Genomic DNA, 288,358 nt, shown 5'->3' with positions numbered 1-288,358 from the left:
AATGTTTGACCCATATTGCTTCAAGGACCCCATTTGCTTGGACCATTACTTGTGTACCCTGTGTGGTCTGATTTAAAATTGCCCATATATGAGCAGTATTTTTTGTTGCAATGGCGCTTAACATTAATGCACCATCAGCTTGATATAGGGCAGCTTTTCGGCTACGTAACCAGTTCTTATAATTAGTACGGAGGCTTATCAGCATGCTTGGTCTTTGTTCAGCAGGATAATTTAAAACTTGACGCCTCTGTTGTTTGTATAATGCTTTTCTCACTTTTACTATGTGATTATAGACATGAACTTTGGTTTCGAGCTAAGTTACGTTGTACTTGTGACTGAAACATTTGCATCATATCATTATACATCACATCATTTGAGCTTCCTAAGGCTCGCTGTTTGCCGAGTTAATAATTGAGAAGTGAACCGAAAGCTCTTACAGAGGATTCCGCCCATCAGAGCCTGTTTTTTTTTTGGGAGTTTTTCTCCAATATTACCAAGGTTAATCATTTTAGGATTAGAGGTATCCAAGGTTCCAGGCACCCATCTCATTACAAGCAAATCATGGTCACTTTCACTGACTTCAACAACGCAAAAATCCATTACACTTGTAGCCATAGCATCATTAACATAAATGTAGTCTATGATGTTAGTAGAATTGCCGCGTCTCCACGTAGGATGGGGCAGTGAGTCAGAAACATATGAGACATTTAGAACATGCAGATTTCTTGATTTAACAAAACATTTCCATATGGCTAACATCACTTTATCAGACTTTCCATCATCCACCATGCTTTGCAGATTCAAATCACCTGCCAGAATAACATAAATTATAGTCGAATCTAGCATTACCACATTCATCAAGTCATTCAAGTCATTGATAAATTTGGTATTTGAAATTCCCATCGGAGTCCAGTAAAGATTGAAAATAGCAATACCACAGGAGGAGGTGTGTATTCTTACAAGTTGAATGAATGAATTCGCTCTGGGTAGCCCAAGTTTCCATTTTCAGACCCTTATCACTTCTAACTGCTGTCAGTAAACCAGATGAGGGTCTACCTCGGGTAGCTTTAATCGCAGGATTTAGCTGTATCTCATAGTCATCCCATATTGGAGGCGCAACCATCCATGTCTCTTGTAGCAAAACAACTGGATGTTTGCCCAATACATTTACATCATTATTTATCAGATGATAAAAACCCCTAGTATTCCAATTTGCTAGGGATAATTCTTGATAATCTTGCACCACATCTAGTTATCTGGAATGGTCTTCAAAATGAGAGCACTGACCAACATTGGCAAATTGGGCGTTGTTGTTCTTAGACTGTACAAAAGATTTTTGTTCCGATTTATTTTTTGATGCAAGTATATTGCGAGGTAGTATAACAGTTTCCGTGAAAACCTCACAACCCAATATGAATACCTGATTTTTTGCAGCCCATATAGTATTCTGTATCACTTGTGAGTGAAGCCATAATTTAACTACATTAAATGCAGGTTTTTTGATAAACTCCACCAGCTTGATATCAGGAGAGGCTATATCTTCCAACGTCGGGACATCAGAGAAGATTGCTAAAATTGCTTGCTGACTTAGGTCATACTGCGTGTTTGGCAAAGCTTTACAAGCCAAAATCATGGAGTATGAAGCTGGTTGACTTTGTCTTCGATTAAGATGAAACTCCTGTCTTTAATTACTATCGATTTCTCTCTGGACCGGCACAGCCATCTGTCCAGGACTTTTATCACTGCTAATAGCATTATCAATAAGTTTAAGTAGTTGCGGGGTAAGGGCAGTTAAACCTGTGCTGTTGAGGTTTTTTGAGGTATTTACAGAGACATAGGGCCTCATTACACGGAAGGCGGTAAGGATTAACGGTCACCGGTAATGGTACCGGTGACCATTAACCCTTACCGCCTTACTACAAGGTCCCTTTGCGGATAGGTACTTAAACGCCTGCTGTTTAGCAGGCGTTAAAAACCAACCCGCAAAGGGACCAGGGTGCTAATTACGGTACCGCAATTTGCGGCACAGTAATTAGCACCTTCCCCATTCCCATAGAGCCCTATGGGGCAAAAATGGGAATGGGGAAGGGCAATGGGGGAAGGGGGAATTACCGCCCCGCCAACCTTGGAATAGGGCGGTAATTCCCCTTTCCACCAAGGTGGTGCCGGTATTTTACCGGCATGGACCAAGGTGCTAATAGCACCTTGGTCCTCCGTCTACCGTGTAATGAGGCCCGCACTCTTCTGCCAACTCTGGTATTTCAAAGTGCACTTTTTTTTGAGACACTGGCATCTCCAGATTTCTTCCCCTGGGATCGCTCACATCTATCCTTGGCAGCCCCAGGTAATTCCCTGGGATTTACTTCTTGGGACATTCAAAAAGGGACCAGATCCCACACCCACCCCTTCAATTACTACTGGCACCTGTTTGTCACCCCTTTGATCAGAACAATCTTGGACACTAAGTTGTGAATGATTTGTATGACAGGGACCCAAGAGTGCTGGTTGCGACATTCCCGCAATGTACGCGTCAACAGCCTTCCTTATCTCCTGACGATGGTCAGCTAAAACCTGAACCAGATCAGGACTTTCAGTGTGTTGTACTGAAACGTTTTTTTTCTTCAGAGTTTTAAGACTTTCAGGTAGAGTAGACTTAGTTTAGATTTTGATTTTAGCTTTACTTTTCTCACCCTCGTCAGCTAATTCAACTAGATCATCCAAAGGAGCATATGACAGATCACTTGAGTTTACAGAACGTTCAGAAGCTGCTGCTTTCAAATGATTTAGAAGTTGATACTTTTTAGTTGCAGCAGTTGAAGCCAAAAGTAGATTTTTTGATTTTGGTGGTAACTTAATGGACTTAAAAAATTGCTTGGCAGTCGAGGAGGAATTCAGAATCTTCACAGATTTTTGATTTTCGGCACATTTTTTCTGGACCCCTCTCTTTGACTTGTCTTTCAGACCATTCTGCGCTAACTGTCCCACAGTAAAAATGGTATAAGCTCCTTTTTTCTTTTCCCCCACTTTTTCTAGTTGATCTGTTTGAACAGCTAGCTTGTCCTCCGCCACTTATATCTTTACTGAAGCATGGAAGCGAGTGAGGTCCCTGATTTGTCTTTTCCATAATATTTTTTTCATCATTATCAAGCATATTTATAGAGTCCACTGCTTTTAAGCAATCACTGGGCACTGTTTGAGAGGCAACTGTAGCAGACAATTTCTGTGTACATGATTGTTTGTCAGAGTCAGAGCCATTACCTGTTTTGACATGTATCAGGGTATCTGCTATGGTCTTTTGCCACACCAGCATATTCTCCAATTGCTTTGACTGTAATGCTATTTTCTCATCAAGGGTGACAAAGAGATTAGCTAAGGACTGCAAGGCCATATTCATTGCATGAAGGGTGAAGGGTGATGTCTACAAGGTTGTGAGAGATAGCCTCTTGTGTATTTTGCTTGGACACCTTTTCACCAGTCATTAGTCTTCTCGGGGTGGGAGCAATGAAAGATACTGATATATTTGAGTATGGGTGACTGATCTCTGCAATTAGGACCGGCGAGATAGATTTTCTGCCATCGTATTTGCTGAGAAACGGGAACTATTGAAATCTAAATCAATCACTGCCTGGTCGTCGGAAGGCACAACCACTGGGCATCTAAAGGCACCAATTTTGCAGCGGTAGGCACAGCACGTAAAATCATGCTGTCCGAAACAGAGATGTTCACAGTAGTATCCATTTTGTTGACACACTCTGGCACGTTCGGATCCTTTTCACAGGCATTTATTGGCAATATAAAGCCTTTCTCACTAGGCTTTGCCATAGAGCATCCCACCTCCCCAACAGCCACGTTTTCACCACGACTGAAGTTCTTTTACCTCCTGTTCAAGTTCCACAATAGATTAAACTCCTCCAAGCACGGAGACAGGCGATGCCGTAGTCATAGCTTAATCTGTTTCATTCTGACCTTGTCTGTCCTTATAAAATGTTCGAATATCAGTATTTATTTCCATCCTATCAGCTTTTTTTTGCAACTTGGAGATCTTTGGTAACGGGCACCCACTGGGCGTAGAACACAAATGGGTCGCAGTCAGCTTCTGTGCAAGCCCCGTAATTATAGTGGGTGTATTGGTCGGCTTGTTGCTCTCAAACGGCATTGGCATGCCAGTTCTTAGGGAAAAGGCCATGTCACAGGGAGTTTCACAAACTTCCCTACACAGAAAGAAAAATAAGACTGCCCGCGTAAGTGAAAGTTAACTAGTCACCACCGTACCACCACTTTGGAAGTATCTGCGTTGCCCGAATGCCGTAACGAATGCAGCGAAGTGGAAAAGCGGTACTTCACGGTACTTCATTAGGTGTGCGCGCGCTGATGCGCGCGCCAGCTCGTATTTGTACACATGATAGCCACAATGGGCGGGGCCTCAGAGATTACACAACACCCCTCTGTAAATGAAAAAGATAATATAAGATTTAGCACTCAGAGGTTTGAAAATAAACACGTCTTCTGGGGGACCGGTGTGAATGTCCAAATAAGTGTCCAAATACCATTGAGTATCCACAGGAGAATCCAAACAAAACCACGGGCACAAGTCACAGGAGAAGGCACCAGCAGCAGTCCCAGCACAAGTGGTACTCCACGATACTTCGTTAGGTGCGCGCCTATTCTATTCACTATAAAGATAGCCTCAACATAACTTTGTCTGCTTGCATTTCTTTTGCATCTGTACATGTTTAAACTAACTTGATGACTTCATCTGTTTCTGTGCCATAGGTTTCTTCACCTTGATCCCAAGATGTCACTTATCCTTGATACTTTCTTGATGCCTTATAAAATATCTGCATTCTCTGGTCTCTGCATCTTTTCTTCAGTTGTCAGCTTGACTCTGTGTGACGTCACCATTCATCTTTGCCATTTATCTGCTTTGCTTCTTCAAGAATCTCATTTAAATGGCCATCATATTTTCTTGTATGCAGGTATGGTTTTCTCAATGGGTACCTTGCCGCCCAGATCTTCTTAGGTATTGGTACTTTCACTGGTACTGCGTAGAGTCTATGCTCTGCTCTTTGTCTGTTCAACTGCTACGTTACTCTGGTTTCCAACAGACAGGTAATAAGGGTGGGGCGGTTGGAGTAGGGGTGCTTGACTCCTCCTCTACAAGCCATTTTAAGTTTGGGGACTATTTTATAGGGTGTGTGCATCTGTTGTATGCTGGTCCGACAGTTAGGGTCCATATTAATGGGGTGCTATTACAACCCTTTAAATTGGGCTGAGGAACACGGCAGGGATGTCCATTGTCCCCATTGTTATTCACTCTTACAATAGTGCCTTTGGCATGGTTGGTATGGTTGGTGAGGATGCGCAACGGGTACAGGGGTATCCATATTGCCAGGGCACCACGATTAATCTCTCTGTACGCGGATGATACTATGTTGTTTGTTCGAGACCCAGAGCAGAATCTGGAGCCTATAATGGAGGAGGTACATTTATTTACATATTATTCCAGTTATAGGATTAATAGTGCAAAATTGGAATTGTTTCCACTCACATATGGGACGTTAAACCCTGCTGATCTCTTAGGATTTCATTGGGTCCCAATCAGATTTAAATACTTTAGTGTTTTGGTGTCCAGGGCACAGTACTCATTATATGTGGACAATCACAAGACTTACTGATGTTCACTAGCTGTTAAGCTGAAGTTGTGGGCCAAGCTTCCCATCTCCTTGTACGGGAGACTGTCCTTGTTGAAAATGGTGGTGGTCCCTAAATTATTATATAATTTCAGCACCATCCCGATTTGACCTGGGCGGGCATCTTCTGTGGTCTTTGGCGGTAGAATTTATGTGGGCTGCAGGGGTGGCCCGAATGAGTTGGGAGAAACTGGCTGAACCCCATGAACAGAGGGGGGCTTGTTGCATCAGACTTTCAGGTACATTATATTTATGTGCAGGTGCAATTCACCCACTATTGTTACTCTCTGGACCCTGACCTAGTGCATAGAGCACTGTAGTGTTATGGTGCAGCACCCACAGATTTGAAGGATGTCCTCTTTAGCGACCGTCATGCGGATTCCTGTACTTTTGATCCAGTATGCACTACTGTAAATGCGTGATCCCACATATTTATGAGAATGAGTGTCATGGCACTATATAGTGGTGCAGTTTCTCTATGGAACTGCCTGGGACTTCTACCTACGTGCGATTCTGACTTGCAGGTGTACTAGCATGCTGATAAGCAGATGGTTCTGGAAGACTTATTCCAGGGCAGGGCATGCAACGTTAGAGGAGTTTGCTGCAAGGCTTGATAATAATCCGAATAAAAACCTACACTATTTTTGGATGAAGGCAGCAGCTAGGCACCAGTGGCCATCCATCCTGCACGAGCCTGATGTGTATAGCTATATTATGGCGGTTGTTTCAAGCAGTGATACTAGAAGACTGGTTTCTAGGCTTTATAAGCTGATTCAGTCCAACCAGCCTTCAGGGAATACCTCTAGCGTTAAGTGGAAGCAAGACCTAGCTGTGTACACACTATCGGGGTAATTCATAGATTTCAGCGCAGAGGCAGCATGCATGAGCAGTGCAGAGAGGGAGCGTGTGCCAGCGTGCGCCAGCTGTGTGCGCTAAACAGCATTCTGGCACACCGCATATTAATGGATTATCAAAGCCATTTTGAGCGCTGGCGCAGAGAACATCCCGCAGCGCCAGTTATGCCCCCAAGAACGCCCCTTGCGCAAGGATAAGGCAGTGAAATCCCCAATTCAGCACAAAGGGCCACGCTAACCCTGCACCAGTTCACAGGGCCGGTACAGTGTATTTTGGGGGTACGCGGGAAGTTTTACACGCGATAGGCTGTGGGCAAGTGGGGTACGTGTATTTTGTGGGTGCGCAGGAAGTTTTACACGCAATAGGCCTTGGGCGAGTGGGGTACGTGTATTTTGGGGGTGCGCAGGAAGTATCACACGCGATAGGCCTTGGGCGAGCGGGGTACGTGTATTTTGGGGGTGCGCGGGAAGTATCACACGCGATAGGCTTTGGGTGAGCGGGGTACGTGTATTTCGGGGGTGCGCAAGAAGTTTTACATGCGATAGGCCTTGGGCGGGTGGGGTACGTGTATTTTGGGGGTGCGTGGGAAGTATCACACGCGATAGGCCTTGGACGAGCAGGGTATGTGTATTTTGGGGGTGCGCAGGAAGTATCACACGCGATAGGCCTTGGGCGCATGGGGTATGTGTATTTCAGGGGTGCGCGGGATGTTTTACACGTGATAGGCCTTGGGCGAGCAGGGTATGTGTATTTTGGGGGTGCGCAGGAAGTATCACACACGATAGGCCTTGGGCGGGCGGGGTACATGTGTTTCGGGGGTGCACGGAAAGTTTGACACGCGATAGGCCTTGGGCGAATAGGGTACGTGCATTCGGGGGTGCGCAGGAAGTATCACATGCGATAGGCCTTGGGCGAGCGGGGTATGTGTATTTTGGGGGTGCGCAGGAAGTTTTACATGCGATTGGCCTTGTGCGAGTGGGGTACGTATATTTTGGGGGTGCGCGGGAAGTATCACACGCGATAGGCCTTGGGCGAGCGGGGTACGTGCATTTCGGGGGTGCGCGGGTAGTATCACATGCAATAGGCCTTGGGCGAGCGGGGTACGTGTATTTCGGGGGTGCGTGGGAAGTTTCAAACGCGATAGGCCTTGGGCGAGAAGGGTACGTATATTTGGGGGGGCGCGGTAAGTATCACACGCAATAGGTCTTGTGCAAGCGGGGTACATGTATTCTGAGGGGTGTGCGGGGAGTTTCACATGCGATTTTGCTGGGCGAACGAGGTATTTGTATTCTTGGGGTATGCGGGGAGTACCTCACGTGAATTGGCAGTGTGGGTCCTCCCATGCGTGCCCTCTCCCCCCCAGGCCCTGCAGCCAGCCCACAACACAGGGGACTACCCTGCACCCCTGGCCATGCCCCGCAGACAGCCCATCCACCCTGGCCACGCCCCGCAGGCAGCCCATACACCCTGGCCATGCCCCCCAGCCAGCCCACATGTCATCATGCACTAGTGAGCACTGACTCATGTCCCCCTGAACTCCCACCCACCCAGCAGTGACAGGCACCTGCCGGCAGGCCCCGACTCATGTCCCCTGTACCCCCACCCACCCAGCAGTGACACGCAGCTGCAAGCAGGCCCCGACCCATGTCCCCCACCCACTCACCCACCCAGCAGTGACAGGCACCCCAGTCCAAACACACAACCAAGTATTACATCCACCCCACATTGAAATCCCCATCACATGATGCATCCCAAACGGCAAGTATGCACATCAATACATGTCCGTCTCACACACACACAATGGGTGCAAGTGAATGAGAAAACACACATTGTGACATGCATGAAACCAAAGAGAGAATACCACACATCGAAGTATGAAATACAAATGTATTAAACACAAAAGCAAGGGAATTAAATAAAATCACACAATAATGGAAATAATAAAGAAACAGCTGCATGTCCAAAATATCCCAAATAAATGTGTGAAAGCAGAATCCAGATCAATCCAAAAGCACATGGGTCCAAAGTGTCTGTCCGTCAAACCAAATCTAAAGTGAAAAAATAAGACAAATCCATTGATCCATGGAAAAAAAAAACTTAAATGAAGCGAAATCCAGTGTTGAACTATATACAAAGTACAAATCCAGGGTCCACGAGCCCAACCATTGAAAGGAAACCTACAAAAAACCCTAACTAATGAACAACTATATACAAAAAGGTGGTGCATTGTCCAAGCACCCCAAATGAAATAAAAAAAGAAAAAAAACATAACACTAATTAACTATATACAATGACGGCGGGCAAGTCCTACGGCTCACCTGTTGATTTCCCGGAACTCCCATTCCACGTCCTGGAGGCCGGCCTGCTCCATGGCCCCGAGGTTTCGCAGGGATAACGCCATGTCCACCTCCAACTCCCTGCGAAATTGCCTTGAGGCACTCAGCCCGCCTCAGCACCCTGCTCATGGAGTTCTCCGCCCTGACCATAGTGAGCCGTGCCTCTTCCGCCCACCGCTGCTCTGCATCTATTTGCTGGACCAACCGCTGCCACACGGAAGACATACCCAATCCATGGTCCTCTTGCCCTCCAGCCGATGCCTGCCCCTCTGATGTTGATGGCCCCGAGCCATCATCGCTCCCACCTTGAGCTGCCTTGCCTGTGCCCTGGCTCTTGTTGCCTGCACGTCCTCCTCCTGCTGGGGTGCAGTTGTTGGGGTGGCCACCCCTGCTGGACCTCCGACTCCCGACTGTGGCAGGGATGTGTCCTCCACCAGGCCTGGCCGCTGGGTCAGAAGCAGCTCCACAGGGTACCCAGGTGATACTTGGGCCAGAAGATGGCACAGAGGACGACTGGTGCATAGAGGGTTCAGGTGAGGAGGGGGTCGGTAGAAGGTCCAGCACACGGAGGAATCCAGCCCTGGTGACCCTTCCTAGTAGATCGACGCAGTGAAAGAGGCACCCGAGATGACATGCAGAGTCTTCACAAAAACCCTGCAGGTCATCTCGCATGCCCCGTTGACGCAACGCCATCCCAGCCAGGACAGGCTCAACACGGTCCCGGATTGCAACATCCGCAGGGAGAGGAAGGCCAGTTGCTGTGCGCTCATCCCCTCCCTGAGAACGGGTCCGGACGTAGGCATCCCTGCTGGTGCGGGATGATGCAGTCACAGGATCGGGGACAGGATTACACACAGGTGCCACTGCGGCGGCCTGTACTGCCTCCTGTCCCTGCCCCTGGACTACACCACTAGCACCAGTGGAATCCCCCCTCCAAACCCCGCGTGTGTCCCTTCCATGGCCTCCTCCTCAACCAAACCCCCCACCAACCTGGATGACTCCGTGCCATCTTCCTCCATCGGACCCGGTGGGGTCTCAGCTGCCCCTTCTGCTGCCGAGGAGTACACCTCTGACCTCCGCCTCTTGGACCTAACCTTGGCAGCTGCGGCCATGGACGCGGCACCGGACTCCTCACTTCACGATGAGATGACAACATGGGAGGGGAGCCGGGCCTTGCATCTCCGGCTGGCGGTGCGATCCCTTCCGTTTTTTTCCACAGCAGCATCTCCGCCCTCTTCATCAGTTGACGCTGCAGACAGGGAGAGATAGAACACAGGCATCAGGTCACTGTACAATGGTCTGATACACACATGACACTTGCACATGAGTGGCAGTGTCAAACTTCAGACATGGCATCACACTTCCCAACACACATGCCATTTCAACTCACACACATGAGCAAATCAACAGGAATGTTGCACCAGGCAGCACCATCCATCCATAAAACAACAGCATGAGCAGCCGAATGGTGAGCCTGACGTCACATGCAACACGGGGAGTGCAGAACACATGCACACACACCACCAGACAAACATGCATCTGTACATCTCCACCACCTGCCGCATTGATAACATTGCCATCCATGTCACATCTCACAATCAGCCTCCTACATGTCAGTGTCACATGCATCCATGGTGTATCACAGTTGCACACTTGTCAAATACACACACATACACATGTACATAGTGCAGATACATGCAGGTGGAACCAGCATCCATGTGTGACACCACAACCATGCCACAGTACATACATAGAAATTAGAAAATGTGTGCACCCACACCTGCATTTGGGCAGCATGCTTACCAACACATACACCATTGATGTGTCTCACACATGAGAGGACTCACATGCAGCAGGCTCATGTCCCTGTACATACACATCCATACATGGCCCTTCAAAGACATATGTGCAACCTGCACACTTCTACCACACCTCAACATGCACAGCGTCCAATCAGTACGCATGTACGCTTACCGCTCGACTCCAGACGGGTCTGCCTCTCAAGGACCTGGAGGTGGAACGCTGGGCGTATACGTTCCAGGACCCACATCTGGTTGTTGGTTAGGCAGACACGGCACCCCTCAGCATCCGCTCTCTTCAAGAGGCGCCGGGCCTTGTTGAGGGTCCTGGACCTGAAGTTCTCCCAGAGTTTCCGGACGTGTTGCATGTCGCGGACTGCCACCGCCTCCACGTTGATGGCAGCCACAACGTCCATCCAGATCCTCTTCCGGCCTTCATTGTCGGCGCGCAAACTTCCAAAGAGGGCATCGTACTGCCCCAGGACTCGCTCCACCAGGATACCAACCTCATTGGCAGTGAAGCTGGTAGCCCTCTGCCTCTCTAGCTGGGGGTTGCCAGTGGTGCCAGATGGTGTTGTGTCCGACATGGCAAGCCCAGAGGCAGGTGTGGGTGGGCGACTGGGTCCTGGGGCTGGGCTGTGGAGTGATGGAATACCAGTCGGGAGTCTTCTGTTCCAGCAGGGGCGGTCACAGCAACTGCGCCCCTGCAGATGGCTGACGTGCAGGCGCCAAACAGCAGGGCAGGTGGGCAGCAGGCAGACAGGCAGCAGATGGCAGGTGCGTGCTCGGTGCTCTGGGGGGCAGGGAAATGGCCTTCTGGGCAGGAGCCTGGTCTTCCGTGTGTTGTTGCGTGATACAGGTGATACAGAGTGATTTGGCATGTGAAAAAACTGCACGTCTGCATGTAATTCGAGGAAAGGCCCTTAGTGCGTAAGCGCATCTGTGATGTGACACGCAAGGGCGTTTCCCTCAACACGGGTGCATGTTGATTGTACACGTGCAAAAACTGCATGTTTTGGTGTCACTGCATGTAATTGGAGGAAAGGCCCTTAGTGCGTACGCGCGTAAGTGACGTTGCACGTGGGGGCTGGGTTAAAAGGCACGCGTAGGACACCATTTTCTTGTAGGGACTTTTTATGGAGAGCGAGCGGGTGATTCTTGTACTACTTGTCGGTTCACAAGCGATTACTTCACAATGGTTCCAGTTCATACTCCCTGTATACTAAGACAGCGTTCAATTCTTTTTTTGGCGGGGGCTGTTGCCAACGTGCACACACGCGTCTTTTTCACATTCTTTTTCCAGGCAGACAGTGAGTTACGCATGTATTTTTCAACTGCGGTTGCCCCCGTGTGTCGTGTACCCATTCAGAGGTCATTGTAGGCTGCATGTACCACGTGTACGCTTATTTTTGTGTTTCTGGGTGCCACAGCATAGTGCAGGTTCTTTATGCCACACACGTGGTCTACCAGGGGTCGCGTGCATGTTAAATTTTGTTTTCGGGGTGCATGTGCGTTGCGTGACCCATCATCTTCCCCCAGGAGTCACAGACAGCCTTGCTAGAGCACTAGGGTGCGTATTACATCTAGTACCCTACCCCTTTCACCCCAATTGCCCAGGACAATTGTTTACTGCAACTCCCATTTGCACAACAACATCAGTGCCATGGTTGGGAGGCGACCAAGCAGTAAGGCAGGAAAAGGTGGCCGACCTCAAAGAGGTGGGCGTGGTAGGGGACATGGCCAGGATGTGCAGTGTGGCCCAAGTGGCCAGTGTGTGGAGGACCAATCAGGGACACCTATGCCCCCCCAATGGGTCGGGGAGATGTAGCTGACACCACCCCAGCTCAGGCCTTGTTAACCCGGCCCATATTATCAACCGAACCGGCACAGGATGACTCCCAGGCTGACTTCTGTGTCACCAAGTTGAAGCCACGTGTGCCGGTGAAAGTTGCTGTCACCAGGCCACATGGATCTGGGCAGCAATGTCATCTGCTGCCCCAAGTAGCCAGGGTGAGAAGGGTGCAGGGGCAGCTGTAGCTCAATCCACCCCAGCTACGAATCTCCCAGCCGGGACAGTGTTGGTCCAAGTCCATCACACCAAGGTTGGTCCTGCCAACATCACCCAGCAACCAATGCCTGCAGTGAGACCTTTGGTCATCGTGCCTTTGGTTACTTCCAGTGCCCAGTCCACCTGCGCTTCAGCCCCTACCAACCAGAGTGGCATAAGCCACTCAGGGTCCGCACCACCTTCCAAGAGGAAGAAGGGTGCTCTTGCGGTAAAGGCTGGGACTGGGACTGAGCAACCCACTCCGGCACGTCAAGGAAGCCTAGTTTCAATGATGCAGAACTAGATGCACTTGTCGGCTACGTGTCGGCCCATGACCGCAAAATGGTGGTGACTGCAGGGTGCAAGACTATGACTGCTCAACGTAGGGCCCACTGGCAGACCATCGGGGACCACATTAGTTCCCTTGGATTTGTGAAGCGCACAGCTGATGATTGCTCTAAGCGGTGGAATGACCTGAAACGCAGAGCAAAGAACACGCTGGTTTCCAATCATGCCTCTACACTGGTGACTGGCGGTGGGTCTCCACCAGAGGAGGAACAACTCACTGAACATGAGTCTATCGCTGGAGCATTTATCACAGAGGATCAGATCCAAGGCGTGGGAGACCTACCAGATCTTGAAGCAATGTCCGGTGAGTGACCATGCATGTGTGTGCAATCCATGTGTATGTTGCTTTGATGATGTGTTCTGATTGAGTGCCAGGTGAGGCTGTGTAGTCATGACTGCTATGGGTCACCCATGTGGTCCCTCCAAACCATTCCCCGGCCTTGGGTTTCCATTTCACAGTATCCCTTCTGAACGCAGTTGACAATTTGCACATGATTACTGCACTTGCCCTTTATCTGTCATCTTGCCACAACATTGTTCATACTGTGTTCCTGTTCATTCTGCCTGATTGATGAAATCATTAGCATTTTTCCCACACATTTTTGTGCCATACTGCACCAAATGTGACGTACTTCAGTCATAGATTAAAGCCCAGGATGGGCCACATTTGTTAACTTATTATGGGAATGATTTGACCAATCAGGCTGATTGAGTAATGTGCACCTACATGTGGCCTGCACACAATCATTTTGGGTCCCTGTTTGAATGTTGAAAATGACAATTGTATTCTGTCATGTCGAAGTGACCAACCATTGATGTATCGATCTGCCTGCCATCACTGCATCAGTGAACACTGGCTTTGTTGCAGCGTGTGGCACATGCGTGCTTTGTCACACATTTTTCTATGTTTTATTTCATGATGTCCATCTCACATGGATGGGTGACAGTACTGATTTGCTACCATCTGGGTCTCCTTGTCAAATCTGCCATGGCTATGCTACGTGCCATCTGTGTGCTGGCATGTGTCATGTATGTGGATTGTCCATGCCACTCACAGGCTAATGTATGATGCCAGTGCTATCCAGCATGCAGCACATGTGTTGGTTTTCCATCTTGGAGTCATCAGTGTCTGCTATTTGCCTCCCCTTCCAACTCATTGACAGTGTATACATGCCAGAGTTATTGTCATGTGTGAAATGTGTCATTTCTGTACTGGATGTCTGCCTCGTCATGCCTATGTGTGTGGGCTATGGTACTCATGCCTGTTTTCTTTACTTTTCTTTTATGTTTTTGCAGGTGATGAGGCACTTGATGCTGTTGAGGAGGAGGAGATGGCGCAGAGCCAGGAGGACTCACAGCCACAACCGGGCACCAGTGGAGGTGGTGGTGGGTGAAAACCCAATACTCCTACAGACCATACTGTCCACAGGGGTGTCTCTGGGTACACCTCCGGAGACCTCTATGAATCTGGTGCTGAATCAGACATTGAGACATATGTCCCGTCGCAGGTGAGTGTTTCTGGCAGGGATGCTGTTCTGGCCAACCCACCTGCACCTGGGGTAGACCCCGATAATGGGGCATTCTGTGTTGGAAAGTCTGCATGTGGCGATTACGGATGCAGGGTCACACTCCACAATATTTGTTCCTGTTCCTGGGCCAGCAGATCAAAGGAGGAATGCAGTCCTGCAGCCTCACTCAGTGCCAGCACAGCAAGGTGCACATCACCTTGCCCCAAACATGTGTGGTGCCCGCCAACGCGGTGGCCATGCGCCACCAGCCAATACTGTGTGGGAGAACTCTATCTACACTATAGCAGCACAACAGGGGGCCTCGTGTGAAATGATGGCTCAGGCAATGGATAGGGTGGCCACTTCCATTCTCCCCCCTGAAAGGCAGATGGAGCTCCAGGAGCAGGCAACAAATTCCATTTGGCACTCACAGAGGGAGGACATTTTGGCATCTGACAGGGAGCGACGGGCTGGACTGGAGACTCTGCGCACAGCCATATCTGTAGAGTCACAGGCCCACAGGGAAACCCTGAGGTTAGAACACAGCTCCCTTAGAGATACTCTGTGTGAACTTGAGGTGTCCTGGAGTACAAGGGCAGAACAGCAGCTGGAGCAGCTGACACGCACACTCTCAGCTGAGCTCCAGGCAACCCGTCAGGAGATCCAGGCATCATGCGAGGCAGAAATGCGTGCTACCTGTGAGGTGCTGCATGGGGATCTCTGTACCATCATCCTGCAGAACCAAACCTTTCAGACCCACATGCTTGCTGCCATGGAGGAGCATGCCAGGGCTTTGCGTGGTCTGCCTCCCATATCACGCCCACCTTCTAATGTACCACAAGAGGGTGATGACAGTGACGGCAGTTCTCCCACTGTAGCGTAGCCGTGCAGGCCATGAGCCCATGGAGGTTTTTTTTTTCAACATCCATGCATGTGGGTGTTGGGGTGCACCCTGTACCTTGTCCTTCCTGGGTGCCCCCCCGGTCCAAACATAGCCATTATTTTTTTTTCTTTTTTTCTTTTTTTTTTACAGTGTGTTGCTTTATGTGGCTCCCGTAGGCATCCACTGTGTATTCCAGCTGGACACATGCATACTTGTCCTGTCTTTGGGTTAGAAACTTGGGTTCCTGATACACACACCCCTCCTGCTTCCCCTTTCCATGGGCTTGCAAAGGGTGTGACCTAGTGACAGTAACTTACACAGTGACATTGTTCTCCCATAAGTTGTGTGGACAGTCTGTAGTCAAAACTGTGTATACATCCCTAGTGGGGATTGTTGTTCAATTCTCCGCTGCATGGTGGATTTATATATGGTTCTACATACATGACCTTTTCCTTATATACATGTACCTTTGTCGGAATTGAAGCAATATTATGCCTCCTATCGCAGCAATTGTATGTGTATTGGCCTACGCCAAGTTGTCTAAAACATCATATGTGAACAAACTCCGCGGCAAGGTCTTGACCTTAGATAAAGTAATGTAAGCCGCCATCTTGGATTAAGCCGCCATTTTAGGTTCTCTTGTAATGTGGAAGTCACCCTGAACATCAAAATGGAGGCCGAATGACATTCTGAGTAAGATTCTGGCCGTTGTGACCTCCGTACACACGAATAATTAATATGCCTGCAGGCCACTTGTCGAGGTCGCGAACTGAGACCTTGTCCTATTGCTGACCTATGTCTAAATGGACAACTATATCAGTGAAACTAATCAAAATGCATATATTATAGGATTGACCTGGCTAGAAACCCATAGGCCCGATCCCTAGAATGGTTAACCCGCGAGGGGGTTGGCCAAGGGCCGGACAAACAATATAAAAAGCCCAAGTATTCCAATGTACGGTCTCTCTTACTAATGCATCGAACATTCGTTGAAGTTCGTTACGTTACTCTGAGAGCCGAATAGCTATCCGTTTGTCAATTGACTTTGGTAACTGTTGTAGCTTTTAAATAAAGCACTTGTATGTTCTTTGTAACCTGTGTTGGTGTGTTTCTTTTTGGGCTTCCCGGCCTCATATTATTTTTATGTTTTCACAGTTGGCGCCCGAATAGGCACCCTCAAGATTGATGCCGGATCATTGAAGGTTGACGCAGACTATCGAACCGGGATCAGACGGTGTGATACTGCGGGCCCGACCGAACGAGACTCAATACCTCGGCAGCGCTGCACGATCCGATCCTTGGACGATAGTCGTGTGGTCTGACACGGCATCATGACGAGGGTCCATTTTTGAGGCAGGCAGATTTGTCGAAACCACCAAACACAAGGTAAAATTCGTTAGGTAAGTTCTTTGGTAAACCGTACGGTCCTCCTTAGGTTTGGTCAGGTGCAGTCGTGACCCGGTTCTTAATTTAACCCTGACAATTTGAATTTGGCGTATTGTATCTGCAGACACAATTATTGACCAGGTAACACCAATTTTTTGTGAAATGCCTGGGAAATTGTCTAGCTGCTTTAGGGCTCTGTTCCGCAGCGATCGACAATCTTTGGAATTTAGCCGCCCGGCACCACAGGAGGGGTCACCGGCATGTACTATGTACTGTAAGCATGGCATTGTAAGTATAGTATTTAATGATATTTGGCACAGACAAACCAGACATGCCTCCGAATTTCAGTGGCCAATCAATGGTTGTTTCGAGATCCCCCGTATTGAATACCTAGAATCGGTCTTGCTAAAAAAAGAAGGCCAGGCCTGCAGCATTTGATGTTTTGCAGAATTGGAAAAAAGAAGCATTGCAGCAGCTTAAAAGCAGGGATAAACATGCATGCCGTCATAAAACAAATGCCGAAAAGGCGTTGTTATATGATAAGGAAAAACATTCAGAGTCAGTTAAAAATATGGATAGGGCTTTTTCACTCGGAATCCAAAAAATGTATCCCTCTAAAGATTTCCATGTTTCTGAAGAATTTATTGAAAAATTGTTAAACGAACGCAGTCCTGGTGCCTCTGCGCCACCTCCGTATGATCCTCTCCCGGGTGCTCTGCCCATTCCTCCTGTTGTTCCTGCTGTTATTCCTGTTCCCCCTGTACAACCTATTGTTCCTATTCCTCTAGTTGTTGTTCCTCCACCTATCGCACCACCCCTTTCTCCTGCGCCGATAGTTGCAGCCTTATTAAATTTGCCTGCACCTCTGCTCCCGAGTGGTTCTGTATTGACTAAAGTTGATCAGGGTGCGGGGTCAAAGATTGTCACTCGTAATACTGTTTCTGCAGACAAGAAACTAGAATTATTTGCATGGGCACTGTATGGAGAAAGGTGATCAAGTTAATGTTTTTTCCACATTATCAAATTTGAACAGTTTTCCCGAGAAAAATGTTTTTATCGAAGGTTTGGGGACTCATTTATGTGTGATGTGGGGTAGATTACAAAATTCGGATCTCCCACAAGGGGTGAGGGATCTAAATGCTTTAGCACTTTCGAGGGACACAGAGGAGAAAGTACATGGTCATGTTGAAAGATTGTTTGAGTATAGGAGGGATTTTGAGAAATCACGAGATGAGGATGATGAAGACGACAGTATGTATGTGCAGAAACGGTTCCTTCCGTGTCGTAGATCGGCACCTGAGGAAGTACGAATTTGTACCAAAGATACGATTCGATGGATCTCGGATTCATTGATACCGCTAGATGAAGTATATGACACGTATAGTCAGTATACAGTAGAAATGCAAAGGAAGGTGATTCAGGTAATGGTACAGTACCTGCAGGAAGAATGTTTAAGGAAGAAGGTTAGTTGTCCTATAGAGTTATTGGGAATTTGTAAAAGGGCTTTTTTGCCCGACACTTCTTCGACTGCCTTAGCGCTCGACCTGGCTCTGTTACTTAGTAAGCGGTCGGAGTTGCCTATATCTCAGTTGCCTATGAGAGAGGTTCCTCTGACATTTGTCCCAAATGTTGAGATTCCCGCTAACGCTGGGACTGGTGCACCCGCTGTGGATATCCCTGCGCATTATGTATCGCAATTTGTTCACGTCCCGTTTTCACGACAGGCAGTGAACACTATTAGACAATCAATTCCCGATATCAGGAAAAACCTAACAGGGTTTTACAAAGAGATAGAGTCCGTTTTGCAGTCCTCTGTGTTCACCTTAAGTGATATTGACTTGCGATTTCCTGTACTCCTACCCGTAGATTTATGGAAGCAGGTTTGGACAATAGATGATGTGCCAGGGTTGGGAGATACGTGGGCTAACATGACTAGGTTTGATGGGGAAAGACCAGCTGGTGAGAAACCACCTCAGGTAATACTTACTTTGCCTGATAGAATTGTCACAAAATTAAAAACTATAATTCCAGAGAAAAGAATTATTTGGGACAAGCTTACGGCCTGTGTTCAAGGAAAAACTGAAGGCGCCACCAAATTCTTTAATAGATTCGAACAGGTATTCTCTGACTTCAGTGGACAGGACTTGGGTACAGAGTCTGGGAAAAGGTTGTTTGTGGACAAATTTGTACGTGGATTGTTGCCTGACATCCAGTCACAGATTATGTCCTCTGAGAGCGCTTGGCAGGCGAAATCTCAATCTGAAGTTTTGCACATGGCGCAGTATTATGAGAACCGTGTTAATAATGAAAAGGAGCAAATAGAGAAGAGGAAAGGAGATCTGAAGACTAAAGTATTGTTACAACAAACTGTTAGAAATCCCAGAGGAGGTACGACACAGACCAGAGGTCAGAATGTCCCAAAAGGAAACGCTCCTTTGGGTTCTGTGAATATTAATCAATGTGCCTATTGCCGCCAGGAAGGTCATTGGCGAGCACAGTGCCCCGTCCTTTGACAAAGGTCAAACAATGCGTTTGGGAGTATGGGTAGACGACCTAGAGGTCGCACTGGAGCTGGGGGCCCTGATAGAGGTCTGTTTTCACAAGATCCTCAGCAACCTTTTTCACGGGAAAATCAGACTTCGAGTGTGGACGCAAGAAACATATTTGATCACCCTTCTGCTGCTTACCTTTCTGAAGAGCTTCCTTCCGACGACATTTTATTTCGTTAGGACTGCCCGAAGCAGGGTTTGGAACCTTCACCTATTCCCGTTAATCAGAAAGGTCCCTACGTTGAATTGTTAGTGGGTAATAGGAAACACCAGTTTTTGATAGACACTGGAGCGCAGAAGTGCTCCATTGATCATTCCCGGGTTCCAAACATTCCACTGTCAGGGCAAACAAATGTTTCTGTAGGGTTTTCTGGTATACCAATTGTTTGTCCGGTTTCTTCACCAGTGTCTGTTTCTTTGGGTCCCTTTACGGACCATTGTCCCTTCCTTCTGACTTCGAACTGTGGAGAGAATTTGCTGGGGTTAAATCTGTTGAAGAAATTGAATGCAGTAATTCATTGTTCCTCTGATGGAGTACGACTGACGGTTTCACCACAGCAACTTCCCAATTCTCAGTTTCTGATTCGACCATTGCCTCCTGAGTTTAGCGTTGTTCCGGAATGTTTATGGGCAATTGACGACAATGATGTCGGGGTACTACAGATTGAGCCTGTTAAAATAGCTTTGAAACATGGAGTTAAATTACCATGCATTCCGCAGTATAAAATATCAGTTGAGGGCGAGCGTGCTTTGAAGTGCATTGTCTCCGATTTTGTGCATCGAGGGGTGATTGAGGAGATTGCAGGTAGTTTATGTAACAGCCCGATTTTGCCTGTATACAAGAAAGGTGACAATGCAATCCCATACCGGTTCATAATTGATCTTCGTGCTATTAACAAAGTTGTCGCCCCACAATTTCCAATTGTGCCTGATGTAACAACGATACTAACAATGATCCCTGCTGCGGCTAAGCACTTTAGTGTTGTGGATTTAAAGAATGCTTTCTTTAGCATTCCTATAAACAAGGAGAGTAGATATTTGTTCGCGTTCACCTTGGGAGGACGTTCATTTACATTTACTCGGGCACCTCAAGGGTATACTGACAGTCCGAGCATTTATAGTAGAGCTTTGAAAGAGCAGCTTGACACCCTTGAATTGCCACCTACTTGTACACTGCTTCAGTATGTCGATGATTTGCTTTTGGCTGCAAATTCTGAAAGTGCTTGTAAAGAAGGCACTGTACTGTTGCTTGTTCAACTAGCTAAAAATGGTCATAAAGCTTCGTTCAAAAAATTTCAATATTGTTGTCAGGAGGTCGCCTATTTAGGCCACCTCCTGTCAAAGGAGGGGAGAAGATTGACACCTGAAAGAATAAAACACATTTCTGGCATGTCTGTTCCAAATACACAGAAGGAAGTCAGAGCCTTAATAGGTATGGCTTCTTACTGTAGGTTGTGGATCCCAAACTTTTCACTAGTGATAAAACCGATGTTGGCTTTGACGAAGAAGGGCATTTCTTTGCCGCTGCCATGGAAATCGGAACATCAAAGATCATTTGAGCTTCTCAAAACTGCGTTATGCTCTGCACCGGTTCTGGGTACTCCAAATTATGACAAGGCCTTTGTGTTGTTTGTGCATGAATGTGATGGATGTGCTTTAGCTGTGTTAACACAGGAACACGGAGGGAAGAATAGGCCGTGCGGCTACTACTCCTCCGCCTTTGATCCTGTCGCATGCGCTTTGCCAAGATGTTTGCGAGCTGTCGCTGCTGCTGCCGCGTCTGTAAAACAGAGTGAGGGAATGGCCCTAGGCCATGATTTAATTTTGATGGTACCTCACTCTGTAGATGTCCTATTGAATAAAACCCAAACGCAACACCTCACCTCTGCACGGCTAACAAGGTATGAATTAATTCTGTTCGCCCCTCACATTCAAATTAAGAGGTGTTGTGTTCTTAATCCGGCTGAACTTCTACCTTTCCCGCAAAATACTGTTTGCGGTGACGAAGAATTATATGACTGCCTGTATACCACTGAACAGGAAACGAAGGGCAGGATAGACCTTATAGATACTCCTTTGGACAATGCAGAAGGGGAGCTGTTTTGTGATGGCTCCTGCTTCAAACTTCCAGATGGTACATCTACAGCTGCTTACACAGTTACTACGTTGAGTACGGTTGTTGAAACTAAGAGAATTCCGCATAACTCCGCGCAGGCTGCAGAGATTATAGCGTTGACCCGAGCTTGTGAACTCTCCGAAGGACATATAGTAAACATATATACTGATAGCCAGTACGCCTTTGGGGTGGCTCACAACTTCGGGAGGCTCTGGTCGGAAAGAGGGTTCCTAACCTCACATGGGACCAAGATCCAGCATGGTCCCCTGATAGTGCAATTGCTCTTGGCACTCTCACTCCCTAGGCAGTTAGCGATCATGAAATGTGCAGCACATCCTAAGGTCATAGATGATGTGGGAAAAGGGAATGCTTTTGCTGACCAGATAGCCAGGCAAATGGCCACAGACCTTAGCGCAGACATGTATGCTCTAAGGGAAACAAAAGATGCCTATGTAATGGATGAGTGTATTGGGTCTGTGCGAGATATTCAAACTGATGCCACAATAGAAGAGTCTAAAAGGTGGGCCGAAGGAATGGGGAAACTGGATGATGATGGGTGTTGGGTGGATACATCTGAAGGAAAATGGTTGCTCCCTGATTCATGTGTGCTGGCAATGGTTACGATGGCACACGGTCCTACGCATGTGTGTGCTCAGCAGATCACGAAAATGTTAGATAAGTCTGGGTGAATGATAACATTTTGAAGACTGCACAGCGACATGTTCAGAACTGTATGATTTGCTTACAGCACAATGTGGGGAAGGGGACTGTAACTCCAAGGGGAAGCTTTGGGCCCCCTTCTGTTCCCTTCGAGGTCATCCACTTTGATTTTATTGAGATGGAACGGTGTAACAATCTAAAATATGTTCTTGTGATTATTTGTGCTTTTAGTAAATGGGTCGAGGCTTTCCCCGTTAAAGATGCTACTGCCATGACCACTGCAAAGACTATGGTAAAAGAATTCTTTCCACGATTTGGGCTTCCAAGAGTAATTTGGTCAGGCAATGGTCCCCATTTTGTTGCAGCAGTAATTTTGCAGATATGCACAGCGTTACACATTGAAAAACGATTTCACTCAGCTACACATCCTCAAAGTGCTGGGTTGGTAGAGAGACATAACGGTATCTTAAAGAATAAGCTTGCAAAAACATGTGCCGACACCAAATTGAAATGGCCAGATGCCTTACTTATTGTATTATTAGCCATGCGTACCACACCTCAAACTAAGACTGGGCTTTCTCCATTTGAGGTAGTGATGGGGAGACCTGCTAACATTTGGGGTCTTCCGAAGCCTAAAGCCCTGAGGGAGGTAGAAAATGTATTGGTTGTAGACTACTGCAACCAGTTGACTAAAAACCTGTATTTCATTTATCATCAGGTCCAATCAGCTTTACCTGTACGGTTTACGGGCCCAGGACACGATATTCAGCCTGAAAGTTGGGTCCTAGTAAAGGCCTACGAAAGGTCTTCCTGTCTCGCTCCTCGCTGGAGGGGACCCTACCAGGTGCTGTTGGTCACTCGGACAGCAGTGGGGGTGGCTGGGAAAAAACACTGGATCCACGCGACGCATGTCAAGAAACTTCCTCACCTGACGCCACACGTTACAGAAGAAGCAGAACCCCTCACTGATGCTACAATCTCTGATCCTGGAGTAGCAAACAGTGCTGTGAGTGCGTCGGAGAATTCCTCTGAGCCTGTGGAGCTTGGGGAACAGTCAATTTTTTCTCCGCACTCGTTGAAAAAGTCATTTCCGGAAAACACTGTTTCAAGTTCTGCGACTTCCGTCGCCTCCGATATGTTGCTTCCCTCAGGAAGTGACGTTACCTCGTTTCTGGATCAAACAGTTTTGGGTACCACCAGGTACGACCTTCGACGAAGAACATAGAACTACGGCACGGGTCTTTCCGTGCATTTGGAAAGAAGAAGTGATTGAAAGTTTTCTCTTGTAAAGGAAAGTTGCTTTCGAACAAAAGGAAAAAAAAGGGATTCTGCTGGCTAGGGTTGGGAAGGACTAAGAAGTCGCGCGACCGTAGTGTCGCCAGCAACGAACATTGGGGTCGTCGATTGAGAAACTGCAATGCCTGCCACCTCCACCGCTGCTCCCCGCACTGGACTTGTAAATAAGGGGGTGACCAACTCGGACAACGAACAATGTGCCTGGGCCCCGAAAACGTATTGCTGTGTTGTGTTAATAATAATTGGAATTTGTGTAATTACTGCTATGGGACTTTGGTACTTCGAAGACATTTACCCTCTAAAACCTCTGCTGCCAATTGAGATTGTACCTACTGCTTTGACTCCCTCTGTACACCTTCACACTCTGTCACCTAGAGACTCCCAGCATAGACGAAAGTATCATAATAACACTTTAATGATAGTCATGAATGCAACACATGCCATTTTTATTAAGAGTAATTGCTGGATTTGTACCCATTTACCGCAACATGGGAACAAGGGGCTAGGATGGTATATTCACCCTTTACCTTTAACGACTGCTTGCTATGCTTCTCTTAGAGCACTATTCTTTGGCCGTTGGAATGACAGCGTCTCAGGGAACTTTGATGGAACTAATTTAAATGATTTTGAGAAACGTTAATTGACTCCCCTGGGATGCTCGCTTTTTGCAAATAGAAGTAAACCTAATGTTGCTTCTATTAGGCCATCTGATAAACTATCTCTTCCTTTTCAAACTCTAATTTCCTTTAAAATGGCTCCGATAGGCAATAAGGACGCCGTGCCTCCTTCCTACTCTATTAATCATAGCCCTGATTCAGTCCCCTTTTGTGTACAAAGAAATGGCAATCGGCCAATGGGAGATTTTGAAGGTTGTATAAACATTGTAAATTTGACTGGGGAGAACAGGCCTCTGTATGTAGGGGGGCCTGTTTATTTCGTTTGTGGTAGTTCAGGATTTCCCTGGTTGCCCAAGGATTGGCAGGGAACCTGTTATTTAGGCATCCTGTTACCTGGGGTATTCATAGCTAGTACTTTGGAGGTTTCTAAGGCTCGCCCACGGCGGGACGAGAACGGAGATACCCTGGGCAAGTATTGGGAGATATAGCGAAATCAGTTGTGCCATTTTGGGGACAGATAGCAAACTCTGGAAATATTAGGGGACTAGCAAGAGTACTGGAGAGAACCATCAACCGGACCACGGATATACTCTACAATATGACACTAGAACAAAAGGCAATAAGATTGGTAGCGCTCCAAAATCGGATGGCATTAGATGTCATTCTGGCAGAACGTGGTGGAGTATGCAAATTAGTGGGGTCCGCTTGCTGTGTTTTTGTACCAGATTCCTCACCGACAATTTTCAAAGCAATACAGAACTTGCACATCCTTAGTTCCTGTTTCCAATATATACCTAGTATATGTGCAATGCTAGGGGGGTGTTGTGCTCAAGCGGTGAGCACAGTAGGGCACAAAATGTACGCCCCAGAAACAGCATCTGAAGAGTTTGTGTTACAAGAGGTTCTGATGAACGACCTAATGGCTATAGACATTACAGATAATGATTCAGGATGTATGGACGACAATGCATGGAGTTATTTGCAAAAATATTAGAAGTGATATTAGCACTTGGCATAGGCCAAAAGGAGGGTTTGTCGGAATTGAAGCAATATTATGCCTCCTATCACAGCAATTGTATGTGTATTGGCCTACGCCAAGTTGTCTAAAACATCATATGCGAACAAACTCCGCGGCAAGGTCTTGACTTTAGATAAAGTAATGTAAGCCGCCATCTTGGATTAAGCTGCAATTTTAGGTTCTCTTGTAATGTGGAAGTTACCCTGAACATCAAAATGGAGGCCGAATGACATTCTGAGTAAGATTCTGGCCGTTGTGACCACCGTACACACGAATAATTAATATGCCTGCAGGCCACTTGTCGAGGTCGCGAACTGAGACCTTGTCCTATTGCTGACCTATGTGTAAATGTACAACTATATCAGTGAAACTAATCAAAATGCATATATTATAGGATTGACCTGGCTAGGAACCCATAGGCCCGATCCCTAGAATGGTTAACCCGCGAGGGGTTTGGCCAAGGGCCGGACAAACAATATAAAAAGCCCAAGTATTCCAATGTACGGTCTCTCTTACTAATGCATCGAACCTTCGTTGAAGTTCGTTACGTTACTCTGAGAGCCGAATAGCTATCTGTTTGTCAATTGACTTTGGTAACTGTTGTAGCTTTTAAATAAAGCACTTGTATGTTCTGTGTAACCTGTGTTGGTGTGTTTCTTTTTGGGCTTCCCGGCCTCATATTATTTTTATGTTTTCACACCTTCTTCATGTCTTAACAAGCCCATCTACTTTGAAGATGCAGATCATGTTGTATGCAGAACACTGACACATTTGCCTACCAGCAACACTCTGCAGTTGGAAGGGGTCGATGTGCTGGCTTAGTCAGGTTGTGACACTTGCACTACTTTAATTTTTTATTCTCATATATTGCCACTGTTTGATCACGTACTGATGTTTTGTCTTGCTGGTAAGTATTTGTTCATGTGTGTTGTTTTTTATTCATTACTGAGAGCAAATTGTCTGTGGTCTGTTTCCATTTGGGACAGTGCACTTTGTGACACTTGTGTCATGTGTTGTGCATTCATTTGGTTGCTTTCCCTTTGCATGCCATGCCATGGTGTTTTGGGTAGCTGAGATGGGGAGGGGTTGGGTGACATGCCACTATTTTGATGTGGTATTTTGCAAGGGGGTAGTGCTTCATGCTGCATTTATGTGTTTTCTTCTGACACAGCATTGGGTGCCTTTAAGTAGCTAGGGATGCACACAATGTAGCACTTCCAGGTGAACAATCTCAGGCTGGTATGGTTGTGACAGTTGACTGTCCCTTTTGTCATCATCATTGATTGTGAGCTGGTCTGTGCCAGGCCAGTGTGCACTCCGCATGGGTGGGATTTTAGGTGAAGTAATTTGCCACAAGATGGGTACGGGCTGCCTCACCACGTGCCCTCTCACCTCTCATGCGCAGCAGGCGTGTACGTGGTTGGGGATGTGGGGGCACCACCATGTCCACCGGCACGCCCTGCCGGGTTCCAACATTGTGCAGGACACATGCTGCCACTATGATCCTGCACACTACTGGGGGCACATATAGCAGCTGGCCACCAGAGTGGTCAAGGGAGCGAAAGCTTCACTTGAGCACTCCAAATGTGCGCTCCACTATGCCCCGGGTTGCAATATGGGCTGTGTTGTATCTTACCTCGGGTGGTGTGGTGGGGTTCCGAATTGGCGTCATCATTTAGGTGCTCAGAGGGTAGGCACTGTCCCCTGGGGAGGTGATAATGGTTGTCATTAGTGGGGTTCACATTTCTCAGTGTCTGACATGCATGCATGTGCAGAGGCATTTATATTCACCAATTAGCCATGTGTCGCCATGCCACCCAGATTCCAGGTCCCAGTTTAGGGGTGACATTCTGGATATGAAACTATCATGGCTGTACCCTGGATAGTTGGCATATACTGAAGTGATGATTCCCTTGACATCACATACAACCTGCACGTTGATGGAATGCCAGTGCTTGCGGTTTCAATAGATGTGCCCAGTGGCCCTGGGAGGACGTAGAGCCACATGGGTGCAATCAATGGCACCTAGCACTTTGGGGAAGTGTGCCACCCCGTAAAAGTCCTGGACAACAGTAGGTGTTCTGGGCATGTATATGTGCCTGCGGACTGAGGGGCGTGCAGTCATGATGACCAACACCTGGTGTAGGCAGCGTGACTGCGTGGCCTGTGAGACCCCCCGACTATGGCACTTGTCCGCTGAAAAGACCCAGTAGCCAAGAAGTGCAGTACATTGAGCACCTTTTCCAAGGGGCTCAGTGCTTGGGAGCACAGGGTGGGTGATGTGAGGTCATCCTCCCACTCCCTGACCAGTTCTAGGATTATGTGTGGTGGAAACCTCCCATACACCTGGTCATCAGGCATCCCAAAAAGGCTGGTCCTGGGTAAAAAAAATGCAGGGCCTGGTTATCCACCTCCTCCTGCAGTGTCCCACGGCCACTGCTGCGAGGAACGGTATATTCATCGTAGCGTCTGAGCTCGTTTTTTGTTTGCTCGCACTTTTATGCTGCGCTGGGCCGCTTACGCTTGCTTCCTGCTGGCATATGTGTTTCCGGATTAGCACATCTTTTTTGGCGCACGGCTTTCCCATGTTCGATTCCATGAATACGTGGTGTTAGCGCGCATGTGGGCATTGCGAGCATTTACCTCCTGTACTTCCCCCGTAACGCCCACATTTTCACACTTTGTTCCCCATTCCGCATGTTACGCCCCATGTTCCGCCCACTTTTCTTGTGTACGCTACATGATGTGCGCTTTCCCTGTGCACGTAGCGCATGCCGTTTAGTGATGTGTGCGCCCACGTGCGCCACCCACGGATTTGGCGCACATCCCAGGTTTTACAAGCACAGCGCATTCCATGAATCGATGAACGGCTGCGTGCGCCGATTTGGCACGAGTGCGCTGCGATTTTCACGCTTGCGCTCCCATTTTCGGCACACATTTATTCCATGAATTACCCTGTATATGTTCAGTGGCAGAAATATTGTCTCCTCACGAGGCGGTCTCGCTAAATGCGAGGTTACAAATCATACAATTTAAGGTCCTGAATCAGTTACAATTATACACCAGAGAGCGTATCCAGGTGTTCGGCGAACACAAGTGATGCATGCGTGAAATGCGGGAGGGTGTTGGCTGACCCGTTCCATATGTTCTAGGACTGCCCGCTGGTTGGGCTATTCTGGCAAGAAATAGCAGGTGTGCTGTATATATGATAGACACTCACCTGACACTCTTCCCTCCTAAATACGTTCTGGGTGACATTGGTAAAGTTTCAGTGCTTGTATGGAGATTTTTTAATCTTGGTTGTTTTATTGCTAAAAAATGCATATTGAAACATTGGAAGTGTAAAACGGCCCTATCATGCCGGGAATGGCTCTGGGAGCTAACGCACGTCAATGAGAGGAAGGAAGGGTGTGCAGCAATGATTGTGGCATAATGTCATTCTAAGGACATTTGTGGACCATTTCATGATTACCTCTACCACCAGTAGCAGGAGGTGGTTGTGTACAATTTTGTTTTACGTTGTATTTTATTTGCTTTATGGAAGTGATTTGTGGATTGTGATTTGCAACATGACTGCCTGTTGCTTAAATAAAGTTTAAAAAATAATAATTATTGAGAATGTGAGATGAGACTGCCCTGGGTCCCCTTTTAGGTTGTGGGATTGAGGTTGGTCCTCCCTTTTACCTTGTTATTGTATGTAATCGGTTAAATGAAATTGAAAAATGTTTCGCTTTTCATTTTATATCCTGTTATGCAGTTATAAATGTTATGCTTCTTTAAGATGTCATATAGTGAAATGTTTATTTTTCTACACTGTATAGTTTTTAAGATTTGAAATGCCTAACCAATATAACACTTAATAAAAAAACAAATGTTAAAAAGCAAAACAGATCCAGACATGCTGCCAAATGAGTCGGACTCCAAATCAGATTGCCCAGACCCCATAAAAACAGCAGCACACACACGCATCCCTTAAGCATTCACTCACCCATTCATACAGCATTCACCCACTCATGCACACTTCAAGCATTCCCACGCTGATTTACCTGTGCACGCTCCCATACACCATGCACACTCTCATTTATAGTCAAAACCCTTGCATACATCCATTACACATGTATTTTCTTACTTTCTGTTCTGGTCCATCCTCTGCTCTTTGGTCCTCATGTCACCAGCCCCAGGGGCACTTCAATGCCTGCTAGCTGCAGCTGAGGGAGTGCTTAGTGTTTTCACTTGGCTGGCTTGTTCAGAATGGCTGAGGTTGGGGCCATGTCGCCCATCATGTACAGTGTGTGCCTGGGTGATGATGGGTATTTGGTATAGTGCAGACCTGCCTCAGAAGCAAATTAAACAGTATGTTTAGTTGTAGCTATAATACATCAAACATGAGGTGTTGAACAGAGAGAAAAGTGGTGTGGGATTCTGGTTGATTTCAGTTTAGAGACAACTAAATGGACTGAGGGGTGGAATGGACAGAGAAATATGATTGTTGGACAGAGATGCAAAAAGACACACTCTACAGTTTATTGTAACATATTTGCTATATATTACACATATGCACAATGTTAGGTAAAAGGAGATTAGCACTGGAGTCCCAAAAAAATGTTTTGCCTGTAGACAGTTCGACTTGAGGGGCAACAAACTGGACCCCCTACACCCATCCATTTGGGTTGCATGTTTTGCCAATTGGAACCATTTTTTGTGGCCATGTGTGTACGTCTCACGTCAAAGTGTTAAGTAATTTTTCCAGAACCCAGCAAGTTTGGACAAGTACCAAGGTGGGGTTAGCTAATTACGTCGGGATACCAACCCAATGCTATTAGTGTTATCGCAAGTTAGTCCGGCACAATTTGCACTGGATCCTGAGTTGCGGTGGGGAGGTAAATCCCCATTCCCATTGGGTACATAGGGGTGTCTTAGCGTTATTAGCGCTGGTGCAATTAGCGCTGTGCTAATAGCACTAGAACATGGGTGGACAGGGGACCTTTCTACCTGCATCACAAATCTGCAGGTAAAACTTCCACACTCTGACCAAATCAAGATAGGGCGGAGCAGTAAATGCGGTGGTGAAGGCGCTACCACCACATTTTACTGCTCTGCCAAAATCATGATGAGGCCCAAAGTCTTTGGGGGGACCAATCATAAATAAGGGACTTCTGTAGATTACAAGCTGAGACACAAAACCAGGAGGCTCATGGAAGCACAACACAAGGTACCTATAAAGCTATCTAAATAAGGGGATAATCTAGAAACATTGTGGTGACCACATGGTTTGTCTCTGTATTCAGGACATTGCCAGCTCTGTTCATAAGAGCACATGTGTTTGATGGGAAGAGTTACAGAGTAAAAGATGGACTCTGCTTAGGTAGAGGGACATCTTTGGATACCCAATATTCAAAGGTATTGTGGAATTCATCATTAGTCTAATTTGGCATTCATGCTATTGAATATCAGCAACACCACAAATGGCCCAATGTTTATTAGGACATTCTCACAGTGAAACAATGATTTGTGTTTTCACATGACGGAAATGTAGTCTTTAAGCAGTCAGGGATATCAAAAAAGACATTTATCCCATGAAGAGCTAAATAATTGATATTGATCCATGCAAGGATTGCATAAAGTTGCACCACTAGCCACGCTCCTTCAGTTCCTTCAGACATGAAGACACTGTTTGTACCATGTTCAACATCGAAGTCTCTTGGGACCCTGGACTGGATGGCCTTGCAATTAATTATTTTGGTGGCTTTGCTGTTGTATCTAATTTTACAATTCCAACGATAGGTCCATCATCCATGCAGCAATTGTGTTACCAAGCTAACTGATAAATTATAAAATGGACTGATCATTTGGAATCTTACAATGTTCTCCAACTGCGTAAACACTAATGTAAGTATATCTCATTAAATGTCTATTAAAAAAATACTTTCCAAAGATCAATTGTTCTATAAACAAACATTGCACCAAACACAAATTCAATATTTGCTTCAAATCTCTTTGACCTCCATTTCTTGCACATTACTTGGCATTGAAACATACCAAGAATGACCTTGAAAGGATCATTCTGGACGTTGTTAGGAATTCTTGTAAAAGTCTGAATCTGGATGAATTTCTAGCCAGAAGGAAATTAATATGGGTTTTAAAATTAAAGACACATTTTACAGGTCTAAAGAAAATGGTTGTGGCTAACCAGAGGAAGGAGTCAGACTGAATATGAACATGTTTCAAGGGTGTTTATTAAAAATAAAGAGAACACGTCTATTTGGCCCTACCACTATGAGAGAGGTTTCCTGCCTACCAAACTAAAAGTAATGGTGCTCAAAGGAAAACAGTTCTTAGTCTGAAAACCTAACCAACTAACTGGCTCTACCACTTTGATAATAAACTTATAAAAAGAAATAGGTCAGGAAAACGATCTCTGTCTTGGACTTCTGCATGACCCAACACTTGGATTCCTTTTCCTCAGTAAGAACATTTTAAAAGTTCAACAACGTTCCAGCAAAGTTCAGCAAAGTTCTGGCAAAGTGCAACAATTCCTTAAAATACAGTTCTCATGCCACTCTGTAGACTCTGTGTACCAACTTTTGGTGAAATCTAAAGGTTTCTTGTTCCTCAGGAAAAACAAGATTTCTTTAACACAACTACACCATTCCTCTGTTGGTACTTGACAGTGTCCTTGTCTTGCTTGTAAATATTTGAACCCTACAGATTCACTCTCCTCCCAATTCTTTATTTTGGATTTTGGGTTTGTTTCAAGTTTATTGGACTCCCCAAAGTCCCAGAGCGCTCTGCCAGGCTTGCTTTAACAGGGCCTTGGCAGGGAGTCTCTCAGTTTCTCAGGGCTCTCAAAAGCCCCATGGCCCTTGGATAGGCTTGTTGTATTGGTTTGTTCAAGTTTTCTGGGCTCACAGTAACCCCTGTGGCTGTTCGTCACTCTCAACAACATTGGGAGTTTGCTTCCATTAGGTAAAAATCTCTCAGATTCCCAGGGCTCTCGAAAGCCCTCTGACTGACTAATAGTCTTTCTTTGTCTCTATTCAGGTTGATCTGGCTCCGGTACCCTTTGTGGTCCTCCCGGCCTTGATTCACACTATTTGCCCCAGTGTTACCTCTTCAGGAATGTTTACTTCCCTTCCGCTGCTCAGCTTTGAAGTTAACACACTTCTCGTGCGGAGCTCATGGTTTTTGGACTCTCTGCTGCAATTTGGTTTCAGTGTCGGGTTAACAGACCATAGATCCACCACAGCTTCCGTGTGGTCATTCCACAAGTCGAGACTGTAGCTGTCTCTCTCCTAACATTTGTTTCTCTAATGGTCAGGGCAACAGCCGTCTGGCATCTTGCGAGTGACTCATTCGCGCTGCATGCTTGCTCTGGCTCTGCCGTCTAGAATGGCTTCACCACTCCAGGACATCTCTTCATCAAAGGCTCACCTCTGCGTAAGATTCTTTCTCCTCAATTCAATGTTCCTCTTGGTTTTATGTATGTCATCTGAAACCAAAGGCGTGTGTCTTTCCTCTTGGACTGTGGAGTTCAGGTGAGATCCAGCATTACCTGAAGCCAAAGAAAATATAGTCACTATAACGTGGATTCAAAACAGGAGTAACAACAGTCTTTCCAATTCCCATGTAGTCAGATAACATATGCCGGACTGGGAGTTCCTTACCGGAATAGGAGTCCTTGCGCTCAGACGGGGAGTCACTTCAGTGAGGTCTCAATTGTCCAGACCTTTAGGGAGGTTCTTCCTTAGCGGTTTCACCTCCCTAGCCTCAAAGGGGGTGGCTCACCTCTTGGGAAGAAAGGGAATACTTGTCCACATGCGTCACATACCCCTCCCATTAAATGAGACACTCCTCTGTGATTGGGAAGCGGGAAATGGCTTAAAATGTACACATTGTTTTGTTCTTGCTCTTTTTGATGTTCCACTGAGAAACAAAACTGTTGAATATATAAACGCCATCACATGACTCCAGCATTAGAATCTTTTCTTAGACTCATCCAGGTCAGAGGGAGTAGTCTGTCATGAGCCGGAACCTTCTTCCTGTTCAATAATACTGCAGGTTCACGATTGTTCATTTGATGGCTTGGGATTCAAATTTGACTGTAGCATATTACGGTTCTCTAGGGAATAACTTCCAATTTATATACAAGAGAGGGTGTTCCATGCCATCATGGTCTGTGTCAAAACAGTAATCCACATAATGTATTGTAGAAAATGGTGAATGTACATTTAATATGCATTCATTACAAACAAAAATGCTGAATCCCATTATACTGAACAGAGAGGTTGTGAGGGTGTCGTCCACTGCCCATGTTTTGTATAATGGACAGAAGGAGTGCGTTGACAGGGAATACAAAAGAAAAGAAAAGAAAACAATAGAAAGGACCCGGTTCGGAAGTCCAGTCCCTCTTTAGGGTTGGGAAACTTCCACCGGAGGGAGACGAGAGAATTGTGGTTGGGGAGTGAGGAAGTGGAAGCAGAGGAACAGGTTAGTGCAGTACCAAGGGTAGCGGTAGGTTTTGTAGGGGAGGACTGGTCCAAGAGACCCCCCTCGCCTACGTCTTCTCCCCAGGTGAGGGCTATGGCTCATTGGGCGTCCCCTCATGCCACCCGGGCCCAGGTGGTGGAGGGTTCACCTGCTGAAGACATTGCCCACACGTATTGATTGCCCACATGTATTGAATTTAGCTAGGCCCAGAAACCATTTTGTCTATCAAAGATGGTGTGAGCTCAGCGCACTGTAGCGTGGCCCCCACCCTCGGAGGGGTTCAACTATCCCTGTCCCCGCAGCACCCTGGCAGATCCGCTGCGAGCGCGTTCCCACGAACAAGACGGACATGAGCTAGCATAAAATACTAACACTGTAACATTTCACCTTCCACAATGTATTACCAGCATGACCCGGTCAGCGAGGCCTGGGCGATGAGGAGAACTGTAGAATGGCCATCCGGTGAAAGCAGAAAAATACCCAAGTGTGAATGCCAAAAACCACTGGTAATACGCGTCCCCTCTTCACAAAACTACTACTACTAAAGAAACCTGTAAAATTGTGTAATGATTGTGGAAACGCATGCTCACATGACACCAGCAATGAAGGACCCACACCCCGCGGTCCCGCGCCATAACTGAACTAATGCTGCTAGAATGCAAGGGAGAATGAATGCAACTATACATAAGGCTTGTGTGAACGACGCGTGCAAATGCGCCCGTCATGTGTATATGTCTAAGGCCTTATATGTCATTACCTCCACGCACGGTGGCGGGTCTCGATCTTTAGGCTCCCCGAACTACACTACTACCTCAATTAACGCAAATGTGTATGTATATAACTAAATGCTGTAGTTGTTAACATGTAACGTACTAGTAAGGTGCTCAGACTGGCTATATTCGAGAGACACGTAGTTAAGTTGAAATGTATGCTTTCAAGTGATCCAAATGACTATTATAAGAATGTTTAAATGTGTATAATATTCTCACCTAAAAGTCGACAACACACGAGAAAAATACCTTTGTGAATATGTGCAAGGCCATTTCCCCTCCCACCCTGCGAAGTCTGCCAAACCAGAGAGCTGAGGCCTGCGCCGCGCTGCCCCACCTCCCCCAACTAGGCTGGAGCCGCTTCAAAGATTTGTAGTCCCCTCTGCAGCACCCAAGGCCTGCCACCTGCATTATTTACAACCCAGAAGTAAACCTCCGCTTGAATACACAGATCCAAAGGCGCCCCCTCGTAAACCCCATAACCCACCGGATCACCTTAGACTTATGACCCTGTGCAATGAAGACACCCAATACTGTAGTAACATACAGCGGCCCATTCATAATCACTTCTAACGAGACAGAAAGACATGTACCGCCCGTCCCATGCACAGAAACTTAGCCCCACGACCTATGGTACCGGTCAAACAGGACACTGGTAACCATGCACTGATGAATCACCATCAAACCCCTCACAAGGTGCATTCCTCTTGTGTTGCATTAACCTGTAGAATAACCTATTGATAGATTTACTAAAGAAGATAACATTACAATGACTGAATGACTGCGGTGTGCATGGCATAGGGCAAATAAGTCAGGAAAAGACATTCATCTCTGACGCGGGCCACACTGGCACAACAACACCGCCCGGATGAACTTGGCTGCCATGCCAGGCCCAGCCCAACCCACGAGGCTGACCAGTGACGTCCTCCAGCCAAGGCCAACCACATCGCAGCAGCACCTATAGCTAGTCATCGCCACCCAATCCCATTGAACTTGTGCCCCTTATAGTATGTAGGTTCTGATGACGTGTTTTGTAAATATATACGCCTGTCTTTGCTATTGTCAGACAGAGCGCTCTCGGAGTTTGCAGAGTTCTTTGCATGCCCTATTCTGATTGATAAACTCCCATTTACGCTCACCCGAACTCTGTCTTGGCCTTATTCCCATCCTGGGAGAGTCCTTCATTGTCTCTCATTGCGGGGAGGATCGTGCTGGTTGGGGACGCTTGCCTTCAGTGGTGACCCCGAAAGCGTGATTTTTATTATTATTTCCTAAACCTATACCTACCGTCCCCTTTTGGCACGAGAATCTCCGGTCGAAAAGGGATACGCACGGTGGGCCGGCTCCAGAAGGCTGCCCGCCAACGGCGACCGGTACACTAAGAAGTGCGCACTCAACAGACAGAGGGTACGGGATCCCGGTTGAAAAATCCCCTTTGAGTACCGCTCGCCGGAGCCGGGGCTGACTGTTGAGCGGACGGCGACACTGCCTGGACAGACCCAGTTTCGGAGACTATCGGTTCAAGACGGGCACGTGAGTATTGAGTGCGAGCGATCCTAAAGGGAGTGGAGGAGAAAATTTAGGACAGGGAACGAGGAGGGGTAGACAAAAAGAGGGGGGCGCGCAGGTCCACTAAGGACTACCTTAGACTTTCTTTGCTCTTTTCTTTGCATATGGCCATTAGGATTAAGAGGTGAATAAGAGATAAAAGTGACGGGAACCTAGCTCCGAAAGAGGGTGGAAGGCGGCGCCGGATAGTGCTATCTTGACTAGTACTGGGAATATATGAAGAAGTGATAAAAGTGTCTGGCAAAGGGGGACACGGAGAATATATTAGTGACTGCTACTCTTTCCATTCTTTTCTTTAGGGTTGGGGAAAAAAAAAAAAAAAACAACAGTGAGATTAGTATGAAACCATAGAGATACAATAAGAGACAGAGAGTCCTACTGTAAAAGTGAAGATCAAACCTGTAAACATATATATATATATATATATCTGAACAAGACGACAGGGACAGACGGCCAGGGAGGAAAGGGAGGGCAAATTGAATTGCACATAGAGTGTTACAGAGAGGTGTGTGCATATTGTATGCGTCAGGTGATAATTTGGTGTTGCGGGTGTGTATAAATTGTCATAAATGTATAGCCGTTGAGTGGTCATGGTACGTGTGGCCGGATAAAGTTTCTTGAAGACAAAAAAAAAAAAAAAAGCCCCGGTAAAGTGAGCGTGTGCGTTTCTGATTTCCGGGTTAATATTGTCAAAATCACTGATGGTTTGCTCTTGTATGTGCCCCCCCAAATAGAATAGAATAGAGACTGTGTACAGCCATTTTTTGTATTGTGCAGGCAGGGGGAAGAGTACAAAGAAGCCCATTATTGAATGTGAAGTGGAAGATGAAAACTCATAGTGGTAATACGTTTACATTGTAATTGTGGACGTACAGAGACACACAAGGACTAGGAAGGCACAACGATGGGGGCCGGAACACCCTTATCACATATTTGTAAGAACCTACCAGGGCACGCGGAGCGAATTAAGAAATATCATGACCAATGGATAACAGAGCTGAAGGGAGAGGGGTACCCCAGATATGGCCCGAGGGGGGTCATTTGATAAAAGTGTTCTGGATATGGTGGCCACATGCATTTGTTTGAAATACAAGGGGAAGCAGTTGCACAATAGGAGGGAAATATTAGATCTCTGGAGGTTATTTGAAGAGATACAACCGCCTAAAGCACCAGCATTAAATCCTGACCTACCATCCACCACTGATAATCCACTGATGATACAGAGAGATGCTAAAGAATTGTCAAATAGAGAACCCCCAATAGAGGTAATAAGCTTATACCCGATATTAAACAAGCCTGTGCCCGCAGAAGGGTACAGTGACCCCACTTATGTGCCTCCCCCGACAACTGCTACTCCCCACCGGCCAACGGCACCCCCGCCATATGAAAGTACAAGGGAGCGAGCCCAGGCAAGTACACAAAGGGTGGACATAGAAAAGCTAACAGATGATTTACAATCAAGACTCTCAATAGCGAAAGATGAGCTCTCAAGGATAAAAGACATATGTGAACAAACAGCACTTAATGCAGAGAGATCAGTGCGCATGTCTAGAGCGCCTAGTGAGAATAGAACACTTGAAGACGGATGGAAAAAAGGTGAGATACTGTTCAGAATTGAGGAAGAACCAACACGAATAATTGAAGTAGGGGCACGAGAGGGAGGTCTTGATAACGAAGAAAGGCCTATAGGGGATAGAGAGGAACTGCTATGTGATATAAGAGACGATTTGGAAGAAAGCGACAGGTTGAGTATGGCAATGGGAGGGGGAAGTGAAGGGGTGGACGGTGCATGTTCAATAAGAACACTGGATGATGAGTGGACAGGGCGATTAAGGAACAGGGTGGGAACAATGGCCTCATTGGGAACAACAGGAGTAAAGACGGGAACAGATACAGCGGTGAAAGGAAAATTACAGCTCCCGCTGATACATAGGGGAGGAGGGAGGCCGAATTACATCCCATGGGCTTAGATGGACAAGGCAAATTTATTAAAGTTATTGCCGCCGCTGTCGGAAGGGGCGAGCAAGTGGATATATGCCTTTGAGAAACACACTGCCGGGGTACCCCTAGCAATAGGGGATGTGAAGAACTTGCTTGTATCAGCAGTGGGGGATCAGGCTGATAGAGTGTGGGTCAAGGCCGGTTTCCCGGGAGTAACATTAGACTGCGACCGCCATGACGGGGCCTCCTTTAACACAGTGCGTGCAAGGGTGTGGGATGCCTTGCGGGAAACGTTTCCGGACACACCAGACCTACACTCAGTAATGCAGTGTACAATGAATGACGGGGAAGATGCTATGGATTACATTTTTCGGGTCCAAGAGATGTGGAGAGCAGAAATGGGCACGCCATGGTATCAATCGACATCTTTATTTTATTTCATTATAAAAAGGGGGCTCCCAAAAGAGGTGCAAAAAGCGCTCGACAAGATAGCAGGTATTGAAGCACAAGGATCGCCAGAAATTCAGAGCATAATAGTACACCACTGTAAGAGGATCAAAGAAAGGGAGAAAGAGGTGACGCAGAAAAGATTGGCAGACGAAGCGAAACTAGTGCAGACAAAACTGGTGAAGGTCGCAGCAGCAGTAGCCGCGCTCCCACACAACAGGGAGGGAGATGAAGAGGAGGAGGGGCTGGTAGCAATACAAGGAAGGATGGCAACTAATTGGGCTGGAGCAGGACAGCGACAGTTGAACGAGCAGGAGCAAGGCGGAGGACCGCAGTGGCAAGAGTGGAGCCCTCGAGGGGGACGAGGTGGGTACAGGGGCCGAAGAGGAGGTGGACCAGGGTACGGAGGAATGGGAGGACAACAGCAAACAGGGCCCCCGCACCAGCCCCCTACAGTGGCGTGTCAGTGGTTTCAGGGAGCGCTTTTAATCAGGGGGGGGAAATGAGACACCCCGCATAGGACAGCCCACAGAGAACACTTGCGTGTCCAGTTCTATCTACCACCTATCTACCACCTACAATGCATCAGAGGAACCATTGGTGGGGGCTCAGATAGGAGACAAGCAGTTCATATTCATGGTGGATTCGGGAGCGGAGAAATCATGTATTAGAGAGGGCCGGTTCCCGTTATCTAACCGGAAGTTAGAGACGCAAGGGTTCTCTGGGGCTGTAATTGAAGTTCCTTACACAGAAGCATTGGATGTAACAGTGGGGGGCAAAACGGTAAAAACACCCTTACTGTATTATGAACACTCACCAATAAATTTACTAGGGAGGGATCGCCTGAGCAAACTCAACATGACCATATCATTCACTGAGAGAGGTATAGTGTGCTCAACACCCGGAATATGACCACTACGCGTAATGTTGGTAGTACAGGAGCACACAACCACACAAGAGATACGAGGTTTGCCGGCAAATGAGGAAATGTTCATTGAGGGACTAACGACACTGGCCCTCATAGTTCCAGAGCTGAGAAGGATGGATTGGAGGATTCCAGCAGAGTTCCTCTTCCGTCCAATAGTGTGCCCTGACACAGCACCAGGATCAGTGGTATCATTAGATTTGCATGCTGTACAAATATCAGCAAAAAGAATTTCTGTGATTGGAATAGATATGGAAGGATGTGAGTGGCGTACAGTATTGTGTACAAACGCCAATATAGCCCTAAGAGACTTAACAAATGAGGATCTCTTCTCAGATACAGAGGGGGATGGTGAAATAGTAATGGAAATAGCGATGCCCTGTGACATTTTGATTCAGGCCAGGGAAATCCCCGTCCAACTGATGGCAGTGGTAGGAGCACCGCCGTCATTCTTTGATGATGACATGAGGCTCGTACCAAATAACTTATGGACAACAGGCCCCCATGATGTAGGGATGTTGCATGGAGTACAACCTGTGATAATTAAACTAAAACAGGGAGCAATTCTACCCTGAGTGAAACAGTACCCATTATCCCGTGAGGCTGAAGAAGGGATAAAAGAGACAATAAATGCACTACTAGCACAAGGGATCATAGTGCCTTCAAATTCACCTTGTAACACATGCATTTACCCAATCAAGAAAGCAAAAGGAGGGTCTTGGAGGATGATACAAGATTTACGCCCCTTAAATGATGTGATTCAGAAAGAGTGCCCCTTGGTCCCGAACCCTGCATCAATACTATGTAGCATCCCAAAACAGGCATCCCATTTCACGGTGGTTGACTTGAAAAACGCATTTTTCTCCATCCCCCTGGCTGAAGAAAGCAGATACTTGACAGCATTCACACTAGGGGGAAAGAGATATGAACATTGCAGATTACCACAGGGATACTGCAAGAGCCCAAGCATATTCAACCGCATATTACATGAAGACCTAGGGAACCTAACAGTTGAGAGTACCATAATTCAGTACGTAGACGATTTACTCGTCTGTGCACAAGACGAAGAAAGATGCAGAAAAGATTCAATAATACTCCTGACTCTATTGGCCAATAAGGGGTACAAAGTAGACAAGGGAAAGCTACAGTACTGTCTGACAGAGGTTCTATACCTTGGACAGTTAATATCAAAAGATGGGAAGAGAATAATCCCCGACAGGGTAGAAGCAATAAGATCAGTAGGAGAACCCACAACAGTAAAAGACATGCAAAAATTCCTGGGGATGTGCAACTACTGCCGAGCATGGATATTAGATTATGCGGCATACACCAGACCCCTACTACAAGCACTCAAGGAGGCCCAACAGGAGAACAACAAACTAGAATGGACGGAGGAGATGAGCGCCTCCTTTAAAACATTAAAAGATTTAATTTCAAGCGCTCCAGTACTCGCAAATCCTGATTATGGACAGGAATTTTACCTGTTCTCACACTGCAAGGGAACACTAATGACAGCTGTATTGACGCAGAAGACATCCTTAGGACACAAGCCTTTGGCTTACTATAGTGGCACTTTAGATGCTGTGATGCAAGGACATTTCGCGTGCGAACAATCACTCGCTGCAGCCGCGTTCGCAATTGAGAAAAGTGCCACAATAGTAATGGGATGCCCTGTGACATTGTTTGTGGAACATTCTCTGTTTGCAATACTTCAGAGGTCAAAAAGCACACTGACAACACAGCGGGCAACCGCGCATAAGATAATATTGTCCAGCGCCAATATCCATGTGGTGAGATGCAAGACAGTAAACCCAGCAACTTTCATTACAGAAGCATGCAGGAACACGATTGTGCAACGCACAGAGGAGAAAGAGGGGAATACACAGTGGTGTGTGAGAATGCTCTTAGTGAAGGGGAAGTGTACTTCGTAGACGGGTCAGCATCTATTGACACGGACACGGGAGAAAAACATGTGGGGATGGCAGTGGTGAGATTAGAAGACGGTGAGTATGAGACACTAGTGCAATACCACCTCCCATCACATTACTCTGCACAGGCAGCAGAACTGATTGCACTCATAGAAGCACTACATGCAGCTAAAGGTTGTGCAGTGACAATATACACAGACTCGGCCTACATGACGACAACAGTGCTTGGCAAGATGGGGACGGAGGGGGTTTCGACGAACAGATGGAACTCCAGTGCAGCATGCAGAATTGCTGAAAGAGTTGATTGAAGCCTTGCAAAACCCCACAGCGGTAGCAATAGTGAAGTGCCAAGCCCATACATCCAACACAGACGTCGTGTCTTTGGGAAACGCGGCAGCGGACGCTGCCGCCAAGGAAGCCTCGTACTTTCAGAAACATGAGGCAGGTGAGTACATGTTGCAGCACAGAACAAGCGAAGAGCCCCCAGAAGGGTACAATATGATGCCTATATCACAAATACTAGAATTACAGGAAGGAGCTAGTGCAGATGAAAAATTAATGTGGACAAAACGAGGGTGCAGTAAATCGGCGACAGACTTACTGTGGCGACAAAACAACTCAGGAAAAGTGGTAATGCCAGTAAAATTATTAGAAATTGCATTTCAACAACTACACTTCCCTGCACACAATACGAAACAACACATTGCAGCAGAGATACAGGAAGAATGGTTCGTGCCCTGTCTCCAGGAGCACATATCTCGATTAACACTGGAATGCACAACATGTCAGATATACAATTCAGGGATGACATTACGCACGCTCCGGGGAACAATTCCAAAGCCAGTTGGGCCATTCAGAGAGCTACATATCGATTACGCGGACATGGGAGAAAGATGTAATGGAGCACGTTACATGATTGTGGTTGTATGCCCATTTTCAAGGTGGGTAGAAGCAGGCCCATGTGCACGCCCTGATGCTAAAAGCGCTGCAAAGTTCTTAGTGAGGGAAGTGTTCCCGTGCTGGGGAATTTGTGACGTTATTCGCTCGGACAACGGCACTCACTTTGTAAACGAGCTCTTCAAGGAAGTAACTACATTGTTGGGGATACAGCATAAATTGTGCTCGATTTATCATCCTCAAAGTAATGGCGTAGTGGAAAAGATGAACGGACTATTAAAAGGGAGGTTATCAAAACTATGCTTTTCATTAAAAAAGAACTGGATTTACTGTTTGCCCCTTGCGCTATTTGAGCTGAGAAATCAGCCAAGCAAAGACCACCATTTGTCCCCGCATGAAATCGTGACTGGGAGACGAATGCACACAGCACGCTCCCCACTGCGCGAACACTCAGATGCACACAGAAGCGCCGCGATTTTGGGAGATGAGTTCACAGATTATTTGAAGAAATTGACAAGGGCAGAGCGCGCAATATCAAAGCAGCTCTCTCCACCATAGACGCGAGAGGAAGGAAACACAACAGGATCGGTTCCTGAACCACAACTACAGCTGATGCCAGGTGAATTCATTTATGTCAGGAGTTTTGTGCGTCGGTGGAATGCACCACGATTCCATGGCCCAAACGAGGTAGTGTTTTGCACGCCCACAGCAGTTAAAGTAAAGGGCCTGAAGTACTGGGTGCATTTGACCGACGTACGAAGGGCATATAGTAATGTGCAGGAAGAGGTGGATGAGGAGGCACAGACAACCGCAAACAGCACAACTGAGCAGAATGTGTGAATATGAACATATGTGTGTGTGACAGTAATACAGATGAAAAAAAAAAAAGTATGGCTGGCAAATATAATTGCATTTTTATGTTATAAAAAAAAAAAAGAAAAGAGAGGTGTGTTTTTTTTTCACTTGTGAATATATATAAATATATATATGTAATGATATGATAAAATTGTGGAATATTTTTACCCCTGTCTGTGAATACCCTCCCCTGCAACCCTACCTGCTTCCATTCCCCGTCAATATATAATTGGCACTGGTAGTGCCAACAAAATGTTTACATTCATGCACTTAATGCACTTTTATATCTCGAACAGGAACTACCATGACATCTAACGGGCAGCCTGCAACGGATAGATTTACTAGAATTAGAGAGTGGTTAACTGAGAAATGCAGATATTCGTATGAATGTGGACTATCAGTGTGCATTACAATGTTTTTTACACTAATGTTTGGCCTAGTTACATACTGGTTAATAGCGTTCATCTCTATCGAGACGAACGAGGGGGGAGGGAATAACAGCACTATTGTAAATAATGCAACTGCAAGTGTAAATGTTAAGAAAGGTGATTTTTTGGTATGGGACGGAACTAAACTTGTATGGGGTTATTATACTACACCATCCAATGCTGTCATCTCACAAAATGGAGGGCCACGGGGTGCAATGCAAAATAACACAGTGTCCCCGCCAAAGATATCTAATTACAATGCTCACAGCCTAAACGACCGAAACCCCTCCGCCATATCCTGGTTGTATAACACCCCTACCAGCGAACCTGCCCCCATGGCCATAGACACATCACCGAATAACAGAATGGAAGAAAATGAACGAATGAAAGCAACACATGAAATATTATATGATGATTGGGTGAAGGGGGGCGGGAAGGAGAAAGGGGGGTCTAATGTGTCTATCGCCCATGAAACTGGGAAGTACATTAGGAAAAGAAATAACAGAAGAAAAAGGGGAGTGGAAAGGAGGAAGTATGATGAGTACTATGGGTTAGGATTAGATAAGATGGAAGATCCACGACACCCCCACCAGACTAATAAATGGTATGCTGATATGAGCGCAACAGCTAAACAAACAACAAACGAGAGCTGTTATGTCTGCTCTCTCATTCCCCATGCGTCAGGTACCCCCAAGGTATTGTTGCCCAAAGAGTTGCCTATTATAGATGCCCAGTGTCTCCTTCATCTCACGTTATGCAGGATTAAGAACACCTTCCAGGCACATGATGTTACTTTTAGAATGCTGCAGAACGAGAAAACGTGCTACCCAAAGACAGTAGGAGTAATATGTCTGGAAGAACCATTTTTTGTAATACAAGGAACACTTTTCTCGGACAACAAGTGGAAAGATGAAGAAGTACTGTGCAAAGGTGAAGCGCTGAGGGGTGTGGCACCAGAGAAATTGCAATGGATAGAAGAAACGTGCACACCAGTATGGAAGGAACACATTTCAAAACTAACTTGGGTAACAGCCATTGAAAAACCTTTCAAACTACAGAACGAAATAGACTATGAACTATGTTTTAAAGGAGAAGGGAAAACCTCCATGGGGACAAACAAGAACTGCAACAAGACCCTTACCATCCCAGATCTGAGAAAAGGGACAGCGGCCCTGATGGACACGTATTGGGTATGCGGCAACCAGGCACACCTGCACCTCCCCCAGTCCTGGAGTGGCAGCTGCTCAATGGCCACTCTGCACTCCGCCCTAATGGTTATATCGGAAAGCCACATTGATGGGAGCAAAAGAACACAGGAAAACACCCGACAGAGCAAGGCCCAGCCGACTGCAGAGTCACAGATTTATGGCTTATCTTCCGGGAGCAAGGAAGAGGTGCTGTCCCGAAACAGACGAGCATCAAATTACATATCAAAGGCATCATCGGAGTTGCTGGCACAAATCCCAGATAGATACCGACTATTCAGCTCGGCAGAAACATTCTTTGCCTCGCTCATCTCAGGTATCCAGGCCAGAGCAAATGCAAAATGGCTCCAGATAACACGCTGGGAACTGATCCAGTTAGCGAATGACACTGAAGAAGGGTTTAACGTCATAAAAGTGGAACTAAGAGCTCTACGGCTGATGACCATGCAAAACAGATATGTCTTGGACCTGTTGACGGCGATGGACGGAGGTGTTTGCCGAAAAATTGGAAGTGCCTGCTGCACTTTCATACCTTCTGAAGACACAGAAAACGGCTCCCTGTCCCATGTGATCGAAGCAGTACACAACCTAGGAGAAAGGATGAAAATGGAAGGTGGAGCAGAAGAGAGCACATGGTTCGACAATATCTTCTCCTGGGTTCCTTCCTGGTTGGGAATGACTGTGAAATTTTTGATGCCAGCTGTGGTGTTCCTCCTTTTTATTTTTGCCTGTGCCAGGTGGGTGTTCGATGTTGTGCTAACGCAGTACCTAATGGTGCAATGATGATGGTGACAATGGGTAACACCCGTGGTACAATACAAACTATGCAGGAAGTGCAGGTACAAACAGGAACTGATGACACACCCAGGTATCAGCTAGTACCTAGGTACCACGACAAAGATATTGTGGATAAATTATGGCACACCACCATCAGAGAACCACACATACTAGAATGGTATCAGGAGGTGTGGGTAGACTTGGAAGGAGAGAGCGGATGTATATACCTGACCTGTACCCTAGATGAATATGCTAGAAGGGGTGAGAGCTTAAGGGGGGTGTGCAGAGCATGGATGCCCATAAAAGGCACACCAGCATGGGATGAGGCAATTATGGACGAAGAAGAGTGTAGGAGATTGAATGAGTTAAAGAATTTGTTACTTAAGTAACGAAAGGGGGGAAATGTAGGGGAGGACTGGTCCAAGAGACCCCCCTCGCCTACGTCTTCTCCCCAGGTGAGGGCTATGGCTCATTGGGCGTCCCCTCATGCCACCCGGGCCCAGGTGGTGGAGGGTTCACCTGCTGAAGACATTGCCCACACGTATTGATTGCCCACATGTATTGAATTTAGCTAGGCCCAGAAACCATTTTGTCTATCAAAGATGGTATGAGCTCAGCGCACTGTAGCGCGGCCCCCACCCTCGGAGGGGTTCAACTATCCCTGTCCCCGCAGCACCCTGGCAGATCCGCTGCGAGCGCGTTCCCACGAACAAGACGGACATGAGCTAGCATAAAATACTAACACTGTAACATTTCACCTTCCACAATGTATTACTGCTCCCAGCATGACCCGGTCAGCGAGGCCTGGGCGATGAGGAGAACTGTAGAATGGCCATCCGGTGAAAGCAGAAAAATACCCAAGTGTGAATGCCAAAAACCACTGGTAATACGCGTCCCCTCTTCACAAAACTACTACTACTAAAGAAACCTGTAAAATTGTGTAATGATTGTGGAAACGCATGCTCACATGACACCAGCAATGAAGGACCCACACCCCGCGGTCCCGCGCCATAACTGAACTAATGCTGCTAGAATGCAAGGGAGAATGAATGCAACTATACATAAGGCTCGTGTGAACGACGCGTGCAAATGCGCCCGTCATGTGTACATGTCTAAGCCCTTATATGTCATTACCGCCACGCACGGTGGCGGGTCTCGATCTTTAGGCTCCCCGAACTACACTACTACCTCACTTAACGCAAATGTGTATGCATATAACTAAATGCTGTAGTTGTTAACATGTAACGTACTAGTAAGGTGCTCAGACTGGCTATATTCGAGAGACACGTAGTTAAGTTGAAATGTATGCTTTCAAGTGATCCAAATGACTATTATAAGAATGTTTAAATGTGTATAATATTCTCACCTAAAAGTCGGCAACACACGAGAAAAATACCTTTGTGAATATGTGCAAGGCCATTTCCCCTCCCACCCTGCAAAGTCTGCCAAACCAGAGAGCTGAGGCCTGCGCCGCGCTGCCCCACCTCCCCCAACTAGGCTGGAGCTGCTTCAAAGATTTGTAGTCCCCTCTGCAGCACCCAAGGCCACGGCCTGCCACCTGCATTATTTACAACCCAGCAGTAAACCTCCGCTTGAATACACAGATCCAAACGCGCCCCCTCGTAAACCCCATAACCCACCGGATCACCTTAGACTTATGACCCTGTGCAATGAAGACACCCAATACTGTAGTAACATACAGCGGCCAATTCATAATCACTTCTAACGAGACAGAAAGAAATGTACCGCCCGTCCCATGCACAGAGACTTAGCCCCACGACCTATGGTACCGGTCAAACAGGACACTGGTAACCATGCACTGATGAATCACCATAAAACCCCTCACAAGGTGCATTCCTCTTGTGTTGCATTAACCTGTAGAATAACCTATTGATAGATTTACTAAAGAAGATAACATTACAATGACTGAATGACTGCGGTGGGCATGGCATAGGGCAAATAAGTCAGGAAAAGACATTCATCTCTGACGCGGGCCACACTGGCACAACAACACCGCCCGGATGAACTCGGCTGCCATGCCAGGCCCAGCCCAACCCACGAGGCTGACCAGTGACGTCCTCCAGCCAAGGCCAACCACATCGCAGCAGCACCTATAGCTAGTCATCGCCACCCAATCCCATTGAACTTGTGCCCCTTATAGTATGTAGGTTCTGATGACGTGTTTTGTAAATATATACGCCTGTCTTTGCTATTGTCAGACAGAGCGCTCTCGGAGTTTGCAGAGTTCTTTGCATGCCCTATTCTGATTGATAAACTCCCATTTACGCCCACCCGCACTCTGTCTTGGCCTTATTCCCATCCTGGGAGAGTCCTTCATTGTCTCTCATTGCGGGGAGGATCGTGCTGGTTGGGGACGCTTGCCTTCAGTTTAAAGCAGGACTGTGTGCTCCATGTTAGCACCGTGTATGGTGTTCCTTGTGTTTCTTTTTTTAATTTTATTTTTATTTGGTTGGTTGTAAAACAACCTTTCAAATAATTAATTGAAAAGAAAATAATACAATTGCATAATAAACATAATATATACATTGTTCACATGAATGATAACAAAAGTTAAAAGAAAAATAAAAAAAACTCAAAATACATATTAAATACTTAAGTGTGGTTAGGGTAATTTTTTGTCAGAGCATAACTGAAACCAGAAATTCATGGAACATGTTTCACACAAAACAAATAACATATGTTCTGTAATCATACTTGCCATTGCAGTTACTTGCTTAATTACCAATTAGTGTCAATATTGACCAATGACAAAATGGTTTCTAAATATTGCACTACTGCAATTCTAATTGCCAGTTTACTGCTAGTAAAAATTGCAAACCAAATTTCATCTTCAGTCATTGGAGTGTACACACATAATAGACCCTGAAAGTAGGTTTTTCTTATTGAGGTTAGCTCTGGACAGATGTCAACCAGATGTTGTAGTGTTTCTGGACATTTCTCATTGAGACAGAATCGACAATGACTTGAATGTTTTGGAAGGTGACCCCCTTCTTACCAATATTTCTGCTGTTGCTAATAAGTTCAGTCTAAATCGCATATATTGTTGTCTAATATGAGAAGATGGGAATTTTAACAAGTAGTCAGCCATAACTCGGGAATTTATTTGATCCAAATAGATGGCGGTTAAAATCTTTGTAGGTGCAACATTTGGCTCTGTTACAGATCCAATCGTGTTGAAACAATTTCGTTTTCGCACGATTAGGATTTGTTAGCAACACCTCAATTGATATGCACGCATCTGACACTGCGTTTAGTACGTAGCTTCACCACTGAAAAGGAATGACATGGTCCGAGCTAATAAGATGGTAAGCAAGATCCAGCATACATTTGCGTTAAAGGTTGCACATTTTCCATAACAGTTGAGCAGATAGTGATATTAGACCTAGTTCAAAGCGGATTATGGGTAGTGGAGTGCACTTTGGTAGTTTTAACACCGATTTCCAGAACCTACCCTCACATACATCCCAAAGTTTGCATTTTACAGGTCATTTTGTTTCAGCTCCATATAACAAAATCGGTACCACCTTACTTTGATAAAAAATCATGATATGTTTGCATGAAAATTCCCCAAATTTAGATGTTATAATATTTGCTTGAGATTTCAAGTTTTGCAATTTTGAAATCAACATTGAGATATAAGATTCATCTCAGAGAACATTGTACACCATTGGACCCAGGTACTTATATCCGGAAATGTTCATTAATGGAATAGTCTGCAGGTGCCAACTATTACTTTTTTGAGAGATGGACTTGTTGCGATGACAGGCAACTGCTTGGGTTTTTTTGAGATTGATTATAAGATTGTTATCTGTAGAATACCTTGATAGTTCATTCATTAAATTTTGCAATCTGCTGGGTGTTTGAGATAACAAAATCAAATCATCTGCATATGACATCCATGCAATTCGTTGTCCACCCATTTATGGTGCATCATTTATAGAGTTCATTAGTTGTTCACCCAGATCAAGCATAAACAGGTTAAATAAAAAGGAGGCCAGGATGCAGCCCTGTTTAAGCCCTCATTCAGTCCAAATAGATGCAGACAATAGACCTTCTATCGTGAGTCTGATTTGTAGTGTCATATTAGTATGCAACTGCTTAATGATGTATGGTGTTCCTTGTGTTTCTTTTCATTTTCCTATGCTTCAGTGTTTTGGTATGCAATTTTAATGTAGAACTGATGAAACAGCTCCAAATCTAATAATGAAGACATTGGTCTGAAGCATACATTCTCGATTGAAATCAGACATATTCAAGACAGGTTCTTAAAACAGGATTTGGTTTAAGCCTTTGCTTATCTTCTTTTTCCCACACAAGCTTTGTGAGTGATTATACTTGAGCTTTGTCACAAAGATTGGTTGCCAAGGTGGACTAACCTGGTATAAACCATCTGCAGTAGTCAGTAAATAAGAGGAAAGCCTGATGCTTTCTCTTGGTTTTGGGTACATGTGTTTATTTTACCGCTTTAACTTTCTATGTGCGCAAAGGAATCAGGGGCAAAGTGAAGGCACAGTAAGAAGCTAAGACCCCTGATTCCTTTGCGCACATAGAAAGCAGCATCCCATTTTAAAAATGTGTTCTCCTTAGCAAATAATTCAGCGTTCTGTTGATTTTATACTTACTGAGCATTCAGCTACTGTACAAATGTGAAGATTGTGCATGCAACTTGTTGTTATTGAGTGACTATCACTGGGTAAATACAAAATGATACTAACAAACATATGTTTTATATTGAAAGGTCTATTTGTGTCCACTGGAAATGTAGTGACATAGTACGACTAAATTCAATGCAAATGTGTTAAATGCCAAAAGAAGACAAATAAAAAAATCAAATTCTGATGAATTAAAAATAACAATAGGGTGAGTGTAATTCAAATGTAAACTTGTTCATGCCTATAAGAACAGAAGTGACCACCCATCTAATTTATGCTGTAGTTTAACAACTATTTCTTTTTCCTGTTTATGGTATAATATTTGGGTTATAGATTCTCTCCTGATGATCTACAATAAAACTGGGGCGAAACACGTGTAGAGAGAAGGACATGTAAGAGTTAAGAAAGTTGTGAATATGGAAATGAGATATTAAAATGAAATAAAATATTGATGGAATGATAAACTATCCAAGATATTGAACTCACTCTATTGATTTATTGAAGCCTCATTTACAGTTTGTTGCATAAAGGTATATACCAAAAAAAGGAATAATTTACATTGGTGGGGTAGGACAGTCACAACACCAGGTATATCCTATGCTGACAACAAATACGGTAAATAAATCTAAGCACAGCTTCAGCAATCGGGGTGCATATTGACTCTATGCTTCACGAAAAATCCCAAACTAGTGAGCTGACCAAAAAGTGGTTAATGTAGCTAGGGGGTACCTCTCAATCACAAATATATTTGATGAACAGAACAACGTTCGTTTTAGTGGCTAAGTTTACAGTCAATTGCTCCTTGCCCTGCAAAAAGAGAAGAGCTTTCATGGTTGTCCTATAATGAGAAAGAGCCATAGAAAGTGTATTCTCAGGGGCCCTGGCGAGCCACCTATCAGCCATGAGCTTAATTTGAACAAGAAAACCGCTAGACATAAGTCGTTTTCTAGTGAGTAAGTAATCATACATCAACCTATTCAGTGAATCATTTGGGTCATTAACCAGCTTCCAGTTAGTAATTAAACCGTTCAGAGTGCGTTTCACCAAAATCAGTTGAATGTTAAATTCTAAATATATCGTCTCAATAGCAGTATGGGGAGAAACTCTCAGTAGTCTCCTCAGGATAGCATGCTCCAATTTTGCAACCTGTGGAATTTTCAAAAGGGCCCATATCTCTGGCCCATTCAACATTGTAGGTAAGATTGTAACATCAAAAAACTCCTACCGAGTGTGCCCCTCCCTAATGTGCAAAGGATCGGATTGCGTGGGCTACCTGGGAGGTCTTCATTTTTAGTTGGTCAAGATGTGAAACACCCTGAAGCTTCGAGTCTAAAGAGATCCCCAGATATTTATATATGGATACTGTCTCGATTTCATGGATAGTCCATTTTAAACTCTTTGTTTTAGTGTATTAGGGTATAAGTACCATACTCTTGGTTTTAGAGGTATTTTCTTGTAAGGAGTTAATTGTATACTAAGAGTTAAAGACACCTGCAAGCCCCGGGCATTAGCTAAAGCAAGGCTAGATCGTCAGCATAGGCCATCAGCATCAATGGGGTGTCGCCCAGTTTAGGCGGGATGGTGATAGGGTTTACGATAGACCCTCCCAAGTACGACAAATACAGATTAAACAAGATGGTCTCTGCCCATATGTTTTAGCAACAGCAAATATAAATTACACCTTGTTTATGCCACCAATAATTTGTATTTCGCATTATAGTGCAGCCAACTAAGTCCAAATCCCCACAAATATTTACTAGTAAAACATTGTTTATTTTTCCTCCAAATGCAATGCACAGACACGATGTTGCAGTCTCTGTCATTTCATTCTAGTTGTGTAATGAGATGCTAATCTCGTTTTAAATGAACTTCAGACACAGTCAATTGTTTGCATGCTTGTGAATAACTCCGTATTAAAGTATATATTGGAACCTGAGGAAGACAATGCTGAATACATTCTGTGGGCTCATTCTGTTAAAACATGTCAATTTATTAATAAGTCTATATCATTACAACTATGTTTGCAATTAAACAGTAGAATTGAGTTTACACATCCTGTGTGCTTAGTGAATTCTATTTTGGATACAATTCTATTTTGGAGAAGAAAATAAAACATGATTGAATGTCTTTTCTTTGTATGAATGGAACTTTGAGGTATGTCTGTAAAATGAATGAATTTGGTGTTTTTTTGTGTTTGATTACCGGATGATGTGAATATATGTTTTTAAAAATGAATTTGTTGTATGCATTTTGCAAGTATTCATTTGTATTGGTTGCTTGAAAAACATGTCAACTTATTTTTAAGACTTGTCCTTTTTTGATTGATATATAGAGTTGATGTGTGGAGCTTATTCTTTGCTATTTTCTGTAATTATTTTCTGTAAATTACACATTTTTAGGGACATACAATCTTTTCTATTTTACATGGTTAATAAGGTGACATTTTTTGAAGGTTTCTTAAAAATGTTCCCCCCAAAATAGCTGGCACTCATATACAACGTCTCTCATCTGTGGACAACTTTGTTCTGTTCGACAATATGGAAATCGGCCTAAAGATGAAAATTATGACTTTAGGAATAAAAATACCACAAAAACTTTCATTTGGACACTTGGCTATAACTAGTCCTTGATGGGAACAAGCATGCATTCCCCTCATTCCTTTAATTAATGCAAACTATGTTAAGGTGTTCCTTTGTACCTTTTATTACAAGAGTATTTTGCTAGATTTCCAGACCTAGATAAACGTAGATTTAACGACCCAAGATATAGCCTCCTTTGAACTGCCACGACTCTCTAGTGAAACAAATTGGGTGGTTGCTACTTTTAACTCACCTTTGTAACCATGTTCAAGACCTTGTAGCCCTGGGCTTTGTGCTAACTGTTTTCCGCCCTGTGGCCCCGAACAACCAATCATGTGTGCTGGAGCCACCTGGACTCTATTCTCGTCAGATTGCAGACTGTGAGACCTTTGGCTACAGGGCAAGGTCTACAAGGTTGGAGGGATACAGGTCAAATGTGCATGCCCCTTGTTGAATTCTTCCCCACAGGATGGGGCTTTGCTAAAGGTTGTATCTTGGAATACAAGAGGGTCAAACTCCATTCTCAGAAATTCTAGACGGTTAGCTTATTTGATGGGGAAGACGTCTTTACAGTGCAGTAAACTTGGCTGACATCTTCATTTGCCATTGACGGCTATAGCATGGCCCACAATCTTGCAGCTCTGGTTAAAAAGGGGTGTCCTAAATGTGGGCTCTGCATAGGCACCTAGGCCTGCTATGACTTATTTGAATTGAATGATAGGCCCACTCATAAGAACTTCCTGGCACTTACCCTGTCTAAATCACTGTGGGGCCCAGAACCACTTTTTGTGATTACTTTGTTATACCCACCGTGGGGGGATACCACTAAGAGTCTTAAGCATGCAGTTATAGAGACCATCTGGGCTTGGTGTGTTGGCCCTCCCCGAGCGAGTGTCATATAAACTGGGGACTTTAACATTGATTGTTCGGAACCATCGATAGATGGTGCTAGGGGCTGCCCATACAAGAGGCTTGGCTTGGCGACCGGCACTTATAGAATTCGAGTTGGCCATTGGTGGTCAGGGGCGGCAGTGGTGACCTGGTCCAATGGAACATACAACAGTTGTATTGATTTCATTTTTGACTATTCTGCAATTTGTAATCATTCCCCTCAATTGTATGTCGGTCCTGTTGACATTAGTGACCACACTGCCCTGAGCGTTGAATTTCAAGCAACCATGAAGCAGCAGAGGAAATCAAAAACTCTGCGTGTAAATCTGATGGTAAATTCCCAAAGAAATAGATTCTGTTGGTCAGCTGTTTTAACCTGAATCTAAGAATCAGTATTGAGTCACAAGTAGACCTTCTCAGGCACTATGAGTGGCACTTGAAAGGTTTGTTAAATGGATTTAATGTAAATGGAAAGAAACTGGTTTTGAGGACAAATAATCTAAGTAGGCAAGGGTTACTATATGATTTGGAAATTGCAAAAGGAAGAACATACTTAATGGTACCCTTTTAGAAATACCAAAAAACCACCTTATATTCACAAGAGAGAAAGTTAAGTTTACGGGGAAAGCAAGATCTAGCTATAAAAGCTGGTTGCCTGCTCATAAATATAATGCAAGTACCCGCAGCTGGCGGTTTATAGACAGAATTCTTAAGACTGGCGATTCAAGGAAATTCTGGTTTCTTTTAAGACACTTTTCCCCTGAAAACGCTGACCGGTCGGTGTGTGGCATCTCTGAAAAACCCTGGGCCACTCACATCTTGAAAACTTGCTGGTCAAATATTGAACCCAAACCCCATGTGCCAAATGTCTCTAAGGTAGGTTAATTGGTTTGGCATCATGTGAAGGAGGCAGATATCACATCATTTAATGGGAAATCTAAATCATTTAGGGCCATGGACCCTGATTGACCCATTGCACTGAGCTAAATTATTGCGGACATAGTTCCATCGAGTCTGTGAGACTGGTTGCTATCCATACACATGGCTGGAATCCTCCTTGTTACCAGTTTATAAGAAAGGGTTGTGATCAGACCCCAATAACTACCGATTACTGACTATACTGGACAGCAGCTCCAAGATGTTCTCGCAGCTGTTGCTGGAGCTGCTCTTCTCGTGGTGAAGCTCAAAATCCCGATTAAATAGCACACAGATGGGATTTAGGAAGGGGCATAGCACCGGTCACACCATCTGGGTGCTACTCACACTAATATCGGACACCTTACGTGCCTAGGGCTCAAATCTTTACTTGTGCTTTGTGGACTTTAGTTCTGCATTTGACACTGTGGACAGTGGTGGATTGTGGGACAAACTGAGTGGCTTGGGATTGAACTCTTCCTTGTTGCATTTTATTAGGCACTGGCATGGCGATACTGTGGTAAGCATGAGGCTAGCACAGGATGGCATACTCATAAAACCATTCCATAACAACGTTGGTCTCAAGCAGGGATGTGTCCTTGCGCCACTGTTATACAACCTATATGTGGCAGACTTTGCCTCCACCCTGGAAGCTGCACATAACCACCCACCGTGCTTTGGGGGTAAGAAGATAAATTGTATCACCTACTCGGACGACACTGTCATAATTGATTGCACACCAATTGGCCACCAGCGTTCGCTGGAGGTCTTGGTGGAATATGCTGATCTAAATGTTATTTGTGTAAACATAGGAAAGACTAAGATCATGACTATAGGCAAATAGGCCTATCGGGGGAAGCGGTTCAACTGGTGATTGGGTGGTTCTAGCCTAGAACAAGTTGATACCTATAAATATCTGGGCATGTATATTTTTCATGAACTAGACATTGGGCCTCATCATGAGTCCGGCGGTAACCCTGCTGGTGCTACCGGAAGTTTGTCGCCGGACTTGTAACATTTTACTGGCACCTAGATTCCCGGTATACCAGGACATTACAAGTCCCGGCGGACCGGGATCTGGGTGCAAGTAAAAGTTAGTCCCCATTCCCATGGAGTCCGAAAGGAATGGGCTCATGGACGCATCAGCACCGTTATTAAAGGTGCCGATGCTTTCGTGATGAGTTTGCCTACCAGAGCGGCTGCGCCCGGCAGGGTCAGAACTGTCGGTCATAGCGACCCCGGCAGGCAAACTTGTAATTTGCTCTTCCGAAAACAAGGGTGCCAGTAAGCTTACTGGCAACCTTGTTTCCAAACTGGCAAGGTTGTAATGAGGCCCATTAAGTGCCATGCAAAAGCAATCACCTCCTTGGCCTGGATAAAATGTCTGACATTTAAAACTGTGATCGACAGACAAGGAGGAAGAACAATAGAGGCAAAACCTTCTGCATACAAGTTATCAGTAGTTCCTGGGATTCTGTATGCTCCGGAAACATTTCCTTTAGGATTAGTGTCCAGTGTTAAGAGACTTGAGGGCAAGCTTCTAAGATCTTTGCTGGGTCTCCTGAAATTTCATCCCAGTTGAAGCCATGCTTCACATACTTTGCTTCACATACTTTGGTGATTAGCTGTCTGTAAATTGTGGGGTACTCTATTCTTCAGGGATGAGGGAGGAGGAAGAATCTTGGGTCTAATCAAATGCCATGACAATGGTGGGGGCGCTGTGTATGATTCACTGACATACAAAAGCTGGTCCTGCACCATTGTTTGAATGTAGGCATGAAGGGACTGCCGGATTCACTGCGGCCAGTATATGCGACAGACTGTGATAGGAAATCAAAGTATTACGATTGCATTCAATCCATTGACTATCTTGCAAATAAACTGAAATACCATCTCTACTCTACTCAGGGAATTTATATAGGTACCCCTTGTGACTATTTGGTCATGTTTTTCCCCCCAATTAGTCAAATATATACTTTCTTTGCACCTTGAAACATTACCGGTTTACATAAATACAGGGGCCTGGTCTGGCCTTAAAAGAAAATAGCTCTGATGCCCATATATGTAATGCAGCTGTTGAATCAACGAGGCATCTGCTTACCCAATGCAGTTTGCTCATGACCTATAAGAACGTTTATCATATGAGTGTGAATTATATATCAAACCAGTTTTGGAGTACAATCTATGGAGCAAAATCCTTGGTCATGAGTGCTGCAGCATTCCACATTTGGCAAAATGTTCAAAAAAGTCTGGCCATGTTATAAAGTCTAATATCAAAAACCTTTTTGGCCCCATAGTTCGGTGGAAACGACTGTTTGTTTTAAAAATGCTATGAATTGATGTTGCTATTTATTGTGGTGATGTTTTCTTTGTCTCAAATGAAATATTACTGGCTCATATTAATTTCTTTTATCTTTTTTGGTAATTGTTTTTATGATGAAATGTTCTATTTGTTGTGTTTAGAGTAAAGGTTATGAGTGACCATAAACACTTAATAAAAAAAAGAAGAACAAAAAAAAAAAAGATTATTTATTCATGTTCAATTAATCTGCCTGAAACACAACATCTTTTTGGAGTCTGATAGAAGATGACAAGAAAGGAGAGAATGTGTAGGTTTGGTAAAACATTAAAACATATATTTGTACATTGAATACAAATCTTAAGCATTAACTACTTTGAATTCTTTGTAAGTGACACAGGGGTGTTATCTACAGATTATTATTATTATTATTATTTTTACTATTATTTTGTCATTTGTTTCTGGTACAACCAAGCAGTCTGGAGGCATACGGGATCCAAGGACAGAGGTCCTAAACACAGATTGGAAGGACAAAGAAAAACCTAACCTGTACACTATCAAATAGACATGTAGAATCATTTTGACAAATAAATGTGTTTTGAGTTTTTCTTAAAGATAACAAAGGATTCACAACTTCTGAGATACAAGGTCCAGGCAGTCTACATTTTGGGTGCCTTGATAACCTTTGACAAATATTGCAACAAGGTACAGAAGCATTAGGGAAGCTTATTAAACAGAAGTTGTAAAAAGAAAGAGAACTATCTTCCAGTGCGAGGTATATAACTATTTAAGTGGAATTTAATTTATTGTAGTTTTAATATCTTGATTATTAGAAATTGAATCGATTTCTGAGACCATTTCAGCCTATCATACATCTGAATAGAGAAGTTGACTTAATAAATGATGGTGATGATTAGGGGTTGTGACGAATTGTGGGATTCAGTCACTTACCCCAAGAGGGGAACCCCTTCCTGTAAGGTTAGGTAGGTGAGCCCACTAGGCATCATTCCTCCTAGGGGTGGCAGTAAGCAGTACTTCACAGGGAGCAACTTCCCTTTTGGGGATAAGGACTCCCTTTCCAATGAGGAACTCATTATACTCAAATACCCAGTACATCTTTATTAGTAGACAGACAACTAGACTCCTCTTACATATGTTATTATGATATAATGACAGGAGAAAAGTATCAGCCTGGCACTGTGAAGAATAAGAATCTAGGAGGGATAGTGGATGCCTGTCAATCACTGAGATGAAGAAGCCAACAAGAGTTATTGGGAACATGGCCCAAACATAAAGGAACAACTTTCCTGAAAAGCTGAGGAAGCCCCAGGAGTGCATAATAAAAGAGCAGGGCCATGCGAACCAGGAAGTGAGACCTGGGAGTTTCAAACCAGCCAGATCGAGGAGACAGGGAACTGAGGAAGACACCTGTGTACACGCACAGAAGCAGCTACCAAGGAAAAGTACCAGTAGTACACGGTACGAACGACAGACTGGAGGAAGCCTGTCAAAGTACTAGGAGGGACATTCAAGCAGGGCTGGAGAAGAGCCCAAACATTGGCATGCAGGAGTGTCAATATACCAAGAATGAACCAGAGGGAGTCTGCCCACAGAAGGAGAACCTGAGAAGAAAAGCAAAGGAGAGAGATGGTGGTGTGGAGGGGAAATGAGTGAAGAACCTGTTCATCGCCGATACCACCGACACCGAAGCATGTCGGAAGAGTGACGAGAGAATAGAATGTTGACCCACTGATGTAGACCCCTTAAATTGCAGATAACGGGTAGAGCGGGACTCCCAGGGAACGGTGCATAGAGGAAAACAGGGATACTATTATTCTACCCAATAAGCAAACTGATTATAACGACTGGAAGAAACCCGCTCATCCCAGTCAATGGCGAGATTACCAAAAGTGTGAGAGTCAATTGGGCACTCATCATACTCGTCCCAGTGAATGACGAGATTACCAGAAGAGTAAGAATCATTCAAGGACTCATCCTACTCGTATAGAAAGAGTGCAATTTATTCAGGGACTCATCAGACTTATCCCAGTGATTGGCAAGATCATAAGGAGAGCAAGAGTCAAACAGAGACTCCATCTACATATCTCAGTGAGAAGATAAATAACACAAGGAAAGAGGATTGGACTGAGAATCTGTGTTGGATTCCCAATGAAGAAAGAAGGGTTGTGAAGCACAATGCATACTCAGCCACTGAGGCAAGAACCAGAGAAAGCCCAGAAATGAGTCTGAAGAGTACAGGGAATACATATAGATGGGCCTGATAAAGCCCCTTGAAAGAACTGAATGAATTATTATGAGAGATAGCAAAAGACCATTTGAAGATTCCATAAAAGTCCATAGAACGGACTGGAGCACATAGAACTGCGCAACGTACATAGTATGGTCTGGAACGCAGAGAACGTATGAAAGAGCATGTAACCCATCATATCACACCCCACGCTTACTCTCTTCTTTACACCACCACTCAACTAGAACACAGAGATACTATGACACCATTCGGTATAACTGTTCTCATACCAACACCTCCCGCTCACTCCCCATCACTCTAAGTAAACACTGCTGGTTACACACCCCCCAGCCAGGCGTTCTCCTCAGGCCTAACGCAGCCACAATCGGTCTGGATAAATCCTGCCAGAACGAACACATCCCCTTGATCTCAACCACCACACCTACCGCTAAGAAGCAGCTATTTAACGAATACCGCACCAGCTGCACACATACCCGGTGCACACATGCGCTGTTGACTCTCCCTACTCTCTCTACTGACCTGAACTTCGGTTCCCAAGGGCGTTCAACCTACCAGCACCTTCAGACCATACCAATGGTATATAAGGCGCTATATAAGTGCAAAATAACATAACATAACATAACATAAAGATAAACTTTGCTGAGAAACAATCCAGGAGAAATTAGTCATTCTCCTGCCCTTTTTGTTCTGTATTAATAGTGGTAGGGTCAGCCTAGGTTTGTTTCAGAAGGTGGACAGACTTTTGATTCTGGACATTATTCCTGATGACAAGCACCCTAGATTAGTTGTGTTAGGTAGGGAAACCCTTAGGATATGGAAAGGTAAGCAGGTTCTTTATTATTTTCCAATAAACCATTTGAAAATGGTACATATTAGTCTTTCTCCTCCTTCTGACCTACCACAGGGTGTACTGGATAGCATATTTAGTATTGAACAAAATACTAACAAGTTTGTCAAGTGTTCAGCGGAAGTCAAATATGAATCTAATTAGTTGTATAATTTAATCAATCATATTTCAACCTTAAAAATCACACATTGAAAAAGGAACACTATTTTAAATGTGTTCGTGTTCACATGTTTTTTATTTTTATTTGTATTTCTCTTCCTTTCCATCAACACAGCCTTCTGATTGCAGTGCTACAATCATGCCAGTCCTTACAAAGGTTCCCAGATTTCTGTCCTTTTGATAGCCTAAACAATAGCACTATCAACTCTCATTCCATAGCCCCTACGGCAGAATGTCATATAATGTGGAAGCAACTTCTGAACATGAAGTTTACTCAAATAGACCTAAAGGCTTGGAGCCAGGTCAGTCACCATCACAATATTTGCCATGTAACTGAGTTTTCTCAAAGCCTCTGAGTTCTAAAAAGGTGATTGCTTGTTGGGAAGTCTCTCAATTCATCACATGTAAGGCTGAATCCCCTTAACTCTGTCTTTCTTCCCACCACTCACCATCCCACCAGAATGCAAAGACCTATGATGGTCTCTCTGTGTCTCAATCTGCAAACCTCCCACAGAGACTGATTCTCTACTTCTGTCTCTCTAGCCACACAGAAGAGTGCTGTCCCCTCTTAAACCTTTGACAATAGGGCAGGGTGGACTATAGCGCAATGGCAAGATTACACGGAGATGCCATTATACTGAAGCTTTCTATCCCTATCCATGTTGAAGAGGACCTAATGATCGGTTAGTCTTCCAATGCTCTGGTAATTTCTTCTCTTACCAATTTCTGTAACCGAGCATGGCTCTCTATCTACGTTCCATACAAACAGTTCCTTCGGGCAGACTGGACCACAGGGGAAATTTAGACATTTCACAACAGGTGAGCCCAGGGATGTCAATGCAGCAATCACAAACCTCATGACAACGCAGGGAGTGTCATCCCATAACCTTATAAAATCACTGCGACTGACATGATATATCCTTATGGCATAGTGACATCACAAATGTAAAAATCAATATCTACCATAAGGGTAAGATCAGTAAAATAAAAATACAATTAAACTGGACAAAAAACGTATTTACTTTCCAGCAATATAGGTTTGCCAGTTATGGTAAGCTAAGCAACCATAACTCGCGCCACAACCGTACACTGCTAAGACTAACACCCAGGACATCAAAGATGACATCACAAATGTCATTGATGACATCACTGATGACATCACATGTGCATTTACTTTTTATGAAAAGTCTGCACAAGGGGTTCTTATTGTAATGTTTATAAAAAAGTGTCAAGGATCATTGGAATAATTATCATGAGGTACGTAGTGAATTAAGCAATGCATTGACACAAATAGCATTCTACTATGAAGTTCTTACTAGTATACTAAGTTACTCATGTAGAAACAGGCATTGCGTGGAGCATACATGATGGAGGTGCAATATTAGTAATCTTGCCATTTTGAATAGTAAAATGATAAATGCTTTCTTATTAGCATTTTACGTACTGTAAAACATTTAGGGGCCGGTTCATGGAACAAACGTGCGCCGAAAATCGTTGCGCAAGCAGGCGCAAGAAGCGCAAGCAGGCGCAAGCGCAAAGAAACAGGCGCACGCGCATGCGTGCGATTCATGGAAGTCCCTGCGCGTGTTCACCTCAGGATGTGCGCCAAACCCGTGCATGGTCGCACAAGTCACTGCAACATCCCGAAAGGCGTGCGCGACGCGCACAGTGAAAGCGCACAACCTCGGCGCATACACCAGAAAGTGGACGGGACACGGGGCGTAACGCGCGGAATGGGGAACAACGCGCGAAAATAAGGGCGTAACTGGGGATGTACTGCAGGGAAGCAGACGGAACGCCCACACGCACTCGAACCACACGTATTCATGGAATCGAATAGGGCAAAGCCACGCACAGCCAAAGACACGCACAAGCTGAAACACGTCCGCCACACGAAGGCAGGCGGTAGAGTCCCAGCGCATCACAAAAGTGGCAACATACAGCAATTGGGCCTGTGCGAGTGGGGCACGTGTATTGCGGGGGTGCGCGGGAAGCACCACACGCGATCGAGCGGGGTACGTGTATTTCGGGGGCGCGCGGGAAGTGACACACGCGATTGAGCGGGGTACGTGTATTTCGGGGGTGCGCAGGAAGTTACACACGCGATTGAGCGGGGTACGTGTATATCGGAGGTGCGCGGGAAGTTAAATACGTGATTGAGCGGGGTACGTGTATTTTGGAGGTGCGCGGGAAGTTACACACGCGATTGAGCGAGGTACGTGTGTTTCGGGGGTGCGCGGGAAGTTACACACGCGATTGAGCGGGGTACGTGTATTTCGGGGGTGCGCGGGAAGTAACACACGCGATTGAGCGGGGTACGTGTATTTCGGTGGTGCGTGGGTAGTTACACACGCGATTGAGCGGGGTACGTGTATTTCGGGGGTGCGCGGGAAGTTACACACGCGATTGAGCGGGGTACGTGTATTTCTGGGGTGCGCGGGAAGTCACACACGCAATCTCATCAGGGTACGTGTATTTCAGGGTGCGGGGGAAGTATCCCACGCAACATCAGCAGGGTACGTGTATTCCAGGGGTGCGCGGGAAGTTCCACACGCAATTCCATCAGGGTACGTGTATTACAGGGGTGCGCGGGAAGTTCCACACGCGATATCATCAGGGTACGTGTATTACAGGGGTGCGCGGGGAGCAGCACACGTGAATTGCACGTGTGGGTCCTCCCAGGTGTTCCCTCTACACCCTCCACGGCCCCTGCAGGTGGCTCACACCACAGGGGCCTTCCCAGCACATGTCATGCAGGCACCCCATCCACCATGGCCATGCCCACCAGCCAAACCACATGTCAACTTGCACTACTGCCCACCAACGCATGTCCCCCTGCACCCCCAGCCACCAGGGGCATCCTCCACCAGGCCCCCACCCATGTCTCCCACCATCCCCACCCCCCCAGTCACCAGGGGCAGCCTCCACCAGGCCCCCACCCATGTCTCCCACCACCCCCACCCCCCAGCAGTGCAGGGGCAGCCTCCACCAGGCCCCCACCCATGTCTCCCACCACCCCCACCCCCCAGCAGTGCAGGGGCAGCCTCCACCAGGCCCCCATCCATGTCTCACACCACCCCCACCCCCCAGCAGTGCAGGGGCAGCCTCCACCAGGCCCCCACCCATGTCTCCCACCACCCCCACCCCCCAGCAGTGCAGGGGCAGCCTCCACCAGGCCCCCACCCATGTCTCCCACCACCCCCACCCCCCCAGTCACCAGGGGCAGCCTCCACCAGGCCCCACCCATGATTCCCACCACCCCCACCCCCCCAGTCACCAGGGGCAGCCTCCACCAGGCCCCCACCCATGTCTCCCACCACCCCCACCACCCACACCCCCCAGCAGTGCAGGGGCACCCACCACCAGGCCCCCACGCATGTCTCCCACCACCCCCACCCCCCAGCAGTGCAGGGGCAGCCTCCACCAGGCCCCCACCCATGTCTCCCAAAACCCCCACCCCCCAGCCACCAGGGGCAGCCTCCACCAGGCCCCCACCCATGTCTCCCACCACCCCCACCCCCAGCAGTGCAGGGGCAGCCTCCACCAGGCCCCCACCCATGTCTACCACCACCCCCATCCCCCAGCCACCAGGGGCAGCCTCCACCAGGCCCCCACTCATGTCTCCCACCACCCCCACCCCCCAGTCACCAGGGGCACCTGCCAGCAGGCCCCCACCCATGTCCAACTCATGTTCCCCACCACCCCCACCCCCCAGCACTGTGGGGCACCTGCCAGCAGGCCCCCACCCATGTCCAACTCATGTTCCCCACCACCCCCACCGCCCAGCCACCAGGGGCAGCCTCCACCAGGCCCACACCCATGTCTCCCACCACCCCCACCCCCCTGCAGTGCAGGGGCAGCCTCCACCAGGCCCCCACCCATGTCTCCCACCACCCCCACCCCCCAGCAGTGCAGGGGCAGCCTCCACCAGGCCCCCATCCATGTCTCCCACCACCCCCACCACCCCAGTCACCAGGGGCAGCCTCCACCAGGCCCCCACCCATGTTTCCCACCACCCCCACCCCCCCAGTCACCAGGGGCAGCCTCCACCTGGCCCCCACCCATGTCTCCCACCACCCCCACCCCCCAGCAGTGCAGGGGCACCCACCACCAGGCCCCCACGCATGTCTCCCACCACCCCCACCCCCCAGCAGTGCAGGGGCAGCCTCCACCAGGCCCCCACCCATTTCTCCCACCACCCCCATCCCCCAGCCACCAGGGGCAGCCTCCAGCAGGCCCCCACCCATGTCTCCCACCACCCCCACCACCCCAGTCACCAGGGGCAGCCTCCACCAGGCCCCCACCCATGTTTCCCACCAACCCCACCCCCCCAGTCACCAGGGGCAGCCTCCACCAGGCCCCCACCCATGTCTCCCACCACCCCCACCCCCCAGCAGTGCAGGGGCACCCACCACCAGGCACCCACACATGTCTCCCACCACCCCCACCCCCCAGCAGTACAGGGGCAGCCTCCACCAGGCCCCCACCCATGTCTCCCACCACCCCCACCCCCCAGCCACCAGGGGCAGCCTCCACCAGGCCCCCACCCATGTCTCCCACCACCCCCACCCCCAGCAGTGCAGGGGCAGCCTCCACCAGGCCCACACCCATGTCTACCACCACCCCCATCCCCCAGCCACCAGGGGCAGCCTCCACCAGGCCCCCACTCATGTCTCCCACCACCCCCACCCCCCAGTCACCAGGGGCACCTGCCAGCAGGCCCCCACCCATGTCCAACTCATGTTACCCACCACCCCCACCCCCCAGCACTGTGGGGCACCTGCCAGCAGGCCCCCACCCATGTCCAACTCATGTTCCCCACCACCCCCACCACCCCCACCGCCCAGCCACCAGGGGCAGCCTCCACCAGGCCCACACCCATGTCTCCCACCACCCCCACCCCCCCAGCAGTGCAGGGGAAGCCACCACCAGGCCCCCACCCATGTCTCCCACCACCCCCACCCCCCAGCAGTGCAGGGGCAGCCTCCACCAGGCCCCCACCCATGTCTCACACCACCCCCACCCCCCAGCCACCAGGGGCAACCTCCACCAGGCCCCCACCCATGTCTCCCACCACCCCCACCACCCCAGTCACCAGCGGCAGCCTCCACCAGGCCCCCACCCATGTCGTCCCACCACCCCCACCCCCCCAGTCACCAGGGGCAGCCTCCACCAGGCCCCCACCCATGTCTCACACCACCCCCACCCCCAGCAGTGCAGGGGCACCCACCACCAGGCCCCCACCCATGTCTCCCACCACCCCCAGCCCCCGCAGTGCAGGGGCAGCCTCCACCAGGCCCCCACCCATGTCTCCCACCACCCCCACCCCCCAGTCACCAGGGGCACCTGCCAGCAGGCTCCCACCCATGTCCAACTCATGTTCCCCACCACCCCCACCCCCCAGCACTGTGGGGCACCTGCCAGCAGGCCCCCATCCATGTCCAACTCATGTTCCCCACCACCACCACCCCCCAGCCACCAGGGGCAGCCTCCACCAGGCCCCCACCCATGTCTCCCACCACCCCCACCCCCCCAGTCACCAGAGGCAGTCTCCACCAGGCCCCCACCCATGTCTCCCACCACCCCCCAGCAGTGCAGGGGCAGCCTCCACCAGGCCCCCACCCATGTCTCACACCACCCCCACCCCCCAGCAGTGCAGGGACAGACTCCACCAGGCCCCCACCCATGTCTCCCACCACCCCCACCCCCCAGCCACCAGGGGCAGCCTCCACCAGGCCCCCACCCATGTCTCCCACCACCCCCACCCCCGCAGTCACCAGGGCCAGCCTCCACCAGGCCCCCACCCATGTCTCCCACCACCCCCACCCCCCAGCAGTGCAGGAGCAGCCTCCACCAGGCCCCCACCCATGTCTCCCAGCACCCCCACCCCCCAGCCACCAGGGGCAGCCTCCACCAGGCCCCCACCCATGTCTCCCACCCCCCTCAACCCCCAGCAGTGCAGGGGCAGCCTCCACCAGGCCCCCACCTATGTCTCCCAGCACCCCCACCCCCCAGCAACCAGGGGCAGACTCCATCAGGCCCCCACCCATGTCTCACACCACCCCCACCCCCCAGCCACAAGGGGCAGCCTCCCCCAGGCCCCCACCCATGTCTCCCACCACCCCCACCCCCCCAGTCACCAGGGGCAGCCTCCACCAGGTCCCCACCCATGTCTCACACCACCCCCACCCCCCAGCACTCTGGGGCACATGCCAGCAGGCCCCACCCATGTCTCCCACCACCCCCACCCCCCAGCCACCAGGGGCAGCCTCCACCAGGCCCCCACCCATGTCTCCCACCACCCCCACCCCCCCAGTCACCAGGGGCAGCCTCCACCAGGCCCCCACCCATGTCTCCCACCACCCCCACCCCCCAGCAGTGCAGGGGCACCCACCACCAGGCCCCCACCCATGTCTCCCACCACCCCCACCCCCCAGCAGTGCAGGGGCAGCCTCCAACAGGCCCCCACCCATGTCTCCCACCACCCCCACCCCCCAGCCACCAGGGACAGCCTCCACCAGGCCCCCACCCATGTCTCCCACCACCCCCACCCCCCCAGTCACCAGGGGCAGCCTCCACCAGGCCCCCACCCATGTCTCCCACCACCCCCACCCCCCAGTCACCAGGGGCACCTGCCAGCAGGCCCCCACCCATGTCCAACTCATGTTCCCCACCACCCCCACCCCCCAGCACTGTGGGGCACCTGCCAGCAGGCCCCCACCCATGTCCAACTCATGTTCCCCACCACCCCCACCCCCCAGCCACCAGGGGCAGCCTCCACCAGGACCCCACCCATGTCTCCCACCACCCCCATCCCCCCAGCAGTGCAGGGGCAGCCACCACCAGGCCCCCACCCATGTCTCCCACCACCCCACCCCCCAGCAGTGCAGGGGCAGCCTCCACCAGGCCCCCACCCATGTCTCACAACACCCCCACCCCCCAGCAGTGCAGGGGCAGCCTCCACCAGGCCCCCACCCATGTCTCACACCACCCCCACCCCCCAGCTACCAGGGGCAGCCTCCACCAGGCCCCCACCCATGTCTCCCACCACCCCCACCCCCCAGTCACCAGGGGCAGCCTCCACCAGGCCCCCACCCATATCTCCCACCACCCCCACCCCCCAGTCACCAGGGGCAGCCTCCACCAGGCCCCCACCCATGTCTCCCACCACCCCCACCCCCCCAGTCACCAGGGGCAGCCTCCACCAGGCCCCCACCCATGTCTCTCACCACCCCCACCCCCCCAGTCACCAGGGGCAGCCTCCACCAGGCCCCCACCCATGTCTCCCACCACCCCCACCCCCCCAGTCACCAGTGGCAGCCTCCACCAGCCCCCCACCCATGTCACCCACCCCCCCACCCCCCAGCAGTGCAGGGGCAGCCTCCACCAGGCCCCCACCCATGTCTCCCACCACCCCCACCCCCCAGCAGTGCAGGGGCACCCACCACCAGGCCCCCACCCATGTCTCCCACCCCCCCCCCACCCCCCAGCAGTGCAGGGGCAGCCTCCACCAGGCCCCCACCCACGTCTCCCACCACCCCCACCCCCCAGTCACCAGGGGCACCTGCCAGCAGGCCCCCACCCATGTCCAACTCATGTTCCCCTCCACTCCCACCCCCCAGCACTGTGGGGCACCTGCCAGCAGGCCCCCACCCATGTCCAACTCATGTTCCCCTCCACTCCCACCCCCCAGCACTGTGGGGCACCTGCCAGCAGGCCCCCACCCATGTCCAACTCATGTTCCCCACCACCCCCACCCCCCAGTCACCAGTGGCAGCCTCCACCAGGCCCCCACCCATGTCACCCACCCCCCCACCCCCCAGCAGTGCAGGGGCAGCCTCCACCAGGCCCCCACCCATGTCTCCCACCACCCCCACCCCCCATCCACCAGGGGCAGCCTCCACCAGGCCCCCACCCATGTCTCCCACCACCCCCACCCCCCAGTCACCAGGGGCAGCCTCCACCAGGCCCCCACCCATGTCTCCCACCACCCCCACCCCCCAGCAGTGCAGGGGCACCCACCACCAGGCCCCCACCCATGTCTACCATCACCCCCACCCCCCAGCAGTGCAGGGGCAGCCTCTACCAGGCCCCCACCCATGTCTCCACCACCCACATCCCCCCAGTCTCCAGGGGCAGCCTCCACCAGGCCCCCACCCATGTCTCCCACCACCCCCCCAGTCACCAGGGGCAGCCTCCACCAGGTCCCCACCCATGTCTCCCACCACCCCCACCCCCCAGCCACCAGGGGCAGCCTCCACCAGGCCCCCACCCATGTCTCCCACCACCCCCACCCCCCCAGTCACCAGGGGCAGCCTCCACCAGGCCCCCACCCATGTCTCCCACCATCCCCACCCCCCCAGTCACCAGGGGCAGCCTCCACAAGGCCCCCACCCATGTCTCCCACCACCCCCACCCCCCAGCAGTGCAGGGGCAGCCTCCACCAGGCCCCCACCCATGTCTCACACCACCCCCACCCCCCAGCCACCAGGGGCAGCCTCCACCAGGCCCCCACCCATGTCTCCCACCCCCCACCCCCCAGCAGTGCAGGGGCAGCCTCGACCAGGCCCCCACCCATGTCTCCCACCACCCCCACCCCCCAGCAGTGCAGGGGCAGCCTCCACCAGGCCCCCACCCATGTCTCACACCACCCCCACCCCCCAGCACTGTGGGGCACCTGCCAGCAGGCCCCCACCCATGTGCAACTCATGTTCCCCAGCCAACATGTCATCACAATCTAGATCCCTGGTCCCTATGGTCAGCCTCCAAATGCAAAACACCCACCCGAGTATTGCATCCACCCACTCATAATTTGCAATTACATCACAGAACACCAATTGCAAGTTCCAAAACAAACACATTTCCCTCACATACACCCAATGGGTGTCAGTGAATCTCAAAACACATATCATGAAATGCATGAAACCAATGAGATACCACACATTGAAGTTCACCAAAAATAATATGTATTAAAGGAAACATCAATAGAATAAAAAATTAAGAAACAGAAACGTGAATGTACAAAAATGAAAAGAAGCATGTCTGTCAAAAAAAGCAAAACCAAAAATAAAAATCCAAAGTAATGTCCAAAGTCAATGTCCACAAAACAAAATCCAATTGGAAATAAAAAAGAAAGCCATTGCTCCATGGTTAAAAATAGAAAAAAAATACAATCCAACTGTCAACTATGTACATGGGAACAATCCAGGGTCCATTATCCCAACAAAATAAAGGAAACCTATCTAACTACACTAACTAATAAAATAAACTATATACAAAAATGTGGCCAATGTCCGAAAGGTCCAAATAAAATGAAAACAAAAATGAAACCTAACACTACCTAGAAACTATGTACAAGGGCAGCGGGCTAGTTTCACGGCTCACTTGTGGATGTTCCGGGCCAGGGCATCATCGAACTCCTCCTCAATGTCCCGGAGGCGGTCCTCCTCCATGGCCCCGAGGGTCCGCAGGGCCGTCGACGTCTCCACCTCCAAACCCCTGCGGATTGCCTCGAGGCACTCGGCCCGCCTCAGGGCCCTCCGCATGGAGTTCTCCGCCCTGACCATTGTGAGCCGTGCCTCTTCCGCCCTCTGCCGCTCCGCATCTATGGCGTGGCCCAACCGCTGCCACACGGAAGACACTCTCTGTCCTGGGTCCTCCTGCCCTCCGGCCGATGCCTGCCCGTCCGATGTCGAAGGCCCCGAGCCTTCATGGCTCCCACCACGTTGCTGCTGCTGCTGTGCCTCTGCCCGTGCACTGCCTCCTGCTGCCTGCACATCCTCCGCCGGCTGGGGTGCAGTCGTAGATGTGGCCACCCCTGCTGGACGTCCGACTCCCGACTGTGGCAGGGATGCCTCCTCCACCAGCCTGGCCGCACCGTCAGAGGCAGCTCCACAGGGCACCCAGGTGACTGATGGGTGGGAAGATGGCACAGAGGACGACTGGCGCATAGGGGTTCCAGTTGAGGAGGGGGTCGGAGCAAGCCCCATCAGACAGAGGAATCCGGCCTGGGTGACCTGTCCCAGCAGGCTGACGTGGTCAACGAGTCATTCGAGATGACGTGCAGTCTCTCCATGAAAAGACTGCAGGTCACCTCGCATGGCCCGTTGACACAACGCCACACCAGCCAGGACAGGCTCAACCCGGACCTGGGTAGCCACGTCTGCAGGCAGAGGAAGGCCAGTTGACGTGAGGTCATCCGCTGCCTGAAAACGGGTCTGGACGTAGGCATCCCTGCTGGTGCAAGATGATGCAGGGACAGGATCGGGGACAGGATTGCACACAGGCACCTCCGCGGCGGCCTGTGCTGCCTCCTGTCCCTGGTCCTGCACTGCACCACTAGCACCAGTGGGATCCCCACCTCCAGACCCCGTCTCTGGTGCTTGCACGGCCTCCTCCTCCACCAAACCCCCCACCAACCTGGATGACTCCGTGCCATCTTCCCCTGTTGGGCCCTGTGGGGTCCCAGCTGCCCCTTCTGCTGCCGAGGAGTCCAACTCCAACCTCCGCCTCTTGGACCTCCCCCCGGCAGCTGCGGCCTGGGACGCAGCACCAGACTCCTCACTCCCCGACGAGATGACAACATGGGAGGGGAGCCGGGCCTTGCGTCTCCAGCTGGCGGTCGGATCCCCGCCGCTGTGCTCCACAGCACCTTCTCCGCCCTCTTCATCAGTTGACGCTGCAGACAGGGAGAAACAAAACACAGGCATCAGGGCACTGTACAATGGGCACATACACACATGACAGTTGTACATGAGTGGCATTGGCAAACCTCAGACATGTCATCACAATCCCCAACACACATGTCATTACAACTCGCACACATGATCCATACCACAGCCATATCGCAACTGCCACCACCATCCATACACATACAACAGCATGAGCAGCAAAAGGTGAGCCAGACATCACATGCAACACAGGAAGTGCACCACACATGTACACACACCACCACACTTGCATGCATGTGTACACCTCTGCCAAGTGTCGCAGTGTTCAGACGAGCATCCATGTCACATCTGCCAATCAGGCTTCCACATCCCGCTGTCACATGCATCCATGTTGCATCACTGTTGCACCCTTGTCAAATACACACACATGCACATGTACACAGTGCTGATACATGCAGCCAAAAACAACATACATGCGTGACATCACGGACATGTCTACTTACATACACATACATCCAAACATGTGAGCCCACACAACTGCATTTGGCATGCAAGCCTACACACACAAGCACCATCCATGTCTCACACATTACAGCCCTCGCATATGTCAGCCCCACGGCCCTGTACACCCCCACCCATACTCGACCCCATACAAACAGATGTGCAACCTGCACACTACTGAATAATCACCACACGCACTGCTCACAATCAGGATGCATGTACACTCACCGCTCGACTCCAGACGGGTCTGCTTCTCAAGGACCTGGACGTGGAGCGCTGGGGATATGCGTTTCAGGACCCTCATCTGTTCTTCCGACAAGTGGTCCCGGCGCCCCTTGGCATCCGCTGCCTTCAAGAGGCGCCGGGCCTTGTTCAGGGTCCTGGACCTGAAGTCCTCCCAGCGCTTCCTGACATGTTGTAAGTCCCAGACTGCCACCCCCTCCGCGTTGATGGCAGTCACGATGTCAGTCCAGATCCGAGTCTGTCCTTCCTTGTCGGCGCGGGAACTTCCGAAGAGGGCATCATACTGCCCCAGGACTTGCTCCACCAGGACACCAACTTCGGTGGCACTGAAGCTGGTGCCCCTCTGCCTCTCTGGCCGGGGGTTGTCAGTGGTCACAGATGGTGTTTGCCCTGACATGACAACCCCAGAGGCAGGAGCGGGTGGGCAACTGGGTCCTGGGGCTGGGCTGTGGAGCGATGGAATCCCAGTCGGGAGTCTTCGGTTCCAGCAGGGGTGGTCACAGCAAATGCACCCCTGGCTGATGTGCAGGCAGCAAATGGCAGTGCACGTGGGCAGCAGGCAGTCAGGCAGCAGCAGATGGCAGGTGGGAGCGTGCTCGGGGCTCTGGGGGGGAGTAGTTCGGCCTTCTGGGCAGGAGCGTGGTCTTCCGCGTGCTTACGCGTGGCCAGCTTGATACGGAGTGATTTGGCATGTGAAAAATCTGCACGTCAGCGTGTAATTCGAGGAAAGGCCCTTAGCGCGTAAGCACGTCTGCACGCATACGCATTTTCATTGGACAGAAGGCCCCTCAAGCGCAAGCGCCCCTGTGACGTGACGCGTACAGACGTGCATGGGCATTTCAGCGCGCGTAAAAAACTGCACGTCCGCGTGTAATACGAGGAAAGGGCCCATGCGCGTAAGCGCACATGGAAAACTGCACGTCCGCGTGTAATACGAGGAAAGGCCCTTAGCGCGTATGCACGGCAGCACGCATATGCGATTTCATTGGACCAAAGGCCCTTAGCGCGTGAGCGCGTCTATGACGTGACGCGCGCAGGTGTTTCCCTCATTGCACGTGATGACAGAACACACGTGGATTTCCACCAATCGCGTGTGAAAGTTCCCGGCACCCCGGAACACACGTACCCAGGCTAATCGCGTGTGGAACTTCCCGCGCACCCCGAAACACACGTACCCAGGCCAGCTGCGTGTACGCTCACTCCCCTCCGATCACATGCGATGACACTCGGACCGTATCCGAATACGGGAAACCCGCGCACGGCAAAAGACGTGCACAGGCGTCAACGCGTCTGCCACACGAAGGCAGGCGGAAGCGTCCCCGCGCACAGCATTAAAGTGCGCGCAAACAACAAACGCGTATATACAGCTACGATGAATGCCCCATTTGTCGCTGCACTGACCGTGGGACACCGCAGGAGGAGGAGAATAGCCAGGGCACGCATTTTCGCACCACGGACAAGCCTTTTTGGGATGCCTGACGACCAGGTCTATGGCAGGTAGAGGTTTCCACCCCATATCATCCTAGACCTGGTCAGGGAGTGGGAAGATGACCTCACATCCCCCACCCTTTGCTCCCAAGCATTGAGCCCCTTGGAGAAGTTGCTCAATGTCCTGCATTTTTTGGCCATTGGGTCATTTCAGCAGACCACTGCCATAGTGGGGGGGGGTCTCACAGGCCACGCAGTCACACTGCCTACACCAGGTACTGGCAATCATGACAGCGCGCCCCTCAGTCCGCAGGCACATATACATGCCCAGAACACCCGCAGAAAGGCAGGCCGTTGTCCTGGATTTTTTCAGGGTGGCACACTTCCCCAAAGTGCTCGGTGCCATAGATTGCACCCATGTGGCCCTACGTCCACCTAGGGCTATTGAGCACATCTACCGAAAACCGCAAGCACTGGCATTCCATCAATGTACAGGTGGTATGTGATGCAAAGGGAATCATCACCTCTGTCGATGCAAACTACCCTGGCTCCACCCATGACAGTTTCATATACAGAATGTCCGCCCTGAGCCGGGCCCTGGAAGCTGGGCAGCATGGCCACACATGGCTCCTAGGTCAGTACAAATGCCCTTGCACATGCATGCAAGTCACACACAGACAAATATCCAAACCCTAATAATCTCAACTATTATCACCTCCCCAGGGGACAGTGCCTACCCTCTGAGCAACCACATGATGACGCCAATCCGGAACCCCACCACACCACCCCAGGTAAGATACAACGCCGCCCATATTGCAACCAGGGCCATAGTGGAGCGCACATTCGGAGTGCTCAAGTCACATTTCCGCTCCCTTCACCGCTCTGGTGGGCAACTACTCTATGCACCACCAGTAGTGTGCAGGATCATTGTGGCAGCATGTGTCCTGCACAATGTTTCAACACGGCAGGGCGTCCTGGTGGACATGGTGGTGCCCCCACATCCCCAACCACAGGCACAGGTGCTGCCCATGGGAGGGGACAGGGCACGTGGCAAGGAAGCCCGGACCCAGCTTGTGGCCACATTTTTCAACTGAACTCCCACCCCTGCGGAGTGCACACAGGCCTGGCACATACCAGGTGACAATCGATGATGACAAAGAGACAGTTAACTGTCACAACCCTACCACCCTGAGAAAGTTGCCATGGAAGTGCCACATCGTCTGCATCCCTAGCTACTTAAACATAAGCTATCCTGTGTGACCAAAAGGCACACATATGACATATGACATGATATGGGCCATACACAAGTATTCCAAGGCGCAATGAGGCAGGGAGGGGGGAACAAGGGAACACAGAGAATGGTACTACTAGGCCAGGTGTCATTGGGATTGTGCAAGTGCAGGGGTAGGGGGAATGGGAAAAGTGCAAGGGGAAGGGTGGGGGGTGTCCAGTACAGGGGAAGTAGCCCAAAAAAATAATACATAGGTCGCCTGGTGGCAACTACAAAGGTAAGTGCAGACAAGTGCTGGGAAGGGAGGGCTGTAGGGATAGAGAGACAGTACTGCAGTGCAGGGGTTGCCAGGGAGGCAGTGCAAGTGGAGAGTGGCTGGGCCAGGGACCGAGGTCGGTGAGAGTGGCCCAGTTGCAGCTCCTGTGCAGTTCCAGTGGAGAATTCTGCAAGGGAGAGGCAGACAGTAAGCAGAAGCAAAGAGGAAGGTCTTGAGGTGCTTCCAGAACTGGAGATGATTCCCCTCAAGTTCAAGTCAGGCCGGAAGTCTGTTCCAGGGGGAGGGCCCTGCTGCGGAGAGAAATCTACCCCCAGCTAGTTGCTCTGAGAAGCGGATGACACGGACATGCAAGGTGTGCATCACACACACCTGCAAACCAGGCCATGGCCATCACTGTCATGTCACTCAAACCCTCCCAAACATCAACATGACATGGCACGCAATACCCATACACCAATGCAGTAAAGATAAGGTACACATTGCCATGTCCTAAATGCACAGTGGCATCGGACACTGCTACCTGACCCGGAATCAGATGAAATGACAGACCAACAACCTCCCACCCAAAATAAGTCATTTCCAAATGCATTGCAACAGTCGTAGACGTAACATCACAATGAATACCTGTCTACATGCACATTATGCATTGCAAAATCAACACTGCAGCTCATGTGTGCAGTGTCCTACTCCTGCATCACACTGCTAAGCGCACAGCACAGTGAACAGCCATTGTGTGTGATGCACACCCTGAGCATCACATCTAAGTGACAGACCACGTCAAACATCAAATTAGGCATGTACTGGATCCATGATCGGTCACAGAACATGTGCTGCCGGGACACAGTGGGCACCAGAAGGCAAACAGTGTACATGTGGATATGCAAGGGTGGGAGTACATGTAGTGCATCAGAGTGCAAGTGTGTGGTTCTGCAAGGACATGCACTCCACATATGCATGTGCACTCAAGTGACCATCAGTGTTCCCTACACATCACATGTGAACATCCACCATGTGTACACCCCAGCATGTCAAACCACAACTATCCCCTCGCACCTGAAAGAAAAACACAACACATGAACAGGCATTGATCAGCAGAACACAACATGTACATAGGATACCACCATTACTATGTCAGAGTTCCCATCACACTGCAGGGCAAGGCAACTATCAACAACAACCCCCCCTCCCTCAAAAATGACCATGACCCACTGAACAACTGCACCTGGGTCATGGAGCCTCCAAACCTCAATTCCACCTCGCCACAGGATCACCTTTACCCTTCGTCACCATCTCCCACCTTGTGTGTAAAAAGATGCCTGAACCCTCAGAATCCACACTCATTTCCAAAATCACAAAATCGAAGGCATAAAAACGAACCCGAACACCCTCCAGTAGATGACTTGACGTAGCAGTACCTCACAAAGGCCAAGTACTACCACAATGATGCAACAACCAAGGTAGCACAGCAAAACAATGTCACGACAGGATGTGAGACATGTGTGGTACATGACATAGGATGATGCACCATGAATGGATGTGTACTGTCACAGGTCCCCTGTACAGGCGCGGGAGTGTCACGAAACAACCACCCCCACCATGTCCCGGGTGCCTGCAAGGTCAAACTCACACAGGCCCCTGAGACCCTGGTGGGGAATGAGGTTCAGGGATATGCAGTCGGGACAGGTGTTGACACACTGGATGACTGGAATGAGCGGCAGGAGAGGGGAGGAGGAATGACACATGAAACTAGGGAATGCACGAAAATGTACAACCTGCATGAACACATACACAATCCAAACAAACTTGGACATCATTGTCATGGCCTTCTGTAGTCCAGGCTCAGGAGTGGTACGAACCAACCACCCCCTCTAGGGTTTTGGCGCCTGCAAGTTCGGGGCTTACACAGGCATCCGCAACCCCAGTGGGGAAAGAGGGTCAGGGAACGTTGCTTGGATAGGCACGGGAAGCAGGAACACCGGGTAGAGGGTACAGGTTTCAAAATTGCATAGGATCACGGGTGATTAGGGAGAAAAAAACATACCAAATTGAAGCACACATAGATCCATGCATCAGTACACTCCCCAGCAAGCCTATGCAGAGCAGTTCGTAAGAAAAACAACAAGACACTTAGCTCTGGTTTTGAGTGCTGGCCTCCTGCCTGCGCACTCTCAGGTCCGGTTACAGTAGCACTGCAATGCTGCAAAGAGAGACACAGTCAACAACCTGTACGTGCCAATTGCACAAAAACACAACACCAAACATGCCCCATAGCAACAGACTACTCTACAAACAGACAATCTGTGGTTGATGCTTCGTACCCATATATAACATCACCCCTGTGACGGGTCATACACAGTCAATGCAGCAAGGCAGCCGCTGCTGGGTGCGTAGCAAATGGAACACCAATGTGTCACAATTCACACAACATGCAATGTTCCCTGGGTAAGCAGACAGACCCATATAGCAAGCCATGACTACAGAGCAAGTTGAGTACCACCATGACCGAAACAAAGCTGGCAGTGCATTTATCATGAAGTACGTGGAAAAGACATGCACTGCACCCGAGTATGTCCCTTGCTGTATGTTCCTGTGAGCTGCCCCTTTCCATGTCTCGGAAGGCTACATGGTTGATACAAGTGGCTCAATGGACCTTGGTGTACCGGAGGGTATGTGCCACTCCCCCTGCATGTGTCCCTGACAACCCTACTATCAGCAGCCATCAGTCCACAAACACATCTGAGCTGCATTGTGTGCTTCAACACCAAAATTCGTCTAAACTCACCCTCAGTGCTGTGACTAAGCCTGCATGTGCAACTCGCCTGGTGCAAGCTTTGCTGTGTCGTGGCCCCCCTGTGATGCTCACCTTGCCTGGAGTTCCTTGGAACATGTCAGCAGTTCTAGGATGTGGGTCTGCAATCACTGTGCCTCTGCTTCTGCACACATGTGCATGTAGGCACCAACAAACGGGTCCAGAATTCCGTCGTCCAATGGGCCATGTCTGCTGGCAAAGGTGCTCTGGAGGCTCATCCCACTGCAGAAAGGGCATGAAACACATGACTAATGCTTCAAAGTCATCTGTGTGTGTCTCATCAGGCATCTCATTACTTGACCATGTCAGAGAGTCACATCACAAATCACACCATCAGTCCGTCTTTCACCTCCAAAGTGTGGAACACTATCTACAGCATGAATTGCAACAAGCACATGTACAGGAAAGATATGAAACATACTACACAATGCATAGCAATCAATGTCCACATTAATCATGACACACCCCATCTAGCAAAAGCTGAACAGTGGACAATGACACCTAAATCATCCCCACTAGGGGTGTCAACACAAGTCACACAGCACCAGACATGCCACAGATATGACAGTCCAAAGCCCTTGTGTAAAATGCTGTAACACCGAACCATCCTTGCAAGCCCATGGATAAGGGAGGCAGGAGTGGCATATGTGAGTCAAGGAACCCAAGCAGCAAACACATACACAAGACAACCATGAAGGGCCCAGCTGGAACCCTTCAAAAGCCACAAAGCACCGCACTGTCACATGAAAGCACAATAGACTAGCAATTTTAAACTAAATCAACTATTAACTAATTACACTAACTATGGAAAACCTACATTACCTATTTAAACTAACTATCAAACAGAAACTTAACTAACTAAACTAAAAGAAAAATCAAAAATGGCCACATACGACCCGGGGGGGAGGGGAGGCACCCAGGAGGGGGGAGATACAGGGTGCTGCTCAACATCCACATGCGATGATGCTGAGCCAAAAAAAAATCCTCCATGGGCTCAACGCCTGCACAGCACGACCTATGTGGGAGATAGATGGTCGTCCGAGTCTGGCTCATCCTGGAAAGGAGGACGTGGCACAGTAGCCTGGCCACGCCTAGCCGCAGCTTGCCCCTCGTCGGCAGCAAGTCTGCCGGACGGGTGAGCCTGGTTCTGTGTGGCGATGTGACGTAGGTCTGCATGCAGAACCTCCCGTGATACACGTGCTTCCTCTTGCAAGGTAGCACGTGTAACACGGAGTTCCTCCTGCATTGCCTGGCTGGACAACCGCTGCACCTCCCGGCAAGCCTGTAGCTCAGCCGAGATGGTACTCTCAAGCTGTGCAAACCTCTCCTCTGCCTGCTGCCTCTGGGACATCATAAGGACACCCAGAGTGGATCTGAGGGAAGCATACTCCTCCCTCAGGGCATCCATGTGCGCCTCTGCGTGAGCAGCAATTGCTTGACGCAGAGACGACATTTCAGCCTGGCGTGCCCTGTCTGAGGCCGCCATGCCCAGCCTGAGCGAGCGGGCCGTGGACCGTGCCGCCTGCTGCTGGAGAAGCACCTGCCTAGCAGTGGGGAGCACAGATCGGGCCACACGCTCCATGCTCTCAGCGATGTTCTCCATTGCTGCCCCCTGCCGTTCGGAATTGGCAGTCATGTCTTGCTCCCACTCAGTATACAGCGGTTGCGCGCGGCGACCGCGTTGCCGGGATTGACCCCTGCGGGACCCAAGGACCGGGGGTCCTCGCTGTGTTGGCACCACCTGCGGCTGCACGACTACATGCCCCCGTCGACGTGATGTCCCAGGCACATCAGTGACTGGTGTGGAGGGTGACCCTGCGTCGCGATCCACCACGGGCGGAGGAACCAAGACTGTCTGATCCCTCAGTGCAGGTGTCGCAGACAGAGGAGTGTCCACATCAGAATCACTCACCCCTGACACATGGACTTGATGCTCATCCAACTCAACATGGACGCCAGAGTCGTCATCAAAGCTGGACTCATAGGAAGCCAGAGACAAGATGGACTGCAGCACTTGGGGGTTTTCGTGGCCTACCACCCCACGACCCCCACTAGTGCCGGGTTGATGTGGTGTTACCAACCCTGTGTCTGGCATGACAACACCATCCTCTGCCTCCATTGCATCATCACCTGAAAAATAGAGAGAAAAAGGTCAATACACATGTCAGAAGCACACGACACACACACACACCGACAGCAAAGGCATCCGGCAGACATGTGACACACAACATATGACCTGGCATGCATGCTGGGTATACTTTGAATAGCTTCTGTGATCAGACCTGTTGAAAGGTGGCAGTTTCCATGGAAGTGGGTCTATGCAGTGCAGAAAATGTGTACGCCACTCACTACCTACATGTACAAGCACTACATGGTGTGTGCCAGAAAATGTGAAGGCAGTGCAATGTCAAATTCAGACATCACGTGCATTGTGCATTCAATGTGTACCATGTCTAGAAGCCAAGCACCCCTCCACCCCAGTACCAAAGCAGGGATGCCTAGCATGGTATCAAAAGGCTGACCATACACCTGTGTATTGACAGGCAGTGTTGACTGGCATCAACAGCGTAATGTGATTCAAATTACAACACTGCAAATGATGCTGGGACAGTGGGCAGGACACATGATGGAAACTCCGGAGGCCGCCCACGTGTGAAGAAGACACAACAAGAGTTGGACAGAGTCATTGGCCATTGAACAGGCTGAGGCCTGTGAGCCACACAGATTGTCAGAGCCTAAACATGTGTGCAACGCAGGACTGAGCCACAGTTGACATGGGAAGGCTGATGAGATGGCAGGCAATGTATGTAACCAAGGACTTATATTACAGTGATCATCCAGTCAAGGACACATAGGGGCATGAGTGCAATGCACATGGAGCATGAATGGGCACTCATGTCCCTGCGGGACATCTGACCCATGCACAGTACAAGTGAGATACCCTGCATCGAGTACTAAGGCTGTACCACACGGCATATATCTGGCAGATTCTACGCTGGAAGTTAGCATCTACACAGGACACATGAACAAGAAAGTACACATTGGCAAGATTGAAGCAGACCAGTGCAAAGGTGGAACTGGGGTGCAGAGTGGCGGAGGAGGGGCAAGGGAGCATGCCTACATGGAGTCCCGCATGCAGGCAGAGGAGACATGCATGATGGTAGCATTGCATTACTTACACATCAGAATCATGTACACGTCACATGTAGCAGCAATCATGCACAACACATCCCACAAGTGAAACACACACGTCCTCAACAAACACGCATCAACACTCACTGGACTGGGCATCAAAGTCCAGCTTCTCTCCCACTCCTTCGACCAATTCAGGTGGTATGAACTCCGCAACGAGTGCCTCATGCGGAGTGAGTTCTTCCTCCTCTGGTGCAGGCCCACCGCCAGTCACCAGAGTCAAGTTATAATTTGAGGCACGCTTGGCCTTAGTGCTGCGCTTGATGTCATTCCAATGCTTTTTGCACTCCTGCGCCGTGCGCACCTCATGGCCGAATGAACTGACATGTTCCGCAACATGCTTCCAGTGGGTGTCACGTTGGGCAGCCGTGGTCTGACTATTGGCACCCACTAGCATGTCACGGCTGTGGCCCCGCACGTAGTCCACGAGGAAGTCCAGTTCCTGCTTACAGAAAGGCTTCTTCCTCGACGTGCAGGAGGTCGTGGCTGTTTGTGGGGTCCCAGCCTGTGCTGCAGGTGCAACCTTCCTCCTCTTGGACTGTGGCGCAAACCCTTGCTGGCTAATGCCGCCCTGACCAGTATGGCCAGTGGGTTCGGTGGATTGAGCCAAGGGAGTGGCAGGTGGAGGGATGACCAAAGGCCTGACTTGTGTCAGTGGCAGCTGGGTGCCCACTAATGGACCCTGCGCAGCAACATCAGCTGTGGCAGGATCGTTGGCCGCAACGGTCCTGGTTGGCAGACTCACAACCGGGGTTCTGTTGGGTGCATCTGCCCCTGCACTTGCCAACACCCGGCTGTTCGGGGCAGCAGATGACATGACTGCCCCAGGGACACGTGTCTTGGTCTGAGCAGCCCGGCCTGCCCCTATGGTTTCCCCCCTGGCCTGTTGGAGATCTACCAAGGGCTCTTCAAGTGCCAACGCAGCCTGCGCTGGCAGACCCTGAGCTTGGGTGGCGGTGTCCACAGATGCACCTGCAGCTACCACTACCCTTGGGCCCGTGGCAGTCGATGGAACGGACTGCCGGGTCATATGGGTGCCAGTGCCAGATGCAGGAGCTGCATCCCCCGGAACCACAGGGGGTGGTGGCATGGCTGCACCGACACATGGCACAACATTGTGCTCAAGTGGCGCACCCCTGCCTCTTCCCCCTCTGTGGCTGCCCTGGACACCCTGGAGTCCCCCTACTCCCTGGTCACCACAGCCACGTCCCCGACCACGCCCGCCACAAGGAGTAAGCCCAGCTGAGGCGCCCCTCACCTTTGGTGGCCTCCCAACCATGGCACAGATGTAGTAGTGCTGGCACAGTTGGAGTGGTGCCAATGGGAGGTGTACACCACAATTGACCTGGGCAATTGGGGTGAAGGGGGTGGGAAGCAAGATGTTAACAGCCCCCCTGCACCTGCAAGGCTGTAGGTGACCCCGGTGATGTGGTGACGGGTCACGCAACGCTCATGCACCCCAAAACTGCAGTAAAACCGTGCACGCAACCCTGCAGCCTACGTGCGTGGATTCAACCTCCCGCAGTACGCGGTGGCACCCAGGACACGCAGGCTACTATGACATTGAAAATGGGTGCGATACACAGGGGCACCCGCAGTGGGAAAAAGAGCGTGTGCGACTCACCGTCTGACTAGCGCGATGCAGAAAAACACGCGTAGCCAATACCCCCGCCAAAAGAAGAGATACGTCCTTGATAGCTGTGAAGTTGTGATGGCGCGCAAAACAACAGGAAGCAGCAACACGCGTCCGTCTCCACGAAAGGCACGTACAGCGAACTGCTGGGCCCGCTCACCTTTAACCCGTGCTGAGGGAAACGCACGCGCGCGTCACGTCACTTACGCGCATGGGCCCTTTCCTCGTATTACATGCGGACGTGCAGTTTTTCCCGCGCGCTTACGCGCATGGGCCCTTTCCTCGTATTACACGCGGACGTGCAGTTTCCACGCGCGCTTACGCGCATGGCCCTTTCCTCGTATTACACGCGGACGTGCAGTTTTTCACGTGCGCTGAAATGCCCATGCACGTCTGTACGCGTCACGTCACAGGTGCGCTTGCGCTTGAGGGGCCTTCTGTCCAATGAAATTGCGTATGCGTGCAGACACGCTTACACGTTAAGGGCCTTTCCTCGAATTACACACTGAGGTGCAGATTTTTCACATGCCAAATCACTCCGTATCAAGCTGGCCACGCGTAAGCACACGGAAGACCACGCTCCTGCCCAGAAGGCCGAACTACTGCCCCCCAGAGCCCCGAGCACGCTCCCACCTGCCATCTGCTGCTGCCTGACTGCCTGCTGCCCACGTGCCCTGCCATTTGCTGCCTGCACATCACCCAGGGGTGCTGTTGCTGTGACCACCCCTGCTGGAACCGAAGACTCCCGACTGAGATTCCATCACTCCACAGCCCAGCCCCAGGACCCAGTTGCCCACCCACTCCTGCCTCTGGGGTTGTCATGTCGGGGCAAACACCATCTGTGACCACTGACAACCCCCGGCCAGAGAGGCAGAGGGGCACCAGCTTCAGTGCCACCGAAGTTGGTGTCCTGGTGGAGCAAGTCCTGGGGCAGTATGATGCCCTCTTCGGAAGTTCCCGCGCCGACAAGGAAGGACAGACTCGGATCTGGACTGACATCGTGACTGCCATCAACGCGGAGGGGGTAGCAGTCCGCGACTTACAACATGTCAAGAAGCACTGGGAGGACTTCAGGTCCAGGACCCTGAACAAGGCCCGGCACCTCTTGAAGGCAGCAGATGCCAAGGGGCGCCGGGGCCACTTGTCGGAAGAACAGATGAGGGTCCTGGAACGCATATCCCCAGCGCTCCACGTCCAGGTCCTAGAGAAGCAGACCCGTCTGGAGTCGAGCGGTGAGTGTACATGCATCCTGATTGTGAGCAGTGCGTGTGGTGATTATTCAGTAGCGTGCAGGTTGCACATCTGTTTGTATGGGGTCGAGTATGGGTGGGGGTGTACAGGGCCATGGGGCTGACACATGCCAGGGCTGTAATGTGTGAGACATGGATGGTGCTTGTGTGTGTAGGCTTGCATGCCAAATGCAGTTGTGTGGGCACACATGTTTAGATGAATGTGTATGTAAGTAGACATGTCCGTGATGTCACGCATGTATGTGTTTTTCGGCTGCATGTATCAGCACTGTGTACATGTGCATGTGTGTGTATTTGACAAGGGTGCAACAGTGATGTAACATGGATGCATGTGACAGTGGTATGTGGAAGCCTGATTGGCAGATGTGACATGGATGCACGTCTGAACAGTGCGACACTTGGCAGAGGTGTACACATGCATGCAAGTGTGGTGGTGTGTGTACATGTGTGGTGCACTTCCTGTGTTGCATGTGATGTCTGGCTCACCTTTGGCTGCTCATGCTGTTGTATGTGTATGGATGGTGGTGGCAGTTGCGATATGGCCGTGGTATGGCTCATGTGTGCGAGTTGTAATGACATGTGTGTTGGGGATTGTGATGACATGTCTGAGGTTTGCCAATGCCACTCATGTACAACTGTCATGTGTGTATGTGTCCATTGTACAGTGCCCTGATGCCTGTGTTTTGTTTCTCCCTGTCTGCAGCGTCAACTGATGAAGAGGGCGGAGAAGGTGCTGTGGAGCAAAGCGGCGGGGATCCCACCGCCAGCCGGAGACGCAAGGCCCGGCTCCCCTCCCAGGTTGTCATCTCGTCGGGGAGTGAGGAGTCCGGTGCCGCGTCCCAGGCCGCAGCTGCCGGGGGGAGGTCCAAGAGGCGGAGGTTGGAGTTGGACTCCTCGGCAGCAGAAGGGGCAGCTGGGACCCCACAGGGCCCAACAGGGGAAGATGGCACGGAGTCATCCAGGTTGGTGGGAGGTTTGGTGGAGGAGGAGGCCGTGCAAGCACCAGAGACGGGGTCTGGAGGTGGGGATCCCACTGGTGCTAGTGGTGCAGTGCAGGACCAGGGACAGGAGGCAGCACAGGCTGCCGCGGAGGTGCCTGTGTGCAATCCTGTCCCCGATCCTGTCCCTGCATCATCTTGCACCAGCAGGGATGCCTACGTCCAGACCCGTTTTCAGGCAGGGAATGAGCTCACGTCAACTGGCCTTCCTCTGCCTGCGGACGTGGCTATCCAGGTCCGGGTTGAGCCTGTCCAGGCTGGTGTGGCGTTGCGTCAACGGGCCATGCAAGGTGACCTGCAGTCTTTTCATGAAGAGACTGCAAGTCATCTCGAATGGCTCGTGGACCACGTCAGCCTGCTGGGACAGGTCACCCAGGCCGGATTCCTCCGTCTGATGGGGCTTTCTCCGACCCCCTCCTCAACTGGACCCCCTACGCGCCAGTCGTCCTCTGTGCCATATTCCCACCCATCAGTCACCTGGGTGCCCTGTGGAGCTGCCTCTGACGGTGCGGCCAGGCTGGTGGAGGAGGCATCCCTGCCACAGGTGGGAGTCGGACGTCCAGCAGGGTTGGCCGCATCAACAACTGCACCCCAGCCGGCGGACGATGTGCAGGCAGCAGGAGGCAGTGCACGGGCAGAGGCACAGCAGCAGCAGCAACGTGGTGGGAGCCATGAAGGCTCGGGGCCTTCGACATCGGAGGGGCAGGCATCGGCCGGAGCGCAGGAGGACCCAGGACAGAGAGTGTCTTCCGTGTGGCAGCGGTTGGGCCACGCCATAGATGCGGAGCGGCAGCGGGCGGAAGAGGCACGGCTCACAATGGTCAGGGCGGTGAACTCCATGCGGAGGGCCCTGAGGCGGGCCGAGTGCCTCGAGGCAATCCGCAGGGGTTTGGAGGTGGAGACGTCGGCGACCCTGCGGACCCTCGGGGCCATGAAGGAGGACCGCCTCCGGGACATTGAGGAGGAGTTCGATGATGCCCTGGCCCGGGACATCCACAAGTGAGCCGTGAAACTAGCCCGCTGCCCTTGTACATAGTTACGTAGGTAGTGTTAGGTTTCATTTTTGTTTTTATTTTATTTGGACCTTTCGGACATTGGCCACATTTTTGTATATAGTTTATTTTATTAGTTAGTGTAGTTAGATAGGTTTCCTTTATTTTGTTGGGATAATGGACCCTGGCTTGTTCCCATGTAAATAGTTAGCAGTTGGATTGTATTTTTTTTTCACTTTTTAACCATGGAGCTATGGCTTTCTTTTTTATTTCCCATTAGATTTTGTTTTGTGGACATTGACTTTGGACAACATTACTTTGGAGTTTTATTTTTGGTTTTGCTTTTTTAAACGGACATGCTTCTTTTCATTTTTGTACATTCACATTTCTGTTTCTTCATTTTTTATTCTATTTATGTTTCCTTTAATACATATTTTATTTGGTGAACTTCAATGTGTGGTATCTCATTGGTTTCATGCATTTCATGATATGTGTTTTGAGATTCACTGACACCCATTGGGTGTATGTGAGGGAAATGTGTTTGTTTCGGAACTTGCAATTGGTGTTCTGTGATGTAATTGCAAATTATGAGTGGGTGGATGCAATACTCAGGTGGGTGTTTTGCATTTGGAGGCTGACCATAGGGACCAGGGATCTAGATTGTGATGACATGTTGGCTGGGGAACATGAGTTGCACATGGGTGGGGGCCTGCTGGCAGGTGCCCCACAGTGCTGCGGGTGGGGGTGGTGGGGAACATGAGTTGGACATGGGTGGGGGCCTGCTGGCAGGTGACCCACAGTGCTGGGGGGTAGGGGTGGTGGGGAACATGAGTTGGACATGTGTGGGGGCCTGCTGGCAGGTGCCCCACAGTGCTGGGGGGTAGGGGTGCTGGGAGACATGGGTGGGGGCCTGGTGGAGGCTGCCCCTGGTGGCTGGGGGGTGGGGGTGGTGTGTGACATGGGTGGGGGCCTGGTGGAGGCTGCCCCTGCACTGCTGGGGGGTGGGGGTGGTGGGAGACATGGGTGGGGGCCTGGTGGAGGCTGCCCCTGGTGGCTGGGGGGTGGGGGTGGTGGGAGACATGGGTGGGGCCTGCTGGCAGGTGCCCCACAGTGCTGGGGGGTGGGGGTGGTGGGGAACATGAGTTGGACATGGGTGGGGGCCTGCTGGCAGGTGCCCCACAGTGCTGGGGGGTGGGGGTGCTGGGAGACATGGGTGGGGGCCTGGTGGAGGCTGCCCCTGCACTGCTGGGGGGTGGGGGTGGTGGGAGACATGGGTGGGGGCCTGGTGGAGGCTGCCCCTGGTGACTGGGGGTGGGGGTGGTGTGAGACATGGGTGGGGGCCTGGTGGAGGCTGCCCCTGCACTGCTGGGGGGTGGGGGTGGTTGGAGACATGGGTGGGGGCCTGGTGGAGGCTGCCCCTGGTGGCTGGGGGGTGGGGGTGGTGGGAGACATGGGTGGGGCCTGCTGGCAGGTGCCCCACAGTGTTGGGGGGTGGGGTGGTGGGGAACATGAGTTGGACATGGGTGGGGGCCTGCTGGCAGGTGCCCCACAGTGCTGGGGGGTGGGGGTGGTGTGAGACATGGGTGGGGGCCTGGTGGAGGCTGCCCCTGCACTGCTGGGGGGTGGGGGTGGTGTGAGACATGGGTGGGGGCCTGGTGGTGGGTGCCCCTGCACTGCTGGGGGGAGGGGGTGCTGGGAGACATGGGTGGGGCCTGCTGGCAGGTGCCCCACAGTGCTGGGGGGTGGGGGTGGTGGGGAACATGAGTTGGACATGGGTGGGGGCCTGCTGGCAGGTGCCCCACAGTGCTGGGGGGTGGGGGTGGTGGGGAACATGGTTGGACTTGGGTGGGGGCATGCTGGCAGGTGACCCACAGTGCTGGGCGGTCGGGGTGGTTGGATGACATGGGTGGGGGCCTGGTGGAGGCTGCCCCTGGTGGCTGGGGGGTGGGGGTGGTGTGTGACATGGTTGGCGGCCTGGTGGAGGCTGCCCCTGCACTGCTGGGGAGTGGGGGTGGTGGGAGACATGGGTGGGGGCCTGGTGGAGGCTGCCCCTGGTGGCTCGGGGGTGGGGGTGGTGTGAGACATGGGTGGGGGCCTGGTGGAGGCTGCCCCTGGTGACTGGGGGGTGGGGGTGGTGTGAGACATGGGTGGGGGCGTGGTGGAGGCTGCCACTGCACTGCTGGGGGGTGGGGGGGGTGGGAGACATGGGTGGGGGCCTGGTGGAGGCTGCCCCTGGTGGCTGGGGGGTGGGGGTGGTGGGAGACATGGGTGGGGCCTGCTGGCAGGTGCCCCACAGTGCTGGGGGGTGGGGGTGGTGGGGAACATGAGTTGGACATGGGTGGGGGCCTGCTGGCAGGTGCCCCACAGTGCTGGGGGGTGGGGGTGGTGTGAGACATGGGTGGGGGCCTGGTGGAGGCTGCCCCTGCACTGCTGGGGGGTGGGGGTGGTGTGAGACATGGGTGGGGGCCTGGTGGTGCGTGCCCCTGCACTGCTGGGGGATGGGGGTGGTGGGAGACATGGGTGGGGCCTGCTGGCAGGTGCCCCACAGTGCTGGGGGGTGGGGGTGGTGGGGAACATGAGTTGGACATGGGTGGGGGCCTGCTGGCAGGTGCCCCACAGTGCTGGGGGGTGGGGGTGGTGGGGAACATGAGTTGGACATGGGTGGGGGCCTGCTGGCAGGTGCCCCACGGTGCTGGGGGGTGGGGGTGGTGGGGAACATGAGTTGGACATGGGTGGGGGCCTGCTGGCAGGTGCCCCACGGTGCTGGGGGGTGGGGGTGGTGGGGAACATGAGTTGGACATGGGTCGGGGGCCTGCTGGCAGGTGCCCCACAGTGCTGGGGGGTGGGGGTGCTGGGAGACATGGGTGGGGGCCTGGTGGAGGCTGCCCCTGGTGGCTGGGGGGTGGGGGTGGTGTGTGACATGGGTGGGGGCCTGGTGGAGGCTGCCCCTGCACTGCTGGGGGGTGGGGGTGGTGGGAGACATGGGTGGGGGCCTGGTGGTGGGTGCCCCTGGTGGCTGGGGGGTGGGGGTGGTGGGAGACATGGGTGGGGGCCTGGTGGTGGGTGCCCCTGCACTGCTGGGGGGTGGGGGTGGTGGGAGACATGGGTGGGGGCCTGGTGGTGGGTGCCCCTGCACTGCTGGGGGGTGGGGGTGGTGGAGACATGGGTGGGGCCTGCTGGCAGGTGCCCCACAGTGCTGGGGGGTGGGGGTGGTGGGGAACATGAGTTGGACATGGGTGGGGGCCTGCTGGCAGGTGCCCCACAGTGCTGGGGGGTGGGGGTGGTGGGAGACATGGGTGGGGGCCTTGTGGTGGGTGCCCCTGGTGGCTGGGGGGTGGGGGTGGTGGGAGACATGGGTGGGGGCCTGGTGGTGGTTGCCCCTGCACTGCTGGGGGGTAGGGGTGGTGGGAGACATTGGTGGGGCCTGGTGGAGGGTGCCCCTGGTGACTGGGGGTGCAGGGGGACATGCGTTGGTGGGCAGTAGTGCAAGTTGACATGTGGGTTGGCTGGGGGTCATGGCCATGGTGGATGGTGTGCCTGCAGGTCATGTGCAGGGTAGGCCCCTGTGGTGTGAGCCACCTGCAGGGGCCGTGGAGGGTGTAGAGGGAACACCTGGGAGGACCCACACATGCAATTCACGTGTGGTGCTCCCCGCGCACCCCTGTAATACACGTACCCTGATGGAATCGCGTGTGGAACTTCCCGCGCACCCCTGGAATACACGTACACTGCTGAAATCGCGTGTGGCACTTCCCGCGCACCCCTGGAATACACGTACCCTGATGGAATCGCGTGTGGGACTTCCCGCGCACCCCTGGAATACACGTACCCTGCTGATTTCACGTGTGGAACTTCCTGCGCACCCCTGAGATACGCGTACCCTGCTCGCACGGGCCCAGTCGCGTGTGGAAATTCCTGCGCACCCCTGTAATACACGTACCCTGATGGAATCGCGTGTGGGACTTCCCGCGCACCCCTGGAATACACGTACCCTGCTGATTTCGCGTGTGGAACTTCCCCCGCACCCCGAAATACACGTACCCTGATGGAATCGCGTGTGGAACTTCCCGCGCACCCCTGAGATACGCGTACCCTGCTCGCACGGGCCCAATCGCATGTGGAAATTCCCGCGCACCCCTGAAATACACGTACCCTGCAGAAATCGCGTGTGTAACTTCCCCTGCACCCTGAAATACACGTGCCCTGCTGATATCGCGTGTGGAACATCACGCGCACCCCTGATATATACGTACCCTGCAGAAATCGCGTGTGTAACTTCCCCTGCACCCTGAAATACACGTACCCTGCTGATATCGCGTGTGGAACTTCACGCGCACCCCGACATACACGTACCCTGATGGAATCGTGTGTGGAACTTACCGCGCACCCCTGAGATACGCGTACCCTGCTCGCACGGGCCCATTCACGTGTGGAACTTCCCGCGCACCCCTGAAATACCCGTACCCTGCTCGCACGGGGCCAATCGTGTGAGGTACTTCCTGCACACCCCAGTGATACACGTAGCCCGCTTGCTGTGCTGGTACAGGGTTAGCGCAGCCCTTTGCGCTGGATTGGGTATATTGATGGCTTTTCCCTGCGCGAGAGGCGTTCTTGGGGGCGTAACTGGCGCTGCTGCAGGGTCGCTGCGCCACTGTGCGCCACGGCTGGTTTTGGTGGCTGGAATCCATGAATACGCTGTGCGCGGAAATGGATTTTAGCGCACGCGGCTGGCGCAGGGATTCGCACGCACACACTGTGCGCCAGCCGCGTGCGCCACTTGTGTGCTGAATTCTATGAATTACCCCCTTAATAAGTGGCTAATAAAACTCCGGTACTACATAATTGTATTATTGCAAACAAAACTCAAAGAGACAACAACACATACAAATATGAGCATCTACGGGGAAAATGAAGTAAACAAAAAGAACAGCAGTATTACCAGATAAACTTCATAACCTAACTGATTATCTTCATGCACAGTAATTATTGTTCTTCTTCAAAGCTACTACTTCCCTATGCACAAGTATCACATAATGTAATTGGACCCTAAGGAAAGTAGTGTGAGTACAATTTATACAAATATGAGCATATCCTGGGAAAGTACAGTAATAAAAAAACAGCAGAACTATGAGAAAGTGTTGATAACCTTACTGATCATCTTCATACATAGAAAGCATTGCTGTCTTTCAAGTCTGTGTTTTCCCCTATGTATGTTTCATTTGCTGTGAGTGAACCCCAAGTGAATTATTGCATGAACATATTTGAAGTATAAGTCTACAAATCTAGTACTTTTTGAATTTTTAGTTCCTGACTGTTACTGGCCTACATATGTCAGAAAAGGAAAAAAGGTAGAGTTAGACATGTGATGTCAACAGTGATGTCATTAATGACATTTGTGATGTCATCTTTCATGTCCTGGGTGTTAGTCTTAGCAGCGCATGGTGTTGGCGCGAGTTATGGTTGCTTATCTTACCATGACTGGCGAATTTCATGGGTTTGTCGGTTTTACTTGGAACCATAATGTCCCTGTAACAAAGTTTTTTTCACTGAATTTCATAGGTTTTTAGTAGCGCAACTTAACCATAACGTCCGCTTAACAAAGTTGTTTTACTGAATTTCATAGGTTTTTAGTAGCACAACTTAACCATAACATTCCTGTAACAAAGTTTTTTTCACTGAATATAGACATATAGATAATGTAAATTTGATAAATGTTTACTAGGATGTCCTTAGTTTTTATACATATAACATAGAACAAACTGAACCCCCTACCTGCGCTAGTTGGTCTGATATCCGCGGACCATGCGCCTGTTCATGGACGGACTCGGACAACACCAACACTATCCAAAAACTCAGAGGGTATCTTACATTGTCATATCATCAACAAATAAAACACTAAACATATTCAAAAAGCAGCACATACATAAATTACATTCAATAATAAATAAGAAGTGAAACTGTATATGTAAGACACTAACAGTCCAATTACATAGCATATGCAACATAGTGGAATATACCAAAACACAATAAATATGCCTCCAACAGAATTACCTCACAGAAATTGCACAGCAAAAATCAACAGGACACCTACACAGCAGTAACAGCAAAACTTAGCAGGAAACTAGTGAGAACACTACATTTATTGTATATATTTATAAACATTCTGTAATAGGTACACTAAAACTAATATTTCTTTTTTTTACCCAGAAATGTCTAGTACGATGGAATGGCTGGAAGAACATTTTCCTCGGGATGAATTGAGTGAAGACAGTGATACTAATGGTAGACACTACACTTCTCTATATAAACCAATTAATAACCACTACTTTATGTGTACTTAACAATTTTTTTAACAGACCATACAGACAATAAATATAATATACCAACAGTGATGTTAGAAAATCCTCTCCTGCGAATGGAGCTAAAAATGGTTATGTTAATGAAAAATGTCATTGTTTTAAAAAAACTTTGTAGAGGACCATATAAAAGAAAAAAATAAATATCACTGTCCAACATGTACCTGTTCCATCTCCGTATACCACCCAACTATCCCCAAAAACTCCCAAGCAAGAAAAACGTTACAATGAGAGTTCAATCTCTTCCTCCCCTGCTATCCATCATGTCCAAACCCCTAATTCCCCTGTATTTCTGTCTGTTTCTGCTTCCCCCTCTCTTTCATAATTGTTATACTTTTATACAGTAATAAAATAAGTAAGTGTGGTGTTAGTATATTCCTTGGTGTCTTATTTTAAAAATAAAGGCAGTTAGGGTGTCCACAGACAGCGCGGCTGTCCAGATGTCCTCAATGAACTGAAATGGGGGTGTCCTAAGGACACAAAACCTGTTTGCACTGTCCTCAATCAACATGGACGTGTCCTTAGGACACACAAGTTGTCCGCCTGTCCGTAATTAAGCAAAATGGGGGTGTTCTAAGGACACTATACCTGTTCAAATTGGCCATAGTCAAAATGGGGGTGTCCGCAGAACACCAAAGACGTCCGCATTTTCATAGCTATGCAAAATAAAGGGTCCTAAGAGCATTCCCCCGGTTCGCATAGTCAGTAACCAGAATTAATACATCCTTAGAACACATTGGGCCTCAATACACGGATTGCGGAGAACCATGGCGCTATTGTTCATGCCGGTAAAATACCGGCACCGCCTTGGCGGAAAGGGGAATTACCACCCCATTCTAAGGTTGGCGGGGCGGTAATTCCCCCTTCCACCATTGCCCTTCCCCATTCCCATTTTTGCCCCATAGGGCATGATGGGAATGGGGAAGGCGCTAATTACGGTACTGCAAATTGCGGTACCGTAATTAGCTCCCTGGGTCCCTTTGCGGGTTGGTTTTTAACGCCTGCAAAAAGCAGGCGTTAAATCCCCCAACCCGCAAAGGGACCTCGTAGTAAGGCGGTAAGGATTTACCGGTACCAGTATTTTACCGGTACCACTAAATCCTTACCGCCATCCGTGTAATGAGGCCCATAGCCCGTCCGCCTGTCTGCAAAGTTGTGACGCACATTTATTTTGTTCGGGGACCTGAACACTGTCCGTAGAACACCCGCGCGTATGCGTAGCACACCGTTGCCCCTACGAACATCGTGCCTGTCTGCAACTGTCCGCCGTACTTTTAATTACTTCGGGGACTGGAACACTGTCCGTAGAACACCCGCATGCATGCGTAGACCGGACCCTGCACATTTGCCGTCTCATTCGCAAATGTGTCCGTGATGTCATCATGTGACCGCACCCACGCTAAGCATAATGAATACTGTCTGGGCCCCCGGACACCTAAAAAGTGTTTTTTTTCAGCAATCTAAGGTATTTTCCAGGGAAACTTCACACTTGAACATGTCCCACACTATGTCCCTGGCGATCTGCATACTTTTTGGAATTGTTTGAGCCCTTTCTTGGTGTTCAAAGTGTCCCGGGACAGTGCGGGTGTCTGCGAAGCGCGCCCCAGCACCCTTATAAAAGGCCACACCCCAGAGCTGCTCCTTATTCTGTTTTTGGGCTTCCAGGACAGAGACTGCTCCTTGTTGCATTGGATTGTTCTTGCTCTTTGAAACAGCTGTCCTGATGACATCCATGGCTGCTGATGGTGCTACTTCTGTCTCAGCAGCACCCCCACCCCCTCAACCAATAACACCTCCCCGTGGACCTGCAGAGGGGAACAGGCATCAGGATACAGAGGAGAGTGATGAAGAGGATGAGGTAGTGGAAGTCCCTACTACTAGCTCTCACCGTGAATCTTGGGTGTGGAGGTTATTTACCACTGTTGATGGAGTACCAAAAGCAGGTGCACACAAGGTGACCTGCAATCAGGGCAAGATGGTGCTGAGTCATGGGAAACCGGGTTTGTACAGCTATGGTACTACCTCAATGAAGTGACACCTAAAAACATTCCACAGTGGGGCTATTCGTAAGGTTGTACCTTGCGATAAGCGTAGGTGGTTGAGTTCTCCTGCAGCATCCTCCGTTTCTGCTCCTGCCACCACAAGAGACATACTGTGGGGCAGCGCATCCCTCCAGCTGCCTCGCAGGCCATACATGATGCTGTTGATCCTTACCTTTCGAAGGTCACAGTATTGTGCATGTACTGCGACGCAGTACTCTTCAGGGGGAAGAACCTTCAAAGTGCTTTCGAGACTCTGGACAAGGAGCATGAGAAAAACTGCTACCTACCTGAATAAGGCCCACCCTACATCTTCCTCTCTCCACCTGCCCTTTCTCATCCCCATGGTTGATGTCCCTTCCTTATCCTCCTTTCCCTTCCTTTCCTTGTGTGTCATGTTTAAAAAACCCAAAGAAATATAAAACAACTAAACAGAAAAAAAGAAAAGGCTCTTTTCAGAGCCGCCTTTCACAGTACAAAAAGACAATTGACAATGAAATGCGCAGGGCCCTATGCATTTTTAGAAGTCTGCGGACTGTCCACTGACCTCTAAAATCTGTGCAGTGCTGCCCTGTCACCACCATTGCACTTTTCTCTGGGAGGAATTGGTGGCTCTGAAAAGACCCTTTTTGTGGTGTTTTTTTGTGTTTCAAAAAACTTCAAAAAAAGTTTGCAATGCATTTTGTATATTTTGCAGAAAAATCTGATTGCTGGCATGAGTAAGATGTACTCCATCTCTGCAAAAAATGTGTGTACTATGAAACATAATGTTTTCATTGTGAAAAGAGGACATACCAACATCTCTCAAAAAGGCACAGACAGCCTTGTTAACCTTGCGCCTTGCTTTCTCCATTTGTGGACCAAATGAAGAAAAACACAGCCTCATTTGCGCAATACGAGAAAGAATTACTCTGGAGTTTGGATACATGTCCATGACTTTCACAAGTCCTTCTTTCATTGCAAATTGCAAAGAGATTCCAGACACATGTCTTAAACTGTTCTATCCACAATGAATAATAATAATGTCTGGATGACACTGTGTCACCAAAGTAGCACAAAGAGGTTACCAAATCCAGCCATTTTATTCCATGCAATCCATGCCAGTACACTTCCACCTGAGGGAATCCAAGATGTACAGCCACTCTGCACCGATCTGCATGCACTTCCAACCAATGTATCCACGAATCTCCTACAATCCAGACAATCCACTTTCTGAAACACACAGCCTTAGCTATCTCCTCTCAGGAAAAAGACTTTCTGACAAACTCTCTGCTCACACATCATACCCAATAAACCCTATTGTCCAATCTCTTGCTGTGCAATATCTCGTTTGCATCCCTCTCAACCTCAAAAATCCTGTATGTAATATGCGCACTCCGCTCACAATCTGAGCGTGGGGAATGAAAATTTAAATAGCGTGCCCCATTTCCCCTGTGACGGTGGCTCTGAAAAGAGCCTTTTTTGGGTTTTTTTGTAGATGCCTCAGAAACACCTTTTGTTTTGTATATTGTTGGTGTTTCTTTTCCTTATTTTACTCCAAAAATCGTCACATTAGCTTCTCCAAAGCAACCCGTATGTTCCAAAACAGCATGGCATTATCCATAAAGGATAATGACATGCCATCTTCTTTAAAGTAATCAAAATTATCAGTGTCAACGTTCTCATTGTTGCAAAGGATCATGCCAGCTCTAGTCATAAAAGCAAAGCAGAACTATTGTACCATATTGCCCTAGGTATCAAACCAGAAAAAATAACCTTGCCATTTGGAAGTACTTTCATGACTGCCTGAACCAAGTTTTCCAGATCTTGCAACAAAGTAGGGGCACTGACATAGCCCAAATGCAAAGCACCACAGTGTAGGACAACTACATGCGGACTATTAAACCTAGCCATATCCTGACAGACTTCTACAATTGCCTGCAAATTGAAACCAGGCACAGTGTTCCACACCACCTCCATTCCTTTTACATCAAAATTGTTAGCCACATTCCTAGATTTAACATACTGCTCCAAACCATTCACAAACATATCTCCAACCACCAACACCCTGACTTTCTCCACCTCCGCCATCTTCACTACACACAGCATCTCTCAAAACGAAGCAGAACCTCAACACCTGATTGGCTAATCCTCAAAATACACTCCAATTTCATGCTCGGAAGGCCTGGATGTGGCATGTCCTGTCTGCGAACAGCCGCGCTCTCTGCGGAGTGCGTAAGTAACACAGGTACAGCCATTCTACCCTTTCCACTTTACTCTCTGCACCATTCCTTCATTGGCTACTGTTAAGCAGTCACACAGCCATCCACCAATCACATGCAAGACCTCTACATCTAACTCCATCATCACAATTCAGCACTTTAGATGTACTGTTGATCATTCAGAGTACAATTGCGCTGTGACTCAAAGCACTGCAGCAAATACTAGTTAATTCTCCAACATTTCTACTTGCAGGTTCATGCACATCCACATGCATGAACACAAAGTACAGGTATGAATATTTTTTGCACAGTACATCATACATGCCAACATTCCCACCTACCTGGGAGGGACATTTCCTCTGAAAAATCTTGATACATTTGTGTCATAAGAATGCATTGGGCAAAGATGTATTTTTGGTGGGAGAACGTGAAAAATAACAATAATTTTTCACAGAAAATTTGGGAGTCTCCTGCCAAAACCGGGAGGATTGGCATGTATGGTACATGTGCATCTCTTGTATAAATGCATATAAATAGACTAACTGCCACTTACCCTGTGTAACCTGTAAAACAAACTTACTGTCATTTCTCCCATCTACTTTGATCAAGTGTCACTTCCAAAGTTGTCTGCTGTCCACATTTTAATTTACCCATATTTTTAACTGCATTGTGCAAACTGTTATTTTCTTCATTCATTCTATAATTTCTGTAACCACTGCCACATATTTAACCACATTTCAAACATGATAAAATGTAATGCATTATAGTGTATAAGATGTACATACAATTTCCTGTCTATACATTCTGCATATTTCACATACATTCTATAATTTCAACTTCCTTTACAAATAAATATATTAGTAATCAGACACAACACACACAGCTATTTAACAAAGTGCCATTTCATGTTAAATGATGGAAGAAATAACAGTATAATTATGGAAAAAGGCTTTCTAATGTGTTATAAAATTACACGCAGCCAGGATGAGTACATGCATCTTTATTTATGGACACAGATAGCCAATATAATTTGAAAGGCTCCCAGCTGAAACAACACCACTGCCTGTTCAACTGTTCTTCCAATCTACACAGCTCTCTCATTCCACCTGGTTGCCCATTCCATTCTAGATTTCACAACAGCATTCAACTATACACAGTTGCAGTCATATCAATCACACCATCTACAACTATGTAAAATGTTGTAAAGCAAGACATACAACATCTCCCCCCTTCCCCTCAGTCTGCAACACAAGCACCAGGTCCTTCCTTGCAACCCTTACTTCATTTCAGACTCTCCCATCTCCAAGCACTACAGAATCACCCACTACTTAGTAATCACCTACTGAGTAATAAGCTGCTGACCCCATCAAATCCTTCTGATTTATTTCCCACACCTTCACAAATACATACATTGCATACTTTTCCATACAGTTCCTGCAACTTACCCTGTAAAAATAGCAAACAAAGCATACGATTATTTCTTCTATCTACTAACATCCAATAACACTGCCTTACGAAGCTAAGTCTGCTCTATGCACTTACTATTGTACTTATTTCTAAAGCACATTCAACTAACAGATTCTAAATAAAATATACAGAATGCACATGGGCAAAGAAAAATTCATGTACATGCTATGCACAGTTATCAGAAAGCACTACTAGTGCAAAAACAAAGAAATCCATGTCGACATTAACAACAGTGCTATTAACACACATATTTACTAACTTCTTTCTTTCACAATTACAGTGAAGACCACTCTCCTGAAAAGCAGCAGAGTCTGAAGTAGGAACGAAAGCTCAGAAGAAACCTACTCTTTCCATCCAAAAAAGTAAGTGCAATACTGCCACAATGTTCTAACTGTTACTCAAACACTGTAGAATTCTAGTATTCTAGAACAAAAAATGGTATTTACCCTGCAACATTAGATTCGGTATTGGTGCTTCCCCTCACCAGCTCCATACTTTCTATTGCAATCTGGACACCAGTATAGTAACACACAAATACAAGAATAGCCTTCCCAACCTGATGTAGCAGCCAATTTGCACAATCACACACCTCCACATACAGCCTTATCATTATACTCAGACACTCATGCACAAAGAACACATACACTGCACAAGATCCCAACCCACACTTTCTTTTTTTCTCCTACAAACTCCAAAGAATGCCTACCAAAAAAGAACTCTGTAGAAAACAACGCAAAAGTAAACACAATCAAACTAAAACTCTCCAAAATAAGCATCCACCTCTAGCAGAATTTGTAAAAAACTTCAAACAAAACAGCTGATACAGTCATTAACCGAAACAAAACAAGCTTCCAGTATAGAAACTTTGCCTCCTTTTTCAAAATGTAAAATGAAACAGAAAGTCATTAACAAGACTGAAGCTACCACTAGTGCTAACACTGCACCTATAAATCTTGATGTAGCGGCAAAAAAAATATTTTGCAAAAAATGTTCCGCCACAGAGTCCTTCAGAACCTTATAAAAACAGGAGAGAAATCACGCACAACACTTAAAACCTACCATAGAAAATTAATCCTAGAAGCTCTCATAGACAGTGCAATCCTTCTCAAAAGGAAATTATTTATTTTAGTATTAAACAGAATGAAAACACTAACAAAACTAAGTACTAAACTACAAAAAAGACTTCTCAATAAACGAAATATCAAAAAAAATAACTTCACAAACATCTGTGGAGGTGAATGGAGTCACACCACGAGCACAGAACCATATTTCAATGAAGAAGCATACAAACAAAAGCAAATGAACTCAATTGCCATACATAGCAGTGGACGAGGTTATGAAAAACGTAATAATAGAATTATGGAACAAGAAACTCTGCTCACACAAATATCCCTAGAAAACTCAGTATCACCTGTTCATTCCACTGAACCAATATGTCCAGTCTACAAATGAGGTTGTCTGGTGCACTGTTTACATTTTTTCATTGTATTGTGTTTATGAAATATGTATTGTTCCTCTGAAGAATTCTCTGTTTTTAATTATTGATAATTTATTGAATAAAACATTTTTATATTGTGATAAGATTTCCTTTTTGAAAGTTCAATGAGTAGCACTAACCAGGTCATGTGTTCCTATACTCCGCTGTGGAGAATATCATGCTCTTGATGTGTAGTGTAGGAGACCTGATCTGGCCTTAGACAGATGCATCACTTGAATAACACGCTGTTCACCGAACCTTTTGTATTTTTGTAAAGGGTTGTTTCCCTAGTTTGGAGGGGTGTTTGGTGTAGCAGTATAAATACCCTCCTACCTCTTCTTGTGTCAGTTGGTACAAATGACAGTGCACATCAATGTGTAACATTGCCAAAAAAAATTCAAATCTTTACGCCAGTTCCTCAATCAGTATGTGAAAGGCAAATACAAATTCAAAATGAAACTACAACAAAATATGGACCCCTGTCCAGTGAGCAAATACACAGGACTACAAGGACATTCAGTAGCCTGCATTTCTGGACCTATTTGCAAAAGCACCTTCCACCATATCAAAATTATATTCACACACCACACAACTATACGAAATTTGGTCCATAAACTATACTATGCCAAAAGTCCTGCTTTAGCACTAGCCAACTTAAAGAACAATCGTCTGCATGGTACAGCCAAAAATCTACTCGAAAAAATAGAGCATATCCAGAGAAAATATTTTGGAATTGAAAGCCACTTACAAAATGCAATAGATTTACAACAGACTACAAATAACTGTACAGATGGCAACCTTTTATTACACACATAGAAAAAAGAAATAATAAAGTTTAAAAGTACATCTGCTGAAGTACCCAACCATTTGTGTGTATGTTGCCGCAGGAATTTTTATAAAAATAGCACAAAAACTGTAGACCTAACGTACAAAATAGAAGACAATGAAGATTCAAAATGGTTCCAATTAACTCTCTATCTGCTAGCTGAAAACAAATAAGAAATTACTGACCCCTTAATACTTTGCAGTTACTGTATTGCAACACTTGACAACAACCAAACACCTTCACGTGCTATCACAAATAACTTGGAATTATTCCCATTACCAAAACCCCTACAACAACTCAACGTTTATGGGAGCATCATAATTAAAACAGTGCACCCATTTCAGGCAATAATATGCCTTCAACCAAAAACAGCAAAACTACCTCCCTCTGAATTAGTGAAAAGCATTTGTGGCGAAGTAGTTTACTTGCCATTAGATCTCAAAGAAAATGTACACACTCTGGTAGTGCAACGTCCAATAGATCAATCTTTAATTATCTTAGTAAATGGCATACCTACAAAAGACAAAAAAGAATTGGCAACAACTCGTGGACTTACTGAATGTTAGACAAGCCCTGCAATATATAAAAGACAAATAATACTACAATAAATGAATATTGAAGAAAACCTGAGGGAAACCACTGAAATAATACAAGAGTCATCAGAAACTGGTCAATATCAACTTCTAGATCCTGCTACAGAATCCAGTATTTTAGACCATTATACAATTCACCCATTACACGATAAATACACCATAGATGATGCACTGGAAATGTACCAAATGTGACGAGCCAAAGGATCTCCAATCATCACCATACGGGAAAAAAGTACAGAAGCACGTGCTTTCCCTCTACTCTTTCTTACTGTAAAAAGAAGAAGATATGATGATAGACCCACACAAATAACAGCATCAGAATACCGCTCTTTACGAATGTATTCTGAAGACCCCAGATTCCGACATAACGTGGAATGCATATTCCATCTTCTCTTTGAAAGTGAGCTAGCAACTCTATGCTACGGAGTTGCACACACATTTAAATCAGGTACCCGTTTTCAAAATATGTCAGTTATGAAATTACTACAAAAAGTGCAAGAAAAAGATGAGATTTTACAGTCAAGCATTACAAATCTTTTAGCAAACATGCGTGGTACAAAAGAATATTGGTTCCAACGTCACGGAGATGTACGCTGTATGATAAGAAACCTTGACCAACCCACTTGGTTTGTGACATTAAGTTGTGCAGAATATGCATGGGAAGATTTACGCAATTTCCTACGCATAGCAAACAAAAACAAAACAAACATAGATATAAAAACACCAGGAGAACTCTGCTCTCTAGCTCCTGTGAATGTATCAAGACATTTCCATCATCGCTTCATTGCTATGCTACACTTCATTTGTAATAAAACTGTTGCTTCCCTCGGAGAAGTGCAACACTACTTTTGGAGAAAAGAATACCAAGCCAGAGGAGCACCACACATCCACATGCTTTTGTGGATTAAAGATGCTCCTAAATTTGGTCAGTATAGTGATGCCACTGTTTTGCAGTTCATCCAAAAATATGTCACTTGTGAAATCCCTACACAAACAACACATAGTGACCTTCATGCACAAAATTTACAATTTCAAAGACACAAATGTGGGAAATATTGTTGTTGCAAATATAAAAACAAAGGGAAATACTACACTAAATGCTGCTTTGGTTTCCCTAGACCAGTTTCAACAACAGGTCAAGTAAACAACTTACAGGGTAATTCATAGAATTTCGCAGAAAAGTGTCGCAAGCGGCTGGCGCAGAGTGTCCGTGTGCGATTGTCTGCGCCAGGCACGTGCGCTAAAACCGATTTCCGCGCACAGCGTATTCATGGATTTTAGGCTCCCAAACCAGCCGTGGCGCAGAGTATCGCAGCGACCCTGCAGCAGCGCCAGTAACGCCCCCAAGAACGCCCTCGCACAAGGAAAAGCCATCAAAATCGCTAAATCATCGCAAAGGGCTGCGCTAACCTTGGACCAGTTTACAGGGCTGCCAAACAAGGAACGCAAAGCGGTAACGTGCATATCAGGGGTACGCGTGAAGTTATACACGCGATTAGCCAGGCTGCCAGGGTACGTGTATTTCAGGGGTGCGCGGGAAGTTCAACACGCGATAGTCCAGGGAACGTGTATTACAGGGGTACGCGGGAAGTTCAACACGCGATTGTCCAGGGAACGTGTATTACAGGGGTACGCGGGAAGTTCAACACGCGATTGTCCAGGGAACGTGTATTACAGGGGTACGCGGGAAGTCTTAAATGCGATTAGCCAGGGCACGTGTAATACAGGGGTACGCGTGAAGTTATACACGCGATTAGCCAGGGTACGTGTATTACAGGGGTACGTGGGAATTATAACACACGAAATTTGGCTGGGTACTTGTATTACAGGGGTACACGGGAAGTTCTACACGCGAATCGGCTGGGTACGTGTATTACAGGGGTGCGCGGGAATGATCACACGCGATTTGGCTTGGTACGTGTATTACAGGGGTGCGTGGTAATGATCAGACGCGATTAGGCTTGGTACGTGTATTACAGGGGTGCGTGGGAAGTTCTACACGCGATTGGCCAGGGTACGTGTATTACAGGGGTACGTGGGAATTATCACACGCGATTTGGCTGGGTACGTGTATTACAGGGGTACATGGGAAGTTCTACACGCGATTCGGCTGGGTACGTGTATTACAGGGGTGCGCGGGAATTCTCACATGCGATTTGGCCAGGTACGTGTATTACAGGGGTGTGCGGGAATTATCACACGCAATTAGGCTGGGTGGGTCCTCACAGGTGTTCCCTGTACACCCTCCACGGCCCCAGCAGGCAGCCCACAAAACAGGGGACTACCCTGCACACCTGCTCATGTCCCCCTGCACCCCCAGCCCCCAGCAGTGCAGGATCACCCTCCACCAGGCCCCCACTCATGTCTCCCACCACCCCCACCCCCCAGCAGTGCAGGGGCACCCTCCACCAGGCCCCCACTCATGTCTCCCACCACCCCCACCCCCCTGCCACCATGGGCAGCCCCCACCAGGCCCCCACTCATGTCTCCCACCACCCCCACCCCCCTGCCACCATGGGCACCCCCCACCAGGCCCCCACTCATGTCTCCCACCACCCCCACCCCCCAGCAGTGCAGGGTCAACCTCCACCAGGCCCCCACTCATGTCTCCCACCACCCCCACCCCCAGCAGTGCAGGGTCACCCTCCACCAGGCCCCCACTCATGTCCCCCTGCACCCCCACCCCCCAGCAGTGCAGGGTCAACCACCACCAGGCCCCCACTCATGTCCCCCTGCACCCCCACCCCCCAGCAGTGTAGGGTCACCCTCCACCAGGCCCCCACTCATGTCTCCCACCACCCCCACCCCCCAGCAGTGCAGGGTCACCCTCCACCAGGCCCCCACTCATGTCCCCCTGCACCCCCACCCCCCAGCAGTGCAGGGTCACCCTCCACCAGGCCCCCACTCATGTCCCCCTGCACCCCCACCCCCCAGCAGTGCAGGGTCACCCTCCAACAGGCCCCCACTCATGTCTCCCACCACCCCCACCCCCCAGCAGTGCAGGGTCAACCTCCACCAGGCCCCCACTCATGTCCCCCTGCACCCCCACCCCCCAGCAGTGCAGGGTCACCCTCCACCAGGCCCCCACTCATGTCCCCCTGCACCCCCACCCCCCAGCAGTGCAGGGTCACCCTCCACCAGGCCCCCACTCATGTCTCCCACCACCCCCACCCCCCAGCAGTGCAGGGGCACCCTCCACCAGGCCCCCACTCATGTCTCCCACCACCCCCACCCCCCTGCCACCATGGGCAGCCCCCACCAGGCCCCCACTCATGTCTCCCACCACCCCCACCCCCCTGCCACCATGGGCAGCGCCCACCAGGCCCCCACTCATGTCTCCCACCACCCCCACCCCCCAGCAGTGCAGGGGCACCCTCCACCAGGCCCCCACTCATGTCTCCCACCACCCCCACCCCCCTGCCACCATGGGCAGCCCCCACCAGGCCCCCACTCATGTTTCCCACCACCCCCACCCCCCTGCCACCATGGGCAGCCCCCACCAGGCCCCCACTCATGTCTCCCACCACCCCCACCCCCCAGCAGTGCAGGGTCAACCTCCACCAGGCCCCCACTCATGTCTCCCACCACCCCCACCCCCCAGCAGTGCAGGGTCACCCTCCACCAGGCCCCCACTCATGTCCCCCTGCACCCCCACCCCCCAGCAGTGCAGGGTCAAAAACCACCAGGCCCCCACTCATGTCCCCCTGCACCCCCACCCCCCAGCAGTGCAGGGTCACCCTCCACCAGGCCCCCACTCATGTCTCCCACCACCCCCACCCCCCAGCAGTGCAGGGTCAACCTCCACCAGGCCCCCACTCATGTCCCCCTGCACCCCCACCCCCCAGCAGTGCAGGGTCACCCTCCACCAGGCCCCCACTCATTTCTCCCACCACCCCCAGCCCCCCAGCAGTGCAGGGTCAACCTCCACCAGGCCCCCACTCATGTCCCCCTGCACCCCCACACCCCAGCAGTGCAGGGTCACCCTCCACCAGGCCCCCACTCATGTCCCCCTGCACCCCCACCCCCCAGCAGTGCAGGGTCAACCACCACCAGGCCCCCACTCATGTCCCCCTGCACCCCCACCCCCCAGCAGTGCAGGGTCACCCTCCACCAGGCCCCCACTCATGTCTCCCACCACCCCCACCCCCCAGCAGTGCAGGGTCACCCTCCACCAGGCCCCCACTCATGTCCCCCTGCACCCCCACCCCCCAGCAGTGCAGGGTCACCCTCCACCAGGCACCCACTCATGTCCCCCTGCACCCCCACCCCCCAGCAGTGCAGGGTCACCCTCCACCAGGCCCCCACTCATGTCTCCCACCACCCCCACCCCCCAGCAGTGCAGGGTCAACCTCCACCAGGCCCCCACTCATGTCCCCCTGCACCCCCACCCCCCAGCAGTGCAGGGTCACCCTCCACCAGGCCCCCACTCATGTCCCCCTGCACCCCCACCCCCCTGCCACCATGGGCAGCCCCCACCAGGCCCCCAATCATGTCTCCCACCACCCCCACCCCCCTGCCACCATGGTCAGCCCCCACCAGGCCCCCACTCATGTCTCCCACTACCCCCACCCCCCAGCAGTGCAGGGTCACCCTCCACCAGGCCCCCACTCATGTCTCCCACCACCCCCACCCCCCAGCAGTGCAGGGGCACCCTCCACCAGGCCCCCACTCATGTCTCCCACCACACCACCCCCCTGCCACCATGGGCAGCCCCCCCCAGGCCCCCACTCATGTCTCCCACCACCCCCACCCCCCAGCAGTGCAGGGGCACCCTCCACCAGGCCCCCACTCATGTCTCCCACCACCCCCACCCCCTGCCACCATGGGCAGCCCCCACCAGGCCCCCACTCATGTCTCCCACCACCCCCACCCCCCAGCAGTGCAGGGTCAACCTCCACCAAGCCCCCACTCATGTCTCCCACCACCCCCACCCCCCTGCCACCATGGGCAGCCCCCACCAGGCCCCCACTCATGTCTCCCACCACCCCCACCCCCCTGCCACCATGGGCAGCCCCCACCAGGCCCCCACTCATGTCTCCCACCACCCCCCAGCAGTGCAGGGTCAACCTCCACCAGGCCCCCACTCATGTCTCCCACCACCCCCACCCCCAGCAGTGCAGGGTCACCCTCCACCAGGCCCCCACTCATGTCCCCCTGCACCCCCACCCCCCAGCAGTGCAGGGTCAACCACCACCAGGCCCCCACTCATGTCCCCCTGCACCCCCACCCCCCAGCAGTGTAGGGTCACCCTCCACCAGGCCCCCACTCATGTCTCCCACCACCCCCACCCCCCAGCAGTGCAGGGTCACCCTCCACCAGGCCCCCACTCATGTCCCCCTGCACCCCCACCCCCCAGCAGTGCAGGGTCACCCTCCACCAGGCCCCCACTCATGTCCCCCTTCACCCCCACCCCCCAGCAGTGCAGGGTCACCCTCCAACAGGCCCCCACTCATGTCTCCCACCACCCCCACCCCCCAGCAGTGCAGGGTCAACCTCCACCAGGCCCCCACTCATGTCCCCCTGCACCCCCACCCCCCAGCAGTGCAGGGTCACCCTCCACCAGGCCCCCACTCATGTCCCCCTGCACCCCCACCCCCCAGCAGTGCAGGGTCACCCTCCACCAGGCCCCCACTCATGTCTCCCACCACCCCCACCCCCCAGCAGTGCAGGGGCACCCTCCACCAGGCCCCCACTCATGTCTCCCACCACCCCCACCCCCCTGCCACCATGGGCAGCCCCCACCAGGCCCCCACTCATGTCTCCCACCACCCCCACCCCCCTGCCACCATGGGCAGCGCCCACCAGGCCCCCACTCATGTCTCCCACCACCCCCACCCCCCAGCAGTGCAGGGGCACCCTCCACCAGGCCCCCACTCATGTCTCCCACCACCCCCACCCCCCTGCCACCATGGGCAGCCCCCACCAGGCCCCCACTCATGTCTCCCACCACCCCCACCCCCCTGCCACCATGGGCAGCCCCCACCAGGCCCCCACTCATGTCTCCCACCACCCCCACCCCCCAGCAGTGCAGGGTCAACCTCCACCAGGCCCCCACTCATGTCTCCCACCACCCCCACCCCCCAGCCGTGCAGGGTCACCCTCCACCAGGCCCCCACTCATGTCCCCCTGCACCCCCACCCCCCAGCAGTGCAGGGTCAAAAACCACCAGGCCCCCACTCATGTCCCCCTGCACCCCCATCCCCCAGCAGTGCAGGGTCACACTCCACCAGGCCCCCACTCATGTCTCCCACCACCCCCACCCCCCAGCAGTGCAGGGTCAACCTCCACCAGGCCCCCACTCATGTCCCCCTGCACCCCCACCCCCCAGCAGTGCAGGGTCACCCTCCACCAGGCCCCCACTCATGTCTCCCACCACCCCCACCCCCCAGCACTGCAGGGTCAACCTCCACCAGGCCCCCACTCATGTCCCCCTGCACCCCCACCCCCCAGCAGTGCAGGGTCTCCCTCCACCAGGCCCCCACTCATGTCCCCCTGCACCCCCACCCCACAGCAGTGCAGGGTCAACCACCACCAGGCCCCCACTCATGTCCCCCTGCACCCCCACCCCCCAGCAGTGCAGGGTCACCCTCCACCAGGCCCCCACTCATGTCTCCCACCACCCCCACCCCCCAGCAGTGCAGGGTCACCCTCCACCAGGCCCCCACTCATGTCCCCCTGCACCCCCACCCCCTAGCAGTGCAGGGTCACCCTCCACCAGGCCCCCACTCATGTCCCCCTGCACCCCCACCCCCCAGCAGTGCAGGGTCACCCTCCACCAGGCCCCCACTCATGTCTCCCACCACCCCCACCCCCCAGCAGTGCAGGGTCAACCTCCACCAGGCCCCCACTCATGTCCCCCTGCACCCCCACCCCCCAGCAGTGCAGGGTCACCCTCCACCAGGCCCCCACTCATGTCCCCCTGCACCCCCACCCCCCTGCCACCATGGGCAGCCCCCACCAGGCCCCCACTCATGTCTCCCACCACCCCCACCCCCCTGCCACCATGGGCAGCCCCCACCAGGCCCCCACTCATGTCTCCCACCACCCCCACCCCCCAGCAGTGCAGGGTCACCCTCCACCAGGCCCCCACTCATGTCTCCCACCACCCCCACACCCCAGCAGTGCAGGGGCACCCTCCACCAGGCCCCCACTCATGTCTCCCACCACACCACCCCCCTGCCACCATGGGCAGCCCCCCCAGGCCCCCACTCATGTCTCCCACCACCCCCACCCCCCAGCAGTGCAGGGGCACCCTCCACCAGGCCCCCACTCATGTCTCCCACCACCCCCACCCCCCTGCCACCATGGGCAGCCCCCACCAGGCCCCCACTCATGTCTCCCACCATCCCCACCCCCCAGCAGTGCAGGGTCAACCTCCACCAGGCCCCCACTCATGTCCCCCTGCACCCCCACCCCCCAGCAGTGCAGGGTCACCCTCCACCAGGCCCCCACTCATGTCCCCCTGCACCCCCACCCCCCAGCAGTGCAGGGTCAACCACCACCAGGCCCCCACTCATGTCCCCCTGCACCCCCACCCCCCAGCAGTGCAGGGTCACCCTCCACCAGGCCCCCACTCATGTCTCCCACCACCCCCACCCCCCAGCAGTGCAGGGTCACCCTCCACCAGGCCCCCACTCATGTCCCCCTGCACCCCCACCCCCCAGCAGTGCAGGGTCACCCTCCACCAGGCCCCCACTCATGTCTCCCACCACCCCCACCCCCCAGCAGTGCAGGGTCAACCTCCACCAGGCCCCCACTCATGTCCCCCTGCACCCCCACCCCCCAGCAGTGCAGGGTCACCCTCCACCAGGCCCCCACTCATGTCCCCCTGCACCCCCATCCCCCAGCAGTGCAGGGTCAACCACCACCAGGCCCCCACTCATGACCCCCTGCACCCCCACCCCCCAGCAGTGCAGGGTCACCCTCCACCAGGCCCCCACTCATGTCTCCCACCACCCCCACCCCCCAGCAGTGCAGGGTCACCCTCCACCAGGCCCCCACTCATGTCCCCCTGCACCCCCACCCCCCAGCAGTGCAGGGTCACCCTCCACCAGGCCCCCACTCATGTCCCCCTGCACCCCCACCCCCCAGCAGTGCAGGGTCACCCTCCACCAGGCCCCCACTCATGTCTCCCACCACCCCCACCCCCCAGCAGTGCAGGGTCAACCTCCACCAGGCCCCCACTCATGTCCCCCTGCACCCCCACCCCCCAGCAGTGCAGGGTCACCCTCCACCAGGCCCCCACTCATGTCCCCCTGCACCCCCACCCCCCTGCCACCATGGGCAGCCCCCACCAGGCCCCCACTCATGTCTCCCACCACCTCCACCCCCCTGCCACCATGGGCAGCCCCCACCAGGCCCCCACTCATGTCTCCCACCACCCCCACCCCCCAGCAGTGCAGGGTCACCCTCCACCAGGCCCCCACTCATGTCTCCCACCACCCCCACCCCCCCGCAGTGCAGGGGCACCCTCCACCAGGCCCCCACTCATGTCTCCCACCACACCACCCCCCTGCCACCATGGGAAGCCCCCCCCAGGCCCCCACTCATGTCTCCCACCACCCCCACCCCCCAGCAGTGCAGGGGCTCCCTCCACCAGGCCCTCACTCATGTCTCCCACCACCCCCACCCCCCTGCCACCATGGGCAGCCCCCACCAGGCCCCCACTCATGTCTCCCACCACCCCCACCCCCCAACAGTGCAGGGTCAACCTCCACCAGGCCCCCACTCATGTCTCCCACCACCCCCACCCCCCTGCCACCATGGGCAGCCCCCACCATGCCCCCACTCATGTCTCCCACCACCCCCACCCCCCTGCCACCATGGGCAGCCCCCACCAGGCCCCCACTCATGTCTCCCACCACCCCCCAGCAGTGCAGGGTCAACCTCCACCAGGCCCCCACTCATGTCTCCCACCACCCCCACCCCCAGCAGTGCAGGGTCACCCTCCACCAGGCCCCCACTCATGTCCCCCTGCACCCCCACCCCCCAGCAGTGCAGGGTCAACCACCACCAGGCCCCCACTCATGTCCCCCTGCACCCCCACCCCCCAGCAGTGTAGGGTCGCCCTCCACCAGGCCCCACTCATGTCTCCCACCACCCCCACCACCCAGCAGTGCAGGGTCACCCTCCACCAGGCCCCCACTCATGTCCCCCTGCACCCCCACCCCCCAGCAGTGCAGGGTCACCCTCCACCAGGCCCCCACTCATGTCCCCCTGCACCCCCACCCCCCAGCAGTGCAGGGTCACCCTCCAACAGGCCCCCACTCATGTCTCCCACCACCCCCACCCCCCAGCAGTGCAGGGTCAACCTCCACCAGGCCCCCACTCATGTCCCCCTGCACCCCCACCCCCCAGCAGTGCAGGGTCACCCTCCACCAGGCCCCCACTCATGTCCCCCTGCACCCCCACCCCCCAGCAGTGCAGGGTCACCCTCCACCAGGCCCCCACTCATGTCTCCCACCACCCCCACCCCCCAGCAGTGCAGGGGCACCCTCCACCAGGCCCCCACTCATGTCTCCCACCACCCCCACCCCCCTGCCACCATGGGCAGCCCCCACCAGGCCCCCACTCATGTCTCCCACCACCCCCACCCCCCTGCCACCATGGGCAGCGCCCACCAGGCCCCCACTCATGTCTCCCACCACCCCCACCCCCCAGCAGTGCAGGGGCACCCTCCACCAGGCCCCAACTCATGTCTCCCACCACCCCCACCCCCCTGCCACCATGGGCAGCCCCCACCAGGCCCCCACTCATGTCTCCCACCACCCCCACCCCCCTGCCACCATGGGCAGCCCCCACCAGGCCCCCACTCATGTCTCCCACCACCCCCACCCCCCAGCAGTGCAGGGTCAACCTCCATCAGGCCCCCACTCATGTCTCCCACCACCCCCACCCCCCAGCAGTGCAGGGTCACCCTCCACCAGGCCCCCACTCATGTCCCCCTGCACCCCCACCCCCCAGCAGTGCAGGGTCAAAAACCACCAGGCCCCCACTCATGTCCCCCTGCACCCCCACCCCCCAGCAGTGCAGGGTCACCCTCCACCAGGCCCCCACTCATGTCTCCCACCACCCCCACCCCCCAGCAGTGCAGGGTCAACCTCCACCAGGCCCCCACTCATGTCCCCCTGCACCCCCAGCCCCCAGCAGTGCAGGGTCACCCTCCACCAGGCCCCCACTCATGTCTCCCACCACCCCCACCCCCCAGCAGTGCAGGGTCAACCTCCACCAGGCCCCCACTCATGTCCCCCTGCACCCCCACCCCCCAGCAGTGCAGGGTCACCCTCCACCAGGCCCCCACTCATGTCCCCCTGCACCCCCACCCCCCAGCAGTGCAGGGTCAACCACCACCAGGCCCCCACTCATGTCCCCCTGCACCCCCACCCCCCAGCAGTGCAGGGTCACCCTCCACCAGGCCCCCACTCATGTCTCCCACCACCCCCACCCCCCAGCAGTGCAGGGTCACCCTCCACCAGGCCCCCACTCATGTCCCCCTGCACCCCCACCCCCCAGCAGTGCAGGGTCACCCTCCACCAGGCCCCCACTCATGTCCCCCTGCACCCCCACCCCCCAGCAGTGCAGGGTCACCCTCCACCAGGCCCCCACTCATGTCTCCCACCACCCCCACCCCCCAGCAGTGCAGGGTCAACCTCCACCAGGCCCCCACTCATGTCCCCCTGCACCCCCACCCCCCAGCAGTGCAGGGTCACCCTCCACCAGGCCCCCACTCATGTCCCCCTGCACCCCCACCCCCCTGCCACCATGGGCAGCCCCCACCAGGCCCCCACTCATGTCTCCCACCACCCCCACCCCCCTGCCACCATGGGCAGCCCCCACCAGGCCCCCACTCATGTCCCCCTGCACCCCCACCCCCCAGCAGTGCAGGGTCACCCTCCACCAGGCCCCCACTCATGTCCCCCTGCACCCCCACCCCCCAGCAGTGCAGGGTCACCCTCCACCAGGCCCCCACTCATGTCTCCCACCACCCCCACCCCCCAGCAGTGCAGGGTCAACCTCCACCAGGCCCCCACTCATGTCCCCCTGCACCCCCACCCCCCAGCAGTGCAGGGTCACCCTCCACCAGGCCCCCACTCATGTCCCCCTGCACCCCCACCCCCCTGCCACCATGGGCAGCCCCCACCAGGCCCCCACTCATGTCTCCCACCACCCCCACCCCCCTGCCACCATGGGCAGCCCCCACCAGGCCCCCACTCATGTCTCCCACCACCCCCACCCCCCAGCAGTGCAGGGTCACCCTCCACCAGGCCCCCACTCATGTCTCCCACCACCCCCACCCCCCAGCAGTGCAGGGGCACCCTCCACCAGGCCCCCACTCATGTCTCCCACCACCCCCACCCCCCAGCAGTGCAGGGGCACCCTCCACCAGGCCCCCACTCATGTCTCCCACCACACCACCCCCCTGCCACCATGGGCAGCCCCCCCAGGCCCCCACTCATGTCTCCCACCACCCCCACCCCCCAGCAGTGCAGGGGCACCCTCCACCAGGCCCCCACTCATGTCTCCCACCACCCCCACCCCCCTGCCACCATGGGCAGCCCCCACCAGGCCCCCACTCATGTCTCCCACCACCCCCACCCCCCAGCAGTGCAGGGTCAACCTCCACCAGGCCCCCACTCATGTCTCCCACCACCCCCACCCCCCTGCCACCATGGGCAGCCCCCACCAGGCCCCCACTCATGTCTCCCACCACCCCCACCCCCCTGCCACCATGGGCAGCCCCCACCAGGCCCCCACTCATGTCTCCCACCACCCCCCAGCAGTGCAGGGTCAACCTCCACCAGGACCCCACTCATGTCTCCCACCACCCCCACCCCCCAGCAGTGCAGGGTCACCCTCCACCAGGCCCCCACTCATGTCCCCCTGCACCCCCACCCCCCAGCAGTGCAGGGTCAACCACCACCAGGCCCCCACTCATGTCCCCCTGCACCCCCACCCCCCAGCAGTGCAGGGTCACCCTCCACCAGGCCCCCACTCATGTCTCCCACCACCCCCACCCCCCAGCAGTGCAGGGGCACCCTCCACCAGGCCCCCACTCATGTCTCCCACCACCCCCACCCCCCAGCAGTGCAGGGGCACCCTCCACCAGGCCCCCACTCATGTCTCCCACCACCCCCACCCCCCTGCTACCATGGGCAGCCCCCACCAGGCCCCCACTCATGTCTCCCACCACCCCCACCCCCCTGCCACCATGGGCAGCCCCCACCAGGCCCCCACTCATGTCTCCCACCACCCCCACCCCCCAGCAGTGCAGGGGCACCCTCCACCAGGCCCCCACTCATGTCTCCCACCACCCCCACCCCCCTGCCACCATGGGCAGCCCCCACCAGGCCCCCACTCATGTCTCCCACCACCCCCACCCCCCTGCCACCATGTGCAGCCCCCACCAGGTCCTCACAATCCCCAATCATGTGCGTAATGGTCAGCCTCCACAGCCAAAAAGCCCTACCAAGTAACCTATTCACCCAAATGGAAATGAAAACACATGTTACACCCCCAATGTTCATGAAGCAAATGAACCCATGTCCGTCACACACAGATTTTCAAATTGAATGGGAAAACACACAACATGACATGCATGAAACCAATGAGATGAAACCACACAGTGAACAATGGAAAAAAAAATGTATTGGACAAAAATACGAATTGTAATGAAAGAAAAATAACTACAATGTAAATGTGAAAAAATAAGCTGCATGTCTGCATAAAAACACAAAAGTAGAAAATCAAATCCATAAAATATTGTCCAAAGTGAAATGTAAAAACTCTCCATGCAACAAAGAACTATGTACAAAATTAACAAGGGTCCATCATCACAACTGAACTAAGGAAACCTCCTAAAAAACCTACCTAAATATCAACTATATACAAAAAGTGGAGCAGTGTCCGTCGACTCCAAATCATAAGAAAAAACAAAGGAAACCTAAAACTAAAGAACTATATACAAAGGCGGCGGGCAAGTCCAGCGGCTCACTCCGTGGTGTTCCGGGCCAGGGCATCATCGAACTCCTGTTCGATGTCCCGGAGGCGGTCCAGTTCCATGGCCCCGAGGGTCCGCAGGGACGACGCCGTGTCCTCCTCCAACCCCCTGCGGATTGCCTCGAGGCACTCGGCCCGCCTCAGGGCCCTCTGCATGGAGTTCTCCGCCCTGACCATTGTGAGCCGCGCCTCTTCCGCCCGCCGCCGCTCCGCACCTATGGCGTGGCCCAACCGCTGCCACACGGAAGACACTCTCTGTCCTGGGTCCTCCTGGCCTCCGGCCGATGCCTGCCCCTCCGATGTGGAAGGCCCCGAGCCTTCATGGCTCCCACCATGTTGCTGCTGCTGCTCTGCCTCTGCCCGTGCACTGCCTCCTGCTGCCTGCACATCCTCCGCCGGCTGGGGTGCAGTTGTTGATGTGGCCACCCCTGCTGGACGTCCGACTCCCGACTGTGGCAGGGATGCCTCCTCCACCAGCCTGGCCGCACTGTCAGAGGCAGCTTCACAGGGCACCCAGGTGACTGATGGGTGGGAAGATGGCACAGAGGACGACTGGCGCGTAGGGGGTCCAGTTGAGGAGGGGGTCGGAACAAGCCCCATCAGACGGAGGAATCCGGTCTGGGTGACCTGTCCCAGCAGGCTGACGTGGTCAACGAGCCATTCGAGATGACGTGCAGTCTCTCCATGAAAAGACTGCAGGTCACCTCGCATGGCCCGTTGACGCAACGCCACACCACCCAGGACAGGCTCAACCCCGACCTGGATAGCCACGTCCGCAGGCAGAGGAAGGCCAGTTGACGTCAGCTCATCCCCTGCCTGGAAACGGGTCTGGACGTAGGCATCCCTGCTGGTGCAAGATGATGCAGGGACAGGATCGGGGACAGGATTGCACACAGGCACCTCCGCGGCGGCCTGTGCTGCCTCCTGTCCCTGGTCCTGGACTGCACCACTAGCACCAGTGGGATCCCCACCTCAAGACCCCGTCTCTGGTGCTTGCACGGCCTCCTCCTCCACCAGACCCCCCACCAACCTGGATGACTCCGTGCCATCTTCCCCTGTTGGGCCCTGTGGGGTCCCAGCTGCCCCTTCTGCTGCCGAGGAGTCCAACTCCAACCTCCGCCTCTTGGACCTCCCCCCGGCAGCTGCGGCCTGGGACGCGGCACCAGACTCCTCACTCCCCGAAGAGATGACAACACGGGAGGGGAGCCGGGCCTTGCGTCTCCGGCTGGCGGTGGGATCCCCGCCGCTCTGCTCCACAGCACCTTCTCCGCCCTCTTCATCAGTTGACGCTGCAGGCAGGGAGAAACAAAACACAGGCATCAGGGCACTGTACAATGGACACATACACACATGACAGTTGCACATGAGTGGCATTGGCAAACCTCAGACATGTCATCACAATCCCCAACACACATGTCATTGCAACTCGCACACATGAGCCATACCACAGCCATATCGCAACTGCCACCACCATCCATACACATACAACAGCATGAGCAGCCAAAGGTGACCCAGACATCACATGCAACACAGGAAGTGCACCACACATGTACACACACCACCACACTTGCATGCATGTGTACACCTCTGCCAAGTGTCGCACTGTTCAGACGGGCATCCATGTCACATCTGCCAATCAGGCTTACACATACCGCAGTCACATGCATCCATGTTGCATCACTGTTGCACCCTTGTCAAATACACACACATGCACATGTACACAGTGCTCATACATGCAGCCCAATACAACATACATGTGTGACATCACGGACATGTCTACTTACATACACATACATACAAACATGTGTGCACGCACAACTGCATTTGCCATGCAAGCCTACACACACAAGCACCATCCATGTCTCACACATTACAGCCCTCGCATGTGTCAGCCCCACGGCCATGTACACCCCCACCCATACTCGACCCCATACAAACAGATGTGCAACCTGCACAATACCGAATAATCACCACACGCACTGCTCACAATCAGGATGCATGTACACTCACCGCTCGACTCCAGACGGGTCTGCTTCTCCAGGACCTGGACGTGGAGCGCTGGGGATATGCGTTCCAGGACCCCCATCTGTTCTTCCGACAAGTGGCCCCGGCGCCCCTTGGCATCCGCTGCCTTCAAGAGGCGCCGGGCCTTGTTCAGGGTCCTGGACCTGAAGTCCTCCCAGCGCTTCCTGACATGTTGTAAGTCCCGGACTGCCACCCCCTCCGCGTTGATGGCAGTCACGATGTCAGTCTAGATCCGAGTCCGTCCTTCCTTGTCGGCGCGGGAACTTCCGAAGAGGGCATCATACTCCCCCAGGACTTGCTCCACCAGGACACCAACTTCGGTGGCACTGAAGCTGGTGCCCCTCTGCCTCTCTGGCCGGGGGTTGTCAGTGGTCACAGATGGTGTTTGCCCCGACATGACAACCCCAGAGGCAGGAGTGGGTGGGCAACTGGGTCCTGGGGCTGGGCTGTGGAGCGATGGAATTCCAGTCGGGAGTCTTCGGTACCAGCAGGGGTGGTCACAGCAACAGCACCCCTGGCTGATGTGCAGGCAGCAAATGGCAGTGCACGTGGGCAGCAGGCAGTCAGGCAGCAGCAGATGGTAGGTGGGAGCGTGCTCGGGGCTCTGGGGGGCAGTAGTTCGGCCTTCTGGGCAGGAGCGTGGTCTTCCGTGTGCTTACGCGTGGCCAGCTTGGTACGGAGTGATTTGGCACGTGAAAATCCTGCACGTCAGCGTGAAAATCGAGGAAAGGCCCTTAGCGCGTAAGCGCATCAGCACGCATACGCGATTCTATTGGACCAAAGGCCCTCAGCGCGTAAGCGCGTCTGTGACGTGACCCGCACGGGTGTTTCCCACACAGCACGTGATGACAGAGCACACGTGGAAAGACTGCACGTCAGAGTCTCATCGCGTGTGATTGGTGTAAATGACCCTACACGCAGAAGTGACAAAGCGTGTAATTGGAGGAAATGTCCCTACACGCAGAAGTGACAAAGCGTGTAATTGGAGGAAATGTCCCTACACGCAGAAGTGACAAAGCGTGTAATTGGTGGAAATGGCCCTAGCGCGTACACGCCGCGTAAGTGACGCTGGACGTGTGGGCCTGTATAAAAGGTACGCGTAGAACACCACTTCCTTGTACGTGCTTTTCGTGGAGAGCGAGTGGGTGAATTCTGTACTTCTTGTCGTTTCACACGCGATTTACTTCACGGCGTTTCAAGTTCGTATTCCCTGTTACCTCTGACAGCTTTTTCTCTTCTTTCGCTTTTACTGGTTTACCTGGGCCTGTTCCCTCAAACAGTGTTCCCTTCTACTGTTGTCCTGTCTCCTCAGACAGCGTACAAATCTTCTTTTGGCGGGGGTGTTGCCAACCAAACGTGCTCCTTTTACACGCTCGTTTACCAGGCAGACGGTGAGTCACGCACGTATCTAACATCTGTGCTTGCCCCGTGTGTAGCCTACCCCTTCAGAGGTCATTCTAGGCTGCGTGTGACACGCATACGTTCATTCTTGTGTTTCTGGGTGCCACAGCGTAGTGCAGGTTTTTCTTTCTGCACACGTGGTCTAGGAGGGGTTGCGTGCACGTCATCTCCCTTTTTTGGGCCTCCTGTGCGTTGCGTGACCCGTCATCTTTCCCCAGGGGTTACATTCAGCCTTGCTAGAGCACTAGGGTACAATTACCATCTGGTACCCAACCCCTTTGACCCCCAATTGCCCAGGACAATAGTCTACATCCACTCCCATACGCACATTAACATCAGTGCCATGGCTGGGAGGCGAGGATTCCGTAAGGGTGGCAAAGGTGGAAGAGCCACAAGTGGTGGCCGTTGTGGATCCGGTAGGGGACGTGGTCGTAACTTGCAGGGTGAGCCTGTCCCCCCATGTGTGGAGGACCAGTCACGGGCACCCATAATCCCCCCCTCCCCCCCTCCCATTGAGGCTGATGTGGCTGACACCATCCATGCTCAGCCCTTGTTGGACCAGCCCATTGTGGCACCAGACCTGGCTGACTCCATGGCTGACTTCCAGGTCAGCAGGGCTACGACACGTGCGCTGGTGCACGTTGATGCCATCATGCCACGTGGATCTGGGGCAGCAAGGTCATCTGCTGCACCAAGGAGGCAGGGCGGAGGGGCTGCAGGGGCAGCTGCGGCTCCATCCACCCCAGCCCTCACACACCCAGCCAGGACAGTGTCGGTCCTAGTCCATGCTGCTGACATTCCCCCTGACACCATCACACTAGAGCCAATGCCTGCACCAACTCCCATGCTGAGTGTGCAATCCCACACTCCTGATACAGAGTCCACCAGGGCTCCTGCCCCTAGTGTCCAGAGCGGCGCAGGACACTCAGGATCACCACCACCTTCCAAGCGGAAGAGGAAGAGTGCTCGTCCGGCACAGGCTGATTCCCCAGACACGGCTACACAGTCCGGCCCGTCCAGGAAGCCCAGCTTCACGGATGACGAACTGAATGCACTTGTCGAGTATGTGTCCGGACATGACAACGAGATGGTCATTGTTGCAGGATCCAAGACCACACCTGCACAACGCCAGGCACACTGGCAGACCGTTGCGGACATCGTAAGTGCCCTTGGAATTGTGAGGCGCACAGCCAATGATTGCTATAAGCGCTGGAATGACCTAAAGCGCAGGGCAAAGAGTAAGCTGGCCTCAAGTCATGCCGCAACTCTAGTGACTGGAGGTGGGTCTCCAGTAGTAGACATGGAACTCACTCCACATGAGTCAGTCGCTGGGACCTACGTCACGGAGGAACAGATCCAAGGCGTGGGAGATCTGGCTGATTACGAGGCATTGTCCGGTGAGTGCACATGCATGTGTGTGTCATCCATGTGCATGGTGTGTGTGTGAGGGCTTCTGTTTGTGTGCCAGGTGAGAGTGTGTGCGCCTGAGTCGTATGGGTCAGCCATGTGCTTCATGCAATCCTTCCTGCGCAGCTGCATTTGGCCATAGCAGTATCCCTTCTGCCAACAGTAGACATCTAGCCCAACTGCACGCCAGTTGCCCTTGAAGTGTCACCTTGCCACAACATATTTGCTTATTTTTCACTGTTCATTCAGTTTGTTTGCATTCCACCACTTTCACTAGGCATGCCGCTGTCCACTAGTCACATGTCTGACATGGGTATGGTAAAGTGGAGTGACTTTGTTACCTGGATATCATTTGTACACACATGTCCCTGTGCAATTGGACCATTTCAGACTGGCAGCTCCAGGTGAAAAATCTGACCTGTTAGAATTAGAAAAGCAATTACATGCGGGAACTGGACTGAATGAATAGGTGCTGCCCTCCTCTCCATCTTCACTCAATAGCAATGGTACATACCATCTGTGTGATGGCATGTGTGTTTCACCTGGCAATCACAGGCCAATGTGTGATGCCACTGCCAGGCAGCATGCAGAAAATGTGTTCATCTTCCATCTTGGTGTCATCAGTGTGTGCCATTTGCCTGCACTTCATACGCAGTGAGGGTGCATGCATGGGAGGGTTTTAGTCATGTGGGACATGTGTCAATCAAGTACTGGTTCTCTTGCTTCTCAGCCCTCATTGTGTGCCATGGTGCTAATGCCTGTTTCCATTTCTTTGTTTTCATGTCTTTGCAGGGGAAGACGCACCTGATACTGCTGGGGTTGTGGAGATGGTGCAGACCCAGGAGGGGTCCGAGGGCCGACCAACCACCAGTGAGGGACGTGGTGTGGTGGTGGGGGAGAACCCACAAGTGCTGCAGGTCGTGCTCTCAAGGGGTGTCTCTGGCTGCACCTCCCCCGAGCTGTACTCAGGTGTTGATTCGGATGAGACCTACGTGCCGTCGCAGGTGAGTGTTCCAGGGAGGGATTCTGTTCTGTCTCACCCACCTGCACCAGGGTCAGAACCCTCCATGGGGATGTCAGTGTTGGCAGCTACGCCTTCGGTGGTTACGGATGCAGGGTCACACTCCGCGACATCTGATCCTGTTCCTGGGCCAGCAGGTCAGAGGGGGAATGCAGTCCTGCAGCCTCAGGCAGTGCCGGCACAGCAAGGCGCAGTTCGCCTTGCCCCAGACAGGTGTGGTGCCCGCCGACGTGGTGGCCGTACGCCACCCGGCAATACCGCATGGGAGCAATCCATTTACGGTATGGCAACCCAACAGGCTGCATCATCCGAGATGATGGCTCAGGCCATGGATAGGGTGGCCACTTCCATTGTCCCCCCAGAAAGGCTGATGGAGCGACTAGAGCAGGCAACCGACTCCATCTGCCAGTCACACAGGGAGGACATGTTGGGGTCCAACAGGGACAGGCGGGCGGCACTGGCGACTCTGCAGGAGGCCATCTCCATTGAGTCCCAGGGCCACAGGGAAGCCCTGAGGCAGGAGCTCCTTCACCTCAGGACGACTCTTGTTGAGCTTGAGGCTTCAACACACCAAAGGACAGAACAGCAGCTGGAGCGTCTCACCCGTACGCTCTCAGCTGAGATGCAGGCAACGAGGACGGAGGTCCGGGCATCCCGTGAGTTGTTGCATGGGGACCTCCGCACACTCATCCTCCAGAACCAGACCTACCACACCCGCATGCTTGCAGCCATGGAGGAGCAGACTAGGGCCTTGCGTGGGCTGCCTCCCATAGTGCAACCACCTCCGGATGCAGCTGCACAGGGTGATAATAGCGACAGCAGTGATACTCCCACAATAGGGTAGCCGTGTGGGCCATGAGCCCATGGAGGTGTTTTATCTTCCCAGGATCCACGCAGGTGGGTTCTGGTGTGCATCCTGTCCTCGGACCTCCTGGGTGGCCTCCCCAACCCCCCCGGGCCCATCAATGGCCATTTTTGATAGTTTCTTATTTTTATTTTTATTTTGATTTCTTTTATTCCCAATTTTTTTGGGACGATCTGTTGGCTTCCGTGGTTCCTGTGGGCATACGCTGCATTGTGGCTGGGCACATGCAGGCTTGTAATGTATTTGGTTCAGATGCTTGGGTTTGAGTTGGTCCAGCGGATGGGGTTATCCCTGCGAGACCTCGGGGCCAGGACAGAGTCCCGCCTCCAGGACATCGACATGGAGTTCGATGATGCCCTGGCCAGCAACATCAACAAGTGAGCCGCAGGACTTGCCCGCTGCCTTTGTATATAGTTATATAGTTAGTTAGTGTTAGGTTTCCTTTATTTGTTTTTATTATTTTGGACCGCTCGGACAATGGCCACTTTTTTGTATATATTTTTTTCATTAGGTAGTAGTAGGTTTCCTTTATGGTGTTGGGCTCATGGACCCTGGTACATTCCTGTATTTAGTTTGTTTTTTGAAGGAAAATTTTCTTTTTTTCATTATTGTGTTCAGCATGTGGAAATGGTTTTTCATTCTTTTGCTTCTACTTGATATTGCTTTGGTCAACATTTGTTTTTTTATTCCTTTTTCGTTTTTTGATTTTTACTTTTGTTCTCCAACATGGACCATTTATTTTGTTATCCACATAGTTGTATGTTTGATTTGTTTACTTATTTTTAATCTTTAATACATTTTTTATTTTTACTTCCACTTGTCTTATTTTGTCTTTGGTTTCATACATGTCATGATATGGGTTTTGACATTCACTTGCAGCCATTGTGTATGTGTGTGTGACGGACATGTGTTCATTTACATACTTGCCATTGGGGTTGTGTCATGTAATTGCATTCACTATGTGGGTGGATGCAATCCTTGCCTGGGTGTTTGTGCTGGGTATGCTGCCCATTACTGCCATGATTGTGTATCGTCAGGACCTGGGGGCAGGGGGACATGGGTGGGGGCCTGGTGAAGGGTGACCCTGCACTGCTGGGGTGTCTGGGTGGTGGGAGACATGAGTGGGGGCCTGGTGGAGGGTGACCCTGCACTGCTGGGGGGTGGGGGTGGTGGGAGACATGAGTGGGGGCCTGGTGGAGGGTGCCCCTGCACTGCTGGGGTGTGGGGGTGGTGGGAGACATGAGTGGGGGCCTGGTGGAGGGTGCCCCTGGTGGCTGGGGTGTGGGGGTGGTGGGAGACATGAGTTGGACATGGGTGGGGGCCTGCTGGCAGGTGCCCCCACAGTGCTGGGGCGTGGGGGTGGTGGGTGACATGAGTGGGGGCCTGGTGGAGGCTGCCCCTGCACTGCTGGGGTGTGGGGGTGGTGGGAGACATGAGTGGAGGCCTGGTGGAGGGTGACCCTGCACTGCTGGGGTGTGGGGGTGGTGGGAGACATGAGTTGGACATGTGTGGGGGCCTGCTGGCAGGTGCCCCACAGTGCTGGGGGGTGGGGGTGGTGGGTGACATGAGTGGGGGCCTGGTGGAGGCTGCCCCTGCACTGCTGGGGTGTGGGGGTGGTGGGAGACATGAGTTGGACATGGGTGGGGGCCTGCTGGCAGGTGCCCCACAGTGCTGGGGGGTGGGGGTGGTGGGTGACATGAGTGGGGGCCTGGTGGAGGCTGCCCCTGCACTGCTGGGGTGTGGGGGTGGTGGGAGACATGAGTGGGGGCCTGGTGGAGGGTGACCCTGCACTGCTGGGGTGTGGGGGTGGTGGGAGACATGAGTGGGGGCCTGGTGGAGGGTGCCCCTGGTGGCTGGGGTGTGGGGGTGGTGGGAGACATGAGTGGGGGCCTGGTGGAGGGTGCCCCTGGTGGCTGGGGTGTGGGGGTGGTGGGAGACATGAGTGGGGGCCTGGTGGAGGGTGCCCCTGGTGGCTGGGGGGTGGGGGTGGTGGGTGACATGAGTGGGGGCCTGGTGGAGGCTGCCCCTGCACTGCTGGGGTGTGGGGGTGGTGGGAGACATGAGTTGGACATGTGTGGGGGCCTGCTGGCAGGTGCCCCACAGTGCTGGGGGGTGGGGGTGGTGGGAGACATGAGTGGGGGCCTGGTGGAGGGTGCCCCTGGTGGCTGGGGTGTGGGGGTGGTGGGAGACATGAGTGGGGGCCTGGTGGACGGTGCCCCTGCACTGCTGGGGTGTGGGGGTGGTGGGAGGCATGAGTGGGGGCCTGGTGGAGGGTGCCCCTGGTGGTTGGGATGTGGGGGTGGTGGGAGACATGAGTGGGGGCCTGGTGGAGGGTGCCCCTGCACTGCTGGGGTGTGGGGGTGGTGGGAGACATGAGTGGGGGCCTGGTGGAGGGTGCCCCTGGTGGCTGGGGTGTGGGGGTGGTGGGAGACATGAGTTGGACATGGGTGGGGGCCTGCTGGCAGGTGCCCCACAGTGCTGGGGGGTGGGGGTGGTGGGTGACATGAGTGGGGGCCTGGTGGAGGCTGCCCCTGCGCTGCTGGGGTGTGGGGGTGGTGGGAGACATGAGTGGGGGCCTGGTGGAGGGTGCCCCTGGTGGCTGGGGTGTGGGGGTGGTGGGAGACATGAGTTGGACATGGGTGGGGGCCTGCTGGCAGGTGCCCCACAGTGCTGGGGGTGGGGGTGGTGGGTGACATGAGTGGGGGCCTGGTGGAGGCTGCCCCTGCACTGCTGGGGTGTGGGGGTAGTGGGAGACATGAGTTGGACATGTGTGGGGGCCTGCTGGCAGGTGCCCCACAGTGCTGGGGGGTGGGGGTGGTGGGTGACATGAATGGGGGCCTGGTGGAGGCTGCCCCTGCACTGCTGGGGTGTGGGGGTGGTGGGAGACATGAGTTGGACATGGGTGGGGGCCTGCTGGCAGGTGCCCCACAGTGCTGGGGGGTGGGGGTGGTGGGTGACATGAGTGGGGGCCTGGTGGAGGCTGCCCCTGCACTGCTGGGGTGTGGGGGTGGTGGGAGACATGAGTGGGGGCCTGGTGGAGGCTGCCCCTGCACTGCTGGGGTGTGGGGGTGGTGGGAGACATGAGTGGGGGCCTGGTGGAGGGTGCCCCTGGTGGCTGGGGTGTGGGGGTGGTGGGAGACATGAGTGGGGGCCTGGTGGAGGGTGCCCCTGGTGGCTGGGGTGTGGGGGTGGTGGGAGACATGAGTGGGGGCCTGGTGGAGGGTGCCCCTGGTGGCTGGGGGTTGGGGGTGGTGGGTGACATGAGTGGGGGCCTGGTGGAGGGTGCCCCTGGTGGCGGGGGGGTGGGGGTGGTGGGTGACATGAGTGGGGGCCTGGTGGAGGCTGCCCCTGCACTGCTGGGGTGTGGGGGTGGTGGGAGACATGAGTTGGACATGTGTGGGGGCCTGCTGGCAGGTGCCCCACAGTGCTGGGGGGTGGGGGTGGTGGGAGACATGAGTGGGGGCCTGGTGGAGGGTGCCCCTGGTGGCTGGGGTGTGGGGGTGGTGGGAGACATGAGTGGGGGCCTGGTGGAGGGTGCCCCTGCACTGCTGGGGTGTGGGGGTGGTGGGAGACATGAGTGGGGGCCTGGTGGAGGGTGCCCCTGGTGGCTGGGGTGTGGGGGTGGTGGGAGACATGAGTGGGGGCCTGGTAGACGGTGCCCCTGCACTGCTGGGGTGTGGGGGTGGTGGGAGACATGAGTGGGGGCCTGGTGGAGGGTGCCCCTGGTGGCTGGGGTGTGGGGGTGGTGGGAGACATGAGTGGGGGCCTGGTGGAGGGTGCCCCTGCACTGCTGGGGTGTGGGGGTGGTGGGAGACATGAGTGGGGGCCTGGTGGAGGGTGCCCCTGGTGGCTGGGGTGTGGGGGTGGTGGGAGACATGAGTTGGACATGGGTGGGGGCCTGCTGGCAGGTGCCCCACAGTGCTGGGGGTGGGGGTGGTGGGTGACATGAGTGGGGGCCTGGTGGAGGCTGCCCCTGCACTGCTGGGGTGTGGGGGTGGTGGGAGACATGAGTTGGACATGTGTGGGGGCCTGCTGGCAGGTGCCCCACAGTGCTGGGGGGTGGGGGTGGTGGGTGACATGAGTGGGGGCCTGGTGGAGGCTGCCCCTGCACTGCTGGGGTGTGGGGGTGGTGGGAGACATGAGTTGGACATGGGTGGGGGCCTGCTGGCAGGTGCCCCACAGTGCTGGGGGGTGGGGGTGGTGGGTGACATGAGTGGGGGCCTGGTGGAGGCTGCCCCTGCACTGCTGGGGTGTGGGGGTGGTGGGAGACATGAGTGGGGGCCTGGTGGAGGGTGACCCTGCACTGCTGGGGTGTGGGGGTGGTGGGAGACATGAGTGGGGGCCTGGTGGAGGGTGCCCCTGGTGTCTGGGGGGTGGGGGTGGTGGGTGACATGAGTGGGGGCCTGGTGGACGGTGCCCCTGCACTGCTGGGGTGTGGGGGTGGTGGGAGACATGAGTGGGGGCCTGGTGGAGGGTGCCCCTGGTGGCTGGGGTGTGGGGGTGGTGGGAGACATGAGTTGGACATGGGTGGGGGCCTGCTGACAGGTGCCCCACAGTGCTGGGGGGTGGGGGTGCAAGGGGACATGAGTTGGTGTTCATTAGTTCAAGGAGACATGTGCCTTTGCTGGGGGGCATGCCCATGTTGGGTGGGCTGCCTGCGGGACATGACCAGGGATGCAGGGTAGTCCCCTGTGGTGTGGGCTGCCTGCAGGGGCCGTGGAGGGTGTACAGGGTACACCTGGGAGGACCCACACTGTCAAATCACATGTGGAACTTCCCGCGCACCCCTGAAATACACGCACCCAGGCTAATCACGTGTGGAACTCCCCGCGCACCCCTGAAATACACGCGCACCCAGGCTATTCGCGTGTGGAACTTCCCGCGCACCCCTGAAATACACGCGCCCAGGCTATTCACGTGTGGAACTTCCCGCGCACCCCTGAAATACACGCACCCAGGCTATTCGCGTGTGGAACTCCCCGCGCACCCCTGAAATACACGCGCACCCAGGCTATTCGCGTGTGGAACTTCCCGCGCACCCCTGTAATACACGCGCCCAGGCTATTCGCGTGTGGAACTTCCCGCGCACCCCTGTAATACACGCACCCAGGCTATTCGCGTGTGGAACTTCCCGCGCACCCCTGTAATACACGCGCCCAGGCTATTCGCGTGTGGAACTTCCCGCGCACCCCTGTAATACACGCACCCAGGCTATTCGCGTGTGGAACTTCCCGCGCACCCCTGGAATACACGTAGCCCGCTCCCCCAGGCCCGATCGCGTGAGGAACTTCACGCGAACCCCTGTAATACACGTAGCCCGCTCCCCCAGGCCCGATCGCGTGTGAAACTTCATGCGAACCCCTGAAATACACGTAGCACGCTCCCCCAGGCCCGATCGCGTGAGGGACTTCACGCGAACCCCTGTAATACACGTAGCCCGCTCCCCCACACCCGATCGCGTGTGAAACTTCACGTGAACCCCTGAAATACACGTAGCCCGCTCCCCCAGGCCCGATCGCGTGAATAACTTCACGCGAACCCCTGTGATGCACGTACCCTGCTGAAATCGCGTGTTAGACTTCCCGCGCACCCCGGTATACACGCACACGTATTTTTTGTCAGCGGGTGTCCGTGTTTGTGGGTACCCCTTTGCACGTCATTTTTCCTGGAGGGCCACAGTATGGGACATTCATCATGGCAGTATATAGGTGCTATTTGTTGGCGCACCTTTTGGCGCACATTTCTTACAGCCGCAGAGACGCTACCGCCTGCTTTCTTGTGGCGGTCGTGTTTGTGCCTGTGCGCTGGTTTGAGCGTGCGCTTTTTTCCCCTATTCTATTCCATGAATACGTGTTGTAGGCGAGCGTGTGGGCGTTCCGCGCACTTGTGCCCTGTACTTCCCCCGTGACGCCCACGTTTTGGCAAGTTGTTCCCCATTCTGAGTGTTACGCCCGTGTTCCGCCTACTTTTGTTGCGTGCGCCGCGCTATGTGCGAATTTCGCTGTGGCCTGTGCGATTTTCGCTGTGACCTGGCGCACGCTGTTAGATGGCCTGTGCGCCAACATGCGCCGCGCACTTTTTTATCGCACATGCGCTGGTTTTCTCGCGCACGGCCTTCCATGAATCGACGTGCGCTGCTTTTCGTGCGATTTTCACAATTGCACTGCGATTTTCGCTATTCCACTGCGATTCGCGCGTTTTTGCCCACTTGCGCCACGCTAATTATTCCATGAATCGGCCTATTAATGTCTTCAGTTAGACATAGTGTCAAAGGTAAATCACCTAAGAACACATATTATATAAAAAGAAAAGAAGAATCAAAATACATCAATGATTACAATGCAATCATTGCCCTCCTATGGAATGCAAACATAGATGTGCAGTACATTGCAGACAATTCCACTGCAGTTGAATGGTATGTCACAGCCTACTTAACCAAAACAGAGAAAACAGAGCTTCAGGACATCTGGAATGACATATCGTCTGACAAAACACTATCACAGAAATTGTACAGCTTAGGCATATAAATGCTCTCTCATAGAGAATGTGGCTGCTATGAAGCTGCAGACCGTTTAACCAGTACTGCCTTGTATGGAAAATCTGACAATACAGTATGGCTAAGTCTTGGTCCTGCTAAATCTAGAAAAATAGTTCTCAAATCATATGAGGACATAGAAACAATAGCCAAAAATGATCCCAACAGCCAAGACATTTTGACAAACAATTTACTAGACACATACTACCCAAACAGGAGTACCACTTTGGAAACCATGGGTCTCATTACGAGTTTGGAGATAGCCATGCCCTTAATAAGTGCATGCCTGCCTCCAAACTCGGGTCTGGGTCCGTGTTCCCTGAATTGGGAAATACCGGGCCATTCCTACTTTGGAGGGCCCGGTATTTCCTCCTTCAGGGATACCCAAACCTTCCCCATTCCCATTCGAGCCCCCACACGGCTCAATGGGAATGGGGAGGGAACTAAAATGGGCCCGTTGATAACGGGCCCATTGTTAGCTCCCTGGTCCCCTCGCAAGGGGACCTCATAATAGGGCAGAATGGGATTAACGGTGCTGGCACGATAACTGGCGCCATTAAACCCATTCTCCCCGCCTCGTAATGAGGCCCCATGTCTCTCTACCACGTAGCTTCACATACAAAAATAATATTAAACCAGATGAAAAGAAAGGTAGATGCAGAGTAGCAAATTGTGAAGCTTAGTGAAACTTACCAAACACAGCTTAATTAATCATATCAAATTGTCATTAAAAACTCCTCAACATAAAGAACTGCATTACATGTCCCTGCTACAACTTTTTAAACCCTTGAGAAAAGAAGAAGAGTTACTGGATACGTACCACTCCTATGAAGACGCTTTCAAAGCAAATGAAAGCACTATGTTACACAATGAACAGCAACACAAAGAAGAACTCCAAGCCCAACTAGATGTGGACACTCCTGACAGTAGTCAACCTTCTGTAACAGGAAGAACCACTTGGACAGCCACTAATAGCACATTAGGCAATATTAGCCATGACAGAAGTAGAAAACACCATGGGGGTAATTCATGGGTTATTTGCGGCAAAAAAACAGGATTTGTGCGCCATTCTGCCCGCAAATCCCTGTTTAACAAATCTCGTTTTTTTCAGCGCAAATAATACATGAATTACCCCCATGTGTCAGAATGAGCAATCTACAGAAGACTTTGCTGTACGGAAATCAAAACTAAACACTGAGCAGCATAGCATTTTCCAAGAAGTAACAAAACAAATTGAACATGGTGTGCAACATGAAAATAAAAACTGTACCTGCCAAGATTACAAACCTATACTGATATATGTGAGTGGTCAAGCTGGTTCAGGCAAAACATTCTTAATCAAAATCCTCAGCAAGTTCCTCCAACAATTGACAAACAACAAACTGTCAGCTGTTGTAACTGCCCCCACAGGTTTGGCTGCCTACAACATAGGCGGTGTCACTTTATACCGATTACTACTCCTTCCAGTAGAACACCAAAAAAATCATACTATTACAAACGTTCTACAGAAGCTGCAATGGAACTACGCAGAGTTTTCAAACAAATGAAAATGCTGCTAATAGATGAGGTGAGCATGCTCTCCAACCTAATGTTGGCTTTAGTTCACCTCAGACTACAAGAGGTCCTCAAAACAGACTACGAAGAGCTCTTTGGAGGAAAACACATTATTATTTTCGGAGATCTTCTTCAATTAACACCAGTGAACGCTGAACCTATTTTTAAAACCTTAGGGCACAAACTGTGCCGTAAACCTCTTGGCAGCATAGGAAAGGTCAACCTTTGGAAACATTTCCAAAACAGAGAATTAACTGAAAATATGCGGCAGTCTGCAGGCCTGACATATGCCAACATTTTAAAAAGTATTATAGTTGGTGTACTATCTCAAGAAGCACAAACCATATTAAAAACCAGGTACATCCATGCACTCTATGGCCATAACTCATGTGCTACTGATATCATGGAACAATTAGCACACAATAATGTCAATTGTATGTCCTTGATGCCAACTTGCAAGCTGTTCAAAATTTAATGAAACAATGTTAGAAAAAGAAATGCAACCAATAGTTCAAATTGCCTACACTAACAAACTGGACATACATGGTATGACACTACACATGTGTCAACAAGCCACAACAAGGCTAAACACCTTGGAAAACTCTATATCTAACACAGCTTGTTTGGAGAAAATATTAAAATGATCTTTAAACTGTAGAGTAATGCTCAAACGTAACCTTGATGTGGAGCAAGGACTAGTTAATGGAGCACTTGGTACAGTTGTTGGCTTTCAAACATACCCACATGACAAGAACATTCAGTTTGTCAATATTCTCTTCGACAAACTATCCGAAGTTAAAAGGATAGGATGCTCAACAGCCCGCTTCCTTCTTTTCAAAGACATGTATGTACACAGAGAACAATTTTCTCTAACTCTAGCATACACAGTCACCATTCATAAATCTCAAGGTCTTACCCTAGATAAAGCATTGAGGGATATTGGTAGCACAGTCTTCAAAGAAAGCGTGAGCTATGTAGCACTATCACGTGTATGTACACTTGATTTACTGTTTCTAATCAACTTTGATGCAAGTAAAGTAAATGCTGATATTTTGTGCATTCTGGAATACAATAGACTGCGTTCAATCTACACCCCCATCTAAAAACCTATCCTGTTCCGCAAAAAGCAAAACGTTGTAAAAGACAACTACTTCAGACTCAATCTATGCAGGATCTCACAGCAATTCCTCCAAAGAAAGTAAAATAAGCTAATACTTCATCAAGGACCACAATCAAAGAAGAATCTACTGCTCAAAGTAACGCAACTACCTCTTCAAAGAAGGAATGCACACTCCAAACAAATGATTTGGACACAGAAATGTCAAGTCCAATCAAATTTTCAAATATATCTGGTGTAAATTGCTACGCAAATGTAGCAATATTCTATTCCAATTGCCACCAATTATTGACAACATTTACTTACACGGTACAGACCAATTGTGTTTGCAAATGTTAGTCCTTCATAGAAATGCAACCAACAATCCTGACAACACTTACAATGTTTCTGGAATAAGGCAGGAATTGGAATACTGTGCTGGAATGGTCGCATTCACTATAAACTCACAAGAAGGTCCACAAGAATTTCTAATGTACTTGCTACAAGTACTAGAAAACAAAAACATACCTATAAATGAAATCTTCCAGATTTCATACATGTGGAAACATACATGCACTCTTTGCAGACATGTAGTACAAGAAGAAATTCCTAATGAACGCTTTGTGTAAGTATCCATACCTATCTGTGAATCCATTCCATTTCAGCAACTTGTACAAGATACAAACCATGGCAGATTATGTACTGCCTGCAATTCCGATAATCGTTCCACCGTACAAATATTCACATAGGGCCTCATTTTGAGGTTGGCGGTAAGGGGTTAATGGGGCTGGTAATGGTGCTGGTGCCATTAACCCCTTACCGCCGCATTACGAGGTCCTTTACCGGGTGCCGCTAAGGGTGGCTGGTTTTACCAGGCGCCCTTAGTGGGAGCCGCTAAAGGACCAGCATGCTAACAACGGGCCCGTTATTAACAGGCCCGTTGATAGCATGGTCACCATTCCCATTGAGCCCTATGGGGGCTCAAATGGGAATGGGAATGGGTTCTCTGAATGGGGAAATACCGGATCCTCCAAGGTTGGAATGGCCCGGTAATTCCCCATTCAGGGAACCCAGACCCAGTATGCGGCAAGGGGGTAGCCTCGGAGCTAATAGCACCATGGCTACCTCCAACCTCGCAATGACCCCCATAGTAAATACGTAATGGTAATGCTTTCGCGTTATAATGCAGATGGTACCAAAAACAACCGCAAGCTGACTGGCTTCACACATGGTAAAGTATCACTTGGTAAGAAAACCTTGACAACAATAGGTATAATATGCCACGCAGGAGCCACAACCACAACCACAACCAACCAAGTCACTACACTACATACATGAAAAAGAATTGTGGATGGTTCGAATGTAATGATAGTACCATTACTCTAAAGCAGAGATTACTAGCAAATCTTGTAAACACTTACTTAATATTTTTAAAACCAAAATGTAATAACAAATCTGTGTATGAACATAAACAAAACTTGAACTTCAAAACTGTGACCACTTACAATATGCCAACAGGTATCTAATTGCCCGAAGAACCTGCAACAAAGAAACAGATAAATGAATACCACTACAATTTAACAAGAAATAAACAGTTAGAATACACCAACACGTATCTAACTGTCCCGAAAATCTGCAACAAGACAACAGATAGATGAATAACACTAAAATGGAAAAATAAATAAACAAATAGAATACACCAAGTGCTATCTAATTGCAACAATACTACCGCCACTTCCAAATGAAAAACCATACATCTATTCAATTCCTCCTATTGAAATCAATGAAAGAAATAAAGAAATATATTGTACCACAACGTAGAACGTTTTTTTTTAATCCAGCATGGATTATCTTTCCCACAGACCCAATGATTGAAACAACAAACACAGGAACTGAGCAAATTGCACAGTACACTGGTTTGAACTATAGTACTTCTAAACTACTAACTATGAGGGTCGACAAAATACAGATATGTCTACTAAGCTATGCAATACTCATTATGAACTACCTACACTAACATGTGTTATAACAGTGATTGAAAAAAGATGTGTGTTCCAACTACCCATGTCATTAAAAAACTGCATACAACCACAAAAAGTCAAACAGTAAGTATATAATGATTGGACTCACAAACACAACAGCATAACACACCCTTTCAAGCAAACACATGTCCATAAACCACAATCCAAAATGTTTGCTTCCATGTGTATCTTATGCTGCAGCGCTTGTTACCAAACACTACAATCTTGACTGCATGGCTTGGCCAAAACTCTTCATACAGCCTCCACAAAGGAAACAGTAAGTATATAATAATTAAACTCACAAACATTGCAAGATAACACAGCCATGCAAACGAACACCTCACCAATAAATACAACCCAAATACCAACAATCTGAACATAATCCAACAAACAAACATACATCATCTCACTGTCCTATAAACACTATTACACTACAACCAATCAGTACTCACATTTTTTAAAAACATATCCCCTAAGCAGCCCACATACCACAATCAAAATGTTTGGTCGCATTGTAGACTTATGCTGCGGTGGTTGTGGCCAGGGCCTAGAGTCTTGGGTGCATGGCCTACGGCCTTCGGCCATGCACCCAAGACTCTAGGCACACATACTATATTAAATACAGCACCCTAAACAACAATTCAACACAATTCCAATGAAGCAGTTGGAAGTGCCGCTGTGAGAAATGTTTAAGTTCCTTATGCCAAGAAACGAAGCTCACAATCCTGCAGGAACTTACTGTTATGGTGGCTCTCCTGAAAAAGCATTTATAATTTTGAAAAGGTAAATGAGACCACAAACATTTCAAATGTCAAAAGCAAAGCAATTCATTTCAAGGCAGAGGTGCTTCTTTACTGAATGAAACATCACTTCATGACGCCGAACTGTGAAGGCCAGTAGGCCAGATTTACAAGAGAAGTGCCAGGGGTACCAAAATCATTGCCGGGGGTGGCAGTTGCTACCTCTGGCTACCCCTAAATGACATCCATAAGTGACTCCCTCTGAAAGTCCTCTTAGAGGAGGAATTACGCTAATCCTGGCATAGAGTTGACTTTGGATTCAAGTTAACCCTTAGACCTCTACCATAGGGACAGACCCGAAATACCCGACTCATCTCACACATTGTGATCACACCTCTTGAAAACGCAAGCACTTTTGTTTGAAGTGTATTGAAACAGCTGCTGGAAAATGTGTCTTGCACTCCCTGTCGCCATCTGGACTCTATAATTTGTCTTTCTGAGAGGGTAACTCTATTGCAAATGTGCAAGGAAAATATTCGGCTGTAGACAAATACTTTTTTCAGCTACAATTTACTCGAAGCCAAAGTTTGGTAAATTCCTAATGGTGATGATTTTATTAGAGTTCATTTTTTATGTATTTATTAGCATGCACATTGTATTTTTGTGTGATGTATGAAAGGTTTGCAAAACCTAAATCAGAATTAAAATAAACAAATCAAACTGGATTCTAGACAGACAGCCTCATTAGAAGTGTGCTGGTCTGGAAAATATGCTGTGAAAAATGCTGGTAATTCCGGCTCTGGCCTTTTTTCCTGGACTGGCACACTTCAAGTTAGCTGGTGAGGGCCACCACCTACCGGCAAGCTTGACCTGCTGGTAGATCAAACCCAAATCGTTGCAATCATTGGCACCAGTAATACCGGTGCCAGTAATTCTGTTAATCCTATCCCATGGATCCTACAAGAATTTACCAGCACTCCGCCACCCGTAATAGGCCAGTAATACCGGGCGGCAGAGACAGTAAGGCAGGTTTGCTGGTATCCTGCCGGAATAACCGTCTGGATATGGGCAACCCTATAATGAGGGCCTTCAACACACATGTGGGACAAATGCTGCAGCAGTGCATGCTTTCATGAGGACAGCAACCCTGTGTCAGCTTCTTGTTTATTACATGCACAAAAGGATTGGCTCATCAGGTAGATAGGTGTTGCACAACATCTCTTGAGACATCCTTTGCAGTTGCCAAGCAGTTTAACATTAACAAAATGGAAAACCGGTTAAAGCCTGGTTTGAAGGAGTTCTTAGGTGAAGATCTGTGAACGCCCTCTTACAAAACAATGATGCCTGGGTGGGAAGGCCACGAAAACCTATTAACTTTGAAGACTGGGAACTTGGCTGCAAGAAATGAAAGTCACACGAGATGATGCATTTACAGGCTGAGAGTCGTAACGAGGAAGGATTCTGGACACAATGCAGAAAGGTGAAGTACGCATGTTTTTTTTTTTTATTTCAATTTAACAGAAACGAAACATGGAAAATGATCAGTACTGAACAATTTGAAAAGACACGAGGATCTTTAGTAACATTTTGTTGCTGTACGCACTGTTGTTGCTTAATTCCGTTGCCGCATTTTTTCCTCTCTTACCAATTATCAAAATCCACGCAGAAGAAGGCGATCAGGTGCACGCAGAGCTGTGCATTCATCACATTTCGACCGTTCCGTGGAGGATGCGTAACGTCCATATCTAACCACAATTCACATCCTGCAACAGAAGAGAATCACACAATCTACAGCAACAAGTGAACACAACGCACCATAAAGGAAGTGTGGGGTCGAAACAATTTCGCCAACGCTAGCAGCACAGTATCTAGCGAAAAGACAGCCAACCTGACAGGACAGACTAACAACAGAATCAGGGAAAAGTGGGGGTCATTCAAAGATGGAGTGGGAATTAATTCGTCATTGTGCATCAAGAAGATACATTACAACCAGCAACATCGTACCATGACGATGACACCAGGGGTGGAAACACGGCCAAGAACGGGGAAAAACAGTTGCCACTCTCTTTGGGCCATTGAGAAAAATGACATGAATTTATGAAGAAATGAGACATGGGAACAATGCAAGGCTAATATAAACGGCGCCAAAAGAAAGACGCGCGTCACACGAGGAAAGCTGACATTTAGAGATTAAACAGGGACAAAGAAAACGACTGGAAATGTGTGCTAAAGAATTAAAAGTGAAACAAGTGAATATAAAATGGCTTATCGAGCCCTAATGTGACCGTTTAAAGAAGTAGCAGGTAGGGAAGCCAATCCGTAAAGCTACCCATTAATCTTGGGGTTGAATGTACAGAGACTGATGACAGAAAACCTAACAATGAGCGAATACCGTGCAGTCACTGGTCTTTTTTGTACCCCTGTTCTGTCTTTCTGACATCTATTGGTAACAGCTTGTACATTTTACATAGAGCCCTGCTCTGATGAATTAATTGAAATCACGCGCTGCTGCCAAGACAACACACGTGATCTATAGAGTGGGATTTTAGGACCAGATTTATAAAGGTGTTTTACAATGGCGCAATCCCATATCGGGCCCTCAGAGTTTAACATCAAGCATGGGATGGGTTGTGGAAGTGGGGCTCCTAAGGTTACCAACTGCCTCAACGTTTTAAACAGCACTGATCAAATACTTCCCCCTCCGACTGAGGCGCATAAAGTTGGAATGTAGCTAAAGATAAAATATGTAAGGACTTCTCCAGACTTTAAGGTATTCCCCAATTAGTATTGCATTGTTTTGGTTACTCATCCAAAGACATATGGCAATGGATTATTCCTAGCAAAACATCCTTCGGTAATGCAAGGCAAAGAACAAAACAAAAAAAAAACAAAAAAAACCCTCTATCTTTTTATAACAATGTCTCACATGATGTGGTGAGATAATATGGTGTACAGTTTTCAGTACCAGCTAGTGGGGCCACAGCTAATGATATATCGAGTGAAGTACAGAAAGTCGCAGAAGCATACAGGGTCTGACTTAGAGAAAAAACTAAAAAAAACACAAAAGTAGTGCAAAGCCTTAGGACCACCCATTATAATGTGCCACTTAAAACTATTGTGCAGTGAGCTGAATAAAAAAAAAGGGCTCCAAAACCGAAACGCTCAAAAGAAAAAAAACCTGTAGCACCATACTGAGACCAGCCCAACATTGCACCGTGGTCCCACATTGTGCCACAATGGAGGTGCCTTGGACCCATTTTGTGCTGCGACGTGAGCCGCTAAACAGTCGATTGCAGTGAGTGGTGCAATCATACAGAATGTAACACTTGTTTATAGGCGGGTTATAAATGCCATATCATATCATATCAATGCCTCAAAGTATAAGTGCCCCACCCAAGCTCCAGACAAAGGCAGTATGTGAATGGCCTTATCATGTCAGGGCTCACCACATAAACATGAGGTACACCTGGAAGAGGGACACACTGCAAGCGTGATTTACTCCAACATACTGCAACATGAAATGAAAGCCAGTTACATCACAAACAGCAGTACTGATGGTAGCATTGCCTGTGCGGCATTTAGCTCTGAGGCAACACTGCTTGAATTGAACAATGTTATTGGCCTACACCTGATGGAGCACAAGCAGGGCTACTGTATCCCCAAGGAGAAAACCTAGGAAGGGCACACTCATGACGATGGGCCAGTAGTTGATGGGCCTCTTAGGGTCCACTCTTTGTTACTTGACACTTGGAAGCATTTCCGGGTCTTGGGTGTCGAGGTGAAGGTATAATGATAGAGGGATCGGAGGATGATTCCCAGCTAGGGGACGACTGCTGCAGGTATTAGGGTCTGGGGTATGGTGCCAGGGAGGATGGTCATCATGTTCAATGTGCCCTCCTGTGAACATAGGCAATCAGTTGCGCTGCTGCTGCCTCATGCCCATGATTCATGTGCATGTGGAAACAGAACAGCCACTACATGACCATACAGTCCATGGTGTATGAATCCTTATGGACCACAGAATGTGTGTGCCATGTGTATACATTTCATGCAATGGACCATGACCCGAAGAGGAATCTGTCTTTGTTGCTCTCCTTGCCTATGGTATTTATGCAACGGTTGGCATTGGCACTGCTCATTACTTTTTTGAACTGGCCATGCATGTTTGTAGTGTTGGAAACGACCTAAGTCACGCAATCTATACTGATGCCTTGATTGAAGAGGGCAAGGCCTTCAGTGTACTACAATGCAGAAGGACAAGGCTACAAGGTGTGGAGGCACAGAGGTGCACGGCGGTTGATGTTGCCTGCAAAACCTTTGTACATTGTTTGGAAAAGCAACTTGCAGTCAATGTCCTTTCACTGACCTCAGCTCATGTGAGGAGAAGGTTGCTGAGGTCTACCATAGTGGCTAACACTGGGAAGTGACTGAATGACCTAAATGCCTGTTTGCTGCCTTACCAATGGATGTACTTGACTAGGGTGGCATGATTAATGTGAAAGTCAATTGTCACATTCACCAACAAGTACAGTGTGATTGTACACCCATAACAAAATGTGTGTGGGGGTATTCATGAACCTTTTGTGTGCGTTACCTCTTTTGTATACTCTCTCTGATTCAGGGTGTTTACAACGCACTGGCCACTTTACTTCATCCAACTTTTTCCAGGATTGTCAAGAATATCGAAGACACAACACCGAGGAAGAAGATGTTGGGGTGTTTGAGAGACATCATGGCAAGAAAGTCCACACAGTCTCCAATCAAACATTGACTGTGTTTGGGTTGAAGCGACATGATCTTTAAAGTGACTCAGGTCTCTTGTTAAAAGTGGGAAGTCACTGAAAAGAACTACAAGCCACTGATGTTGAGGCCCATTGGGGGTTATGTTTATTAACCATAGTGAATGATCGCAACACATCTTACAATCTTCTATGAAGAGTCTCATCCTATTGTGAAAGAAGATCTCTGACGTGTGGGTGTAGGGGGGTGACATACCGGTCTCAGTCATAAATAAGGTGTAAAAGTCATGTGTGTGGTTTAGCACGGCAACCTATGATGCATGTTAGATTGTGCAGTGCTTGCAGGGGAACATCACTCCTCGTGTAGTGTTGGCAGTTGTAGTGATGATGGGCCTGTGATGAATCAGGTATCAGTAGTCCAGGGCGAATATCGGTTTCTAAACCATCAATCATCCCCAAACCTCTAACTCACCAGAATGTATCCCAACAAATTGTATTAAACAATCATACAATTAAAATGATAAACCTCATTGTCCAATTTTGGTAACACAGATGGAACAGCAGGCTTTTGTCCTCCAAATTTCATGGATCGTTGGTTAGTTGCAACACAGCGAAAATATAATTATTACTCAATGATAAAAGGAGTGTCTAGTCAAGGTTTTATAAAAATATCAACTTTATTATTATCACAAAAGACAATATAATAACACTACTACTACAACCCACACAATAAAGGAATGCAGATAACAGACAGTTTATATCAAGAAAAAAGGGATGCACTCTGGATACTGACAGAAGGGTGGTTGGTATGGTTAATAAACACAAGGATTTTTTAAAAGCTTCTTGCCTTCAGCTGAGAGTGCAGAGAGGAGTTTTATAATGTATCTAGGGGCCTTCTGGGAAGTCCCAGGGGGACAGTACCACAATTTGCCTTTTGATGTACTCTTGCAGCATTGTGTGGTCCTTCAGCAGCAGCAGTGTGCCTCCTCGCTACAAGGCCACCTCCAGGATGACCCGCACAACGAAACTACATTAACAACCAGGCAAGCCCGTTGGGTTTTGGCTTCCTGCATATTGTGGCCCGCTGTTGCCACACTTCGACCACTTGAGGAAACCTCAACCTAAATAGCACTGTGCGAACGGCAAGATTAGTGGTGTCTGTGCACTTCTACCTCTCCCGCATCTTTTTAAACAGTATTACTGGGCTGTTTTACACAACTGCCCTCCTCCTGCTCCAATATGGCCAACACCATCCATGCCTTGTGAATCCTTCCCCACCCAACCTTCCAGTGATCACCATTGGCTGGCTGGGGACACTAAAGGGCCAATCAGGGAAGCCGGCAAGCTTAGCCGATCAGGGAAGCCGGTAGGCTTAGCCGGCCTGCTAACCAAGGGCCACTACTCTGGCCCCTGCCTGAACCTGTCGAAGCGTGCTGGAGCAGCCAACACATCTCCAGGCTACCTTTCGGCGAGACGACTCAGCCCTTAAGGAATCACAGGATACCTCCAGTTGCCCTGGTAAGCCACCTCCAGGCACACACACCCCTTAACTCTACCCCGCTGACACTACGGCATGCTCCTTTACGCACAAACCTCCAAAGATTTATGTGCACAAAGTGGCTTAAAAAAAAAAAAAAAGAAGAATTTCGGTGCCCTCACATGTAGGCAGCCATTTTCGTTGTTGTGCTCATGGTGTCTTGTTAAGCAATCAAATTTAGGTGCCCTCACATGTTTGCAGCCATTTTCATTTTATTTGCTCCCAGTGCCCTGTTAAAAATTTAAATTCATGTGCCCTCGCTTGTTCGCAGCCATATTTGTTTTATAGCTCCCAGTGCCCTGTAAAACAAATTACATTTAGGTGCCTTCACATATTTGCAGGCATTTTTGTTTTATGTGCTCCAAGTGGCTTGTTAAAGAACTGAATTTCGGGAGCCTCGGTAGCTTCACATGTATGCAGCTATTTTTTGTTTTATGTGCTCCCAGTTCCCTGTTAAAAAAACTAATTTCGGTGCCCTCACATGAATCTAGCCATTTTTGTTTGATGTTCTCATAGTGCCTTGTTAAAAAAACGAATTTCGGTGCCCTCACATGTATCCAGCCATTTTCGTTTTGTGTGCTCCCAGTGCCCTGTTAAAAAATCAAATTTAGGCACCCTCGCATGTTTGCACCCTTTTTCGCTTTATGTGCTCCCAGTGCCCTGTCAAAACAATTGCATATAGATGCCCTCATATGTATGCAGCCATTTTCGTTGAATGTGCTCAAAGTGCCTAGTTAAAAAATCGAATTTAGTTCCCCTCACATGTCTACAGCCAATTGTTCTCGCTTTCTGTGTGTCAGGCCCTACATCACCCCTCTGATTTACAAACAGTGAGGCTTATTATAGCTGCTTTGACTATTTCCTATGCAAATAGAATACAGCTTCTCCCAACTCTGCTTTTACTCCTTAGCCAGCAAATAAGTGCACATGCCACAGGAATCTAAACACCCTTTATACTACAGGTATGACCCCCTGAGCCTCATCTCGTCTGTGCGCCTTGTGCAACAGCACACCTAGCCCACAATCGCTGAGCCCACACCAACCAGGCTCTGTTAAAACAAGGTAGCCTATCCATCCAGATTCAACTGGGATCAGACAGAAAATGCTGTCCCTCACCAAAGGCCTACACACAAGGCCTGGTTCTACCCCTGTCTGGCCCCGTCAAGCCATTGGCAGCCAGGACCCAACAGACTGCCCTACCAGCTATCTGCCACATGTCACCACTAACTACAAACGCACTGACACCTCAAAAATGTCCCATACTCTGTCTGACTCACATGAAATTCCTGTCACTCTTCCTGCCCACCGCCTGGCTGCCCCACACCACCCCATGCCTTCATGCCACTGTGCACAAGCCTGCCCTAAGCTCTAGTAAACCATGTTCCATCAACAATCGGGACAGGATTCTAACATCTGGCCTAGCTATATGCCAGCAGTACCTAAATTCAACCGCCCCTCCACTAACATGGAGGAATGCTTGACTCAGATTACTAGCTACGATTCAGTGCACCATGAGAGCTCAACAATATCACTTCCTAACCCCAAACGGCAAACACAACATGAAAACAATAGACATTTCTGAGCACAATGTCCTAAATCGTGATACTGCCACAGGCATTTCTCACACTACCTGCAAGATAGCTAACCCATCAATTTCCCACACCACCACCTCCCTAGAAACAGCACCCGCAGCATGTGCCAAAGCCTCTGCTATAACCACACTTTTTACCCCTGCTATCTTAGAACACTTACCTAATAAGCGTACCCACAATGCTGACACAAAAGTAGATACCACAACACACCTCAAGGGAGGCTCATTAACGCTAGATCCCTCTTTTCCCATGCCCTCGAGGTATCTGACCTCATCACATCTAACAACCTTGATCTCCTAAAAATCACAGAAACATGGCTGCATCCAGCTGCTTGCCCTTTCCTCTGCCTGGCCATCCCAGATGGACACACTATCCTCGGGAAAAGCAGACTGGTATCTAAATGAGTCGGAGTAGCTTTTATTGCCAAAAACCTCTTACCCATTAGAGAAATCCCCAATGAAACTATTCGCCTCAGGCGATCTGCTCTTGATCAAAATCTCCTTATCGGCTAAAGCTACCCTTACGATCTATTAAATTTACAGACCCCCAGGCCCACTGCTTTCCTTTGAGGAAGACATTGTACAAATCTCAACCAACACAAAGCCTTCCTCCAAAATCATTCTTTTGGGAGATGTTAACTTAGGTCTTAATGACCCCTCCGATCCCCATGCACATGCCCTAGCAAATACCACTGAAGTCCTAGGCTTCTCCCACCGGATCTCAAGCACACTCATGAAAAAGGATGCACACTAGGCTGGTTAGCAGATCTCAACTGCAACACCAACATACTAGACCATAATGTTATCATTTCACTACTGCAGAGAAAGTACAATCGGATGCCTCAATCCAACCAGCACCAGCTTCCTTCTCGAGAAACTCACTCAGCATTACTCCAGCTAACCTAATCCCCCTGCTAAGACCTCCAACAGCCTACTCATACGCAAACACTAACGCTACCTCAATGGTCGAGTTATATAACCAAACTCTCCTAGAAGCCAAGAGCCCACCTGAATTCTTGATACACGCCCGATGTTAAAGCCCTGTGCTCCACTAAAAGAGCAGCTGAGACTGCCTGGAAAAAAATACCCACTGATGTGAACAAACAGTACTTCACAGCCCTATAAAAATAAAAACAAATAGGCCATTCTTCATACTAAAAACGTTACTTACAACAAACGAATTGAAAAAGCAAACTCGGGCACAAGAGAGCTCTTTGCAATCATATGTGAACTTAGAACACCGGTTCCCTCACCAGAAAACTGCATTAAAGACCTTCCTTGGTGCAAGAACATTCAAAATGCACTCCTCCACAGAATGTCCCTTCTCCAAACCGAAATCACATCTAAAAAAAGAAAAAACTCTCGTCATCAGCTGACCATCCTTTAGACCAGCGGCCACGACCCACTATCTCCACTCCGTGGTTTGAATTAGACCAAGTTACGTTCACTGAAAGTAACAAAATATTAAAGGCTTGAAACCACCCAGATGCCAAGGAGACATATGCCTGTCCTCATTTATTTTTATTGTATTAGCTGTAATTAAACAGCTTTTCAATATACAAAATTTAAAAACATAGACAGAAGTGCAATTTAACAATTAACAATTAATTATAATTCATCCATTTTACAGAATTATATGTTTACTAAAAAATATAAAATAAATAGAAGGTAAAGTTCATTTGACATACAATTCCTTCAATAGGAGCATGGAGCATTCTTTCTTAGTATCAAGTCTAGACAAATGTCTCTCATTTCAAATAGTCAGTTTAACAACAACACACAGTATAGTTCCATTCTTTAGACATTGAATCTCATAAACATGATCTTATGACCCCAACAAGAGAACACCGTTGCAGTAACTCAACTTGACCCTTTACCTAACAGATTTTCTAGTTTCAGGGACATTAGGAAATTAATCAATGCTATCTGTACAGAGGATTTGTAAGAACATAATAAAAAAAGTCCAATGTGTATCTTGTTCAACCGTTTCCAAGATGGTAATTACATTTGTGAAATGGGCTAGTCTTAAAGCAGTTAACTCAACACAGTAGCATACCAAGTGTTCTAATGATTCAACAGAATTGGGATCCAAACAGAATCTACAGAACTTTAAATCTTTTGGGCTCAAATTTCTTCTGACTTGTACTTGGCGAGTAGGCCATAAGTCGAAGTGTGCTCTCAAAAGGCCAGATCTTCAAGCCACAGATTGAAATTTTAAAAGGTATGCTTCAGGTGTTTTAACTGCTTTAGGCCAAAACCGGTACTTACAGATTTGGCGATACTTTAGACATGTGTCTCTCGTGTTGGCCCAATCCAGTTGATATATTAATTTTTTTGCCTTATCCGGATTTGTCACTAACATATGGATTGATACGTTTGCGTTTGCTAAACCGGCCAGACTTTTGCCAACCCACCTTTTCGCAAAACTTTTATCTAATGTTACCACATAGTCAGAAATTACCTGTAACATATTTAGCTGTTGATTTGCCAGCAACCATTTACGGAACAATGAGCAACATCGCCATAGATGGCATGCATGGAAATTAGTCCCAGTTCATAACGCAGGCAGGCACCCGGTACACATTGCGGTAGGGTGAGAACTGCCCTCCAGAATTTGGCTTCTAATCTATCAAGATTTAGAAGTTTACAGTTGAGTAGTGTTTCGGCTCTGTATAAAATGGATGCAATTGCTTTCATGGTCCAATAGGTGATTGCTGATTTTATCATAAATTTACAGTACTGGTGCAGTATAATTTTTGTCTACGATATGGCTGTGGACAATTTCGCTTCCATGCGCTCTACTTGTCCACATGGCTTTAATGAACCTTCAAAAACTACTCCAAGGTAAATATATGTGATCACGGATTCTAGTGGCGTTTGCTTTATAGTCCACGTATATCTGTTTCTATGATTTCTATTTGCTAGGTATATTACAATCTGTGTTTTATTAGTGTTAACCACCAGCTGATTCGTAACTAGATAAGAGTTGAATGCGTCAAATAGATTCTGCAAACCCATCGGGGATTTTGAAATGAGCACTATATCATCTGCGTATTTCAAATTAGTGATTGTTTTCCCATTAAGAACTGGAGCGTCAGATGATTTGTGCAAGAATGAGAATCTTAGATCTTGAATAAAATAATTAAAGATTGCTGCAGCTATTAGGCAACCTTGCTTTAAGCCACGAGCTGTCTGAATAGGTGCTGATAATAATCCTTCCAATGTTAGTCTTATACGGATAGATGCATCGTCATGAAATGCGTGAATGATATCCTGAAGGACTGGATGGCAGCTGTCTCTTTTTAGTCTTATCATAAGAAGGACACAGGAGACAGAGTCAAATGCTGCGTGTAGATCTACAAACGCAAAATAGACAGATTGCTTATGCATCTGGCATTGACTTTTTATTGCATTGAGTGATAGGAGATTAACGCAGGTAGCTAGACCCGCGACGAATCCTGTTTGTTGCTGATCTCTCATATTACAGGATTTCGTCCAAGCTTTAAATTCGCCCAACACCAATTTCACAAAAAGTTTCCCCAGAGCATCTAATAAAGCAATCGGGCAGTAATTTTGTGGGTTTGTGCGGTCACCTTTCTTATATATGGGCACTATTATTGAAGTAGTCCCGTGTGCCGTTAATTTACGATATACCATCACTTGTTGGAAAATGGCATGGAGGATCTTAGCCGAGAGATTCAGATTTACTTTAAAGATTAAATTGTGCAGGCCGACAGGGACTGCAGCTCTGGAGGAGCTTAGATTTAGTATCAGCTCTTCGAGTAATGACAGCGAGCAGTGAATATTCCAAGCAGTAGTTGTTTGCATCCTATACTCTTCCACTCCAAAGTTTGGGTCCTTATACAAATTTGAAAAGTGAGTCACCCATGAATCCTCCGATACAGATCCAGTTTGAACATGTGCTTGTAACGAGATTGAATTGAGTTTTTTAGAGTGAATGGAGTTAAGCATGCATTCACTGTCATGCTGGAAGATCAAGGCACGTCGACTACATATCCAGTTTAGATATTTGCATTTAGCAGCTCTTAATGCCTGACTGGGGTTGGTATTATTTGAGGCTATTATTAGTCTCTTCTCTTTACGGTATTGCGATTTACGCCACTTACTTTCGGGATCAAAGGCATGCTTATGAGTTTTACTGTTCGGATTTGGAACAATCGTATTTTTAAAAGGTTCCAAGAAATCGATATAATTGATCAGTTTATGGGAATTGGCAGATCTATTTATTGTATGGGAAAACTTCCATAGATTTCCTTGGGACCACTTCAAACGATTTTTAGAATTGTCAACCACTAGATGCTGTTTCATCCATTCATTAGCTGGGTTTTCAGTTTACCAGTTCAGCTGAAAGGAGAGAAGGTGATGATCGCTTTGTGACTGAGGAATTATTTCAAATAGAAGAATTGTACTGAACATCTGTTGTTCTACATAGATGTAATCAATGGTCCTTTGACTTGAATCACGCTGTCAAGTATACTTTGGGGGTATATCTCCCTCAACTGCACCATTTACCATTCTAAAGTTCCTATCAGTCATGAGGTTGGACCAAGTAGAGACAGCCCTTATCTTGCTTTTCGAGCTGGAAGATATGCAATCTAGATTTAAATCACCAGCTATGATGCTTTCTGTAATACCATCAGTTACTGATATTACATCCAATAACTCGATCAGGCCTTCAAAAAAGGCTTCATCAGTTAGACCTGCTGGGTTGCGATAAATGTTTATAAATGCACATGATTTAAATACGTGATTACAGCTCTTATAGGTGGCATATTCTTTGTTTTTTTAATTATTGCCACTCTGGAACTCTTTTTTTTCATGGAAGTGGTGGCCTCATTGTGTATTACGCAACGCCTCCTGATGGGTTAGCTTGATCGCCAACAGTTGCAGGTTCAGTTGCTATAGAATCCTGCACACTGATCCAAGAGGTGTTACCCGTAGATGGACGGGCAGGAATCACTCTTTCAGATCTTGGTGTATATATGTGAGTAATCACTGGTAGCACAGGTTGGGGTTCCTCTACAGAAGGGGCCTGTTGCGGTGCTCCAGGGCATCTGTTTGAATTATCACACTCTTTTTCGGGATTCATATGAGTGAAAGTTTTGAAAACTGGTTCTCATGTTTTGAGACCATAACAACAAATCATCTAACTTCGACTCCTGTTTAGATATTTTGGCGTCTGGGGACTCGAACAGTTTAAACATGGACATTAGCATTGTGTTAATAGCAGCCAATGCAGTCTGTAATAGCAGGGGTTGGCTATCAGGATTTTCAGACATGGGTCACGCCATTGGACGGCGCGGGGTCGGCTGAACATAAGAAACTGCTGATATATAGAGTGAGCAATTGATATATCACCGGTTGACAAATTTCTTGGAATGTTTTGCGAGCTGTGGATAGATATTGGTGATTCACACTGGCTCGCATACAGTGAAACTTCTTGTTTATCAGTGTCATCAACTGATGACACTGTGAATATAGTGCTATCAGTTTTGAATTCTCGAATTCGGAGAATCTAACATGGTATTGTCGGAAAGCACCTGTGGTACTGTTAGTCTCACAGCACTTCCTACTTTATGCTGATGTTTTGTTGTGCCATCATTGCTACGTAAATTGGGTGTGGTAAAAAATTGCTTTTTCAGCTTAGTAAGTTGTTTTGGAGTAGATAGACCGTGGGGGTTAAATGCAATGGCACTTCCACCACCAAACATTCAGGGTCTTGGTGAAAGAACAATTGATTTGTGAGTAACAACCATTTTTTTTAGCAATTGCTTTTGTTTTTCTTCAGAACTTTTATGCACACCAACTGCTGATGGCAAATCAGTTTTCACAGAATACAGCCGGCCGCGTACATTCATTTTGTAGAATTAAAAAAACAAGTCGAATTTGATGAGCAAAAACTAAAAACACAGCTTCTAACAGATTGGGACATGCACCTTTCGGTACCTTTCACTAGGCACCGGCCGCCAGCAAAGTGGCAAAGCAGGTAAGCGGTACTCGAAACGTTACTCGCCTGTGTACGTGCGCGTTGTGCGCATGCACGTACAATATGTAGGAACTCAAGCCCAGACACTTAGCCAATCGCCGCAATTCTAGGGCGGGAGAACACAGAGGCAGGAAGTGGGAGTGTCACTAGGTAATCACTAGACAATCAGTAAGAAAAAAAAGAAAGAAAAAGCACAGCATCACAGGAGAAGTCCTGTCAATCCACACCAAACAGTTCCTTAGAACAACGGTCGTCACCTTTTCTGTGCAAAAGTCTCTGTGTCGTCCAAATCCAAATCCAACAGGAGCAGGAGCAGCATGTGCAGCGGGTAAGTGGTACTCAAACCGGTACTCGCCCGTGTGCACGCGCGCTTTGCTTCCCTCCTTGGATGTCCGAGCCTTCCTTCACTGGAAAAAGCTGTAAGGCAAACTGTACCTTCAGCCAGGGTCCAAGGATGAGTTCTTCTTTCTTACTTCTTGTGAAGTCTTCAGATGATCTGCTTAAGGAAGGGCTTCAGCCCTCTTTTAAAGCCAAGTGGGCCCCAGTGATTGCGGTAGGCTAAGTCTACCTTAGGGAACCAATCATGGGGTCAATAACAATAATTTTCTTTATGTGTGATGTCATAACCAGAATACTTTGCAACAGGAAAAGGTAAAGGTGTGAACCAGGAACAAGGAATGTCCCAGAACTAATATGGCGGATCCCTTCGCTCAACAGAAAAAGCTCTGGGCTTGATCCTTGTGTAACTTAGTTACACCCATCTTCCTGTCTGATGTGATGAAAGAGTCTCTCTGGTTAATGGTCCACCCTGCGTGTTTTCTGTTAAACTGGCAGGTCTCCCTTGAAACTGCGGAGAGACCAGACTTTCTGGCATCTGCAAACCACATTCTTGTACCTCTTAAATGGGGTCCCCCTAGCAGGGTGGCCTACTGCAACAATAGACCTAGACATGTCAGTTCTCTGTAGTAGATAGTGAGAGGCGGGAGCTGGCTTCAGGTTAGCATAGTTAAATATGAAAGGTTTTTGGGTTTCCTTTCCCCTTTGCTATCCTTTGTAGCCAGGCCCTCTGGGGGCCTGTTTGAAGTGCCTTTTACTGGTATGATAATTGATTCCACCAGCTGCAGGGCCTAACAAAAGAGCATGGCGGTTCCATGCAGCCTTTCTCAGTTAATCAGGCTGACCGTGGCAGGGAGAACTTTGGTCTACCCCTTCCTGGATTGACAGTGCGCCCTCCTCGGCTGTCACATTCCAACTTAATACGACAGGGTCAAACTGTGTCTGTAAGCGGTGTCCAGTCCTGAGTGCACAGATCTGTGCTTTTGTTTTGGTGTGAGAATAGAAAAATGTTTGTGGATTAGCACCACACATTTTCCTGAGGTTGGTCTACCATCATTCCATTTATTTAACAATGTCAAAAAATCCCAGTCGAGTGCACGCCCACCATGCCGATGGTTGAATTCCTCATGGTGCCCTATGGTGACGTGTGAGGTAGCAGCGATACATTTATTCATGATTTTGCCTGTGAGCAGTGATATCAGCATTGAGCGGGGATGGTGTTAAAATCATTACAGAGTGCACATATGATGTGGGAGGAGCAGGGCATCTGGCTGTGATACCTCATGGTCCAAACTGGTGCACACAGGGAATAGCCTGCATTATTTTTGTATTTGTCCTACCCTTAGGATGGCTGGTAGAGGGATAGTCATTGGCCTAACTGTGTAAAAAAGGAAAGCAAGGTGCAAGGATGCACATGTGGGTGGGACATAGGTAACATTACCTACAGCCACTTGCACTAGCATTCCACTTGCACAAAGGTCCTTGGATTCTACAACGACAAACACCTCTCCTTCACATTGCACATATCAATACACCAGCAAATACATCACAAATGCCACACCAGCTGCACACATATCCGGTGCTCACACGCACCTTTGACTCTCTCTATTCTCTCTACTGACTTGAACTTCGGTTCCCAAGGGCGTTCAACCTACCAGCGCCTTGAGACCATACCAATGGTACAAAAGGCGCTATATAAATGCAAAGTAACATAACATAACATAACATAATATAACTACCAACATGCACCCATAATGAAAAGTAATCCCCTCATACCAGCGAAACAAATCACACCTGTCAGCCAAACCTTGATCCTTGCCACCTGGTAATGGTATATGCCCCCCTGGAAGCATTTGTGGACACCACGCTGACACACCGGAATGGTGTTCTATATTCTGCAACATCATTCATCAAAGGACTGTTAAGTCTAACACAGATAAGCATCATTCATTGAAGGCCATCAGCTTCCACCTTCCAAATAGCATGCACCATTTACATTCTCCCTCAAGTCTCCAAGCCATCTTGCCAATAACCTATGAATCTTTTCTACCCTACAATTCACCAGAAGCATGTACAGTTGTTGTCTGCTTGGCCAGGAAGGAAAGAACCAGTACACAGGTCTTCTCTGTCTGTCCATGCCCAAATACCCTGGAACACTCTCACCATCACCATTTGACTTGCCACCACAATTCTACCTCTCTAGGAATGAACTAGATGCCATGATTCACAACAAATGGCTTTTTAACAACATCAATCTCCCCACACTAATCACTTCTCATCGAACTTGACATTGACATATGTATTTATTTATTTATTTATCCATATTTTTTAAAAGTGCATATCAGCCCGGCGGCTTCGTGGCGCTGTTACAGACATCATTTCTGGGGTCAAGGGAATGCAGGGTGGATACATTAAACAGTTACATTACCGATTCATCTTAAGGTTACATATGTTAGAATTTTACAGAACATTAGAGTTACGTAGTGCTTGGAAAGTGGTAAGTAAAGTGGGAATATTTGAAAGGCCAAGCGAAGAAGTTTGAAGGTTAAATGAATAATGTGGTTTTGAGAGATTTGCGAAAGGTGAGCAGAGAGGGTTCTGCTCTAAGAGTATTTGGTAGAGCATTCCAAAGTTTGGTGCTATGCAGGGGAATCCAATGCCACCGGCATTGGCTCTCTTTATGTAAGGTACACAGAGTTGGTTGGCCAGGTGGCTTCTAGTGGGTGGGCAGATGTGTTTTTGTAGATGGTTTCTGAAAGGTAGGATGGGGCGGAGAGGTTGATGCATTTGTGCGTGAGGGTGAGTATTTTGAAGTTGATCCTTTCCTTAACAGGGAGCTAGTGGGCATCACATCTGATCTGTGAAATGTGGTCCCTTTTTGGGATGTGTAGGGCTGTGTGGAGCGTGTTATTTTGCATTGTTTGGAGCCTGTTGATGTTTTTAGTGGAGATGCCTGCCAGGAGAGCATTGCAGTAGTCAATCCTGGCTCCTATTGTAGCTCTGGCAATGTATAGGCAGTTTTGTTGAGTGGTTAGGAATGGTTTTATGGCGGTTATAAGTTTGATGGTATGAGCGGAGGCGGAGGAGATGGCACTAACCTGTTTTGTCATAGATACTGTGGAATCTAAGTAGACTCCAAGGGTCTTTACCAATGTTGAGACTGATATGTTAGTGTGTTCAATGCTGAAGTGAGTGTATTTAGTGTCGAGTTTGGAGAGAGTTTCTTTGGGGCCCAGGATGATGATCTCTGTTTTATCCCTGTTTAAGCAGAGACCATTGGTTACCATCTTGGTCTGGATGGTGCCGTAACTCTGGAGGAGTGCTGCTGCGTCATGGTCGTATTCTCCGGTCAGAGGGAGGAGAACTTGGATGTCGTCGGCATAGTTTGTGTACGCTATGCCGAGCACATCCAAAAGGTCAAAGAGAGGTTTAGTGAACAGATTATAGAGGGTGGGTGCTGTACATGAACCGTGGGGGACTGCACAGTTGATAGTTGTGGGGAGGCATGGGCCTGGTCAGAGTAGACCTTCATAGCCCTTCCTTCTAGGTAAGAGGTTATCCAGGAGGAGGCTTTGTCAGAGAAATGAGGTGCAGTGGACAAGTGGGAGGTGAGGATTTCATGGTCTACAAGATCAAACGCTGCAGAGAGATCAAGAAGAAGCAGGAGGGCAGGTTTACCAATGTCCATTATTTTGGTGATTTGGTTCTTAAGATGTACGAGAGCAGTTTCTGTGCCATGGCCTTTGCGGAAACCAGATTGTCTTCTAGAGAGGATGGCATTGGATTCCAGATATTGTTGGATTGGGATGTGGGCGGCTTTGTCCAGGATTTTGAGGAGGAAGGGGACGGTTGTGATGGGGTGGCAGTTATTGGGGCAGGTGGGGTCTATGGTGTTTTTTTTATGAGTGGACAAACCCATGCTTCTTTTAGGCTTTGTGGAACTATACCAGAAGAGAAGGATGCATTGATAAATGCAGTGTTGATGGGAGTGAGTGAGTCTGTGCATTCTTTAATGATGGTAGGGGGACATATGTCCCCTTTACAGGTGGAGGGTTTGATGTGCTTGAGGAGGTCGGCAACTTCAGTTTCTGTGACGTCTCTGAAGATGAAGAGCAGAGTTCGAGAGAGAGGTTTGGGTGGGGAGGGCAGGTGTGGCGAGTCCTGGTTGGGAAGGGCATTGCACTAAGTTATTTTTTTGTCTTGGAGCATTTTGACTTTGTTGATGAGAGCATTCTGGATGCTGGAGCACCACACTTTGTCTTTTGTTATTTCATCTGGGGCAGTAGCTGGGGTGGTGAGATCTTTGAAGATAGTGAAAATTTCCTTGGTTTTTGATTTGGCATTGATGATTCTGTGGTTGAAGGATTCTGATTTGGCTAAGAATATGGACTTTTATATGTCGATGAGATAATTTGAAATTTGTTTAGGGAGGACTGGTTAGGCGAAGATTGCCAATTGGCTAGCACTCAGCGTTTGTTGGTACGTAGGGTAGCTAACTCTTACGCAAACCAGGAATTAGAGTGTATGGATTTTTTCTCTTTTTTATCTTCCAATGGAGCTATGGAGTCAATCGCTTGGGTGAGCACTTGTGCATAGGTGTTGGCCAGTGAGATGGGGTCTTTGTTAAAAGGGGGTTTGAGGTCAGGGATGTCGAGAAGTGGTGCAAGGTTGGTTTTAGTTAGATTTTTAGAGCGTCTGACTTTAGCTGGAAGTGCGTATAAAAGCATCTTGCGCGTGGGGAGTGTGGGAATAGTAAATTGGATGAGGTGGTGGTCTGTCCACGGGAGGGCTGAGATGTTAGTGATGAGGAGCAGTTGTGATCTGCTATCCAGTCAATAGATCAACCTTTGCAGTGGGTGGGGGCATTGATTTTAAGATTGAATCCAATGTTTCGAGTTCTTTGGCAAGGGAGGTTGCTGCTTTGTCCTTGGTTTCGAGTAGGCCTAGATTGAGGTCACCTAGTAGGATAGTTTTGGTCAAACTTTTTAGGTGGTTCCCTATGATGTGGAGAAGGTGTTTTTGGTACTCTGTTGGTGAGACAGGTGGCCTGTAAGTTATTAGGAGGTTTATGGTGCAGTTGGGGCAGAGGGATATTTTGGCAGTGAGGAGATCAATGTTGTTTTCCCACTGTTGGTGGAAGAGTCTAATGGAGAGGGAATCTTTAAAGATGAGGGCTACACCTCCACCTTTAGACGAGATGTTGTGGTCGTGTCTTAAGATAGTGTATCCTTGAGGGAGTGCAAGGGAGAGGGATGGCCTGATGCTTCATGTAGTCAGGTTTCAGAGATGGCTAATAGGTCGAGATTAAGGGTGGTGATGAGGTCATTGATTTCCAGTGCATGGGCAGGGAGGGATCTGGCGTTGATGAGGGCACATTTTAGGTCTGGGTAGATTGATGTGGGTTGGCTAAGGTAGTTGGGACTGGGGTTTGGGGCCAGGGGTGTGGTGAGAGAGTGAGTGTCGGGATGAGAGCGATTAGGATTGGGCTCTGTGCATTGGGAGTGGATGTTGGGCATCTGGTGGTGGGGGTGTGAGTTTGTGAGGATGGTGTAGGGGTGCGAGAGCTGAGTCTGGAGTTTCTTGTGTCTATAGAGTGTGGTGTGCTGCGGAGAGTGAAGTATATCTTGGTGCGGGCTCTAAGTCTGTAAAGCCTGTGGGTGGGGAAGGGTTGGACATTGAGCTTGAAGGTGTGAGAGCTAGGCTGGGTGTGCTGTGGTGAGTGCCTCAGAGAGGGGTTGTGGAGTGCTGGCGGAGCTGGATCTTTGAGTGACACAGGCATGCTACTGATGACCCAAAGGGCGAGTGTGATAAGTTAGAGCGCGTGGTGAAAGGGGGAGGGTGGTGGTGCTGTCATGCAGGATGTTAGTGGATTCATTTGTGCAGTACAGTAGCAATAGTGAGTTGGGTGCTAGTGCAGAGCTCACTAAGCAATTTTCGTAATCATTGTTAGTCTAACTGGTGGAGCGGTTCAGGACATGCAGTTGGAAATAGCCTGGTACAATATGTGAAGGGTCAGCTCATAGCATGGGCGAGCTAGGTCAGGAAAGTATGACAGGTGTGAATCACTATGACAGGAGAAAATAGGAATATGTTTAGTTTGACATAATTAGGGCAGAGGCAGTAGATCAAGTAGGCAATTACAGTGGAAGTAGGGTACTGACAATCAAAGTAGGCAATTACAGTGAAAGTAGGGTACTGGCAATCAGAGTAGGCAATTACAGTGAAAGTAGGGTACTGGCAATCAAAGTAGGCAATTACAGTGAAAGTGGGGCAGTGGAAATCAAAGTAGGCAATTACAGTGAAAGTATGGCAGTGGCAATCAGAGTAGGCTAACTCAATATACGGGGAAGTTCAGTCACAACAGTGTTGATTTCCGTGTGGGTTGCAGATGGGAGCCTGAGGCTGGCTTGCATGTGCTGCTCGGTATGGTGTATCGCAATGAACGGTAGTGCTTATATCGATCTCTGCAAGGCCGTGACTTACCCTCTTATGAGCAGAGTTGCAAACACCTCAGCATGAAGAGGAAGCGGGTGTTGGGTGGGCAGAGCTTCGTGGTGATGGTTACTGCAAGGGCTGGACATGGACGGACAGGTAAATGCCCTAAGCTCCGTGATCCTTCGTGGGCCAGCTCACACCTTGCTGGTGTGCAATAGGTTGGGAAAAGGGCTCCAGCAGCCAATCCCAGGGAGCGGATTCTGGTGAGGGGGTGTACCGGTCTCGATCAGGCCGATGAATGAAGAACGGCCATTTTGGAATGGCTAGTGGCCTTGTGTGTGGCAATGGATTCCGGGCAGAGGCTGCATGTAGGAAATGCAGTTAAGGGCTCAGAGGAGCGGCAAGGAGATCCAGGTGCAGGTGGTGGGTGCGGGCACAATTGCAGCCCAATCCCCAAAATAATGGTGGATTAAAGGACGCTGTGGTGGGGGCGCTGGAAATATGCTCTGAGGGCTTACCTCAGAGCACCGTTTGTCGAGCAGATGAAACCACTGATCCAGCAGTGGTGTAGAGCTCCTGCTCCACTTGGACACGGCAGCAGGCTGTGGAAGAAGGGCTGCATGGATGGACAGGTAGATGTCCTTAGCTCTGTGGTCCTTCGCTGAGTGGCCTGGCTCACGCATTGCCAGCATGCAATAGGCTGGGAAAAGGGCTCCAGCAGCCAATCCCAGGAGCGGATTCTGGTGAGGGGGTGTGCCGGTCTCGATCAGGCCAAAGAACAAAGAATGGCCATTTTGGAATGGCTAGTGGCCTCGTGTGTGGCAATGGATTCCGGGCAGAGGCTGCATGTAGGAAATGCAGTTAAGGGCTCATAGGAGCGGCAAGGAGATCCAAGTGCATCTCACCCCCTGCTGCATGACCTGGTTGCCTGCAAATTCTTTGCTGCTTATTTGCCTGCACTCATTATAACTTCCCCACACCCTTCCATTGCCAACTGCTCCCATTGATGTGCACATCCCCATATCACCAAGTAAGTGCACCATATATTCCTGAAGTTAGCTCCACCATATTAAACACATAAATGAAATTAATAAAAAGAAATGTTCACAACTTCTCACTGCCCAAATCATCTCCTCGCCCACCTACCAAGCATTTACAGGAGTTTACTACCTTTATGTCTACCAAGCACTGAAAGGTGTAATGCAAAAATGTGTTGCCAAGAGACACAAATATGTGAAAACTGTGAACACGTCACATGCTAATACTACTCAGCGACCATCTTCATACATTGGGCATGATACCCTGATACATACCTACATAGTGTCATAAACCATTGAAACGAGGCCAGCAGAACATGTTAATTACCAAATCGATCCACAGAGTATTTCATCTAACCTTTTGACAGTCATACCACAGACGCTAGAATATGGATAAGACATAGCAAACAAATAGCGACATAGGCCCAAATCCACTTAGACACACATTGAACAGTAAGTGAATACATTCACCACACGACCCAATAACAATGGAAAATATGAGCATATGTGTAAAAACAAAAGGAAACAAAAGGAAACCTATCCAAACATAAATTAAACTACCGTTCCCAAATCATATATAACCACAAACTACAATATACAACTACAGTTGTCCTCTTCCAGCTCTGCTGAAGCCCAGGCCGATTGTGCCTGCATAACTCCCCTCTGGAGCCAGACTTCTCTCTCCATGTGGATGGTACCTAGGCCCAGCCTCATCATTGCCTTAATGTCTAGGCCAACCCTCAGAGACCCCTCCACGATTGAAGCCTTATTGCATGCTATGCTGTCCTCTGCCTCAGTCCAAGCCTTGACAATGGCAGTTGCATGTGTTGCAGCCTGAGCTGCATACCTCTTCTCCTCCGATTGCCTCATCTGTGCAAACACAGCTTCCACCTATGTGCGCACCCTTAGCATGGTGTCCTGGTGCAGATCTTCTTCTTAATTATCGGGTGCGTGGGCGGACCCACGCAGGCGCTTCCCCATCCTAAAGGATGATGTGCTCAGACCCACCAATCAATACTTGTCTCACATAAAGTCACAACTCCTCCCACCGCCCCATCCGCCTCACAAAATCCAACATCACACTGTTCCTCCTCCTCACCCCGTCACCTCCCAGCAAAGCCTTCCCACTCAGCTCAGCCACACTCAGCGCTGTTGTGCCCTTCTATCTACCTTGATCTGAATGTCACGCCTTCTCTGTGGCAAAAACTCTTACTGCCTCGTAATCCATTGCAGCCTCTGGATCTCCCTCTGCAAAGATGATCAGATGCGGATAGAGGAACCCAAGCTGGCACTGTCCTGGAATGACTGCTGGGCCACCACTACCTGTTCTTCAACAGCAACCATGGCACATCCTACTGCAATCCATTAATGGAATCCACCACATCTGCCTTGGTACTGACCTCCACCAACGACAGAGGCACATACAAACAGGATGATGGTGGGACAGTGACAGAGGAGCCAGAGAATATGTCCGGCATGGAGGTCCCACTTGACATTGTCTGAGGCACAAAGGTGTAGGAGGAGGGGCCATTGAAGTGGCCCATCCAAAGAGATCACCCCTTCTCATGCTGTTGCCAGGTGGTTAAAGAGCATGCCTACCTCTCTGTGATGCTGTGTAACCTTATGTTGAGTGGTAAAAACATCATCATGGAGAGCATAGGTTCGATGCAATAGACCAACCAACCAGCAGTGGCAGCACTATGACCTGGATGGTCTCTTCTGCAAAGAAACCAGCCATTGTCTGGGTGGAGGTGTCAGAGAATGTACATACTTGCTGTAGCTGATGAGCTTGGGACTGGAGGATGCACTGACACCTCCATGGTGTCCTACACAGCTAACTGCCTCATGACCATGTCTGCAACATGTGGATCAACATCAGATCTTCCACTGGACATGATGGGAAGGCCCTCAATGTCCTCCTTCACGCCTTCCCCGGAAACCACAACCAAGGTCTCAGACTGTGGCTCGTCTGTCTCCTGGAGAACACTTCCCTGTCCTGGTGCTGCTGAGTTATCCACACGAATTAACTCACCTATGTCCTCTTGTTCATCAGCTGTGCCATCAGAGGACACCACACAACCAGGCACATGCACATCCTTGGAGTTCGATGTCATGGAGGGTACCTGGGGTTTATTGTGCCATCTGGAGGCAGTGTCCTTTGCATGCAGCTTGCTTCTCCTCAGCGGTGGTTTGCTCCACTGCTGCTTGAGACATGGCAAAAGAAGCACAAATAACACATTTAGTTTAAGAACATTTATACACATGTCTATAGAAACTGTGCCTCATCTGAATATCACTGAAAAACAGCACAGGTGTTTTAAAGAATGACATGTATGTATGTGTTGGATAGCTGCTAGTGCTGGCATCCTCTACTTGACCAGCTGTGAATAAACTCAGTGTGGCCCCACTAGGCCTATGTGTCCCTTAACATTGTTGCAGTGTGTCAATGAGCCAACACACAACAAACTAGTTAGACAGCTCCCTCTTAATCATAGAGATTTTCCCTCCCTGCAAACTTCATCCCATTTTATCCAATCCATTGTAACAATCCAGGAGCTGATTCCTTTTATTTACCAATCATCAATTTGGATCCTTGCCTGCATTTCAAGGAGCTGGGTATGAAGCATTGGGTTCACCTTCTCCAGGATTCAGACCTGTAGCTGTGTCAATAGATGGCAGCCATGAGAATGGACCATAACACTGCATCCTTCCTCAATGACTGCCCTCGCCATCTACTCGCCTTCTTCTGGCTCCGGATCCTAGCACTTTCTGACCTTTTCCACTGTACGTATGGCAATCCCCATTACCCCTGTTGGTATCCGTAATGTTGTCCCAGATACTTTGACAGGATTAGGCCCAAAACTGCATGTCAGCATGGAAAAGGGACTAATAATGGCTCAGGATGTAGTGACCTAGGATGTCAACTTCACAGGTGGAGAAATGGACAGCCCTCAGCCTCAACACCATGGTGGGGTCTGATGATGGAGCAGCCATTGCAGACATAGGGCTAGTGGGGGTGAGAGTGGGTCCTGTGAGTTCCTGAACTGAGGAGCTGCAATGGTCCACTGGAGGAGCTGGTGTCCAGATGAGGCAGATGAGGTGGGCAGGACAAATAGATGGTGTAATGGTGCACAGTGCACCAGCAGGAGGTGATAGGTTATGGTGGTGAAACAGTCACACCAGGATAGTGTAAGTGGTCAGCCAAAAAATGCCATGCTAACGGGAAGCAGTAGAGAGGTAAGAGATGGCAGGAAGAGGCAACAGATAAGTCAAGGCAGCAGGACAAGCAAGGTACAAGGGGCATCAGGACCACTTCAAGGGAGGAGGTGGAGGAACGATATACACACAAAGCATGCCGAGTGTTATCATGGTCAAATATGAAAAGGGGGCACATATGCAGATTGGAACTATTTTGTGCATTTGCAGGGGATGCGTACACAGATGCATTTCCATTGCACAATTGCAGGGTTCTTTTGTGGAATTCCAGGGAGTGTATATGTGCCGTAGGTCTATGTGTTTCCATCGTACTAATTAGTAGGACCACACAAAGCATTATAAGTCAGAGGGAACAACCACAGAAAGAGAAAGGGTCATGAAAGAGAAGGGGACACAAAGGAAAACAATTATTAACGGATGAGGGGCTGATCATCGCCACAGACTTTGTGGAGGATCATATCATGGACCGCTATACTTGGGTAGGTACTGCTTCAGATTTGGAATGCAAGCACCTATGGCAGGAGGTGACAGGTAACAGGTAAGATAAATGTCTGCCAATGAGGGATCCAAGCAGATGGGAGATCTGTTTAGGAGAACAAAGTTGTAGAGGAATGTGAGTTCATCCCAGGCAACAGGTAGAGGATCCCCCAAATGTAAGAGCTTACACAAATCAAAAAGGTGGTCATTGGAATCATATTGAGGTGGCAGATTGTGGACGTTGGAGACATGGGCACATATATGGCCACATCTGGTGGATGACGTGTGTTTATGATGGATTTGTTGTTGCCCATACATTTAGTGTAAGCATATGCACAGGGCACATCAATTCGGGTAATTCTCTTCCACCTCTCATTCTATAAAGCTTAATCCCTGCAACCGTGTAACATAGCTGTCCATTCAATCACGAACCTGTGTTTGACACAAGAGAAAATACCATTTGAATGCAACACAAAGTTTACACTGGACAATACTGGTGAGGGGATGGGCGTGTGGCCCAACACAGATGCCTCTTTCTGGGATACAATGTATTGCTATCCATGAAGGATCAATGTCATGAGTGGCTATAGCAAACACTAGTCAAGTAGAGGGTAAAAAAGATGGTTCGCATGTCGCATGGAGTCATGTGATCACCACACGCCTCAGGTTGTGCATGTTATTCATCATGCCCTTGCCAGTCTGCGAGTGGCAACAATTGACTGCCTAGTGGTATAGATTGTTCCCATGCTCAGCTTTGACTCACAACAAACATGTATTGCCTGAATATGTATATATAAGGGGAAGGACGTCAGTATACCTATGTGCTGTATAACGGAGAAGGAGGTGATGAGTATGTAAGATCCACATGACCTAGCATGCTTTTGGTGGTTGTAAGTCATGATGGATGTTTAAATATTCTGGTAGGCCTTATGTGCACATATGGCACAAACCTCAAGTTAGATTTTGCATGAGGCCATTGTTTCTACTGACATAAACATGTATGTAGGCATGGTAATGGCCAAGTCCTCCAAAGGCCTTGAGTCAGGGCCCATAAGTTGTGCCAATGAGAGCTGTCCTGTCTACTGTTCAATGTGTGAATGTGTAACTCAATTCCCCAATTCATTTGGGAGTGTATCACATGATGGCCAATACATGCACCCACATCCTGAACAACTTACCTGCCTCTGTAGATATGCACCCAATCACATTGAGTGAAGGTCCTTCACTGCTTGCTGTTTACCCATCCTCAGTCTGGTATGTGTTCATCCTGCTCTTGACCTACATATTGGACAGGGTCAGGATATCCACAATCCAGAATGGCTACTTAGTAGCTGTGCATCTGACATGGGTGTGTGGAACACATGTGCCCTGTCACATGAGCAAGCTAGGGTGGATTTGATGGACAGGGTATTAGTGGTCAATTAGCATACACTGCTTCTCACAATATTGTCTTCTAAAGGACAATAAGAGATTTACAGTTAAAAGGCTGCAGCTTGTGAACAGCGTATTTTCTAACCTTTGCTTATGGGAAATTGGCACAGTATGGCATTTGTAAGGGGACAAATATGGGGAGCTGGGTCTCTCCTGAGGCATGGCCAGTTAATTGGATTCAGAGAGTGTAAAGTCAGAAGGAGGACATGAGAGATAATGCATAGTGTGTCCGTGGCATTGTGGCCAGTGTACTCAGCATTTGTGTATTAAATGTGTCATGGCAGGAACTTTGACCGCACCCCACATGTCCATTGAATGTGGCAGGTCTTGCTCCATGTCATGGCCCTTGCATGGTGTACACAGTGAGAGGAAGTTTTGAGTGTCCATTCTTATTGAATCTGTTTGGTGTGATGAGAGTGCAATGTTCAGAGCAGGCATTTCCAAGGTCCACACAAAGATGTGATGGTGTGATTGACATTTGCGTGGAGGGAAAATTGCAAGTAGCATGTTTGTTTGCCTTTACAGCATGTGATGGGTTCTGTGTAGTTGTGATATGGGATTACTCTAGGGGGTCACTAGCCTGTTAGGATGCATGTGATGCAAGGTTATTATGGTACATTGTAGAAACATTGTAGCCTATCTGCATACATGGTGAGTACTTTAACATTTGTTGTTTGTTCGTTTGCATGTGAGGACTCCACAGAGAAAGAACATGCAGCCCCATCTACCAGAACCGGCCAGCTTTCAGAGTCTACAAACATCCCCAATGTTTACAGGCAACAGCAGGCCTGGCGACTCTTCCTCCTCAGGGAAAGTGGCTACTCGCGTGGATGACATATTTGGTGAACTAATGTATGGGGTGAAGCTCATCAGCCAGGATGAGAATGAGTTGCTCTTGTCATAGGGAAGACAAAGGCCAACTTACCCTTGATTGGTGTGACCATGTCACAACAGCCTGTATTTGCTAGTGGTGCCAAAGACAGTGGGGCATTTGTGGAGCAAGACACACATGTGGCTTGCTCTGATGTGTCCACAGCTGCAGAGGAAGCATCTGGGTTAACACCATTGCTAACCAAATCTATTGAGTAATAGTAATAGGTGGCACCGATAGATTAAGAGCAGGATGTCAGCTACAAACTGCAGGCTCAATACGTCAGGGCAGAGCTTTTCCGTCATGCCTGCCTCGGCCACGCACACATGGGGGCTACTTGGATGCCAAACAATATGAGTGGGAGGAGGAGTTGCTGCATGTCAGCAGCTCACAGGAACAGTTCTTGCACGAGTTGTCTGATAATATACTATCAGGACATGCAGATGTAGCAGCCATTGGGGATCTTCACCAGGAGATGTGTGCACTGAGGGATTACATGCACCAGAACATGGTTGCATTGACGGAAAGCATGCCCCACGACATGGCATTGAGGAAGGATATGCACCAGAACATGGTTGCATTAAGGGCAAGCATGCCCCAGGACATAGCATTGATCAAGGATATGCACCATAATTGCCTGCCATTATCATGCCTATCATGTACTACTGCGGTATAGAGGATCAGACTTTGGCGCTTTATGTTTTGAGTGTTCTCAGGGATTGGTGGCATGTTGCCTCTCCTGGAGTGGCTTACATGGGGTGTGCATGATATTATTTTGGGCCAGCCCTGTTGTTGTTTTGACATTGAAGAGGGGCTCATTGAAGGGGGTGTTTGGGATGTCTGCTGGTTTGATCTGTTTTGTTGATAGTATGGTTCTTCTTTCTGTGGTCTATATGTGAGGTGCTCTGCTTTTGTTGTGGGTACAAAATGTGTTAATTAAGTTATGGTCTTCCTAGTAAATGTGATGTTCTGTGGCACAGATCTGGCTGTGATAAGTCACCTGCAGGTGTAGGTGCTCACTTCCTGTCACAGAGAGTGAGTCCACTAATTAGGATGCACATTCTGTCCTTTTGAAACATTTGCATGGGTTATGGACTCTCACAATCATTAATAAAGTGTCCAGTCAATGTGATATGTGGTTGTGATTATTCTTTTCCATCCTAACGGGTTGTTTGTCCTGGTGTTTTGGTGAGTGAGTCCTTCAAATGCTGGTTGGAGTGTATCATACCCTGATGTATGTGGGTTTCTGAGGTTTCTGCATGGTGTGTTTTTGTTTTGTTGGGGATTAGGATTATGTGATGGTCGCACTGCATGTAGTCTATATGTTGTGCATGAGCAATGATTTTGAGAGGGATGTGTTATGGGTGCCCTGAGTGTGTTTATGTATGTTTGTGGCATGTAGGCACAGACAAGCTTGCAGTGTCTTGTTTCTGTCATTGTGCACACATTGCATTCTCAGGGTATTGTGTTGGGCAGACAGGACTTGCCCTCTTTCATCATTAAAACCTGTCTGGGATGAGGGTTCGGAGTGTTGCCTCTCTCTGTGGGCTTTGCTCCCTTTTGGGATGGGAGAGGCCATGCATTTGGCTGCAAACCATCCTGTGTCTCCAGAGATATGCTAGGGTGTGTTGTTATGCTGTTCAGGACACAACACGTCAGTATGATTTTACATACCATTGGTGGTGTGTATAGCTCCTGAGCAGCCAAGTCAGCAGGGCCGCAATTTAAACACTGCAAAGGTGCGCCTCTAGTGGCAATGTTTGCAGCACTGTGTGGATCTCACCTGGCTTCTGGTAATTCCTGAAGGGTGTCAGGAGGAATGGTGAGAGTGTGTAGGCCATGTCCTCTGCAAATGGGTACATGATAAATATTGGTTAACTTGGTTCCTGTGGTAGGTGGATGTTTTGCATGTGATTGTATGAATGTGGGGTTGAATGTGTGTGATCAGTCATTCTCAGCAAGGAGCCATTTGTTAGAAAAGGTTCCACTTGCCAGAGCATGATAGATTGTGGAATTGTGTAGGATGAAGCAATCATGATTGATTCTTTGTAAATTGACAAGAATGTGTATGATGTGGCCATTTGCATCACAGATGACCTACACATTGATGGAATGCCAATTTGTTTGATTCCTGCATGTGTGCTTTGTTTCACTGGGAGGTTTCAGCCCTACGTGCATGCAATAAATGGATCAGATGTCCCGGGGGAACTGTGCCATGGCATCTAATAATAATAATAATTTTTATTATTATTATTATTATTATTATTATTATTATTATTATTATTATTATTATTATTATTATTATTATTATTATTATTATTATTATATGTATTGAGTGCGTGCCTAGCTTTGAAAAGCAGTGGAGTGCTTTACAGAGGTATACAACAACACAGATATATAACAGAGCACTTTTTAGAGTTAACAACAGAACAGATACACAGCAGGGGGCTGGGGCACAGAAGGGCACAGAGGAGGGGTATAGCTGTACTGGGTAGTAGGGAGGAGAGGGGCAGGTGACCTTTAGCGAGGGAAGTGGAGTGAGGGGTGATGTGATGGCCTCATTGTTGAGGCGGAGAGATTCTTTGAAGAGTGGGTCTTGAGTTCTTTTCTGAATTGTAGGCGCATGGGGGTGAGTGATGCTGATGGGGAGGAGGTTTCATAGTCTTGGGTGGTAGGCAGAAAAGGCTTGTTTTCTGGTCCTTTCCTTTTTTCAGTTTTCAGATTTAAAGTTTTCACGTGTCCTAGCTTCTGGTGGTGTGTTGTCCGCCGGAGATGCTGAATTTCTCTGCAAGGCAGCTGGTTGACTTGAGGGCGACTGCATTATAGATGATGAAGCAAGACGTGTGGGTGATTTGTTCATGCAGTGGGAGTCAGTGGAGGTCAATGAAGTTTGGAGTGATGTGGTCGTATCTGCGTAGAATCTTGATGAGGTGTGCAGCCACGAATAGGACACTTCTCAGAAGCACAAGTGAGGATGATGGGATGTCTTCGAGGACTGCATTGCCCCCATCCAGGTGGGATAGGACCAGTTCTTGAACAGTGGATCTAAAGCTGTCCATCAGGAGGGAGGAAGGGCTTGACTTTCTGCAGGAGGGAGAGCTGATACCATATTGTCTGAGATTTCGTAGCTATGTGTGCCTTGAAGGAGAGCTGTTTGTCGATGGACTTGGCACAGGCTGTGAGCTCAGGTGTGATGCTCTCAGAGTTCATGCTTGCTAGCCAGGTCTGTATGTCTGAGTGTTCTGTGTTGTTGGTGAGGTGTAGGAGTTTGGTCCTGGAGGGGTTTAGCTTCAAGTAGGTACTGGACATCCAAGTCCGGATCAGTAAGAGACAGGTTTTGAGCCTATGGATGTCCTTGATGGAGTCGATCTTGAGGTATAGCTGTGTGTTGTCGGCGTATTGGTAGATGTGGATGTTGTTGGTGGCTACGAGGGCTCCGAGCGGCTCCGTGTATAGCTTGAAGGTCACTGGGGAGAGGATGGAGCCCTGCAAGACTCCACAGATGGCATGTAGCATTGGCGATCTAGAGCAGTCCATCTGAACAAAATGCTTGTGGTTGGCAAGGTTAGATTTTAACCAGCATAGGACAAGGTTGCTGATCCCCATGTGCTGATGTAGGATGTCCGTAAGTGCCTGGTGGTCTACTGTGTCAAAAGCAGCCGAGAGGTGAGTCGAACCAGGAGGCAGGGGTTTCCATCATCAATGATGTCGAGGGCGTTGTTGACCACCTGTACAGTTGCTGTCTCCATGCTGCATCTGGGTCTGAACCCGGATTGGTAGCTTTTGAGGAGATTGTTGGTGTTGATTTGTTGCTGCAGTTGTGTGGCTATACTTTCATGATGATCTTATCTAGGAAAGGAAGATTAGTGATGGGGCGATAGTTACGAGGGTGGTAGGGATACAGAGTGGGTTTGTTTAGTAGAGGGTGGATTTGTCCTGCTTTTAGGGTCGATGGGACGTTACCTTGAGATAGGAAGCTATTGATGATCTCCAGGTAAGGAAGGAGAGCTTATGCAGGGAAGGTCTTGAGGATGGCTGCTGAGAGGATGTCGTCTGTATACAATGTGCCTTTGAATGTGGTCAGGGTTTCTACCAGGTCTTCTGTCAAGATTTTGTGAGGAGGGGTGTGAGGTGGGTCTGTGGATGCAGCTCTGGCACCTATGTGCTGGTGAATCTTGCTGATTTTGACGATGAATAAGGTGCTGATGGCAGTGGATTTTTTGATGGAGTGTGGTATGGCAGATACAGGTAGCGAGTTGATGCAGTGCTTGACCGCTTTGAAGAGGGCTCTGCTTTTGTTGTTGACTTCTGCTATGGTGTTCTTATTATAAGAAGCCTTGGCTGTGTTGATGAGTTGTCGGCAGGTTGCTCAAAGATCCTTGAGGAACACCAGGTCAAATGCAGTCCTGGAGTGGTGCCAGGTTTTCTGTTGTTTCCTGATGACACTTTTGCTGAGGTTGAGTTCTTGCATATACCAGGGTGCTGATGGCTTTGGTTTGCAGGTGCGTTCTTTCAGAGGCGCGTGTTCGTTGATGGAGGCTGAAAAGGTGGTGTTCAGTGCTTTCGGTAGAGGGTCACATTTTGGTTGGGGATGTTCGGTCCATGCAAGGTGGAAGTTGGGTAGGTCTTCCACTGGGATGTTCTTGAAGGACCTGAAAATTTGTCTGGTCGGTGTCTGCTGGGAGTGCTTCACTGGGGTAGTGTGCAGGATGTTGAAAGGCATGGCTAGGTGGTCAGACCCATGAAGCGGGAGAGGAGAGTTGTAGTGGAGGGAAGAGAGTGCAGCAATGAATAGGCCAAGGACCTTACCTTTCCCATGTGTTGGGCCTTTCAAGTGCTTTGTGAGGCTGAGTGTGTCAAGAAGACTGACAGGAGCTTCCTTCATCGACTTGGTGGCCTTGTTGCCTGGGAGTTGAAGTCACCCAGGAAGATGTTGTTGCCGTGCGTGAGGGACATGGTGGTGACTAGGTCAGTGAAGGTGACGATGAAGGCGGAGTTGGGTTTGGGTGGTCTGAGACTGAGATGGACGGTGACTGTGTGCATTGGGGAAAGCGGAAAGTGGCAGAGGACTTCAAAGTAGTCAATGTGTTTGACATCAAGTCTGGTGCAGGGTCACAAGGTCTTCTGGATGACTGTGAGGCCTCCGCCTGTCTTGTACAGTCGGTCTCTGTGTTGGATGATGTAGCTGTTGGGGACAAGACTTCTAGGATGTTGGTGTCAGCCATGTCTTGGTGATGAAGATGGTGTCATGGTCATGTGTGGTGATGAGGTGGATGTCTGTTGCATGGGTGATAACTGAGCGGACGTTGGCGAGCATCAACTTCTGCGTTGGGGACAGTGAGGAGGTGCTGATGGACTTGGGGCTGATGTGGGTGAGGTTACTGCATTTCAGAGTCGGCTTTAGAGGAGGGGCAATGTCGTTGATGTTGGCAATGCCTGATTATGGTGAGGATGGCCTGTGGGGACGGATGGCGAAAACACATATCAGGGTGTGCTTATTAGTTGTCTAAGTAGGGGTTCAGGCCCTGGAACCTCCTGGTCCAAACATGAATTGCCCTTTTCTTTGTCTGCCCTTCACTTTGGACGCCCATGCGAGAAACACCCTTGATCTAAGTGTTAAGAGCAGAAAGGAAAAGGCAGGACTAAGAAGGTGGGTTTGGCTCAGGCCAGGTGACCTAGATCCACTTCCACTTGCTCACAAACTGCCAAGGTAAAAAGGCTGAAGGACTGTTTAAGTATGGGAAAAAGGCAGAAAATCAGGAAGGCACCAACATTTTAAAGTGATTTATAGGTGGGCATGGCTTAGGCCAGGTGACCTAGATCCACTTGCACCTGCTCACCGACTGCAGAGAAAAAGAGGCTGGAGGGCTACTTAAGGAGGGAACAAGAGCATAAAGTGATTGACAGGTGTGTGGGGCTCAGGCAAGGTGACCTAGATACACTTGCACCTGCAACCAACTGCAAAGCAAAAGAGGCTGGAAGGCTGCTTAAGTAGGGACACATAGAAGCAAACCAGGAAGGCACCAACAGTTTAAGCGATTGACAGGTGGGCAGGGCTTAGGCCTAGTGACCTAGATCCACTTGCACCTGCTCACCAACTGAACATAGGCATAGAATTCCTTGGCCACTTATTGCATTGCCTGCAGAGTGTGGGGCATGCCAACATGGCTATGAAGGAGTACAATGATGCACAGCAGCACATTATGCAGGCACTGGGATTGTGAGGTCAAGGTTATGCCCCCTCCTCTGGAACTGCTTGAATGAACCAGTGCCCAGAAAATGAAGGTCTAATACATTCACATAGGATGTACACCATGCAAACATGTGGTGCATGATGTCAATTAATCCTCTCACTTCCTATGTCCAGGAGGACATGTGGGGGGAAAATCTGTATGTGATATAGGCCTCCGTATCTGGTATTCCAAAAACGGCAGTGCAGTTGTGAAAGAGATTGTGCCTCATCTACCTCCTCCCGGTTTGAATTTTTAAGCACAAGTGCAAGCAATGTGTGGCTGGCCATTCTCGCTGTGTTTCATTATCATTGCATGCTACACAATTATACTTTTCACCTGCTCCTGATAGGCAGTACATTTCGGGGCGTTTGCGGGAGAGGGCTATACTTTTTGTGAATTAGGTTTCTTTAGCATGTTGTTGGGTGTGCTTGGGAGTTTGACCCTGTGCCTCCCTGCGCACTCCCATGTCATTCCCATTGTTCCCGATATAATGAGGCTTCATGTATATTCTGCACCATTCAATGCCATTGCGTTAGCCCTTCCTTTGCACTGATGCAGTGCTACTACTGTCAGGTACAATGTGCTTGGAAAGGATGCAAACAAAGCTGTCTCATCGCAAAGCGCCTTTTGTGAATCACATTAAGAGTTTGCACGATATGCAAAGTGCGTATTTTCACTTTGCGCAGTGCAAGATTTTCATAAATAAGGTCCGAGGTCCTGGTTTACATAGGCGTTTTACATTGGGGAAAATAATGTGGAAAGTCCCGTTGTAAATCAGGCCCATGGTGTCTATGCAGTATCCTTCTTTGCATGGCTATGATGTTGATGTGCGATAATTCACTTCCAGACATGTGTTGTGCTTTACATATTAGATTCCAAAAGTGTTCATTTTCTTGAAAAGACGGACAGCTTTTTTCTTTTCTCGTATCATAATTTCAATGGGACTGCATATTTAGCGAGATGAGATGTATGTTGCTTTTACTTCTTAACTGCACTACACGCAACTTTGATATGAAATCAGTTGTCATTGACTGTGTTTTTGCACTTCTTTAAAGAAGACTAGCTATCACCCACTTTGTGGACTGGGATAGAGCCCTAGATCTCAGCATGAAATGAATGTTCACTATAAGAGTCCTGCACACATTACACGTCGAAAATATACACCTGAAAGACGAACGTCACAAGTACAAACATGACACATGTGGCATTTCATATATTGCCTGTGTGTTCTGCGTGTTGTTCTGCGTGTTTTTGTGTCCCATGGGTACAACTATGCTGGACGGGCCATGCCGATGCCGTGGGACCCTTGAACCCACCTGTTATCTAGATCATCATTATAATGTGGAGCCCTCATGAAAAGGATGTCCAAAAGTACCTGAAGATAACAGTTTGAAAAGTAGAGGAATAACACGTAAAAAAGCACTAGATACAGAAAAGAGACTCATTGTTCAAGCCTGCTAACTAATAATGAGTGAGGTTAAAGGAAAAAAAAACAAGCAAGTAAGTAAATATTGTGTAAATAGTTTAAATGTAAACTGAAAACACATTTCTTTTAAATACAAAAAAATATGTGTTTAATAGTGTCCTTTAAGTTTACCACTGACGTAAGTGGTATCTCTGGAATACCTCCCTACATCTGCTGGAAGATGGTTTGTATAAGCACTGTCTGGTATTTAAAATTGCTTTGTGAAACCTAGGCCTTTCTCCCTCTATTCGGGATTCTCAAATTTAGGTGGGATTTCACTTGTTATAATAAGCACTATCACCATATTAAAATTGCTTTGTGAAACCTTGACATCTCTCCCTCTATCCCAGGATTCTTCTCTCCCTTCTAACCTGCACATGATGTTAGCTCCGTAAGTCTGAGTGCTGGCATCCTGTCACACTGCTCAACGTCCTGCCTCTCACTCCCGTCTTGCCGACTCTAGCGTCCCCCTCCAGTACCTCCACCTCTCTCCTTCCCACCTACTCTATGGTGCTCTCTGTCTCTCCTATCTTCTTTAACTGCTTCTCTATTGACTATCCTGCCCTCCTCACCAAATCTGGTAGGAAGAAGTTTAAAAAGGACATCCTGGTCTCCAACCCAGGCCTCCCTATCGCTGACACCTACACCAGTGCTTCCTCTAAGGAAACTCTCACCTGTCAGTCTAGAAATCTAATTCGAGACCGCAAACGTATTTTGGTGGCCGTGGGCCAACCGTCTCATGCACGATACGACAGAATATAGGTTTTCGAGTGATCTAATGAACAGCCATTTTGATGTAACAAGAATCACCATTTTGTTTTTTAACCATTGCTCATTGCTTTTTGTTCCTATTGCTTCGCAGTATATTTTTCGCTTACACTGCTCGACTGAGGAACAATGCTGTCTGTATATGAAAAGGACAAGGCCACAGGGCCGAGAGGATAACAAGAGTTTCGCTGAAACACAAACGTAGGCAGTGCCAGGAAGAATGCCCGGCTCCCTCCTTAATGTAGCCTTGAAGCAGAGCCGCAGGGCATTTAATCATTTCACAGCTGCCAGCCAGTCTCGTTATATGGTAGAATATGTTAGACTAATACCACTAAAGGCTTGAATTATGCTTTTCTAACGGCCCCCCTTTGCTGAGCCCGCTGAGAGCATGTCGGCTCCCAGGACGCGAATAGCACCTGATAGATAGCAAGGTCCGGAATGTAACCCCCTCTGCATGTAGCTCGCTTCCAAGAACAGAAGCGCCATTTTCTATTCAATAACCAAAAGATGCCTACGCACTCACAAATTGCAAATTGTTACTAGAATAGATGTTTGAAGGTGTCATAGTGGCCGGAGATGTCCATCGTCACACCAAGTTCAAAGAAACCCAATGAAGAGGGGTGTTAACCATGACATAGCTGATTGTTTGATATGCATTTTGTATATATGTAACTGATGTACGTAATTCGCTCTCTTGTGTCCCACGAGATCTAGAGATACACGTCGCGGGGCGTCGAGACCGAGTTGGCCAACTGAGACTTTTGCTTTGCAATAAAACCCTAGCTTTGGGAATACAACCTCGTGTCTGGCGTCTCTATCGTGTGTGGTGACTCGCCTTGTTTCCATAGAGGTCAGGGTCCCCTAGGGGCCTAGGACATCCTCTTTGTCGTTCCTTCGCCAGAACAATGGACCCTTCATATGGTCTCTGTGCTCTCTCCTTTCTCCTCTTCTCCCATTAATGGTGGCACCCGTTGGGACGCCCTTCTGGCCTCCTTCCAGTCCTCTAAGGTCATCATCAATGTTTACTTGAATGGGACCGTCTTGGTCCAAGGCCCTCAGGCCAACCTTCACCTCTTTGAGCGAAGCTTTCCGCGCCTCATCAATTTCCTTTCTTCTCCTGCTGTCCTCTCCTCCCTCTATGTAACTACCTTGCCTCCCTCTTATGCCTCCAGCTTGGCTACCTTGCCTTCACCTTCCCACACTGCCCCCTCTCGGGCTCCTTCTACACCTCCGAAGGACGTACCTCTGATCTGTACCCCGCCTCGGAAGTCCTTCAAGGATGGCAACCTTCTCCATATTGCTACTCTAAACTCTCGCTCTGCTGTCAAACACTCCTCTGATATCTGCCGTCTCCTGGAAGAACTTGACCTCGATGTCCTCGGTCTCACCGAGACATGGTTCACGGCCAGTCTGTCACTAGCTTTGACACGCTCCTACCTAACGGCTACAAGATCCTCTCCGTGCCTAGGCCCAACCGCTCTGTGAGGGGGTGTAGCCCTGATCTTCCCTGAGTGGATTCCTGCCTTTGTCACTCCCACGCAGGCCTATTCCTCCTTTGAATGCCTCGTCTGCAGGCTCTCTCTCTCCCCTAGCGATTCCCTTACTGTGGCTACTATCTATCGGCCACCTGGTCAGATCTCCTCCTTCCTCTCTGAGTGGGCGGACGTCTCCTCCTCACTCCTGGCCTCAACCACTCAACTCCTCCTTCTTGGAGACTTCAACATCCACCTGGATGCCTCCTGCCCTCCCTCTGGACTCTTTCGCCACCTTTGCGACTCTCTCTCACTCACTATTCTCACCTCTGGCCCAACTCATTCTGCAGGACACACTCTGGATGTCCTGATCTCCTCAGACCTTCCCCTCTCTGCCCCTCTCTCCACTCCTCTCTCCTGGAGTGATCACTTTCTCCTCTCCTCCCACCTCACCCTCCCTAGCCCCCAGGCCAAGCCACCTCCAGCACTGCCACCCACCTTCTCGGTCATCCCACCCATGAAGCTCGTGTCAGTTGAGGCTTTCGCCGCCACCTTCTCACCTCCTCCTCCCCCTATGGCTGACTCTCACCCTGACACAGCCCTCTCCATGCTTCACTCTACTATATCTGATACTCTTGATATCCTTGCCCCTCTCATGAGAATCTGCCTAAAGCCCAAAGCCAAGTGCAACTCATGGTACGACTCGGACCTTGTCACCCTAAAACGCAAGTGCAGGGTGGCCGAGAGGAAATGGCGTGCTTCGTGTACATCCTCTCACAAACTGGCCTGCCGCCTGTTCTAAAGACAATACCGGCTCTCTGTCCTAACCAAGAAGAGAGCCCATATCCAAGCCCACTTCTCTGCGGCATCAAACAACTCGGCTGAACTCTTTCAAATCTGCAAGGAACTGGCCAATCCTGCCGCAGTCTCTACCTCCCCTATCCTCTCCCAGGCCCTCTGTACGGCACTGGCTTCTCACTTCATCTCTAAAACTCAGGACATCCTGTCCTCTCTCTCCTCCTATCCCCCACCTCCCCCCACTCCCTGTTCCTCCTCTGGCCTCTCTGCAGCCACCTCACCTCCCTCCTTCCCTGCCTTTCCCCTGTTCTCTGAGGTTTCTAGACAAGTCTGATGTATGAAAGTCTCGTAGAAACAGGTTCACCCCTGTTCCTCCAAAACTATCAAGGACCACATCGACTCCCTGGTCCCTGCCCTGGCTAATTTCTGCAATCACTCCTTCACCAATGGAGTCTTCCCATCCCTCTTGAAGCACTCCCTTGTGCACCCTCTTCTTAAGAAACCTTCTGCCGACCCCTCCTGCCCGGCTATCTATCGCCCAATCTCCATCACCCCCTTCCTGGGCAAGGTCCTGGAGAAACTTGCCATCTCCCAGCTCAATCTCCACACTGAATCTGTTGGTTGTCTTCATGACCATCAGTCTGGCTTCAGAGCTGCCAGAAGCACGGAAACTGCTCTCCTGAACATCCGTGAAGACCTGCTCTACAACCTTGACACTAACACCCCGTGTGTTCTCATCTTACTTGATCTCTCCTCTGCCTTTGACACTGTCAACCATGCAATCCTGCTCAACCGTCTCTCTAATAACCTGGGTATCACTGGTCAGGCTCTGGCGTGGCTGACTTCTTTCCTCTCTGACCAACCCTCCCAGGTCCAACTTGGGTCTTTCCTCTCCAATATCTTTCTCTCTACCTGTGGTGTCCCCCAGGGATCTAACCTCTCTCCCTGGCTGTTCAACCAATACCTCGCACTCCTTGCCCACTGCATTGCCACTCTCTGCCCCAACTTCCAGTGCTATGCGGATGATACTCAGCTCATTTTCAGGCTACCCTCGGCCTCCTCCCCTCCTTCCCTCATCTCTGACTGCCTGTCTGCCATCCAGGAGTGGTGTGCCGCCAATGACATCTGCCTTAATGCCAGTAAGACTGAGATTCTACTCATCGGCACACCCACTCCCTCCTTCCCTGCAGCTCTCTGGCCAGCCTCTCTTGGCCTTCTTCCCGCTACCACCTGCAAGGCGAAAAACCTTGGGGTCAACTTCGACTCTACACTCTCCTTCTCTCCTCACATCTCTGATGTCTCTAAGAAGTCACACTACCAGCTGCACCTCCTCAGAGGTATTCTTCCTTTCCTCTCCTTCCCCCAGAAGCTCTCTGTCTCCAGAGCCCTGGTTCTCTCTAGGCTGGACTATTGTAACAGCCTCTATCTAAATCTGCCTGCCTCTACTCTCCGCCCTCTGCAACTTATCCAGAACAGGACAGCGAGACTTGTCCTTGGCCTCAAGCCCAGGGATCGTATCACTCCTGGACTGAAATCTCTGCATTGGCTCCCAGTGGCTGCGAGGATTAAGTTCAAAACCCTCTGCATTGTCCACAAGGCCTTCTGGGGCCTGGGGCCGAAATACCTTCAGCTCTCTCTTCCTTATTATCTTCCTTCTCGATCTCTTTGCTCATCCGGCTCCAACTCCTTTAGGGTCAGTCGCTTCTCCAAGCAACAATTTGGTGGTAGATCTCTCTCTTCAGCAGGGGCCTCCCTCTGGAACAGCCTTCCTGCCTCCCTGAAACTTGAGGAGAACCATCTCCGGTCCCGGAAGCACCTCAAAACCTTCCTCTTTGCTTTGGCTTTCACTCCCCCTCTCGCCTGTTGAATTTCCTGACAGAAACTGCACTGGTTACCTGGCCTCCCTTCTGATCTCGGGCCCAGGCCTGCCAGTTGCCCACCTGCACTGCCCCCCTGGCAACCCCTGCACCTGGGGACTGTTTTCTGTATCCTTACAGTCCCCCACCCAGCACTTATGTTCTGCACTTACCATACACTTGCCACTTGCCGGCCTTTTTATTTATCTTATTTATTATACTATCCCTTGTACTGCACTTTCCCCTCTCCCTTCTCCTTCACACTTTTCCCTTTCCCCCTTCCCATGCACTTGCGCGATCTGAATGACACCTGGCCTAGTAGGATCGTTGTCTGTCTTCTCTTTGTTCCCCCTCCCTTGCCTCACAGCGCCCTGAATCACTTGTGTATAGGCGCGTTATAAATACCATATCATATCATATCATGGTTGTATAGGCGCCTTATAAATACCATATCATATCATATCATGGTTATGAACCCACAGCGCTGTGTTACCAAACAATATTAGGATGCCATTATGGATTGATGTATGCACATTTTGCAATGGATGGTGCATAGAGCAGTATCTTAAGGCAATGAGTGGCACTGAGCTGTATTTGATGGTAATGAGTGGCATAGGGAAATTCTGGGGGCAATAATTTAGCATTCATAGATAGCAATATATTTAAACGTATTTATTAAATATATTTTATATAGCAATATTACGAAGCTCCTATTTGATCGCCTGGACAACTTGGGTGTCATCTACACCAACTACGCAGATGACACCCAAGTCCTCATCCCCCTCACAGGTTGTTATGGGTTACCAGACATTTGATCGAAAAAAATTGGTCGACTGGACAAATGGTCGAACCAATTTGGTCGAAAACCAAATGGTTGAATTTTTTTTTATTTTATTTTTACCCCTTTTTTTGGGGGGGGGGGCTCACCCCCTTTTTTTATAAAAAACCCTTTTTTCCTCTAAACTACAACCTAAAAAATATATATATAAATAAATAAAAAAATTCGACCATTTGTTTTTCGCCGAAATTACGTCGACAAATTTTTTCCGATGAAATGTCCGGACACCGTTGTTATGATCAAGATACTAAACTACTGAATGATATTTACCTAGAAATCCAGGCCTGGATGACCACAAACAGTTCATGCCTTAGTGACGATAAGAATGAGCTCCTGATTGTCGGCACTCAGGCATGTTTGAACAAACTTGACCATAGGTACACACTGAACAGCATTGACGGTAACGTGATCAAGGTCTCCAAGGAAATAACACTAGCCAGAGCCAGAGCATTAGCACTGTCAAAAATTGACTACTCTAACACACTCTTTCTAAGCTCTTCTGAACTTAACCTAAACAGGTTTCAGGTCCAACAAAATAACTCTTTGAGAGCAGCACTTAACTTACCAAGATCCAGCCACATCTCAACTCTCATACGCAATGCCAACTTGTTTGTGACAGAATCACGCTCCGCACCTGGGTAATCACGCACAAGCGTCTCGCGAATACAGCCCCCAAATGCTTGTCAGACAAAATCCTCAAGCACTAATTTTCTCGCACCACCAGATCTGCCCTATCTCCCTGCCTTGCAGTACCTAGGTTCAACATAAAAATTGCAGGGTTGCCAGCTTCCCAGTCCAAGCAGCCAAACGCTGGAACTCCATACCCCTTACCTACAGACAAGAACCCTCCCTCCTGTCTTTCAAATCTAGAATTAAAAATTGGTTGAGCCACAATCCTCTCCAATGAGGCCCCCATCCTCTGTATCCGGCTACCGCCCCAAACTTCCTCTTTATGATTGCCTGATTGCATTCGTGCTTATGTATAAATGCTTCTTGATTCCAGACCTTTCTGTAACAATTGGTCCTCCTAACTGCTACTGTGTCATATTTTTCTCCATGTATGTACAGTGTGAGTGTCATAGGACGTTATAATGGTATCAGGTAATATTATCCTCATATATATGGTCGCCGTAAATAATATCGCCGGGAAAAGGTTGTGGCGATATTATATGGGTGACCATATATAAGGGGACAGGGGCAAAAAAAATAATAATAATAAATAAATTAAAAATTAAAAAAAAATAATTGGGGGTTGCGGGGGTGTCCATGCAATAATGTCGCCACAAAAAACGGCCATTTTTCGGCGATATATTAATATGGAGAACAAATGAAGCACACGATAAAAATACAGACGTCTCCACCTACAGTCTTTCTTCAGTTATGATTTCCAATATGGAGGGTAAAAGTGAAGATCACACATATCTCTAAAAAGATCATAGGCAAAGACGAATGCAGACATATTACCAATACTTTGCATCGGCAGTGCCAGGGCAGCACATACAGCCCCAATGCATACAACATATAACTGTCATGAGTTGTTGTGTTCCCCCAGTCTGTCTTGAATCTCATTAACAAGAGACGAGGGACCCATGAACCTTCCTTTGGGATGTTCGCCCTGGCAAAGCCTTTATTTTGTGCCATGGTTTCATTTTAATTATCATACTTTTATTTTGCAACACTGGCCATTGCAATACAGCATGCAATAGCCACAAGAAAATGCACAATCATGTTGTTGTGTAGCAAAAATAAAGGGACAATTCCGAATCTACACATCACATGTTTTTGATATCATGATAGGAACCTAAAGCAAACTGGCTCAGGAGTTTATTTTAATATAAATTCTAATCAGAAGTTAAAACCAATACTATTTTTTAAATGGCTTTGGCAAGTTCATCTACATATGAGTGCAATTAAAACATCTTTTTCTGCAAACAACATTTTCAAATCAATTAGAGGGCATTTGGAAAGCCTTTTAAGAGCAACCCAACATCGATAAAATGTAATTAATCAGTTCTACGGATGAGCATGCAAATTGAGTGTTAATTGTACGAGCAATGTTTTTCCATTAAAAATAAAACTCATGATTAGTAACTGAGAGGAACAAACTAGTTTCGTTTCTCATTAAACCAACCTAATTTTATTATATTTATGCTCATTATGGTCCCAATAACTGCAAACGAGTTCAGTTGCAGTCACGTGCTTGTTTTGAATGTTAAAAGCGAAGCTGGGCTCTGTTTGGTATTTGGCACATTGTGGTAGCACTAGGGCATTCGTGGCTTTATTTTACATTTTTTTTATCGTTTTTGTTTATTTATGTTTTCTATTGAAGTTTTCAAATATTGGAGATGCAGAAGAAAACGCCAATTTCCCTGGGAAATAGAGCAGGGTATACATGTAGAGCGATCAAGCAAGATAACCAGAGGAGGAGGCGAGGACATCATTCCTTTCCTAGGATACCTAGAATGTATTCCATTAGCCAGGAGCATACCATTCTACATGCAACGGAAGCATAACACGGCATATACAAAAAAGTGCTCCAAAACAGACTGAGGGAGCATTACGGTCAATGAGGAAGGGTAAAATAACAGTTTAAGCTTTCCTGGAAGAGGTCTTGGAAGTTCACAGTAATTGCACTAAGGACAGCTAGTTGTAAATGCTCAGGACTAGACGTGAACATATCAGATATGAAGAGAGAAGAGGATGGTGACAAAAGAGGAATATTGTTGCCCTACACAGATCGTTGCCCTACAAAAGTCACCAAATACTGGTTAGAAAGGTGAATCTTGGCACAGTAACACTACTTATAAGGACGTTTGGCAGTGATGAGAGTCTGTGTCCTGTCTTCGCACCGGAAGCATGCACTTAACAATGTGGGGCCAAGATGAGAGAGCAGCTTTCTGCCCTAGCAGATCTCCTTTGGTTTGGCAGTCTGGTGGCAGAGATTCCTTGATCTGTTCTAAGACTAAATGATGTCCAACAGGTTTTGGGGTCAATGTTCCAGGATATTTGTTTCATGCTTAGGCTGCCCATAGGATGGATAGTCATTTCCTAATTTCCATAGCAAACTATTGATGTCTCTGCAAAGGGGAGCCAGTGTTATGTTATTTGGCATTTATATAGCGCTCCATATATCATTGGTATGACCTCAAAGCGCTGGTAGGCTGAACACCCTCGGGGACTGCAGTCCAGGTCAGTTGAGAGAGTAGGGTGTCAAAGGGTTCTTGGGTGCACCAGTTAAGTGCAGCTGATGTAATTGGTAGCTGCATCCTAGCATTAGGTGTGGTGGTATTGATATTGGTTCAATGTGTGCAGCCTGGTGGGTGGACCCCAAGACTGGGTTCTGGCTGCATTAGGCCCATGAGACGCTTATGTGTGCAGCTAGGCCAGTTTGTCATGGGCTATAGCTGTGTTTTATTAGAAAGATGAGGTGTTCATGGAATAGTGTCTGTATGTGAGCAGCTAGGCCAAATTATTCAAGGGGTATAGCTGCACCCTAATTGTGTGATGGTGTAGAGAGTAAGCATAGTGATATGAAATGATAGTTCATCTATACAGCGCCCATACACAATGTGCTTAAAGCACCCTATGACAGGGGAGGGAACAAGACTAACACAAAAACCATGCCTACAGGCTAATATACCCTCTTCAATCTAAATGTGGCACTTGCAGACATTTGCAGTCTTGTCTGTATGTGATGCAGGCTAGTGTTTACAGTTCTATTAGGTGAGGCTGTTGCTTACTTTCATGGTTCTATCTGTTTCCAGCACAGGCTAATGTTCACAGTACTATCTAAATGTGGTATTGTTAACATTCACAGTTCTACCTAAGTGTAGTACTTGCTAACATTCATAATCGTGCCTGGTTGCGGCACTGGCCAATGTTCACAATTCTATCTCAGTGTGGCAATTTCTATTGTTCACCGTTCTTTTTTGATCGGCCCAGGTTCGTGTTCTTGAAACTATCTCAATGAGGTACTTGCCAACATTCACAAATCTATCTAAATGAGGTACTTGCTAAAATTCACTTTTCTATCTAAATGTGGAACTTACTAACATTTACAAAACTATCGAGATGTGACACAAGCCAACATTCACAATCATGTCTAGATGCAAAGCAAGCTAAGGTTCACAATTCTATCTAAGTGTGGAACTTGCTAACATTCACAAATCTACCTAAATGTGGAATTTGCTAACATTCACAAATCTATCTAGATGTGGCACTTGCTAACATTCACAAATCTATCTAGATGTGGCACTTGCTAACATTCACAAATCTATCTAAATGTGGTACTTGCTAACAGTCACACATCTATCTAGATGTGGTACTTGCTAACAATGCAAATTGACAAGGGGGGTCCTGGGAGTCTCTCTGCCAGACATTAGTCCTGGTTATGAGAGACTTACCCAGAGTCTTTAGCTCACTATCTTTCACAGAGAAGAAATATCCCAAACATATCAGTCTTTGTCCTGCCCTGGGGCAGTCCAGCACCGAAATGCTAGGCAATTCTCCTCTGAACAAGAGTACCAACAGCATCCCCAGACACGTGTTTCGGTCTGGTTGGACCTCATCAGTAGGGAGGAGCTGTGCCTCTCTAAGAATAGTGAGCAAGGGGTCCACGTCTGGATTCCCCTAGTAATTTAGGGTGAGACCCAAAGTTAATTGAATATGCAAATTGACAAGGGGGATCCTGGGAGTCTCACTGCCAGACATTAGTCCTGGTTATGAGAGACTTACCCAGAGTCTTTAGCTCACTATCTTTCACAGAGAAGAAATATCCCAAACATATCAGTATTTGTCCTGCCCTGGGGCAGTCCAGCACCCAAAACCAACAGCATCCCCAGACACGTGTTTCAGTCTGGTTGGACCTCATCAGTAGGGAGGAGCTGTGCCTCTCTAAGAATAGTGAGCAAGGGGTCCACGTCTGGATTCCCCTAGTAACTTAGGGTGAGACCCAAAGTTACTTGAATATGCAAATTGACAAGGGAGGTCCTGGGAGTCTCTCTGCCAGACATTAGTCCTGGTTACGAGAGACTTACCCAGAGTCTTTAGCTCACTATCTTTCACAGAGAAGAAATATCCCAAACATATCAGTCTTTGTCCTGCCCTCGGGCAGTCCAGCACCGAAATGCTAGGCAATTCTCCTCTGAACAAGAGTACCAACAGCATCCCCAGACACATATTTCGGTCTGGTTGGACCTCATCAGTAGGGAGGTACTTGCTAACATTCACAAAACTATCTAAATGTGGAACTTACTAACATTCACAAATCTTATCTAGATGTGATACTTGCTAACAATCACAAATCTATCTAGATGTGACGCAAGCTAATGTTCACAATTCTATCTAAATGTGGCACTTGCTAACAATCACAAATATATCTGAATGTGGAACTTGCTAACATTCACACAACTATCTCAATTTGGTACTTACTACCATTCACAAATCTATCTAGATACGACACAAGCCAACATTCACAATCATGTCTAGATGCAAGGCACGCTAATGTTCACAATTCTTTCTAAGTGTGGAACTTGCTAACATTCACACATCTATATAAATGTGGATTTTGCTAACATTCACAAATCTATCTAAATGTGGAACTTGCTAACATTCACAAAATGATCTAAATGTGGTACTTGCTTACATTCATACATTTTTCTAAATGTGGAACTTGTTAACATTCACAAAACTATCTAATTGAGGTACTTATTAACATTCACAAATCTACCTAGCTGTGACGCAAGCCAACATTCACAATCATGTCTAGATGCAACACAAGCTAATGTTCACAATTCTATTTAAGTGTGAAACTTGCTAACATTCACAAATCTATCTAAATGTGGAATTTGCTAACATTCACAAATCTATCTAGATGTGGCACTTGCTAACAATCACAAATCTATCTAAATGTGGAATTTGCTAACATTCACAAAACTATCTAAATGTGGTACTTGCTAACAATCACAAATCTATCTAAATGTGGAACTTGCTAACATTCACTTGCTAAATCATTGTAAAGCATTTAAAGCTACTGAACTTCTTCACATTTCTGCAGGCCAGTGGTAAACTGTCCTGTCCTATTTTGAATCAATGGAAATTGATTCTTGGAATTTGTATGCAGGACAATGTAGTGGATGCTATAGGGATCCATTTGGGAGATCCTGGGGAATATCATCTGCTCGATCTTGCTTGGATTTCGGGAAAGGGTTGCATATTATGGTTGTATGAAAAAGACACTCAAAGTTCTGGTGGACTCATTGGGTGCTAATGGTGGTCGACTGAAAGATGGATAGCTATGATATGATATGATATGCTATGATGTATGAATTGGCATTTATAATGTGCCTGTACACAAGTGTTTCTAGGCGCGACAAGACAAGGATGGGGACACAGAAGGAGGATAAATCAACAATCTTAATAGGCCCTGTGTCGCTCCGATCGTGCAGATGCAGGGAAGTAGAAAGGGAGAAGTGCAAAAAGGGGTATGGATAAGTGCAGGTAATCAAAAGAGATTTCAATGCTGGAAAGATATGATCCTTGGGCTTGAGGCAACGGGCAAGTCTCACAGTCCTGTTCTGGAAAAGTTGTAGAGGACAGAGAGTAGAGGCAGGAAGATTTAGAAAGAGGCTGTTGCAGTAGTCCAGCCTTGAGAGGACCAGAGATTTGGAGACAGTGGTCTTCTGGGGGAAGTAAGGATAGGAAGAACACCTCTGAGGAGGTGTAGCTGATAGTTTGACTTCTTATAGACATTGGAGATGTGAGGAGAGAAGGAGAGGGTAGGGTCTAAGTTGACCCCAAGGTTCTTAGCCTCACAGGTAGGAGCAGGAAGAGGGCCCAGAGTGGGCAGCCAGAGAGAGAGAGAGGGAGAGGGGAAAGGAAGGAGCTGGTGTTCCAAAGAGGAGGATCTCCATCCTACTGGCATTAAGGCAGAGATCATTGGTGGCTCACCACTCCTGAATAGCGGACAGACAGAATGAGAGAAGGAGTAGAAGTGGCTAAGGGGAGCTTGGAAGAGAGCTGCGTGTCATCCGCATAACACTCAAAGTTGGAGCAGAACGCAGCGATCTGTTGGGCAAGAGGTGCCAGGTATTGGTTGAACAGCCAGGGAGAAAGGTTAGATCCCTACGGAACATCACAGGTAGAGAGAGATAGAAGAGATGAAAGACCCCAATTGGACCCTAGAGGGTAGGTCAGTGAGAAAGGAGGTCAGCCAGGCAGGGCCTGAACGATGATACCCAGGTTATCACAGAGGTGCTTGAGCAGGATGGCATGGTGGACCCTGTCAAAAGCAGAAGAAAGATCAAGGAGAATGAGGACAGAAGGAAGGTTAGAATCAAGGTTAGAGAGCAGGTCTTCACGGATGTTCAGGAGAGCAGTTTCAGTGCTTCTGGCTGCTCTGAAGCCAGGTTAAGCTGGGAGATCCAAGAGTTTGTCCAGGAAAGGCATGATAGAGATCGGGCGATAGTTAGCGAGAGAGGAAGGATCGACAGGGTGCTTCTTTAAGAGGGGGTGCACAAGGGAGTGTTTCAGGGGGGAGGGGAAGGTTTCAGTGTGGAAGGAGTAATTGCAGAAATCAGCCAGGGCTGGAGCAAGGGTGTCAATGTTGTCCTTGATGGTTTTGGAAGAACAGGGAAGAACCTGTTTCAATGAGACTTTCATAGATCAGACTTGTCTAGAAACGTCAGGAGTGAACAAGGGAAAGGAAGAGAATGGAGGAGGAGAGGCAGCCACAGGAAGGACAGGAAAGGAGGAGGAGGAAGAACAGGAAGAGAGGGTTGACCAGATGTCCTGCGTTTTGGTGATGAAATGAGAAGCCAAGGCTGTACAGAGGGCCAGGGAGGGTACAGGAGAGGTAGAGACTGAAGAATGATTGCCCAGCTCCTTGCAGATTTTGAAAAGTTCAGCCGAGTTGTTAGATGATGCAGAGACACAGGCTTGGATGTGAGTTCTCTTCTTGGCCAGGACAGAGAGTCTGTACTGCCTTTGGAGCAGGCGGCAGGCAGTTTGCAGGAGGGTGCACCTGTTGCCCTCCACTTCCTCTCCGCCAGTCTTCACTTGTGCTTAAGGGTGACGAGGTTGGAGTTGTACCAGGAGTACTTTTATTGGACTTCAATGGGATCCTCATGACAGGGGCAAGTGCATCAAGAGTGTCAGAGATAGAAAGATTAATGTTGGAAAGGGCTGTGTCAAGGTGTGAATCAGCCAAAGGTGCAGAAGGAGGAGAGAAAGTAGCGGCGAAAGCCTCCACTAACACAAGCTTCATGGGTCCAATGACCGAGAAGTTGGGTGGCAGTGCTGGGGTCAGTTTGGCCAGAGGGGTAGAGGGATAGAGAGAGCAAGATGGGAGGAAAGGAGAAAGTGATCAGTCCAAAAAAGAGGAGTGGTGAGAGGGTCGGAGAGGGGGAGGTTTCAGGAGATCAGAACAGCCAGGGTGTGCCCTGTGAGTCAGGCCAGAGCGAAGAAGAATAGAGAGAGAGAGAGGGAGTCACAGATGTTGTGAAAGCATCCAAATGGATAGTAAGGTCTCCAACGAGGAGGAGTTGAGAGGTAGAGGCGAGGAGGGAGGAGGAGAGGTCCGCCCACTCAGAGAGAAATGAGGCTACCTGGCCAGGTGGCTGGTAGATAGTGGTCACAGTGAGATAATGGCCAGGAGAGAGAGCCTGCAAAGCAGGCCTTCAAAGGAGGAGTAGTCCTGCATAGGAATGATAGAAGCAGGGATCAACTCCGGGAAGATCAAGGCTACACCCCCACTTGGACAGTTGATTGTGGGCATGGAGAGGATCTTGCAGCCATCAGAAAGGAGCGTGTCAAATCTTGTGACAGAGCTGGCCGTGAACCATCTCTCAGTAAGACAGAGAACATCCGGATTGAGTTCTTCCAGGAGATGGCAGATGTCAGAGGAGTGTTTGACAGCTGAGCGAGAGTTGAGAGTTGCAATGTGGAGCAGGTTGCCCCCTTTGATGGACTTCCATGGAGGAGTACAGGTTAGAGGTACACGCTGCAGAAGTGTTGAGGGCACTCGAGGAAGGGCAGAAGAGGAAAGAGGAGAGGGAAAGTTAGCCAAGGAGGAGGAGGTGGGTGCCAGAGAGGTGGCAGAGGAAGGAGGCAATGGGGTGACCCTAGAAGCAGCAGAGATAGCCATAGAGGTGTCAGAGGATGGAGGAGGCAGAGGATCCAGAGAGAGGAAAGAAGGGACAGCAGGAGAAGAAAGTTAGTTGATAAGGCACAAGAAGCATCTATCCAAAAGGAGGATGTTGGCCTGAGTGCCTTGGACCAAGACAGTGCTGTTTAGGTAGACATTAATGATGATCTTGGAGGAGTGGAAGGGGGCCAGGAGGGCCTTCCATAGGGTGCCACCATTAATAGGTGAAGAGGAAAAAGGAAAGAGAACAGAGACCATATGGGGGGTCCATAGGTGTGCAGAGTAAACGACAAAGAGGATGTTGGTAATGGTCTGTCTGGAGGAAGCACCGGTGTAGGTATCACCGATAGGGAGGCCTGGGTTGAATACCAGGATATCCCTTTTGAACTTCTTCCTACCAGACTTAATGAGAAGTATAGGATAGTCAATAGAGAAGCTAGGAGAGACAGAGAGCACAATATAGGGTGCAGAGGGCAGATTGAGGGGAAGGGAAGGGAGAGTGGAGAGTGGAGGGGGATGAGCTAGGGAGCAACCAGGAGGGGGGAACATTAGGACAGGGGTGAACAAAGAAGGAGGAGGGGCAGAATGTAGACAGAACAATGACCACAACTCAGATGCAATACATAAACAAAGTCAGCTGCCGACAGAACATAGACGTAAAGATGCAGGCAATAAAATGTAAGCAAAACAACCAGGGAGAAACAAAAATGCCAAAAACAGAACAATTGACCAGGGAACCTACAAGAAAGAAAGACAACAGGGATACAGGCAGTACGATGACAGCAAGCAACCATGGACAGCAAAACACCAAAGAAGAGAACAAACTACCAAGGAAACCTGGTGGAAAAGAAAGCAACAACCATGGAAAAACACATCACAGAAGTACACATTAGGTCAGGGGAAGGGGAATAGGGAATGGTGAGGAGAAGCGCAGAGGATGGTCTGTGTTTTAAATGATCCATGCAAGCTGATTTTAGTTTTGCCCCATTGTGGCAAATACAACTGTCGATCATCTAAGTTTGCAGAGGAACGTTTCATGCCACATTAGGCTTCCAGGAGCAATATGCATCTGCAGTCCCCATCAGTGCTTAAGCACTCTTGACGCCAGAACATATGGCTCAATGCTTTTCTCACTGTGGTAGAAGGATAGGAACAGAGTGAGTGAACACAGACCCAGGACCTTGATAACACGCTGCTCCTTGGCAACCTTATATGACCAATTCAAGCCTGGGGCAATGTGTACCTGCTGTGTGGTTTAGGTCTCTCCTGAGAGGTATTGCTTCTTAGAATAACTGAGATAATATGCACTTTGTTGAAGATATTACATTCAAACTCCTGAAGCGGAGGCTAGCCTATTTTCCTTCTCTGGATTCTGTTTATTCTATGAAAGAAATTGTTGGTTGACTACAGCTTGAAATAACAACAACAAATCCAAATGCTACTTAAGAATACTGGTAATTGGAACTAGGGGTGCATTTCTTCTGAAAATGTGCATAACAAAAAGTAATACTCAAGGTAAATAACTTCTCTACCCACATAATAAACACTCACAACTAGCTGCTTCTCAGACTGATTATTCCAGCAATAGTTTGCTTAATTCAATCTTCTTTATCATGTTGCTCCCTGCGGTGACTGTGAGGATGGAGATTGAAGTTCCTTATTTACATCTGTGCAATTGATGTAAATGCTTTCACTGAGCAAAGTAAGATGACTGCAGCTAGCTATGCAATCACTTGTCGCACTGTTGGTCTTTATGCCCAACACTCTTGTTAAATATGGAGATTTATATAAAATGCCAATATCATTAGGAAAATAGCTACAAGATATTGGAAAAGAGAGATGTTCTCATCATTTGCAAAGAGAACTCCCTACATTCACTGTTTTCCTTGCAGATGGCATTAAACGCCATTTGATGACCTATTTCTGTCATTGCTATGAAATAAAATGATTCCTCACATGCCTGAAAAGAAATTTAAGGTTAGTGAAGTTTTCCACCACACCGATAATAGAGACCATATGCTCGTTTTTGCACCATCATCAGTATATTTTATTTCTATTTTATTAAGTTTGGTGATCAGATGACCTCCATACATTGTGCTGATTTTTGACTAGCCTGTGCCATAACACAGTGTCCTGAAGACAGGCTCAACCGACTAAGGAAATTAGATTGAATCGATTACGTCTTTTTTAGATCTGAGAGCCAGAAACACAATTGTGTGTCGCCCAATTTGAGGAAAAACAATATAGAGGGTTTCCCTTCAACAAATATATCCCTACGTCCTTACTAACCTCACTTATTGGCTAAAACGATTAAATCTAATTTAGACATGTTTTTGTTCCATCATTCTCTAAATAACTGATGCCTGTTGAAATGTCAAATCATTCATTGCTTTTTAAGACATTTTACCATGTTTTTTGTATATGTTTTGTGTATAAAGATTAAAATATGTCAATTTAGAGCATTTCTGTCTAAATGAAGTATGACAGCTCTTGATCGTTGTTAAGTGTGGACTCTCACACCTTGTGCGTGGGAAGACGGGTATTTGTATTGTGGAACCTTTGTTGTATACTGTCTGCTAGGTATTGCAAGATTTCGGTGCAAGCTTGGCTTATAGTTCTGAAAACTCTTCGACATTCAAAGCCAGGTGCTCAAGTGGTTATATGCCTGTCATGCAGCAGTGTCTCAAATTAAACACATTTTGTCACTCTACAGACCCCATAAGAGTGAGTGCCATGTGTCTGAACTGCGAGGGAACCCTTGGTAGACACCCGACTACCATATTAATAGGCTGTATCAGTTTTCCCCGATGATTAACACTGTCAGTAACCACCATTTACGCCACGATTCAGGACTTCATTTAATGCATTTTAGTACTCAATGGGCATATATGCTATTGCTTGACCCAATGCACACTCAAAATGATGATTCACCTTCCATTCAAATGTATTGGAGCTCTGTTTTTTTAATGGGAGAGACCAATATACTGCCTGATTCATGGAATTATTTGCGTGAAAAACGCAGATTTGCGCGCCTTTCTGCCTGAAAATCCCTGTTTGAAGTATGGGGATTTTCGGGCAGAAAGGTGCGCAAATCTGCGTTTTTCACAGAAATAATTCCATGAATCAGGCTTACAGTCTTTACTTCTAACTCACTGTAAATGCTGTTTACACTGCCAGGAGGTTTGGAATGCTCAATTGAGTACCCACATCCACTGGTTTTGCCAGCAAGCAACTGGTATTTGCATCGAATTGGACAACTGCCATCTGACTACCAAATCTCCTATGCATTTTGTTTTTTAAGTGAAAGTATTTTGTGTATTCATGTGATGCTAGAGGTCTGTTTCAGCCACATACATCTTACAGGCTTCTTTTATTTCTCAGTCTTTGATCTGGTCCCTTGAAGTGCCTGTATCATAGTATTGTGTTTCTCAGACGTGTTTAGATTGGAATTGCTATGCATATTCAGGGATGAATGTCCATTCTGAAGTAAAAAGGGAAGCATTTTTAGGAAGAATGATTGACATTGTTGTAACTAATGTTTGCACTTTACTCATACACTAGCCAGTCAGGTTCATCAAAAGAACCGTTTCCGTTTCCTGATTTGTCGGTCATGGATAAGCAGGCATACGTGTAAACCTTTCCCTAACCTAGCACAGAATGTGGTTCAGAATTTGGAAATAATTGTTGGCCTCTGATAACAAACCGGTCAGTTACCTATAGAGTCATTACACATTCTCTAAAAAAGTGTCTGCATACCATCAGAACGTGGAATCTATTTGAAGGGTCCAAAGTCGCTGCTGTCTGTTAAAAGGTCCACGTTGTCCCGTACTGATCTATTACCCTTGCCAAGAGCCATGTCCATAAAGAAACCCATGGAGATAGAATACCAGGGTTGAGAGGGCATAGGAGGCTTACTGATTTGTTTGAGTTGGATTTTGCTTGATGCATTTTTCTGAAGTTAGCATGCAATTTGTAACGTTTTCTACTAAAGAGTCAAACCAAATGTAACAGGAGGCTACATCTCAGGTCTATCTTGCATCGATAATAGTCTGCTTAATGTGAGTCATATACTTGTCAGAAAGCTTCCTGCTGTAGGTCCCAATTATAAACAAATAACTGAGCACCCTGATATAGTTAACAATTGAAACTAGCCTGTTTGTGGATTCTTCCCTAATCATTCATTCAGGTAGAGTTAAGATGTTCGAGTATGGATTCTCCGCACTAAATCCAGGATCCTAGTACCCTCTGGAAAGTGTTGACTGGGGATGTTGACTGCTACCAAAGGTGAGTCAGTGTCTTTCTTCCCAGATTTTAGGATATAACCTACATGCCAACATGGACCATTCCATTGAGGATTTGCAAGACCAGTCCTGGTTTTAACGTAGCATTTTGGGACGTGTATTCGATGGTTATAATGGGGGAATCCAGAACGACAAGTCTCAGATGACAAAGTTGAAACCAGGACTGGACTAGCAACTCCTGAGTGAAATAGTGCATGTTGGCATTTAAAGATGTAATATCAGCATTTCCAAGTTGTCTTCCCATGTGAAAGGTGATTATAACATTACAATCAGAAAAAATGAACACCTCAACTGATCAGTGGCCTTTACTCTTGCTGATGTTATTAATTATTAACTGTATGTTCCGATGGTCTGAAGGTAATGTTACTGTGTCAAGGTACCTACCAGGTTATGCCTCCCCTCTTGAAAGAATGTCTTAACTGCTATGCGTTCTTTATATGAAATTGTATACTTTGGTCTGGATGACACACTTTTTGAGAAAAGTAAGCAACAGGATGCTCTGGCCACACTGTGCCTTTTGAAAAATAACCCTTGCTATAGCAATTACAGATGCATTGTACCGTCAGAGCGCTCCCCCATCCACATTATATTTTTCAAATACTGTTTTTATTGTCGCATTTGGTGCTTCTGTAATACTGCATCTGCCCAGTATATAATATATATGTGCAAAAGTATTGAAGAAACCCGTGCCAATAAACAATTCTTGGATTTATTGAAATTTGTTAACAAAGAATTTAAACAATCCATATTTCTCTTGGTCCATAATCCTCTTTAAATCAGTTAACAGAGACTATTGTTTAAACAGCCCATAATCTTCTGAGTCTATAATCCTCATTCTTGGATTAATTGGAACGAGTTAATTCACCACTCTGCATGTGAGGTAGGAGCGACTGGCAAGAAAATAATTTGCTTTTAAAAAAGAAAAAAGAAAAATATGGAATAAGCTGGTATTTCCATTATAGCGCCTGTTTGATTTTGCGCTTCCTCTTACTGCCACACGGCTGCCCATCTACCACCAGGGCGGCCTGCACTTGGCCAAAGGGAGACTGTATATGAATGGTCCATTTGCCTGGTGGTCCTCGTTGGTACTCCAAGATGGCCGCTGCTTGCCCTGCAATGCAGAAGGACCTTTTTGTAGTCCTCCTCTCCCACCTGCTTGCAGCCGATTGGTTTGGGAGATTAGCAAATTGGCCTATTGTGGACCGGCAGGCTTTCGCCGGCCCCCTGTCCAAAGGCCCTGTCTGTTCTCCTGTCCGTTGCCTGGCCGAGTGCATGCTCCTTTCCCACCGCCCCACATGTGCACATGTAGGCTGAGGAGAACTCCACATGTTCCGGACAGACTGAATTAATGGAGCATCTAACATTGCTCTGAAGGTCAGTTCCCTCAACTAACTTCATCAATCCTCTTCCTTCCCACCTGGACTGTTCCAACTCTCACTCCATCTCATATGGACTCCCACTAATTTAGCTGTGCCCACTTGCTGTATGTGTTTCACCTTGTCCTGCCTAAAGTCAACATTTGCCATGTCCAGTTGCTACATGTGTTTCACCTTGCCCAGCCCAAAATCGAGTTTAGCTGTTCCCAGTTGCTACATGTGTTTCACCTTGTCCTGCCAAAAAACGAATTTAGCTGTGCCCAGTTGCGGCATGTGTTTCAAGTTGTCCTGTCTTTTTTTTTTTTTCTTTTTTTTTTATTTGATTGGCTGATTAAATCAACCTTTCAAAAAGGAATAACTTTTAGATTACAATACATTTCTTAACATATAACAAATACAATGTATAGCAAATACATTTACTGTTTTACAAATATTTACATTGAAAAAGAAATGAAAGAAAAATAATCATAATAATAAATAGATAAGAATAAGAAAGGAAAAAAAAAAAGAAAATTCTTCAAATTTATCAATCCTCTTAATGTCACAGCCTTCAGCCACTGAGTGCGTGACCAGTTAACAAACATAAATTGCAAAGAATCATCATAGTCATAAAAGAATTTAAGAACAAGAAATCAACCGAAATAAGAAAAAATCCACATTTAACAACAGGCAACTCATGCTACATGGTTGTATGGCAGAATTGTTTTTATAAACTGTGTAAGTGCAATGTGGATTGCAGTTCGATTACTCGTGATTAAAATGGTCCAGATTTCAGATTCAGAACGATCACAAGTCAATTGCAATAAATTACTAAAAAAGCGTTCACGCAATCCATTTAAAACAGGACAATTTACTACTAAATGTAGCAGGGTTTCTGTTTGTTTTTTTATTTTGGCAAAATCGACAAAATCGGTGTTCTTTAGAGATTATACCTCGTCTAGCAAGGATTTGATTTGTTAAGTGCAAATTTAGACGTGCTCTTAACATTTCAACGCGGACAAAATTTGATGGACACTTCAGGAGGTAACAAGCCATTTGCTTATACTTTTTTGGTGGAAAAAGATTCAAGTCTTAGTCCGCATAGTTAGAGCATAATTGATAAGTTGTAATCCAATCATGCCAATACATTTTTTTCTTTGCTTTATCAGGGTTACTTAACAGCAGCTCAATTGAAACGTCAGCTTCCACCAACCATCCCAAAATGCTCTTTACCCACTCCTTGGGGAAGGCATCATGCGATGAGCGCATATAAGTTGCTAACGTTCTCAAAATATTTGGCTTTTCAAAGCCAAGTAGACATTTCCGATACAAATTACACATTTTCCACACCACTACCGCAGACAATGAAATTAGTCCCAACTCGTACCTTAGAAGGCACATCGGAGTGCACTTAGGTAAGGAAAAGATTGCCTTCCAGAATTTACCCTCCAGTAAATCCCAAACGTCCCTTCGCCGTGGCTGGAAGGTTTCTGCTCCATAAGAAACAATCGGGACAACTTTCTGATTATAAAATGTAACTATATGAGTTGTAGTGAATTTGCCAAATCTGTACAAAATTATTCTTGCCTGTGATGTTAACATCAAGATTTTTGCTCTTAATGTGTCAAAATAAATTTGATTTTTCACAGTACCGGAAAAGGGTAGGCCCAGATATTTATAACTGTGGACAAGTTTTAAGGGCGAGTTCTTCAAAACCCATTGATAATTGCCCATTTTTTTGTCTTTTTTCTCTTTTGGCAGATCACTATTTGTGTTTTGCTGACATTAATTGTGAGATTATTCTTGTCAACATACGTCTCCAGTTTAATTAACAAGTTCTGAAGACCTTGCGGTGTTTGCGATATTAAAACCAGGTCGTCGGCATAAAGCAGCCATATGATTTTTTGCGTGCCTAGTTTAGGAGCGTCTGAGACTGCTTCTTCAAAGGTACTACCGATGTCTAGCAAGAAGAGATTAAATAAAGTAGATGCTAAAATGCACCCTTGCTTAAGGCCCCTTAGAGTGTCAATATTTGCCGAAAGAATACCTTCAATGGACAACCTAACTTGCATGGATGTATTTGAATGTAACATCTTAATTATTGTTAACACTGATGATGGGCAGCCATAGTTTTGCAACTTTTGGAATAATAGTGCTCTGTCTACCGAGTCAAAAGCTGACCGAAAGTCCACAAAAGCCATATATAATGGTTGATTTAAGTGGGCATATTTAGATTTAATCATGTTCAGCATTATCAAGTTTACAGAGGTTCCTAGTCCTGCCACAAACCCAGTTTGAAAAGGATCTCTTTTAAAGGAGACCGCTGACCATCTGGTTAATTCTTGCAAAATAATGCGGCTGTATAATTTACCAGGCGCATCTAATAATGCAATCGGTCTATAATTCTCCGGAAGAGAGCGGTCACCTTTTTTATGGATCGGTACAATAAGAGAATGTTTCCATGACAAAGGGATTTCCTGAGTGATATTAATGTTAACAAATATCTGATATAAGATCGATGTCCACAAGACTGGATGTTGCTTGAAAGTTTTGTTCGACAGGCCATCAGGTCCAGGAGCTCTAGATGGGCTAATTTTGTGGATGAAATGGAATATGTCGGCTTTGGAAATGTTAATATGAAACGATTGTTGAGGCAATGTGTTGTCTAATTTCACGGAGTTAGGCGGAAGCGCATACATTTTGGAAAAATAGCTAAGCCAGATTGCTTCCGGCACACCCTGCGTTTGTGACAATATTTGGATCGGAGATAAGGTATTAGTTATTACTTTCCAAATTTGCGTCACATTGCTGTTACGAGTCAACATTAGCATTTGCTCACCATCACGCTGAAACAGTTTACTACGATGCTGTCGCCGCCAGTTTCTATATGTGATCTTAACTTTATTGAGTACTTCAAACCTCCTACACAAAGGTAATTTTAGTGCCTCCCTTTTTCGAAGTCGATACTCAGTTTTTTTGTTTCTGGTTTCCTGATCGAACATATGTATGTGCTTAGACGCCCTGGGCTTGCACATTATAGTATTGGAGAAGTGTTGCATAAGGTCATAGTAAGGAACAGAGTTGACTTGGGAGCTGTTTCGTGAATGACAAAAGGCTGTGCGCAAAGAATCATCAAATTTCCCAAGGCTGGTTTCATTCCAATTTAGGCGGTTTAACGAATTGGATACCGTCATATGCCCCCGGTCAGTTATAGAAGGAATCTTTAAAAGAGAAACACCAACTGCCCATTCCATAGAAAGAATGCAATGGTCACTATTCGAGTTATGCTCAATTTTGAAGGATTTGATTTTAGAGAACAGCCTATCGTCAACATAAATATAGTCAATTGAGGCTTTTTTCCATCCCTGCTGCCACGTATAGGCCATTCCACCAATATCAAATTTGCTTCCATTCAGCATACAAAACCCTCTGGAGAGCATTAAGTTCTCCCACAACCTTTGCCTGACGTTTCCTTGCAATGTATTGCCCTGTAGACAGTGTAAATTTAGATCTCCAGCAACAATAGTATGCTTGATATTAGGTGCTAATATGATGAAATCTAACATGGTGGATATATCAAGTAAAAAATTTCGCATCTCAATGCCTTTGGGGTTCCAGTACAAGTTAATAATCGCATACAAGGTCTTTGCTAACGATATAATTGTCAATTGTGAAAAGGAATTTGGAGCAAATGAGAAAATAATTCTTATTTGTGAGGATAGTTTCGCGGCAGTCAAAAGGCCAGACATCGGCCGACCCATCACACCTTTAATTGCTGGTAGAAAGTGTAAACCATGGTTATCCCATAAAGGGGCAGATAAAAGCCAGGTTTCTTGCAAAAGGATCACATCATACTTTGAGAGAGGGTCTTGTGTATTGTTAATTAAATGACGATAGCCGCGAGTATTCCAAGACACTAGAGTTATGGTCCGAGCTTTATTGACCTTGCATGGAAGTTAGCTTCTGGAATCACAATTACAACAGCATTGGTTCGAAGTGACTACAGCGGTGTTATTCTCAATATATCTTTGTGCCTTGTTAAGTTCATTAGACGTCGACTTTATCCAGGATTCTACACAAAGGGGGCCATTGGTTGGAGTCAAAGGTCCTAATAGTAATATGAATCCAAGATCTAGTAATTGGGCTTTGGCGTCCCATATCAGATTCCTAATAACACGGGACGTCAGCCAGATACAAGCTGTACTCACTACATTATCATTGAGAAACTCCACCTGAGCAATGTCAGCCGATCCAATATCTTGTAGCATAGGAATATCAGAAAACACCTGTAGGATGCTGTGTCTATTAAGTACATACTGCGGAAATGGAGCAGGTCGACAGCCCAACACTAGAGCAATATTGGATTCTTTATCTATTTTTGTTTTCAGTATGGATTTTATCAAAGGTTTATTAGGGACTAAAATTGAGTTAGTAGGACCAGGTTGTTTTGTTTTAGATCTTAAGGAATTTATTAGCAAAGCAATTTCTGCTTCCTGACTTGGAAGCGGTAAATCCGCTGATGATGTCGTTTTATCATCAGCACATTTAAACGTAACAATACGTTCAGGTACCTGAGGGGTAGAAGTTGTTGATACTACAGATTTAAGTATGGGAGCTTTGAGAGTCGATAAAGTTGTGAAAGCACTCATATAGGCATCAACTTCGTTTCTAATTTCTAATCGTCTTCTTGCTAGCATCTGTTGCTCACAGCCAGCAGAAGGAGACAGTGAAGGTGTAGGAGGTTGAGTCAAGGTGCAACTATTACTGATTTCCCTGATAGCGCCCTGAGGTTTCACACATTCTGTATTTATTGTATTAGAGGAAGACTCGAATTTAGACCCAACTGGCTGTTCAGATTGTAACGGTTGGATTTCAGCATGAGCTTGCTGCTTTTCAGCAAGTTCGTAATTTTGAACAGCCTGCACTAGATGATCTAATGGCGCATAGGGTTCAGCAGCAACAAGATTTTTATCAGCACAATCGAGCTTGAGTTTACGCAGCTGATTCAGATGCGCATATTTTTTGGTAATAACACAAGAAGTTTTCTGGGCCTGTTTTTTCGGTAAAGTAAGCCTACTAAAAAATGATTTAGAGCTTGCTGAGGTAGGTATTTCTGTATTTTTAATGTTCTTAGCTTTTTTAGATAGAGCAGACTGCCTAATTTTCGTTTTTTCGGTTGGTTCCTTATTGGTCAGACAAGTCTTAGAGCCCAAGATGGAGGATTTTTTACAAAATATTTTGAATGGAGCTTGAGGGGGTTCAGTTGGCGTCAGGTCTTCAACATCCTCAATAACTTCTGTAGTTGCCTCTCTAATGATTTGACCAATATAAGGAAGTGAGCACAGAATTCCAGAATTGTCCACAGTGATTGGGGACAAAGGATCAACTCCTTGTTGATCCAAGCTCACATTTGCCACTGAATTATGTGACATTATTAGCGGTACAGGGTTAGGAACAGAGGTTAAATCAACCACAAGGTTAGGAGCTGAAGTTAAATCCACCACCGGAGGACCAACCACAGTGTTAGGAGCTGAAGTTAGATCCACCGCCGGCGGAAACATGATGGGCGATAAACACTGATCAACTGTCGACCCTGGGTTCCAAGGATTTGCCTTTAAATTCAAGCCTTGACTAGCCCAGATTATTTCCTGTTTGGCTTGCCAAGCCAGCACTGATAGTAATTGCGTGCTTTGTACATCCAGTTTGGAATTCAATGTGTTAAATAGAGTCGTCAAGGTTTGCATTGTTAAGTTCAAAGCACCCAGTGTCAGTTCCAACACTTTAGAGATGTTTGAGCAAGGTGGAATTTGATTCACTGGGGAAAATTTCCGTGGAGTGGGATGAATAAAACAAGAGGTTAAATTTGATCTACTGCAACCCCCAGCCGAAAATAGTTTAGGTGAAAAGGACAGACCTCCCAATGTTTGATTTAGCAAAAGGTCAGAATCAGGGGGAGACAGATCGATACGCGCCATTTCCTCTGAGCATTTCGTGACCTCAAAGCTATGTTTCGAGGGTGGGTAGTAAGCCACAGAATCATTTCTTAACACTGTGCTGTCATAAAGTGAGACATGCACAGTAGAGCCACACACTTCTTGTGTTTGATTGGAGATTTTGGGGCCCTCTTGTTTAACAATTTGAGAGGACTGTGAGGTGGATTTAGAATTTACACAGTCCGGGTAAAAAAATCTAATATCTTTTAGATTTGAAACATTTTTTTGTCTAGATGTGGTAGTGTCACGAGAGGTTACTCGTTTTTTAATTTTGGATACAAGGGGAGCCACAGGCCCGGCCCCTGTAGCTCACGGAGTCGAGACACAGGGGACGGCCTGAACATGTAATTCGCTCGCATGCAATGGTACAGAAACCATTAGGGGTTTTTTCACGCCCGAGTCATTCACACACGTGGTAATAACACCTGTGGTTATATTCGTATTCGGGTTCACACCACTTGTTTTGGCGAACAGTTTAGGCAAGGGCGGCATCCCAGTGCGCAAGTTATAAATGTTACGTTTCATGCCAATGCTTCAGTGCAAAGTGAGCGGAGTTGTGATAAACCACCAGAATTACAAGATTTTTGTGGTCTTGAGAAATATATAGTGCTAGGTGCAGCCACCTAACAATATTGTCACAATAAAATCACTCACTTCTCAGAGAGGCCCCTCGCTTTGCTCGCGCCGCCGCGGCGAAGCGGCAAAGCGGGACTTCACGGGGCTTCACCGGTGCGCGTGCGCGGTGCGCGCACGAGTTCTATTTTATAGGCACGCCCACACTAGTCAGACAAAATGCCTATAAGTAAATAAAAACAACAGTTAACACACGTATAATATAATATGTGGATATATATATCCCCAAGTCCATATACAGCAAGTCAATATGACCACGGTCTTCACCTTGTGGTCAAAAGAGTCCGACGAAATCCAAGGAAACAAATCCAAATCCAAATGGAGAACGCAGCAGAGCAGCGGGCAAAGCGGGACTTCACGGGGCTTCACCGGTGCGCGCGCGCGGTGCGCGCACGAGTTCTATTTTATAGGCACGCCCACACTAGTCAGACAAAATGCCTTGTGGTCAAAAGAGTCCGACGAAATCCAAGGAAACAAATCCAAATCCAAATGGAGAACGCAGCAGAGCAGCGGGCAAAGCGGGACTTCACGGGGCTTCACCGGTGTCCTATCTAAAGTCGAATTTAGGTGATGCCCAGCTGCTGCATGTGTTTCACCTTGTCCTGTCTAAAATTGAATCTAGCTTTACCTTAGGGCTGCATTTGTGTTTTCACCTTGTCCTGCCAAAAATAGAATGTAGCTATGCACAAGTGCTGCATGCGTTTTCACCTTGTCCTGCCAAACTCGAATTTAGCTGTGCCATTTGCAGCCTCCACTTCCTGCCCCCTGTTTCTCCCCCACCCTCCTTCCAACCCTATCCCACCAGCACTCTGCTGTTCTTCCTCCATGTATTGTTGGTATATTGTCCCCGCTTCTGTTTTCAAGTTATCTTCAAACGTCAATGCTGCTGGTTGGGGACAGGATTGAAATAGCTGGTGTTTCCCATGTGTATTAAACACACATGATGTGATTTTTTGGCGTTTCATACACAGAAGGGATCAAACTTTACCATAGTAAAAATGAGGACCCAGCCTAAATCATTTCTACAGCTAGATCTTTTTCGATTATTCCTGCTCCTATTCAACCTCTATCCACTTTGTTTAGTCCTTTCTTCATTGTGATCCCTGCGCCTTTGACACATCTTTCTTTGTATCTACCTGTACTTCCTTTCTTCCCTCATGATCTGATTTTGCTTTGCTTTCAACCAACGCTGCTGCTTCCTGTCTTTCCACTTCTCTCTTATCCACTGTAAATCCTCTCTATCCTGCATCTTCCTTTCCCCCACCCGAAAACCCTCACAAACCCTGGTTTACTCATCAGCTTTGGTCCCAAAGGTGCATGCTTTGCCGGGCTGAGTGCCGCTGGCACAAGACCCATGCTCTCTCTGATCTCAACACCCTTTCCTCTCTTCAGTTTACTTTTGATCCTCCTCTTCTCTCTGCTAAACATTTCTACTTTTCTGATATTCTGCACTGTTACACTTTTCATCCTCGCCGTATTTTCCAAAACGATGTCTTGTGTTCTCTTTTCTACCGCTCGTCTCTTCTTTTCTTTCTGCTATTGATCTTGCTTCAAATGTTTTCATCTAAGGTCACTCTCCTTTGTTCTGCTATGACCCCTTCTGCTTCCTCCCATTCATTCTTTCCTCTATCTTCATGTTCTGGTTCTCTATCTCTCTTTACTCCCCTTCTAGATGCTGATATCTCTGCTTTGCTGGCTAAAGCCCACCCTACCTCTGTCCCTCTTGATTCCTTTCTGTCTTCTCTTATTCTTAAAGTATATCTGTTTCACCTTCCTTTTCTTATTAGTTTTTTCAATAACTCCCTCTTAACTTCTGTCTTTCCTTCCTCCTTTGAACATGCGACCATTGTTTCCATTCTGAAAAAGCCTTCCTTGCACAACTCTCTTACATCTATATTAAGTCCTATATCCCTCCTCCCTTATCTGTCGAAACATTTGGAACACACACTTTAGTCTCAAGTTTCTTCCTTTATCACCTCTAACTCACTGCTTCCCCATTTCCAATCTGTTTTTCCCCAGCATTCTACAGAAACCACTCTTCTCTCAGTATAAAATGCTTTACTTTCTGCAAGCTACGTTAAGCACTCTTCTCTCTTACTACTTTGTGATCTGCCAGCAATGTTGAATACTGTTGCCCACTTTCTTCTGCTTGCCTCTATTTCCTCTCTTGGTGTCTCTGGTGCTGTCCATAAATGGTTCAAATCTTATTCTGTCTCAGAGCTGGTAATACCTCTCCTACAATGCCACTTCACCATGTTGCTCCTTATGGATCTGTCCTTTGTCCCCTATTATTTTATCTCTAGACCTGTCCCCTTGCTCCTATTATCTTTTCTTTCAGCTTTCACACCATTTCTTTGCTGACAACACCTGACTTTGTCTGTCTTTTTCCTCTTTCTCGCCTCTGATCTATGACAAAATATCCTCTTGCCAATTGGCAATTGAATCATGGATGGGTGATCACTTTCTAGTGTTAAACTCTTCTAAAACTGAGGTTCTTTTCTTTCCTGCTTCCACAATACCTCCACCACTTCCATCCTCTTCTATTTCTTTTCCTCCCTCCACTTCATCTATTTCCCCTATGGCTTGAAATCATGACGTCCATCTGGATTCTTCACTCAACTTTGCTGATCACATCTCTTCTATATCCTGTTTTTGTCGTGCACATTTTTATAACATTCATAAAATATTTTTAAAGCTTAGCCTTGTCTGTCGTTTCATGCCTCTAAACTGCATGTATACTCACAACTTCTTTCACACTTTTTTTTACTGCTAGCTCCTCCCCTTTGGCATTCCGGTGTTACACTTAAGTCCTCTTAAATCTTTTTATAACTCTTCTATTTGCCTATTTTTCTCTCTTTCTTCTCCCGACTTTATCTCTCCTGCTCTCTCCTCTCTGCATTGGTTTCCCTTCCATGTATGCCTTAAATTCAATTTCCTGTGTTTAGTTTTCAAATTTCTTCATAATCTCTTCCCACTATATCTGTCAACCCTTGTGTCCTTCTAGTCACCTGCTTGATCTCTCCGTTCAAACTCACAATTTCTTCTAACTGTTCCTCGCCTGCCTTGGGCTCAATCTCGTTTACGTTCTTTTACTCTGTTGGCCCCCCGCACTGGAATGCACTTCCACTTCATTCATTCCCTTTTCTATTACCTTCTTTTCCTTCATTGTTCGCATTTGATGTACTATTTTTTGATTTGTTTAGCGCGTTGTTATCAAACGTGGTATAAGTACAAATAAATACAAATGCAAATACAAACATGAGTTGAAGGAAATGTGAAATAAGACATCCAATAAATGTGTCCATAATTGGCTAATTCTTACATCTGACAAAGCCAGAGCGGCATTGAAAAAAGAATGAGATAAATAACCAATCGTGGATCTTGAAAGATATGATAGATATTTCCATTTCCATGTAAAGCCGGCCGCCAACAAAGGACTGCGTCCTTCCCTGTCCGGGCCCTCTCCAGGCCGGGAAGGCCATAGAGTCCCTTCAACGTGATTGCACCATTTAAGTGCTGATCCTACAACTGTATTCCTTTCTTGTTTGTTCCACTGTACCTGCTGGATTTTCCTTACTCCAAACACCAGTCACCACTTAATCTGGCCTTTCAGCTTTGTGCTGCAACCTGCATGATTTAACTTTAACCTTGTGATATATCTGTAATTCTTATGCTACCTACTGGATATAATTTTTGCCTTGCGCTGCTTATATACTTCTTATGTAACTTACCTGGTTTTACGTGTAGCCTTGCCCTACATGTGCTTGTCATATGCAACGTACCTGATTTGCCTTGCAGCCTTGCACTACTTATGTAACTCTTATGCAACTTACCTGACTAGACTTTTAACTTTGTGCTACACATGTAATTTACCTGTAACACATGAGAACATCTTGTAATTCCATATCCACTGTAACTAGCGCCTGGATTCCACAGGGCTGTGTGCGCTGCTATAGATGCAAAAATAAAAATAAAATAAACGAAATTTCGAGATATCAAAAGGACATTAGGAGGAGTGAATGAATAAATTCACATTCACAAATATACAACTTTATATAAAATATGAAAACAGGAAATACATTTTGTAAATTTGAAAGAAGAGCATGTCCATGTGTAAAGGTAGATTCCAATCCAAAATCAATACATTGCCCCTAATAGTGGTATCAAAACAAAACAGATAAGATGATAAGTGGATCAGATTCGAGAAAACATTCTATATTAGAAGCAATGCTGATACTGGTGAAGAATGGTCAGTAGATCAGAAATATTGGGCGTAAGTACCACGCCAACTTCAAAGTCATGGGGATATGGACCCAGATAGTCATTCAGAACGGTTTATAGTCATCTGATCTAATTCTTACAGACCATTCTATCTAAAAAAATGCATGGAAAGCATTTTTTTTATGTGGGGGTCCCCCAACCGGCTTTTTACCCTTTAAAACCCTTTAAAATTAAACTAAACCATTTACCTTAAAAAAACATGGATTCAATACATTTTTTCGATGCTTTTTTTTTAGATGGAACGGCATTTGATGTTATTGCATTCGATGCAGTTACCAGATACCATTCAGAACTACCATTGTAGTCAATTGCTAAAATAGTTTCAGATGAACGTCCCAAATTGGGACACCCTTCAGACTCTGAGTAGTGGAAAAGGATTAAATGGGTAGTGTTGGTTAATATAGCAGAAGAAATCCCAACAGAAATGGAAATGAACAGACTGTAAAATGGTCTGAGTTATGTTATTGCACATGAAACCAGCCCAAATGTTGGCAAGTACAGCAGGGATGTCTATGTTACTGAATATGGAAGCATCGAAAGACAGTACGTCTATGACCAAAGTTAAAAGCTTTGTGAGCAGTATGGGCAAAAGGTATGGGGTGGGGAATCTGTGGAACACTCTTCTGACATTTGCGCATCAATGGAACAGACAGTGGCCCATCTTCCAACCAGATGCTTGAAGTTCATCCATTTGACACTTCAGTTCTGGGAAAGAAAGATGATCTGTTACAGATCTGTTACCACAAGCGGTCCGTCTGTCAAGGGGCACTTGCATGAACTGTGAAATCTCTCACCAGCTCCTTTTCTCGGGTGCAGTCTGAAAGATATTTTAGTGTAGTGGGGGTTATTGTCTCTAACCACAGGAGAAGACTTGCAGTCCTGGATAATTGACATTCATAAAAAAGAATGAGCACTATGATGTGGAAAAACTATGGACCAATGCCTACCCATAGCCAACATACCAGCTCTGGTGATAATGATGATTTGTTACCCAGTGCACCTAGGGCAATGAAAAGTGGAGTGCAGGCATTTCATAGTGCATGTGGTTCAGTACTGGATAGTAGCAATTGTGACTGAGGCCCTGACTAGCTGCTGGCTTACACATTCTGTTGGGACAAGTCCCTCCTGTGACTGCACAGCAACCCAGATGTGGGAGGGGTGAGGTGCTCCATGTTGCTCCCGAGATTGTCCACAACCACTTCACTATCCAGCTCCTCCACAATTAAGGCAGAAGGTCCCTTTATGCTGAATGCTGTAGTAATAGAGGTCCTTTACAAAGATGCATGCTGCCTTTGGCACACAACTCACAAGCATATGTCAGAACATTGATGGTAATAGGGGCCTGCAACTGTCTGGAGTTTCTTGTGACGCTGGTCCCGAGTGGGCAGGCTGGATGGATGTTTTTTCTGTTGTCGTGCGCTCCAGACCTGAGATGTGCTAGGACTCTGTTCTTCCTCTTTACCACCTCTGGAGGCAGTGGTGGTAGCTGCATGGTTGCTAGATGCCTCAGAGGACACTTGTGCCATTACACATTTCTTTTCCACTAGCACACATGGTTCTTCATTGTCATCATCCCTAGCTTTTACCCTAGCCTCATCATTCCTGCCCTGGCCTGGCAATCTTTACATGTCATTCCACTGTACGGAAGATCTCAGTCTCCTCCCCCTTAATGGTCTTCCCTGCTGGTCTCACATTCTGGTTGCCATGGCCTGTGAAGTGGGGCATAGGTCCCCACTCCCTGTGGTTCCTCCTAAGCATGGCATATCTCCTCAGTCATGACAGGAAGAGGAAGAGGCTGCTCCAACACAATCCCTTCCTCAATCAGACCTCCTCCTAGATCCACTAACTGATGCAGCACTCCAGCGGGCTGACCTGCACCATAAGTCTCCACCTGACATGTATCCTCCACCTCTAGAGCAGCATCCTCCTCCTGCTAAGTGTGACTCACTTCACCCGCAATGCCCTCCCACCAGACAGGAGCTGTTCCCACACTCCTTCTCTGTTGTGCTTGATGCAGCCACTGTCTCCCCCTACATGATGAATATTACATCCTGCTCCTTCATCCACATATGGCCTGCCTCCTTTGCATCTGTGAGGGAATACATATGAGGCCCTGCCTCCCTTATCTTGAGCAATTTCTTTGTTGAGACCACGTCCAATGGCCTTGCCTCCTTTCTCACTATGATATATCCTCCTATGTCTCATCCTCTCATGCTGATGTTGAGGACTGACAATGCTCCTTAGCCCCTGTCCGTAAAACACCCACCAAAAAGCATGAACATTTGCTCCTTATATATTATGGGGGGATACACCTCCTACTTCAAAGAGAAATGTGTTTTCTCCTCTTCCTCATTCTGTTTGTCCAAGCATTCTTCCCTTCACCCTAACAAAATCACAGGTGTGCCAAGATTGCAAATAATGGCAATGTTGATACTCATGTCCATGTGCTCAAGCTGAGTGAGAACCCAAAACTGTACAGTTCTGAAAGAACTAGAAAGAACCTGATCACAACTCCAAGTGAACTACAAGTGAAAATGAAGGAAACACAGAGCCCCATGAATAGAAACTACAGCTAAAAATAAAACACCAATACTACTACTTCAGCACTTTAAATACAGTACATGACAAACACATCTAGGGGGACACGTTAGCAATTTTGTGTGGATTTTATCAGTGACAAACTTAAGGATGAGACTTTTCTTTAATTTTCTACTTTTTAAAAGTGGGCATAAGAAGGGAAAGGCGTAAGAGGAAAAAGTATTGATTGTTTAAATTTTTTAAATGGGAAACTAACCGAACAAACTATCATGCACCAAACAAACAGGAACACATAGTTGCACAAGGAACTTAAATTTAAAAAAAACACTAATCAACAGAAACAACATAAAGGGCCATAAACAACCAAATAGAACTAATCAAAATTACACAAAGCATTTTTCAAAATGTTCCACCAAACGCACTCCAAGCTTGAGTTTGCTTTGTGTAACACCTTCCTTCACAGCATAAAAAAATGTAGAAAGGTACAGAGGGTGAGATGAGCCTCATATGGGTGGACAACCTTCATCGAAGGGGTGCGTCCTTTCACTCCTGTTGTTTAACTTGTTTGTGAAAGACATGGACGTAGCGATGAATAAAGATCGTAATTTTCCACCGCGTCTTGGAGTTGTCACTACCTCCTGGATTTCCTATGTTAAGCACACGGTCCTGCTTGATCGCACTCCCGTGGGACTTCAGCGATCCATTGATATCCTTGTTCAGTTTGCCATCCAAAATCATCTAAAAATAAATCAAAGCAAAACTAAAATCCTGCAATTTAATGGCAATAGACAACCAGCATCAACCTATAATTGGCAAATGGGTGGAGTAAAGCTGGATAATGTGGACAATTACTTGTCCCTGGGACACCCTCTGTATCGTGTGTCTAGATCTCTTCGTTTTAGGGCACATATATCTCTCAATGCTATCTGGAGGTGGCACGTGGTTAATTGTTTTATAAGTAGGGTTGGTGGCAACTCCATGGAGGGCCTTCGAGAGGTATATATTAAATCCATTGTTCCTTGCATATTGTATGGGCTAGAAACCCTTTCTGAGAAACATGCGAAGTGGCTAGACATCTTAGAGGGAAAGATATTGAGAACATCGTGAGGCCTCACAGCGATGGTCTCAGTGAATGCTCTCAGATTTTAGCTGGGAGTTACTTCTTTGCTCACTACATGGAAGATGGTATGATTTAAGATTCTTCTGAAGATACTTCAGGCAGGCCAGACCTTGGCACCAACAAGTATATTGTCCCAATTTGTTGAGCATTCACGATTCAGGCTGGGCAGTTTTGCACATATTGATCTGACACATACCATCGTATCCCACCTAGACGCCATTGGATTTACGATAGCTGAAGTTGAATATCCTGGCTATTTTTGACCGCAATTGAAATCTAAGTCATTAAACTGGGACTGTGTTAAGTCTATGGACACTTTAGCTACCAGAAGACGGTTTGCTGAATTTGAGGCATTTTCATATTACATCTGTGCCTTAATCTTCTCCTGGTATACAACCACACTGGAGCATGGTATAACGTTCCCTGTGATCTAAGGCTCTGTCACCTTTGTCAGATCGAAATAGAAACTAATAGGCATATGCTCACTATGTATGAGTATTATATGAATAGCTATGCACATTTGTGTACGACTATGGAAAGAATATGTTCTGATCAATTTTGGTCTGCCATTTTCTCTGTGAAATCCTTGGTTATTGTGGCTGCCGCACCATATGCATAGGAAAGAATATTACCGAAGCTACTTACTAAAGGAAAAGGCGAACTTGCTTAAGTAGGGTGAAGCTAATTGCGAAATTGAAGGACATTTGGGTATTTGATATTGCCATAAAGAATGCTTCACAAAGTTGATGAAACATATTGTTGAAAGTCCAATTTTATGATGATGAGGAGATTATGTTTTATTTCTGTTTTATGAATATTTTATATGTATACGTGTAATGTTTTACATAGTGTTGTATGCAAACGGCTAGATATTTTAGCTGTATGCATTAAATAAAACAATTTAAAAAGTAATGTGTGGCCTCTGATTGGCTAAATAAAATCAGACAGCTTGACAAATCACTAGTTGGAGCCTTGATTGGCAGGAAAACTGGGCAAATAAATGTGTTATTCATGATATCTGCTTCTCCTGATTGGACAATGAATCATCACGCATAATCTGGAAGCCTCCCGTGAATTCATCAGGGATTTATCAGTGCCAAAAATCCATTCCATTCTCACCGTGGGATGAATTGACAATACCCTGGTCCTTTTGTTAGGAGTTCTTCCAGGGCTAGCTCTGGGTGGGGGCAGCTAACTGGACCTCCATAGTTCTAGAACATGACAAATACATATTTTCCAAGATGCATGTATGCCTGCGCTCATACTACATGCATTCAATATTTAAATTATAACGTTGTTTTTTACACACATTAAACATGCTTTTCATGATATGTCTGTTGTAAACACTCAAAACGTTTGCTTTTTATAGCTTACATGTAAAAACAGTTTGGTAATGACAAAATCCATCAGCCACGATGGCTCTATGTACTGAAGATTATCAATTTACAAAAGATGAAACAGCCAACAAAGAAAATGTAGTGCAAATGTTTGGTATGGTGTGAAAATAATGAAAGTCATAAACAACTTGTATAAATCATACCCCTGCTCACCTGTACATACCGTATCCCAATTGACTGGTCCAACCACGCCGCCATCCCATTATCAGTCACCCACTCCATTATGGCTCACAAAGGTCTGGCTAAACACCACTCACTTAACGCTGCTCATTCAAAACCTTCTCGGTCAATGAGGTACAAGCAGACATTGCAGACTTCCCCACCACAGGGAATGCCTGGGGCCTCCTGGAATTATTCACAAAGTCTACAATGAAACTGGTGGACATTCATGACACTTAAAATGCAGCTGGGCTAAGACCAAATCATTCGCTGCATGGTACACCCCCAAGCTAGCCTCCAACGAACACTCAATCAGTGCCCTAAAGAAATAGTGGCGCAAAAACCAAACTCGGGAGGCCACACCAATCTCTTGTGCCCAACCATAGGATTCTGATTACCAAGGCCAAATCTGCTTACTACTCCACCTTCGTTGCTGCAGCCTCTAACAGGAGCAACACCCTCTTTGAAGTAAAACAGAGGGTGTTCTGGAAAACTCTCTACCAGCACGAACACAGCCTATTGACTTGTTCTTGGGTGGTTGGACCCTGGGAGAGTCTCAACCAAGTCTTTAGCTCATTGTTCTTTTCAAAGAGAAGAAATATCCCTGCATATCAGTCTTTGTCCTTCCCAGGCGCAGTCCAGCACTGAAATGCTAGGCAATTCTCCTCTGAACAAGAGTACCACAGCAACCACATACACGTGTTTCAGGCCTAGTTGGACATCATTGGTCAGGTGAAGCTGTGCCTCTCTAAGAGCAGTGAGCAAGGGGTCCACGTCTGGATTCCTCTGGTAATTTAGGATGAAACCCAAAGTTACTTGGTATGCAAAAAAGAGGGTGGTCTGGGAAACTCTCTACCAGCACGAACACAACCTATTGACTTGTTCTTGTGTGGATGGCCCCTGGGAGAGTCTCAACCAAGTCTTTAGCTCACTGTTCTTTTCATACAGAAGAAATGTCCCCGCATATCAGTCTTTGTCCTGCCCAGGGGCAGTCCAACATCGAAATGCTAGGCAATTCTCCTCTGAACAAGAGTACCACAGCAACCCCATACACGTGTTTCAGCCTAGTTGGGCATCATCAGTGAGGTGAAGCTGTGCCTCTCTAAGAGCAGTGAGCAAGGGGTGCACGTCTGGATTCCCCTGGTAACTTAAGGTGAGACCCAAAGTTACTTGGTATGCAAAACAGAGGGGGGTCTGAGAAACTCTCTACCAGCACGAACACAGCCTATTGACTTCTTCTTGGGTGGATGACCCCTGGGAGAGTCTCAACCAAGTCTTTAGCTCACTGTACTTTTCACAGAGAAGAAATGTCCCCGCATATCAGTCTTTGTCCAACACCGAAATGCTAGTCAATTCTCCTCTGAACAAGAGTACCACAGCAACCCCATACACGTGTTTCAGCCTAGTTGGGCATCATCAGTGAGGTGAAGCTGTGCCTCTCTAATAGCAGTGAGCAAGGGGTCCAAGTCTGGATTCCCCTTATAACTTAGGGTGAGACCCAAAGTTACCTGGTATGCAAAACAGAAGGGGAGATAGGAAGCTCTCTACCAGCACACACACAGTCTATTGACTTGTTCTTGGGTGGATGGCCCCTGGGAGAGTCTCAACCAAGTCTTTAGCTCACTGTTCTTTTCTCAGAGAAGAAATGTCCCCACATATCAGTCTTTGTCTTGCCCAGGGGTAGTCCAGTAACGAAATGCTAGGCAATTCTCCTCAGAACAAGAGTATCACAGCAACCCCATAAACGTGTTTCAGCCTAGTTGGGCATCATCAGTGAGGTGAAGCTGTGCCTCTCTAAGAGCAGTGAGCAAGGAGTCTACGTCTGGATTCCTCTGGTAACTTAGGGTGAGACCCAAAGTTACTTAGTATGCAAAACAGAAGGGGGTCTGGGAAACTCTCAGCCAGCACGCACATAGCCTATTGACTTGTTCTTGGGTGGATGGCCTCTGGGAGAGTCTCAACCAAGCCTTTATCTCACTGTTCTTTTCACAGAGAAGAAATTTTGCACCATATCAGTCTTTGTCCTGCCCAGTGTTACTCACCGCACGGGAGTGGACAAGATAGGAGGCCAAACCAGCGAGACTGTGCGTTGATTGAAGAGCTCGGGTTGGAGCCTCCACCCGAGCCTCCTCTCTATGAGGGAAAACGACCTTTCTGATGATATGACCCACTGCTGATATGTAAGCCAGACAGAGGGACCGATCACCCGAAAGAGCGGGGAGAAAACGCGCCGCCACGGACCCAGCTGCAAGAAACAACATACAATTAATCACTTGGAATAACAGCGACTATCAATAGATGGGGATAGGACAGAATAGTACCTGAACAACCCAATCCTAGGAGCCTGATACCACAATGTTCTGATAGTCCCCTAGGAAGTCACAGTTCCCTTTACTCCAGGATGCAGAACAACAGCGATAGTGCAAAATAATAAACGGGGAATGTTAGTTGGGTAACTAGACCCGGCCGGAACGAGGGACGCACTAGATCCGGGTAGGTGCACAACTGCAAGGCGTCCCCAAAGTGCACTTTAAAGGACGGAATCCGATACAACCAATGTCCTTGAACTCTTGAGCCAAATGGGAAGACAATCCTTATAACGATCCAAAAGTCGGTACACGAGCGAGCAGGAAGGTAACCAAATCAGCAGGCAGACAGTCCTTATAACAATCCACAAGTCGGTACACTGGCGAGCAAGAAGGTAACAGAATCAGCAGGCAGACAGGCAGTCCTTAGTTCAAAAGAGGGTTTGTTTACCTGAGCACGGGATGAAGCAGAATAGAACCGTAAGGAGGAGCTTCAGGAAGTAGGGCGAAAAGAAGGAACGTAAGCGCCGGTTGTAACTATCAAACAGAAGCAGCGTCCTCCGGGCTGCAGCCGCTTATATCAATGAGGAGGTGGAGCCAAGTGAGTGGAGATCACGTGATGTTAAGGACTACGAATACCCTTAGGTTTCATGGGAATCGTAGTTCGGAACCGTCTGGCTGTTGCAGTAGTCGTTAGTCTCCAGGGCATTTTCCACTTCATCAGGAATGGCGCTGCAGAATGCCGAAGAGAACGGCGCAGCGCAATAGTTTTGTCGGATGTCCTTTTCCGCAGCCGGCCCCGAGGTAGGTATGGAGCACGGTGTCGTAGTGTGGGACGGAGCCGAGGTGTGACAGCATCCGCCCCCAAAGGCGGCTCCCACCCCCTGCGCGCATGGAAGCGGCGTAGGAGTCTAGGAGAATGGATATTATGCAGCGGTTCCCAAGATCTGTCTTCAGGACCGTAGCCCTTCCAGTCAACCAGGTAAAACGGACGACCCCTGCGTAGTCGGAAGTCCAGGATATCCGCCACTTCGTATTCAACATCGCCCTGCACCCGCACGGGAGGGGGGCGGAGTGGCAAACGAGTAGCAGGAGGACAGGGCTTAAGGAGACATACATGAAAGACAGGATGCAATTTCCATGAGGCGGGCAGAGAAAGTCGCACCGCCACAGGACTAACCACATCTGTGACAGAATAGGGACCCACAAATTTGGGCAAAAGCATGCGTTTACCAGGAATTTTCAGGTTGCGCGTAGATAACCAGACCTTCATGCCCACCTCGTATGTCGGCGCAGGACTCCGACGCCGGTCAGCATACTTCTTGGCCCTATTCTGTGCAGTGAGGAGATGCAAACGAACTGCCATGTGGACGGATTTGATGTCCCGAACGCATGCCTGAGCCGCTGGATTATCCAAGGGAACAGAAGGATCCAAGGGCAACGACCGTGGATGCTGCCCATACAATGCATAGAAAGGTGACACCCCAGAAGCCGAGTGCAAAGAATTATTATAGGCAAATTCAGCTGGCGGCAACATCGTCAACCAGGAAGACTGAAAGCGTAAGCACAGACAACGGAGGAACTGCTCTAGAGTAGCGTTGACTCTCTCAGTCTGCCCGTCCGTCTGAGGGTGATAGGCAGTGCTGTACCGATCGTCAATGCGTAAAGATACAGTTAAGGCTCTCCAAAAACGCGAGGTAAACTGTGGGCCGCAATCTGACACCACGATGGATGGTAGACCAAAGAAACGGAAGATGTGCTTGAGGAACATAGATGCCAAAACTGGTGCTGAGGGCAGACCCATACAAGGAATAAAGAGTGCCATTTTGGTGAAATAGTCAATGACCACCCAGATAGTATCAAAACCATCCACCGGAGGCAGATCCACTATGAAGTCCATGGAGACCATATACCACGGCTTGTGCGGCACCGGAAGTGGTTGCAATAACCCCAATGGTTTGGAACGTGATATTTTGCATTGGGCACACACAGAACAAGCGGCCAGATAGTCAACCACATCCCTAGACATAGAGGGCCACCACGCCCAGCGACGCAAAGAGTCCAGAGTTTTTTGTTGACCCGGGTGGGCCGCTATTAACGAGTCATGAGACCATTCCAGGGCGCGGAGGCGTGCCTCCCCAGGTGGCAAGTATAAACGACCCTGAATGTATGGCAATCCCTGTACTACATCGAGATTGAGGGCCATGCATTCCTCTGCATGTGAGGAAACCCATTCCGAGACCAGGGAGCGAAGCGAAGGCTGGGGTGTGCAACCACAAACCACCCTACAAGGTAACAATAGAGAATGGTCTGATGCAGAATTGCTCGGGTTGTGATTCAGACGCGATAATGCGTCGGCACATGTGTTGAGTCGGGCCGGCCGGAAGGTGATGGTGAAGTTGAACTGGGAAAAGAAGAGATGCCAGCGGGCCTGACGAGCGGTGAGGCATTTCATGGATTTAAACGCCAGGAGACTCCGATGGTCAGAGAAGACCGTGACCAGATGACGTGCACCCAGTAAATGGTGCCTCCATTCTGAGAAGGCGTCCTTAATGGCCAAGAGTTCTCTTTCAGTGATGGGGTAGTTGCGTTCGTATTGGGTTAGTTTTCTAGAATAATAGGCGACTGGATGGATCTCCCCGGAGTCAGGACAACGCTGAGACAGAACCGCCCCAATGGCGGAACCAGAAGCATCAGCCTCCACTAGAAAGGGTAGATGAGGATTAGGATGTTGTAAGACCGGAGCGGTGGAGAACGCAGCTTTCAAAGCCTCAAAGGCGTTCTGCGCCTCCTCATCCCATCGATATGGTTTCTTAGAGCTTGTCAAGAGCAGTGAGGGGGGCTGAAATGGATGAAAAAGAGTGGATAAAACGCCTATAGAAATTAGCAAATCCCAGAAAGGACTGCAAGGCTTTAATTGAGGTAGGGACAGGCCATTCAAGTACCGCCTTAACCTTGGAACGACTCATTCTGATGCCGTGGTTGGTAAGGTTGTAACCGAGGAATTCAACCTCGGTAGTGTTGAATACACACTTCTCTGCTTTGACAAATAGATTGTTTTCCCTGAGCCGTTGTAGTACAAAGCGTACATGTTCAGTGTGTTGTTCAGTGGAGGATGAGTATATTAAAATGTCGTCCAGATAAACAACAACAAACTGGTCTAGACAGTCATGAAAGATGTCATTCATAAAGGCCTGAAACGTGGCCGGAGCGTTACAAAGTCCGAAGGGCATCACTAGATACTCGAACAGACCATACCGGGTTTTGAATGCCGTTTTCCACTCGTCCCCTTCACGCATTCTGACGAGATTATAGGCGCCCCGGAGATCCAATTTGGTAAAGATGACAGAAGACCCGAGTTGATCCAAAAGGACTGAAATCAATGGAAGGGGGTACTGATTTTTTATCGTAATGGCATTCAATGCTCTATAATCAACACAAGGACGGAGGTCTCCTTCTTTCTTCGGGACAAAGAAGAGAGGAGACGCAGCAGGAGATTTAGAAGGTCTAATAAACCCAGTGACCAATGATTTGTCGATGTACTCTTTCAGTACCTTGTCCTCGGGTATGGTAAGAGAATACACTCTCCCAACCGGGATTTTAGAACCTGGCACCAGATCAATAGGGCAGTCATATGGTCTGTGAGGTGGCAGGTGATCTGCCCCCCCTTTGTCAAACACATCCCGAAAGGAGAGGTATTCCGAAGGAATGTGCGTAGGGGTAGAAACGGCCCCGATGACTGCCATGGATGCTACCAACGCCTGAGAGGATGATTCTGGATACACACTTGTGTTCTGAAAACATTTTTCATTGCACAAGGAGGAAGGGAACTGAACCACCCTGTTTGCCCAGTCAATAGAGGGATTATGGTGTCGTAGCCAAGGGATTCCCAATATGACCCGAAACTGGGGAGCTTTGATCAAGTCAAACGATAAGGATTCCACATGCCCGTCCTCTGTCTGCATCTGGAGCAGAGACGTGTTTTGGGTCACCAGACCGGAGATCAAGGATGTACCGTCAACTGCATGTACAGTTTCGGGTTGAGCTTTAGACAGGACTGGTACGTTGTTTTTTACAGCATATTCGTAGTCCATATAATTACCGGTGGCCCCAGAATCAATAATGGCAAGGGATGAAAATGAAGTGTCAGGGGTCACGGTAAAGACTACCGGCAGGCTGACTGGGGCAAAAGCGACCCCGTGAGAGTCCAAAGAGTATACCCCCGGCGTAGGGACTCCGTCTATCGCCGGGTTCTGGCGTTTCCCGCCTTTTTGTGGGGTCTCTTTGGACAGTCAATTAGCAAATGTTCGGCTGATCCACAATACATACATAAATTATGGGATCGCCGGTGCTCCCGTTGTGCAGGTGTTAAAGGACCTCGGACGGCTCCCACCTGCATAGGTTCTGGAACAGAAGAAGGAAGACTGACAGAATCCAAGGGAGGGGGTATTGGTGTAGTTGACTTGCGTTCCCCTTTCCTTTCAGATCTTCTAGCGTCAATCTGTAATACCAGGTCCAGGAGTTCACCAAATACGGTAGGGACTACTGGTACCGTTGCTAGGGTGTCCTTCAACTCTTCTGACAACCCTTTATAGAACACTGCTGACTTCTTTTCTTCGGGCCAGTCAGTCTCAGCAGCGAGTTGATTGAACCTGGTAAGATAAGTGAACAGAGAAGAAGTACCCTGACGTAAGTTCAGGACCTCTAGGTCTGTAGCTTGGGATTTATAACGGGTATCAAAAACCCTGTTCATGGCGATGATGAGGGCATCACAGTCATATAATAGGAAGCTATTTGCTTCGAGTAACGGATTGGCCCAGGCTGCAGCCGTCCCTCCTAGATGTGAGAGGACAAACGCCGCCTTTGTGGTTGGGTTGGGAAAGGCTGCGGGGCGGCAAAGGAAGTGCAGTTTACATTGATTGATGAATGTCCGATAATGCTTTGGATCGTAAGTGAAGCGTTCTGGCGGGGCCAATGGAAACTGTGTGGCCATGAGAACAGGGGCTGCTGTAAATCCCGACGTGGAGGCCGGAGAGACACCGGAACCAGAAGCAGTGGCACCAGATGTGTCTATCCCCAGTGTGTGGGGAGGCGGGAAATGTTGCAAACCATCAATACGGTGGTGCAGGGCATCATATGCCGCCGTCATGTCCGACCGTAAGTCGGATACCAAACGGACCAGAGCAGCCAAAGGGTCCGTCTCTTCCATGGCTTCTGTTTTTGTTACTCACCGCACGGGAGTGGACAGGATAGGAGGCCAAACCAGCGAGACTGTGCGTTGATTGAAGAGCTCGGGTTGGAGCCTCCACCCGAGCCTCCTCTCTATGAGGGAAAACGACCTTTCTGATGATATGACCCACTGCTGATATGTAAGCCAGACAGAGGGACCGATCACCCGAAAGAGCGGGGAGAAAACGCGCCGCCACGGACCCAGCTGCAAGAAACAACATACAATTAATCACTTGGAATAACAGCGACTATCAATAGATGGGGATAGGACAGAATAGTACCTGAACAACCCAATCCTAGGAGCCTGATACCACAATGTTCTGATAGTCCCCTAGGAAGTCACAGTTCCCTTTACTCCAGGATGCAGAACAACAACGATAGTGCAAAATAATAAACGAGGAATGTTAGTTGGGTAACTAGACCCGGGCGGAACGAGGGACGCACTAGATCCGGGTAGGTGCACAACTGCAAGGCGTCCCCAAAGTGCACTTTAAAGGACGGAATCCGATACAACCAATGTCCTTGAACTCTTGAGCCAAATGGGAAGACAATCCTTATAACGATCCAAAAGTCGGTACACGAGCGAGCAGGAAGGTAACCAAATCAGCAGGCAGACAGTCCTTATAACAATCCACAAGTCGGTACACTGGCGAGCAAGAAGGTAACAGAATCAGCAGGCAGACAGGCAGTCCTTAGTTCAAAAGAGGGTTTGTTTACCTGAGCACGGGATGAAGCAGAATAGAACCGTAAGGAGGAGCTTCAGGAAGTAGGGTGAAAAGAAGGAACTTAAGCGCCGGTTGTAACTATCAAACAGAAGCAGCGTCCTCCGGGCTGCAGCCGCTTATATCAATGAGGAGGTGGAGCCAAGTGAGTGGAGATCACGTGATGTTAAGGACTACGAATACCCTTAGGTTTCATGGGAATCGTAGTTCGGAACCGTCTGGCTGTTGCAGTAGTCGTTAGTCTCCAGGGCATTTTCCACTTCATCAGGAATGGCGCTGCAGAATGCCGAAGAGAACGGCGCAGCGCAATAGTTTTGTCGGATGTCCTTTTCCGCAGCCGGCCCCGAGCACGGTGTCGTAGTGTGGAACGGAGCCGAGGTGTGACACCCAGGGGCAGTCCAGCACCGAAATGCAAGGCAATTCTCCTCAAAACAAGAGCACCACAGCAACCCCATACACGTGTTTCAGCCTAGTTGGGAATTATCAGTGAGCTGAAGCTCTGCCATACTAAGAGCAGAGAGCAAGGGGTCCATATCTGGATTTCCCTAGTAACTTAGGGTGAGACCCATAGTTACTTGGTATGCAAAACAGAGGGGGGTCTGGGAAATTCTCTACCAGCACAAACACAGCCTATTGACTTGTTCTTGGGTGGATGGCCCATGGGAGAGTCTCAACCAAGTCTTTAGTTCACTGTTCTTTTCACAGAGAAAAAATGTCCCCGCATATCAGTCTTTGGGCCTCATTACGAGTATGGAGGTAGCCATGCCGCTTTTAGCATCATACCTATCCCCATACTGGGAACCAGGTCTGGGTCCCGCAAAAAGGGACTTACTGGGCCATTCCCACCTTGGAGGGCCCGGTAAATCCTTTTTACGGAACCCGGACCTGGTACGTCCCCATTCTCATTTGAGCTCCCATAGGGCTCAATGGGACTGGGGAGGATGCTAACAACAGGCCCGTTAATGATGGGCCAGTTGTTGGCATCCTGGTCTGCTAGCGGGTCCCGCTAAGGACGCCTGGTCTGACCAGGCCTTCCTTAGCGGGGCCCGCTGCAGCCCTCGTAATAGGGCAGCCAAGAATGAACATTGCCAGTCCGTTACCGGCACCGTTCATTCCTTGGCGCCTGGGTTGTAATGAGGCCCTTTGTCCTGCCCAGGGGCAGTCTAGCACCAAAATGCTAGGCAAGTCTCCTCTGAACAAGAGTACCACAGCAACCACATACACATGTTTCAGCCTAGTTGGGCATCATCAGTGAGATGAAGCTGTGCCTCTCTAAGAGCAGTGAGCAAGGGGTCCACGTCTGGATTCCCATGGTAACTTAGGGTGAGACCCAAAGTTACTTGGTATGCAAAATAGAGGGGGGTCTGGGAAACTCTCTACCAGCACAAACACAGCCTATTGACTTGTTCTTGGGTTGATGGTCACTGGGAGAGTCTCAACCAAGTCCCTCTTAAAAGTAGTAAAGCATTGTACCAAACCCTCCCCCGACCCAGAGGCACCAGCAACTCAGGAAAAATGCAACAGAATCATCAAATGTTTTATTGAAAAAATAAACAAAATCCGAGATTCCATCGAATCAACCTCTCACAGCGTTATCATCCCCGCACCTGGCACACACACTGCCTCTCTTGACTGTATTCTCTCCTCTCTTCCCCCCAGATCTCCTGAAATTGATTGCCTCCCTCAATCCTACTTCTTACACTGACAATATAATTCCGGACTTCATCATTAAACAATTGACAGGCCCGGCACTCCTTAGCATCATCGATGCCTCTCTCCCAGAAGGATCATTCCCAGACACCCTCAAGACTAGTCTCATGCAACTTCTTTTGAAAAAAACAAGCCTAGATCCAGACAACCTGCCCAACTACAGGCCCATTACAAACCACGCGTTTATATGCAAAGTCTTGAAAAAAGTAGTCGTGTAGGGGAGTATGAGAATATGGGAACTTGTATCCAATGTCCCAAACCTGCACGAAAATATAATCTGCGAAAGTCACTGTGAGAAAAGAGCGCTGCAACAAAGAAAGCAGCCCCATTTAGTAAAAAGCTTCATGCGTAGGCCAACAGAGCATCATTAGCCACGCTTCAACTAGACCATAACACAACTTTTGTAAATGGACATAACCATGTGCCACTTAGCCTAAGCCTGCATAATTGTGCATCATTCAGAAGAACAATATAGAAAGAGCACTTATACCAATGAGTAAGTGATCGCCAATGTTTTACATTAACTGAATGCATTACACATAGGCCTTGAGATTTAGTTAGCTTTTCCTGAGGCATGAAAATGTCCCCATGAGCCCTCAGCAGAAAACAGCAGTCAGACACTTGCAGGACATTCCCAGTTGCAACATTCACACAGCCTCAGGCCAAATGCTGCTCAGGGAAAGGTCAAAGAAAGGGGGGGGGGGCGAGAGCTTTCCCAGGGTTTAGTTTGCAGAAGTGAGATCATGAAAGCGCAACAGCAAATGATACCAGACCCCGTGGTTCATCGACACAACACTGTACCCGGACTGATGAGAACCCATCAGGTTGCTGGGTTCCCATAACCATGTTGTAGAAAAATATAAAAATTGTGTCCCTAGGCAGAACAACTAAAAGTAACTTAATGAAGGTCACACATTGACAAACACTTACCAGTAAGACATGGAGAAACATGATCCCGGAGCTAAAAAATTTTAGCACAACACTGCCCCCTGTATGATAAATCACATTCACAGAGCTTTTTTTGGAGAAAAAAACTGTTATGCAGAGACATTGCAAGCCACAACTCAGCCCTAATTAGGAATTAGTGAACAACAACGAAGTTTACACATAGCTCACATCACTTCAATGCAACAGGGATAGTGACCACTTATGAAGCCATACCCCACACAAGAAATATTACACATACTATAGCATTAACCAGGAAACAAAAATCAGTATAGTGGTTCACATCTAAGTCACTCTGCCCAAATGTACTAGCAAAATGAAGACAGTTTTATGACAATATACACGGCATGAAACACATTCACACTTGTGCCATCATGAAAGAGCAAAGTTTGTCAGCAGCTCGGTCCCAGCACAAAAGGTCAGAATTAACTCATGAGAAACAGGAAGAACATGCAAGTAGCCATTCCACCAAGTGAGTTGCAAGATGAACTAATAGTACAGTTCTTAATGATAGAAATAGTATTTTGGGCCAACTGCTTAGATAATTTAGGACAGAATTTAAATGTTATAATTTTGTGTCACACTGTTACATGTCACATCATGAATGGTCGAAAGTTCTGTGATTTCTCAAACCGTATCTACTCCTCATGGAACAGTCAATAGAAGACCATATCAGACTGTTACATGTTTTCACACTCACCATCCAATTATGAAGTGTGAGAAGGGATATGACTTCACTGAACATGAGCCAAATAGGATATGCATCACGGTTACCACACAGGTAGACTAGGCCAATGAAATTGTGTAATGTATAGAAGCACATATACTATCTCTCACAAGGGTCAATGACTGTTGAGGAAATGTGTAACAAATTGTTGCTTTTTGCATTCTGTAACCACAATATAACCATGCACTCACTCTACTAGAATTGAAATATCTGTTAGATATTCCCTGCCTTGGCAGTTACAATAAATGTTTGTTTTCTTGTATCTTGTGCATCACATTCTTTGGCTCTCTGGATTCATTTTATTAATACAAAGGGGACTTGCCATAGAGTTGCTGCACAACTACTCGCCAGAATCAAACAACTCCACCTCCTAAATTACTATCAGTCAGGGTTCCGCTCAAAGTGTAACATTGAGACAGCCACCATCCAGGTGGTAGATGATCCTCTTGAAATCATGGACGATGGCGACACATGCCTCCTCATCCTCCTTGACCTCTCAGCTGCATTCAAGACTGCCGAACACTCCATCCTTCTCTCCCTCCTTGCTGACAGGATGAGATTCTCTGGCACTCTCCTGAATTGGTTTACCTCCTACCTCTCAGGCAGACACCACACTGTCCAGATGTACTTGTTGCATTCTAACCTAATCCAGGTCCCCTGGAGTCCCCCAAGGCTCCATTCTCTCACCAATCCTTGTTAACCTTTACATGGAGCCTCTTGGCACTCTCCTCAAAGATCCCAATATATCCATCCACTAATATGCAGATGATACTCAGTTGTACATTACATCAAAAAGCACGCAGGACATAATTCGTCTCAGCGATTACCTAGCCATTATCCAGTCCTGGATGTGGAATGCCTACACCAAACTAAACCCATCCAACCCTGAATTCATCCTCATTAGTCTGCCTGCTAAGAAACATCTTGTCCAACAATGGCTCAATGAAATTCACATGGAAGAGTTTGATCCAGAACTCTCTGACTCAGCAAAATCCTGAGGCTTCACCATTGACAGCAATCTGTCCTTCCAGAAACACATAGGCAACAAGTCCCCAATAGCTTGGCTCAGAATCTGTACCCTTTGAAAAATCAAACCCTTCCTCGTGCGGCAGAACTTCCTGGAACATAGTGTAGGCCCTTGTGGTCTCGCACATTGATGCGGGAAATGCTCTCCTGACAGGGCTCCCAGCTGCTCACTTGGATCCCCCTAAAATAGTCCACCACGCTGCAGCACGTCTTATTACAGGAGCACAGACATGTTACTGAATTAGCACCATCCTACGTGAACTACAGTGACGTGCACTCCAAGCCAGTATACTGTTCAAGACTGCATGTATCATCTACAAAGCAGTCACAAGTAGTACACCAGCAAACCTGGTGGCTAAGCTCCACAAATCTGGTGGCACACACTCCTCACACAGCAAATTGGCCAACTAGCTTGAATTACAACTCATCCGCAAAGAGAGGACCTGCAAACAATCCTTCTCTTGTCATGCAGCCACCCGCTGTAGCTCAATCACGGTGTCAGTTCACAATGCCCCCACAATTCACTAATTTGGCAAATCTCTCAAAACATGGCTCTTTCAACAATACCTGACCAAGGACTAATTCCAATGGTTGCACATACCGACGCACAGACCTCACAGTACTGTACTACTGTTAAAAGATAACAGCCCAGATGCTGGCTACCCACACTCTGCACAGTGCTCTTCTGCGTTCAAGCTAGATCCGCGCTTTAAACAAAGAAATAAAAATCATTGATACAGTTTTCGGCTAGCTATTTCCTTAACAATGGTTTTTATCAGTTAACATATCCTCATAAGCGCATAATCCACAGTAAACTGTGCTTATCCAACTCATGTTTCCATTCTCTAAGTGTTAGATGAAGCTCTTAGCAACAATCATAGGCTATTCAATTTGTCAGGCATAGTTTAACTGATGGCAATTTGAATTAATAGTGTCACATTTACATCCATTATGGATTGCACTTCAAGCCCCATAGTGTTTAATAAAAAAATCCATGAAATTATAGCATTTATGTTGGACCTGTAGGAAGGTTGAATCAAATGTTTTCCTGATGAAACAGTGTCAGGGATGGAACAACAGAAAGCAGGATTTTACTGGTGTCTCCAACACCTTCTCTGGGGCTTTCTAGGAATCATGAACTTCATAACCTATTCTTAAAAAAACTTTTTCCTTTCAGCTGCACACTGTTCTACCAATCAATGTACCAATGAGGTGGCCAACTAAAACATCTCTAACCTATTCTTAACAAGTCATTAGCCTCTCAGCTAACACAATTTTAAAAGACACATGTTCCAAGACTTGGCCAACAAAAGTGTTCTCAAAATCCTCCAGGTTTTACTTACATCCTTGACCCATCTTTGGTCTTCCTGTTTCATGATGCATATTTTGACATATCCAAGGCCTCTGGGCTTTTAGATTTCCCCCTTAGGCTTCTCCTCTGCTGCTTGTCTTCTACATTGCACTGAGAACTCCTTTGGCACTTCTCACTGTAGTGTTAGGTCTCTCATCAACGTCTGTTAATTCATGATCAAGTGGGTCCCTTCCAGACGTCTTTACCCATGCAGTCTTCAGGTCTATCAGAGGCCTCTTATTCTCAGCATTCAATATTCAGGTTTTTCATAGATTTCTGGCAGTAGGCATACCCAGCTGTCATTGTCAAGTGAATTAGCAGGGTCTCCAATAACCTCATCTCTGTGTGCCAAGTGCTAGTCTCAACAGGTAGTGATGCGTAACATGTCCTTACTCTTCGGTCTGCTGATCCTCCAGCTGGGCTCACCTACACTCTTTTATAATGTCTCAATGATGTGTGTGTGTTTGTGCCATCCCTTCTTATTGGCTTTTGCTGCTGTGGCATTGTGTCTGGTATTGTATTTGAAATCTTCCATTGAGCCCCTTATTGGTTCTTAAACTTGTCATTTTACATTCTTCACATTGTTTAATTGCACTATTGGTCTAACCTGGCAGGCCTTCATCTTTATAAGAGTTATTCAATATTTACATCATCTTGGATTTCAGTCCATAGCAGCTCTCCCTTACATGTCATCCCATGTGCTCCCAAGCTTGAGTAGCACAGCACTGTGGTATCTCGGCCCATCTGTGTGGCTAACAATCATCTTTCTTCTCTCTTGTGCAGGTATGGTTGAATAATATTACTGTCCATGGACTGTTTTGGTCCATGAACGGATGTGGAATACATAACTGCAGTTTTCTGCTGTATCCCAAGAACCATTCCTGCAGGGCTAGAGGGAATTTGAAAAGTATATTTCCAGTTGATGTGTGGGATCTTTCCCTTTTGGGGTACTACCACTTCCTAGAGGGGGCAGCCTATTGGATCCTGCTCTACCAACACCATGTTATGCTCAGCGGGTAGTAGCTGGACCAACACAGTCCCTTGCTGTTCAACCCCTCACATAATAGGAAGTTGAGTTCAGCCATCTCACCACACAGATTTTCCACCAGGAACCTGCTCAAATAGTTTACAGTGCACTGGTCTTTTCCTCCATGGTGTAGTTGGTGTCTACAGATGCCACCCACTGAAGCAGCCCTACAGACCATAACCGGATGACATCACCAAAGTAATCATGAAGAGGTGATAAAGATGAACACACACACACACATGTAGATGTGTTAGACATGAAGCACATACATCCCTGCACAAAGCTACACAGACACTTAGGCCAAACTGCTCTTAGACACGAAAAACATACTTACAATCATTAAGATTGAGTATGCTTACACCCTATGCAGAAATGCCAATCACACAAGAATACATATAACTGCTTGCTTAATGCAGAACACAACTAAACAGAGTGGCCATGTAAACCAAGATGGAATAGACAGCCATGGTTGATGAATGGGAGCCATCATTTGAAAAATACAAACAGTAAGCAATTCCTAGGTGAGAAACATAATGCTCTCTGAATAAACAAAGAAACCAATGTTTCAAAATTGTCAGGTTCTCATCGGCTTACACCTGACACAGAGGAGGAGACAACCTGAACAGGTCCCCAGAGGCCAAGGGAGGTAATAACATCTATAGTAAAAACCAGCCAGCATCTTCACAAATTACTGAGCAGGATAATCCGAAATGCGGTCCCGACACACGTGACTTGCAGTGCAGAGAAGGCCAATTCAGAGAATCCATTTCAGTGGAACAAAAGAACAATAAAGCATGAAGTTGACAGCTATAATGTCCTTGCTTGTGGCCAGGGGAGTCAGAGAGTGGTAACCTTTTGGCAAAAAGCGGCACTCTGAGGCCCTTCTCACCATCCGCATTGTGCTCATGCGCTGGTAACCATCCAAAGCATCAAGGCAGAGAAAGCCCACACTGGCCAATCCCTACCCGCCTTTAACACTGATTACACATGTTTGTAGTAGCCTCTCACAACAGACTAGCATGACATGATTTCACTTGCAACATTTAGGAGGTGATCACAGGTGGAGCCACTCGATAGCTTGTAGTCAATGGAGGCACTAACCCCCTATACTTTATAAATGTAGCCTACCTCACTAACCAATCCTATCCCACCTCAGGTTTTAGCAATGTATCATTTGCTTGGTTCATCACTTTGTATTAAAACTCCATGACAAGCCTGTAACCAGTTCAGAGCATTGAAAATCTTGAGATGGGCGTGTGTATCCCTGCTTTTCTGAAATGTCATTATTAAAGCAGCAGTTGTGTCACATTCCTAGACACCTCCGTTCCTTTGGCGTGGGGATTTCCGCTGAATCAGACCTCTTGCTTTTATGGTGGAGGCTCTCTCAGTTCCCTGCCCCACTTCACTTCAAGGGTCCTGTACCCTAAAGGTATATGGTTGTAAAGCAAGACACCAGCACATTATGTGGAACATGATCTGTGTTTATGGTGAATTGTCATCCTTCCAGGTAGTATTTCAGGATTTCAATGTTACATTGAACAAACAAGGGCTTTGAGTTCAATGTTGGCACAGTTCTTTCTCTGAATTATCTTCCGACTGGTGTACACAATTGGAAGTTCTTTATAATTATATATTTGGGAAAGGGCAGCTCCAGAAAAATAGCTTTGTCTTATAGGGCATTTGAGTTTTATGCATAGCTTTATCAATCCAAGACAGACTGTTGTCAAGGATGCAGAAAACCACATACATGTTTCAATAATGATTTCATGCAGTGCAAACTCAGAATAAAGACATCAATAAATGCAGGAGGTATTCAGTGGTTAATTCATAGATTTCAGTGCAGAGGCAGCGCACGCAAGCAGCGCAGAGAGGGAGTGTGCGCCAGCGTGCGCCAGCCTTGTTTGCTAAACAGCATTCTGGGGCACAGCGTATTTATGGAATTCCAAAGCCATTTTGTGTGCTGGCGCAGAGAACATCCTGCAGCACTAGTTACGCCCCCAAAAACGCCCCTTGCACAAGGAAAAAGCATTGTAATCCCCAATGCAGTGCAAAGTGCCACGCTAACCCTGAACCAGCTTACAGAGCCGGTACACTGTAATCACATGAAAATACCACTCGTACCCCGATCACGGCACCCAAAAGTGGGAAAATGTACAGGAGCACCCATCGGAAATACACATACCCCGCTCGTGCCAGGCCTATCGTGTGTAAACCTTCACACGCACCTGTCAGAATACACGTACCCCGCTCGCGCTTGACCAATAACATTTAAAACTCCCTGCGCACTACTCAGAATACACGTATCCCGCTCACGCCAGGCCTATCATGTGTAAAACTTCACATGCACCCCTCAGAATACATGTAACCCACTTGCGCCAGGCCTATCGCATGTAAAACCTCACACGCACCGCTCAGAATACATGTACCCCGCTCGCGCCAGGCCTATTGTGTGTAAAACTTCACACACACCCCTCAGAATACACGTACCCCGCTTGCACTAGGCCAATAGCGTGTAAAACCTGGAAAATGTCCCCCCTGTGGGGTGGGCTGCCTGCGGGGCATGACCAGGGGTGAAGGGCTGCCTGTGGGGCATGCCCAGTGGTGAAGGGCTGCCTGCGGAGCATGCCCAGGGTGGATGGGCTGCCTGCGCGTATTCCGGGGTGCGTGTGAAGTTTTACACGCTATTGGCCTAGTGCGAGCGGGGTACGTGTATTCTGAGGGGTGCGTGTGAAGTTTTACATGCTATTGGCCTAGTGCAAGCGGGGTATGTGTATTCTGAAGGGTGCGCGGGGAGTATTACACGCGATTTCGCTAGCGCGAGAGGGGTACGTGTATTCTGAGGAGTGTGCAGGAGTTTTACACGTGATTTCGCTAGCGCGAGAGGGGTACGTGTATTCTGAGGGGTGTGTATGAAGTTTTACATGCTATTGGCCTAGTGCGAGTGGGGTGCGTGTATCCTGAGGTATGCGTGGGGAGTTTTACATGCAATTTTGCTAGCGCAAGAGGGGTACATGTATTCTGAGGGGTGCGCGGGGAGTTTTACATGCGATTTCACTAGCGCAAGAGGGGTACATGTATTCTTAGGGGGTGCGTGTGAAGTTTTACATGCTATTGGCCTAGTGCGATCGGGGTATGTGTATTCTGAGGGGTGCGCGGGGAGTATTACACGCGATTTTGCTAGCGCGAGAGGGGTACGTGTATTCTGAGGGATGCGTAGGAGTTTTACACGTGATTTTGCTAGCGCGAGAAGGGTATGTGTATTCTGAGGGGTGTGTTCAGAAGTTTTACATGCTATTGGCCTAGTGCGAGAGGGGTATGTGTATTCTGAGGGGTGTGTTCAGAAGTTTTACATGCTATTGGCCTAGTGCGAGAGGGGTACGTGTATTCTGAGGGGTGCGTGTGAAGTTTTACACGCTATTGGCCTATTGCGAGCAGGGTACATGTATTCTGATGGGTGCGTGTGATGTTTTATATGCTATTGGCCTAGTGCGAGCGGGGTACGTGTATTCTGAGGGGTGCACAGGGAGTTTTACATGCGATTACGCTAGCATGAGAGGCTCTCTCAGTTCCCTGCCCCACTTCACTTCAAGGGTCCTGTACCCTAAAGGTATATGGTTATAAAGCAAGACACCAGAACATTAGGTGGAACATGATCTGTGTTTATGGTGAATTGTCATCCTTCCAAGTAGTATTTCAGGATTTCAATGTTGCATTGAACAAACAAGGGATTTGAGTTCAATGTTGGCACAGTTCTTTCTCTGAATTATCTTCCGACTGGTGTACACAATTGGAAGTTCTTCATAATTATATATTTGGGAAAGAGCAGCTCCGGAATAATGTCTTTGTCTTATAGGGCATTTGAGTTTTATGCATAGCTTTATCAATCCAAGACAGACTGTTGTCAAGGATGCAGAAAACTACATACATGTTTCAATAATGATTTCATGCAGTGCAAACTCAGAATAAAGACATCAATAAATACAGGAGGCATTCAGGGGTTAATTCATAGATTTCAGCGCAGAGGCAGGGCACGCGAGCAGCGCAGAGAGGGAGCGTGCGCCAGCGTGCGCCAGCCTCGTGTGCTAAACAGCATTCTGGCGCACAGCGTATTTATGGAATTCCCAAGCCATTTTGTGCGCTGGTGCAGAGAACATCCTGCACACCAGTCACGCATCCAAGAACGCCCCTTCGCAAGGAAAAAGCATTGTAATCCCCAATGCAACGCAAAGTGCCATGCTAACCCTGAACCAGCTTACAGGTCCAGTACACTGTAATCGCATAAAAATACCACGCATACCTCAATCACGGCACCCAAAAGTGTGAAAATGTACAGGAGCACCCATCGGAATACACATACCCCGCTCGTGCCAAACCTATCATGTGTAAACCTTCACACGCACCCCTCAGAATACACGTACCCCGCTCGCGCTTGGCCAATAGCATGTAAAACTCCCTGCGCACTACTCAGAATACACGTACCCCGCTCGCGCCAGGCCTATCGCGTGTAAAACTTCACACGCACCCCTCAGAATACATGTAACCCACTCGCGCCAGGCCTATCGCATGTAAAACCTCAAACGCACCGCTCAGCATACACGTACCCCGTTCGCGCCAGGCCCATCGTGTGTAAAACTTCACACACATCCCTCAGAATACACGTTCCCCGCTTGCGCTAGGCCAATAGCGTGTAAAACTTGGAAAAAGTCCCCCCTGTGGAGTGGGCTGCCTGCGGGGCATGGCCAGGGGTGAAGGGCTGCCTGCGGGGCCTGCCCAGGGGTGAAGTGCAGCCTGCGGAGCATGCCCAGGGTGGATGGGCTGCCTGCGTGTATTCCGGGGGTGCGTGGGAAGTTTTACATGCTATTGGCCTAGTGCGAGCGGGGTATGTGTATTTTGAGGGGTGAGTGTGAAGTTTTACATACTATTGGCCTAGTGCCAGCGGGGTATGTGTATTCCGATGGGTGCGCGGGGAGTATTACACGCGATTTCGCTAGCACGAGAGGGTTACGTGTATTCTGAGGGGTGCGCAGGAGTTTTACACGTGATTTCGCTAGCGCGAGAGGGGTACGTGTATTCTGAGGGGTGTGTGTGAAGTTTTACATGCTATTGGCCTGGTGCGAGCGGGGTACATGTATTCTGAGGGGTGCGCTGGGAGTTTTACATGCGATTTCGCTAGTGCAAGAGGGGTACGTGTATTCTGAGGGGTGCGCGGGGAGTTTTACATGCGATTTCACTAGCGCGAGAGGGGTATGTGTATTTTGAGGGATGCGTGTGAAGTTTTACATGCTATTGGCCTGGTGCGAGTGAGGTATGTGTATTCTGAGGTGTGCGCAGGGAGTATTAGACACGATTCCGCTAGCGCGAGAGGGGTACGTGTATTCTGAGTGGTGCGCAGGAATTTTACATGTGATTTCGCTAGCGCAAGAGGGGTACGTGTATTCTGAGGGGTGTGTGTGAAGTTTTACATGCTATTGGCCTAGTGCAAGCGGGGTACGTGTATTCTGAGGGGTGCGCGGGGAGTTTTACATGCGATTTCGCTAGCGCAAGAGGGGTACGTGTATTCTGAGAGGTGCGCGAGGAGTTTTACATGCAATTTCACTAGCTCGAGAGGGGTACGTGTATTCTGAGGGTGCGTGTGAAGTTTTATATGCTATTGGCCTAGTGCGAGCGGGGTACGTGTATTCTGAGGGGAGCGTGGGGAGTTTTACATGTGATAACGCTAGCGTAAGAGGGGCACATGTATTCCGGGGGTGCGCTTGGAGTATTACACGCGATTTGGCAGTGTGGGTCCTCCTGGGTGTGCCCCCTCCCCACTCCCCCGGCCCTGCAGGCAGCCCACACCACAGGGTACTAGCCTACACCCATGGCCATGCCCTGCAGGCAGCCCATCCATCCTGGGCATGCCCCGCAGGCAGCCCACATGGCACCATGCACTTGTGAGCCCCAACACATGTCCCACCCACCATTGATGGCCACCTGCCAGCAGGCCGCGACTCATGTCCCCCTGCACCTCCACCCACCCATGATTGACAGGCACCTGCCAGCAGGCCCCGACTCATGTCCCCCTGCATCCGCACCCACCCACCATTGACGGGCACCTGCCAGCAGGCCCCGACTCATATCCAACTGCACCCCCACCCACCCACCATTGACGGGCACCTGCCAGCAGGCCACGACTCGTGTCCCAACAAACAACATGTCCTAACAAAACAGAGCCATGTCCCTAAAACCAACCCTAATCCCTCTTGCCCCCCAGTCCAAGCATGCAACCATCCCAGAACCCACTCCCAAATTAGCCATGCCATGATAGTCTAAATGAACCACCATGCCCATGCAGGAATGCAAAACGGAGCCACGCAGTGCCAACACATGACTGAGGAAATGTTCAATGAGACATGCACAAAACCAATGACAGAGCACAACCCCAATTTAGAAGTTTGAAAAAATTGATTAAAAACATAATGAACTGACTTGGAGGAATTGTAAAATGAAAATCAATGTACAATGACAGATTTCGAAAGAAAAAAATTGTATGTCCAATGAAGTAAAAAAAAAAAATCATGTACAATAAAAAAGTGGTCCGTTGCCAATGTCCATGATAAAATCATAATCCAAATTTTTAAAAAAACATTGATCCATGGGAATATAGAAAAAGTCTGCAACTATATACAATGGAAGCCCAAATGTTCCATGATCCACAAACAAAAGGAAACCTACAAAAAAGTCCTATGAAGAAAAATCTATATACACGAAGTGGAGCAATGTCCATTAACTCCAAAATAAAAGAAAAACAACGGAAACCTAAGACTAATGAACTATATAACATGTCGGTGGGCAAGTCCTACGGCTCACTCAGTGATGTTTCGGGCCAGGGCATCATCGAACTCCACGTTGATGTCCCGGAGTCGGGCCTCTTCCCTGTCCTCGAGGTCTCATAGGGAGGCAGTCATGGCCTGTTCCAACTCCCTGCGAGTTGCCTCGAGGCACTCAGCCCACCTCAATGCCCTGCGCATGGAGTTCTCTGCCCTGACCATAGTGAGTCGTGCCTCCTCCGCACGCCACTGGTCCGCATCTATCTGCTGGCCCAACTGCTCCCACAGGGAAGACACTCCCATTCCAGGGTCCTCCTGCCCTCCAGCTGATGCCTGCCTGTCATGATTCCTGCCCCTCATGTCCCCAGCCCTCCAAGAGCCAGGCCACGATCACATACATGGCCCTCAAGGGCCTCTCCATCCTTCCAAAGACCCACTTGGAGTCAGACTTGGCGCTTGTGGCACCAGACTCACTCACTCCCATAGGATAACATTGCGGATTGGACTTGTAGTGCATTGATGGGGACAAGATGGATGCCCCCACATATATCGGTTCCCAGAACTGCATGTGCAGTCTAGTCTTTTGGGTGTGGTTCACCCCAGAGTCACCTGGGATACACAGAGACTATGTAAGCCACGCCCAGTCTGAGAAACATGCTTTGTGTTTTCTGCACCTGCAGCGTGACACTCACCGTGTTCGGATCGGTCTCCAGTAGGCCTGCATCTTTCTTCTGCACTCAGCTCCTGCAAGAACAAGAACACCATTAGGACAGCCTTACCATGTGGCACTTCTGCCCATCATTCATCGCTTCTTCTGTTCTGCGGGCATCTTCGGCGGTGTCATTCCCATCCCGGCACGCCGCTTCCTAAGGAAAAGGGAAAAGAACAGAAAAAAGGCATTAGTAAGCATTCAGCAAAGCTTCGCTTATTTTTAAAGACTGTAGAAGCTTCAAACGCTTACCTGAATCCCAGCCGCTCTGGGGGAACTCTGTCTCCAGAACTTCTCATCCATCTGCAAGAGGGAAAAGACACTCCAGGTTAGCGTGGAAACATCTAGAGGCGCCGCATACCGCGCTTACTCACCGCATTTCTTCTTCATAACCGGCATCCATGCTGAAAACATCGGGGCACCTAAAAGACACAGAAAAAGAACTCAGTTCAATACAAATACGAAAGGGTCGCATCGTGCATCGCGCTCTCGCTCACCTTCAGCGCTACTCATCTCAGCAGCACGTCGCCATCCCCAGACGCCGGCCATCATCTAAGGAAGGAAAGGAACGAAGTTGGAGAACTGTTCAAAAGACTCATTATACTTACCTGTCGGACTCTTGCCAGTGAAGTAACTAGGCAGCAACAAGCCCGCATCAATCAACGCGCCCCTGTGCTGAAAGCAGGACGGAGAGCACTCAGGGAAGGGTTCGAGGTCGTAAGAGGTCAGAGCAGGCTGAGTGACGTCCCCGTGGATACCAGGTGAGCGTTATACTGCCCCTCTGATGTTGATGGCCCCGAGCCATGATGCCTCCCACGCTGAGCCTGCCGATACCTCCGATGCAACTGCCGCTGCCAGCACGACGACATCCGGCCTGACGGAATCCACCAGCGCCATCGTGCACGTGCCCTGCCCGATGATGCCAGCACATCCTCCATCTGATGGGGTCCAGTTGCTGGGGTGTCCACCCCTGCTGGACCTCCGACTCCCGACTGTGGCAGGGATGGGATCTCCACTGAGCTGGCTGTGTTGGTCGGGGCAGGTCCACAGGGGGCCCTGGTGTCATCTGGCCGGAAGACGGCATGGAGAACGACTGGCGCATAGTCTGCACAGAGGAGGAGAGGGCCGCCAGAGTGCCCGACACATGTAGGAAACCCCCAACCATGGCCACTCCCAACTGGGCCATGTCGGCACGCAGCTCTTCGTGATGACGAGCATGGTCCCTCTAGGAAGCACGCACGTCATCACGAATGTCAAGCGTGACACCAATCAGGGCGGACCCCATACAGTCACGGGTCCCCTCCTCCACAGGTAGAGGAGTGCCAGATGACGTGGACCTCCCCCCTACCTGCGGACGGGCCTGGGACAGGGCATCTCTGCTGGTGGATGGTGGTGCAGTCACAGTGTCAGGGACAGTGACATGCACAGGCCCCTCCATGGTGACCTGTGCTGCCTCCTGCCTCTGCTCCTGGACTGCACCTCTTGCACCAATGCTACCACCCCCACCAGGCCCCATGTGCGGCTCAGTAGCGGCCTCCTCCTCCTCTATGCACACCACCAACCTGGATGGCTCCACACCGTCTTCTGCAGTCGCAAGCCCCTGTGGGGGCTCACCCACCCCTTCCGCTGCAGCCGTAGTGGCAGACGCGGCACCAGTCCCCTCGCTCTCGATGATGGTAATTCCTGGGAGGGTGACTGGGCCTTGCATCGCCGGCCGGTGGAGGCTTTCCCGCCACTTTGCTGCACAGTGCCATCTCCGCCCTCTTCTTCACTGGCCACTGTGTAGAGGGAGACATAGAACACAAGCATCAGGGTACTGTACAATAGTCCCCTAGACAGGAGGCAATAGAACATGATTGGCACTGTCAAACGTCACTTCCATCATGTCTACCAACAACACATGGGTCAGTGCAGGCAACACACATGCAGGGCCCGGCATGGCACATGCAACAAAACCTTGCATCCATGTCCACCGCACCGTACATGCATCCAATGGTGGGCTGCAACTCACATGCATCATGGGACATACTGATCATATGCACACGCATCGCCGGAGGGTCATGCATCTGGCCCCGTATGCCCACAGACACAGTGGATACAAGGATGAGTAGGCTGTATCAGTGATTCAACACATCGTCACGGACATGTGTCATGCATCCATGGCACACACACTACTCTGACACATGGACATGTACATTATGCATGTCCATTACAGCAGCGCACATCTATCACACCACAAACATGACAAGGTACAGACAAAGGCATGCATACATGTGTGCATTCCGCATGCTGCTCAGCATGATGCATCGTAACACATGCACCATCCATGTGGGTCACGCCTGACTAGACTCACATGCAGTACCATCATACCATCATTTCCCTGCACACACACATCCATACATGACCCAGTAGCCGAGTAGCTAACTACCACCACGCTTCAACATGCAATGTTTCAAACGTGAATGCATGGCCACTTACCGCTCGAATCCAGACGGGCCTGCATCCTGAGGATCTGGTGGTGAAACACTGGGTGAATGTGCTCAGGACCCTCATCTGCTGGGTGGTAAAATGGGCCCGGTGCCCCACTGCATCCGCTGCCTCCAAGAGACACTGGGCCTTCTTGAGGGTCCTGGATTTGTAGTCCTCCCAGCACTTCTGGACGTGTTTGATGTCGTGGGGTGCCACCCCCTCCGCGTTGATGGCACCCACTATGTCCTCCCAGATCCTCTCCCATCCTTCCTTGTCAGCACGCAATGGTGTGAAGAGGGCATCATAATGGCCCAGAACATGCTCCACCAGGATACCAACTTCCTTGTCACTGAAGCTGGTAGCCCTCTGCCTCTCTGGTTGGGGGTCGCCAGTGGTCTCTGATGGTGTTTGCCCCGACATGGCGACCCCCGATGCAGGTGTGGGTGGGCAACTAGGTCCTGGGGCTGGGCTGTGGAGTGATGGAACACCAGTCGGGAGTCTTCTGTTCCAGCAGGGGTGGTCACAGCAACTGGACCCCTGCAGATGGCAGATGTGCAGGCACCAAATGGCAGGGCACGGTGGCAGCAGGCAGGCAGGCAACAGGCTCGTGGGAGGCTGCTCGGGACTCTGGGGGGCAGTAAATCGGCTGTCTGGGCAGGAGCGTGGTCTTCCGTGTGTTGTTGCGTGGCCAGCTTGATACGGAGTGATTTGGCACGTGAAAAAACTGCACATCAGCATGCAATTCGAGGAAAGGTCCTTAGCACGTAAGTGCGTATGTGACGTAACACGCATTGGCGTTTCCCTGCAACGGGTTGAGGGTCCCACATGGGTTTCCATCGCTCTGTATGTGCTGTTCGTGGAAAGCGGTACATGTGTTTTCCAGGCGTTGAGGTTCACACACAATTACTTCACATTGGGTGGGTATTGGCTACGTGTTCTTCTTCTACACACAAGGCAGACAGTGAGTCGCACACGCTATTTTTCCCACTGCGGGTGTCCCTGTTTGTCGCGTACCCCTTTTTTTCCACCCATACTAGCCTGCGTGTTGATCACGTACGTATTTTTAGGGTTCCCGGCTGCCACAGCGTACTGTGTGTGTTTTTTGACATGCACGTGAGCTACAGGGGTTGCTTATCTATTTTTCTTGCTTTCATGCTTTTTCAAACCCTCTTCAACATGCTAGTGTTTCATCTTTAATTCATGCTACCTGATGTGACAATTTGAACACATTTAGAGTGCACTCTTCTGCTGATTTTTAACACAACGAGGAAACTGCATGTTAACATGGGCATTTTGAGAGTATGCAGCATGTCATGCTGCTATGATGCTCATTCACTTGAATGAGGCACCCTTAGCCCACTTTTATTCATTGCATGGCAGCTTGATTCCATGCATGCAAGTACCCAAAGGTTGAACATGTGCATGCATCTATTGTAAAGGTTCTGACAGGCATTAGAAGAAAAAGAAGCAGCATCGAAAGTCAGGTGTATCTCTTTGCCAGTGGTTGACGTAGGTGTTCACTGTGGACTTTTATGACCTAAAAATGTAGACAAGTAAAATACATTGATTTAAACGTTCAATGTTGCGTTTTTGAATTTCTGTCAAGTTTTATTTTGTAGAAAAAGCAAAAGAAGACACATTCAAGAACAGTAATTAATGTAGTTCCTTACTTTGTTACTCAATTAATTCTACAATAACATTTCCTTTTTGAACTTTCTTCCCTTCCTTCTCCTCCCAAATCATCATACATATAATAAATGGACAGATGTATGTTTGTCCGAGGCAGTCATGCACAGTAGAGACTGCCCGTTTTTTATGTTGTCACCACTAGAGGAAGATGTTGCCTCACGAAATATGTAGTGGTCCAACTCTGTCAATAAAAACTAAACTGTATCTTCTGTATCCCACTGATAATGTATGTTTCACTGGTGCAGTCATGTGCAGTACAGACTGCCCGCTTCACCTGTTGTCACCACTGGAGGGAGCAGTTGCGTTAGGATATATAGTGGTCCTACTGTGTTAATAGAAACCTAAAAAAAGAAAGAATGACATTAGCATGAATTACAATCAAATACAACCAAACATACCACATAACACATCGACAATCTGAAAATGTCTCTCATCACGCACTTTGGCACATGTACAAAGGCTTTCACACTGGTTCATAAATAATGAGCAAACATAAGTCTTCAACAGTTTCAAATAATGGTTCTTAACAAGTTACACAACAAAGCCATACATGCAGTCTCAGGAATTCAGGACAAAACTATAAGTCACTCCTTTTCATGTGCCCAGGTATCCTAGAGCCTCAAATCGAGTGGGACATTCCAAGGCTCTGCCTTACTTTAAAGCAGGGTTTTCCAACTCTAGGCCTCGAGGGCCAGAAACATTGCAGAATTTCAGGATGCCGCTCATTAATATTCATGAGATAAATGTGCGTACAATGATTCTAAATGTATGCACATTTAGTCTCATGAATATTAATGAGGGATAGCCTGAAAACTGATCAGGACCCTGGAGGCCTAGAGTTGGGCAACACTGCTTTAAAGCCGAATCTAAAAGAAAAACGTACCCGAAACTGCTTCAGCTCACCCCTCAATGACACATTGAATTTCTCCATGCAAAGAATTAGCTACAATTTAGAAAGCCACAATGACATGCCTGATAATAATCTTCTCTTCCAATTAATTGATTGATTGATTTGTGATTTGTGTTGCACCTATACACAGGTGTTTCAAGGTACGTTCACGGAATGGAGGGGGAACAAAGGGAGGACAAGACAAACAATCTTACTAGGCTTAGTGTCATTTAGGTCATGGAAGTGTGCAACAGGAAGTGCAGCGGAGAGGGTATGGTGAAGTGCACCCAGAGGAACAGGGTCCAACAAGGAAGGTTGGCACTACAGGGTGCAATCCCAGCATAATAGTGCTAGATTAGCCAGGCAGCAGTGCAAGGTGGGCCAGGTTGCAAGTGCAAAGGGACTAGTCAGTGGGGCCTGCTGCAAATTATTCAGCAGTAAATGTTCTAATCTCTGCCAAAAACGAATTATTACTAGCAAAATAATAACTGTTACCCAAGAGAATCAGCAAATCATTGGTATTAAGTTTTCTGGGCATCATTTTTAAACACAACATAGTGTGCTGCACAGCCCAACTTGTAACAAGTGAGGTAAGACCATAGTCTAACCTCAAAGCTTCTTCTGGGGTAGATGAAAGAAGATTTATCATGCTTCGTAGAATTTTCCCTTCAATTTTTCCTCAACTCTCTTCCACCTTCTATTCCTCGTGTGCACAACATTTTAGATCTTAGAAGATCATTAAAGACACATCCTTTTCAAAATTGCTTCGAAATGATATTAATTATCTCTTCTCTATTTCTTTTATTGTATTAGAGTATATTTATTAACTTGTATACTTTTGATATGTGTTGTTGTGTATTCAACCTGTTCTTAAGATGTATGTATGTGTCTGTTTTTACAGTGCCCCACTGCCTTCCGGCTATGACTGCACTTTACATATTTTAAATGTATAGAAAAAAACAACATAATTATAATAATTCTCAGATCCTTTTCGTGTTCTCCTGCAAATATTTCCAATAGAGAGTCAATTTCCGATATTTAAACATAATTATGCATGAAGTCTTTTGCCATTTCCTGGCATCACGGGCAAAGATGCTGAAAATTGGACTTAAGTTGGTCCAGTAGGATTAATTAGTACAGGAAAGGTATCTTAAGTGTGCCACAAAATGCTGGGTTGCAGTACAAGCCATAAGGCAATAATACAAACATTCCTTGACTTCAATATCATTATTTACAATGGGCACTACTGTATCATCTCATCATTTTGCTTCCTTGCAAGATACTGGGATGTACTTTCCAAAATCCCAGTATAATAGATTGATATTATGTCGCACCCATTTATCAACCCTGTATATATCATATCTGATATCACGGCAGAACGAGAACAACATTTTATTCAGATAATTCCATTCTTGTAAATGCTGGGAAAACACATTTTTCCAAGCTGAACCTTATTGATAATTGCTCAAATGGAAAAAATACACTCTCAAAATCAGAAAGCTCCAATTGTAGTTGCTGCTGCCACACCCAGATATTTAAAATTAACAACTGAGAACAAAATCAAAGATTACCTTTATTATACAAAAAAAAATAAGTATGATCGATACACACATGGAATATGAAAATATCTGTTCTGAGTTACAAACTAGGTGTTCAGTGTTTAGTAAAACGTTCTTAAAATGTCCAGTGTTCCTATAAGAAGAGTCCCCCATATCTTACATTGCATTCTAGAAAAACTACCTTGGATGTAAACTCACTGAAGACAATGGGCCTCATTACACGGTAGGCGGTGAGCCATGGCGCTAATAGCGCCATGGCTCATGCCGGTAAAATACCGGCACCACCTTGGCGGAAAGGGGATTTACCGCCCCATTCCAAGGTTGGAGGGGCGGTAAATCCCCTTTCCGCCATTGCCCTTCCCCATTCCCATTTCTGCCCCATAGGGCTCTATGGGAATGGGGAAGGCGCTAATTACGGCACCGCAATTTTGCAGTGCCGTAATTAGCTCCGAGGTCCCTTAGCGGGTTGGATTTTAACGCCTGCAAAAAGCAGGCGTTAAATCCCCCAACCCGCAAAGGGACCTCGTAGTGAGGCGGTAAGGATTTACCGCTACCGGTATTTTACCGGTACCGGTAAATCCTTACCGCCATCCGTGTAATGAGGCCCAATGTCTTTTCACCTAGTAAGCATTTAAGCCCAATCCTAACTTTGTAAATTGTGTATCTTTTTGTTCCAGACAAATGTCGACAGGACTAAGTTTAGCTGAGTCAACTGTTTGTTTGCAAATACATAGAATACAGATTATGGTAATACATACATTTTGGAAAAATATGTAATGTGTAATTAATGTACTGTTTTAAATGAAGAAATAGGCAAACAATTATGCAGATACCAAGCACTCTAACACCTAACACTTGCTCATTTTGAGCAGCATCACAAAACTTCTCAGTGGCCTCACAATCAATTCTGAACCCTCACACAACCAACTTTACTCAAATATTTAGTTAGACTCCCACAGTACACCTTAACACTCCATGAAGCTCCAGCTTGTAGCCTGTAAGCTATACCTGAAATGACTCATCAGCCTTTGTACTGCTTCTTTATTTTGTAATTATCCATGGATGTTTAATACTTTAGTATTAACGCTTTCATCTTCATATTTAGCTTGTCGACATCATGGCACACCAACCATTACCACCAAATCCCATTGTTAGAGAACATTGATGCATTAAACAAATATTTGCAATAAGTAAATAAAATACACCAATAATATTTTACAAATACTATTTTGCTTACATATGATTTGTTTGTAAGAAAATGTGCTTATTATTAATAAATTCCATCACACAGATTTACTAACAAACTATTGAAGGACATGGCAACAATTTCATTAAATATTAAGGATAAAACCAAACTAAAATTCTTGGTAAAAAAAAAATAATAATAATAATAATAACTGCAAAAGGATTGAACTAGTTTCAACCTTGTTTTCAAAGCTGTATTTTAAAAATGATAAGCTCATGAAGAGCCTCGTACTATGAGAGCAAGTCATTTTCTTCCAGCATCTTTATATCCTCCTGGTTTTTGGAGCCTGAGGAGTGGAATATATGACATGCTCCTGAAGGAATTATACCGAAGACAACACAAAGAGAAAATGAACCATTGATTGCTTGAAGCCATTTCTGCAGTGGCACATGACAGATCTGCGTTTGACAGATCTTCCAGGCACAACTAGCTGTAACACTTTTTAGTGGCTGTTGATTTAAATGCAATCAGCGGTCAATGGTATAATGACTTTGATTCAGAGTACAGAATACAATTTTTAGTTGATTTAGTAGCCCAGTTAGAATTTTAATAAAGAAGTTGTCAACTGGGCTTAGATCTTCTGTGCCATGTAGGCTCCAAATGTTATAGCAATAGATTGCTTGCAAAACTACTATTGTATTATATAGTTTAAGGGTTGTCTTAGTGAAGAGATTGCTGCAACAATCAAAAATACTAGGCTTATTATCACTTTAGAAATCCCATTTTGGTAAACACATAATGCATGATAATATTTTCGGTCTTAATAGTCTGTACTGATCACACCAAACAATTGTATAATGCATGTAACGTGATCATCTCATGCCGTATTGCATCCAGAGCCAATATCATGTACGCATGAGATCCAACTCTGAAAATGCAGTGACTGATCATACAGTACTGAATACACTGTGCAATTCTGTGCATACATTTTCTTCCAACTGAGTCCTACATAGTGTCCAGGACATCATTAGTGGATAAAATAAAGGAAGGGTAGAAACTGGTGGAAGACAATGAGGTAACCAAAATAATGATTGTTGAAGCATGAAGTATTTTCACAACTGTGGCTATAAAACATAAAACAATAATAGATTTTCCATTGAACTGACAATGTCAGTGTCTTCTTGGGCTTAAAAAATGCTGTTTTCTCCAGAAATCAGTTGCAGCTTTAAAGATTTCGCTGAAGCTTTTCCTACTCCTAATGTGAGTTCTCCTGCCTGTCCTACTCTTCGGTTTGTGCTCTATCCTACACTTTCTGTCAACGTTGCAGTACTGGTTCCAAGCATCAGAACTCTTCCAACAACATTGATCGTCTCTACAATTTTAAACATGAGTCTTGCCCCAAAATGTCAGAGCACATTTATTTATTAAATAAATGTATTTATTTGTAATGAGCTGAAGCCCGCAGGCATCAGGGCGTGGGCATAAAGACAACAGACCAAGCAATTAACAGGACAGGAGACAGGGTACAGATAATAGGCTGCAAGGTACAGTTTCCTAGGTGTTTCAAGATAAAAGGAGTGTTTTCAGTTTTTTCTTCAATACTAAGTAGTTGGGTTCCAGCCTTAATGACACTGAGAATGTAATCCACTCAAGGACTGCCCTGACTGGAAAAGAACATCCCAGACCATTAGTTTTCTTGACACAGGTATTTTTTAACAGGCCTTGATCTTTTGATCTTAGAGTTTGGCCTGGTTCATATGGGAGTATTTTCTCTTTTAGGCATGCTGGAGCACAGATTTAGATACAATGGTGAACCATCAAAGCTTCTTTGAAGATAATGAGTTTGTCCATGGCTAGCAAGTGGATTGGATTCCTATCTTCAGTAACATGATTCCGCCTGGATTTCTTTTTGATCATTTTCACTGTGTCATTTTGAATGACTTGCCATTGGGCTATACCGCCTTTGTTTGCTCCCAATAGTAAGGCATTCCGATAGGCTAGCCTTAAAAGGATAGTGGCTCTGGCAATGGTGGTGTAGTTTTTTTCCTTCAGGGTAGGTCTTATTGTTAAATGGAAATCATATTATGCCTCCTTTTGATTTATATTGGCGTAGCCTAGTTGTTCCATGGGGAAAACCGCATTGCAAAGTTCTGGATTAGAATTGACTTCAAGCGCCATCTTGGAAAAATTCCTCCATCTTGGTTTTAACTTCTGCTCACTCTTCAGTAATGCTTAGTTATGTTTTCAGCTGCTAGAGCAGAATCGACCTTTGAGCCTATGTCAACACTAGGGCTGGCAGAGCAGACTATTTGTCCTGTGCAAACAAGACCTTGTAGTCAGAACAAACTCTCATTCAAAGTGTTATCTATGTCTACAAAACTCATCCTCCCAAAAACAGTTTTATAAAATGAATGTAAACTAATGCTGCATGTTTTTGAAGGAATCCTGTGTACATTTCTGGAAATAGAATTACTTTAGAAAGCTAAAGATCCACACAGCTGATGGCAACAAAGTTTGTCAGTATGTTTAAGGAACCTTGGAGCTAAAGAGAACTCCAATTTAAAGTGTTTTATGTATCAATAGCCTCAGCCATATTCAAACATAAGAACTGAATGTTAGACAAACTAGAACGTTGTCCCTTAACAATAAGCTATTGAATTTGTTTCTTGAAACTAGGATCAGCCTAAGCTGGATAACCAACATGACCAGACAGAACAAAGTTGTAACCATTGTATTTTGAGGACTGGAAAACACTTGAAGTATGTAAAGACAATTTTGTTGTATTTGCCATGTGAACTGGGCACAAACCCAAATTTGTAACCTATTAGTTTGGCGATGGGCTAAGCTATGACCAGGACTGTGTATAAATACTGCATGTCTTGGGATGCGCCTAGATGGATTTTTGAAGGTGTTGATGTCTCCCACAGAAGTATATGCTATGTATAATTAGTATACTCCAGAAATGCAGAGGTAAGTGTTACAGGTAATGATAGAATTCCTGAAGAATGAGTGAATAAAAAAGAGATCTGTTGTACCGCAGAATTGATGATTGTCTATAAGGGAGCTCTTTTGCACCCAATATTATTTCTACCACATTTTAGCGCTTGATCTGTTTTTTTCTTTCTTAAACAAATGATCGGAGTTGCCTACTTCTCAGTTGCTTATGAGGGAGGGTCATCCGACATTGTTCTTAGAGTTGAGATCCAGATAGTTAGAGGGATTGGAGGTGGGAATACATAGTTTCGAGGTCAGTCCATTCCACAGAATAATGAGCAGTTGAATCCTGTACACATGGACCAATGTGCATTTACAGACAAGAGGGTCAATAGAGAGCACAAGGTTCGATCCTTTAGAAGAGGTTAAATAATACCTATGGTGTCATGGGTAAATGACCCAGAGGCCGCCCTGGAGTAAGGGGTCCTGGGGGGAGCCAGTTTGCTCAAAATTCTCAGTTCTTTTTGCGAAATAATCAGCAATATAATATGGATAGTAGAAATATCTTTGATAATCCTTCCACTGTCTATCTTTCTAAAGATCTTGTCTTTGACGACATATTGTTCCGTTAGGGTGGCCCGAAGCAGGGTCTGGAACCGTGCCTATTCCCCTTAATCAAAGAGGTCTCTATGATGTGATGAAGGAGGGGAATAGGAAGCATCTATTTTTTCATAGATATGGGGCACAGAAGTTGATCATTCACGGGTTCCAGACATTCCACTGTGAGGGCAGAACAACGTTTTTAGGATTTTCTGGTACGCCAGTGGTTAGTTTGATTTCTTTTTTGGTACTGATTTCACTGGGTCCATTCGCGGATTACTGTTTGTTCCTTCTGACAACAAACTGTGGAGAGAATTTTGTTTGTTGGGGTTGAATCTGTTGAAGGAATTAAATGCGGTAATTTATTGTTCTTCGGATGGAGTGCGTTTGACGATTTCACCTCAGTAATTTTCTGCCTCACAGTTTCCGACTAGACCTTTACCGCCAGAATTTAGTGAAGTTACGACACGTTTTTGGGCGGTTGACGATAATGATGTTGCTATTTTACAGACTGAGCCTGTTAAAATTGTTTTGAAACTTGAAGTTAAGTTGTCACAAATTCCACAACATAAAATTTCAGTTGATGGTGAGCAAGCTTTTGAAGTGTATAGTTTTCAATTTTATACATCAGGGAGTGACTGAGGTAATTGCAGGAAGTTGGTGCAATAGCCTGATTCCACTGTAGTACAGGAAAGGGGATAATGCGATTATATTCCATTTCATTGTCGATTTACGCGCTATCAATAAGATTGTTGCTCCACAATTTCCTATTGTGCCTGATGTGACAACGATTTTAACAATGATTCCAGCTTCTGCTACTCATTTTAGTGTTGTAGATCTTAAGAATGCCTTTTTTAGAATTCCTATACACAAGGATAGTAGATACCTGTTTGCGTTCACCCTAGGGGGACGCTCGTTTACATTCACCCGTGCACCACAAGGGTACACGGAGAGTCAGAGTATTTATAGTAGGGCTTTGAAAGGGCAGGTCAAGACACTTGAGTTGCCTTCCGCTTGTACATTGTTGTAGTATATTGACGACCTTCTCTTAGCTACAGACTCGCAAAGTGCTTGCAAAGAGGGTACCGTGTTATTGCGTATTAATCTAGTAGAACATGGGCATAAAGCTTCATTTGATAATTTTTTAGTACTGTTGACAGGACGTCGCCTATTCAGGCTATCTCCTGTCAAAGGAGGGAAGAAGATTGGCACACAAATAAAATAAGCATTTCTAGCATGTCTGTCCCAAATACACAGAAAGTAGTTAGAGTCTTGATAGGAATGTCTTCTTACTGTGGATCCAAAATAAAAAAAATATAAAAACAATGTTGGCATTGACAAAGAAGGGCATTTCTTTGCCACTACCGTCGAACTTGGAATACCAGAAAGCTTTTGATCTGCTCAAGACTGCGCTGTGTTCAGCACCAGTTTTGGCCACACCAAAGTTCGATAAGGCCTTTGTGTTGTATGTGCATGAATGTGATGAATGTGCTTTGGCTGTGTTAATACAGGAGCATGAAGGGGGGATGAATAGACCGTGCAGTTATTTTTTCCTCCATACTTGATCCTGTTGCATGTGCTTTGCTGCATTGTCTGAGAGCTGTCACTGCTGCTGCTGCTGCGTTTGTAAAGCAGAGTGAGGGGATGGTTCTAGGCCACACTTTAACTGGCATGACACCTCACTCTGTAGATGTTCTGTTAAGAAGAACGCAAAACGCAACACCTGACTTCCGCACGATCAACAAAATATGAATTGATCCTATTTGTACCGCATATTCAAATTGAATGGTGTTGCATATTTAATTTGGCTGTATTGATTCCTCTTCCGCAAGGCATTGCTTGCAGTGACAAAATGTCACATGACCGCCTTCATACTGCAGAGTAAGAAATTAAAGGCTGGATTGATTTAAATGATGCACCTTTGATTTTGAACGATCTACAAGGGGAGCTGTTTTTCGATGGCTCCTGTTTTAAAACTGTTGGATGGTACCTCTATTGCTGCTTATGCCATCACTACACTAAGCAAGATTGTGGAAACCAGAAGAACTTTTGTATAACTCCACACAGGCCGCAGAGATTATTGCACCGATTTAAGCTTGTGAACCTTTAGAAAGATTTAGAGTGAATATGTTTTTAGATAACTGGTAGATCTTTGGAGTGGTTCATAACTTGGGTTGACAAAGGGTAGAACGAGGTTTCTTGACAATGCGCGGAAAACAAAAAAATCCAACATGGCACCCGGATAGTTCAGCTACTCTCAGCACTTGCTCTTCCTACTCAACTAGCGATCATGAAGTGCATAACACATCGAAAGATAGTAGATGATGTAGGGAGAGGAAACGTTTTTGCTGACAGGATAGCTGTACGGATCTCTATTGATTTGTACTTAGAAATGTATGTCAGGAAAGAAACCACAAATATATGTACAGTAGATGAAGGGATTGATTTGATGAAGGATATTCAAGCTGATGCTACTCCAAAAGAATTTAGATACTGGGCTGCGGGTTTTAGCGAGTTTGGATGAGGAAAGGTGTTGGGTAGACAGTTTAAAGGGGAGACGGATGCTACCCGATACAAGCCACCTCCATGATCACAAAGGCTTGTGGTCCCGTTTACATATGTGCTAGAAAAATCCATAAAATACTAGAATCTATCTGGGTAAACACAAAACATCTCAGTAATGTGAAATAACTAGACACTTATGTATATCTCCATTGTCCATATAGATGACCCCACAGATTAGAACTGGAATCCCCCCCGGATGAAACCATGGAGGGGAGGCCAGCTAATATTTGAAGTCTACCAAAAACCTACAGTGTTAAAAATATGTGGAGTATTTTGCTTCTTAGAAATGCTGTAACCAGTTAACGCAAGACTTTTATTTGATGTATTAACAGGTGCAAGAAGCCGTTAAGTACGAGGGGCCAGGTCACAGAATTCAACCAGGTAGATGGGTGCTCCCGAAGTTATTTGAGAGAGCATCCAGTCTCGCACCACGCAGAAGAGTACCGCTCGAGGTGCCGTTGGCCACACAGACTGCTGTACAGGTAGCGGGGAAGCGTCACTGGATCCACGCTTCACATTTCAAGAGGATACCTTTCCCTTTGCCACACAACGGAGAAGATAAGGAGAAACGTACTTGCTCTGCTCCCAGCGATTAGTCATCATTGAGCAGTACTGAGAGTGCTTCGGAGACACTCCCTGAGCCCGCGGGGCCTGGGGAAACAGCTGCTTCATCTCCACACTCTCCTGCAGATCCTTTTGCATCCTTGTCTTGTTCTGCTGCAAATTCATCACTTCCTTCAGGAAGCAACGACACGCTGTTCGCAGATCACACTGTACCAGGAGTCACAAGGTACAATCTGTGTCCACGGAGCTAGACTTACTGCATGGTTCGGCTGTGCCCACAGGAAAATAAATATAGGGCTTATCCTTCACCCCATCTTTTGCATCTGAAGGAAAATAGGTGGCTGGGTATAGGGGAAAGACTAAGAAAACGCCTGATCAGGAGATCACCAGCAAACAGACTTCAGAGTTTTTCACTTCAAAGGAACAATGCCTGTTATTGACCCTACTCATGCGGCACAAACAGTTGCATGTGTGGCCAACAATGACAATGGACGATCAAATACATGGTCTTTTAAAACGTGTTGTTTTCTTGTAATTGCGTTAACCAGTCTCATAATAGTAGCTGCCTTAGGATTTTGGTATATGGAAGAAGTATGCCCACTTGAAACATTCTTGCCTACTGAGAATGTTCCTACTGTATCTACACCTTTCGTGTACCTGCACACTCTATCTCCTACAGACTCTCAACATAGACAGAGCTATCATAACAAAACATTGCTGCTTATAATGAACGCAACTCATGCCATTTTCAATAGGACAAATTGCTGGATCTGCTCCCATTTTCCGCAACATGGAGAAAAAGGGTTGGGCTGGTATATTCACCCTTTGCCTTTAACTACTGCATGTTATGCTTCTCTATGGGCACTATTGTTCGGCCGATGGAATGATAGCATCTCAGGGAACTTTGATGGGATGAATTTGAACGAATTTGAAAGGCCAGTCTTAACGCCTCTGGGATGCTCACTCTTTGCAAATAGGAGCAAGCTTAATGTTGCTTCTATTAGGCCTTCTGATAGATTGTCCCGACCTTTTCAATCTTTGATTTCTTTTAAGATGGCTCCTATAGGCAATAGGGATGCCACACCACATTCTTACACTGTTAACCATGGTCCCAGCTCAGTTTCTTTCTGCATACAGGGGAATGGTACTCAGTCAATGGGTGATTTCGAGGGTTGCACTAGTGTTGCACACTTTACCAGTGAAGACAGACCTTTGTATATAGGCGAACCTGACTACTTTTTTTGCGGTAATGAAGCTTATCCATGGCTGCCTAGGGATTGCCAGGGAACTTGTTATTTGGGAATTCTGCTACCTGGGGTATATGTAGCCAGTACCACTGAAATCTATAGGGCTCGTCCTAGGTGGTATGAGAATGGCAATACTTCGTCACAAGTTCTGGGCGATGTAGCAAAATCCTTTGTACCTTTTTCGGGGCAAATTATGAATTCCGAGGATATCAGGAGACTAGCGAGAGTACTAGAGAAAACTATCAACCGGACCACTGACATACTCTATAACATGATTCTAGAGCAAAAAGCAATTAGATTAGTGGTGCTACAAAACCGGATGGTATTAGACGTCATCTTGGCTGAGCATGTTGGAGTATGCAAATTAGTGGGGTCCGCTTTCTGCGTTTTCGTACCAGATTCTTCCCCAACCATCTTTAAGGCAATACAAAATCTGCATGTCCTAAGTTCAGAAGGGCATGTTCCCGAGGGAAATTGGGATCTTAGTGCTTGGTTCTGGGACTTCTTACAATCTTGGGGATGGAAGCTTCTCTCAGTTTTATTAATTATTCTGGGTATTCTGTTGTTTTTCTGTTGGTGTATACTCTGCCTTCCTGCCATATGTTCAATGTTAGGGGGATGTTGTGCACATACTATGGGAATGTTAGGGCCAAAGGTACACGCACCGGAAAGAATGACCAACAAATTTGTGATGAAGGAAATTTCCACCGCGGATCTTATGGCAATTGATATATCTGATGAATGTGATTCAGGATGTATGGACATTGAGACGTGGAGTTACTCGTAAAGCGACTAGTTTTTAGTTTAGCACTTGGCTTAGGCCAAAAGGTGGGTTTGTTAAACAGAAATCATATCATACCTCCTTTTGATTTATATTGGCTTAAGCCTAGTTGCTCCATGGGGAAAACGGTGTTGCAAAGTTCTGAATTAGAATTGACTTCAAGCGTCATCTTGGAAAAAGTCCACCATTTTGGTTTTAACTTCTGATCACTCTTCAGTAATGATTAGCTATGTTTTCAACTGCTAGAGCAGAATCAACCTTTGAGCCTATGTCAACACAAGGGCTGGCAGAGCAGACTATTTGTCCTGTGCAAACAAGACCTTGTAGTCAGAACAAACTCTCATTCAAAGTGTTATCTATGTCTACAAAACTCATCCTCCCACAAACAGTGTTATACAATGAATGTAAACTAATGCTGCATGTTTTTGAAGGAATCTTGTGTACATTTCTGGAAACAGAATTACTTTAGAAAGCTAAAGATCCACACATCTGATGGCAACAAAGTTTGTCAGTATGTTTAAGGCACCTTAGAGCTAAAGTGAACTCCAATTTAAAGTGTTCTCTGTATCAATAGCCTCAGCCATATTCAAACATAAGAAATGAACGTTAGATAAACTAGAACTGTGTACCTTAACAATAAGCTATTGAATTTCTTTCTTGAAACTAGGATCAGCCTAAGCTGGATAACCAACATGACCAGACAGAACAACGTTGTAACCATTGTATTTTGAAGACTTGAAAACACTTGAAATATGTAAAGACAATATTATTGTATTTGCCATGTGAACTGGGCACAAGCCCAAATTTGTAACCTATTAGTTTGGAGATGGGCTGAGCTATGACCCGGACTGTGTATAAATACTGCATGTTTTGTGATGACCAGGACTCACTCCCCTCACAGTGTTTCTGGTACGCACTGCGAGGTGCTGTGACCCAGATAGCTATCTGCTTTGATATTTGAATCTGTACAGATTAAATCTTTGACTTCGTGACTGGCGGATCTAATTTTTGGTGGTACCAAGCCTCGATATTTGCTTGATCTTACATTGTTTGCCTGAGTAGTCTTTGAGAATATCAACAGTTCTTTTATAGGTATGCTACCTATGAGATGGCCCCCAATGAGGACTCCAGGAATACTCCTAAAGCTTTAACTTTGTCTGTGACCAAGATTTTTGAGTTTTTTATGGTGAAAGAATCATAATCAGTGTTTAGTTTAGCCCTGGCCTGGGGATAGCCGAAGATCATGAGCTCTGTTTTAGAGACATTTAGGCAGAGCCAATTTGCCTTCATCCAGGCCTCGATTGCGTCATAGATGTTTGCGACTTTGGAGTTGACTGTACTATGGCACCCACTTTCTCTTATGGCACTCTCAGGATAACTTTCCTCCACGTTTCTGCTTTTCTAAGAGCATTTCCATGTTTGTTTTTCCAAGTCTACTAAGGATAGTTACTATGGTAAGCGCCCACCTCGGACTTGGGGCCTGCATGTCACAAGCAGGCCTTTTTGAACCTTTTTAGAACTAGCTTGCAAGGTTTTTGATCAACATTACAGCGATCCTAAATGCCTTTCGAGTCAAACCATGTCTTCTATGTGGTAAAAAAAGAGATTGACTCTCGAGCAGATGTTAAATGCTACTAATCAATAGCTCCATAAATTGGTCTGCAGCATTTGGAATCAGCTTGAGCATTTACACTGTGGATAGTATGCAATTCCTCCTGACACCCACCCTACATAAACCATTATGTCCACTTGAAAATGTATTTTTTAAATAAGCGAATGTATACATGTTCAATAATGCCTATTTTTTATAAGTGACCAGAACAAATTGAAAACAACTCCTATTGTTTATTATTTACATAAGGAATAATAATAATAATCATGGTACCTGTTAGAGTGCCTGGAAGCTGCATTATTCTGGCATTTAGCAATTTCATGGAATTTAAAATGATATTTCTCCTTCCTTTGTTATGGCACACAGACCTAAAATATGATTTTAGACCCTTGCAAGTGGGTATTGTGAAGAGTCACAAATGAAACTCGGACACAGGCAGTTGAGACATGATTTTGGTGAAAGACTTTTATTGAAAATAAAATGGGTTGGGAAAATGCCTCTCTTTCTCTGCTCTAAGAGGAATTTCCCCACCTAAACCAAAAATGAAGGATCTTTCTGTGTCAGAATGTCCGAAACTAAACTGTTCCATGTCCAAAGTTCTATTCTGACTCTCACACTATAAACTACATTCTAAGGTGAAGATGGCAATGTCTTTAGCCTTCGGTGGTTTAGACAAGGGTTTAAAAAGGAGGAATAAATAACTCCAACACGCAGGTTTTTCACGGATAAGGATCCTTGTTCCAGAGGGTGGCTACCTTCCCCTGGATTCATCTTTACTGTCTGATATTTTCACATGCACCAGTTCCATTTGCCTTTCTTGAGCAGCAACAGCATTGACACACAAAACGGTCTGCCTTTCTACTTTTGTCTGTTTCAGGATACCTGGTGTTCTCGCCTGCTAGGGTTTTGATCCTTCCCTCCTGGTTTACACAATCCTTTTCCTAGTCCTGATATTTCTTCCCAGGACCTCTTCACTCCTGGTTAACACTATACATTTCGAGTTCTGATAATTCTTCTTAGGACCTATTTTACCATTTACATTTCTTGTAACTGACTGGTATACTTTTCTTCCATTGATTCTTATAATCACACACTTGTAATTGCCTCGTATACTCTGCTGCCAGGGCTTCTGTTCATATGGGATCTTTGCCATCTCTCAGACTTGCACATTTACTTTATTTGATAATGTATCTGCTTGATATATTATCCTGTCCAGGTTTCCCACATACTTGCCCTGTATACATTCACATATTTCTAAGGTTTTCACTCGCAGTTCATTTCCCTTTTTGAAAATTACCTCTCTTGCTCCTTCTCTCTCCGTTTCTGTATTTACAATTGCTTACACTCGGCGTGACCACCGATATGTCCCAGTGTCCATGCTGTCCTTGGGTGGACTCGCCGTTTTCTGTTGGTGTTTCTCATTTCTCCCGCGGCCAGCCTTTGACGGTATTTTGCTTTGTTTCTTCTCTCAACCGCTTCTTCTCAGCTTTCTCATCTCTTGTGGCTTCCACTGGGCTTGTTTTCCTCGTTCCAGGCTATGGTGAGTAAGATGCTGCTTTTTATCACCTGCAAACACCCACTAGTCTATCATTGCCGCTTGGCGTTCCCCAGTGTGTCCTCTTCGTGTGGCAGCTTCTCTCATCTAGGCACTCAAGCCTGGTTGCTCTTCCACACCGGTTTCAGCCTTTAGTTTTATCGATCCGGATGAAGAGTTACAGCCCTCTCCCGGCAGCAGCACACCTCGACTCTCTGCCTCTACTCTTTAAATTTCCTGGTCACAGGTGTGTTTGTATAACAACTAGGGCGCTCCTTGAGGTTGTGGACTCCTTCACTCTGCATTGCTCGGTTCCCCTTCCTCTTCCCAGTATTTTGGTAATTCTGGGAAAGGAAATCCATTCTTGACAATTTGCACAATAAACTTGATACTTTATCACTTTTCGGGACTAGCTCATCCATTCTTCAGGAGTAATATATGAACAATCTGTGAAGTTAATAAAAAATAGGTAACAATTAATCATTTATAACAGTGCACACATTTTGACAATGTACACTAAAGAAAGGAAGACGTTGATTTACCTCATATATGAAAGATAATTGTCAATTTCCATTTGAACTGGTTTCTGGTAGACGGCCTGAGGCCATAGGGTCTCTCCCCGCAGCTTGAGGTATATTCATTCTTACTCTGCTCTAGAATATGTTGTTTACCTCACCACCTTGGGATGTGGATTTAGGTAGCCCGGTTAAGGCTGTGACAAAAAGATGTGGGTCCAATGCTACGTTCCTAGAGAGCTGCTTCACCTCCGCCTTACATCACTGAAGAAGTCCAACAAGGCAGAAACATGTGCCTCGTGTTCCGGCCGGCACTTTTTTGGATGATAATTTCTTGGCATTTTCAGAGCTGATTGTCCTTGTGAGCTTGGTCAGACTAATATAAAACATATTATTTCATCTGTGGTATCGCAGAGAGCTAACATGTGATATCAGTAAAATATCATTAGTGTACAACATTTCATAGAGTAGGTCAATTTGCCTTGTTCATTCTCAGAAGAGTGTTGTCACACTTTTGGCAAATGGGTGACTTTACACAGGTACCCCACCCATTGCATAAGGTCTCAGATTTCTTTTTACATTTCCTGAAGAACTATGAAGAACATTTAAGTGGTGCTTGTATTCACACCAGCAACACTGTGCCACTCTCTGCCTACTTGCCCATACATTTACAAGCCCCATTCGCACCAAGGAAAGGCAGATTGACCAATCAGAAACTGACTTTCCCGGGTCCGATTATCTGCAGTAAAAAAAAGGGGGAATAGGTCCCTTTTCGGATGACGGTGGCCATTTTGGAATTTGTTTTCCTTGGCCGCTGTCATCCGAAAAGGGACCTTGCTTTCCGTTTTAATGGCACTGCCCAGTTTTAAAAATAAAAAATGTCTCCGACTGCAGATAGGATCATGCTGAGCTCATCTGCCATTGGGTGAAACGCCATTTCCGCCCCCGAGGTGGCAGCTGAAAGCTACTTTCCTTCCCTCCTCCTCAGACCTATTTTTCACACTATTCACTGCCCCACTTTTCCTCTCTCACTGTTTAATGTACCTACCTGTAACTAACTACCTGCAGCTTACAGGCTGCAACGAGGCCCTCAGTGACGGTGTAAACATGAAGACATATAGAATATGCATACTGAGATTGTTTAAACAAGCATGCAAGCATTTCCGTTGACACATTGGTGGTGGATGATTCCTGCATTTGCTTTTTCCTCTTGCTTATTTGAAAACATGCTGCTTTATGAAAAAATAGGATTTAAAACCAGTGTTGAAAAGTGTATGTCCTAATAGGTTGCGGTCAAGATACTCTCAAGCAGCAATGCAAATTAGGTTCCTTGAGAAAAGAGAATCGCTATGACCCACAATTTAGTCAAGGAATTGGTTCATGACTGTACATATACTGACCAATTTGGAAGTTGTATATAGTACATTGGGGAATGTGAGACTGCACTTGGCATATGATGGCAGGAGCTGGACTGTGGGGCTATATATACCCTATGGACACTTTGCAAGACCTAAAACAACAATGTAACTGGGGCTTTTGAGGCTGTACTTCACATGTGTCAGCCAAAACATTAGCTTTGCCCTTGCTTATGTTATAAATTGATCATTGCCCTATAAGTTCATGATACGTTCCCATCTGATGAGCAAATTCCACATTATTTTAGGTGGCTGCCTAATTAATCGTGGCAAATGAAGCACACGATTGGTGTGGAAGATGTGAAAGGTTATCACATCTTATTCGGGATTAGGAACTTGGTACAGCATGTGAAATATTGCTCAAATAAAGTAAATGAACTGCCCCCAGCATGCTAGACCTGTAACTCAATATGAGGAGAGATCATGAGAAACACAAACACACATTTATAAAACATGGATTAGTCACTAACCCCACTCCAGTAACAAGGCCCTATTATTAATGTTAGTAACCTAATGTGCATATAACTTGGTGGGATTAATCAAGATTAGGTTACTTTCCCAAGAGGTAATTTGTCTTACACAACGGAAGTACATTATTATGCAGTGAGATAAGGTCCATTTCAGGGTAAAATAAAATAGTGTATGTAAAGAACACAGTGAGTGAAACGTCCGAAGCACGAATGGACCACAGCAATTTCACACATTATGGGAACACATGTGCCTTATCTTTTTGGAAGGCCAGAAACACTTCCATCTGATTTAAATATCATAGCAAACATATCGCTATTCATTTACTTGGTCGCTCGCAGATTTACACTGGCAGGTCATTCGAGCACAACTACATCTTGTAGCTGGTTTGGCTTCGGTGGAAATGGGATATTTCTTTGTAAAAGACTGGGAAGGCACAAACAAGAGGGCACTTGGGACTCAAGGATGAAAAGCAGTAATATATTTCTATACGTGTTCCCCAACGACTCATGCTGATTTCTCATATTCAGTGAAAAAACTTTAGTTAAGGGAAAGTTAAGGTGAATATGTTCAGTGCAAAAACAACCCTTGAAATTCACTGAAAAAGCTTTAGTAGATGCACCGTTAGGGTGAGACAATCTGATGTAAACGAAACCCTTGAAATACAATGAAAAAACGTTAGTTGAAGCGAGGTTAAGTTTTCGATTTACTGCTATAGCACCCCTGAAATTCAGCAGGTGTTGCAAGCTAATGTCCACATTGCGCAGCCCATAGGCACCCTGATGACATCACAAATAACATAACCCATAATATCGCATATGACATCACTTATGGCATCATGAGTGACTTCACTGGTACAGCAGATCATGCTTTAAAAAAACGAGAGATGCAAGTGTTTTTTGCATTAAATCAGCACATTAACGCCACTTCAATTAAAGTGTTTTCACTGCTTTTCAAGGGTTTTGTTACACTGAACCTATTCACTTTCACTTTCTCTTAAATACATTTTTCACTGAATATGAGAAATGAGAATGAGTTGTTGGGGAACATTTATAGAAATATATGAATGTGTGTCACCCATGAGTCAAACGTTCCCTCTTATTTATATCTGCCTAATCTTTTACAAAGGAAACATCCTTATTAATGTTCTCCCAGCACTGAAACACCAAAGGTAATTTCCAATATAAGGCAATTATATTTTGGGTTACTGCCCACAGCCAGTCCATCACACATGCTAAATATGCTCACTCAACTAGGTTTCATAAGATGATGGATGATAAATTACTCTTGAAGTCCCTCATCTGTAGCAGCTCGCTGGGTTCATGGGTTTCAGCCACACCAGCAGATGCACCATTGGCACCGGAATCTTCTCCACATGCTCTGGGCATCAGCTCCACAAACATATTGATTGAGCTTTGCCTTTTCCCTGTGCTTTTTGGCATTGAGTTGTTGGCATTGAACACTGACATGTGAATCAGTACTTTGACTGCTTGACACATGATGATACTGGCATTGACCACAATCTATGAGACTGTACAAAAGGGGTTCCTATGACTAACACTTTTCAGCTCATATTATATTTCTTCATTCACTTTCCTGCTCTGACCATGTGTCTATAGAAACCAACCAGCATTGGGAGGCCAAACTGTCCAGGAGCTTGTCACGTTTCTAATGTAATGTAGTCCCAACTAAAGGGTTAATAGCAAACTATGGCTGGTTTGATTAGAGCTGGTAATCTAACAAATGTGATGTGAGTAAATAGGTACAGACTACTAAAAGTGTCTGGCCTGTGAAACTATCTTTGGTAGATTTGAGAAGGCTTAAAGGAGATATATAAGCCTTATATAACCTTTAATAAAAGAGAAGGCCAAAAAGAGATTTGGCTGAAGGCTTCTGCAAACATAAAGTCAAAAAACATTCAGGACAGGCATAAAAAATAATGGTAGTAAAGCCACTCTTTCAGGAAATTCCATGATCGGGAGCAATGCCTGATAGGAGCAATTCAGCCGTATGTTTGGATTTTATGTAGAGTACCTCTGATAAAGGGTCTGCAGGCTATATAAGGGCTAACCCAATGGGACACATTTATCCAGACATCATATGCCATAAAAACCTTCAGACAAGAATGTAGACAGACAGAAGGGTAGAGGAAAGGGAGTACATGCAGCATCAAGTATTAGGAAATTACCAGCCATCCTTAAGCAAGATTGCAATGGGAAATTCCAGTACCTAGATACAGTGCCTAGAAGGGGAGAGGGTTTCAGGTCTTTGTTTCCAGCTGGTTTGATGTCCTGCTGAGTTCCAGCTGGAGCGAGAAATAGCCAAACGGTATTCCCGGATAAATAAATCCCCAAACACCCTTCATTAGGCACTGAGTTTCCCTGCACTATTTTTAATAACAGTCTTTCAAAAGTAAGTTGAACTGATAATTTCCCAGTGTATTTAAATTCCACATACCTTTTTAAAAATGAATAACTTATTCCCCATAAAAGTGCAAAAGCACAGGATCTAACCCAGCCCGCAAGTTATGTCTGCAGATTTTGCTAGAGCTTTTTTGCTCTGCATGAACCTTAGCCAAGTTAACCACAAGTTCCTAACGAGCATCTCTTATTCATAATGTAGGAAGACATTAGAGAGAGTGGTATGAAGAAGAAACAGTATCAAGGGTACCTATTTCTTTGTAGAAAATACTGTATAGATATATTATTGTGAGAACTATATATTACAAAGCACAGTAACAATATTCACTAACCTGTTTGGTAAAATACCAACATTTGGAGTGCCCACTATTTCATAACTGCACATGAAACAATTACATTTTGCATAGCATACAACTCTGAAAAACATGCCAATCAAATATAAAAGCAAACAAATATGAACATCACTACAAAGCCTGGTGCATGCAGAGTTCATTAAGATGATCCATGTTGAAAATTCAGTCTGTCCATTACATGGTGAGTTAACAATATAATTACAGCAACAAGACTGCATAATGAAACGACACGCCCAAAACTCTACAATTATTAAATGATGGGGGCTCAGTATCACACCACAGTAAAATGATGATCAAGCAGCCTTTTCACCCATCTCAAACTAATTGATGACTACCTTTCACACAATGTAGACTCATAGGAAATTGATAGGAACTTAGATATTTATTGTGAAGAAAAGAGTTGGAGAATGTAGAGGTTGACACAGAGGAAAAAGAAGAGGAGGCCCAGAGGAAGGAAATGGGTATGTGATAATGGAGGCTCGCCTATAGCATAAGTCATTGATATATGTGTCTCTCTATGGCAAGGTTGGTTAATTGATGAGTTAACTTCCTGAGTAAACTTGTTCCAAATTATTCTTTCAATCTAAGAATCACCCCAAGGTTGACTGTTCTCAGGTGAAACAGGCTCAGGCCAAACGTTGCAGAGATTTGGATGGTCAAACCCATCACAATTTCATGTTGATGAAATGTTGCTGCAAACATTGGCTTGAAGAGGTCAGATCTTTTCATGCCTGGACATGTTTATAGAAAACAAAGCATACATTTACTAAAATATGTCAGACCTACCAGTGACGTTCAAAGAAAGCAAAAAGTCTAAATTTCAAATGTCTTGCACCTGGTTGCTTCTTCAATACATGAACCAAAATTAACCCTTTGATTTCAACTGGCAACTAATTGTGATCTTTAAAAAAAAAAAAACATGTAGTGCCAAATTCCCAAAAGGTGGTCCAAATAATAAAATTACAGTGGACACATGTTTTGATTTGCATTACTTTGGGAAATTGACATGTCATCTCATTCACACATTTACTAGCACATTTAATTCCTTGTGCTAACACTAGTTTTGTAAATAGGCCTCCTACTTAAACTATATGTAATGTTTTTCCCCAGATACAAAACGCATAGCATTGGAATGCTAACTGACTACATATTATTCCTTTATGGAAGGTCAGAGTCTACATCATGAATGCTAGACATGCGACTGACTCTTTCCCAACACTATTGGCCTTACTAAGATCACTGATCTGCAGCCATGGACTTCCCCTGTCATAACATAAATAACCCCAGTAGTCCCAGTGGAAGTAAACTCAGAATAATGAAACTTTATGCACCCCTAATGCATTACTGACTCTTCGTAAGTCCTATACACTTTTCAGAGGTCGATGTCTGTTATGAATTCCCTATATTTGTATACCATAAACCTCTATTATGGTCAATGTGTGAACCTCTAAAAGATGAAAAGCAGAGACAGGCATGCCTGACATGTGACTGGCTCTGCTGGTCTGATATGCAATCTTAACATTCTCCACTTCAAATGTACTAACTTGATTACATTCAGAAGAATTAATGGCTAACTTCTTCCTACCAAGATTCAAACTTGGGACATGTAGGTTCACAAAGATTGCTAAAGCAAGTGCATTAATTTACTGAGATATCTTACTGCAGATTGTAATGTGCTCTCCTACTTGAATAACATTCACAAATACACAGAACCGCCTTTCCTCTTTCTCCCTTCCCATACTGCCATGTCCAACAGCTCCCTATCCCCTAATTTTTCTCTCTCTTGCTGATGCCTTTTAAGGTTTTTCGTGTATGTTTTTTTTTCTCCAAGAACCAGCCCAACCCTGTCCGATCTCCAAGCAGCTTCCCAAAAGGTTAATGGCTCTTAGAGGACATTCTGACACATTCTGGCCAGAAGAAAGATTCACGAGAGCTGTGAACCTACCCAAATCTCACCAGCAGCAAAGACTATCAAAATTGTGTTTTTAGTAGGACACACTTATGTACAAGCAGGGGGCTCAGTGTTTATGGGTGACAAGGCAAATACACTTTATGGGTTAGACTCCTCATGCAAGATATTTACCTGTTGCCCAAGAACTAAGAGGACAAAATGTCAGATAGTTGCTCTGAGGCTTAGTAGTCGACATCTTCTAAAGAATTTCAAATGCCTTTTGCAAATTCTATTATTGTGTATATCAAAAGGACGTTTTCCCATATTTGCACCATGATCAAGAATTTCCAGGTGAGTGCCACCTGACCAGACTCACATAGCCACTGTGTTCAGACCTCAAACTCCCCATGAAATTAAAGAAGGAGAAATAGCAGTGCAGCAGATGATGTAGAAAGATGCTCGAGGACTCGATGGGCTCCTTGAAGCATTTATTCAGGCTTATTTCAACATTCTGGGCCTGCACTTAACACCCACTCCTTACCTCCTTCCAGGCATCCATCTTCGGCATAGGCACCTTGAGGGATGCACTAATATTTGTTACATTCAATCTCATTAAGGAGCATGCAATCATAGTAATTCACATATCAATCACAATGGTACGATCTCTTTTAGGGTTCTAGCCAACTTATAAATTAATATTTTGGGCTGACAAGGTCAGCCACGGGTGAACAAACACATTACCCAGATCAAGTTTGGGGTGTGAACCAGCCACTCCACAACCCCAGACTGCTCCCATGTCCTTGCTCCCTTCCACCTCGAGCACTCCCTAGTTTGCTCCCCAAATGATCAATTAGTAATATTTGTTTTCTATTTTAAGTGCAAGCATGACCCAATCACATGCTAATGCTTGTATGTTTAGACGGATGTTTCACCTACTCACTCTTCCGTCAGCCACCTCCTATCTTGGAGGTGGAGTACACCCATCCACTGCTGTTTGTATGTTTGGTGTTTTTTCCACCGGCTCCATTTATAGCCTTCCACTCTTTTTCCTTTCAGTATGGATTCCAAAACCTCTCTACCTGCTAACCCCATGCCTCCTTTTCCACAGACTGAAAACTCGGATTTTCTCTACTTTCAAAGTGGCAAATTAATTGTTAGTACTGTGTGGCGCTTATAAAATGTCTATTGATGTATTATTGATATTAGTTTCAGTGCAAAATTCAATTCAATTACGTTTTCTAACTAAAAAGGCTGCTTAGAAAGCACATTCTTGACTGCATTGTTCCAATATAAGTGGAATAGCAACACTGTGAGGGTTGTTAAATGATGTTTGAAGTGAGACTAAAAGGACTGGATCGTGAGCAAGGTCTTTCCTGGACAGTATCTCTAAGGCTACCATTGAATGTCATTATTTAGTGCACGGATGTTCCCTGAATACATGTGCCCACTATAAAATAATGATGATATGAATCAAATGCCTAGAATTACCTACTATTATTCAGCATTTTTGCTGCTTTACCATTGAGCTGAGCACATTTTAAGAATTCCCTTCTCTCAAAGTATATGTGAGCTTTAGCTATCCTTTTAGCCTGCTTATATTTGTCAAAGCTAGAATCAAAATCGAGAAATGTTTTACTATAACAATTTCCTCAGCTCCTCTTTAGTTGAATTGCAGCTCTACATCAAATCAGCCATACAATGCCTGACCTGCTTAAATGGGGCTAGGATATGTGAGAACAGTACAGAAGTCCTACACAGCTAAGCCTCTCAATATAGGCAGTTTTCTATCAATAAACAATGGTAGTCAGAATTAGACCCAAGAATCTGATTCATAACTTCTATCAAATTAGTTGCAGGGAGGTATATCAGACTGTGCAATTCATTATTTTATTGTCTTTCCCGTGGTTTGGGGATTTTAGTTCTAATATTAGGGACCACTGAGAGTAGGCTCATAGATTTTGGCACAGTAGAGAATCTCTCTCATCAAATATCAAATGTCCCAGGTCTGAATTTAACTTCAGTTTTCAATGTTATTAAATGTATGGTTGACAGTCCTTCACCTTCTAAAACCGATGTGGGCATATCTGTCAGGTCACACATTTGCTGGATCATTGTCCCAATGACGTCTTCCACTTGATCATTAACAATCGTTCTGAGGGACTGTCTCAGAGTGACAGAACCATGCAGCAATCTTGAATTATTTATTATATCTCACAAATAGATCTTATGAGCCCAGAAGTAAGAAGTATGTCCCATAAGGAGGGTGCGAGAATCCTAAAATCCCTTACTGCCTGTCGGCTGTTGAATTTACTGTTATTAGCAAGAATCCATTTGGCTGCCCGATGAAGGAAATATGCTATATTGATGTAAAAGTGCTACTCAGCAGCATGCAGGCCCTATACCTTCTTTATTTTTACCAGCATGGGGTGGGTGACTTGGAGGAAGAAAGCAAAAGGAGTGAGAGAATGTAGTCAGTGGGTGACAGAAAGCACCATTAGCAGGGACTTGGCAGGGGTAGCTAGCACCATGACAGGTGAGAATAGTAATTTGGAAGCAAAGCAGAACAGTTCATGGAGCCGGGTTGGCTGAATGGAGTAGTACAAAGGGGGACCCCTTTCTTTAATGTTGCATTTTGACAGGTGACACGCCCCTATCTCTGGTCTTAGCCTGCCCATTTTCCCATGCCTCACCTCTATGATATCAAATTGATTCTTTGATACCAAATTGACATAAAGTGGATATACATTTTATATACAATTGATAAGAACCCCACTATTTTTGATTGACCCCAACATTATGTCATTTTTATATATATCTATATATATAAAAATGAATATAACTTTTGTATATATTTTTAATATATAACATTTTAATATGAATTGAATATACAATACAAAGTATCATTACATCATTATAAATAAAAAAACATATTACCAACACATCAAGTTAAAAGTACACACTCATGTCTTAAGACATATTCAATTACTTTCACCAATAGGGTACTAAGAAAAAAAAAAAAAAGAAAAGGACATTTAATTTATGTTTTGTCCATTAGTTATTAAGATTCAAACAGAATACAATCTTGCAGTCCAAACATTCTATTAGGTGACAAATATCATCGGATGCAACTTTAAAATCTTCTGCCAGAAATAAAAGGTTGCGTAGTTCCATTTCTGGCAATAACCTGAAAAAATGTAGGATCAAAATTGGTCTTTTTGTATGTTCCTGATATTTTTGACAAAATGATGATAGCCTCTGGCGTTTATTTCACTTGAGCTAGGAATTAGGTGAGCGCATTTCGAGTAGTTTCAATTTTGTTATGGCAAATCTGACATAGCCTAGCCTTATGAAGAACGTTAGTCCATGCACCTCAGCGTGACAAGATTCCTCTGTCTTGTTTGGACTCTGTTGGGAGAGCCGTCCTTTCCAAGCCCTCTGCCAGAGGTGAAGACAGGTGTTCTAAGGTAAAGGCAAAGGAGGTTGAAGACTCCTGCAGGTGCTGTGTAGCCTTCACAAGGTGAAATTGAAAAGGGAAAGCACCCATCTTGCCCATTAGCCTCCGGATTTGGACTCAAAGCCAAGAAGTAGCCACACAACTGGATTCCTCTATTTTGCTACTTCAAACCATCCTCACATATGAGGTGACAGTATGGAATAATTCAAACCATCAGGACCTGCAGTGCTGCAGTGCTGCCTTTAGCACATCTTCGAACCTCAAACTGGTGTCTTGTTGCATCAGACCAGATGGGAATAGTTTCTTACCTGTAACTCCATTTCTCCAGCATTGGTATCTTTCATGGATTCACATGCTTTGAATATTCCCCGTCGTCAGGCTGGGAATCCCCGGTACATTATATAGACCCTTTCCCGTAGGAAAACTTTTTCGACGCTTATGCGTCCTATCCACCTCGTTTTGTATCATGCGTGCCCGTGCCGTCAGGACGTCATGATATAAATACAGGCCCCGCCCCCGCGCTCCCTCAGATTTCGGCCCCCAAAGTAGTGGGGGAACCGGTTTGCATGATCAGGGGAGGCAGGTGGGCGCATGTGAATCCATGAAAGATACCAATGCTGGAGAAATGGAGTTACAGGTAAGAAACTATTCCCTTCTCCAGCATTGGATCTTTCATGGATTCACATGCTTTGAATAGATTACATAGCAGTACTACCCCCAAGAGGAGGTGTGCATGCAAACCCCTATACATTCTTCGCAAAAGGCCGTTCCCTAAGATTATGTATACATCAGTAATAGTTTACATAGGGAAAAAACGGACCACATACAGTCATAAATTCCACAGGATGCCACCCCGCAGCCGGGGCTTACCTTACTGGAATAGGTGTCGAAGCACCGCCTGTCCCATCCGGGTGTCTTCGGCATGTTGCTGCGACAGGCAGTAATGGCGGGTAAAGGTGTGTGTAGTCGCCCAGGTAGCCGCCATGCAGATGTCCCCTAGAGGGACTCCGGCCCACAGTGCCGTCGACGATGCCGCTGCTCTAGTTGAATGAGCTCTTGGCCGTCGTAGAAGAGGCTTCCCTGCCTTGGAATGGCAGTACGAGATGGTAGATGACACCCATCTTGAAAGTCCTTGCTTTGAAATGGCTTTTCCTCTAGCACCCAACCCATAGGCCACAAACAGCTGTCTCGTTTCTCTGAACGGTTGCGTACGATGAAGATAAAACTTGAGAGCCCTTTTTACATCCAATGTGTGTAGCATGCGCTCCGCTCCCGAGCATGGCTCCGGAAAAAACGTAGGCAACACGATAGAAGAGTGTTTATGAAACACCGAAGGAGCTTTTGGTATGAACTGTGGGTTAGTGGCTAGGACTACCTTGGTCTTGAAAAATCGTAAGTATGGTGGGTCCACCATTAGAGCCTGAACTTCTGAGATACGTCGGGCTGAAGTGATGGCCACCAGGAAGGCCAATTTCCACGACAGAAACTTCAGAGACGATGATGACATTGGCTCAAACGGAGGTTTCATAAGAGACGTTAAGATCAGATTGAGGCTCCACTCCGGTGGAAATTTCTTCTCTGGAGGGAAACTCCGAAAGAGGCCTTTAAGGAAGTGCTTAATCAGGCGGTCGCTGAACAATGGTGCCGAGTGCCGTCGACGAGTAAACCTGGAAATGGCTGCTAGGTGTACTTTTATTGACGACACCGACAGGCCCATTTGAGCTAATAACAGCAAGTATGGAAGGAGCTGTTCCGGCCTAATCGATTGCGGGGCCAAACCTGGTTGATCCTCACACCATTGACAGAACCTTTTCCATTTGTACGCGTATGAGGCGTTTGTGGAAGGTGCTCTTGCCGCTTGCAGGATACGTCGACAGTCCTCCGGAATCGTTAGCCGACCAAATTCGGCGAAGTCAGGAGCCAGGCCGTCAACTTGAGGCTGTCCGGGTCGTGATGCCAAACGACACCCTCCTGTCGAGACAGAAGGTCGGGGGTCTTCTGGAATCTCATCGGTTCCGCCGCCGCTAAGTGTAGTAGGTCTGAAAACCACACTTGTCTGGCCCAGTATGGGGCCACCAGAATTACCCGACATGGGTACCTGAGGATCCATTGCAACGTCCTCCTGACAAGGGGAAAAGGAGGAAATGCGTACAGGAATTTGTTCGTCCATGGGAATGAGAACGCATCCCCCAGTGAGCCCTGCTGAGGCCATCTGCTTGCGTACTGATGGCATTTCTTGTTGTTCTTCGTTGCAAACAGGTCTATGGAAGGGTGTCCCCATTCCTTGAATACTTGTTGAAGTTGTTGGTCGTTCAGCACCCATTCGTGAACTTCGTTCATTTCTCTGCTGAGGGCATCGGCTTCCACGTTTTTCACTCCTGGTAGGTGAAATGCTAAGATTTGTATGTTGTGTTGAAGGGCCCAATGCCAGATTTTCTGTGCCTCTGTCGATAGGGACCTGGAACGTGTCCCTCCTTGTTTCCTCAAGTAGAACATCGTAGTGGTGTTGTCCGTCATGACACGCACCACCGAGTCCCTCAGTTGCGGAAGAAAAGACTTCAGAGCCCATCGCACTGCTCTCAGTTCTAGCAGGTTGATATGCAGGGAGGACTCCTGCAAAGACCACTGGCCTTGTACCTGTAACATATCCAGATGAGCTCCCCATCCGCTCAGCGATGCATCCGTCACCACCGTCTTTTGGAACTCTGGTTCCAGTAGAGGCATCCCTCTCGTTAGGTGAGTAGACACTTTCCACCAGCCGAGTGCTTGAACTAGTTGTTCGTCGACGACCAGTCTGTCGGACCAGCGACCTCTGCTCTGTGCCCAACGGTCCGCTAGAAATTCCTGGCAAGGCCTCATAAACAGACGGCAGTTGTTTATTAACGGAATGCAGGACGACATGGTCCCTAGCAGGGACATGTACTTGCGCACAGAGACTCTGGTACCGCCGCTCCATTCCGACGCCTTGTTTTGAAGTTTCTGAATTCTTTCGCTGGATGGTTTCACCAGGCTTGTGTGCGTATGAAACTCCGCTCCTAGAAAGACCAAGGTCCTCGAAGGCTCTACTGAGGACTTGTTGAAGTTTATTGCGAAGCCCAGTTCCTGTAAGATGGACATTGTGGCTCGTAGACTGTCTCGTGTTTGTTCCTTGGATGACCCTCTGATTAGCCAGTCGTCTAGATATGGATAGACATGATGACCATCCTTCCTTAAATGGGCCGCTATAGGGGCCAAGCACTTGGTGAACGTCCTGGGGGAGGACTTGAGCCCGAACGGGAGGACCTTGAACTGAAAATGCTTTCTCCCGACGACGAATCTTAAATATCTCCTGTGTCGTGGGCGTATTGGGATGTGAAAATAAGCATCCTGAAGGTCTAGTGAAGAGAGATAGTCCATGGGTTGCACCGATCTGATAACCTCTTGGAGTTTTAGCATTTTGAATTTTTGGCTCTTTAGCCACTTGTTGAGTACCCTCAGGTCGAGAATGGGCCTCCATTTGCCGTTTGGCTTTTTGACAACAAAGAACCTGGAATAAACTCCTTGGCCTTCCTGTGCCACAGGAACTCTCTCTACCGCCCCTTTTCGCAACATAAGCTCCGCCTCTTGTCGTAGGATTTGGAGGTGGGGCTGTGTCGAGAATAAAGGAGGAAGACGCGGAGGCTTGTCTTTGAATTGCAGCGCATGACCCATGCGAATCGTGTCTAGGACCCATCGATCTTTGGTGATGCATTTCCATCGGTCGAAGTGATGAGAGACTCGACCCCCCAGGACGTTCCGAAGGCCGTCATTGGTTGCTGGTTTGCTTGTTCTTCGTTGACGACGGACCTGAGCCTCGCCGCCTGGAGGCTTGATAGTCCCTGCTTCCACGTGCCGACTGGGACGCTCGTCTGAACCCTTGTGAAGAGTACGAGGGCCTGTTAAATCCACGGTCCCTCGAGGCTCCAAAGCGGGAGTTTCCAGAAGCACCTCTGAAAGGGCGAAAAGAGCGAAAATTTCTACCCGTTTGAAGGGCGCCGAGGGACCTAGCAGTATCCGTGTCTTCTTTCATCCCTTTCAGCGCTTCATCAACCTTTTCGCCAAACAGGTGCACCCCTTCGCATGGCATGTCCAGGACTTTGTACTGTACTTCAGGACGGAAAGTAGTACATTTGAGCCACGCTTGTCGACGAAGCACTACTCCATGGTTGATTTGTTTGAAACCAGACTCTGCTAGGTCCACTGCGATATTAATAGCGTGGTTCGAGGCCTCCTCGCCGTCCCGCACCAGTAACATAGCTGCTTTTCGGTGTTCGTCTGGCAGGTGTTCTAGGATAGGGGCTAATTTGTGCCACATTTCCCTATCATATCGTGACACGATCGCTAAGGAATTGGCTGCTCTTACTGTCGTCGCTCCGACCGAGAGCACCTTCTTTCCAAATGCGTCCTGCCTCCTAGCCTCGCTTTCCGGTGGCGTTGAACATTTTTGCTGGACCCTGGCCTTCCTAGCTGCTGCCGCCGACACCACCGAGTCAGACAAAGGCTGTGATGTTAGACATTTTGGAGTGGACTCCGGAGCTTTAAACTTTTTCTCGATCCGTCCCTTTATGGCTGGTTCCGAGAACGGATGGCGCATCGTTTTGAGACCTTCTTGCCACACGTGGTCAAGGATTGGGATGGCAAATACCGATTTTCTCCTTTGACCCATATGGTCAAAAAGGAAACAGTCTTTCCTCTGCTCCTCAGGAATCAAGCCGAATTCGGAACACGCTTTCCCCATCATTGCATGGAAGGCTCCCACATCATCAGGGGGAGATGGCTGTGTCTGGCTCCTCGTAGACTCCAATTCTACATCCGAATTCCATGTCGGGTCCCTCGACGGTGACAGGGAGATGTCTGACCCAGAGTCATCATGTATAGAGTCGGACTCCGACAACTCACCCTCCTCCTGAGCTCGAGGACGATCTTTTACCGCCTGGGGAGCCGATGGGTGATTCGTCGACGAGCGAGCCGTACAAGTTTGCTCGTCGACGGAAGGTACAGACAGAAGTGACGATGACGTCCCAGGTTGAGGGAACTGGGTATCCAGCCGCTGTAGTAGCTTCTGAAGAGTATTAAGCACATCCAGAGACAAAACTGTCTGGGGGTTCAGCAACGTGGATGATATAGGTACCATACCCCCGCTCGCACTCGTCGCCGTCGTCGTCGACGTGGAAGGCCGTAAGCCTAAATCCAATGGCTGCAGAACCATGTCACCTTCCCCTTCCGCCGAGCAGGCCGTGTCTGGCTGCAGTAAGACCTCAGGGGGGATCGGGTCATAGACCTCAGGCAGCCAAGCCATAGACTGAGTTTCCGTCGACGAAGGAATCCCAACCGCTGCTGCTTGAACGGTAATAGGCATCGTCAATGACACCGAGGTCGACGAGGAAGTCGTCGTCGTCGAGCCTTTAGACTTCGTTGTCGATTTTGATGCCGACTTCCCGGCTGAAGCTTCTCGACTCACGGAAGACCTGGGACGGTCCCCTGAGGAGGATTTAGACAGCGCCAGCCTCTCCGTCTTAGATGATGAGGAGGAGGAGGGCTTTTTATGAGATGAGGAGGATCCAGCATGTTTCCCCTTATGCTTGTCCTCAGGGCGAATTTCTGCTGGCCGCACCTTCTTCGATGGAGGCTCCGACTTGCTCCTGGAGGCCGTGGAGCCAACTTCCGAAGCCGGGTAGGCACCCGCTCCGTCATTAAGCCAGTCGACCAGCCTTCTTTTACGGTCCTTAAGGGTTTTTTGGGAGAAACCCTGGCATATCTCACATGTATCCGCCGTGTGGTGCGGGTGGAGACAGTAGATACAGTCCATGTGGCCGTCTCCTTCATAAACCTTTTTGAGGCCACAGGTTGCACATGGGCGAAATAACGCCTTTCCAGACATAATTCTCCAGATTTGAACTTCGCTTACGCGAAACAGACAAAAAAACAATCTAGTTATCACTAGTAGTAACACGAAGATCCCACTGCTTTGAAAGACGGTTGAAATCTGAGGGAGCGCGGGGGCGGGGCCTGTATTTATATCATGACGTCCTGACGGCACGGGCACGCATGATACAAAACGAGGTGGATAGGACGCATAAGCGTCGAAAAAGTTTTCCTACGGGAAAGGGTCTATATAATGTACCGGGGATTCCCAGCCTGACGACGGGGAATATTCAAAGCATGTGAATCCATGAAAGATCCAATGCTGGAGAAGGCTTGAACACAAAGGTCCCCACTATGTAAGACTTTGAAGCGCCATTTCTCAAACAGTGCAGCAATTCACCAACACCTTCATTTCAATCCAAGTGCAACTGCTGAACTGACCATGGTGGCCTCAAACGCTGCATCAAACTGCACAATGCTTCATTGTGAACCTGGCTTGATGTCATCGATTCCTGGATGGCCAAGCCTCATTGCATTCAAACCCAGTTCTATCCACAGACACATCACTGAGAAGTACTGTGAAACCTCCTAAGAACTGATTCAGTTATCTTTGTGAGGTTCATTCCACACTGTCCAGTTGTGGGACTGTAACGACTGATAAAGTGCACATTCAAACCTATTTCTACCAAGATATATCCTTCAAAGTGCCATTGTTGAAATGTATTGCCTTTCACCCATGCCACATTACTCAGAGTGCTTGCCACATCTACATTCTGCATATTCTGTGTTCATTCTATTGTGGCGCATTTTTGTTAGTGTTTTTCAAGTACAGTTATAGGAGGATAGCACAGGTGCAGCACGTTGGTCTTGGAAGCAAGTCAATGCACAACAATACAGCTTTGAATCCCAGTCCCACACTTAGCAACTGGTCTCTGTATTAAGTTTGCTATAAAATATGAATGAAGCTAATTAAAGTACAGATCAGGTTATATATCTTTGATTGGACCTTCCTTTATTTTAGACTGTTGTACTATTGCTGTATGGGCTGGTAGCACTATCACATTCACACTCCTCTTAGATGTATAGCCTGCCATTGACCCACGCTACCACAAAAGGCGGAGGAAGTATTTCCCTTGACGGTGCCTCTATCATCTTTTGAATTGGGATTTGGTTTGTAGTATTGTGACAACTGAGAAGACGGTTTAGCCACTATGTATCCTTGTACTCCCGCATGGCAGTAGTCATTTTGTCATGAGAGGAGCATGGTGTTTGAGCCTGTTACAAGACTTTAAGGTGCAAATGTCCAGAACACAGAAAATAGCTATAGTGGCACGTGACATGGTTGCACTTGAGCACCCACACATCTAATAGCAAGCCGGTTGTTTTAGCCTTTGTGTGAGTGGAGCTTTGCAAGAAAGACGATTTATCCAGCTCATTTTCAAACTTTCTCCAGTCAGCCTGCATGAATTTATAAATGCAGCAGAGATGCTTGGCAGACACGCTCCGTGCCACTTCACGTTCTTTACTTTAACAAGATGGAGTGCGTATCTAAGGATCAACTACCATCTATCTACAAGCGTCAAAACATTTCAAACGGAAGGGAGTACAGCTGCACGTTAGCCCCACGGAGGTTTCTAAAAAACACAGAGGATCGCGATAATAATAACCAGGAAGCTGTATACAAAGCCGTGCACTCAACTCAAAGATACAGCTTGTAAATCAAGTTGCTTCTCTGCAACACACCCATGAGTATACAATTCTGAGCATACAAGGAAAATGCACGTTCTACACATGCATGCCAAACTGCCAGGTGCCAGAGACGATCCGTTCAACGCATGCATGCAACACTGCCATGTGCCAGAGATGGCACGATATTCATATGCATGCCAATTTGCCAGGTGCCAGAAACAGCCTGTTCTACTCATGCATGCCTACCCGCCAGGTGCCAGGACGGCACGTTCTTCACATGCATGCAAAACTGCCTTATTACGCGAGGAAGCGACAAAAAGGTTAATGCGATATGCGTGCTAATTAGTGCCAAACGAGTACCTCTAAAACCTTAAGCAAAACTAATATATGACGTGCACTTTAGGTGCGATTTTACCTAGTGCTGAAAACACGGGCGCCAATAGAAAGCCCTTAATACATTTCCAACTAATGGAATGCTCAGATAAAATGAGGTATCCATAATCACGCAGATTGGTTACTTATTTGCAGCAAATGCCCTCCAACAGTGAGAGACTGTTGAGAAGCAGGATGCAAGCAGCCATTCGCAATCCCTCAGTGTTGGAGATCCAACAACCCACTAACCCTATAGGAAAATAGATTAGTAACCCTTTATTTTCGCTAATGAAATATAACATAATCCAAGGCACTCTAGGGAAAAGCTCTACGATGACGTCCCAGATCATACGCCGCAGGTAACTCTGTGTGGGAGCAGGGCAGCCTGAAAGAGGGCCTTCTTAACAGCATGTGTAACAACCATGCGCTGTCTTTGTAGTATTCCAATAAACAAGGGAAGGGGCCCGGGCAGTACATGGACCCCAGGGTAAAGACAGACATGCCAATCTGATGCAAGCAGACCCTACCCCTGAATTAATTGGTAATTGGCTTGACTGTGACAGAGCCGGTAGGAAAGATGAGTGCCCATGTACGTGTGACTGGTGATCCAGTCAAGTAAGCATCACTTTATTTTTGTACTTGGAGAAAATTGAATGTAATGGCGAAACTGTGAACTTAACCCACGCCAGCACAGGAGTGATTCCGATAAAGCGGCGTATATGTCTACCCTGTTGTTACTGGATGCAAACACGTGTGCATGCAGTTGGACTGTGTCTGTGTTTTAGGATTACTAATCCTAAATACTACAGTAGCCCAGTTTATCGTATGTGTTTGTGCACACATGCACGTGCATGTCTGTCTGTGTTGAGTTTGCACAAGTGCACGTGTGTGTGTGTGTCTGGGCTGAATGTGTGTTTGCACAAGTCCGTGTGTATGTGTGGGTGTGTGTGTGTGTTTGTTTGTATGTATAGTGAGAGCGAGTAAACATTGTTTTAAACGTGAGATGTCATTTTACAGGGCCTTTTGACACCTGGGAAACGAAGGGTGTATGTACGACAAGCCAAAATACCATAGTACATAGATGTTGAGCAAGCACTGCCTTCCAAAGGAACCTTCACAATTTTGGAAGATTTGTAAACAGCAAATCATTGGTGATCAGACACATATTAACATCAAGTTAGTCCTTGTTTGCAGTAACTGGCATCTGGTAGCATTGCCAGAGAATATAAGGGCCTAGCATGTCATATCAGTGGTTGGCCATATAATGGCACTGCATGAGACATAAGGGCAGTATGTGTCAATATCTTGTACTTCAACATACCCCTTGACTGCATGAAAACTGTAGATTCATCGAAAACAAACATTGTAAACCTCTTTGAAGTGAGTACCTGGGCATGTGGCACCATTCTTATGCTGCATCAACGGTACACTGCAGTTCACAATACTTTAGTCATGCATACACCTTACTATTCAATTACTGACGTGTAAACCCTTGTCACAAACATTCATGCAAACTCGGCAAACGAAATTGTACCCAACACTATTCATTCCTCACCCCCTGCTAATGCACCCATCTATGGAATACAATAGATGTTTAATTCAGAACAAGCCAGTAGAGGTGGACTTGGAATTGTGCAAATCCAGATGGAGAGAAGTATTATGTTTCCACATATTTATATTCACTTCGGGTTGCTGTTAAACATCAAGAAGCACAGAGAAGCAATCTACTTTAAGAATATGCAAAATAAAATCTACATTGTTCAAAACCACTATTTGGCACAGAGAGTTGTGGGGGAGTGGCAGAAGCATGGCGATGATTTTAGGGAAGGCTGTTGAGATTAGTAACATGTGTTCCATTAAAGTCACACATCAACCTTATATTCGGGGTTGGCATCGATACGGTTTGGGGAACCAAACCAACATGGCCCTATTTCTTAACGAGGACAGAAACAAGGAATCATATCAGGTGCAATGTACACAATTGATAATGAAGAGTGGTTGTGATTTTATTCATTGCTGTGATGTCCTGGGTGAAGTCAAGGAAGGAGTCACGTGGGAAGGGAGGACGTCTTCGGGCACAGGGTGAACGGTGGGCAGAATGAGCGGGACAGCAAGAGGAGGGGCAGTTAAGAGTTGGGTTGTAAGGAATAAAGACATGTTACGTGACCCAGTTTGTGTTCACCTTTTTCCTCTAATACGTAGGCAGGGCATTGTGGGAGAACGGTACACTTGCTTTTATATACCATGCATTGGATCCCAAATATCGAGAGATGGCGCTGATGGAAAATTCCAGAATTGAGTCAACACAATCTGTGTTACAACCAGGAGATTTTAGATAAGCATGCAACTCAGTGATATAAATGGAAAAGAAGCAGCGTTTCCTCTCCCAAAACCTTACTTCTAGTCGCCATGGTAAACTAAAGTCCTATTATATCCTCAATGTGTGTCAGGATTTTCAAAAATAAGGATTGGATTTCAGTTCCAGCAGATGTGGTGCATACCTCCTACGTAAGCGCACCTCCTCCAATATTGAGTCAGATGTAATTTTGGTAGGTGAGAGAGAGCACCTGGAGCATATCGTCTGGGCCCTTCTTTCTGAATGGAAGGCTACATGAAGAACTGATAGCTCAACACAAAATGTTTACCTCTGATGATGGATGTCCTTTCCTTGCCTGTGCTCTCAATTTCAAATGTAGTTCTTGTCTGCCATACCCATCTTAAAATTGTGAAAATGTTAAATGTTAAATGTTAAACGTTAAAGGTATTTGTACCGCCCACCGTCATCAACGGAATTGGTCCCCGGGCGCTCTGGCGGATCTACAAAGGATAAGGTGGGAAGGGTTAGTAAGGTGAAGAGGGGGTAGGATAGTGAGAGGAGTGGTGTTCTGTTGGCAGCTTCAGCTCGGTATACACCAGATACTGAGCTTTGGTGCGAGTCTTGGATCGATGTCAGTCCCCGTGTGCTGTTGCTCCGGCTTATGTGTTGTTGCAGTGTTGTGAAGTGCCTGCGGCTTGTTGTGCGAGAGATGGTTGTGTGAGTTTTTTGAGTGAAAAAAGTATGCAGAGATTGAGTTTATATTGGTTAGTGGGTTACCTGACCTTGACCTTTAGCATGCTAACATTCACAGTTTTTCTAAACGTGGCACTTGTTTGCATTCCTAATCTTATCTAGATGCGGCGCAGGCCGATGTTCAGAAATCTGTCTAGGTGTGGGCATGCCAACATTCACAATCTCATCTGGATGCTACGTAGGCTGGTGTTGACAATTCTGAGTGTGGCACATGCTAACTTTCAAGTTTCATCTAGGCGCGGGATTGCTATCCTTCAAACAAAGCTGTTTAGATGCGATGCAGACCGACATTCGCAATTCTATCTAAGTGTGGGTATGCTAACATTCAAAGTATCATCTAGATGCGATGCAGACCAATGTTCACAATTCTAAGTGTGGCACATGCTAGTCATTCAGGTTTCGCCTAGGTGCGAGCATGCTAACATTCACAACTTTATCCAAGCATGAACATGGCAATATTCCCATTCTATCTAAGTGTGGGCATGCTAACATTCAAAGTCCCATCTAGATGCGACACAGGCTAATATTCACAAATCTATCTAAGTATGGGCATGCTACTATTCACAGTTCTATCTAAGTGTGGACATGCTAATGTTCCCATTCTATCTAAGTGTGGGCATGCTAACATTCAAAGTCCCATCTAGATGCGACGCAGGCTAATATTCTCAATTCTATCTAAGTGTGGACATGCTAATATTCACAGTTCTATCTAAGTGTGGACGTGCTAATATTCACAGTTCTATCTAAGTGTGGACGTGCTAATATTCACAATTCTATCTCATGCTAATATTATGGCAGTCTATGTTATTGGGAGGTAAGATAGAGTGGCAGGGCTTTCTGGAGTAGAGTGATTGCTCTACTCCCCACCCATACCACACTCACAGTTTTGTTGGTGTCTGTTAGCTGCTGGCTTCAATGGCTCCCCCTGCGGACACCTGCAGACACATCTTGGGGCCGCCAATGTAGGAGCCGCCCTTGGCCTTGGGGCCCATCGCCACAGGGGCTGCCGGGGAGAGGGCTGCCCTAGGATGTCCTTGATATGGGGCGTGTGGACCAATCTGGATGCAGTGGGCGGGTTGGGAGGTGGGCAGAAGGGAAACCAGGAAGCGGGTGGGCCCAGGGACCGAGAACGCACGCCGAGTGCGCAATGGTGCTTTTAAGCGCCATATATTTCTATTAAGTTGCCCTTTTGGGTGAGGGTCAGGAGACTCCTTACCTTGCTGCAGAGGGGGCCGCTGGTGATGGCGGCAAGCATCCAGTGCCAGGCCTCGCTGCGGCCTCTGTTTTGCTTTGTTTTTTTACATTTTTTTAAATGACCCAAACAGGAAGGGGAGGCAGGCAGAAAGGAAACCAGGAAGCAGGCGGGCCCAGGGACCGAGAACACGCGCCAAGTGCGCAATGGTGCTTTTAAGCGCCATATATTTCTATTAAGTTGCCTTTTTAGGTGAGGGTCCTTAACTTGCTGCAGAGGGGGCCGCTGGTGTTGGCGGCGAGCATCCAGTGCCGAGCCTCGCTGCGGCCTCTGTTTTGCTTCGTTTTTTTTTTTTTAAATGACCCAATCAGGAAGGGGAGGCGGGCAGAAGGGAAACCAGGAAGCGGGCGGGCCCAGGGACTGAGAACACGCGCCAAGTGCGCAATGGTGCTTTTAAGCGCCATATATTTCTATTAAGTTGCCCTTTTGGGTGAGGGTCAGGAGACTCCTTACCTTGCTGCAGAGGGGGCCGCTGGTGATGGTGGCGAGCATCCAGTGCCGAGCCTCGCTGTGGCCTCTGTTTTGCTTCATTTTTTTTTTTTGTAAAATTGGGCGTAATTAACCCAAAGTCAATGCTCGTTATACTGAAATCTGTCCTTTTCTCACCGATAAGGTGTGGCTTCACATGTTTTCCAAAAGCGAGAGGTATCTTGTTATTGAACAGGTGCTACATCCTAGACAGTCCTCCAACACACCACTTATCGATCTTTCTAGAGAAGAGGCATGAGGAAAGTCAGTGCTTTGGAAGGTCGGTGCACGAGGAGAGGTGTATATGATGATATGAAAGCATCTAACTGCTCTGTCCCAATATTATAAGATAATGATTGTGGCTGCAAACTTACATACGTAAGTCACTGCATGACAACTAATTTTGTTGAATAGTGCAGAGGCTCAGAAGTAATGGGATTTCTACAAGATGGTTTCCGGCCCTGACAACATATGTTGCTATTGGAATACCAAACCAAATCGTGGGCATGTAGAGGAGAGCCTTATGCAAAACACAAATCACGGTATCCGCCTAAAACACAAGATGGTGAACACTTCATAAATGCAGGCCATCAATCTGGATATGGTTTCAAACTCTCTTGCCTATTGATTCCACAATTAGCACCACATTAAGAAGGGATATTGGGTATTTATGGAGGGTATTTTGTAATAGTTTAATTTGTGCGGATTAGAACCCATTAACCAAGTGTAAGGTGTAAAGAGCTTGAACATGTACCTAAACAAAATTTCATGAAATGTGAACCACAGCTGAAACGCTTGAGCAATTTAGATACAAATCACCAGCTAGTGTGTTCAACTGCCATCATGGCAACCAAGGACAATAACCCAAACGTGGACCTCGGCTTGACTGCTAGATCTGTCAAATTGATTTTTGGCACACATCCTCAGCTTGCCATAATGTTATGTTATGTTCTGTTATGTTCATTTATATGGCACATAACCCAGACTGTACTGTGCAGACATTGCTTGTAGCTGGGCTCAGGGGCCAAAAAAGTGCAACAATATCCTAGGGTGTGTTGATGGAAATAACATGTTGGTTGAAAAATGACACCACAAACAAAATTTTAGGAAAAGGTTGTGTTTCTAGCTTTTCCTTGAAGGATATCAGAGAGTTCAGAAAGTGGAGTTGCAAGGTGAGGTTGTTCCTAAAACGAGGACTCAAAATATACATACTCCTATACCCTGTGGTTGAACGTTGTGAAGGAGGAAGAGGGACAGGAGCACGCTGTAAAATATGGTTTGATTTTCGAGCACAGATACTTAGGTGGCAATCCATGGATGCACTTAATAAAAAGGCTCAGAATTGTGAAAATTATCCATCGGGAAATGCAAAGCATGAAAATGCAAAGCCTGTCTAGCAGAAGAAACAGGAAAGGTCTTAAGAACTTTACAAATAAGTCTTACAGTCGCATTGTGTGGCTCTTCAAATAGCTCAGCAGTATGCCATACAGGGTATTGGCGTAATCAAGCCAGCAATTTACCATAGAGCCCACCACCACTGCATGGGTAGCATGCAGAAGAAAAAAAGAATCCACCTCAACCTGTGTAAAGAATAAAAGGAGAATCTGTCAACGTCATTGACTTGCTTAGTTAATTTAATTTCAGTATCCCCGATGACTCCTAGATTCTTGATCGTCAAAGTAAACCTGGTAGGCATATCAAACATGATAGGTGAACCAGGGCATCTCAAAGGCCTTTTAAGAGGTGGAAATGGGCCAGTAGCATAGTCTCAGTCTTGGATGGATTGAGTTGCAGTTTGTTATTACTCAATCAAAGTTTAACTTCAGACAGGCAGGACTGGAGATGGAAGAAATTCTCCTTGGAATACGATTGAAAATAAATAACACAAATTTACAAATGATGGTCAACAGTGGGAAACATAAATATTGAATAGAAGGGAGATATACAGGAACTCTGAGGGACTCTGCATGTAAAGAGAGAGGAGGCTGTTGTGAATCAGCTGATCGTGACAGACTGGTACCTGTTAGAAACGAACTTTGACATGAGTCCAGTGTGGAGCCTGAAATCCCCATATACTAGAAAGTCGAGATAAAAGGATATGGTGGTCCAGTGGCAAAGGTGGCTGATACATCTCACAACACCAACACAGACAAATGGCCCTGATCAAAATTGAGCAATAATTCATCCCATATTGAGACCAAGCAGTTTGAGTTCCATCTCCCAGATGGAACTCTGATTGCAGGGCCTCTAGGAGCTGGGTGTTCTCATGAAAAGCACTTAGTTGTTGAGTCGGCATATTTTTTTGAGGATCTTTGCGATCCAAGGAAGCCCTGCAACCAGTACTTAGTTCCCCACTTCCTCATGGTCTAATGTTTTTTTTTTTCAGGAGGGGTGTAATAAGGGTGGTTTTTAAACCCTGGGGGACAATTCTCTGTTGGAGAGATACATTGACTGAATCGGAAAGACATTTGGTCAAACCTGAGGAATGAAGTTGTGCTACGAGGGCAGGATGTGCATCCAAACTAGTTTGGGTAGTCTTGAGCTTATGTAGTAGAGGAAGGATGTCTTCCTCAGGCACACGTTTTAAATCAAAGGCAAATCTAGCCTGTGTACCGGTGGCTGGATCTGTTGATAGGGAAGGTGACTCATCACTCACCCTGGAAGCTTTCATAGATCTTATAGACCTTCCCAAGAGAGAAGACATTGAATTTGTTACCCAAGTGAGTTGAGAGTACAACATTCTGACATAAGCAGGTGGCACTAGTAAGATTCCTAACAATGGAGAAGAGTTTGCCATGATTATTGATGTCCAAGTAAATCTGGTTGTGAGGAAAAGAAGATTTAACTTTCTTAATGTCTGGTTTATACATGAGAAGTGCTTCTCGTGCTTCTTTTAAATGAGAAGACCCTCTACACACTAAAGTTACCTTTTTCCTGTGACAAATTTGTTTAAGTGACTTGAGTCTTGACGAAAACCACAGATGTGAGATTGTTATCCTTGGCTGAGAGAAATGGAGCAGCCTAATTGATTACCATTTGAAAGGTGGCTTGCCATTGATTGAACAACTTGTCAGCAAGGGATTCAGGACAGCACTGCTGCAGTATTGATAAAGGGAAATCAGCCTTGATTTGTATAAGGACCTTTTAGACTGTTGTGCCTCACAGGTGGAACAGCCTCTGATAGTGGGGGAACGGTGAAGCTTAAGGGGAAGATTTCTGATGTATTGGTCACTCCAAGAAAATGGTAAGCTCGCAACAAGAGAGAGATATATTCCTGGATAAATCAGGTCCAGGCAATGACCACTGTAATGGGAACAGGAAAGGGCATGGGACATGATGACAAAGCAGTATATAAATTGTGCGCGTTTTACAGAATCACCATCTGATGGACAATCATGCCAGATATTAAAATCCCCTAGCATAAGGCGTTTATTGCTTAGTGGGTGGATGAGAAGAAATCTTCCAAGCCAGATAAGAAGAAATGAGTAGGGCCAGGGGGGCATAAGACACAAGTGGCCCTTATCAAGCCTGAATGTGGAGTTTTAAATGAAAGAGAGCAAGTCGGGAACAACCCATTCCAAGTCAAATCTTCAACATTAGACACATGAAGAGAATTAAATGTTACTGCTACCCCTACACACCAACATTTTTTTTTGTTGGCTCAATTTATCAAATCAACATCCGGGGCTAAAACTTGGAGAGGAGTAGCCGATACCTACATTGCATCAGTAATTATTTTAACATTAAGCTTACAAGCTCATGAGCTCCCCATGCTAAACTTTGACAAATTATCAGGAGAACATTGCTCAATAATAGATGATCAAGCCCCACAAAGGTCACATGCATGGAACATGCAGAAATCATTGGTCATACGGGTGATGACATCGGATCAGGGTGAGGGTTTGTAAGTAACACAAATGTGTGTGTGAGCTGTAACTGAGGAATGTATCTCTGAATATCATTATTAACCCTACAGAAAATGAGGGTTTTTAGGCCACATAGAGCTGCAAAAGACAATGGGGGTGTTTTATTGCTGTATTGGTAACCATTTGGAAACATGTCCCTTGCATTGGTTTAATAACATCTATCTTTCAAATGAACAAAAAGATGATTTTTTCAATATGCCATAGTACACAACAGTTTAATATTTCTCATTGTATCATTTGTCGTGACATTTACTTGTGCTTTATAGTTCTTGCCCAAGGGCCATACTAAAAGTTAAGGACCCTCAAGACCGAATTAAAGGCCTGAGTGCAGTGAGCGCATTTAGCGAGGTTTACAGGCGCATAACTCTAGGTACAGCCAGAGGCTGTGGTCTGTAAAGCTATTATAACCCTTTCTGGGTGAAGGTGGATAAAAGGAAAGCAATCTGCCTTGAGTGCTTGACTACGAATTGGCTAGTTCCCAGCAACCATGTATATTATGGTAGGGAGGGAGTGGGCAGGGCTAATATTGCACCCGAGTTACATCTGCTAGGTGTGGCCCAAAAAGGTGAGTGAGTCGTGTTTGGGCAGTGGGGATGGAAAAAGTGTGTTGTGTATGCCAGCTGTGGCACGGCATACATTCTATAAAGGGGTGAAGCCTTCAGCCCTTCCTAAGCTAAGGAGGCGGGAGCAGGGGCAGGGTATTCGCTGTGCCTGGGCTGCGTTTGTCAGGAGTGGCCAAGGCAGACTTAATGATGTGAGCAGTAGGAGGGGCTCTCAGTGTATTTCTCCCATTGTGAGGTGTGCGCGCTGCCGGTGGTGGGGCTGTCAGCGCAGTGGCCCCTCTCAATATAGGATGGCCCTGCTGACAGCATTACCGGCAGTGGTGACTGGGTGAGTTACACTGTTCCCCTTCTCATTAACCAATTTCCAGTCCTTGTATTGCTTTTGTGAGCCATACGGCTCATATGGCCTGCAGAGTGCAATATGTCACAAACTATGTTTCTTCATGCAAATATGTGTTTTACCCTTTATGAGCTTTTCAAGGCAAAACACAGAAAAAGCCGGGATTATGACTATTTTGATGGGTTTTACCCCTGATCCTCCTGAGAGCAGATCCCCCACATTCATGAATTGAGGGGTTTAGGCTATAAATCCCATGTCGGCCCCCTACCCTCTCCCTTCATCCACAACATTCATTGTACCCAGACTCACCCTGACACACACACACATACACACGTACGTATGCACACGCAGACACGCATACAAATAATACATTTACTTGGTCCCTAAATCCCTCTTCTGGCCCTGCCACATCTGTCAGCCTCTGCGCACACTTGTGTGTGGCAAGGGGCATGGCTCGGGGTGAAAGGCGGGCTTGCGGTTTAGTATTTATTGTTTCTTACCCACAATACATACATCCTGGGAAAAAACCTAATACAACAAGATCAGTCTCATTCAGGCTGGACTCTCCTACTCTTGAATTTGCAGATATGCTTAGCCTTTAGGGAAATAGGGCAATATCAGAAAAAACAACCTAACATACTAGTGCGGGCCAGTTCTTTTGGTAAATATTGGCCAGTCTTTTGGGCAAGGTGGACGGGTTTGATGAGTTACTGACTGCTCTGTGTAGTTGGCACTTTTGACCAATGTTAATGGACAAATATGGTTGGTTGCAACACATTTTACAAGAAAATGTGCCTTGGGTAGTACTGGAAAAGTATGTGATGGAAAGTATTGTTTCTTCTGTTAATGATTGCAAATCTAATTTTGTATCTAGTGTTGTAAAAGTTCTTTATGGACTAAAATACAACAATACATAAATAAATAATATGTGTGACTGTTGGCCACTTTTTTATTGATGACTTGATCAATATTATGTCCCAGTCTGACCATTTCCCCAGAACATTAAGACCATTGGTTGAGGACAACTTCACTTAAATCTAAAGCTTGGATTTAAAAAACAGTGCGTAACTCCTACTGTTCAATTTAGTACTAACATTCTGTAAGAAAGGTCCACACTAATCCCAAAACCTAGCTTCTCCCCAACTAACTGATTCACCTCTAAATCGCCTAGCACTTTACAATACACAGAAAAACATCTCCGCATTCAAAAACATCATGGCTAACAATTCCAATGTGCACTCTTTACAAATACGAAAACTATATATAAGCATGACGTCTGAACGCTACCCATCCGATATGGATAAAGAGGATGAAGTATGCGGAATTCCAGAATTGCACTCAGAAGTGTCTTTAAGCCGTCACCCTTTTGCACATCATCTAGCAGATATTTTCAGTACACCTGGCCCGATAGCCTGTAATGGTAGAATTAAGGATGATTGTGCCCCCAACCAACATATAAAACGAATTTAATGCAGAGCTTCCTAGTTGAACGCCTGGAATCATGAATTATTATTGGTTTGTTTACAGTTAGTAAACTGTGAGAGTGTTCATGATCGACTAACATCAACCCGTGCAGCACCTTGTTCTTCTTTGATTGGTCCACTCCAATACCAAAATCCATGTAACCAAATACCATCTCGATGATTGTCCTCTTTAAATAGGGATGTGGTTTTACGTGCACTCTACTTTGTGCTGCTGACGACTTGGGCACAAAAACTACAGTCACTCCTTAGGCATTTTACTGCAAGTTGGTATCAATTACCAAGACATTTTTCTCCCAATCCTCCGCAAGATCAATTATGAAAATATCCGATAGTCCGAAGTGGTCTGATAAGCAGTGTAGGTATGCAAAGCCAGCACTACCCAAAGAACTACAAAACAAGAGAGCAAAATCTGGAGAATTGTCTCACATGACAATTGTCTGAAGATTACATCTTGCTCAATAGCTGAATCAGAATGGTTTGACAAATTTAGTTCTCTAAATCTTGCTAAAGCCTCAACCATTTCACGTATTGACACATCTCGGTGCCATTACACTGTGCCTGGTTATACTCCTAGTGACTTGAGGCTAATACTATCTGAAACCATGTTGTTCTGTCTAATAGAGGTTTAGGCCTCGCTTAACCTGCAAAATCCTAATAAATCAAGTGGTTTCGATTATTTACACATCCGTGTGTTTAAAGATGGGGGGTATCTGGGTTCCCATTTTAACTATTTTTGTTAATGAATTGAACACCACTAACACGATCATAGGAGTTGGCAAGGGGCAATCACAGTCCCAAACAAACCCCTAAATAATCAGCCAATCTCACTCCTAGACTCCCCATTAAAGCTGTAGGCTAGGCTTATATTATTGAAGCTTGACGAATGGGGTGAGCCAAACAATACCTAATCTCCAGTCCAAGCAGGCTTCAGGAAGACAATATCTAAAAGATATTAGACATTTGGATGAACAATGCTTATATACAAATGTGTCCTTTTGAACAAGACACCTTTGCTTGTAACCTTTGTTGATGTACAAATGGCGTTTGACTCTGTCCGAAGATGTCAACGTTGGGCCCCTTTAGCTGATCTGTCAATCTATGGGTGGCTAATTGATACAATCCATTTATGATATGCTAGCAAGTTTGCAGTGGTCTGTTGGGGTGCCTCATGGGAATGTCCAAACCTTTTAACATCAATAGAGAAATCTGACAGGGAATGTGTGATGGCCCCTCTTTTGTTTTCTTTATATACCCATTACACTGCATTATCTGAACAACGGTGAAGCAGATGACCCCAAACTAGGGAATACAAAATGGTCGATGCATCTTTGCACATACTATGTGATTTAAATATCAAAAAACCAATCTGGATTACAGTAACTATTGAATGGCTTTTTGGCCAAGTGTCATGATAAAGGGCTGACAATTAATTAAGCAATATGACCCGAGCGGCGGGGGCATTACCGACTCAGGTAATGCCCTGGGGCCCATAGTTATAGGCCCGAGCGAAGCGGGGCCTTAATGAAGGCCCCGGGGCATTACCAGACTCGGTAATGCCCCCGCCGCTCGGGTCATATTGCTATTAGTATCCCGGCCCGCAATATTTGCGTGACTGGGGTACTAAAAGCAATTTTTTTCTGTCCCGAAACGCTGCTGCGTTTCGGGACAGAAAAAAAGAAACGGCCAAGAAAATGGCCGCCGTCATGGAAAGGGAAAACGGAGTCCGTTTTCCCTTTCCATGGCGGTCATCGGGAGCAGACGCGCTGGGAACACATGTGTTCCCAGCGCGTCCGCTCCCAAAAAAGGATCAAGAAAAAGGTAAGTGGGGTTGGGAGGGAAGAAAAAAAAATAAAAAAGCCTACCTGCGTCCCCGGCGGGGGACGAGGAAAGCCCAAGCCGTGTGGAGGCGCTGAGCGTGGATGGCCCCGCTCTGAGTCTGCACACGGCTGGAGACTTCCCTCGTCCCCCGCTGGGGACGCAAAAAAGGATCAAGAAAAAGGTAAGTGGGGTTTGGAGGGCGGGAGTGGGAGGAAAAAAAAAAGTACCTGCGTCCCCAGCGGTGGACGAGGAAAGCCCCCAGCCGTGTGGAGGCGGGGGGCGGGGATGGCCCCGCTCCGAGTCTCCACACGGCTGGAGACTTCCCTCGTCCCCCGCCGGGGATGCAGAAACAAGAGGGTAAGTTGGGGGGGGGCGGGAGGGAGAAAAAAAATACTTACCCGAGTCCCCGGCGGGGGGCGAAGGCAGCCTCTCAGCCGCGGGGAGGCCCCGATTCGAGCCTCCCCATGGGCTGAGGGGTTGCCATGCCCCTCGCCGGGGAAAAAGGCCGTGGAATCCTGACGGAGGGATTCCCGGCCGGGTATGGACCTGGCAAGAGCCAATCAGAATGCTTGTTTCATTCTGATTGTCTCTCGCCGGGGTACTAATATCACTAAAACCAAACGATGTCCTATTCAGATAACAATCTTTCTAGACGATGCCAATGAGGTTGACAGCTACGACTATTTAGGGATGCACCTGGTAAGTGGTCAGGTAAAATCAGCAGCAAAGGTTTAGGGGCACTATAGTTGGCAATTCTACTAGATGGTGTGGTGGGCGAACCCTGTGACATGCAATGGAGTATATAACATGCAGGTCATCTCTGGCAAGAAGCCTCAACAATGCCATTTCTTTTTTTATATAAAGGAAATGCTTGGACAATTGGGCTTACTTTGACTTTTTAAAAAAGCCTTTCACATATGTAATACAATATGAAACCGATTACTGTGGTGCATTTGAAGAATGTTTTTTTTAGGGAGCTGTGGGACTCACCAAAAACGCTAATCTGCAGACTACCTGAGGTTTAAACCTATTTCTACTTTAAGTATCTAGATATTCTATGTCAGACATTTACAAAAACAAAAGTGCGACTTGGTATATTACTGTCATGCAGTTTTACTACACAATGGAACAGAGAGGAGACAGATGTGCAAACACTGTTGCATTTGGAAAGAAGACATATGACATTTTATATTCATATTGTGACTGTACGGATGCCCCAAAACGTCATATTTGAGGCCATTATTAAACGTATATGAGATTAGAACTATAAACAATGCACTTTATTTGATCACAATATTGAGTGATGATACTGAACTTTTACAGTTCCTTGAGAAAGTTTGGCACTTCAGGACAACATTATGTACAGAATTATAGCTAACTGGTACACCGTGGATATTATGAATCATCGTTTGACTGGATGTGAATCCATTTTTACATTTAAACATTTTTTCTGGAGATTGTAACATTTTTATTCAGGGTTTATTATGAAGAATGGTGGCTTTTGTCTCTCCTATTTTAAATGTGTGCAGTGAATAATGTTTGTGCCAAATATTGTCTCTCTGTAAATATTATTGTCATTGGCTGGTCGCACTTCTGTGTTTTGAATACAACACACTTGTGTTGATGTTTTTATGGCTATCAGAAGAAATAAAGCATAATTAAAATGAAGAAAACATAAAGAGAACACAGGTGTGATAACAATAGCAACAAGGAAGGAGTTCATGTGTTTAATGTGCCACTTCTTGACGATGGGATTGCAAACCACACCATGCTTGACTGTTAGACTATAGATGTATAATTGGATATTTAACTGGTATAATCAACGGGTATAGTCAACTGTGACACAGTAAGCACAACTTTAATGTATACAAGCTGTAACAGATAACAACAATACATTATAATGCCCACTGTTACTTGATGCATACCTGATAAGTCTGGAGTAAGAATAACTGGAGAAGATAGAAGAGCACAATATTTAGTACGAGAAACAAGGGGATAGAAAATAGAAAAGCAACTAAAATAATAAGTGGCATGGTGAATATAAGTCAAAGTTAGAAAGGGAGAGTTTCAGGTCTGGAGCATGGCTACTAATGCCCCAGTGGACACCAACCCGGAAAAGAAAGAAACACATGATCAAGGTAGTTGGGCTCCCATTGAGCTAATCTTGAAGTTCCACCTTGTTTGTTTGTTTTAATATTTGTAATGCGCACCAGACCCGAGAGTATCAGGGCACAAAATGCATCAAGAGGGTTGTTCAGATTTGGTTACATTGATGTGTGATATCAGGCATTATGTACATTTATACAGTAAATTGAGTGCAGGCAGTATGTACAGCATATAGGCAAAGAAAGGTAAGTAGGTTGCGCACTAGAGCATAGACATTGGAGTCAGTATATGCAGTATGTACAATTGAAACAAGTATGGCATTGTTGAAGTAGTGACAGGTCATGGGTCATTTTCCTTAATCCAGTGGATAGGGTTGGTCCTGAAGCGTGGGAACGGTAGGTCTTCCCTTAAGGGCGGAGGGAGGGTGTTCCAATATTGGACGGCTTTGATCGGGAAGCTGCTACCACCAGTCTTAATGTGTTTAATCTGCGCACCGTTAGAAGGTTGGCATTAGCAGTTCTCGTGGGACGGTTGGAGAGTTGTCTTGTGAACCTCGCTATGAGGTAATCAGGGGCAGCATTATGGAGACATGCATGTGTCAGGGAGGCTGTTTTCAGAAGGATTTTATCTTTCCTGGAAAGCCAGTTATTGGATCTTCTGAGGTTGGAAATGCAGGCTTTCTTCGGCAAGCTTAGGGCTGCTCCTAATGTATTGTTTTGTAAAAATCTGGCTCTTGTTAGTGATGCATTTGTTGCTCCCTACTTATAAGGCATTGCAATAATCCAATTTGGATAAGACGAGGGCTCTTGCTGGGGTGATACAGCGGTTAGCAGAAATGAAGGGCTTAGCTGCCCTGATTAACATACAGGTGTAAGCAGTAGAAGAGGCCATGGAGTTTACTTGCTTTTTAAAGATTAGTGTGGAGTCTAAGTAGAATCCAAGGGTTTTGACCTCCTTGGCTACTGTTATGATGCTGCCATCTATTTTGAGAGTGGAGTAGTTGTGGTGTATTTTGTTAAGGTTTGCGGTGGTGCCGAGAATGAGAAGTTCTGTTTTGTCATCATTCAGGCATAGACCATGAGAAGCCATCCATGCCTGGATGATGAGGTACACTCTATTCACAAAGAACAAATCCCTGTTGTAATCGCCCATCAATGGAATGAGGATCTGTGTATCATCGGCATAATTCGTGTAGGTGATACCCAGGCCATCTAGATCATCAAAAAGGGGCTTTGTGAAGATGTTGTACAAAATAGGGGACACACAGGAGCCCTGGGGCACACCGCAGGTGATGGGTATGGGGTCACCGGCTGCTGAGGGTGAGAAGACGTGCATTGTTCTATTGTCTAAGAAGGATTGGATCCATCCAATTGCTTCCTGTGAGAAATGGGCAGCAGAGTCTAAGTGGTTGCATAGGGTTTTATGGTCCACTAAGTCGAACGCCGCTGAAAGATCGAGCAGCAGCAGTAGTGCTGTCTTGCCATTGTCTCTCAGTGTGTCTATTTGTACCTTAAGGTTGATGAGCGCAGTTTCAGTTCCGTGTTGTGGTATAAAACCTGACTGACATACTCCTAGGAGGTGGTTGCATTCCAAGTATTGTTGGATTTGGATGTAAGCCACCTTGTCTAGAATTCTTAGCAGAAACGGGACATTGGTGATGGGGCAGTAGTTTGTAGGTATTGACAGGTCAAGTGTTTGTTTTTTCAGTAGAGGGAGGACCCAAGACTGTTTTAAGTTATTAGGTATGCTGCCAGTAGAGAAGGAGGCATTGATAAGTTTGGAGATGAAAGGGGAGAGGTCGCGAGCAGCATCTTTTATGATCTGGGCTGGGCAGGGGTCGCTGTGGCAGTTGAACGGTTTGAGGGTGAGGATGACTTTTTCAGCATCTAGGATGGAGACTTTTTTTGAAATTGAAGCAGGGTGGAGGTAGATTAGGAGGTAACGGGTTAGTCTGGGGTTGAGGCATTGGAATTTTGATGGGTGTAGCGGCAGGAATGAGTGTTTCTTTTTTATTGTTGATCTTAGCTTGGAGGGTTGTTACCTTGTTAGATAGGGCATTCTGGATGCTAGTACACCATGTTTTATCCTTGAGACAAGTGTCTGGGGCTTGGATAGGCGCTTCTAGCTCTTTAAGGATGGTAAAGAGTTCTTTAATGTTTGAGTTAGCTTGAGTGATGCAGAGGTTGTATGACAGTTGTTTGGTGTGGATAATTACTTTTTTGTAAAGGGTGGCTATTTTACTAAGGTTATTTTTGTTGATGTCAGAGGGATTGTGTCTCCAAGTTTGTTCGCTTTTGCATTTCTCTAGTCTGATTGCTTTCAGGTGGGGAGAGAACAAGGTGTTCACTTTTTTTTTGTTTTGTTCTTTCTAGTTTTCAATGGTGCTATGACGTCTAATGAGGATAGCATTATTTTGTTATATTCCTCAACTATAGTGAAGGGATCTGTATGGGCAGGCAACGAGTTCAGACTGGGAAGAATCAAATGAATGAGTTTATCAGCTGTAATATTTCTTTTGTTTCTGGTGGGGATGGCAGGAGCTATGCTATTGGCCTTTAAGGGGGGAGAGGGGTTGTAACTTCTAAAGAGAAGGAAATCAGGTTCTGATCAGACCAGGGCTGTGGTGTTATGGAGGTAATGGATGTTTGACAATTATACTCTACTATCCAATCGAGGCCCCTACCTTTAGTGTGGGTAGCACCTGTCACTTGTTGGGTAAATCATAATTCCTCAAGTGAGGCGTTGAGATGCATGGCATTTTGATCTAGTTGGTCGTTGAAACCTAGGTTGAGATCTCCTAGGAGAAGGCATTGTGAGGAATTTTTAAGGTTGTCAGATAAAATATTGGTTACATCTTCTTCTAAAGAGCCTAACGGGCTGGGGGGTCTGTGTATGAGGTATATAGACAAGGTCTGGGTGTCAGATACGAGTCTACATTTAATGGCGTGGTGAGTCTTAGAGTTAGACTGGTTTTGGCAATTATGGCAAGGCCCCCGCCTCGGGATGTAGTGCGATCTATTCTAAGGAGGGTGTAATCCCCGGGAATGGCTAGCATGATCGCTGGGCCTGCTGCTGGATGAAGCCAGGATTCAGTCATGGTGAGGAAGTCCATTTTTTCTATCTGGATTAGGTCAGCTATTTCAGTGGTGTGGGCCACTATAGAGCAGGCATTTAACCTTTTATACTGGTCTGTGTAGGTTGGTGGCTGATGGTACTGGTGAATTCTGGGTATTATAGTGGAGCTTCAGGCGGGTATTAGAGTCTCGGATGAGCCGGCTGTTAAGCTGGAGTGGGTGCTGGGATTTTTTTGTATTGGGCTGTGGGCCGCTCGGGTCTGCTGGTGTTAGTATTTAAGAGAAGGTGTGGTGTTTTAGCTGAGTGTTTGTGTATTTTAGGGAATCTAGCACAGAGTTTGCGCTTTCTCTGGAGGAGATTGCAATGTCAGGTATCTTGGAGAGCCTGACTCGTTGGAATATTGTAATGGGTCGTAGGAACCGCTAACGGCACGGAATGTGCCATGATAGGGCTTGGTGTACTAATTCACTTTTGGATGATCCTTAGTGAGATAGTGTAGATCATAGGCAGATGCATGGTTTGGGCGTGTGAAGGCTGTATGATGGCAGGAATGACAATGAGAACAGGGATGGGTGTCCCTGTGTAAAGGTTCAGGGATAGGGTAACCGTAGGTGGAGCATAGTGAAGTGGATAGAATGCACAGTTCAGAATGTCAGTGAAGGCTGACTCAGGTGCGGTAGTATGATAGATTCTGGTGCAAATAGGAACAATCTACTGTGGTGTTTAGGTAGAGGGCGATCTGTCTTGGGCAGTGTGATGTTGCAAGTACATGTGCAATTGTGCAGGATTAGAGCAATAAGGCAGTAGACGTCGCAAAGAGGGGTATGGCGGCAAGCAGTAAACAAAGACAACCGACTGAGGCAGTGGCAATGGTTGGGGCAATATGCATAAACGGTACAATCAGGTGTTTTAGCAACATGCAGTAGGCAGAAGTTGCAGTCAGTAATTGGCAGTAGGCAATAGACACAATCAAAATAACTAACAGCAGGCAATGGCAAAGTCGATACCTAGGGCAATTGGCAGTAGGCTCAATCAGGTATTTAGCAGTATGCAGTAGGCAGAAGTTGCAATGGGCAGTAGGCAGAGTCAGTTATTGGCAGTAGGCAATAGACACAATCAAATCATTAGCAGCAGGCAATAGGCAACCTCAGTATCTGAGGCAATAGGCTATAAAACCAATATGCACGATCACGTATTAGGGGTTATGGGCAGGACAACAATCTGGGGCAGCAGGTGGAGAGCACGATCAACTGCAGCTGAACGGGATCAGGAGATTTGGGAGGGGAAGATTAGGGAGTAAATTAGTGGCAAAAAGTGGCCAGTGCTAGGCAGGCGGTGTACCGCAGGATGACTGGGCAGGGTGGGGTGTAGATATCACATGCTAGTCCGCTGAAGACATACCGGGGTGAGGGGCAGGTAGTGAGGTGAACAGGGCGTTGGTAGGCAGGCCAAACAGCATACTAGGTTGGGTGGGTGATAGTACTTTATAGCACAGTATAATAACAGAAGTAAATCAAATTAGTGCGAGGATACAATTACAAGGTGCGCCAATTTGGAGAAATGCAGTACATGCCGTGTATCGACAAACATGGCTTAGGTATTGCATTAGTGTCTGCAGGCGTGGGGTGCCAATGGGAAGTGCAAGTGTTCAGTGGTACGCTACAAGCAACTTGTAGCTAGGTACCTGAATTCGGTGATCTTAATGTTCCATCATAGAGGCCGCAAGGAACGTGGTGGAAGATGCGCGTGAGCTGTAGACCAAACGCCGGCTGCACATGGTCAGCTCAGTCAGCTGGCCTTCTTCCTAGGCCTTACTCCACCGGCCGGCTTCCGCCTGCCGGTGATTGGACTGCAGCTAAGAGGAAAGGCTGAACCAATTTGCTGGCTCCTGGAGGCCTGGTTCCTGCAGGACAGGGTCAGGCAAATCAATAGACCAAGGCGGCGGCCATCTTGGAAATGGGACACATCTCTGGATTTCGAATTCGGTCGTAGACTGTGCAAGAAAGCAGCATGGGTTGGCAAGTTGGTGACAAAGGTAGGGCAGGGCACAAAAAACGTTCAATTCTGGAAGCTGGTGGGAGGGTAGGCAGTGGGCTTTGGAGGGGCTGCTTGGCTACAGTTAATGTGCCTGAACTTACCTCTACACCCTATGCTGGATACTTGATGCTGCTGGGCGTGCTCCTGCAGCACGAGGCAGGGCTAGGAGCTCCTGCTCCGGCGAATGCGATGGTGGACCTTAGTTCTCTCCACACTGTTGAGGCATATCCTTTCTCATTGACTGCCCTTGGGGCTGTGAGTACAAATACATTTGACAGCATCCGTAGTGATGTCTTCCAATGAGAGAGTTGAGGTTTGTAAAATCCACAGTCACAAAATCTCATTGCATTGCAAACGCCCAAAATTACGTGATCCCCCATACGGCAACCACATGAACTCAACAAAGTATACTAGAAAGAAGGCCCCAACAACAATGACTCTGAGCCACAGAGAGGCCAGCACCTTCCCTGCGGCTGCCGCGAGCATGAATATTCACATAATCATTCGTTTTACATGTATGTTCCTCCAACTGGTACGAAGGTGTCCTCCTTAAAATGATTCCTCAGCTTGTCCTTCAAACCACTCTGGAGTAACACCTGTCTTCACACCTTGGAAAATAAGAAATCCAACTGTTTCCCCTGGGAGCCACAGGAATTGCTATGAGGATCTCATTTGCATGATCCACTAACATACGTGCTCTTCGGAAAATGATCTAGTAATGTACGTTCTACTGACTCTTGCATGATGGCAAGCGTTTCACTAAGCACAGTAGTCCCTCGTTGATGCTCGTACTGCAACTTTGTGTGTTACTGACATTAATATAACATGTCAACAGTTCTCTCTTGGAATTCATGCCCGCCAGCAGCCATCCAAATCTCTGGACTGGGAAGCTTCTAGGCCACAACTATTGCTAATGGTGAAGGATTGTTTTCCATACACAACCGTGACCCATACTCCTTCTGGCTCTGCCACAATTCAAGTTGCTTGAGAAGTCTGCCTTCATGTTGCTACAGCCATAACTCTGATCACTATACTTTGATAGCCGACCCCCAAATAAGGCAACAACCAACGTATGTTACTGTGAACTAAAATAAAGCATCACATGACAGGACATCTTAATTATTACCTTCTTGACATCAATTTTGACATCAAGGTCCCAGGTTTTTATTTTTTCAATTAAACGGTACTAGAGTGACCACTCCATTTCCTTACCATCTGCTACCAGCATCATTCACCTTTGTACACAGTCTATTCTTCACAATTCCACTCGGACACATTTTGGAGCTTGAACTGGGTTATAAAGTGCAGGGATGGCTGGACATATAAGCATATAAGCTACCAGACTAAGTGCCTGATTTAAAACTGTATTTTTTACATGGGAACGTCCCATCGAAAACATTGTCGCAAAGTAGGTACTTTATTTTATGCATTTCTAAGGTCGGAGGAGCCGTTACAGGAATCCGACTTAGTTGCGTATTTATAACGCACCCAGGTTTCTAAGCGTGACCCGGTGTTCGAACCTGTGTTGCTCCGTGTCATCCAATGCAAGCACGCTGCCGCTGAGCTATCCTCCCGGGATATTTACTCTCAGTATTGCTTGAGCACCCTCTTGAGCCCTTCATGCATAAAACAAGACATTGTTTACTGACCTAGAATTCTCCAAATGTGCCGTGGAAACATAGCCCAGTTATCACCACACATTAGGACAAATCCATCGTCTCCGTTTATCAGAACAATGGTCCAGCTAACTGGACTGAAATCCACCCACGTTATCACAAAACCTTCTTCCACACTACAACCCTCCCTCACTTTTCCCTCCTTGAGTCTGAGGCCTCTGTCTCCTGCTACCCCATCCTATTTCCTCCAGGACACGTATTAATAAGTTCTGGGTACCCTTGGTGGGGCACAGTAGGACGCTCCATGGACACACCGTTGCCGTCTGAAATGACTACAGTGGCGTTATGGTGCAGTATAACACTTAAAAGCGTAACGTAGCATACTGCCATCACTTATGCGACCCACCACCACGGAGTTGCAGCAATGGGAAACAAGCAAATCACCTCAGGAGGCTGGTATGTGCCCACACCTCGTGGGGGAGTGGGCATTCAGTCAGGGGACGTTGCACAGGTGGTACGGCTTCCAATATTTTGAAGACAGAACATACCTATGCAAGTTAACTGCAGGGTTCATTCGCATTCAGTGATTTCGGTTTAATGGTCAGAGCCACACCGATGTTTTCTTCGACAAATAAAATGCCCTTGTTACTGTTCAAAATATATTTAGCTAAAAAGCAGCAATAGCTGTGCTTTCAAAATATGTTCATACATAACAGGCACAAACATAACCAGCTGTGCTGACAAGCAAAGCAATGACCTCACTGCTGCCTCCTTCCTGTTGCATGCTACACCTGTTTCTTGCTGCTGTCCTTGAGAGATAAGCATTCCGGGCAGTAATTATGGCAGGGTTTGATGTGTTTTTGGAGGCCAAGGAGTTACAGTTCCTGTCTTATGAAGGGAGTGATGGCCTAAAATGGTGTAGGAGTTTATTATGAACAGCTGCAGAGAACGGCCATAACACCCTGTTTTGGTTGAACATGGAAACGAAAAATCAATATGGCTGTTTTCCATTTGAAGCGGTCAGGGATGTAAGTTGTTAATGCATCACTCCTAAAAGGTACCTCATACCGTACGTTTAGCAGCATGTCAGCGGTCCATGAGCTGGCATTATTCCATTGAGATCTGGGGCCAGATTACAGAAACTTTGCACCGGTGAAAGTGCAAAGTTGCACGGTATTAGCACTAGAGCACAGTTTGCCCTATTTTTAAAAACAGTGGCACACAATAGAATACTACTGCACCATGACAAGGGCAATTTGGCATATTAAAAGCACCAGGGCAAAAATTGCAATTGTCCTGCTCTCATCTCGCACAACGGTTCCCCTCGTGTTGTTGACTGAGTCTAATTTATAAAGTGCTACATGACTGAAGCTGAAAGTGTCTCTTTGACCTAGGTGACAATGCAGCATTGTTTTTGGAAACGTGTAATGACGGCTCAACATATTGGAACGCTCAAGGATTACAACTAGCATCCTCGCGGCAGATCGCAATAGCATCCTTTTGCCTCACTCTGAGGACCCAATCCCCTATGGTCTCCATCATCTCCCCAGCACCTAAACAATAATGCATCAATCATTGCTATTTCAAGTAATAGACTGTTGGAACTAAAATAACAACTAAAATAATGAATTAAAGTGTCCCACTGCTCGGCAAAGGCCTGACATCGGGGAGGGCAGTGAGGTATGTTATAAGCCCCTGTGGATGGTGGCAGTTGCCTTCCCTTCTTTGAAGGGGGGCCCCATTTTACATCACTGGTTGCCCTCAATCTTCCACAGATGAATGTCCAGAAAAGTCTTGTAATGTCACAGGATCAAAACCACCCAATTCGTAGGTGATTGAGTGACACACTAAACATGTTCACCCCGCATTTAGAGGGGGCGAAAGGGGCCTTTTTTAATGATCAGGAATAACACGTCAGGATACTTTAAAGTGTCCTGCTGAGGCTGCAAACCTGCTGCCTAGCTGCTGTTGACAAGTACATTCCATTCCTGTCAATGAATCATGCAGTGGTTACTGCGTTCATTCGAGTGTGCACGTTGTGTGTGTTTGGTTTGTTACAATCCCTTTAGCGTTGTCATGCGTTGGTGGGCAATATAATGATCACTTGGAAAACC

At 47.6% G+C, this 288,358-nt stretch overlaps 1 long non-coding RNA gene across 1 annotated transcript; it reads left to right on the top strand.

Annotated features, from left to right (window-relative positions):
* The first annotated feature begins 133,159 nt into the window (after window positions 1-133,159).
* LOC138521363 (uncharacterized) lies at window positions 133,160-243,875 on the top strand. The gene is made up of 2 exons (XR_011283028.1): window positions 133,160-133,293; window positions 240,624-243,875. It is a non-coding gene; the product is annotated as an uncharacterized lncRNA (long non-coding RNA).
* The last annotated feature ends 44,483 nt before the right edge of the window (window positions 243,876-288,358 follow it).

The sequence above is a fragment of the Ambystoma mexicanum genome, chromosome 1q (genome assembly GCF_040938575.1).
Source record: "Ambystoma mexicanum isolate Mex_15411 chromosome 1q, UKY_AmexF1_1, whole genome shotgun sequence".
NCBI lineage: Eukaryota > Metazoa > Chordata > Amphibia > Caudata > Ambystomatidae > Ambystoma > Ambystoma mexicanum.
Note: the sequence above shows the minus strand (reverse complement) of the source record. Positions and strands in the feature narration are given on the sequence as shown.